Source organism: Scyliorhinus torazame, chromosome 22, assembly GCF_047496885.1.
Source record: "Scyliorhinus torazame isolate Kashiwa2021f chromosome 22, sScyTor2.1, whole genome shotgun sequence".
In the NCBI taxonomy this organism is placed as follows: domain Eukaryota; kingdom Metazoa; phylum Chordata; class Chondrichthyes; order Carcharhiniformes; family Scyliorhinidae; genus Scyliorhinus; species Scyliorhinus torazame.
Window position 1 is genome coordinate 75,218,261 of NC_092728.1, and position 288,358 is coordinate 75,506,618.

The following is a 288,358-nucleotide window of genomic DNA, read 5'->3' on the forward strand; positions in this document are numbered from 1 at the left end:
TAATGTCTTCAGTGAGACCCTTTCAATCTCCAGTAATATCTACAATAAGACCCTTTCGATCCCAGACAATGTTCACAATGAGACCCTTTCAATCTCCAGTGATATCTACAATAAGACCCTTTCGATCCCAGGCAATTTCCACAATGAGACCCTTTCAATCTCCAGTAATGTCCACAATGAGACTCTTTCCAATTTCAACAATGTCTAAAATGAACACTTTCCCAACCTTACCAACCCCCACAGCTCTGAATTCCCCATCCCCGAACACACCTCTCCCTGAACAACGTTCTTCTCCAATGGAGGTGGTTCTAAATCCTTCGAGAGTTTCCCCAATAGTGAGTGGGACAACAGAAATAAGCAACGCTACTTCACTGAAGAAATATCTGTCTACAAATTCAGGGGGGAAAAATACTTTTACACCAGAGCAGCTCAGGGTGTTTACGAGAAATTCCACTCTGCCGTCACTGGAGACGTACCTGCACTACTTGAGCAAAGAGGAAACAAAGTATTCTTCAGAATCAACAGCATGCATCTCCAATTGCACAACAAGACAACCATTACATTCATCAGTTGGAACCAGTGGAACCATCATAAGGTCTGTTATTTTAATTCTAAATAGAATAAGGAATGAAACATCTGTTTACATAATTGGAAAGAGTTGCACTCTCACCTCTGAGTCAGAAGGTGCTGGTTTCAAGCTGTACTCCAGAGAATTGAGAACACGATTGAGCTAACTTTTCGGTGGGAGGTGCTGTACAGCTGGAGGCTGGAGCCCCGTCCAGTCTCTCGGATGGATGTAAATGATCTTGCGGCATTATTCCAAGAAGGGCAGGGGCATTCTCCTGGCCAATATTTATCAAACAACACCATTTAAAACAGCAAAATACTGCAGCTGCTGGAATCTGAAACAAAAACAGAATGCCGGGAAAAAAAACTCAGCGGGCCTGGCAGCGTCCATAGGGGAAGGAAGCAGAGTGAATGCTTCGAGTCCGCATGACCCTTCTTCAGAATTAATGAGAGGGGAAAATGTGATTATATATATGAGGGTGGAACAGAGAGCTGGGAGAGATTCCAACAAAGGTGTAGCTGCTTTGCCCATGGGCACCCTGGAGGTAACTGTGAAGATGGCACTCACCTCCTTGCTTCCCCCTCGGAGTCTATGGCACCTGGTCCCCACTTTTATGGACCTGTAGTGATTTGCGCCTGTGCTGGGGGGTGGGGAAGGGGGCATACCGGGTGTTGAGTTCATTTGACATTAATCTCACCAATGAGATTAACATGAATGCGAATGAGCTCTGGTCAGGTTGGGCAAGATCCTGATCACGCCAGCTAGAGTGGGCTGGGAGCGTCGGAAACTGTTTAACGCCCGGCGTAAATCCCATTTTGGAACTCTCCTGGAATTCCCCCAAACATAGCAGGATTAGTGCCGGGTGCAACACGGCAGGAGAAATGTGACCCGCAACCCCCCATTATCGCATTTTAGGAAAAGCGAAGAGAAGTTCAGGAATTCAGCTTTTAGCGGCTTTCTCTAATTGGGAAGTGTACATATATTTATATAGATATAGACATTACAATTTTGGAATGGATTATAGATTATGAAAGCTAAATGAATGAATGTTGATGGTTGTCTTTTATTACGCTCCTGTATTATCTTTTATTACACTTCTCTGTGTGTTTTGATATACTACGGAGTGTAATATGTGTTACTCAAACCTTGGTTACTGATGAGGTCTTCTGAATCTCGATGAAGAAGACTCAAACTCGTCCAGTAGTTAAAAAAAAAGGTTTGTTGAGTAACTATAACAATAATTGCGTGAGTTCTTTACTTTAACATTGATAGTAGTGATAAGGTTAACAAGATCTAACTACAGTAACTATGCGTAACTACACTAACCATCTGAGCTAATCTGATACTCCTGTCCTGGTCACAGTACATCCAAAAGAGAGAGAGGGAGAGACCCAATGTGGTTCCTTATATACCCCTGTTGGTCCGGCTCTCTAGTGATCATCTGGTGCTACTGATTACACATGCACATACAGAGATCACTACATTCCACTTTTTTTCTTGTGTTACATATTTTCTGTATGTTGTAAAGAAAATTGAACAAACATAATGGATGCAGTTTGCAAATGCATTACATAAAATCAATGAGTTAATCAGTCAATTGTTAATACATTTAGTCTTTTCGGTTTTTTTCCCGTTTGCTTGAAACAGTAGATAAATGATGTTATGTACAAGTTGTGATGATATGGATGATTATACAAAGCCAATTAATATTTATGAGTCCAATCTTAATTTAAAAAATATGAGTCCAAACTTTATGAATTTATTCAGTTGAGTTGCTTTCTTCTTCTGTTGTTGAAGTGGTGATGTTGATGTCGTCGTTTCTTTGTGAATGTCATCAGTGTTCTTGTGTTTAAGTAACCAACAAGTCATCATGAGGAGTTTGAATGGTCAAATCACTTTGTTGTCTGATTTTGACTTTTCTTTCTATGCTTGTGGTAGCGATTCTGTGTTGCATCTTTGTTGTCTGACCTAGACTTTTTCCTGTGCTTGCGGTATTGATTCTGTATGTCATCTTTGTTGTCTGACCTGGACTTTTTCCTGTGTTTGTGGTATTGTTTCTGTATGTCATCTGCCTTGAAAGCTGGTTTGCTTGTTTGTTATGGGGCAGATATGAATTCATGAGATTCATGGTCGTGCCATGGTATGTTTGTACTCTTGTCGTTGTTTTGGAGTGTGCTGTTTCATTGTCCTTTATGTGCAGAGTTGTACCATCTTGTACAGGTCATTGTTTCATTGTTGTTGTTTCTGTCTTTGTTGTTTTCGTTGTTATTCTTGTTGTTGTTTTTGTCGTGCTTGTTGTTTCTGGTTTTTTTTTGTTTTCGTCATTGTTCTTGTTTTTGTCGTGCTTTTTGTTGCTGTTGTTGTCTTTGTTATGCTTCTTGTTGTTGTTGTAGTTTTTGTTGTTTTTGTTGTGCTTGTGGTTTTTGTTGTTCTTGTTGCGCTCAATTACTTTCGTGTGGATGATTTGAGTCATTCTCAAAGTTATTGATGTCAGTATTCTTTGTGGTATCTGATGTTTCATTGAGCGTTTCTTCTTGAGGATTGTGAGAATGATCTGATGTTGCATTGATCTTGGCGACATCAGTCATTTGTGGGTGATGTGATTCCTCTTTGATTCCTTGGTGCTCCTCGTCCGGAGTCATTTCTGGTTCATTTGAATCATCTTTGGTTTCTTGGTGCTCCTCTTCTGGAGTCAAAATCTTCAAGATTTCATTTTCTTGTGGGTAGTTTAGATGAGGTTTTAATTGACGTGATCTCAAGAGTAGTTTAACTTTGATTGTTGAGTGCTTCTGTACATACGAGCTGAGATCTGTCAGTCTCGCTGTGATCTTGCACATTTTATATGTCGATTGTGATCACTGTGTCACTATTCTCACATACAGTGGGTAGACATTCATTGTCTTCTTGTCGTTCATGTGTGCTGGGTGGACTTTCATAGACTCTTTGTTGTTCACGTGAGCTTGGTAGACTTTCATAGTCTGCTTCTGGTTGCTCAGATAGGGTGGATAGACCTTTATGGTCTTGTTCGTGCACGGTTGTCGCTCTGGAATCTTTAATTGCTTCCATTCTGGAGTCTGTCAATGAGCTCTCTGTGGAGGTTTGCGTCGCTCTCTGTGTGGAGTCTTTCATCGCTCTCTGTGTGGAGTCGTGTAGTGTTCTCTCTTTGGATTCGATCTGTGCTCTCTCAACAGACTCGATCAGTACTTTCTGCGTGGCGTCGTTTTCTTCCTGGCTGATTGACAGGTTGCTGTCATCCAATGTATCAACGATCTGCCATTCCATCATGGTATTGGATTCATCTACCATGAGTAGAGTCGTATTGAGCTTTTCAACCGTGTTGCTGATGCTATGATCACTATGTCCGATGAACTCAGCCATGTCTGAGTATTCTTCAGTATACAAATCATCTCTTTTTGTTTCGCATTTGTTATTGTGCTCTTCATGTTCAATGAACAAATCATCTTCTTTGGTTTCGGATTTGTCTTTTGCTCTTCACTTTGCGTGGCGTGAACTGCTTCTTCCAGGGTGCTGCAGAAGTTATTTTTAACTACTGACTGGTTGAAGTTCAGGCATTGTTCTGTCTTTCAAGGTAAAAAAGTTGGGTTCCGTAGCTTTAAAACACATTTTTTCAATTTGGGGGCATTTCCTCTTTAAGTGGGCGTGGTCCGGGTCTTCTGACCTTATGACGCTCGTGACATCATGCGTAGGAATCCATTGCGCCTGCGCAATTCGATTTTCCCTTGCTGTGCGCTTTTTTCAAAACTGCGCATGCGCGGCTTCTCGCGTATGTGCGGAAGTGTATTTTGCCGTTTTGCTTCTTTTAGGGAAGTGCGCATGTGTGCACTGGCCGGAATGCTCTCGCTCAAGATGGCTGCCATTCAAAATGTGCTGAGATACTGCCTTTACCTCGTGGTAAGTTTTCGCGCCATTTTTACGGATTTTGTTTTCTAGATAATGATTCTGTGTTTGTAAAGACTTAAAGTATTGATTTTGTTTTTGTTCAGAAGCAAGGCACTTTTGTATAGCAGTTTCTAATGTTAAATACTTTTTTTAATGCAAGTTCTTTCCTCAAATTTTTATCAAATAGTCCATAAATTAATTGATCCATTATCATAGCGTCTCTGAAATCAGCATAATTACAGCCTTGTGCTATTAACTTGAAGTCTGTAATAAAATCAGTGATGGGCTCTCCGTTTCTTTGGCACCTATGATGAAAGTTAAATCTTTCCAGCATCGCACCAGACTGACTTTTACAGTGTTCTTCAAATTTTGCGATAATCACTTTAAATTCAGTTTTGTCTTCACCTTCCAAGAAATTTAAGGAGTTACAGATCTCTATAGCTTCATGTCCTGCTATTCCGAGTAGCAGTGATATTTTCCGTTTTTCAGAGACCATGTTTAAATCATTAGCTGCCATATATACTTGGAACTTTCTCATAAACATTTTCCAGTTATTACTTAAGTTACCGTCAGTTTTCAGCTGCCATGAGCCTTGAACGTGGTCCATCAAATCGTTTAGTTGTCGAGGATCCATCTGCTGCGAAGTCTTCCACAGTTGAGCAGTCGGTACTTTGTTTTCTTTCTTTTTGTCTAACCTAATCTAACTAGTTCTTTTAAAACCAACAGACCTGGTACCATCTTTTATTACGCTCCTGTATTATCTTTTATTACACTTCTCTGTGTGTTTTGATATACAAAGGAGTGTAATATGTGTTACCTTGGTTACTGATGAGGTCTTCTGAATCTCGATGAAGAAGACTCGAACTCGTCCAGTAGTAACAAAAGGTTTATTGAGTAACTATAACAATAATTGCATGAGTTCTTTACTTTAACATTGATACTAGTAATAAGGTTAACAAGATCTAATTACAGGAACTATGCGTAAGTACTCCAGAGCTAATCTGATACTCCTGTTCTGATCACAGTACATCCAAAAGAGAGAGAGAGACACACACACAAGGTGGTTGCTTTTTATACCCCTGTTGATCCCGCCCTCTAGTGATCATCTGGTGCTACTGATTACACATTAACCCCTTATGTACATGCACATACAGAGATCACTACAGGTTGCAAGCACAAGAATCGCAGAGTCACCTTTTCCTGATCTATCGTCTTGTTTACAACTGAAGATTTCTTTTAACAAAGCTTTAATTAGACATAGAATTTCATTGATTTGGGGGCAGAAGCACCAGCAAGGATGCAGAGGCACATGTGAAAATTTGAGAAATGCCTTGAAATGAGGGGAAACCAAGGGCTGGATTCTCTGTTTGGGAGACAATGGGCGCGATCCAATTGCCACGCTGCACCTGAAGGTCAGCTTGCCGCGACGCAACGTGGACAATAAGAGCCGGGAAACCCTGCTCCCGGGATCTACCAGACTCACAACGCCTAACGAGATCTAATGCGATCACGCGAGACACTGCAATGTAATCCCGGCCATTGTGGAGGATCACTTTTTGTCAAATCTGCATATGAAAGCGAGACAGCTAATCGCACTTTAATGTGCAGATTCCCGAAGTACCTGAGACTTTGGGATCTAACCCCTTCACCTCGGGGACCTCGGACGAGTGCCATTTGGTACTGATCCCCACAAACGGGGACCAGACGTAATGGCTTCCAGGGATTCAGAGGCCACCAGCTGCGTGGACTTTGGGCAAGGTGGTGTCCTCATTCTGATGCCAACTGGACACCATGGCAGTGCCAGCCTAGCACCCTGGCAGTGCTGGCAAGGTAGCAGGTGGCACTTCAAGCTGGCATGGGCACTGCCAGAGTGCCATGTTGGCACTGCCCACATGAAACGCAAGCAATTCCTGCCATCACCGGCATCTGAATCAGCCGTGTGGTGTAGGCCTGGGTGGCATGATGGTTTCAGCCATGGATCAAGGCCTGGGACATTATGTGCAGGCGCTGGCTGAGGCCCTCACAGGGTTGCTGCCTCACAAGCAACCATATGCCAGAGCCATGCTCCCAGTCGCAGCATGCCATTCCCAGGTGATGAGGAGGATGTGGGGAAAGGGGATGATGGGCAGGACATGGAGGCCAGGCAGGCACAGGAAGCCACACAACATGTACGCCAGGGCCAACGTGCACGGGACACTCTGACCGCCTCCAGGTTCACCACGTAGCGATGGGGCGTGGGGACTGGCCAGGGGCACGGACACCGCACCCTACCCCTACATAGCTCAGCCATGCCCTGGCCTGCAATCCTTTCCGTGATACATACCTGCCGCACTACAGAGTGCAGGCCCTGGGTTGGCAATAACACTGGGGCTGGTCAACTTCCGGTTGCGGCTATGCAGAGCTAAGCCGCACGATTCGGCAGCTCGCGCTATCACGGACTTTCGGGCTCTTTAGAGGAGCCCCAACGGAAATTTTTTTGAAGATAACCCGTGGGGAAGGGAAGAGAGAGGTCCCCCTTCAACTTTTATGGACCAGACCAGAAGTGAAACGGCCAAAAAAGCGGCATTGGAGCAGTGGGAGAAGCGAGGGAAGAAAAGCGAAATGGCAGCGGCCGGGACAAAGCGGAGTGCGGGCCGGAGCTGCAGAAGTTCATCAAGCACTGCTTCGAGGAGCTGCGCAAGGAGGTGCTGGCGCCGATGCTGGCGGCAATTGAAGGACTAGGGATGACCCAGAAGGCCCACGAGGTAAAGATCCAGGAGGTGCAGAAAAGAGTCAGTGAGAATGAGGACGAGATCTTGGGCCTGGCGGTGAGAGTGGAGGAGCACGAGGCGCTGCACAAGAGGTGGGCGGGAAGACTCGAAGACCTGAGAACAGGTCAAGGAGAAAGAACCTGCGGATCCTGGGTCTCCCTGAAGGAGTGGAGGGGGCTGATGCCGGGGCATACGCGAGCACGATGCTCGAGACGATGATGGGCGCGGAGGCCCCTTCGAGGCCGTTGGAGCTGGATGGGGCACACCGGGTGCTGGCGAGGAGGCCCAAGGCAAACGAGCCGCCAAGGGCGATGGTGGTGAGATTCCACCGTTTCACAGACAGAGAGAGGGTCCTGAAATGGGCCAAGAAGGAGCGGAGCAGCAAGTGAGACAATGCAGAGATCCGAATATACCCGGACTGGAGCACGGAGGTTGCAAAGAGGAGAGCGGGTTTCAACCGGGCCAAAGCGGTGCTGCACCGGAAAGGAGTGAGATTCGGAATGCTGCAGCCAGCGCGACTGTGGGTCACATACAAGGATCAGCACCATTATTTTGCAACGCCCGAAGAGGCGTGGACCTTCATTCAAACCGAAAAGTTGGACTCAAACTGAGGGTGGGGGGATGTTTGATGTTTGATGGCTGTTGTATATAGGGGGTCAATCACGCGCAGGAAATGTTACATGGGCTGGGGGAGAGAGACAGGAGCTGCGCCAGAGGGGGCGGGGTAGGCTTTGGAAAGTGCGGGGTTTTTCCCGTACTAAGGAAGAAAGGCGGGAAGGGGAATGGAGGAACGCATACTGATTGGGAGACTCCCACACGGGGAGGTCAATGGGACGGCGGGGAAGCCGGGGTCAGCAGGTGTCAGCTGACTTACGGGAGTGACATGGGGGGAGCAAAAAAGCTAGACAGGGGTCTACCGGGGGGGAGGGGAGGGGGGGGGGGAAGGGTTGTTGCTGCACTGGCCGAAAGGGAATGGGACACAGAAGAGGTGGTCGGGGCGGGGGTCCCCCGTCTGGGGGACTGGAGGATGAGGGAGGCGTGGACACGGGACTGGCCCAGAAAAGGAGATGGCTAGTCGGCGGGGGAGGGGGGGGGGGGGGGGGGGGAGGTGGTGAGAGCCCCTCCAATCCGGCTGATGATGTGGAATGTGAGGGGCCTGAATGGGCCGGTGAAGAAGGCCCGAGTGTTCGCGCACTTAAAGGGACTGAAGGCAGACGTGGTCATGCTCCAAGAGACACATCTGAAGGTGGCGGACCAGGTCAAGGTGAAAGGGATGGGTAGGACAGGTATTCCATTCGGGGCTGGACGCGAAGAATAGAGGGGTGGCAATATTGGTGGGGAAGCGGGTGTCATTTGAGGCCAAGAATATCGTAGCGGATAACGGAGGGCGATATGTGATGGTGAGCGGTAAGTTGCAGGGGACGTGGGTGGTGTTGGTAAATGTATACGCCCCGAACTGGGATGATGCTGGATTCATGAAGTGCATGTTGGGGTGCATTCCGGACTTGGAGTTAGCAGGCCTGATAATGGGTGGGGACTTCAATACGGTGTTGGACCCAGCACTGGACCGTTCCAGATCGAGGACTGGAAAGAGGCCGGCGGCGGCCAGGGTGCTTAGGGGGTTTATGGATCAGATGGGGGGAGTGGACCCATGGAGGTTTGCCAGGCCGCAGGCCAGGGAATTTTCTTTTTTCTCCCACGTGCACAAAGCCTACTCCCGGATAGATTTTTTTTGTCCTGGGCAGGGCGCTCATCCCGAAGGTGGGGGGAACGGAGTATTCGGCCATAGCCGTTTCGCATCACGCCCCGCACTGGGTGGAACTGGAGCTGGGAGAGGAGAGGGACCAACGCCCGCTGTGGCGGCTGGATGTGGGACTGCTGGCAGATGAGGTGGTGTGTGGGAAGGTGAGGGGGTGCATCGAAAGGTACTTGGAGGCCAACGACAACGGGGAGGTGCGGGTGGGGGTAGTATGGGAGGCGTTGAAGGCGGTGATCAGGGGAGAGCTAATCTCCATCAGGGCTCATAGGGAGAAGACAGAGGGCATGGAAAGGGAGAGGTTAGTGGGGGAGATTTTAAGAGTGGACAGGAGATACGCAGAGGCCCCTGAGGAGGGATTACTTGGGGAAAGGCGACGCCTCCAAACGGAGTTTGATCTGTTGACCACAGGGAAGGCAGAGGCACAGTGGAGGAAGGCGCAGGGGGCGACCTACGAGTATGGGGAAAAGGCGAGTCGGATGCTGGCACACCAGCTCCATAAGAGGATGGCAGCGAGGGAAATAGGGGGAGTCAAGGATGGAAGGGGAGCCACGTTGCGGAGTGTGACGAAAATAAATGAGGTATTCAAGGCCTTCTATGAGGAGCTGTACAGATCCCAGCCCCCAGCGGGGGAAGTGGGGATGAGATGATTCCTAGACCAACTGAGATTCCCGAGGGTGGAGGAGCAAGAGGTGGCTGGTTTGGGGGCACCAATTGGGTTGGAGGAGCTGAGCAAGGGTTTGGGGAGCATGCAGGCGGGGAAGGCCCCAGGACCGGACGGGTTCCCGGTGGAGTTCTACAGGAAGTACGTAGCCCTGTTGGTCCCACTACTAGTGAGGACCTTTAATGAGGCAAGAGAGGAAGGGACCCTGCCCCCGACAATGCCGGAGGCGACGATTTCTTTGATCCTAAAGCGGGACAAGGACCCACTGCAATGTGGATCGTACAGGCCGATCTCGCTCCTTAACGTGGATGCTAAGTTGCTGGCAAAAGTGCTGGCTACGAGGATCGAGGACTGTGTCCCGGGGGTGATCCACGAGGACCAAACGGGATTTGTAAAGGGCAGGCAACTAAACACCAATGTGCGGCGGCTCTTAAACGTGATAATGATGCCATCGGAGGAGGGAGAGGCGGAGGTAGTGGCAGCTATGGACGCAGAGAAGGCCTTTGACCGAGTAGAGTGGGAGTACCTCTGGGAAGTGCTGCGTAGGTTTGGGTTCGGGGGAGGGTTTATCAGTTGGGTTAAGCTCCTTTACAGAGCCCCGGTGGCGAGTGTGGTGACGAACCGGCGGAGGTCAGAGTACTTTCGGCTGTACCGAGGGACAAGGCAGGGGTGCCCCCTGTCCCCCTTGTTGTTTGCATTGGCGATCGAACCCTTGGCCATGTCATTGAGGGAGTCTAGGAAATGGAGGGGGGTGGTCCGAGAGGGAGAAGAGCATCGGGTGTCGCTTTATGCGGATGACCTGTTGCTGTATGTGGCGGATCCAGTGGAGGGGATGGTGGAGGTCATGCAGACTCTAAGGGAGTGTGGGGATTTTTCGGGCTATAAGCTCAAAGTAGGGAAGAGTGAGCTTTTTGTAGTACAGGCAGGGGACCAAGAAAGGGGGATAGGGGATCTACCGCTGAGGAGGGCGGAGGGGAGCTTTCGGTACCTGGGGATCCAGATTGCCAGGAGTTGGGGGGGCCCTACATAAACTGAATCTGACGAGGTTGGTGGAGCAGATGGAGGAGGACTTCAAAAGATGGGACATGTTACCGCTCTCGCTAACGGGTAGAGTGCAGTCGGTCAAAATGGTGGTCCTTCCGAGGTTTCTTTTTGTGTTTCAGTGTCTTCCCATCGTGATCACCAAGGCCTTTTTCAAGAGTGTAGGCAGGAGTATTATGGGGTTTGTGTGGGCGAATAGGACCCCGAGGGTAAGGAGAGGGTTTCTGGAACGCAGTAGGGACCGAGGAGGGTTGGCGCTGCCGAACCTAGGGAGCTACTACTGGGCAGCAAATGTGGCAATGATCCGCACGTGGGTGGTGGAGGGAGAGGGGGTGGCATGGAAGAGGGTGGAGATGGCGCCCTGTAAAGGAACGAGCCTGGGGGCGTTGGTGACGGCACCGCTGCCGCTCTCGCCGTCAAAGTATACCACGAGCCCGGTGGTGGCAGCAACGCTAAGGATCTGGGGCCAGTGGAGACGGCACAGGGGTGCAATGGGAGCCTCGGTGTGGTCCCCGATCAGGGGTAACCACCGGTTTGTCCCGGGGAGGATGGACGGGGGGTTCCAGAGCTGGCATCGGGCGGGGATTGGAAGAATGGGGGACCTGTTCATTGATGGGACGTTTGCGAGCCTAGGGGCACTGGAGGAGAAGTTTGAGATACCCCCGGGAAATGCTTTTAGATACATGCAGGTGAGGGCGTTTGTGAGGCGACAGGTGAGAGAATTCCCGTTGCTCCCGGCACAAGAAATTCAAGACAGGGTGATCTCGGGTGTATGGGTCGGGGAGGGCAAGGTGTCGGCAATATACCAGGAGATGAAAGAAGAGGGGGAAGCGCTGGTAGAGGAGCTGAAGGGTAAATGGGAGGAGGAGCTGGGGGACGAGATTGAGGCGGGGTTATGGGCTGATGCCCTAGGTAGGGTTAATTCCTCCTCCTCGTGTGCCAGGCTCAGTCTGATACAATTTAAGGTGGTTCACAGAGCGCACTTGACGGGGGCGAGGTTGAGTAGGTACTTTGGGGTAGAGAACAGATGTGGAAGGTGCTCAGGGAGTCCGGCGAACCATGTCCATGTGTTTTGGTCATGCCCGGCATTGGAGGGGTTCTGGAGAGGAGTGGCGGGAGCAATATCTCAGGTGGTGAAAGTCCGGGTCAAGCCAAGCTGGGGGCTAGCAATATTTGGAGTCGTGGACGAGCCGGGAGTGCAGGAGGCGAAAGAGGCCGGCATTCTGGCCTTTGTGTCCCTTGTAGCCCGGCGAAGGATCTTGCTAATGTGGAAGGAGGCGAAGCCCCCCAGCGTGGAGGCCTGAATAAATGACATGGCTGGGTTCATTAAGCTGGAGAGGATAAAGTTTGCCTTGAGAGGGTCTGCGCAGGGGTTCTACAGGCGGTGGCAACCGTTCCTAGACTATCTCGCGGAGCGTTAGAGGAAGGTCGGTCAGCAGCAGCAACCCAGGGGTGGGTGGGGGGGAAACGTCCTATAGGGGGGGTGGGGGGGGGGGTGGGGCTTGCCTGGGGGGGGGGTTGAGCAAGAGAAAACATGAAGGATTTGGGAAACTGGCACGTATGGGAGAGAGCCAGTGTACAAAGCTATGTAACATATCGTTTTACCATGTGTATATCTTGCTATGTGCGATTTCTTGTTATTTTGTTATGAGGGGGGGTGGGGTTATTGTTTGTAAGGGTGAAAAATTGTGTTAAAAAACTTTAATAAATATATATTAAAAATAAAACACTGGGGCTGGTCCATGGGATGGAGGATGATGATAACCCGCTTGTAGGGGGGCGTGCATTCCATTTATCGACCCCTGGACCCGGGGCATTGTGTCGATGGCGGCGAACCCCGCTGACCGGGCATCCTGGTGGGCTTGGTCCAATTTGAAGTGGATGAATTGAGCCGCCTGGGCATATAGGGCCTCCGTGACAGCGCGGATGCATCTGTGCGTTGAGGTCTGTGAGATCCCGGGCAGGTCCCCATTCGGCGCCTGGAAGTGCCCCGTGGCATAGTGACGAATGTGATATAAAATACCACTACATAGCTCAGCCATGCCCTGTCCTGCAATCCTTTCCGTGATACATACCTGCCGCACTACAGAGTGCAGGCCCTGGGTTGGCAATAACACTGGGGCTGGTCAACTTCCGGTTGCGGCTATGCAGAGCTAAGCCGCACGATTCGGCAGCTCCCGCTATCACGGACTTTCGGGCTCTTTAGAGGAGCCCCAACGGAAATTTTTTGAAGATAACCCGTGGGGAAGGGGAGAGAGAGGTCCCCCTTCAACGTTTATGGACCAGACCAGAAGTGAAACGGCCAAAAAAGCGGCATTGGAGCAGTGGGAGAAGCGAGGGAAGAAAAGCAAAATGGCGGCGGCCGGGGACAAAGCGGAGTGCGGGCCGGAGCTGCAGAAGTTCATCAAGCACTGCTTCGAGGAGCTGCGCAAGGAGATGCTGGCGCCTATGCTGGCGGCAATTGAAGGACTAGGGATGACCCAGAAAGCCCATGAGGTAAAGATCCAGGAGGTGCAGAAAAGAGTCAGTGAGAATGAGGACGAGATCTTGGGCCTGGCGGTGAGAGTGGAGGAGCACGAGGCGCTGCACAAGAGGTGGGCGGGAAGACTCGAAGACCTGAGAACAGGTCGAGGAGAAAGAACCTGCGGATCCTGGGTCTCCCTGAAGGAGTGGAGGGGGCCGATGCCGGGGCATACGCGAGCACGATGCTCGAGACGATGATGGGCGCGGAGGCCCCTTCGAGGCCGCTGGAGCTGGATGGGGCACACCGGGTGCTGGCGAGGAGGCCCAAGGCAAACGAGCCGCCAAGGGCGATGGTGGTGAGATTCCACCGTTTCACAGACAGAGAGAGGGTCCTGAAATGGGCCAAGAAGGAGCGGAGCAGCAAGTGGGACAATGCAGAGATCCGAATATACCCGGACTGGAGCACGGAGGTTGCAAAGAGGAGAGCGGGTTTCAACCGGGCCAAGGCGGTGCTGCACCGGAAAGGAGTGAGATTCGGAATGCTGCAGCCAGCGCGACTGTGGGTCACATACAAGGATCAGCACCATTATTTTGCAACGCCCGAAGAGGCGTGGACCTTCATTCAAACCGAAAAGTTGGACTCAAACTGAGGGTTTGTGAGGGTGGGGGGGATGTTTGATGTTTGATGGCTGTTGTATATAGGGGGTCAATCACGCGCAGGAAATGTTACATGGGCTGGGGGAGAGAGACAGGAGCTGCGCCAGAGGGGGCGGGGTAGGCTTTGGAAAGTGCGGGGTTTTTCCCGTACTAAGGAAGAAAGGCGGGAAGGGGAATGGAGGAACACACACTGATTGGGAGACTCCCACACGGGGAGGTCAATGGGACGGCGGGGAAGCCGGGGTCAGCAGGTGTCAGCTGACTTACGGGAGTGACATGGGGGGAGCAAAAAAGCTAGACACGGGTCTACCGGGGGGGAGGGGAGGGGGGAGGGGGGGGGGGAAGGGTTGTTGCTGCACTGGCCGAAAGGGAATGGGACACAGAAGAGGTGGTCGGGGCGGGGGTCCCCCGTCTGGGGGACTGGAGGATGAGGGAGGCGTGGACACGGGACTGGCCCAGAAAAGGAGATGGCTAGTCGGCGGGGGGAGGGGGGGGGGGGGGAGGTGGTGAGAGCCCCTCCAATCCGGCTGATGATGTGGAACGTGAGGGGCCTGAATGGGCCGGTGAAGAAGGCCCGAGTGTTCGCGCACTTAAAGGGACTGAAGGCAGACGTGGTCATGCTCCAAGAGACACATCTGAAGGTGGCGGACCAGGTCAAGGTTAAGAAAGGGATGGGTAGGACAGGTATTCCATTCGGGGCTGGACGCGAAGAATAGAGGGGTGGCAATATTGGTGGGGAAGCGGGTGTCATTTGAGGCCAAGAATATCGTAGCGGATAACGGAGGGCGATATGTGATGGTGAGCGGTAAGTTGCAGGGGACGTGGGTTCTGTTGGTAAATGTATACGCCCCGAACTGGGATGATGCTGGATTCATGAAGTGCATGTTGGGGTGCATTCCGGACCTGGAGTTAGGAGGCCTGATAATGGGTGGGGACTTCAATACGGTGTTGGACCCAGCACTGGACCGTTCCAGATCGAGGACTGGAAAGAGGCCGGCGGCGGCCAGGATGCTTAGGGGGTTTATGGATCAGATGGGGGGAGTGGACCCATGGAGGTTTGCCAGGCCGCAGGCCAGGGAATTTTCTTTTTTCTCCCACGTGCACAAAGCCTACTCCCGGATAGATTTTTTTTGTCCTGGGCAGGGCGCTCATCCCGAAGGTGGGGGGAACGGAGTATTCGGCCATAGCCGTTTCGCATCACGCCCCGCACTGGGTGGAACTGGAGCTGGGAGAGGAGAGGGACCAACGCCCGCTGTGGCGGCTGGATGTGGGACTGCTGGCAGATGAGGTGGTGTGTGGGAAGGTGAGGGGGTGCATCGAAAGGTACTTGGAGGCCAACGACAACGGGGAGGTGCGGGTGGGGGTAGTATGGGAGGCGTTGAAGGCGGTGATCAGGGGAGAGCTAATCTCCATCAGGGCTCATAGGGAGAAGACAGAGGGCATGGAAAGGGAGAGGTTAGTGGGGGAGATTTTAAGACTGGACAGGAGATACGCAGAGGCCCCTGAGGAGGGATTACTTGGGGAAAGACGACGCCTCCAAACGGAGTTTGATCTGTTGACCACAGGGAAGGCAGAGGCACAGTGGAGGAAGGCGCAGGGGGCGACCTACGAGTATGGGGAAAAGGCGAGTCGGATGCTGGCACACCAGCTCCATAAGAGGATGGCAGCGAGGGAAATAGGGGGAGTCAAGGATGGAAGGGGAGCCACGTTGCGGAGTGTGACGAAAATAAATGAGGTATTCAAGGCCTTCTATGAGGAGCTGTACAGATCCCAGCCCCCAGCGGGGGAAGTGGGGATGAGACGATTCCTAGACCAACTGAGATTCCCGAGGGTGGAGGAGCAAGAGGTGGCTGGTTTGGGGGCACCAATTGGGTTGGAGGAGCTGAGCAAGGGTTTGGGGAGCATGCAGGCGGGGAAGGCCCCGGGACCGGACGGGTTCCCGGTGGAGTTCTACAGGAAGTACGTAGACCTGTTGGTCCCACTACTAGTGAGGACCTTTAATGAGGCAAGAGAGGAAGGGACCCTACCCCCGACAATGCCGGAGGCGACGATTTCTTTGATCCTAAAGCGGGACAAGGACCCACTGCAATGTGGATCGTACAGGCCGATCTCGCTCCTTAACGTGGATGCTAAGTTGCTGGCAAAAGTGCTGGCTACGAGGATCGAGGACTGTGTCCCGGGGGTGATCCACGAGGACCAAACGGGATTTGTAAAGGGCAGGCAACTAAACACCAATGTGCGGCGGCTCTTAAACGTGATAATGATGCCATCAGAGGAGGGAGAGGCGGAGGTAGTGGCAGCTATGGACGCAGAGAAGGCCTTTGACCGAGTAGAGTGGGAGTACCTCTGGGAAGTGCTGCGTAGGTTTGGGTTCGGGGGAGGGTTTATCAGTTGGGTTAAGCTCCTTTACAGAGCCCCGGTGGCGAGTGTGGTGACGAACCGGCGGAGGTCAGAGTACTTTCGGCTGTACCGAGGGACAAGGCAGGGATGCCCCCTGTCCCCCTTGTTGTTTGCATTGGCGATCGAACCCTTGGCCATGTCATTGAGGGAGTCTAGGAAATGGAGGGGGGTGGTCCGAGAGGGAGAAGAGCATCGGGTGTCGCTTTATGCGGATGACCTGTTGCTGTATGTGGCGGATCCAGTGGAGGGGATGGTGGAGGTCATGCAGACTCTAAGGGAGTGTGGGGATTTTTCGGGCTATAAGCTCAAAGTAGGGAAGAGTGAGCTTTTTGTAGTACAGGCAGCGGACCAAGAAAGGGGGATAGGGGATCTACCGCTGAGGAGGGCGGAGGGGAGCTTTCGGTACCTGGGGATCCAGATTGCCAGGAGTTGGGGGGGCCCTACATAAACTGAATCTGACGAGGTTGGTGGAGCAGATGGAGGAGGACTTCAAAAGATGGGACATGTTACCGCTCTCGCTAACGGGTAGAGTGCAGTCGGTCAAAATGGTGGTCCTTCCGAGGTTTCTTTTTGTGTTTCAGTGTCTTCCCATCGTGATCACCAAGGCCTTTTTCTAGAGTGTAGGCAGGAGTATTATGGGGTTTGTGTGGGCGAATAGGACCCCGAGGGTAAGGAGAGGGTTTCTGGAACGCAGTAGGGACCGAGGAGGGTTGGCGCTCCCGAACCTAGGGAGCTACTACTGGGCAGCAAATGTGGCAATGATCCGCAAGTGGGTGGTGGAGGGAGAGGGGGTGGCATGGAAGAGGGTGGAGATGGCGCCCTGTAAAGGAACGAGCCTGGGGGCGTTGGTGACGGCACCGCTGCCGCTCTCGCCGTCAAAGTATACCACGAGCCCGGTGGTGGCAGCAACGCTAAGGATCTGGGGCCAGTGGAGACGGCACAGGGGTGCAATGGGAGCCTCGGTGTGGTCCCCGATCAGGGGTAACCACCGGTTTGTCCCGGGGAGGATGGACGGGGGGTTCCAGAGCTGGCATCGGGCGGGGATTGGAAGAATGGGGGACCTGTTCATTGATGGGACGTTTGCGAGCCTAGGGGCACTGGAGGAGAAGTTTGAGATACCCCCGGGAAATGCTTTTCGATACATGCAGGTGAGGGCGTTTGTGAGGCGACAGGTGAGAGAATTCCCGTTGCTCCCGGCACAAGAAATTCAAGACAGAGTGATCTCGGGTGTATGGGTCGGGGAGGGCAAGGTGTCGGCAATATACCAGGAGATGAAAGAAGAGGGGGAAGCGCTGGTAGAGGAGCTGAAGGGTAAATGGGAGGAGGAGCTGGGGGACGAGATTGAGGCGGGGTTCTGGGCTGATGCCCTAGGTAGGGTTAATTCCTCCTCCTCGTGTGCCAGGCTCAGTCTGATACAATTTAAGGTGGTTCACAGAGCGCACTTGACGGGGGCGAGGTTGAGTAGGTACTTTGGGGTAGAGAACAGATGTGGAAGGTGCTCAGGGAGTCCGGCGAACCATGTCCATATGTTTTGGTCATGCCCGGCACTGGAGGGGATCTGGAGAGGAGTGGCGGGAGCAATATCTCAGGTGGTGAAAGTCCGGGTCAAGCCAGGCTGGGGGCTAGCAATATTTGGAGTCGTGGACGAGCCGGGAGTGCAGGAGGCGAAAGAGGCCGGCATTCTGGCCTTTGTGTCCCTTGTAGCCCGGCGAAGGATCTTGCTAATGTGGAAGGAGGCGAAGCCCCCCAGCGTGGAGGCCTGAATAAATGACATGGCTGGGTTCATTAAGCTGGAGAGGATAAAGTTTGCCTTGAGAGGGTCTGCGCAGGGGTTCTACAGGCGGTGGCAACTGTTCCTAGACTATCTCGCGGAGCGTTAGAGGAAGGTCGGTCAGCAGCAGCAACCCAGGGGTGGGTGGGGGGGGAAACGTCCTATAGGGGGGGTGGGGGGGGTGGGGCTTGCCTGGGGGGGGGGGTTGAGCAAGAGAAAACATGAAGGATTTGGGAAACTGGCAAGTATGGGAGAGAGCCAGTGTACAAAGCTATGTAACATATCATTTTACCATGTGTATATCTTGCTATGTGCGATTTCTTGTTATTTTGTTATGAGGGGGGGGTGGGGTTATTGTTTGTAAGGGTGAAAAATTGTGTTAAAAAACTTTAATAAATATATATAAAAAATAAAACACTGGGGCTGGTCCATGGGATGGAGGATGATGATAACCCGCTTGTAGGGGGACGTGCATTCCATTTATCGACCCCTGGACCCGGGGCATTGTGTCGATGGCGGCGAACCCCGCTGACCGGGCATCCTGGTGGGCTTGGTCCAATTTGAAGTGGATGAATTGAGCCGCCTGGGCATATAGGGTCTCCGTGACAGCGCGGATGCATCTGTGCGTTGAGGTCTGTGAGATCCCGGGCAGGTCCCCACTCGGCGCCTGGAAGTGCCCCGTGGCATAGTGACGAATGTGATATAAAATAGTTAGTTTAAAGATATTAGTTACAGTAATGTAGATGTAGGCCTGTCTAATTCTAGTGAGTTCACAGACAAAGGATTTCAGAAAGCATGGCAAGGAAGGGGTAGGGGGGTCTGTTAGAGGAGGAGAAAAGGATGCTGGGTAACAAGAGGCCAGGGTGAAGGAATGAGAAGTGAGCCAATTAAGATGTATGGCCAGATCAGGAGGAGTATAGGATGACCTATGGGAATCTGTATGCCATTTGAATGTATTTGCAGAGATCCCTTTGTCTCGGACCTCATTCGTTTCCAGGGGGTCCTGGAGACTGGTTCTGTGTTCTGTGTCCCTGAGAAGCGAGTCAGACTTGAAAGTTGGTTAAAAATACATAATAATATGCCTACAAATCCATCTCGAGTTTTATTGAGGCCAGACTGACGGGTAAAGAATTCAACATTTGTCAATAGAGGCTTAGGGCGACCGTCACCTTGACAGCAACCGGGAGCGGGTGTCCTCCCCCATACCCCTGCAGTGCCAGGTTGTGCCATGATCTGGCAGATATGTCACACTGCCTCCCTGCTCAGCAAGTCTTTGTCGCCATGCCCGGTCTGGCAGGTCCTCGAAAGACAGGCGCTGCAGTACACACGAGGCCTCATGCGAGGCTCCTTTGAACCTCCTCCTCCTCGGCCTGTTGGGCAGCGTGCTTTCGATCCTGGCAGCTGCCTCCTGTCTCTCTGCGACAGGCTCCACTGCTGCTCCGCTGTTGCAGCTTCCTCCTCCTCAAGCAGTTCCAGCTCGTACAGACGCAGGGCATCCCCCAGGGCTGCGGCAACTAGCAGCAAGGCCACCATTGCTGATTGTATTCCAATATCCATTGTCTGCAGGGGTTAAAAGGCCTACATGTTAGCATGGTGCATACCCCTGTGCCGAACATTGTAGCCACGTTTGGCACTGCAGACTCTGTCCCGCATGACCCCCTCTCCCCCAACATCTCCGCAGCGTGGCCCCGTTGGTGGCCGGCACCCTGGCGCAGTCCTTGATGCCAGGGATACCATTAGCTGCCACTGCCCTTGCCAGGGGTACGCTCCGCGGCCCTCACCCAGCACCCCCGTTGGGGCTACTGTGGGCGTTGTCCTGAGTGAGCTGCTGGCGAGTGGCGGCCGGGTGGCGGGGAGGTGCATGGCAGAGAGTGGGGGGTGGGGGTGTACCCATCTGGCCGGTGTCACTCTGCAGAACCAGGGGCCAAGGTGGGTGGTCACTGGGGTGCGTAGCAAGATGGCTGCCCTGGTGTAAGTCAAAGGGCGGTTATTTTGGGTGGCAAACTAATGGAGTAGATCATTTGTTTGTTATTGGTCGAGCCAATGCCCTTACGTGAGATATAGTGAAATGCAGTGATGGGGAGATATGGTCGAACTAGCATTGTGAAGGACGCAATCAAATGGGCTGAAGAGTATTCTATTGCTGAACTATCCCATAGCTTTAGTGATTCAGAAGTCAGAATTCGCAGCACAGTCGTGATGGGACATTGGGAGTCCTGCAATAGAGATTTAATGTTCTTTGGTACTGACCACCTTCTTAGTACAGTCAATCCATGCCAGAGGAAATGATTCACTGCCTGTATCATAATTTTAATAATGATGGTCATAAAAACAGAGAGCTCGGTCAAAGGTTTGTTTATAGCTATGTAGCAGACTCCCTGGTGGTTTGGCAATGCTGTAAGAATGTTGGCTGGGAATTACACAAATTACTTACATGCCTCTGACATCCCGTTACCATGGCAAACACTCCATTTTATATAATGCCAGATACCAATGTTTGCCATGTTATATAAACCAGAAGACCTAGGAAGAAGGTTCACATAAGTTTATTATATATTTGAAGGCTGTCGCCAGATGGGTGAAGATTAAAGCCGTGCATAGGGTGCCAGTCGGCAACTAACGAAAGGCCCGGTCCAGGTTCGGGCCGGTATTTAAAGGGCTAAGTAACGAGCCCCCAGCTGGGCGGACCGCTGGTATTCGTGGGTACTGGACAACTGCCCCAGTTTTTCCATGGTGGCTCTGGAGGTAGTGGAGGCCAACCATTGTGAAAGGGCGATTGTGAGGATCAGGAACATCAACCCAATGAAGTGTCCAGCCTGGCCTGCATCCGCACCCAGGGCCGTCCTGGCCATTCCCAGGGATAGGGCGAGGCCGACAGTGGGAGCTTTTGGTTCTCTTGGGAAGCTAAGCACTTTTTCACCATGTGTTCGATGTCCCCGCTGAGTCCAGGCCACCGCACATAGCTTCCCATGAGGAACTTCACTTTCGAGATGCCGGGATGTCGGTTACTATCGCGTGTCAACCCGGTCGTAGGACGACCACTTGTGCTCCCCATACAGATCTTTTTATACCATCTTTCACACTGACCTCCTGTCACTTCGCGAGGAAGGGCTGTAAGTCTTCCATGGGGGGTCCCTGTAATCCACACTCAGGACAATGTGGTGTAACCTCATCAGTGTAAGGTCCTTATGAGTCTATGTGCCCATCTACTTGGCTGTCACGGGTAGGGTATCCATGAAGATTAAGGTCATTACGACTTACTACTGGAGGGGGAGGCGGGGCTTGCAGGCAGCAATAATCGACTTCGGGCATCTGCATTCTCTATCTGTGCTCCTGGGCAGTGCTCGAATGTACACTCGCAGGTTTCTAATATCAGCACGCGGCATTGGATCCAGGCTAAGGCTATTGGGGGAATTGACTTGTCCTCCTTGAAGAGGCCCAATAGAGTTTATGGTCCGTGATAATGGTGAAATGGCAACCGCAAACATATTGACGGATTTTCTTTACTGAATATACCAGAGCCAATCCCTCTTTCTTGATCGGGGAGTATCATCTCTCCACAGCAGCCAGGGTCCTGGATACAGTCTCTATCAGTTGTTCAGTGCCATCATCCCACCGGTGGGATAATACTGCTCTAATTCCATAAGGCAAGGCATCGCAGGTGGGGATGAGTGGTCTTGAGAGTTCATAGCGTGCCAGTATTTTAGTCGCCAGCCGTTGCTTTTTTACCCTGGTGAACACTTCGTCCTGTGGCATTTGCCAAGACCACATTTGATCCGATGGTATACATGTGGCCGGGGCGAAATTCTCCCGCTACGGCGTGATGACCGCCGACTGATGCCCAAAACGGCGCCAATCAGACGGGCATCGCGCCGCCCCAAAGTGCGGAATGCTCCGCATCTTTGGGGGCCGAGCCCCAACATTGAGGGGCTAGGCCGACGCCGGAGGAATTTCCGCCCCGCCAGCTGGCGGAAACGGCCTTTGTTGCCCCGCCAGCTGGTGTGGAAATGACATCTCCGGGCGGCGCATGCGCGGGAGCATCAGCGGCCGCTGACAGTTTCCCACGCATGTGCAGTGGAGGGAGTCTCTTCCCCCTCCGCCATGGTGGAGACCGTGGCGGAGGCGGAAGGGAAAGAGTGCCCCCACGGCACAGGCCCGCCCGCGGATCGGTGGGCCCCGATCGTGGGCCAGGTCACCGTGGGGGCACCCCCCGGGGCCAGATCGCCCCGCGCCCCCCCCCAGGACCCCGGAGCCCGCCCACGCCGCCTTGTCCCGCCGTTCAAAAGGTGGTTTAATCCACGCCGGCGGGACAGGCAATTTATCGGCGGGACTTCGGCCTATCCGGGCCAGAGAATCCAGCGGGGGGGCCCGCCAACCGGCGCGGCCCGATTCCCGCCCACGCCGAATATCCAGTGACGGAGACTTCGGCAACCGGCGGGGGCGGGATTCACGGCAGCCCCCGGCGATTCTCCAACCCGGCGGGGAGTCGGAGAATGACGCCCCTGTGGATGGTCGGCACTCATCAGCTGGCCCGTGCTTTTCTGGAGGCGCCTGTCATGCAGGGTCTTCTCTGGCTGGCCCTGGCCCTCACACCGCCGTGCTACCGCAACGGCACCGGCAGCCAGCTCGATGGCGAGCATAGCTGGCCGTAGTCCAAAATCCCGGGGCTGGATTCTCCGCCCCGCCACATTTCTGCCCCGACCCGCCAGCGGGATTCCCGTTACGCCAGCCGGTCAATGGGGCTTCCCATTGTGGGGCAGTCCCACGCCGTCGGGAAACCCCCGGGCGCCGGCAAAACGGAGAATCACGCCGGCGGAGAATCCCGCCCCATGTCTCTGCAGGAGGAGGAGGGAGAGATCGAGAAAATCAGCAAGATGAGGATTCCCTTCACCATCCAATGCCACCAGGTTACAGGATCACCCTGAGTTGTCCTGCTGCGCCACCCTCACCATGGGCTGTATTGTCCGATTTGGAGACTATGTCCCAATGACGGCGTGGGAACGGTGGCGTTTTATGAACAGAAAATCGGTGCAAAACGGCCACCGATCCTCCGGTTGGTTGAGGGCCAGCAGGCACGCAGCGTAGAGCACCCAGCTCCAGCTGCTGATCCAGCCGGAGAATTGCCGGTTCCGTGGCCACATATGTGCATGGCGGCGGCCTGCAGCAGACCCGGCCTGCCAAATAGTGCCCCCCTTTGGCCAGGCTCGCCACCTCCATACCATCCCCCACCAGCGACCCCAGCCCCTGCCAATGTCCCCCCCCTGCCCGCAGCTCGGCTCTCCCCCGACTGTGGCGGTGCTGGACTGAGTCCACAGCCGCCACACCGAGCTCCCGAAGAAAATAGCATGAGAGATCCACACCGTCAGGTACTCAGCCGGCCGGGGGCGGAGCATGGGGGGAGGGCCTCAGCTAACGTCCTTAGGCCGTCCGTACGGCGTCCGGAGTTACTCCCTCGTTTTGGAGGGGGTGGTGCATCGCGAAAGCAGCGCCGCCCCGATTTCGTCGCAAACGGGGATTCTCCGGCCGTTTGCCAAAAGCAATTTCGGCATCGGAGACCGGAGAATCCCAACCCATGTGTTCCAACCCCCCCCAGCATTCACTTTGAGATGAAGTAGTCCACAGTTCCTCCTTGTCCCCATCAGTGACTGACACACAGCCCGTGACGTGGGGAATCTCTATCCTCACTACCCCATCCCTGCCGACTGTGGTAACAGTGGCTGTCACAATCGTGTAAGCGAGAGGCTCTGTGCCCCTGTTATGTCTCCCAGTGAGGTCCACTGTGGGTCTCCTCACTGGGTGAGCCTTGGGCTTTCCCACCAGAAGGTGGCATCTGGTTGTGTGCTGGAGACGTTCATACTGTGCAGCCAATTGTCTCCACGGTAAGAGACGGGCTTGCGGGCAAGCCCTACAGATGGGAATGAGCAAGGGATGTGTGAGTTTGCTGGGACCTTAGCTGCAGCGTGATGTGGAGCCTGTGTTCGACACACAGGTTGTGACAGAGAGTTGGTCACATTTCCTGGCCGGGGATGGGTTGGCTGGGACCAGGGGCGTGGTGGGCAAGCAGGGCTTGGAGATACCTTGTGGTCCTCAGGGGTGGGCTAGCTGAATGTGCCACTGGTGAGGCTCTTACTCTGAGAGGGGCTGTGTGCCAGGGAGGGTTTCAGCGATGCCTGTGCACGTGTCCTTTGTTTGGGATGAGGTCTGCTGATCCCTTGCAACCACTGCAGTGGAGCAACGCTTCTAAGGAGTGCACTGAGGAGTGCAGGGAATTGGCTGAAAGGGCAGTGGCCCTCCCCATTCCCAATGTCCAGTCCCTCGATCAGGTGCCGAATTCCTTTGTCCACTGGCCACCACCCCCAAAGATGACAAGCTGACTCATAGTTATAGGTGTCATGCATGTTTCATGGGAACAGGCCCACCTGCAAATGGGTTAATAACAGCAGCGGTGCGGTGAGGCTCTTAAGTAGACATGAATTGGAGGTGGGGCAGGAAGGTCAGCCATGGGCCTAGTTCCATCCAGAACTTAATTCTGGCAGAGGCAAGAAGGTCAGCGGTAGGGAGTGCCACCCACTGAATTAAATACCTTCCCCGCCTCCAAGCTAGGTTCTACCCTTTATGTGAGCACAATAACGTGACTCGTTTCCCTGGTTAATTCAAACTTAAACAGTGTTACGCGATTGGTTTCGTTTCTATCGGACTGCGACAGTCCCTTTTTAAAAAAATGATTAGCAGGATATTGAAAATCCTGGTGATGATGATGATTATTTTCTGAGGGATGAAAGATGGATTCTATCTCAATTAGGGTCTTGGGTTTTGAAAACATCAGCATTGGAAGAGGTCAGGTATAAACCACCGAAGAAGAAAAATAGTCAGAATTTCCACGAAATTGTTTAGATTAACAAGGCTCCCACAGTAGTAGGCTATTCAAGGAAAATAAATATTATTATTTAAGTTATTTATAAAGGGTAAACTAAGTTATGTTCTTTCTGTGCTTAACAAAGTTTTCACTGTCATTGTATCACATTACCATTTGACTATTTGCTTGTTCATTATTTAAGATGCTAAAGCATCACTTGATGTGATGCTCCACCAGTTTTGAAGCCTGGAGTTAGGCATGGGATAATTACAGTAACTAAAAATACTTGTTAAATAAGCCTCGCTGTTTATTTTTTGTGATTGAAACATTACCGAGATCTCAAGGACAGGCACTGTTGAATGTTTGGAGAGTCGGGACTCTCTCATGATGCTGTCTAAGAAAGGAGAGGTGAAATAACCTGGAGAAGAAGAAGGTTAGAAAAAAGGAACCTAAAAAAATGTGACTGGTCCATCACTTTGCAGTGCTCCCATTTCTAAGATTTGTCATTCGAACAGCAATCGAACATGAGCTGAAGCAATATTCACGGTTACACCCCGTGGACGCACCTTGTGCCATTACTGTTGGTCACCCAATGGTCATCCTGATACTCTATGTTATGGGAGTCGTTTACACACCTCGTGCATCTACTGCCCCGAGAAGATCCTCAGAACTCAGTGTTTAAACAGGAGTAGGCAAAATTTAAGGCTTCAAAACATGTGCTATTATTGCACAAAGTTAGGGCTTATGGGATTAGAGGGCATGGATTGAGGACAGGTTAATGGACAGAACATAGAGAGGAACAAACAAGTCATTTTTGGGTTGGAAGGAACCACAAGGATCTATTTAAATCGACATTGAGGTCTTAGATGAGTAGACTGAGTAGAATGGCCGGATTCTTCCAGCCGTTCACGCTGGTGGGATTGGGATGGCGCATCCCGCTGTGGATTTTCCGGTGACTGGGGTGCATTCAACATGAAACTCCGTTGACAACAGTAGGACCAGACAATCCCGCCACAGGCCATAGGCGGGGCACCTCTACCAAGGCTAAACACACAGAAGGTTGTGCAGAGAATCCCGCCCAATTTTTCCAAGTTTGTTGAGGTTGGATGGGAAAGTAAGCTGTAAAGGGGCTGCAAAGAGATACAGACAGGTTAAGTGAGGAAGCAAGAACTTGGCAAAAGGAGTATAATATGAAGAAAGGTGAAGCTGTTCACCTTGGAGATAAAAGTCGAAAAGTAGAATATGTTGTAAATGGTGAAAGATTGGGAAATGCTATTCAGAGGGTCCTCAGAGCCCTTGTACATGACTCACAGAAGGTTAACATGCAGGTACAGCAAGGAATTAGGTAAGGATTTATTAAATAAGGATTTATTCATAAAATGGATTAACGCTAATCCATTTTAATAAGTTCTCCACATCATTTTAAGAAAGGTTAATAGTGCAGAGGTCTTACTGCAATTGAACCTTGGTGAGACCACACCTGGATTGCTGTGTGCAGTTTTGGCTTTCTTTAGAAGGATATTTACCATAGTGGCTGAGGGTGAGGGGGTTAGGAGGGGGGGGTGGGGGGGGGGGGGGGGGGGGGGGCGGGGAGGCAAAGGTTCAGTAACCTGAATCCTCAGATGAGGGGATTGTTTTATATGGAGATTGAGTTGACCACAGTTTTGGATCAATGAGATGTGAACTCCTTGATTATATATAGGAAGTCTGGAACTTGAGGTCACAGCCTTAGAATAAGTGGTCACCAATTTCGGTCTGAGATGAAGGAAATTGTCTTCCTCAACCAAGAATAGAAAATGCTGGAAAATCTCAGCGGCTCTGACAGCATCTGTGAAGAGAAAAGAGAGCTAATGTTTTGAGTCTGGGTGACTCTTCGCCAAACCCGCTGAGATTTTCCAGCATCTTTTGTTTTTGTTTCGGATCCCGGCATCTGCTGTAATTTGCTTTTATGAAACCTTCTTCCAAATCCTTTAGGGTTCTTTGGGATTCTCCACTGCAGAGGCTGTAGATGTTCCGTTAGTGAGTATATCCCGGGTTCCTTGGACAATTCCTTTGTGTGTGGTCTGTTAGCACTCTGCGGGTAAGGGATCCAAAAATCAATGCTACTGAGTTTCTAGGTCTCTGACTGTCGTTTTGGGGAGGGGTCACGGCTTAATAACCCATTGATGTAAACTATACTGTGAAAAAGAGTTGGAGGATTAACACATTTTTCGTTTACATAAAGTGCTTTGTGGCTTGAAGAAAAGTTATGATTTCACATTGTTTACAGTATCTGCAGAAAATGCTGGAGTTTAACAATGCAGCTGTGACACAGCTGGCCAGTCAGGATTCCAAACCTTAACCCATTGAACGCACCCTGACAACAACAAGGGCGGGATTCCCCAGCCGTATGCAGGAGGCGGAGGGCCACTCATGGCTGCAGGATTCTCTGCCCCACTGCTGTCAATGGGAATTCCCATTGACCCACCCCACGCTGTCAGTGAGTCCACTGGTGGAGGTATGCTGCCAGTGGGATTGGAGAATCCCGCCGCCCGCAAAAGGCTGCACAGTTCCGGCCTAGAACGCTACTGATCCGGTCACCTGGATAAATTAGAATAAAGAAAATGGATAAATTAAGATAACTTTATGATGAGATTTGCATTTCTCAGGATACGTGATACTGGTTGCTGGAGTCTGGTCTGATGCTGCCTGTACTTTACATCAGGGTTGTTCAAAACACAGGACTCGACCCGCGGGTGGGTTGTGAAGCGATTGGTCACGCCGTTCCAGCGGTGGTCCTGATTACACGAGAAGCGCCCAACAGCCCTACCAGCTTTAAAATTGAGAATGATGGCCGACCGCTACCGGCCTTTAAATGGGAATGATGCAGTCTTCCAGCAGATCATGTGGCCTGCACAAATACTGGACGTTAAACGACCTGTGCTTTTGGCACAAGATCACAGAGGAGAGCTTCTTCCATTTTCTAGCTGCTAGTAAGCAAGGCAAGCGGACTGTGAAGGTGCATCATTTTGTTACAAGGAAGAGAAAGTCAGAGTTGCAAATTGGCAGTGTATCTACTGGCCAGGATTTCACATCTGAATCTGCTGGAGAGAGCAATTCAGGAGAGTCCACGGCAGGACAAAGCAGTGCTAGTGTTAGCTCTGTACAGAGCTCCATGGTCTCTGGTGAACAGCCTGCATTCCCTACAAATAAAAACTTAAATCAGGAACAAAGCTGTATAAAGATGATTTCTTGAGGTATGGCTTTGTTAATTGTGCCAATGATAATCAGGATGCCAAGTCCATGCTTGTTATATGCAGGGAAGTACTGGTGAATGAGAATTAAAACCCTCAATGCTTCAAAGGCATTAGAAGACATGGCGAGTTTGAGGACAAACCTCTTGATATTTTTCAAAGGATGCAGCAAGAACGTAAGTGATCAGCTGAAGTCCTTAGCAGAAATGTAGCATTGAGTGACAAAGCACAATTAGCCTCTTACATGGTAGCTTACCGTGCAGCTAAAGAGAAAATGCCCAACACTGTATCAGAGACAGTAATTCTTCCTGCAGCATTACACATAGCTCGTACAGTCCTAGATGAGCGGTCAGCTGAAAAACTGAAATGCATCCCACGCAGTGACAACACTGAATTTGTGATCTTGCCGAGAATTTAGAAGCCCAGCTTATTTCTCATTTAAAGTCAGCGCAGGAGTTCTCAATACAACTGGATGAAAGTACAGATGTTTCAGATTGTGTAACCTGGCTGGTTAACGTTCGGTATGTTTGGCACAATGAATTTGTCGAGGATTTGCTGTGCTGCCTTACATTACCAACCAGCACAACTGGTGCACATTTTTAAAGCATTGAATTGTTACATGGTTGGAAAGTGCGGGTTCGACTGGGTTCAATGCAGAGGAATCGTAAGCAACGGGGCAGCCAACATGATTGGGAAAAACAGTGGAGTTATAAAAGGATTAGGAAGGCAGCTGGTTAGGACATTGCTTCATTCACCATGAGGCATTGGCATCAAAAGGAATTCCATCTGATCTTGAAGTGGCGTTTGTAGCCACCTGGGTTGGCCAACTCCCGATGTAAAATGGAGAACAGCAAAGGCTGCAGGGAAATTCAGCTAACACAGGCAGAAACCAGCAGGTGCCAGTTACTGTGTATTAAACTCTGCAAAAGCCCAGACAGCATTGATACAAGCAGCCATCTGCATAATAATGTAGCAGCCATCTACATACTAATAAGTGATCCCCGGGAACAATCGCAACATTTGGGACAAACAAAGCTAAGCCAGACTCCCCGGCGCCAGCAGGAGCCAACACAAAAGAGGTTAACGGACACCTCAAGACCGCCTATCGATCAGGGAACCGCTCCAGTATTGGAGAAATCGAACCAAGCAATTGGAACGAAGTCCAATCACCTGGAACCAGGTACGGGGTCTGCCCCAAAAGGCAGGAAGCCCCTGGGGACTATAAAGTTAAGCCCCCGAGTTCAAATCGTTCTTCTTGACCGGGTCACTCAGCAACGCGAACCAACCTTGACCGTGACCGGTTCAACTGCCGCTGATATCCAGTAAGTCTTAAGTCAACACTCGCTACGAGATAGGTGCTCCTTGCTACCAATCCGTACCAACTTCGAATCCCGCAGACTCAGAACCCGAACGAAAGGCCATTTGTTCCCCTGACCTGGTGGGCCAGTCCGAAGCTAAGTATAGGCCTGTTAGTTGTAGAAGTAGCTTAGAAGTAGAATTTGTGCATGAGTGGCGATTACTGTGTATAATAAATGTGCTTTGATTTGAATCTTACTAATCGGTGTATTGGGTTATTGATCATTACTTGAACTTGAACCTCATGGCGGTATCATAAAGATACTTGGCGAATCGAGAGCAAAGGTTATAAAACAGAGCCAATTGAACCAACCAAAAGTTAGCAACATATTACTGGCGACATCTGACGGGACCCGAACTAGAAGTGGCTTAACCACTCCGGGAGAACCCAAAAATTTGAATTAGAGTCCAATTGGGAACAGAAAACCACAAGTGTTCAAGCAGTTCTGATCAATCCTCATAATCCGGAAGTGTGTTAAATGCATGCGTAACTAACAGGGCTATAAGGTAAACTGATGGATTTTTTTGTTGCGACAAAACTGTCGGGAGTTTGTACTTCGGAAATTAACGAAAGCCGTACCCGTATTTACAGCACCGCCTTAGCTCCCTTGTTCCAAATTTAAAAGAAACAGTCAGATAAGAAAGATGGCAATGCAGGTAATGCAACGCCTCATGAACCCAGAAGAATTTGCGGTCGCACCGACCAGCAGCAGTAGAGTAGGACAATGTCCCGTATGGGAGGAAAAAATCAGGAAGTACCTCAAAGGGAAAGATGGCCCCTTTGGAGTGAATTCTGTGACAACGAGGAACCAGGCCCCGGGAGTATAGGACATACTTGGTGGGGGAACCTGAGCGAGATTCACAAGAAGAGCTGAGGGAAAGCTCGCAAGCCGATGGCAATCGTGTCCTGCTTGGCACAATTGTGAGGCACAGAGGAGATCGTTAGAATGCTCCGGACAGAGATAGAAGGCATACATCAAATGAGCAAGGTCGATGTAAGTGAGGTAGAAAGAGAGAACTTAGAGTTAAGGAGGAAGCAAAAGACGGAGAGGTGGATGATGCCAAGTGGGCACACCAGTCTTGTCTGCCGCACTTAAGCAGCTTCCAGTCCCAGTGTGAAAAGGCCTATAAGGACACGCAACGTGCAGTCCTGATACGAGAGGAAACCGAGAAGCAGGTAGAAGCATTGCAGAGGTAGTGTAGTGACCTGAAGGCAGCGTTAAGAGCACTCCATGCTGCCACGACGGAGCAAAGACAAAGCTCATTACACCACGCAAAGTGCCGGAAGCAGATTGCAGAGCTGCAATCTCTGCTTTCAGTCCAAAAAGGATTCCAGGAAACCTTTGGAGCAAAATTAAATGAGGAAGACGGCCCTGATTGGGAAGAGTTAAATGAGACAGCGCAGAGATATGTTCAGGGAACATGTGCGTAGGGAAAGCCCCAAAAGAGGAAAGCGCCCCAACCCCCCACAGAGCAGATAGTTCGGGCTCCAATGAACCCTGTAACCACCTACCGCACAGCCACATCGGACGATACGGAATTTCTGTACACCACCCCCTTAACAGTGACCCAATTACGGGACGCGTGCGAGAAAATCAAACCGTTCCTCCCCACCTCAGACCCCCACCACTTCTTTGCCAGAGTAAAGCAGCAGGCGACCATGTACGGCCTGGATGAGCGAGAGCATGTAAAGCTCACAGATTTGAGTCTAGACCCTTCGGTCGAAGCAGCCCTTCCCGACCTACAGAATGTAGGAGGAGGCACCCTTGCAGAAATGCATACCGCGGTCCGAGATGCGATCGGGTATAACCGAGGTGACCCTGTAGATGGCCTCAATAAATGCAGGCAAAAGAAAACTGAGCACCCCACAGCGTTTGCTGGATGCCTGTGGATCCACTTTGCAGCAGTTTTTGGAGACTTAGACCATGCCCATTTGTCCCCAGACAACATGGCCAAATGGACCCGCACCCTCATCTCCCATGTCACAGAAACAGGACAAAAAGCGTGCGCGAATTATGATCCTTCAGAGGAGGCTCATAATGAGAAATGGGTAGTAAAAAGATTGTCCCGCGCCTGGGAGCAGTCTGTACAAAACAAACCCGCAGTTAAAAATCCCGAAGAAAAGCAGGCAGAAGCAGACATACAAGCCGTTAAAACACACCAGAACCCCGCATGGGTAAATGAAAGCAAAAACAGCCCCCCACCAAAGTCACAGGATTTTCTCGCACGCGTCCCGTAATTGGGTCACTGTTAAGGGGGTGGTGTACAGAAATTCCGTATCGTCCGTGGACAGTTGGGACATTTTGCAAGGGAATGCAATGCCCCACAAAAGCCACAGAGAACCCAGCAGACGGGCACTCTAAGTAAGAATAAGACAGAGCCCATTCATAGTGTGAGCACCCGTTCAGATCGGACGGACCTGAACGGAACGGACTGACTGTGTTCGGGCTCCCCCAGTTGGGTCTGCGATACCCTTTGGGATAGGTCCGGATGACCGGTAGTTGCAGCGACAATGCAAGGACAGCCCATCGAGTTTCTCTGGGACACAGGAGGGTCCCGCATCACGATAAATTCCTCCACCATGTTCCAAAAGGACACGTGGCCCACTACAGCCACTATCACCCTCAGCGGCTTTACAGGCCACTCACAGCAGGGTCACATCACAGCCCCTGTACCCATTCAAATCGGCAACATCACCACCAAGCACCCCTTAGTTTTAGTTGACCTGCCCCACACAGCAGAACACATTCTAGGAATCGATTTTATGAACTCCCACCATCTATCATTTGATCCAGTCAACCAATGTGTCTGGAAGATGGCAAAATCTGCAAGAGCCCCTGCAACGCTCACAATAGGCCAACAAAATTAGCGCAGTAGACGAATTTTGGTTTAACCCGACCACGCTTAGCATGGACAAGCAGGTTAGGGCAGTTCTACAGAAAAACAGGACAACATTCGCGACTCACAAACACGACTGTGGCTGGATGACTGGTTCAGTACAAATCACAGGACCTGACCCTAGACCCCAAAAACAGTATGGATTTCCCCAAGAGGCAGAGGGAGAAATCGCAAAAGTAATCGACAGCTTATTAGAGCAGGGCGTACTTAGATAAGTAGCCTCCACTAATAATGCCCCGATTTGGCCAGTGAGAAAGCCCGATGGATCATGGCGACTGACCATTGATTACCAGGAACTCAACAAAATCACCCCCAAGCAGCCCCACAGTAGCAACAAGCCCCGAGACCATGCTCAAGCAGGGACTCAATTCCCGATACTTTGCGGTTTTGGATATCAGTAATGGATTCTGGTCCATTCCATTGGCAAAGGCGTGCCAGTACAAATTTGCCTTCACCTTTAAAAATCAACAGTACACGTGGACATGCCTTCCACAAGGATTCCACAAAACCCCCTCCATTTTCCACCGACAGCTGGCAAATTGTTTAGCCAAGTTTTCTCGCCCGAATGTATGGTCCAGTACGTAGATGACCTACTACTGCAGACAGACACCAAGGAAGAGCACATCGAGCTTCTGTCCGAACTCCTGGAACTCTTACATTCAATTGGATGTAAAGTTAACCCCAAAAAGGCCCAGATTTTGGAAGATAAAGTGATATATTTGAGTACAATTATCACACATGGTAAACGTGAGATCGAGCACAAAAGGATTGACTCGATTGCTAAATTGCCTCTTGTCCAGAACGTTTCAGCGATCCGGTCGTTTTTAGGACTGGTTGGCTACTGGCGAAACCACATTGACGGTTTCGCCAGCAAGGCAGCACCCCTCTCAGACCTCCTACAGAAAGGAGCCCCCTGGGAATGGCTTCCGCAGCATACGGATGTTGTGGGCTCTTTGAAACAGGCACTCATAGCAGCCCCCGCACTACAAGTTCCAGACCCGCTTTCCCCCTACGCAATAGAGGTAGCGACCACAGACCGCACCCTTTCGGCCGTGCTCCTTCAGTAACGGCACGAACAGTTAAGGCCCGTGGCTTACGCCTCCAGAGTTTTAGATGCTGTGGAGCAGGGATTTTCAGCCTGTGAAAGGCACCTGCTCACAGTATTCTGGGCAGTACAGTATTTTTCGTACATTACCGGACTCAACCCCATCACAATTCTCACCGAACACACCCCCACCCAACTTTTACTGGACGGACGACTCAAGGACGGATACAATCAGTCAGATTAGAGCAGCTAAATGGACCCTTCTTTTGCAGGGACGGGACATCACTGTTAAAAGGACAAAGACCCACACTTCATTAGCCGACAACTTTCAGTACCACGGAACCCCCCATGAATGTGAAATTATCTCTCCACACTACAACACAGTCCCCTTTATTGCTAAAACACCCCCCAGAAAGATAGGTAGTTCAAACCAGAGCCCCAAGCACACAGACACGTGCGAACCCATAAGGATATATGTGGATGGATCTTCCACAATATTAGAACGGAAATGCATAACAGGATGTGGTATTTATGTCGAGGACGCGCAGGGACGTGCCCTAGAAGAAATAGCAATTAAACCTCCAGGACACTTAGGTGCACAGGCAGCAGAACTTGCGGCTATTGCATACATAGTGGAACACCCAGATTCCTTCCCCAGCCGAGCAGACATATATTTGGACAGCCTCTATGTCTGCAACAGCCTCACGGAATTCCTACCCCTGTGGAAAGCAAGAGGATTTGTTTCCGCTGACGGAAAACCCCTCCCCTCAGCCCCATTGCTCCGTCACATCTTAGAGAGAGCACAGAACAGGACTTTTGGGATAGTCAAAGTTCGTAGTCACCATTGTTCCTCCCCCCCTGGAAATGTAAAGGCCGACGCACTGGCTAAAGCAGGTTCCAGGCACGGATATTTTTGGACACCCCACCGAAAGTGCACCAGAGAATGCAGTTCAGGTCTCGCAGACTAACATCGAGGATTTAGTGCAGGCCCAGAAGCAGGACAGCAATCTCAGGGAGATTTTAAAAGGAAACTATCCAGCCCCCTATGAGTGGTTTAAGAATGCTCTGACCACACATGATGGTGTGGTGTTAAAAGGCACCCTTTATGTGGTTCCTGAACAGGACAGGAACCAGCTCATTTGTTTGTCCCATGACAGTCATGGACATCAGGGAATCGATCCCACTACAGCTCACCTCAGGCAGCTCTGCTGGTGGCCGACTTTAAAGGACGATGTAGATCACTACATTGAGAATTGCCTTATCTGTGCCCAGAACATCCCGGACAGATAAGCCAAAAAGGCTCAGCTCAGTCACACCCGACCCGTTAATGGCCCCTGGACTAACCTCCAGATTGATTATATAGGACCATTGCCCCCTTGCAGGAATGGTTATAAATATGTACTCGTGGCGATAGACACGTTTACAAAATGGGTGGAAGCATTCCTATCCAGAACAAACACGGCAAAGACCACAGCCAAGATCTTAACCCACCACATCTTTACGAGATGGGGACTCCCCCGCAGCATTGAATCCAACCAAGATTCCCATTTTACGGAACGTGTCATGAAGAACGTCCTCACGATATTTGGCATTACCCAAAAATTCAACATTGCACACCACCCCAGTCGAGTGGTATCATGGAGCGCATGAATCGGACCCTAAAATCCACCCTCAGAAAAATGGTCCAGCAAAACAACACCACTTGGGATTCGGTCCTCCCTTTTGCGCTCATGTTTTTGCGAAACACGGTTTCCACATCCACAGGTTACACCCCACACACCCTCATGACCGGACGGCCCATGAAAGGCACAGAATTTTTATTAGGCTTGGACTTGACCAGCCCCGAAGTGACGGCCCTCACACACGAGAACTCAGTCAAACAATTAGGGGAGAATGTTAAAACGGCTCAGCTAGCAGCCGCAGTGAAATTGGGCACAAGAAAGAAACAGAGCAAGGCCTGTTTCGATAAGACATCGCATGCGACTGAGTTCAGTGTAGGACAGCAAGTCATGCTCTCCGTATACAACCCCAGCACATTCCTGTCACCAAAGTACTCGGGTCCATACTCCATTGCGGACAAAGTAAGCCCTTCTGTCTACAAAATAAAGTACCCCAACAGAAAGACTGTGTGGTTCCATATCAACCAGCTGAAGGCATTTGGAACACAGTCTAACCACGCACACCATGTCATGCTCGACGCAGCAGACCACGCCCCGCCCACAACCAACGTAACCCTACCCTCCCCCAACACGTCCAGCCCAGCCACGGACTCAAGTCCGACTCCACCCTCGAACTCTAGACTCCGCCCCGGAACACCCACAGACAGCAGCAGCAGCGACAGCGACTGTGACTCGGACAATAGCCACAGCATGCCTCCCTACTATCCCCATGCAACAGGACCCACACCCAGCGAATCTGACCACGATTCGAGTGATCCCTTCATGATCACTTTCCTAAACAAACCCCACCACTGACCCCCGGCCTACAATGACGACCCCGATTCCGTCCCCACAGAACTAGACACCACCTATTGGCACTGAGATAATTCGTACAGACTCGTTTGGAATGACGAGAGCGATCCAAAATCACACCATGCAGCCCTATCAGCCCTGATACACTCGAGAGTTTGGCATCCGGGAGAAGGTGACGACCTTGAGTCTGAATCCCAAAACGAGAACCCCTTTGCGACCCTGTTTGCAACCGATAACTGAGGTGTCCAGATTATGTTTCAAAAGGAACCGCTTGGGAGAAATGGTGTCCTTTCTGATGGAACCTGCAGCATGTTTTATGTTGTTTGTAGTGTTTTGTTAAATGTAATATGTAAGACCAGAAAAAAAATTTCCACGGCCCCACGCCACCACCCCTCTGACGCCCACTGGCAGTCAGAGAAACTAGTTTGGCCAGACGCTAGTTCAGAGGAACTAATTTGTCCGCAGAGACTTATTAAGGTCCCAGACGGCAGTTCAGAGGAACTCGTCTGTCGACGGAAACACAGACCCACGTTCGTAACTGCTCTTCTGGTTCGAGGGAAGAACCACTACGGCAACCCCCCACGATGACTACATTTCTTGCCCGTTCTTGTCGGTTGCTCAGGCAGTGGAGAAATGGCATTGGGACCCGCCCTGCCTGGGAACCCCCCTCTGGTCAGCTACGCTCGGGTAGGGCACACACGGCATTGGTCGCCGTCCGACCCGGGGATTCCATCCAACTCTTACTCGTCGCGGCCCATACGCACCTCATTTCGGAAAGTTTTGTTCAAAAAGTTTTCTTTTGTTTCAGGTAACCCTTAGGTTGCCAACCACATGCTATTTACATCCTCAAACATTTGGATGGTAAACTGCACAATCTGCGAGATGGCTCGCACTGGTTCATTATTTGTAAGTGTGTCTTGTCCTGAAATTCGGTTTCTGAAAAAAAAAAAGAGGGAGTCACACATAATGACCAATTATAAAGGGAGTAATTGGCACTAAAGGACAGACAGGCTATCGTACGAGATATTAAACCAAGATAGTAACAGACACTATGCTTGATCACACAGAACTCCAGAAGCTCCAGGACCAGAGAAGAGAAGAGAAGAGAAGTGAAAGAAGAAGAACCATGAGGACATCCTCTGCGTGGCTCATAACCCTAATGGACATTTGGTTGCATGCGAACGCGAACCCCCTGACCTCAACTCCCCCCAGCCGTTAATGATTCACTTCCCCACAGTACCCAGAGCCCAGTCACAAGCGGCACCACACCATCTTGGTGTGCCAGGTTTATAACCTGGTACTCCCTGTCCTACGTGATAGAATCCCTACTGGTATTGGCGATACTCTGCTGAATCGTGCAGACTGTTCGTCTGAGAAAATGGAGAAGGAGAGACTACCGCGCTTGCACCCCGGTATATAGTATAAGATACCCTATTTTCAGATATGACCAGACCCCCGACCCCTGCGATCTATAATAAAGAGCATTCGTTTGCGATTTGTTGTGAATAAAGAAATGTTCATGAGTAACTGTATAATCCTGAGCTTGACTGCCAAGCCAGAAAATGTGTATAAAACTGCTATGATTTTGTTTGTATGGTTTAGGAAGTTAGTGTGATGAAATGTTTGAGTGAGTGTAGTTTATTAAGGATAGTTAGAGGTTCCGATTTTCTTATTTTGCAATGCATGTCCCTGTTTGACATAGTGCCCCTCAGAATCGTCAGTTAAAATTTTTTTGCATAGTTATGGTCAGTGTAGAGGCCATAGAAGAGTGCTCGCCGGGTCAGAGAATGAAAAACAACGCAGTTATGTGATCCTTCATGCTTCGCGGTGGATCATAAGAAGGGGATGTAGCCACCTGGGTTGGCCAACTCCCGATGTAAAATGGAGAACAGCAAAGGCTGCAGGGAAATTCAGACAACAGAGGCAGAAACCAGCAGGTGCCAGTTACTGTGTATTAAACTCTGCAAAAGCCCAGACAGCATCGATACAAGCAGCCATCTGCATAATAATGTAGCAGCCATCTACATACTAATAAGCGATCCCCGGGAACAATCGCAACATTTGGGACAAACAAAGCTAAGCCAGGCTCCCCGGCGCCAGCAGGAGACAACACAAAAGAGGTTAACGGACACCTCAAGACCGCCCATCGATCAGGAAACCGCTCCAGTATTGGAGAAATCAAACCAAGCGATTGGAACGAAGTCCAATCACCTGGAACCAGGTACAGGGTCCGCCCCGAAAGGCGGGAAGCACCTGGGGGCTATAAAGTTAAGCCCCCAAGTTCAAATCGTTCTTCTTGACCGGATCACTCAGCAACGCGAACCAACCTTGACCGTGACCGGTTCAACTGCCGCCGAAATCCAGTAAGTCTTAAGTCAATGCTCGCTACGAGATAGGCGCTCCTAGCTACCAATCCGTCCCAACTTCGAATCCCGCAGACTCAGAACCCGAACGAAAGGCCATTTGTTCCCCTGACCTGGTGGGCCAGTCCAAAGTTAAGTATAGGCTGTTAGTTGTAGAAGTAGCTTAGAAGTAAAATTTGTGTATGAGTAGCGATTACTGTGTATAATAAATGTGCTTTGATTTTAATCTTACTAATCGGTGTATTGAGTTATTGATCATTACTTGAACTTGAACCTCGTGGTGGTATCATAAAGATACCTGGCGACTCGAGAGCAAAGGTTATACAACAGAGCCAATTGAACCAACCAAAAGTTAGCAACACATTGAAAGGAATTATGAAAGTTGTAAATTTTATTAAATGCAGTACTCAATTCCAAGCTTTTTGAGGCATTGCTTTTAACACTGTGGAAAAAATAGATGCTTTCCAGAAGTCATTGAAAGTTTGGCGAGAGCGAGTACAAAGCCAAGACTACTACATGTTCCCCACACTGTTGCGACACTGCGAAGAAAACAGTGTTAGTCAGGGAACTGCCAATAGACTGGCAAGCCATATTCAGTCACATCTGGCTGTGCTGAAATTTCAGATTTTGAAAGAGAAGAGGTGAGTGAAAGATCCCGTTGAGTTTGAGATCCCAGAGTCAATTATTAACTTACAGCTGACTCCAAATGAGGAGACTGAACTTCTATGCCTGACCTGTGACAGCATATTAAACAAATGTCATAAGTCCAAGAGGCTGTCAGCATTCTGGAGTAGTATCTTTGAGCAGTATCCAGTGCTGAGTAAAATGAGCATTTTGTTGCTCTCGTCCTTCATGACGACCTATATATGCGAGGTTGACTTTTCTGTTCTCACAAAGGTGAAGACAGCACGAAGGAACCGGCTGAACTCTGCACCTGAAATGGGCATTTTTCGCTTCTCATGTGAACCTGATTGGAGTGAGATGATGAGGACGAATCAGGCTCACCTGTTGCATTAAAGATAAGTGAAAGTGGCGTGTGTCGCGAAGGTTGGCATGTGTTGGGTACCGTGAAAAATGGTTTGAAAAATACTGTGTTACATCATTCTACAGGATGTTTTTCCTCTCTGTTTTCAATTTTTCCTCATGGGCTTAACTAGCTTCCTCAAATGCATCAGTGCCATTCGCCTCAACTACTTATTGTTGTAATGAGATCTACATTGTCACAACTCAAGTGAAGAAAAACCTCAAATTGCTTATTGCATGTATTTATGACTAACCTATATTTAAGAACCCTAGGTTTGGACCTCCACCAATTAGGGTGCGAGGAGCCTCCTGTGGAGAATAAACAGAATGGGATGGTTCAATTGGGGTGAATGGCCTGTTTCTAGGGTCCCTTGACCGTCCCAAGATGGTGGCAGGGGTACCGATTGTGCCAGGGAGAGCTCTCCTGAATGCTGCGTTGGAAACCTTTATTCCCACCTGCGACAGCCAGACAGGACCTCAGTTACACATTCTCAGGTTGAAAGACGACAGCCCTGCCGTGGTAGCACTCCCTCAGTACAGCACTGGAGTTCCAGCCTAGACTTCGTGCTCAGGTTTCGGAGTGGCTCCAAAACCTTTTGATTCAGAGATGTGAGTGCAACCACTGGATCGGCCCTATTGCGGCCCTCTTTAATTTGAATGTCATAGCTCTGCGTGATGTACCTGCCCTTGTTTGATTGCTGCGGCTTCTAATATGGGTTAATTTTTAATAATGAGCCTGAATAAACTTGGTCATGTCGCTAAATTGATTCTCTTCCTTCTGGCAGGGGGAAAGCAAAAGAGTCCCCTTCATATTTTGCTCTGGAAAAGCACGATATTCCCATTGTAGTTGGCGTCACAATTTCCCTTGCAATGATTTTCACCACAATGTGTGTCTATTCCGTAAGGCAGAAGAAAAGCGAGAACAAGGAGGCAGAAGGACGCTGTAAGTGCTGAGATGTTTTCCTAAAAGCAACATGACTCTCTTGGGGAATTTAAACCCTTGAGCAGTCAGCCGGTAGAGTGCACACATGTAGATTATCTTGGGGGGGGGTACATTGATGATGGAACTGGCAAGCGGCCCACTCCAAACGGGCACCCATTGACCACCTGCTTTGGGCATGCGCTGTATCAGGTAAATCAACAGGTGAAATTTGGCAGGGTTCCGGGCTGGGTGGAACTGGCCTAAACTATATTTCTTTCTGAGGTGTAGGAACACTTTGACTTTATCCACTATTCAGCCAACAGCCTCCTCCCTGTAGACTTTAAAATTCAATCGGGGAGGGGGGGTCCTGACTATGTAATTGGGATTCAATTAGCATAGATTCTCAAGATGGCTGCCAGAGGGTGGGACAGAGAGAATGGGTAACTGGTCACTGCTTCTGTGCAAATGGAGAGCTTTCTGCACCTAAATAACAAAAGTCATTATTACTGAGATTGACCAGGCGAGGAGCGACATAAATGTCAGGGTAGATGCTTAAAGGCTTTAATTTTTTTAAAGGATTCCTGCAAATCTATGTTTCTACTTTAAAACTGGTGACATATATGTGACAACAGATTTCGAAACAAGAGAAAAATAAATGGCTCACGTTCACATAAGGGGTGCGATCTAGCAACCCCGTCACGTTCGACTTGGTGTCAGGATGGGGCACCATGAGATTTGCGATGCTCGAAATGCCTCGTGCGATTCAACAAAATTGCGCGAGACGTCGCAATCTGTATCTCGCCCTCACTGAGCGTGATCCAGATATGTATACTTAAATGAGCCATTAGACTAATTTAAATATGCTGGTTTAGCACAGGGCTAAATAGCTGGCTTTGAAAGCAGACCAAGGCAGGCCAGCAGCACGGTTCAATTCCAGTACAAGCTTCCCCGAACAGGCGCCGGAATGTGGCGACTAGTGGCTTTTCACAGTAACTTCATTTGAAGCCTTCTTGTGACAATAAACGATTTTCATTTCATTTCATTTCATTTCATTTCATATGCATTTGCAGGAATCACCCCAAGCCTAGGAAGCCCCGCCAAGGTGCAGTTTAATACTGGTGCAGTTTAATATGACAGGTCCACAAGCGTGGACCTGTCATAACCTGGGGGATCTCCCAGGCTATTAGAGATCCCTGGCACTCCCGCTGGCATCCTGGCACCAGCACCGAGGCAGTGCCACCTTGGCACAGGCTGGCAGGGCTAGGGTGCCCAGTTGGTATTGCCAGGGATTGGGTCTGGGGGGGGGGGGCTTACCAGATGGAGGAGGAGTGAGGTGTTCCCGGTTGCCTCCCTGAGGTTGGGGTGAAGGGGGGGGGGGGGGGGGGGGGGTGCAGTGAGGGGGAAAAATTGGCGCAGCCAGACAAAATGACGCCCGATCTGCAAGGAGCCTTTCCTGCCGGGATCACCGACAGGAAATGACTCAAGTGCGGCCTCGGCGGAGGGCAACTCGCAGGCCAGATAAAAGGAAAAGTGTTGTTGAAAAGCGGGGTATTTCTCGGTGCTGTAGCTGTGCCAAAAAACACCCTGTTAAATGTGTGCAAAACCGGACATAGATTTGTTTTCCGTTGAATCAAGCCCAACAATTTTTTTCTCACCTCGGGGCATTCCTGAGAGGCTTCACAGCTAATGGAATGCCCTCACTATTGGAGCAGAGGATGCCCATTGCCATGATTGATATGGAGTTTGGGTGTTTGATTCAAAGTTCTTACCTCAATTTGTGATTGTTGTACCATCACATTTACTGCTTCGTGAGCCAGAGTAGTGATTTGTAGAGAGGTTCTTTTGCAGTGCATAGGGACAGGATAGATTTGAGGCAGGTCCAGAAATCACCTCATACATTTGTGTAACTCCTGTTGTGACAACTGGGTCCTTTTTGGTTCCTTTCAGTGCCGCGCACCTCCAGAACGTCAAGTCAGAACAGAGGTCGCTTTGAGATGCAAACGCATGACAACAGGTACAGCAGTAATTCTAGTAACGTCTCACTCAGGACTAGGTTTACCTTCTGAAACTAAGTTGAGTCAGTCTGCAAACCAGAAAAGGGTTAAATTTGAGGCGAAAGGCCTGCTGGTGTCGGTGTATCACATTTCTCACAATGAAGTGTTAGAAATATGTTTAAAAAACAACACTGGCCAACCTGTGAACTTCCCTCACCAACATGGGTTAAACTCTAACTGACCCCAGGATTGGCAGCCTTAAAGGGACGAGCTTCACCTAAACATAGCTCTAGTTTAGCCGCAGAACTTGTTGTGTGTGACATGGAGTAACGTTCACATTGCTCAAACAAAGCACAGTCTCTGACTTGTCCTGGGTAAATCTTCGTGTGATCTTTGATCTCTACAAAGTGAAGGAAAAAACCCGATAAATCAGCAACTATGAACAAAAGACATCCACTGTTTGTAAAAGCAATATGAGATATGAAATCTAATAAGACAACAAATTCTTGGATTAGATAGGCTTGTGTTGTTTCCCTTAGAACAAAGGAGGCTAAAGGGGTGACCTAATTGTGGTGTACAAAATTATGATGGGGCCTAGACAGGGTGGAGAAGGAAAGACTTGTTTCCCAAGGATGAGGGGTCAATTACCAGGGGGCACAGATTTAAGATGATTGGTAGAAGGATAAGGAGAGGGGGAGGGGGGGCGGAAACATGAGGAAAAACCTTTAAACCCAGAGGGTTTTCGGTGACTTGTGTTCACTGCCTAATTTGGTGGTTGAGGCTAAATCGCTCAACTCATTTAAAAAGGTACCTGGATCTGCAACCGAAGTGCTGTAACTTTCAAGGCTACGGATCAGATGTTAGATGCTGGGATTTTATTTTTTCTCTTCTTTGGTCGGCGCAGACACGATGGGCTGAATGGCCTCACCCATACTTTTCTATGGTTCTATGGTTCTTCTGATACAGGAGCAGGGTTCACAGATCCCACTGCAATGTAAACCAGACAGATCCAAGGTTTTTCTAGCTTCTTCCAAGTTCAGACCCCAATATCGATCAGTTCAGTCAGAATCGAAAAACACAGGAGTGTGGGATTAAGCATGAGTGCTCTTTGAAATACCCGACACAGGTACAGGAGGCTCAATGGTCATCTGCTGTGCTGTAGCATGCACAGTAAATCCCAAATCCCACCCAATGACTTTGGGTGCGATCTCAGGTTTCTATGATCAGGCCGAGGGAGGACACTGCTATTTTTTGTTTTAAAGTTTGATATAAAAATAAAACAGTTTCCTCAGAAAATCCAACCATAATTAGACATCGGCACTTTGGGGTAGATTTTCACGGTGCCAGACATAATTCAGACTCAAATAGCTAAGGAATCAGTCAGAAGTACTGCTAATAGTTTGCAATCCAATCCAACTGCCCCCAAACATCTTGGGCGGGATTCTCCCAGCCCATGCCGGGCCGGCATATCACCGGGCTGGGCGCGAATCCGCGACGCCGCTCCAAAGCCGCTCCGCCGATTCTCCTGTGAGCGATTCTCCGCCCGGGATGGGCCGAGTGGCTGCAAAAAAAATCTGAGACCCGCCGGCATCTTCCACGTGTGGTCTTACCCGGCGGGACCTCGGTGTGCATCCTTTCGGGGGCGGCCTGGCTGGGGGGGGGGGGGGGGGGGGGGGGTCCGACCACCGAGGGGGGCCTCCGCTTTGGCCTGGCCCGCGATCGGGGCCTACCGATTGGCGGGCCGGCCTCTCGGGCTGGGGACCTCTTTTGCTCTATGCTGGCCCCTGTAGCCCTACGCCATGTGCGTCGGGGCCGGCGCGGAGAAGGAAGCCACCGCGCATGCGGGCAATCGCGCAGTGCACATTCCCGCCAGTCGCAGCACGCATGCGCCGACCTGCGGTGCACATTTGAGGCCGGTATATAGATCCAGTGCCGTGCTGGCTTCCTGAGGGGCTCGAAATCGCTGCTCCTGGGGCCTGTTGACGCCGTTGTAAACTGTTGACGCCGTCGTAAAATGCGATGGCATTTACGACGGCGTCAACACTGAGCCTCAGGATCAGAGAAACCCACCCCTTATCTTATAAGTGCAAGTCGGAGCTTCTGCGGTGAATTAGCCCAGTGAGAATGCTGGAAAATTGCATCGATGCCACTTAAAATAGTGCAGGAGGCAAAGATTTCCAACACCTTTTGGAAAAATCAATGGCAGCCTGCAGGAAGTGACAGGAAAATCGGGTGAAACCAAACCGAGTGTGAGGGGATGAAATGGAATTTGGAGACACGAGAAGGGGTCAGCTAACCCAGTGTTTAACCTGGGTTGCCAGCTAGTGTGGGCTAGTGACTGCACCTGTGGTGAGTCCAGTCAAGCCAGACTCTGGAGGCTGTCGATCACTCTGACATACCTTTCATGTGATACAACTTAAGGTGTAACATATGGCGATTGGACTACTTTGTCAGACCTTCACATATTTTACTGATATCCTTAAGTCAATGTGAATTAGAAACTTTGTGTGCCCTAATCCTCTGAGAAAGAGGTACCCACACCTCTGTCTGTAAAGGTGGGTGTAAAGGTACCCATTGATGGGCACACAATGTGTGCCACAGAGAATCCTGGAAACATAAATAGTAACAGAAAAATAGTCAAGAGAAGTAATGAAGAAATTTGCCTTCTGACTAGGCCTCAAATCTAAGTCTGCATATAGCTAACTTCCGAGCAACTTTGGATGGGTTTTGTTTATGGGTGTGAAGATCATTCAACATCTTGCATTCAGGAATATCAGGAAATAGCGTGCGTCTGGAATCCAGGTTCCTTTCACAAATGTAATAAAACTTGTTTTAGACGTTACTTCCTATTGTTGTCCTGGAACTGGGTGTGAAGCACAAAATGACTGATATAAAAGTTTCAGGCTCTTTGTTTGTGTTATGCGTGTGCAAGATAATGGAGGCATTGAAAAGATCAAAATAATCCTCTCCCTACCCATCATCTTTAAGTGATACAATATGTCATTGTAAATATGAAGCATTGTTTCTCAATACATTGCCTTGTAAGATATATTTGAAGGAAAGGAATAAGGACTTGATGATGTATCATACATTTTTTGAACACAGAGCATTTGAGGAGGACAGCCCCAGTGATGCTGTTGAACAGACTCCTCACGAGAGGCAGAGTGTGATAGCCCCCTCGCCGAAGCAGTCGTCAGTCAAAGCCATTACAGTGACAGCGGAGTTTGCACTGGTCAGTCAAAGCGAGAGCCTCTTCTCCATCAGTGGAAACAACAACCTCCAGGCTTCACACCAGGCGTCTTTTAAAGTAGAGCAACAGGTCAGGGGTGCCCTTCACTTATTCCTCTGATGAAGGTAGTAACAATTTGTGGAAAGAACAAGGCATTGGTAAATCTAATAAGGACAGGGGAAGTAAAACAGCCAGGGACTGGGTTTCACTGAGTGCAACTGGGACCATGAATGGAGTTTTAAAAAGCAACAGTTCATCTCAGATCCAATTAGTGAATCATCATATAACTGTGATGTGGAAATGCCGGCGTTGGACTGGGGTAAGCACAGTAAGAAGTCTTACAACACCAGGTTAAAGTCCAACACGTTTGTTTCAAATCACTAGCTTTTGGAGCGCTGCTCCTTCCTCAGGTGAATGAATCGGTCGGTTCCAGAAACATATATATAGACAAAGTCAAAGATGCAAGACAATACTTTGAATGCGAGCATTTGCAGGTAATTAAGTGTTTACAGATCCAAAGAGAGGGGTAATCCCAGGTTAAAGAGGTGTGAATTGTCTCAAGCCAGGACAGTTGGTAGGATTTCGCAAGCCCAGGCCAGATGGTGGGGGGTGAATGTAATGCGACATGAATCCAAGGTCTCGGTTGAGGCCATACTCATGTGTGCGGAATTTGACTATAGATTTCTGCTCGGCGATTCTGCGTTGTCGCGCGTCCTGAAGGCTGCTTTGGAGAACGCTTACCCGAAGATCAGAGGCTGAATGCCCTTGACTGCTGAAGTGTTCCCCGAGTGTCGGGGAACATTCCTGCCTGGCGATTGTCGCATGATGTCCGTTCATCCGTTGTCGCAGCGTCTGCATGGTCTCGCCAATGTGCGACTCGGCCAACCTTGTCTACCTCATACACTGCAGGAAAGGATGTCCCGAAGCATGGTACATTGACGAGACCATGCAGACGCTGCAACAACGGATGAACGGACATCATGCGACAATCGCCAGGCAGGAATGTTTCCTCCCAGTCGAGGAACACTTCAGCAGTCAAGGGCATTCAGCCTCTGATCTTCGGGTAAGTGTTCTCCAAGGCGGCCTTCAGGACGCGCGACAACGCAGAGTCGCCGAGCAGAAACTTATAGCCAAGTTCTGCACACATGAGTATGGCCTCAACCGAGATCTTGGATTCATGTCGCATTACATTCATCCCCCACCATCTGGCCTGGGCTTGCAAAATCCTACCAACTGTCCTGGTTTGAGACTATTCACACCTCTTTAACCTGGGGTTACCCCTATCTCTGGATCTATGAAGAGTTAATTACCTGCAAATGCTCGCATTCAAAGTATCGTATTGCATCTTTGACTTTGTCTATATATATGTTTCTGGAACCGACCGATTCATTCACCTGAGGAAGGAGCAGTGCTCCGAAAGCTAGTGATTTGAAACAAACCTGTTGGACTTTAACCTGGTGTTGTAAGACTTTTTACTGATCTTATAACTGGTTAGTGACCATGTTATAACCAATTAATCACCATGTTATAACCTATTAGTCACCATGTTAATGCCGATTAGTGACCATGTTATAGCCTACTAGTCAGCACGGTAGCACAGTGGATAGCACTGTTGCTTCACAGTCCCAGGTTCGATTCCCGGCTTGGGAGTCTGTGCGGAATCTGCACCTTCGCCCTGTGTCTGTGGGGTTTCCTCTGGGTGCTCCAGTTTCCTCCCACAAGTCCCGAAAGACGTGCTTGTTGGGTGAATTGGACATTCTGGATTCTCCCTCTATGTACCCGAACAGGCGCCCGAGTGTTGTGACTAGGGGCTTTCACAGTAACTTCACTGCAGTGTTAATGCAAGCCTACTTGTGACAATGAAGATTATTATTATAATAGTCACCATGTTATAACGGATTAGTCACTATCTTATAACTGATTAGTGACCATGTTCCTTTGTTCTATAATATTTATCAACTGGAAAAAGAGCCAGAGTTAACTTGTTCTGAGACTCTCTGATTGTAGGTCCTCCTCACAAAAATGTGATTTCCTTAGTGAATTGAATAAGTTATTTAAAGTGCTTTCTGCAACTTTGGCTGAGGCAGTGGCAGTAAACAAAAACACTGGTCCCGAGGGCAAGAGTGAGATTACATCTGTTCTTGGGGGTGGATTTCCGTAAATATGACTGAGCGATATTTATGTCCTTTGAAGCACCCTAGTGTGCTTATGCTGTTAATTGATTAATGAATATAGCTGAAACAGCTTTACCATTTCAATCTGTGAAAACAATCTTGGAAAACATCTGAAGGGGTCAATTTCTGCACCTCCTCCCTTCCATAATAACATTTGACTCCGTAAACTTGATCACAACACAAGCACACCAAATGTTACCCCAACCTCCAACCACCCTGAGTCAAGGGCTCTCTTGCCTATTATTGCAAACACCCCTGCAACACCTCTCCTCAGAACATCCACTCTAACTAACTGCCAGATACTCTCGACGTCTGTATCAACAACCTGGAACCACAGCTTCCTTCTCTTCGTTGTCTCACTTGTACACATTGCTGTTCCCAATATTCTCAGAGCCCAGCAACTCCCAGGGCCCATAATCCATTGCTACTGCACTTCTAATCTACTAGCTCAAGTGTTTCCAGGCATTACTAACTCTTTCTGGTCTTCCTATCCTAGAGTACTCTTCTCACTGCTCCCCCTCCCCCCCTCCCCCCGATCATCCTCCACCACACTTGCCACACTCCATCATCTCCCTCCTCCACTACTTTGACATTCAGACTCTGGAACCTCTTCTCCATATTCCCAAACCCAAGAACCTTCTTGTCCAGTGCTACCAGACCCCATCACTCTTTGCCATTACACACAGATCTCTAGAAAACATTGGTAATTCCATGGCCTCTTCCTTCCTGGGTTTTACTGTACATCTTTAAAATAGTGTTTTTTCAAATAAGTCTCATAAATTGTGGTTTAAAAAAATGTTTTCTGTCTGACAAAATTTAATGTCCACAGTTTAATGTACAACAGGGTTAAAACTGCACACTGTCGCTTTAATCATTCTCATGTTCTCTTTACATAAGGAGGTCAAAATCCCCATTCTCAGCAGGAGTAGATCATCTCTTTCACATCAAGAAGACATAGTACCAAACCCAAACACTTGGAAACAAAGTGCTTTTCTCCAAGCAAGGCCATTGGCTTCTGTGCTAATGGTGGAACAGAACAGGAGTTCTTTCACAGGAGAAGGTCAAAAGGTAGAGATGCTAACTCGGTCAAACTCCATCCCCTGATGCACCAAAAAGGCTTCGCGGAGAGAGGAACAAGCTCTTTTGCGTGTTAGCATACATTCTGACAGTCAAATGCAAGGAGCTTCATATTTCAGTCTGCAGACCGGTGAAAAGCAGCCTGCGAATCGTGGAAGGCGCAGCCTCACACCGAGCCCACTTCAAGCAACTTGTCGAAGAGCCTTCCTAGCACTGAAAGTAAAAGCACGGAGATCACACCCGTGGCTGCAGATGTTCCTGTGTATTCCCAAATCCCAGCTGTACCATCCCTTCCAACCCCAGTTCCCAACACTGCTGCAGTGCTGTTTGCATCTACTTCGCATAAACAGATAACATTTCCTGAGGGCGAGTGCAGAAACCCCTGTGCACCCCATGGACAATCAGCAGATAACAACACAGAACTAACACTGTAGTCTCTACAGGCAAAACCATTCCTTCACAGATTTATATTCCAATTAGGCAGTGCAGTTGGACTAGAGCATTGTGCCAATATCAATGACAAGCCTAAAAGGATCATTCCAAATATTTCAATTTTCTTTAGCCAGTCCAAACGCTTTACATTAGCCTATACTGTTTTGATAACTAACGGCACAGTTTCTGTACAGATAAAGAAGGTTTTTGCTATTTTTTATTACATTCAAAGAGTAATGAGATCCTGTGATCCTGATGGAAAATTAATGAGGAAGGCACAGCATTAAAAATATATTGTATGCACAGGCGTACATAATGACAACATAGAAATGCTAAGTCTTGGAAGGGCTATCTACGATTGAGGTTCAGTATGTGAAAAAGGAGGGACTGTGTGAGATGTAAGGTAGGCTCGCACTCTCTTCCCCATCCCCATACTTCCTCACGGTCTTCAATGCTGGAACCTATGAGACAATTTACCCCTTGTCCCCCACCCCCTCCCCCACATGTTTCGTCATGGCAGAAGCAACCCACCATTGACCAGTGAAGGGATCTTCTGGTTCGCCGTCGATGGGACTGGAAGATCCTGCTGGCGGAAATGGCTGGAAAACTCCGGCCATGAATAATTGAGTACAAGGAGAACGCGACGGCAATATGTCTCCCTCTCTCTTTTGTTCATCACTCTAAATCTTTCCAATCCAGTTCGTTCTTTCCCCTTTCTCTTTCTTCCTCTGCAAGACATTTATTAAATAACCACATCGCAGGTGAAAAGCTCTGCTGAATCCTAATATCCATTTTGAAGAATAAATCACCAGCTTAAAGCTGTCCCTAAAATACTGCTAACAATATAAGTGAATGAATGTTGTTTGTGTTCGCCTCTAACCTGGAATGAATCATGGATTCACATAGCAACCTATCATATTGAAATGACTCTAAGCACTTCAGACAATGACATTTTACAGCATAGACACTGTTTCTCCATAGGAAACCTAATCTGACCATACGGACCTTTCTCAGAGTAATGTGCTGAACTCGAAGTCTGGATATCCATTCAGAGCTAAGTGCCAAATGTTACAACAACATAGCTGAAGGTCACAGATTATTTTAAAAATACACCCTGGCTCATTTTCATTCTTTCCGTCTTGGGAGAATGGAGATTTAATCTTCAAAATAACAACACAGCAATTAGCAAATGATTCCACCCAAGATCCAGGTCGAAATGAAAAACTAAGCTCGAGCCTTATTAGCCCATGTAAATCATGGTCTAGTAACATCAAAAGGACCCATGATGCAATTCTGAAGCACCAATTAATGGAGTTTGTGCCAGGCGCATCCATTGGTCCTTGATGTTGAATGGCCAGTAGTCTTTAATGGGACTACTATGTGCAGCTCAGTAAAGCAGAAAAAGCCAAGAGGAGCATTAATGCATCCTTCCCATGAACTCGACTGCATGGGCTGGATTCTATGGTGGAGCTACCATGATCGCATTGAATGGTGGAGTGGGCTCAAAGGTCTAAAATGGACTATTCCTGATGCTCTTACGTTCATATTATTTAACGGACCAACGGACGTTTCTGTGCATTTATTTGAGGGATATTGATGGCAGGGACTGGAGCACTAGGAACAACAAAAGTGTCTATTAATATGCCCTGTCACATACAGAGTAAAGCTCACTATCCTGTGCCCCAGTGCATCATAGTCCTGTATTGCTCATGTGCCAACTTTTACAGTTCCCACACATGCGGCTATTGTTCAATTGGCCCCATGTAGGTTTGTATACATGCAGTGTCCAGCCCATGGTGAGCAGATAAACACATGGGGCGGGATTCTCCCGACCCCACGCTGGGTCGGAGAATCGGCGGCGGGCTGCGCGAATCGCGCCACGCGGCCCCAACGCCAGGATGCGATTCTCCGCAGAGGGGAGAATTGGCGCCATTGGGGCCGGCGTGGTCACCACTGCGCCAGTGGCCCCCCCGCGATTCTCCAGCCCGGCTGAGCCGAGCGGCCGTAAAAAAAGAAGAGTCCCACCGGCACCGTTCTAACCTGCTCTGAGCCGGCGGGGCCTCGGCGTTGAAGGGTCCGGGGGCGACCTAGGGGGCGGGGGGGGTCCGACGCTGGGGGGAGGGGAGCCTCCGATGTGGCCTGGCCCGCGATCGGGACCCACCGATTGGCGGCCGGCCTCTCTGTCACCCGGCCTCCTTTCTTCTGCGCCGGCGCCTGTACTCCTGCGCCATGTTGAGTCGAGGCCGGCGCAGACAAGGGAGACACCGCGCATACACGAAAGATGCGCCAGTGGGACTGCGCATGCGCGGGTTCACGCCAGACCCACTGCGCATGCGCGCATCCCCCGGCGCCCATTCCACGGCCGGATCAGCAGCTGGAGCAGCGTGAACCGCTCCAACATCCTGCTGGCCCCCTGTAAGGGCCAGAATTGCTGATCCTGGGGCCCTGTTGACGCCGTCGGTAAACGCAACGGCATTTCCGACGGCGTCAACACTTAGCCTCAGGATCAGAGAATCCCGTCCATAATTTATCTTCTGGCCTTCGTAGATATGCCCAACCCAACAAAGGGACCAGAACTATGATTATGCACTCGAAGAAATATTTATCATCATCAAATCAACAAAGCGATACATTGTTGCTTAGGCCCACATCCTTAACCTTCCTTCCACCCAATATTTAAGTTGTATTGTTCTGGAATCAAGCTCAACTACTGGTTCACATTCCAGTGGTCAGTTTTAAGTGAGCTTCCGTCTATCCTTGGTGAAGATCCAGCTCATTTCTGTTGTGTTTGGTCCTTTGTACAGTGCGAAGCAATTCACCAAACATTTCGACTTGCCCACACCAGAATCTTTTATTGAGTCTCATGTGGTAATATAGCAACCTGATACAGAGCACGTTATCGTGGAGTCTGCTAATTACTCCTCTGGAATCTGCACCTAGCACCGACCATTCACATGGATGTCTCAATATAGGTAGCTGGGGCAGCACGGTAGCATAGTGGTTAGCACAGTTGCTTCACAGCTCCAGGGTCCCAGGTTCGATTCCCGGCTTGGGTCACTGTCTTTCCAGTCTGCACGTTCTCTCCATGTGTGCTCCGGTTTCCTCCCAGTCCAAAGATGTGCAGGTTAGGTGGATTGGACTTGCTAAATTACCCTTAGTGTCCAAAAAAGGTTGGGTGGGGTTATTGGGATAGGGTGGATGTATGGGCTTGGGTAGGGGGCCCTTTCCAAGGGCCGGTGCAGACTCGATGGGCCGAATGGCCTCCTTCCACACTGTAATCCTATGAATTTATGAATACCCTCTCAATCTTCTGGACAATGGCTGGATGTGTATCCCCTTATATGGGAGTCACTGGTCGCATGACCTTGGTCTAGAGACTGCATGGTGTGTCTGCACCGCCACCTGCTGGTTGGAGGTCACACACCATCCATTTATGATATAGCCCATAGGCATATCACCACAATTTCTACTTTTGAAACACTTCTCTGATTCTCCCAAAACCCTGTAGGCCCTGCTGGTATAACAAATTCATCTTACACATACAAGGACACAAAGAATATTGCTTAAAACCTCAGATTGCATTTCATCTTTGGCATGTTCCTATGTTATATTTTGAGACATTAATTTTTCATCTTTTTATTTGAGGGGGGGTGTTATTAGTTAGCGTAGTTCTCAATCCCTTTCCTTACTTTGATTTTGAATGCATCTTTATTTTGTTTTTAATGCAGGAGTTCCGCTTCCAGCTTCTTGTTTTCTTCCTGGTGGCTGGAAGAATAATCAGTGTTTTTGTCCTTTTCCTGGGATTGAGTGAATGTTTTTTTTTTTACCAGCAGCCCGACTGATTTGCTTGTGAGTGGCTGAGAGCTGATCAATCCTGAAGCAAATAATGGAAAGCTGGCCTGTCTTAACCCTGATAACATGGTAGCCAGATGTTTAGGAGATTCGATAGTCCTCGCTATAACCTCAAATGAGAGGACCACGTGGAGCCATCAAGAATCTTTAAAGTCATTGATCAAAAATGTCATTTTCTCCCCCCAAGAATAACATTTTTATTCACCCCATCCACAGTAAGAACATTTTCAACAATGACCACATGACATCCGTCCCAACATATCAAACATGATCATAAAATATTTCAATGAACCCAAGTGACATCCCCATGTTCCCCTTGATCATAAACCTACTGAAACAAGAGGCAGCAACGAACAGAACAGGAAAAAAAAAAGGACAGAGCAGTCTCCTCAATTGTAGCTCCCTGACCCCAGAAGAGAAGTCCTTGACCGTTACACAGAAGGAAGTCCTACACTAGCAGTGTAGCATCACCACAGCTCAACATCTAGAACATAGAACATTACAGCGCAGTACAGGCCCTTCAGCCCTCGATGTTGCGCCGACCTGTGAAACCACGCTAAAGCCCATCTACACTATTCCCTTATCGTCCATATGTCTATCCAATGACCATTTGAATGCGCTTAGTGTTGGCAAGTCCACTACTGTTGCAGGCAGGGCATTTTATGCCCTTACTACTCTCTGAGTAAAGAACCTACATCTGACATCTGTCCTATATCTATCTCCTCTCAATTTAAAGCTATGTCCCCTCGTGCTAGACATCACCATCCGAGGAAAAAGGCTCTCACTGTCCACCCTATCTAATCCTCTGATCATCTAGTATGCCTCAATTAAGTCACCTCTTAACCTTCTCGCTAACGAAAACAGCCTCAAGTCCCTCAGCCTTCCCTCATAAGATCTTCCCTCCATACCAGGCAGCATTCTGGTAAATCTTCTCTGCACCCTTTCCAATGCTTCCACACCCTTCCTATAATGCGGCGACCAGAATTGCACGCAATACTCCAAATGCGGCCGCACCAGAGTTTTGTACAGCTGCAACATGACCTCATGGCTCCAAAACTCAATCCCTCCACCAATAAAAGCTAACACACCGTACGCCTTCTTAACAACCCTCTCAACCTTGGTGGTAACTTTCAGGGATCTATGTACATGGACGCCGAGATCTCTTTGCTCATCCACACTACCAAGAATCTTACCATTAGCCTAGTACTCTGTCTTCCTGTTATTCCTTCCAAAATGAATCACCTCACACTTTTCTGCATTAAACTCCATTTGCCACCTCTCAGCCCAGCTCTGCAACTTATCTATGTCCCTCTGTAACTTGTAACATCATTCCGCACTGTCCACAACTCCACCGACTTTAGTATCATCTGCAAATTTACTCACCCATCCTTCTACGCCCTCCTCCAGGTTAAAAATGACAAACAGCAGTGGCCCCAAAACAGATCCTTGTGGTACGCCACTAGTAACTGGACTCCAGGCTGAACATTTCCCATCAACCACCACCCTTTGTCTTCTTCCAGCTAGCCAATTTCTGATCCTAACTGCTAAATCACCCTGAATCCCATGCCTTCGTACTTTCTGCAATAGCCTACCGTGGGTAACCTTATCAAACGCTTTACTGAAATCCATATATACCACATCAACTGCTTTACCCTCATCCACCTGGTTGGTCACCTTCGCAAAGAACTCAATAATGTTTGTGAGGCACGACCTACCCTTCACAAAACCGTGTTGACTATCTCTAATCAAATTATTCCTTTCCAGATGATTATACATCCTATCTCTTATAAACTTTTCCAAGACTTTGCCCACAAACAGAAGTAGGGCTCACTGGTCTATAGTTACCGGGGTTGTCCCTACTCCCCTTCTTGAACAAGGGGACATCATTTGCTATCCTCCAGTCTTCTGGCACTATTCCTGTAGACAAAGCTGACTTAAAGATCAAAGCCAAAGGCTCAGCAATCTCCTCCCTAGCTTCCCAGAGAATCCTAGGATAAATCCCATCCAGCCCAGGGGACTTATCTATTCTCACACTTTCCAGAATTGCTAACACCTCCTCCTTATGAACCTCAAGCCCTTCTAGTCTAGTAGCCTGTATCTCAGTATTCTCCTCGACCACATTGTCTTTTTCCTGTGTGAATACTGATGAAAAATATTCATTTAGAACCTCTCCTATCTCCTCGGACTCCACGCACAACTTCCCACTACTGTCCTTGACTGGCCCTACTCTTACCCTAGTCATTCTTTTATTCCTGACATATCTATAGAAAGCTTTAGGGTTATCCTTGATCCTATCTGCTAAAGACGTCTCATGTCCCCTCCTGGCTCTTCTTAGCTCTCTCTTTAGGTCCTTCCTAGCTAACTTGTAACTCTCGAGCGCCCTAACTGAACCTTCCTGTCTCAGCTTTACATAAGCCTCCTTCTTCCTCTTGACCAGTGTTTCAACTGCTTTAGTAAACCACGGTTCCTTCGCTCGACCACATCCTCCCTCCCTGACAGGTACATACTTACCAAGGACACGCAGTAGCTGTTCCTTGAACAAGCTCCACATTTCCATTGTGCCCATCCCTTGCAGTTTTCCTCTCCATCCGATGTATCCTAAGTCTTACCTCATCGCATCATAATTGCCTTTCCCCCAGATATAACTCTTGCCCTGCGGTATATACCTATCCCTTTCCATCACTAAAGTAAACGTAATCGAATTGTGGTCACTATCACCAAAGTGCTCACCTACCTCCAAAACTAACCTGTCCTGGTTCATTACCCAGTATCAAATCCAATAGGGCTTCACCTCTCGTTGGCCTATCTACATCCTGTGTCAGGAAACCCTCCTGCACACATTGGACAAAAACGGACCCATCTAAAGTACTCAAACTATAGCGTTTTCAGTCAATATTTGGAAAGTTAAAGTCCCCCATAACAACTATCCTGTTATTTTCGCTCCTATCCAGAATCATCTTTGCAATCCTTTCCTCTACATCTCTGGAACTTTTTGGAGGCCTATAGAAAACCCGTAACAGGGTGACCTCTCCTTTCCTGTTTCTAACCTCAGCCCATACCACCTCAGTAGATGAGTCCTCATCAAACGTCCTTTCTGCCACCGTAATACTGTCCTTGACTAGCAATGCCACCCCTCCCTCTCTTTTACCACCTTCCCTGAGCTTACTAAAATATCTAAACCCCGGCACCTGCAACAACCATTCTTGTCCCTGCTCTATCCATGTCTCCGAAATGGCCACAACATCGAAGTCCCAGGTACCAACCCATGCCGCAAGTTCACCCACCTTATTCCGGATGCTCCTGGCATTGAAGTAGACACACTTTAAACCACCTTCCTGCCTGCCGGTACACTCCTGCAACTTTAAAACCTTACTCATGACCTCACTACTCTCAACTTCCTGTCTACTGGAGCTACAATTCAGGTTCCCAATCCCCTGCTGAACTAGTTTAAACCCTCCCGAAGAGCCTTAGCAAATCCCCCCCCCCAGGATATTGGTACCCCTCCTCATCCATTCCCAAATCTGGTGGTAATGTTGTACCTTACACACATTTGGAAGTGCCAGTCTATCCAGATTCATTTTTCAAGTCAATATTAAAGAAGTGGTAATACATTGATGGCCCTCTAAGGACAATTTACCCCTTGACAATGAATAATGCTGATTGAATTATTCAGCATAAACCATTGATATTCATTTCAACAAATATATATTAGGTTCAATACAATAATATTTCTTTGAAATAAATTTGAGTATCCAATTATTTTTTTTACAATTGAGGGACAATTTAGCATGGCCAATCTACCTGCACATCTTTGGGTTGCAGGGGTGAAACCCAAGCAGACACGGGGAGATTGTGTAAACTCCACATGGACAGTGACCCAGGGATGGGATCGGGGCCGGGATCGAGCCCGGGTCTTCGGCACCGTAGGCAGCAGTGCTAACCACTGTGCCACCATGCTGCCTATGCCACCGTGCCGCCCATTAGATCATTACAATAATGTTGCATTGTCTGTAGCTCCCCTAACAGCCTCCCTGAAGGGGCGATTTTAGGAGAGTGCTGCAATTTGTGCACTGTTTTGAATCACAATGCCAACCCATGTCATTCAACGTGAAGTCCAATTTATTCTACATATGTTATCACAGAATCTGTGGAAGAGCTATAACTGAATCAACCTCACCCATACACAATATATGAACCTGCATTTGACTAAATGATCAACATTTAAGTGATGAAAGATGTAATTCTAAAAGACTTCATTTGTGTGCTAACAGACTTCCGATGGATTTTATACAAATTATATGTCAGCTCACAATAAATCAACCATTTTTGTGATCGTAGTGACGAATGGTCTATTCTGGAAAAAAATGCCTTAGTATCTACTGAGCAGTTTTGTTACCTGGTGTGGTGAGTCAAAGAGATCTAGGAGTACAGGTCCACAGGTCATTGAAAGGGACAACACAGGTGGAGAAGGTAGTCAAGAAGGCATACGGCATGCTGGCCTTCATTGGCCGGGGCATTGAGTATAGGAATTGGCAAGTCATGTTGCAGCTGTATAGAACCTTAGTTAGGCTACACTTGGAGTATAGTGTTCAATTCTGGTCGCCACACTACCAGAAGGATGTGGAGGCTTTAGAGAGGGTACAGAAGAGATTTACCAGAATGTTGCCTGGTATGGAGGGCAAAAGCTATGAGGAGCGGTTGAATAAACTCGGTTTGTTCTCACTGGAACGAAGGAGGTTGAGGGGCGACCTGATAGAGGTATACAAAATTATGAGGGGCATAGACAGAGTGGATAGTCAGAGGATTTTCCCCAGGGTAGAGGGGTCAATTACTAGGGGGCATAGGTTTAAGGTGAGAGGGGCAAGGTTTAGAGTAGATGTACGAGGCAAGTTTTTTACGCAGAGGGTAGTGGGTACCTGGAACTCGCTACCGGAGGAGGTAGTGGAAGCAGGGACGATAGGGACATTTAAGGGGCATCTTGACAAATATATGAATAGGATGGGAATAGAAGGATACGGACCCAGGAAGTGTAGAAGATTGTAGTTTAGTCGGGCAGTATGGTCGGCACGGGCTTGGAGGGCCGAAGGGCCTGTTCCTGTGCTGTACATTTCTTTGTTCTTTGTTGTTATGGTAGGAATGGTGATACTGAAATGTTCAACACAGAGTGTTTTACATTCAGTAGTGACACAAATACACAATAGATATTAAGCAGAGGTGCCTTTGGTGTACCAAAACCCTGGATGTTGAATGCAGCTATTCCACCTCACTTTCATCTGGAGTAATGGATGTTTCATTTGTGATTATCTACTGAATGTAAATAGCATGTACCAATCTCCAGTGTGACTGTCTGCGATAAAGATACACAGGTGAGGCATTTGGCAAAAAGGCAATCCCATATCTCCTTTTCAGGGAATGACAGACATCCTGCGGACTGGTTATTGACACATTGCTATTGTGATGCTATTCATGTTGAGTATGTGTTTTGTTTGTGTCGATTCTATAACCAGAGGGAAGGAGGTCGCTAATCTGCTCACTTTAATTATTTTGTGTTCCCAATTACTCCGAGGCTGATATCAAGCACCTGCGCGCATGTGCTGACAGCAATTGCTTTGATTTGAATCAGTTAGTAGGATTGGTTGGAGTGATACTGTCACCAGCCCATGTTAATCCACATCCACGATAGCGCCTAATCTGTGGAAGAGTGAAGTGCGTACACAGAACTATTGAAAAGACAGATTGTTTTAAAAACAGCCTATATGGGGCCAAAACGAGTGAAAATAAATCTGGGCTTTAAAATATATGTATTCATTAACCAAGCAGATTTGTACAGTCATGGTGTAGGAGAAATAGAATCCTGTTAAATCTAAAATTGAATCTGTTGCAAATCAATTCTTAAATTTAGTCTCACAGAATTGTCATGGTGCGGAAAGAGGCATTTGGCTCATGATTAATGCAGCCCAGTGCAATTGATGCAGACAATGTCAAAGGTTTACTTATTGCACCGCAGGTGTAACTGCAGTTTAAATGCAGGAAATCGCTCGGGTTAGACATTGTGGGCAATTAGTCGTAGGAAATTTACCTTGCTCCCCGAAGCTGCCATTGATTTTAATTTAAGACTGTTATTTTGTAACCCGTTTTTTCGGGTTGTTGAAAAGGTGCACACTCTTGTCTGTAAAAGGAATCAGGGGCGTCATTCTCCGACCCCCCGCCGGGTCGGAGAATGGCCGTTGGCCGCCGTGTATCCCGCCCCCGCCCCCGCCGAAGTCTCCGCTCCCGGAGATTGGGCGGGGGCGGGAATCGGGCCGCGCCGGTTGGCGGGACCCCCCCGCTGGATTCTCCGGCCCGGATGGGCCGAAGTCCCGCCCAGGAATTGCCTGTCCCGCCGGCGTAAATCAAACCTGGTATTTACCGGCGGGACCAGGCGGCGTGGGCGGGCTGGGGGGCCGCGGGGCGATCTGACCCCGGGGGGTGCCCCCGCGGTGGCCTGGCCCGTGATCGGGGCCCACCGATTCGCGGGCGGGCCTGTGCCGTGGGGGCACTCTTTCCCTTCCGCCTCCGCTACGGCCTCCACCATGGCGGAGGCGGAAGAGAATCTCCCCACTGCGCATGCGCGGGAAACTGACAGTGGCCGCTGACGCTCCCGTGCAGGGAAACTGACAGCGGCCGCTGACGCTCCCGCGCCGGGAAACTGACAGCGGCCGCTGACGCTCCCGCGCATGCGCCGCATTTCCGCGCCAGCTGGCGGGGAAACAAACGCCATTTCCGCCAGCTGGTGGGGCGGAAATCCCACCGGCGTCGGCCTAGCCCCTCAATGTTGGGGCTAGGCCGCCAAAGATGCGGAGCCTTCCGCACTTTTGGGCCGGCGCGATGCCCGTCTGATTGGCGCCGGCTTTGGCGCCAGTCGGCGGACATCCCGCCGTTGGGGGAGAATTTCGCCCCTGGTTTTACTTTGGTCAATTCACCGTCTGGCTGACTCTTATTACCTCTTCCTATTTCAGGTTGTTTGAAAAATAAATAAACTTGATTTCCACCAGTGTTTTTTTTTGAGAAAGCATGATTTATTCTTTTTTTTAAAGTAACAGATGAATAAATTGTGAAGAAGGAACACAGAAGATCCCTAGTCACACACACCAGTTAAGTTATAAGCTTCTGGGGAAAATCTCCAAAAATAATTAAATATTCATCTTTTGCTGAGGAAGTGAAGGTTCAAGCATTAATTTGGTCAAATCAACAGCAGCAGTGTCGTCAGCCCTCAATTTTCATAACGTTAGCATGAAGGCCATTCTTGTTAGTTAAAAAAGGTTTCTTGATAGCAGTAATAATATTAAAATTGCATAGAAATTACAGTACAAAAATAGGACATTCAACAAAACTTCTCTATGCTGATGGATATGCTCGAGACAAGCTTTCTCCTACCCCTATCAATGTATCATTCTAATCCTGCCCCCCTCAAGCTCATATCGCTTCTATGCATCTATTCTATTAGTCTCAGCCAATCCTTTGGTACTGGGTTTATCGCAGAGGGCTCTAGAGACTGGGTTGTTAAGTATGTTCAAGGCCGAGCAAGATTTTTCATCAGTAAGGGAATCAACGGTTATGGGGATAAAGTGGGAAAGAGGAGTTGAGGATTATTATTTCAGATCTGGGGCGAAATTCTCCGGAAACGGCGCGATGTCCGCCGACTGGCGCCCAAAACGGCGCAAATCAGTCGGGCATCGCGCCGCCCCAAAGGTGCGGAATGCTCCGCATCTTTGGGGGCCGAGCCCCAACCTTAAGGGGCTAGGCTGACGCCGGAGGAATTTCCGCCCCGCCAGCTGATGGAAAAGGCCTTTGGTTCCCCGCCAGCTGGCGCGGAAATGACATCTCCGGGCGGCGCATGCGCGGGAGCGTTAGCGGCCGCTGAAGGCATTCCTGCACATGCGCAGTGGAGGGAGTCTCTTCCGCCTCCGCCATGGTGGAGACCGTGGCGAAGGCGGAAGAAAAAGAGTGCCCCCAGGGCACAGGCCCGCCCGCGGATCGGTGGGCCCCGATCGCGGGCCAGGCCACCGTGGGGGAACCCCCCCGGGGGTAGATCGCCCCGCGCACCCCCAGGACCCCGGAGCCCGACCGCGGCGCCTTGTCCCGCCGGTAAGGTAGGTGGTTTAATCTACGCCGGCGGGACAGGCATTTTAGCTGCAGGACTTCGGCCCATCCGGGCCGGAGAATCGTGGGGGGGCGGGCCCGCCAACCGGCGCGGCGTGATTCCCGCCCCCGCCGAATCTCCGGTGCCGGAGAATTCGGCAACCGGCGGGATTCACGCCAGCCCCCGGCGATTCTCCGACCCAGCGGGGGATCGGAGAATCTCGCCCCTGATGTCATTGAATGGCGGAGCCGCCACGGTGGGCCAAATGGCCTACTTCTGCTCCTACGTCTTATGACATAGTTCCACAATCCAACACCCTCACGGACGTGATTTCTCCTGAAATCCCCCATTGTGTATGTTTATTCTGTACTCTCTACCAACCTATCACATCTAATGCTGAAGCTCTTCCTAAATTTAGGGCCACAAAGCTTCTCATGATGGATTAAACTGACGCTTTTGCAAGAGAAACTCAACTCAATCAGAACATAGGCCTGAAGACGATTGAATTTGCCCACCAAGTTGTGAGCGTTAATTAGACGTCCCAAGGTAAACTTTTGGTAGAAGTATGACCAATCCCAGCCTGCTCCAATGATGGTCATATCCTGAGTAGGAGAAAGACAGAGTGAGAGAAGTGGACTGTGGGCTGATGGCTGTGGGCTGCAATATTTCTGTGAAGAGGGAGAATTGCACCCCTTGGCTATGGGGTGCAGTTCTCTGAAAAAGGTTTCTCACCTGCCAATGAGCTGTGTTTACACCTCAAAATCCGGAATATATCAAGATCCATTTCAATTGAGAATCCTACAATATAAACACACCAAATTCTAAATGAACGTGACGGGGTACTTCCCCTTGCGGCAGAATCTAAAACCTGGAGTCATAGACTCAGGATAAGTGGGCGGCGATTTCGGATTGAGGAGAAATTTCTTCCCTCAGAGGTTGTAAATTTTTGGAATTCTCTACCCCAGAGGCCTGCGGATTTCCAGTCGATAGGTTTATTCAAGACTGTGATTGATAGTCTTTTGGGCACTGAATTAATATGGCGTTAATGTAGAATTCAACTATGGTATTATTGCGCTTGGGTCATATTTTATTTTATTCATTCAAGGGCAACGTTTGCTCGGCCAGCATTTATTGCCCATCCCTAATTGCCCTTAAAAAGGTGATTCTGAGCTGCCTTCTTGAACCGCTGTAGTCCCTGAGCTGTAGGTATACCCACAGTACTGTTAGGGAGGGAGATCCATTATTTTGATCAGGCACAGTGAAGGAACGGTGATCTTTTTCTAAGTCAGGATGGTGAGTGGCTTGGATGGGAATGTCCCGTGTATCTGTTGCCCTTGTCCTTCTATCTGACAGCGATCGCAAGTTTGGAAGGTGCTGCGTATTTTGTATGTCCTTATATTAGAAACACAATTGCCACATGCATGACCCCAAATACTTAATTTACGATGGGCGCTCTGCACACTTAAGTGTCACACACTTTCAGAGTAGCAGCTGGCACATTTCAGAGGGTATTTGGGTGTGGCAGATAAGCATGTTGTTCATGTTATCTCCCTTTCTGTCAATAACTACTTATGTTTTGTTTTAGTCCGAATCACATTTGTTCCATAAATGTTGATACAGTGACTCCTAGAATGAAGTACAGTCACAATGATCATAACCTCATCCTGGATGGATGGCAAACCTCTCACGGACACAGTTAAGTAATTATTCTCTAATTAAAGATTCACACAAAATGCAATTGTGTGTCCCTGCAATACAGCATTTATTCTGTGAATGTGATCATGGGGTTTTCTTGAGATACTCTCACCATTGTAGCTATGACTCCAATTTTTGTAATGACATTCTCAAGAGTCATTTGTGGGCCACGTCTTGACATGGACTAAGGGGCAAAGGATGCTGTTCAAGTGTTCACAGCGCCAACACACCCAGTTCCTTTCCCTTGTTGCTGCGTCTCTCTCGGACAATATTGCATAAATCCAAACACGGAAATAAAGTGGGTTGCCTTAATGACAGTTCCAGTACATACTGGGTAAACTGCCAATTTACTCACAGGGACCATTGAACCTGACAGAACGGAAGGACATTATTCATCCCACTGTTCCTGAAAATAATTCCTGGCCAGTAAATTGACTGGAGTGTATTGTTTTAGTGCAATTTACTGAAAGACATGAGAAAAAGGCCTCTTAACATTAACAATAAATAAAACTGTATAACTTATACATTGGCTCCAGTGCTTTATGGTGCATGAGTAAATGACACATTGGCTCCAGTGCTTATGATTGTGCAGTAGTAAATGTCTTTGTGAGCACCACTGTTGTATTGTAATGATGGGTTTTAACTGGCCCAGATAAAGAGTCCATCTCGTGTTCTCAACCCAACGCAACTAACCACGATATACACTTGAATTTGCCCATTCATTCTAATAAAGCTGCACTCATTACATCCAGACACTCTGACCATAATATTAAAGCAAATGTATAAATAAGTTATTTTGTCAAGCATACATTTAAATTTTGATAAAGAGCATCACCCATTTAGACATTTCACATGTTTGAAATGCTTCGCCAAATATACATCAAGGTCATCACAACATTAAACTCACAAGAAATTTATTTACTAACGGCATTTCACCGTTTTAGGAAGGCCGGAAAAGAGGGAGTTTGACAGAAAAGTCTGGAAACATCACTACTAGTTGTATTTAAGTTAGCCTGTCATAGGGCAGCATGGTGGCACAGTGGTTAGCATTGCTGCCTCACGGCACCGGGACCCAGGTTCGATCCCGGCCCTGGGTCACTGTCTGTGTGGAGTTTGCACATTCTCCTCATGATCACAACCCAAAGATGTGCAGGCTAGGTGGATTGGCCATGCTAAATTACCCCTTAATTGAAAAAAATGAATTGGGTACTCTAAATGTATTTTTAAAAGGTTAGCCTGTCATTGATAATCTTATATTCCTCTTTCATTGTCAGTGCCTGTAAAATCTACAATTTTGAGTATTGAATTCTGACACTGAACAAATTCAGGATGTAGCACCCACCCATTCCAGGAGGCAGCTTTACGCTGGAATAAAGAGTAAACAAGAATCTGATTTCTCTCCAATCTCCTCACTGAGGAGCACTGCGGCTGTTTCCTGCTGATATATTACCTCGGCAAGAAGCCATCCATAGCTTCAGGAGCCTCCCTGATCGTGTGTTAAAGTTTTGTCATTGAGAGAGCTGCTCCACAAACTCCGACCTGCGGTGGTAGGTTCTGCTGAGGATCTCAACAGGGAATTGGATTATTCCCTGAAAAGGAAGAGCATGCAGCCAGGGCTACAGGTGGAATGCAGGGGGAGTGGCATGAGGTGAATTGCTCCTTCAGAGAGCTTGGCACAGGCACGGAGGCTAAATGGCCATGTTCTGTGCTGTAACCAGTCTGCGATCTGAGGAGCTGGAAATCTGAAGTAAGTTTAGAAAATGCTGGAATTTCCTCCCTGAGCCCCTCTAGCTCACCCTCTTGCATTAAGATGCTCTGTAAAACCTCGCTGGACAAACAACTGGGCATCGCATCTCCTTCTATGGCACAAAAATATGTTTTACCAACGGCACTCTTGTCAAATGCCAACTGGGACATTTTTCCGTGTTAAAGGCGCTATTTAAATACATGTTGCTATCAAAATACTCAGCAGGTCAGCCGACATGGCCAGGATTCGTCCCCCCACCAAAGCAGCAGATTTTCTTGCGGTGGAAGCAGCAGCTCGCTATTGACAGCGAGCAGGATCTTCAGGTCCTGCTGAAGACTGTGGGTATTGAGTGGTTTTCCCTCGCCGCCACAGGGGGATCACCTTCGGTGGGACTGGAAGATCCTGTTGGTGGGAAATGCTGGAAAATCCGTCCCCGTCCATGGAGAGAGAAACAAAGTTAATCTTTCAGGCCAGTGGGCCTCCATAGTCACAAGCTGGAATATTGTTTCTGTCTCTCTCTCTTCAAAGACGCTGCCTGACCCGAGTATTGCCAGCATTTGTTATTTTTATAAGAAATTAAATATTTTTTAAAGCGCACAGATCCGCACTTGGCACAATGCTCAATAGCTCGCTGCCTTTAAAGCCTTTTCTTGCTAAATCTCCTCAGGTCAAGCATAGCATCATCGGATCATGACTTAATGACCTCATTTTTGGTCATGTTCTCAGTGAGGAGCATCCTTTATAAAAACCTTTTACAGTGGCACCAAAAAGCTAAGAGTTATTACCCCGCGTCCCTCAGGCAAATAGAAATCATCCCCAAAGTATAGCCGATTGAGGACTTTGAAACAGTAACAAGTCTTACAACACCAGGTTAAAGCCCAACAGGTTTGTTGGAGTCAGTAGCTTTTGGAGCGCGGCTCATCTGATGAAGGAGCTACTCTCCAAAAGCTAGTGATTCCAAACAAACCTGTTGGACTTTAACCTGGTATTGTCAGACTTCTTACTGTGTCCACCCCAGTCCAACGCCAGCATCGCCACATCAGGACTTTGAAAGGCAGAGGATTAGCTGAGGCATCAATCCTGTGAATCACATGCACCCAGTACAAAGGGGGAACTCAATAACAATTCCCAAAAGAAGTCACACTTTGGAATTAAAGCTGTGAACAGCAGTCAGGAACTGAGCAAGCCAAAGGTGGAACAAACACATATTGGCCAGATGAAAGAGGGCCAGCTTTGGGGGGAGCTCAGAAATGCCTGGCCAAATGCAGAAACTACAAGGAGAAATGTCGGGCGTGTTTAGGAGTAATCCAGGATGCTCCCCAGATTAGCAAAGAAACTGGCCTGTGTTTTAAAATACAATTTAAAACCTAACAAAACCCACTGCAGCATGGTGGTGGAAAACCAAGAGAGATCTGCTCATTTGCATCTCAGATCAGTCAGACGTTGTCTGTTCAATCTTGATTTCCATCTTGGACACCAATGAACAGTGACATGTTAACTGCTGTAGTTATTAAAAAGGGGTTTGAAATTTTAGTCCAGATAATTAGCAGCACCAGGTATTCTTCAAGGCTAATATAAAATCTGCCTTGGTCACATACTCCAACCCAGCACATTTTCCAATGTGGAAAACACTGGAGTGCAATTTTCCCAAAGAATAGCAAAGTCTCAAGTTCTGACTGAACACCCGGCATGTTTTCGCTCCAGATCTTCTGACACTTTGTCAGAAAAAAGCAAGGGTGTGTGTTTTGTGTTGTCATTCCTGGGGGTGGGGTGGGGTGGGGGGGGGGCAAAACTGGCTCCACAGAGATTGGGGTGCTATTTTATGGGGTGCCCCAATCCCAAACTGAAGCTAAAGACCCCTCCCCCATCATCACTCGCGTCGGGGCATTAGTGCCCCCTTCACTAATGCAGGCATCACCCCCTCTCCCTCACAATGCAGGCATTCCCCCCCCCCCCCATCCCCAACAATGCAAACAATCCTCCCCTCACCCCGCAATGCAGACATCCCATATCCCCCTCACTCCCACCAATGCAGGCATCCCTCCCCCCGCCCCCCCCCCCCCAATAATACAGGCCCGTTCACCCCAGCAATGTATGTATCTATCCCTGTCACCCCCACTAATGCAGGCATCCCCCAACCTCACTTATTGTGAAACCCTCCTCCCCCGCCACTGGGGTTCTCAGGAGGCCCTTCCCACCTGTTAGCGCCACGGGTTAGTGTCAGGGGGGCAATGTCCTGCCATGTTCCTGACCACCCGGACGCGATACTCAACTCAGAGCCCGTGCGTAGACATCACAACTGGTTTCCGTTTTCAGAGCGGGTGGTGGGGGGGGGGTCATACAGCGAATCTGGAATCAATGGTGCAAAGTTATTTTTATATATTAAAATGCATTCAAATGCCTGGTGATCAGGTTCAGGCTCTCGTGGGTGTGGACCTGATCACCCGCCAATGAGAGGTGGGAAGATCTCAAAATGAGACCTCCCTGGCGTAAACCTCATTATGGCCCTCTCGTGAGGGTTAGCAACCGTAACAGGATTTGCTGGAAAATCGTCCCCTCCCACCCCAATTTATCAAAAGAATAACATTCAAGCCCGCGTGATTCTATTTTCATTGAAGAAACACAGATTAATTTCCAATGTATCTTTCATCAACAAGGTCTTCTTACACTTAAAACATCAATGTTAATCAAAATGTCATTTATTGGAATGCAGTTTGATTTCAATCCAGGATCCTTTAACAGGTGTAGGGGGGCAAGGGCAGCGGACCTAATTCCTGCAGAATTGGGGAATTACCGCTGCCGTTTCCTGGTTCCACAGAAAGGGGGTGTCCTTGTCAAAAGGAACAAAATTTAAAACATCCGTCTCTCAATGGTGATTGCGGGGCCCTCTGGAGAATCCTGAGGTGGGACAGGTGCAGTGCCTGACCCACTTGACAGGCATGACTTTCTCAAAGGGGTCCACAACAGCCATTGTGGGCAGTATTCCCCATCCATTCATGGCAGTGGGATTCGCCGATCCCACTGCAGAGAATGGGAGACCCGGCTGAGCACCAAATTCTCTTTCCTTGGCAGCAGCGTTAGAGTGGCGGACTGGTCCCAGAGAATCTCGCCCTATGTCCCTAATTGCTTATTCATGGGGCCTAAATGCCCGATTTAGGTGCCCATCCAAAACGCCTTAAAAAGTCGGGCTCATATATATCACAGTGGGGCTGATGCTTCTGCAGAATTGACAGAGATCAACCCCCTAATACGCATACAAATTTCTGCTCCAATTGGTGCATCAAAAAAATGAAGGGCAGTTCTGTGTAAAATAAGCTGCCTGGAGAATAAAAAGATATTTTATCTGGGTAAAAAGTGTATTTCTATCAAACCCTATATATTATGCACTTTACTGTTGGATATCATAGATTATCATAGAATTTACAGTGCAGAAGGAGGCCATTCGGCCCATCGAGTCTGCACCGGCTCTTGGAAAGAGCACCCTACCCAAGGTTAACACCTCCACCCTATCCCCATAACCCTGTAACCCCACCCAACACTAAGGGCAATTTTGGACACTAAGGGCAATTTATCATGGCCAATCCACCTAACCTGCACATCTTTGGACTGTGGGAGGAAACTGGAGCACCCGGAGGAAACCCACGCACACACGGGGAGGAAGTGCAGACTCTGCACAGACAGTGACCCAAGCCAGAATCGAACCTGGGACCCTGGAGCTGTGAAGCAATTGTGCTATCCACAATGCTACAGTGGTGCCAAATTGTCTTCTTGTTAAAACCTAAAGCAGAATTTGGTACAAAGGATTATTTACTATTGGTGACTTGATCATTATGCCCTTCAAAACTAAACAAATCTAATAAGCTCCAAGTTATTAGGAGCGTAATTCCATGCTGCATGTTCTAATGTGCCCAATACCTCCACTGCCCTGGCCCAAAACTTTCCCAGGCAGATTACAGCTCAGTGGGTGGCTCTCTCTTTTCGCTCTCACTATCATTATCTATGTCATATGGGACACGGAAAGCCACATATGGACACTTCTTCACGTTGAGGCAAACCAACTTTTCAAGCGTCGCTGTGTTGACTATATCAAAGCCTGTTTTCCCGCCAAATGTGCTTGGCTTCCAATAATCTGGAGAACAGATTGGGTTCCCCAGGAGTCCTTTGAGGGAAAAGGGAGCACCCATTTCCACCATGCTTTCCCCAAAAGTGGCATCTTGGTACGGTCTTTCCAGCATCAGCGCGGGATAAAACTCCATGGCATCAATGTGTCCGTATAATTTCTCCAGTTGAGCAGCTATTTCAGTTTCACCTACAATGAAAGAAAACAATCAGATTGAATTTACTCAGCAAGGTGCCCTAAATGTTCTATAAATGACAAAAGAAAACGTTGCATGTTTTTAAAGCCAAACTAAGCATTTTGGGGAGGCATTGACGTTGTGGTATTGTCGCTGGACTAGTAATCCAGAGATCCAGGATCATTCTCTGGGGGACCTGGGTTCGAATCCCACCATGGCAGATGGTGAAATCCGACTTCAATAAACATCTGAAACTAAAAGTCTAATGACCACACAACCATTATCGAATGTTGTAAAAACCCATCTCGCACACTTACGCCCTTTAGGGAAGGAAATCTGCCATCCTTACCTGGTCTGGCCTACATGTGGCTCCAGACCCACAGCAATGTGATTGACTGTTAACTGCCCTCCGAAATGGCCCAGCAAGCCACTTAAAGGGCAACTAGGGATGGGCAATAAATGGTCGCTCAGCCAGTGATGCCCACATCCCTTGAATGAATTGAAAAAAAACAGCATTTATGCAGAACTTCTAACAAAGAAAACAAAACACCCCAAGGTGTCGCACAAGGGAGAGTAAGGAACAAAAATAGACACCGCGCGAAGATGGGAGCTTGGCGAGAGTGAGAGAATGCTGGATCAATGAGGTGGAGTAAGTTAGCAAAAGATTTCCAGAGAATGGAAAGAAAAACACCGTTTCTACTTTCTCAGCGACCTTTTCTGGGTGCAAATAATTATTTCAATAAAGAATTAAAACAGAAAGTGCTGGAAAAACTGAGTGGCGAGAGAAACAGAGTTAATATTTCGAATATGATAGGATTCCTCTTCAGACATATGCATCAATATGCTACCCAGGTAGGTACAGGACTGATGAACAAGCAAGCAAAGAAAACATGCCAGACAGCAAGAAGGAGAGAGGGTCTCGAGGAAGTAGGGGGAGTTGGGGTTAGGAGGCTAACTCAAATGCTGGGCACTTGTAAATTGTAAACCACAACTAATGTGTATAGATTTGCTTATGTTTATTTTGACTTTTTTCGTTGTGCATAAAAAGGAAAAACTCTAATAAAAACATTTTTTTTAAATAACTGAAGAGGGCAGAAATGTGGTGGGTTTTTACACCTCAAGCCTGCTGAGATTTTCCAATACTTTCTGTTTTCATTTCTGCAGTATTTTGCATTAATTCCAATAGAGAATAGAAAATGCATTAAAACACAATAAGAATGATCTTCATCAGGTAAACATCTGATCAGCCTCCAACTTGCCCATAGAGCAGTGCGGCTGAATTTGCATTTTAACTCTGACTGTCATCTGATACGTGGCATGGAGTTCAATTCAGATGTGGCAACTGTCTAACCAATGAATTAATAATTGATGACAAATTATCTGTTGGTTGTCAGAAAATCATGATAGATGTGTCCCTTTGAAAATATAACATGTCCATTCCGGCTAGCTCACTAACATGAACATTGCCCCATGACATGTCCAGACACCCCTCCACCATACATGCCCAAAGCTGATTGTTGCTGCATCAACCTATTCATTTAATGTTGACTGAAATGCAAATGCCGTACCCGGTTATAGCTGACGCAGCCCTATCTGCTTTCCTATTCTCCTGTCAGGATAGAATATCTGTTACTTCATAGGTTTCAGATTTCTGTTTAAAGAGGGGAAGACATTTCTAGAATGTTGTACAGCACACAACAGGGAGAGAGTAAGCAACTGTTTAAGTTGAGCAATACGGCAATCATAGTGCAATTGTCCCAGTAATCTCCTTCCTGTTGCCTTCCCCTTGTTCAGACTTCAGTCCAAATGGATTTTGATCACTTATGCTCTAAACAGGCTTATGGAATGTGATTGGTTCCCCTATTCTGAATAAAAGCACCCATTTGATACCAATTCCATTCTAAGCTCTTTGGTGTAATTTTAACCCCAAAGTAAATTATCATTGGCTTCAATAAGCATAACTCACAGAATTTTGAAGGCTTGCAAAGGTTTGTGCAAAGGGTAAATTGAAGAGCGCAGCCTCTTTGCTGCCTTGTCATCTACCGAAACAACAACCAATCAGCTCAATAAACGTCAGCTACTTGTCTAATGACTGAAATTTTTAAAAAGGTGAAAAACTCCAAGCCAAACATTAAATGAAACTGGCTTCAAACGTGGCTGTGTACGAGAGCCTAGATTTTCCCGTCGAGCCATACTGGCTCTTGCCTGGCACTCACAGTTTGTTGAGGTCTGGTTTGATGAGTGTCCTGGAACTAATAGGCAGCCATCACTCTCTCATCTCCCGAGCCTTCTCCTTCGTAGCTCTCCTCTGATGGACAGGCCATCCTGTCACACACATTCCGGATTCCACCCTCCCCCTTAAATCTCAATTTCAGCATATTTTATTGCTCTCATGCTTCTTTTCCTCACAAGTTGTCTTCCTCAAGTTTGTCTCCTCCACTGTCAGCTTAACAGGGTCACTTTCACACCACCCTAAATTCCTGCACTTTCTCAATACGGGGAAAGGGACCAACCAACTCCCAGGAGAGGCACTGAGCCAGAGGCGGAGCAAAGCCTGACCTTTGGCAGCTGAGCCGGAGGAGGTGGCACCTGCAGCAGAGACCCAACCAACTTCCAATTATGTAGACCCCACGTCAGAGACGTCCAATAAGGTGAGGTGATACTCAGGGGAATCCAAAGCGCTGGTGCAACATGTTCCACTAAAATGTTGAGGGGGGATTTTCCGGCCGTCCTCTCCAGCGGGATCATCCGATTCTGCCGAAAGCGAACCCCCGCCACAGGTTTGCCAGCGACGAGGGGGGAGGCATTGATCCAATGGGAAATCCCATCGACAGTGGCTGGACCAGAAGATCCCACTGGCCAAAGGCAGTAACATGCCACGGAGAGCACGGATAATCCCCTCTATTCCCTGAGAAATCCATGAGTTTTGGCTGAAGGAACGTCTTCCGTCAGTATTAGCCTTTCACTGTGTCTGGGAACAGGCTTGCTCGTTTTATCTTTTGTGCTGTCTACATCATGGGCGTGATTTAACGGGGGGAAAAAATTGTCCTGTTCAGGGTGGCTTCATCTTGCAGCGGCGAGAATGACCCTGCTCACAAATGGACTCGTGTTTTTTTGCCGCCTCGGTAAGGAATGCCCCGCTGAGGCCGCACTTACCTACATTTCTAAATGCTGCCCCGATCTCTCAAACCCCGCCCAGAGTGGCCACCGGACCCCCCTCCCAATGCCCCAACTTAACTGTTAGGGAATCCTCGAGCCCATCACACTCCATGGGCGTCATTCTCCGACCCCCCAGCGGGTCGGAGAATGGCCATTGGCTGCCGTGAATCCCGCCCCCGCCGGTTGCCGAAGTCTCCGGTACCGGAGATTGGGCGGGGGCGGGAATCGGGCCGCGCCGCTTGGCGGGCCCCCCCGCTCAATTCTCCGGCCCGGATGGGACGAAGTCCCGCCGAGAAATTGCCTGTCCCGCCGGCGTAAATTAAAGTAGGTATTTACCGGTGGGACAAGGTGGCGTGGGCGGGCTCCGGGGTCCTGGGGGGGGGGGGCGCGGGGCGATCTGACCCCGGGGGGTGCCCCCACGGTGGCCTGGCCCGCGATCGGGGCCCACCGATCCGCGGGCGGGCCTGTGCCGTGGGGGCACTCTTTCCCTTCCGCCTCCGCAACGGCCTCCACCATGGCGGAGGCGGAAGAGACTCTCCCCACTGCGCATGCGCGGGAAACTGTCAGCGGCCGCTGACACTCCCACGCATGCGCCGCCCGGGGATGTCATTTCCGTGCCAGCTGGCGGGGCAACAAAGGCCGTTTCCGCCAGCTGGCGGGCTAGCCCCTCAATGTCGGGGCTCGGCCCCCAAGGATGCGGAGCATTCCGCACCTTTGGGGCGGCGCGATGCCCGTCTGATTGGCGCCATTTTGGGCGCCAGTCGGCGGACATCACGCCGTTGGGGGAGAATTTCGCCCCTGACCTGTGTCTTCTAGATGGTGGACAGGCTTTGGGGCGTCAGGTGGTGAGTTACTCGCCACAGGATTCCTAGCCTCTGATTTGCTCTGGTAGCCAAGTATTTATATGGCTAGTCTGGTTCAGTTTTTGGCCAATGGTAGCCCCCAGGATGTTGATAGTGGCAGATTCAACAAAGTGCCATCAGCAAACTTGTATTTGCAGCTTTCTAACCCATTATCTTCCATGGACAAAAGAATGATCAATTGAGGCCCCAAAACAGATCCATGTGGAACACCATTAGTCACATCCTGCCCATTGGAGTACCTGCCCATCATCCCTAATCTCTATCGACTGCCACTCAACCAATTTCCTAACAAGGTCAATAATTTGCCTTCAATTCCATGCAGTTCAACCTTAGTTAACAGAGACTTTTGAGAAGCTTTATTGGGAAGTCCACATAAATAACATCCTGAGAAATTTCAAGGTCCGCTAATTTGGATGATACAAAGCAAAATTCAATCAAGTACGTAAGGTATGAATTACGCTTTGCAAATCCATGCCGACACACTCTCATAGGCTGAAAGCCACTCTATCCTTAATTAAAGTCTCTAGTAATTTTCCAAAAACAATTTAGTGCAGTTTTGGGTAACTAATTGGGTTACAGTCAATGCTCATCTTTTGAAGCACATTTAAGGGGAAAAAATTCAGTTGGGATAGGGGTAATAAAAAAAGAAAATGCTGGAAAAACACAACAGGTCAGCCAGCATTTATGGAGAGCGAAACTGTTTCAGGACAGTGACGCTTCAGGTGTGTCAGCCCAAATTGCGAGGCATATTAACCTAGGACGATATTGTCTACCCATTTTCTGAGCCAACATTTTTGGACCATTATCAAAGGCTGAGGAAACACTATAAAAATGAAGGTTGTTATGGGCCAGGGTTGAGAGGACCCCAAAATGTATCATGGAGTTCAGCTGACCCACAACTTTTAATAGATTGTGGTATGGGGAGCACACAGCCCACTCTACAGGTGTGGTACAGGAGAAATGGAAAAGTATTTTTAAAAACATAACAATGTTTATTCTATGAACTCAAGTTAACCTTTTTAAAACATACAGTGAACAACTTAGCAACCATTAATTTAAATACAACCCCCAAAGAATACAACACTAAGTAATCCATAAGCTGTCCTTTTAACACCCAGAAGACTTAAGAAACACCTTTTAAGAGAAGCACATTAAGGTTACATTCACTACTGAAAATATTTATAATTCTGAATTCATCAAATGATCAAGAGATAGTCGTTTGATGGCAGAGAGAACAGCAGACCACCTGCTTGGTCTGGCTTCAGCTCCAACACTGAAAACGAAACTAAACCATACCCTGCAGCCCTCTCAAAAACAAAAGTAAAAAGCTGACAGACAGCCCAGCTGTACCCACTCTCTGACATCACTGCAGTAGCAAACACCCATTTCTTAAAGGTACTCTCACTACAGATATATATATACACACCCATTTATAAACACCCATTTCTTATCACATGATATGTCCCCCCAAGAGAAAAAAAATAAACCATCAACTTCAAGATGGTTTCATTTTTCACCTTTTCACTATCCTTTAAGAAATGCACACATTAAATATACTTTTTCGTTTCAAAAATCAACACACGCAAACAGGTATAATAATATAGTCCACTTTGTTTTCGTTCTTCTCCCTCCAATTGAAATCCTTCTCAATTGACAGTCTCTTTGAACAAGAAAGTCTCTGCACGATCCGTCCATTTCTCTACGCCTCAGCATTTCTCTTTAAAGTCAGATACTTTAGCTCAATCTGATCACAGAGTCCCTTGTAATTCTCCGACACAGGAGCATTGGTTATCACAGCTTTCAGGCAGTCAAATGCCTGTTGAAACTCTGCTGTCCACTGAAATTTTTGACGTTTCTTCATCAAGTCCATCAGTGGAGCAATCACGCTACAAAACGTCTGCACAAATGTTCGATCAAATCCACTCATGCCAAGAAATCGCATTATTTCCCATCGTCTTGAGGGTATCGGAAACTCCTCAAGGACAGTGACTTGGGCTTTTCCAAATTCACTTTTGGCTAGGTTTATCACCAAACCCACATCCTGAAGTCGTTCGAATAACTCCATCAGATGTTTCAAATGTTCTGTCCATGTCTGGCTGAAAATTACCAGATCGTCGATGGGTAATCCTGAAACAACTTTGTTAGCTAACCGTTGAAATGTGGCTGGGGCGTTTTTCTTGCCAAATGGCATAACTTTAAATTGGTATATACCATCTGGAGTCACAAAAGCTGAAATCTCATTCGCCCTTTTGGATAAAGGTACCTGCCAATAACCTTTAAGTAAATCCAATTTGGAAATAAAAGCTGATTGCCCCACTTTCTCAATGCAATCCTCCAAACGTGTGCTAGGATAAGAGTCCGTTCTTGTAAGCCATGTGTAGCATTGTGGATAGCACAATTGCTTCACAGCTCCAGGGTCCCAGGATCGATTCTGGCTTGGGTCACTATCTGTGCGGAGTCTGCACGTCCTCCTTGTGTCTGTGTGGGTTTCCTCTGGGTGCTCCGGTTCCCTCCCACAGTCCAAAGATGTGCAGGTTAGGTGGATTGGCCATGCTAAATTGCCCTTAGTGACCAAAATTGCCCTTAGTGTTGAGTGGGGTTACTGGGTTATAGGGATAGGGTGGAGGTGTTGATCTTGGGTAGGGTGCTCTTTCCAAGAGCCGCTGCAGACTCGATGGGCCAAATGGCCTCCTTCTGTAGGGCAGCACGGTAGCATTGTGGATAGCACAATTGCTTCACAGCTCCAGGGTCCCAGGTTCGATTCCGGCTTGGGTCACTGTCTGTGCGGAGTCTGCACATCCTCCCCGTGTGTGCGTGGGTTTCCTCCGGGTGCTCCGGTTTCCTCCCACAGTCCAAAGATGTGCAGGTTAGGTGGATTGGCCATGATAAATTGCCCTTATTGTCCAAAATTGCCCTTAGTGTTGGGTGGGGTTACTGGGTTATGGGGATAGGGTGGAGGTGTTGACCTTGGATAGGGTGCTCTTTCCAAGAGCCGGTGCAGACTTGATGGGCTGAATGGCCTCCTTCTGCACTTTAAATTCTATGATAACTGCATTAACCTTTCAATAGTCCACACACAACCGTTGGGTACCGTCTGGTTTTGGTACCATCACTATGGGTGAGCTCCATTGGCTGCACCCCACTTCAATTATGCCATTTTTTAGCATACTCTCAATCTCTTTGTTAACATATGCCAACTTTAATGGATTAAGTCTGTATGGATGTTGTTTGATTGGAACAGCATTTCCCACATCTACATCATGTGTAGCCATTTTAGTACTTCCCAATTTATCTCCATAAACTTGCCCATATATCAATAACACTTTCAGGTCAGTCTGTTTTTTCTCTGGAAGGTAACTCAACAAGTTATCCCAATTTTTAAGAACATCCTCGTTTTCCAATTTAATTTGAGGTATGTCAAACTCACAGACATCTGGATTTGGTTTGTCACTTTGAGTTAGAATCATTAAATCCTCCTCCTTTTTCTCTCCGTCCCTTTCAAAGTACCTTTTAAGCACATTCACATGACACACTCGGTGAGTCTTCCTTCTATCTGGTGTTTTTAACCACATAATTCACCTCACTCAATTTCCTTTCAATCTGATAAGGTCCACAAAACCTAGCTTTTAAAGGTTCACCGACCACTGGTAATAACACTAAAACTTTATCTCCATAGGCAAAACTACGAACTTTGGATTTCTTGTCCGCTACCCGTTTCTTCACATTTTGTGCCACTTTTAAATGTTGTCTAGCCAATTCACCTGCTCTATTTAATTGTTCCCTAAAATTTGACACGGAATCCAATAATGTAATTTCCGATTTCTCACTCACCAATTTTTCCTTAATCAATTTAAGTGGTCCTCTTACCTCATGACCAAAAATTAGTTCAAAGGGACAAGTTGATTCATTAGGTGCATCCCTAATTGCAAACAGTACGAATGGAATTCCTTTATCCCAATCCTCAAAGGGATTCTAACTCAAAGGGACAAGTTGATTCATTAGGTGCATCCCTAATTGCAAACAGTACGAATGGAATTCCTTTATCCCAATCCTCTGGATAATCGTGACAAAAAGCCCTCAACATTGCCTTTAATGTCTGATGCCACCTTTCTAACACTCCCTGCGATTCTGAATGGTACGCAGTTGATTTAAATTGTTTTATTCCTAAGCTATCCATAACTTCTTTGAATAACCTGGAGGTAAAATTTGATCCTTGATCCGATTGTATTTCTCTGGGTAGTCCATATCTAGTAAAGAATTTAAGTAACTCTTTCACAATCTTTTTAGCTGTAATATTATGTACTGGAATGGCCTCTGGAAACCTAGTAGACACATCCATTATAGTCAGAAGATATTGATTCCCACTTTTCATTTTAGGAAGCGGTCCTACGCAATCAATTTGGACCCTTGTAAAAGATCCTCAAATGCTGGAATGGGTACTGAGGGCGCTGGTTTTTATCACTGCTTGAGGTTTCCCTATCATTTGACATGTGTGACATGATTGACAAAATTTAACTACATCTTTATGTAGTCCAGGCCAATAAAAATGTTTCTGGATTTAACTTGAGTTTTCCTTATTACCAAATGACCTCCCACTGGTAGCTCATGTGCAACTCGCAACACCTCCTTTATATACCCTACTGGCAATACTACTGGATGAACTTCTGCCCACTTTTCATCTGCCTGCATATGTAAAGGTCTCCATTTTCTCATCAAGGCATACTTTTACAGTAATAACACTCTGGTATACACTCAGATTCCTCTTCTGCGTATGCTTTCTGATACATCTGTTTTATTTCTATATCTTTCTGTTGTAACTCCGCCAATTTTCCTGAACTAAAAATATCCACCTCATCCTACACCTGTTCTTGTTCTTTTTGAAGCATCTGATCAAAAATGGTTTCTGATAATTGCACTTCAACTTCATCTTCACTCTTTGATTTCTCCTCTTGTCTTAACCTGTGACTTTGCGATCTTGTTACTACACAATCCGGAAAAATCCCAGGATATTCGTCCTTCAACACTTCAATTGTCTGATTTTCCACTGGCTTATCAACCACAGTAGGCATCACTCCCACCTGCGATCCAGCTATATCATTACCCAAGATAAATTGTATTCCTGGACAAGATAGTTTCTCTATTACTCCTACCACTTCACCACTCTTCACTGGACTTTCCAACCTTACCATATATAATTGAACACTACTCCTCTCATCCTGAATTCCACATATTACCAACTTTTCTGACAACATTCTTCCCAAACTACATAATACACTAGCTCCCGTATCTCTTACAATTGTGACTTCTTTACCTGCTCCTCCTGGTACACATGAGTAAACTTTACCCACACAAGTAAATTCTTTAAAGAGATCTGGCACCTTCTTATCAATCACCTCTTGATCAGGCTGTACAATCTTTTGCACCTCCTTCGCTTCACTTGGGCTTTCCTTTACCACTTTTACATACCCTACTGTCTTCTCCTGTTTTACCACATCAGCCTTCCCAGTGCTTTTCTTCAACCACCAACACTGTGACTTTACATGGCCTAATTTATTACAGTGAAAACATTTGAAACTTTTCATGTCTCTTCCACCCTCCTGGATTTCTTTTTTAATCTGAGGTACACTCTCCTTATTAACACCCATCAGATCACCTTTACCTTTACCACTTGAGTATTACTCATGTTCCCATTTTCTATCCCTCACAGGCTGAAACTGATGTCGGAAACCAAGCTTTGATTTATGAACTAATTCATAATCATCTGCCATTTCCGCTGCTAATCTCGCAGTTTTAACCCTCTGCTCTTCCACATGAATTCTCACTCCATCAGGAATTGAATTTTTAAACTCCTCCAAAAGTATAATTTCTCTGAGAGCTTCATACGTTTGGTCGATTTTCAAAGCCCTCATCCACCTATCAAAATTACTCTGTTTGATCCTTTCAAACTCCATGTATGTTTGACCAAATTCTTGCCTTAAATTTCTAAACCTTTGTCTGTAGGCTTCAGGCACTAGTTCATAAGCACCTAAGATGGATTTTTTTCACCTCCTCATACGTCTCAGATACCTACTCCGGTAGTGATGCAAACACTTCACTCGCCCTACCTACCAGCTTTGTTTGAATCAGTAATACCCACATCTCCTGTGGCCATTTCATTTGTTTAACTATCTTCTCAAATGAAATGAAAAAGGCTTCTACCTCCTTCTCATCAAACCTTGGCAATGCTTGGACATATTTAAATAGATCCCCACCAAGCCTTCGAGTATGACGCTCTTTATCACTATCCTCATCACTACCATCCAACTGTACATTTCCCTTTACGCCTGCCAATTTTAGCTGACTGTCATATTTCATTGCCATTTTCTGATTTCAAACTCTCTTTCTTTATCTTTTTGTTCTGCTAGGGCTATTCTTTCTGTTTTCCTTTCTTCTCTCTTTTTCCTCTCTCTCTCTTTCTTTTTCCTCTCTCTCTCTCTTTCTCTTTCTTTTTCCCCTTGCTCTCTTTTGTATTCAAGCTGCTTTAACTCTTTCTCATGTTCCATTTGTTTAATTCGTAACTGAATTTTTGCAATTTCCAATGAGTCAAACTGTATCTCAGGCAACTTTAAATGCTTCGCCACCGCCATAATGACCTCATATTTTCGCATCTTGTCAGGTAATGTTAACTGCAATGTTTTTGGCAAATCTAACGGTCTGCTTTTAGTCTCTGTCCCTAAGGTACTGCGTGTGACCGTCTCCACCCCAAAAAACCTGAGCCTCTGAAAGAGCCATTGTCCACAGCACACTCCCTACTTAAACTAAAATACCACACCTGATAAACAACCACAATATGCTCACCCCTCACTGTCTTTAAGTTCACTAAGCCAATCCAATGGATAGACTTTTATCCCAGACGAGCCCCCTATTTGTTATGGGCCAGGGTTTAGAGAACCCCAAAATGTATCATGGAGTTCACCTGACCCACAACTTTTAATAGATTGTGGTATGGGGAGCACACGGCCCACTCTACAGGTGGAGAATCCCAGCCAAGTGTTGACGCCAGCGTAAACACTGGAGTGGGCCTCCTGGCCTAGCAATTTATCGTTTTTTAGGGGGCTAGCATGGTGCCAGAGTGCTGCGCACCGCTCCGGCGCTGAAAGGCGGACCTGCACGGCAGGCGCTGTCGCCGCGCCGGCACATGCGTGTGTTGCCGTCTCTGCGCATGCGCAGAGCAACATGTCGGGGACCTAACAGCCCGTGCAGAAGGAGGGAGGCCCCCTCCAGTTCGCGGCCGCCCGCCGATCGGAAGCCCCCGATCGCGGGCCTGGACCGTGGAGGCCCCCAGGAGTCAGATTCCCCCCCCCCCCAACCAGGATGTCCACAGCGGTCGCGGGTCCGAGCTCCCGCCGGGTGGTACCAGGTTTGAACTACGCCGGCAGGACGGCAGAACTCAGCGGGAGTTCGGCCCGTCACCCACGGAGAATCGCCGCGGGGGCCTATTTGAGCAGCTCCCAGCGAATCGGCGGCAGTATCGGTGCGGCGTGGCCGGGAATTTCCCGCGCCCCCGGCGATTCTCCGACCCGTCGCGGGCTCGGAGAATCCCGGCCGAACGTTTCAGGTTGGTGACCCTTCATCAGAACGGGGGAAGGATAGAAATGCGGTAGATTCTGAGCCTGTGAAAGGAAGGGAGGAGGAAGAGAGAGGATGGTGGCCAGTAGACTATTAAGTGACAAAAGGTGTCAGGGTGTCAAAGGCTAAAGAAACAAAAGATGTGCCTCGATGAGGGGTGAGTGGCCAGAGTGCTAAGTGACGGAATAAAGAATCAAGAAAAAACAGCACCAGAAGAGAAAACCCAAAACAAAATGGAGGCAGAGTTTATGATCTAAAATCTAAAACACTCCAGTGTTGAGTCAAAGCGGCTGTAGACTTGGACGAAGAGGTGCTGTTCCTCAAGCTTACATTGAGCTATGTTGGAACACGTACCTGGTCAAGGACAGAAAGGTCAGAGTGGGAGCAAAGTGGAGAATTAAAACGATGAGCTTCTGCTTCTGAATGATATCCAACCTTTGACAACCCCATGAATCTAAGCCAGACAGGAAATGTGGAGGTCAATATTGATGCACATAAGTTTCTGTTTAATTGCCACTGCCTTGATCTGCCAAATGTTGCTGTTCATCATGTTAACTTTCACAAAAATGGTCACCAAAATTAAACCAACAGCAATATTACAAATGTTTATGGGTGGCATTTTCTAACCCCCCCCCTTCACCCCCATCTGCAGCGGGGTTTGCGGTGGACTATCAGTACCTCTTTAAAGATTGTTATCAAGGTTATCTTCCAAGGATGGATAGAAAACCGGGGTACAACAAAGAATAAAGTAAGCTGCATCAGCTCTTCGTCCTAAAGACTGCAGTATGGACACCATTAAACAAGGGAGTCTGAAGTACAATGTGACAATGCTGGTAAAGGGTTAGAAACAAGACTGGCCCTGATATTCGCCAGGGGATTTCAATGTTTACTCAAGGCAAACCCCATAGGTCAGAGTTTACCAGATGCTCCGCAGGATTTTGTCTTTTACATTTTTTTCAGTAGGTTTCCTGCCTCGGTGGAACAGCAGGCAAAAAACAGACACTGGATTACAGTGAGGATTGGTGGATTTCGGGATGGTTTAAGATTGCAGGGGCGATCGTAGGGGAGGTCATGGGGCTGGGAGATTGTGGGGGAGCGGGAGATTGGAGGACTGCAGGGAAGAAGGAGGTGACGAGGGCAGCTGTTGAAGACAGAGGATGGGTAATGGGAAATCACGCCAGGTCCAGCTAGGGGTTAGCTTGTTGAGCCTGGAGGAAACATTTCTGCATCGCCTGATCCACAGGCAGTGCATGGTTCTCGCTCCTCATGTGTCCCTTTTATCCCCTGGCTGACTTCAGCTAAAAATTTTAAAACCTGCTAAAATGGGAGGCAGGCCGGCACTAACTCGCCTACCTGTGAATGGATTACTAAATTACCTGTCACCCAACCTCACCTCAATCCCAACTCGCCGACCTGTGAATGGATTACTAAATTACCTGTCACCCAACCTCACCTCAATCCCAACTCGCCGACCTGTGAATGGATTACTAAATTACCTGTCACCCAACCTCACCTCAATCCCAACTCGCCTACCTGTGAATGGGTTACTAAGTTACCTGTCACCCAACCTCACCTCAATCCCAACTCGCCGACCTGTGAATGGATTACTAAGTTACCTGTCACCCAACCTCACCTCAATCCCAATTCGCCGACCTGTGAATGGATTACTAAATTACCTGTCACCCAACCTCACCTCAATCCCAACTCGCCTACCTGTGAATGGGTTACTAAGTTACCTGTCACCCAACCTCACCTCAATCCCAACTCGCCGACCTGTGAATGGATTACTAAATTACCTGTCACCCAACCGCACCTCAATCCCAATTCTGACTCCCCTCTATTGAAACTGGAAGTAGGCGAGTTGGCAGTGGGTTTGAAATACTTTGGGTGGGATTCTCTGATCCTGAGGCTAAGTGTTGACGCCGTCGTAAACACCGTCGCGTTTCTCAACAGCGTCAACATGGCCTCAGGAGCAGCGATTCTGACATCAGATGGGCGCCGTGGGTCTGCGCATGCGCAGTGGGACGGACGCCAACGTGCGTATGCGCAGTGGGACCAGCGCGATTGCTGTGCATGCGCGGTGGCTCCCTTCTCCGCTCCAGCCCCGAAGCAACATGGCATAGGGCTACAGGGGCTGGCGCGGAGCAAAAGAGGCCCCCAGCACAAGAGGCCGGCCATCTGATTGGTAGGCCCCGATCGCGGGCCAGTCCACAGCGGAGGCCCCCCCCCAACCAGGCCGCCCCCATCCTGGGCGAGAATCGCCGCAGGGGCCGCTGGCGCCGACCACACCGGCGCCAACTGCGGCGATTCTCCGCTCTCCAGTGAATCGGCAGACCGGCGTCGGGGGGGGGGGGGGGGGGGGGGGGTGCGATTCGAGTCTGTCCCAGTGATTCTCCGGCCCGGCCTGGGCTGAGAGAATCCCGCCCTTTACTTCTCACTTGATCCAATCCCATCCAATCTAGAGAGATAAAAATGTCCTCCATTAAACTTATTAGCCACATTTCCCCAACACTTCGCTAAATGATGGGCTGGACTTTCCGACGTCAGGCCCATCCGAGGGTCCCAAGCCTGTTTTCTTGGTGGGAGCCTCCTAAATGGCAGCATCCATGCTTGCCATTTGGTTCCTGAGACTGGAGGCCCAATTAGAAGGCCCGCAGTGTTGTAAGGCTGAAAGTCCCACTGGGAGAGGTGGGTGCTGCCGAGATAGGCAGACAAGGGTGAGGGCATCTCAACATGGAGTCACCCTCAGTTGCCTGTGTAAAAACCAACAGATAAAGAGGCCCAAAGCTTGTTGGGTCGTCAGGGTGGAGGGAAAACCTTTACTGATGGATGTGGTCGCAGCCTTTCATCTCCGTTGACGCGGAGCGCCCAGTCAGCGCCCCTGGATTGCTGCTAGGAGGCCTCCTTGACTGAGCTGGCAGCCTCTGCGCACGACGAGAGGGGCCACTCTAATGGCCTCAAAATGGTCATCATGCGGGCCTTCATTGGACGAATTGGCTTCTCACCTCCTTTGAGCAGGCAGCTGATGCACTCTCCAGTCAGCCCCGGGAAAATCCCCTGGAGGCTCCCACCACCCCAACCACACTGCCGGGGAGATGGGAAAATGTGGTTCTTATGAATTCAGCAACCGATTCGATAGATCCTTACCCGTTAGCTCCTGGAACGATTTGTACGGGGTTAGACCAAACCATTTCCGGTACTGATTAAATGGCTGAAGCCTCAACTGTCTCCCATGTTCAATGACGCCAATTGCCACGTGAAGAATATTTTTGTGGATATTCTTCCCTCCGCTGATCTGTAATAACAATATTAGCCATTTGTAAACAGATCCATGCTTGCTTTTGGCATTACAAAATCCTTATTTAATTCTTGAACACTGACAATTTAGTATTGAACAATTGTACCTTGACACCCTGTTCCGACCAGGAAGGAAATAAAACAAAACTTGGATGAAGCCACACAGCCTGCCAAGTTTCCAAAATTAAAACGTGCGAATGGTAAACAAACAGGCTGACATGTTTCAACGGCTACCACAATGTGCTTGTTAGGAAGGCATGAGGGATAGTTGCCTTTATTAGTTGAGGCATAGAATGTAAGTGCAGGGAGGTTATTATGGAGATGTATGAAATGCTCATTAGGTCACAGCTGGAGTACTGTGCACAGTTCTTGTCGCCACATTATAGGAGGGATGTGATTGCACTGGAGAGGGTGCTGAGGAGGTTCACCAGGGTGTTGCCTGGGCTGGTTTCAACTATGAAAAGAGACTGGTTAGGCTGGGTTGTTTTCCTTAGAGCAGAGAAGGCTGAGGGGTGACGTGATCACGGTGTACAAAATTATGAGGGACATTGATAGGAAGGAACATTTTTCCTTTGTAGAGGGGTCAATAAACAGAGGACATTGATTTAAGGTAAGGGGCAGGAGATTTAGAGGGGATTTGAGGAAAAAAAATTTCACCCAGAGGGTGATGGGAATCTGGAACTCACTGTCTGAAGGGGGGGGGGGGGGAAGAGCCGGGAATCCTCACATTTATGAAGCATTTAGATGAACACTTGAATTGCCATAGCATGTACAGGGTTATGGGCCAAGTGCTGGGAAATGGGATTAGAATAGGTAGGTGCTTGATGGCTGGCGCAGAGGATCGAGGGCCTCTTTTTTGTGCTGTAAAGCTCTACGACAATGCAGATAAGATGAACTAATGGAAGAAGACGGGTGTGTGTGTTTGAATCTGGTCACATGGAATTTCTTGGATAAGCTGAGCCTTGTTAACAGGTCGATAAGCACGCTGAAAAATGTACAAGATTGTTCTGTCAACATTGGAAGGGATAAACTACAGTTATCCATTTGCTCTGTTCTCAGAATCCAACCTGCCTTAACTTTAGCATTGAGTGCGATGGTTGACAATGTTGTGCTGGTCTGGATAGAAACACTGGGGAGGTCCCGACAGGGGTGTGCTCAGAATACTGCAACTTTATGACAAAGTTGTGCACAGCTCCGAGGAACAGGTATTTGTGTTGTTTATCTCTACACATCTAACCCATTCAAGCCGACAATTTTAATGTTTGATTTCTATTTAGTTGCCCAATATCATAGACAATGGCAGCCCAATATCCAAGTAACATCAGTGGAGATGTCTCACCTGTATAATACATCCCACCTTTAGAGCATTAAATGGAGAATCATGGACAATATCATTAGTAATGTTTCAGCCTCTGAGTTAAATACTTTGATTCAACTGCATGATCCCAGGCAGTACATCTGAATGTCAGGCGGTAACACTAATGCTACCTGAAATCCACATACTCTTGCAGCCCAAAGCAAATTTCTCCGTTACTATGAACCTTCAAATGCCTCCAGGTTTTAATTGTTATAAATAAAAAGACATTTTTACCCGTCCTGATACTTGTTTTGAAAATGATTCGACTAAAGCTTCCACTCCGAAATTCAAGAGGATATCGGTGTTGAAAAGAAATTCTTCGTAAGGAAACTCTTGGCCTTTTACAATGAAGCTGTCGGGCATTAGTGGATGCCAATGATAGAGATGGTCGAACTCCACTGCAATCCGGTTTTGGTATTGAAAGTGCTCACTGAACAGGAGTTCAGGGTTAAAACTCAACTTGAAATGATAGCCACTCAGGTGCTGCACATAGTCCTCAATGACTATTTTGATTGTTTCCCCTGAGAGACAAATGCACAGAATTATAATCATAATTTTACTTTGTCAGGCTCCAAGTAGTTCAGACTGTGACCTCTCATTTATTAAGTAAACAATTAATTACAATGCAATAGCATCGAGCTCCGTTAGTTTTCTAATTCGACATATAAACGCTTTCGAATTTTACTTTTGCAGTGAAATAGATGTAAATCATCTCACTTCACAGAATTGTTATCACAGAATTGTTAGGGCACAAAAGGAGGCCATTTGGCCCATTGTGCGCGCACAGGCCTAGCTCTCTTGTTCCAGTGTTCGGCACATTACAGTCCACAACTCTGATCTAAAGTTCTCATCCCACGCAGAGGTCCATCATGGCCATGACCTTCTCTACCGCTATAGCTCCCTCCCGGCCCTACAACCTCCTGCATATTCTCTGATCCTATGACCGTGGCATATTGCGGATTCTCCCACCCTCCCTTCACCCCACCTGTGCCTTCCCTAGCTCATCCCATACTCTGGAGTTCTCTCCCTAAACTTCCACCCCGCCCCCCCCCCCCCCCCCCCCCCCAACTCTGCCCCTCCTCGTCCTTTGAGTTCTTTTCTTTTACCAAGCTTTTAGTCACTCCCCCTAAGGTGTCCTTCTTTGGGTGGTGTCTGTCTTTTGACTACAGCTCAGTGAAACACTTTAGGATGTTTTCCTATGTTAAGGGGACAATTTAAATGCAATTTGTTATTATTGGCGTAATAATGTTTACCCTGCTCATTACATTATTTCCAAACACTTATCATTCATGCCTTCACTGAGCATGTTTTTACTCTTTTTCATCAAATGGGAACAGGGCTATGATCCGTAATCAAATTAAATCTTGAAGTTTTCCTCTTGGGAGAAGGTTACAGTTATGAAAGTACAATCACAGATTCATAGAATCCCTACAGTGCAGAAGGGAGGCCATTTGGCCCCTGGAGTCGGCTCCCACCCGCCAAAAGAGCACGCTACCGAGGCCCACTCCCCCACCAAATCCCTGTAACCCCACCTAACCTTTTGGACACCAAAGGGCAATTTAGCATGGCCAATCCCCCTAACCCGCACATCTTTGGACTGTGGGAGGAAACCAGAGCACCCGGAGAAAAATCACGCAGACACGGGGAGAAAGAGAAAGAGCAAACTCCACACAGACAGTCACCCAAGGCCGGAATTGAACCCGGGTCCCTGGCGCTGTGAGGCAGCAGTGCTAACCACTGTGCCACCGTGCCGCCCTATGTACCTAGAATTTTGACTACATCCCTCACAGATGGTGGGAATAACTTCTCCATCCACTACCTCAATGCAAACCAAAACAGAATTAAACATTTCTCGGTGTATTTCACAACGTGCCATTCCAGTCAGAAGACCAACATGGGTAGCGAGATCAGATACGTCTAGTGAGTAAAAATGGGCAAAGAAACACTCGTCAAAACGCAGAAAATCTTTTTGACAACACAATGAAGCTCGCTACCTGTAAGTATGAGCCTGGTGGTTTGGAAAAGCTGTTCATCGCTCCATGTTGGGTGCTCCTGTTTCAGGATATCGCAGACTCGATTATGCTCGCGAAGCCAGATGGTAGCGTACAACATCAGCCCAGGCACCAAGCCAAATAAATCGTGGCCAAAGGCCAAGCGTTTTTCCTCCGGTAAACCTTTTGGATATTTCATTTTGATGGGTGCATCCTTCACGGATGGGGGAACGACTTCTCCATTCACTACCTTAATGCAAATCAAATGGGAATTAAACACTTCTTGGTTTATTCCTTCATTTCGCAGAGCAGGCTCACAGATCCACTCCTGCTTTTAATTCATTTCTTCGGACGTACTTAAATTATTTTCCAGCTTTTCAATGAAAAGTAAGAAAATAAGGCGTTTGAGGTATTCTTAAGCAGCTATGCCCATTGTTGATTGAGAAGAAAATAGCAAAAAATTCAAAGCTCATAACACATGGTCAGAATACATGGAATTTTTGAAGGCTGCAAGGGCTGATCGCCTGTTGCACATTCTGGAGTGCGAGTTCAAGTGTTGTGCTATGTTGAAGAGATATTTGCGCGCGGGGTCGGAGAATCGGCGGGGGGCGCGAGAATTGGGCCATGCCGCTCCGACGCCGGGCCACCGATTATCTGGTCGGCGGAAAATCGCCGCCAATCGCGCCCACCGCCTCGCCGGTCGGGGTCCATTGAAAGCACCCCTCCCCCCCCCCCCGGCGATTTTCCGCGCTTGACGGGCCGAGTGCCCGGCGAGACCCGCCGGCGTGGGTTACGTATGGTCCCACCCAGCGGGACCTCGGAGTTCTGGCTGCGGGAGCCGTCCTGGTGGTGGTGGGGGATCTGACTCCAGGAAGGGGGGGGGCTTCCACTGTGGCCACTGGTAGCTCAGTGGTTAGCATTGTTGCTTCACAGCGCCGCCAGGGTCCCTGGTTCAATTCCCGGCTTGGGTCACTGCCTGCACGTTCTCCCCGTGTCGGCGTGGGTTTCCTCCGGGTGCTCCGGGTTCCTCCGCCAAGTCCCAAAAGACGTGCTGTTAGGTAATTTGGACATTCTGAATTCTCCTCCTGTGTACCCGAACAGGCGCCGGAATGTGGCGACTAGGGGCTTTTCGCAGTAACTTCGTTGCTGTGTTTACTTGTGACAATGAAGATATCTCCAGGCCAGCCCGCACCGATCCCAGGCAATGAAGATCCTGCCTTTGCGGACACTTTCTTCCGAGGCCGGGCACCAAGCTTGGAATTTTCCCAACTCACACTATGGGTGAAAATTCAGGCTACTATGTGCATTATAAATAGACCCAATAAACTAAAACCCAGAACCTTTTCTGTTTCTAATGCTGCTCCGATAGAATCAGGAGGCCATTCAGCCCATCAAGTATGCTCAAACCCTCTGAACGACCACCCACCCTAGGCCCATTCCCCCGCTCTATCCCCGTAACCCTATAACCCCACCTAACTGTTGGACTCGAAAGGGAAATTTTGCATGGTCCATCTACCTTAGCTGAACATCTTTGGACTGAGGGAGGAAACTGGAGAACATGCAAACTCCGCACAGCATTAGATCCTTTAGATAATAACTTCAGTAAAGTTTACCTGCTCTGTTACATCATCTACATCCACGTTGTTCATTAGAAATTACCGAATGGACCATAGTGTGGTCATTGATGACACCACCGTAGCCACATGTACTAGTTTTGCCCCAGGAGCTGGCAAGTTTGCCACAGGGAAAGATTTAGGAGTATCACCCCAGCAGTGAAAGGAGTCGGATAATGAAGAGCGTCTCAGACAAACTGCTGTGGTGTAACAGCCTCTGGTGGCAGATTACGGTGGAAGAGGAGGCGAGCGTGACCACAACGCATGAAGGGCCACACGTTACACAGCCCACACCTCGTTAGGGCCTTGTGACAGATTCGCCTCCCTAAGCATCTTTTCAAAATTAATTTATAAGGATGTGGGCCTCGTTGGCTCGTCCAGCATCTTTTGCCCATCCCTAATTGCCCTTGAGAAGATGATGTTGAGCTTCCTTCGTGTGAACCGCTGCAGCCCCTGCTGGAATGCAGTGGAGTAGCTGTGCATGACGGCAGTCAGGCCTAACAACCTGGGTCGCAAAGATCAGGAGGGACACGGAAAAGATGATTAACTTATGCTCAGGCCCCCCTGGCATCACAGTGGAATTCTCAGAAACCGTTGTGTTTGGCTCGTGCAGAAAATGTTTTTATTGCTTGCTCAGCCATGGCAGACAGCAAACGTAAATGTATTTTATTATTTAATTTCTGGTAGCGGATCAGGTGCTTAATTTCCTGTTGCTGCTCAAAGAGACCTCATTCTCAGAAATCCCGTGGTATGAGGCCAAACATTCCTGTGACCCCGCCAGCAGTTTGTTAATTCGTGCAGGAAAGCAAAACGGAAAGTTGACCCCAGAAATGCTGCTAAATTTTTTTTAAATGACATGTTTGTGCGCATACTTATAACTGTGCTTAACATCGATATCAGGAAAGGAAATAGTTTTTTTTGGCATAGAGCATGTACAGTGCTGGGGTTGCTATAGTTACTTTGCAGGACAAATCCTGGCTCTTTTGTTAATCCATCTCAATTACGCCGGCTTGTTTACAGAAGCTATACATGCCGAAAGCTGCTGCTTCCTCTGAGACCCAGAGGTGAAGTTGGGGGAAATAAAACAGCCTGGTTGACTCAATCACCAGTGCAGCTGCTACCTGTCGTCTGTCACTTTAACGCTCCCTCCCAATCCCGCCATTTTTGCCAAAGTAGTGGTCACAGAAGGAGACCATTCGACTCAGTGAGCCCATGCTGGTCCTCTGTAACAGCAGTTTCGTTAGCGCCACCCCCCTGCCAGTTTCCCCAAGTCTGACTCCCTTCTCAAAGCCACAGTTGAACCTGCCTCCACCACACTCTCAGGCAGTGAATTCCACCTCCTAACCGTCCACTCTGTGTAGCCATCCCAGATGGCCACCTGCAAAGGACCATGGGAATTATGGCCAACCCAGGACTCAGACAGACTCAGAGCTTGTGTGTGTATTCGCAACCCAGATAGCTAGACGCGGTCAAAACCCCCGCTCGTTTGAGTTCTAATGGCCCATTTCCCCAGAACAAAACGACTGTACTCAGGTAACCGATACAAATGCAGACTAACCTACTCCACTCCCTTTGCTAAGAAAGCCCAAACAGCCAAGGTCAATGACCGCTCAGGACACGCCCAGCCATCAAGGCACCCGCCCCTTTATTGTCCAAAATCGAAGGCAGTGATCGAAGCCTGTCGAATTATTGGGTCCAAAGCGAAGGACCACCCCAAAGAGCGCAAAATTCCAGTGGGATAAAAAGAGACACAGCCATGTGTTCGGTCTCCCTTGGCCCCGGCCTACGCCTAAAACCAAATGTAGCATTACGACCAGAAGACGAGTTCAAGACCAACGAGCCCAGCAGAAACGAAGCCACATCTTCCACCCAGCCACGCAAGTAACCTATTAGCTCTGCCTCTCCCCGAAACAAAAGCAATTGTGCCCTCTTGAGATGATGAGGGAGTGGTGGTGAGGGGGTGGTGGTGAGGGCGTGGTGGTGAGGGAGTGGTTGTGAGAGGGTGGTGGTGAGGGTGTGTTTGCGAGAGGGTGGTGGTGAGGGTGTGGTTGTGAGAGGGTGATGGTGAGGAGGTGGTTGTGGGAGGGTGGTGGTGAGTGTGTGGTTGTGAAGGGGTGGTGGTGAGGGGGTGCTGAGAGGGTGATGGTGGGGGTGGTGGCGAGTGGGTGGTGGTGAGGTCGTGGTTGTGAGGGTGGTGGTGAGGGTGTGGTTGTGAGAGGGTGGTGGTGAGGGTGTGGTTGTGAGTGGGTGGTGGTGAGGTCGTGGTTGTGAGAGGGTGGTGGTGAGGGTGTGGTTGTGAGAGGGTGGTGGTGAGGGCGTGGTTGTGAGAGGGTGGTGGTGAGGGTGTGGTTGTGAGAGGGTGATGGTGAGGGGGTGCTGAGAGGTTGATGGCGGGGGTGGTGGTGAGTGGGTGGTGGTGAGGGTGCGGTTGTGAGAGGGTGGTGGTGAGGGTGTGGTGGTGAGGGGGTGGTTGTGAGAGGGTGGTGGTGAGGTGTGGTTGTGAGAGGGTGGTGGTGAGGGTGTGGTTGTGAGAGGGTGGTGGTGAGGGTGTGGTGGTGAGGGTGTGGTTGTGAGAGGGTGGTGGTGAGGGTGTGGTGGTGAGGGTGTGGTGGTGAGGGGGTGATGGTGAGGGGGTGGTGGTGAGGGGGTGGTGGTGAGGGTGGTGGTGAGAGGGTGGTGGTGAGAGGGTGGTGGTGAGAGGGTGGTGGTGAGGGGGTGGTGGTGAGAGGGTGGTGGTGAGGTGTGGTTGTGAGAGGGTGGTGGTGAGGGTGTGGTGGTGAGGGTGTGGTGGTGAGGGTGTGGTGGTGAGAGGGTGGTGGTGAGAGGGTGGTGGTGAGAGGGTGGTGGTGAGAGGGTGGTGGTGAGAGGGTGGTGGTGAGAGGGTGGTGGTGAGAGGGTGGTGGTGAGAGGGTGGTGGTGAGAGGGTGGTGGTGAGGGGGTGGTGGTGATGGGGTGGTGGTGAGGGTATGGTTGTGAGGGTGTGGTTGTGAGGGTGTGGTGGTGAGGGGGTGGTGGTGAGGGGGTGGTTGTGAGAGGGTGGTGGTGAGAGGGGGGTGGTGATGTGGTGGTGGTGAGGTTGTGAGGGCGATGGTGAGGGTGGTGGTGAGGGGATGGTGGTGAGGGGGTGGTGGTGAGGGGGTGGTGGTGAGGGGGGTGGTGGTGAGGGGGTGGTGGTGAGGGGGTGGTGGTTAAACGAATTGGCCATCATGAGTTAACCCTTAAAAATATCAGCTGCCTAAAATCAAGGAATTGGATGAATCCTCAGAGTTCAGGGCTCAACGCTTGGCTGCACGGAATCAAAAGGCAATGGGGTAGCTTCTCTGTCAGACCCCAACGTCTGCCAGTCAGGATCCATGAGCCCCCAAGGCAGATAATTTTTAAAAAATATATTTTATTCAAGATTTTTGGCCAAACATAACAGTACGTAGTGTTTCTTTTACACAACAATAAAGCAATATAAATAACAGTGGCCAGTTTTAAACAAATAAATAAAGAATATATAAACAAAAACAAAACTGAATGGCAACTGCCTTGTCCAAAATAAATACTCTCCAAAAATACAATCCAACATACAATTACCTATAACAAATACTTATACATATTATACATATACAATAACATCTCTGAGTCCGTCCGATTCCTCCACCCCCCCCCCCCCCGCCGCTCCCCCCTGGGTTGCTGCTGTTGTCTACTTCTTTTCCATTCCCTCTATCTTTCTGTGAGGTAATCGACGAACGGTTGCCATCGCCTGATGAACCCCTGAGTCGAACCCCTTAACACAAACTTAATCCGTTCTAACTTTATAAACCCTGCCATGTCGTTTATCCAGGTCTCCACACCCGGGGGTTTGGCTTCCTTCCACATAAGCAATATCCTGCGCCGGGCTACTAGGGACGCAAAGGCCAACACGTCAGCCTCTCTCGCCTCCTGCACTCCTGGCTCTTCTGCAACCCCAAATATAGCCAACCCCCAGCTTGGTTCGACCCGGACCCCCACCACCTTCGAAAGCACATTTGCCACCCCCTCCCAGAACCCCTGTAGTGCCGGGCAAGACCAGAACACGTGGGTGTGATTCGCTGGGCCTCTCGAGCATCTCGCACACCTATCCTCTACCCCCAAAAATTTACTAAGCCATGCTCCAGTCATATGCGCCCTGTGTAACACCTTAAATTGTATCAGGCTTAGCCTGGCACACGAGGACGATGAGTTTACCCTACGTAGGGCATCAGCCCACAGCCCCTCCTCAATCTCTTCCCCCAGCTCTTCTTCCCATTTCCCCTTCAGCTCATCCACCATGATCTCCACCTCGTCCCTCATTTCCCTATATATGTCCGACACCTTACCATCCCCCACCCATGTCTCTGAGATCACTCTATCCTGCACCTCCTGCGTCGGGAGCTGCGGGAATTCCCTCACCTGTTGCCTCGCAAAAGCCCTCAATTGCATGTACCGAAATGCATTCCCTTGGGGCACCCCATATTTTTCCGTCAGCGCTCCCAGACTCGCAAACGTCCCATCTACAAACAGATCTCTCAGTTGTACTACCCCAGCTCTTTGCCATGCTCCAAATCCCCCATCCATTCTCCCCGGAACGAACCTATGATTGTTTCTTATCGGGGATCGCAACGAAGCTCCCGTCCTTCCCCCATGCCGTCTCCACTGCCCCCAAATTTTCAATGTAGCCACCACCACCGGGCTTGTGGTGTATTTCTTTGGTGAGAACGGCAACGGTGCCGTCACCATTGCTTGTAGGCTAGTCCCCCTGCAGGACGCCCTCTCCAATCTCTTCCACGCCGCTCCCTCCCCTTCTCCCATCCACTTACACACCATTGAAACATTGGCGGCCCAGTAGCACTCACTTAGGCTCGGTAGTGCCAGCCCCCCCCCTGTCCGTACTACGCTGCAAGAATCCCCTCCTCACTCTCGGGGTCTTCCCAGCCCACACAAAACTCATAATACTCTTCTCGATTCTTTTGAAAAAAGCCTTCGTGATCACCACCGGGAGGCACTGAAACACAAAAAGGAATCTCGGGAGGACCACCATTTTAACTGCCTGCACCCTACCTGCCAATGACAGGGACACCATGTCCCATCTCTTAAAGTCCTCCTCCATCTGTTCCACCAACCGCGTTAAATTAAGCCTGTGCAACGTACCCCAATTCTTGGCTATCTGGATCCCCAAGTACCGGAAGTCCCTTGTTACCTTCCTCAACGGTAAATCCTCTATCTCTCTGCTCTGCTCCCCTGGATGCACCACAAACAACTCACTTTTCCCCATGTTCAGTTTATACCCTGAAAAATCCCCAAACTCCCCAAGTATCCGCATTATCTCTGGCATCCCCTCCGCCGGGTCCGCCACATATCGCAACAAATCATCCGCATACAGAGATACCCGGTGTTCTTCCCCCCCCCCCCCCCCCGAGTACTCACCTCCACTTCCTGGAACCCCTCAATGCTATGGCCAGGGGTTCAATCGCCAGTGCAAACAATAACGGGGACAGAGGACATCCCTGCCTCGTCCCTCTGTGGAGCCGAAAATAGTCAGACCCCCGTCCATTCGGTCGCCATCGGGGCCCTATACAGCAACTGTACCCACCTGATATACCCACCCCAAAACCAAATCTCCTCAGCACCTCCCACAAATAATCCCACTCCACTCTATCAAATGCTTTCTCGGCATCCATCGCCACCACTATCTCCGCTTCCCCCTCTGGTGGGGGCATCATCATTACCCCTAGCAGCCTCCGTATATTTGTATTCAGCTGTCTCCCCTTCACAAACCCAGTTTGGTCCTCATGAACCACGCCCGGGACACAATCCTCTATCCTCATTGCCATTACCTTGGCCAGAATCTTAGTGTCCACATTCAGGAGGGAAATGGGCCTGTAGGACCCGCATTGCAGCGGGTCTTTTTCCTTCTTTAGGAGGAGCGATATCGTTGCCTCTGACATAGTCGGGGGCAGCTGCCCCCTTTCCCTCGCCTCATTAAAGGTAGCGGGGCCAGCAAGTCCATATATTTCCTATAGAATTCAACTGGGAATCCGTCTGGTCCCGGGGCCTTCCCCGCCTGCATGCTCCCAATCCCTTCCTCCGTCTCAATCTGTGCTCCCAGCCCCACTCTCTCCTGCTCCTCCACCTTAGGAAATTCCAGCTGATCCAGAAAGCACATCATTCTCTCCTTCCCATCCGGGGGCTGAGCTTCATATAATCTTTCGTAAAATGCCTTGAACACTCCATTCACTCTCTCCGCTCCCCGCTCCATCTCTCCCTCCTCATCTCTCACCCCCCCTATCTCCCTCGCTGCTCCCCTTTTCCTCAGTTGGTGGGCCAGCAACCTGCTCGCCTTCTCCCCGTATTCGTACTGTACACCCTGTGCCTTCCTCCATTGTGCCTCTGCATTACCCGTAGTCAACAAGTCAAATTCAACATGTAGCCTTTGCCTTTCCCTGTAGTGTCCCTCCTCCGGTGCCTCCGCATATTGTCTGTCCACCCTCAGAAGTTCTTTCAACAACCGCTCCCTTTCCCTACCCTCCTGCTTTCCTTTATGTGCCCTAATAGATATCAGCTCCCCTCTAACCACTGCCTTCAGCGCCTCCCAGACCACTCCCACCTGTACCTCCCCATTATCATTGAGTTCCAAGTACCTTTCAATACACCCCCTCACCCTTAAACACACCCCCTCATCTGCCAATAATCCCAAGTCCATTCTCCAGGGTGGACGCTGTTGTTTTTCTTCCCCTATCTCCAGGTCCACCCAATGTGGAGCATGATCCGAAATGGCTATAGCATTGTACTCCGTCCCCGTCACCTTTGGGATCAGTGCCCTTCCCAAGACAAAAAAATCTATTTGTGAATAAACTTTGTGGACATAGGAGAAAAACGAAAACTCCTTACTCCTAGGTCTACTAAATCTCCAGGGGTCTACTCCTCCCATCTGCTCCATAAAGTCCTTAAGCACCCTATCTGCAGCCGGCCTCCTTCCGGGTCTGGACCTCGATCTGTCCAGCCCTGGGTCCAGCACCGTATTAAAATCTCCACCCATTACCAACTTCCCCACTTCTAGGTCCGGGATTCGTCCTAGCATACGCCTCATAAAGTTGGCATCATCCCAGTTCGGGGCATACACGTTCACTAATACCACCGCCTCCCCATGCAATTTGCCACTCACCATCACGTATCTGCCCCCACTATCCGCCACTATAGTCTTTGCCTCAAACATTACCCGCTTCCCCACTAGTATACCCACCCCCCTGTTTTTTGCGTCTAGCCCCGAATGAAACACCTGCCCCACCCATCCTTTGCGTAGTCTGACCTGGTCTATCAGCTTCAGATGCGTCTCCTGAAGCATAACCACATCTGCCTTAAGTTTCTTTAGGTGTGCGAGTACCCATGCCCTCTTAATCGGCCCGTTCAGCCCTCTCACATTCCACGTGATCAACCGGGTTGGGGGGCTCTTTACCCCCCCTTGACGACTAGCCATCTCCTTTTTCAATCCAGTTCCTCACCCGGTTCCCACGTAGCCGTATCTCCCCCAAGCGGCCCCCCCCCCGCCCCGACCACCCCCCCCCCATACCAGCTCCCCCTTCTCCCCAGCAGCAGCAACCCAGTTAACCCCCCCCCCCCCCGCTAGATCCCAAACTCGCGTAATTGCACCCCCCATGTTGCTCCCAGAAGTCAGCAAACTCTGGCTGAACTCGGCTTCTCCCCGTGACCTCAGCTCACATTGTGCGAGGCCCCCTCCTTCCTGCTTCCCTGTTCCCGCCGTGATTACCATAGCGCGGGAACAAAGCCCGCGCTTCCCTTTTGGCCCCGCCCCCAATGGCCGGCGCCCTCAGCTCCTCATCCTCCCTCCCCCCCTCCCCCACGACATGGGGAAGAGAGAAAAGTTACAGGGTCGCAGGATTAACAACTTGGGAAGTCATCTCTTCCCTCTTTTCCCCCCCTTCATCCCACATATTCACCTCCCCCACTTTGTCCCAAACGTTCTTTTTCTGGCCCGCTCACTCCAGTTTCTCCTCGACAATAAATGTCCACGCCTCATCTGCCGTTTCGAAGTAGTGGTGTTTCCCTTGACGTATGACCCACAGTCTTGCCGGTTGCAGCATTCCAAATTTAATCTTCCTTTTGTGCAGCACCGCCTTGGCCCGATTAAAGCTTGCCCTCCTTCTCGCCACCTCCGCACTCCAATCTTGATATACGCGGATCACCGCGTTCTCCCACCGACTGCTCCGAGTTTTCTTTGCCCATCTGAGGACCATCTCTCTGTCCTTATATCGGAGAAATCTCACCATTATGGCTCGAGGAATTTCTCCAGCCCTCGGTCTTCGTGCCATAACTCGATAGGCTCCCTCCACCTCCAGCGGACCCGTCAGGGCCTCCGATCCCATTAACGAGTGCAGCATCGTGCTCACATATGCCCCGACGTCCACCCCTTCTACACCTTCGGGAAGACCAAGAATCCTTAAATTCTTCCTCCTCGCATTATTCTCCAGCACCTCCAGCCTTTCCACACACCTTTTGTGTTGTGCCTCGTGCATCTCCGTTTTCACCACCAGGCCCTGTATGTCGTCCTCATTCTCAGCAGCCTTTGCCTTCACGACCCGAAGCTCCTGTTCCTGGGTCTTTTGCTCCTCCTTTAGCCCCTCAATCGCTTGTAATATCGGGGCCAACAGCTCCTTCTTCATCTCCTTTTTGAGTTCTTCCACGCAACGCCGCAGGAACTCTTGTTGGTCAGGGCCCCATATTAAACTGCCTCCTTCCGACGCCATCTTGCTTTGTGCTTGCCTTCCTGGCCGCTGCACTAGAGGATCCACCGCAATCCGGCCACTTTCCTCTCTTTTTTCCATCCGTGTCCAGGGGGGATTCCCTTCTGGATTACCGCACAGTGTTTTTTGCTGTTAAAATTGCCGTTGGGGCTCCTATCAAGAGCCCAAAAGTCCGTTCCACCGGGATCTGCCGAAACGTGCGACCTAGCTGGTCATCGCCGCACCCGGAAGTCCTCCCCCAAGGCAGATATAACCATCCAGTTGACCTGTCAGAACCCCTAATGTTAGAGAGCCTAAGTGAGGGGAGAACCAGGCGGGAGGCTAAAGGCCTCTTTGAGGGAGCCTGTGCGGCACCTGTGCCACGTCCTTGCAGACTTGGCACCAAGTGACAGTGGAGGACACCCGCTCTCTGTGGCCAGGAAGGTCACAGAAGCCCTAAACTTTAATGCCACAGTGTCCTTCCAGGACTCCGCGAGGAACCTTTGTGGAATATCACAGGCATCCACCCATACTGAATCCGTGAGTTGACGGATGGACTTTATGCTCTGGCTCTGTGCTACATACATTTTGACCTGGATTAGGCCTGGTAGGACGAGAGGGCTATGGGCTTTGGGCACATAGCTGGTCTGCCATAGGTGCGGTGGGGGGGGGGGCATCGACTGTAGCATTGAAGTTTAGGGCTGCTGTGACCTTCCCAGTCACCGAGGGCGGGTGTCCTCCTCTGTCACTTGGCCGCAAATGTCAAAATTGATGTAAGCAGTGTACGTGACAGGCGCTATATAAATGCAAGTCTTTACTCTTGAATGAAGGCGACGAGAAAATGTTTCAGACTCAGAAGGATGCACGATGGGAATTTATGTAGTGCTGTTTTTAGTAGAAGAAACATGTCTTAATCTGAAATGAATCAATTCATATGTGTTTTGTTTGTGAATCATTAAATTCCATCAAGTAGCCATCAGCTGCCTGCAGAAGTGCCCTGGGAGAAAGATTGTTTTTCCATTTTCCCTCTCCCCTCAAGTGCTTCCAAAATTGGCAGTCCAGCGACACCGGAGAATGAGGCTGCTTTTAGCTGACCACCACTCCCCAAATTGGTGATCCAGTACTTTAGGCCACCAAATTGCACCTAAATGAAAATTGATCTGGTGAACCTTCAGCAAGCAGTCCCAATAATCGCGACTCTGATCATTTCTTTTTTTTTTAAAGGAGGGTTTCTGATAAGTTACCTGATATTTGAGTTTCCCGTCCTTGAAGAGCCGAAGCTGATGTTGACGTTCCAGAGAGTATCCATAAATATGGGTCAAATCCACCTGGGTAATATTGAAGCATTTTAACTTTTAGGCAAATGTTTTCCCACTAATATCACTCAAACACAATGGCAGCAGGGGGGTGGGGTGGGGGCGCATAGAATGGGAAACCCCGCTGACAATGGCGGGTCACTTGTGCCGCCACGAAACACGCCACGGGGGCGGGTGGAAAATCCCGCCTACTGAATAAGCTGGGGCTCAAGAACAACGTTTTCACATTGAACTTGTTTTGTTCCCAAAGAGCAACTTGACCACAAATTGTTGTCTTCAACCGCAGTTAATGGTGACTCTTCCCCACTGTTAGCTACCAAAGCAATGTTTGATTAGGTAATTATGATAAAGGGGTGGATTATTCATATTATTTAACTCTTTTAGGGATTTTCTGACAGGAGATGAGGTTGCAAGCTTCAGCAAACAATAGCCTTACAGATTCGCATCGAGGTCAGTATTGCTCTTGGATTATAATTAACGCGAGGACTGTTTGGTGGCTGAATGACCTGTGCATTTGCAGCGTTGAACCAAAAAGTCAGAGGTTTTCAGGGTCACAAGCCCAGTCTGTGCTGAGTTAGACGATGTTACTGAGTACTAAAATGAACATCAGTGGAATTGTGGAAAAATAAATCAAGGACCTTATAACTCCACCAACTCTTGCTAGGACCTCAGGGCAGGGTTAGACATGGTCGTGTCAACCGCATGGTTTGAACATTTGAGCCACTGTGCCGTTCCCCTTTGGTACGGGTACCGTTATTCTGATGTTGTCATCAGTCTCCCAAACCATCCCACAGCATAAACCACTGACAGCATCACTGAACTATAAATGAGTTATTATTGTCGAGTGGTGGTTTTAACTTCAGGTTTAAAACGATTCCCAGCCAAACAAAACCCTCATTTCGGACAACCAAATTTATGATTGGAAAGTTGTAAACATAGCAGAAGTTATATTCAAGTTTTGAATTAATTATCAATCATTACGCTCTATGGTTATAAATTTGATGTAACATAATCCATAATTAAATCAGATGCCTCACTGTGATGTACATTTTAATTTTAGTGCCACACTTTGTTTTAATTGAAAAATAAGGGAAGCCAGACATTTCCTGTTGGTTCCTCCTGACCTTAAATAAACCTCATTCGAGCCTGAGAGCAAATTGCCTCCAACAGGCCTGGTGAAGGCGCAGCAATTAGGTGATCTCACTGGTGCCTCTTGCCCGTAGAATGACACAATGTGCATTGTATAATTATTTCTATACTTTTACATTTGCTATCCCGGCATGTGCGATGCAAGAAGGGACGGCACGGTAGCACAGTGGTTAGCACAATTGCTTCAGAGCCTCAGGGTCCCAGGTTCGATTCCCAGCTTGGGTCACTGCGTGGGTTTCCTCCGGGTGCTCCGGTTTCCTCCCAGTCCAAAGATGTGCAGTTTAGGTGGATTGGCCATGATAAATTGCCCTTAGTGTCCAAAAAGGGTAGATCAAGTTACTGGGTTACGGGGATAGGGTGGAGGAGTGGGCTTAGGTAGGGTGCCCTTTCCAAGGGCCAGTGCACATTAGATGGGCCGAATGGCCTCCTTCTGCACTGTAAATTCTATGATTATATAACTTGCTTGCATTTCAAGGCAAAAACAAAAACTAATGTTAAATATATCTCATGAAAAAACAAATTGGCTCAGAGCAGAATGGACAGCATCACATGACAGAACCATGCTCTGGGAATGCGCCAGGTTCCGTGAAACTGATTGAACAAATTAGATTCATACAAATCATAGAATCGTAGAATCCCTGCAGTGTAGAAGGTGACCATTCAGCCCATCGAGTTCGCACCGACCTTCCGATAGAGCCGTCCAATCCCCCAACCTATCTCTGTAATTCCACCTAACCGTTGGACACTTAGGGGCAACTTATCATGGCCAGTCCACCTAACCTGCACATCTTTGGACTGTGGGAGGAAACCAGAGCACCCGGAGGAAATCCACGCAGACACGGGGAGAATGTGCAGACTCCGCACAGACAGTGACCCAGCGGGTAATCGAACCTGGGGCTCTGGAGCTGTGAAGCCACAGTGCTATCCACTTGTGCTACCGTGCTGTTTGTAATGGAGCACAATGTCTAAGGAGAAGGATATGAGAGATCGTATTAATGATCTCTGCACTCATCCAGAATCAAAGCGTAAGAAAAAAATACTGGGGTAAATTTTCACCTGGCTGCTTCCGTTGGGAGAGGTGGGGTTCGGGATGGAACCAGTCATCTCATGGTGTAGGTGCGGGGCTGAGCTATTACAAAAATAAGAAGCGTTGCTCAATAAATATCAGGATGGCTACTGGAGTCCAGTTCCCATGACACACGGGTCTGGTTGTTTGATTTGTAAATTAGTCAGGACATCGAGGCTTTGCCTCAACGGATGATTGGTGGGAGGCGAATGTTGTTCCCCTGTTCAAGAAAGGGAATAGGGAAATCCATGGGAATTACAGACCAGTCAGTCTTAGGTCTGTGGTGACCAAAATATTGGAAAGGATTCTGAGAGACAGGGTTTATGATTATTTAGAAAAACATAGTTTGATTAAAGATTATCAGCATGGCTTTGTGAGGGGCAGGACACGCCTCACAAGCCTTATTGAACTCTTTGAGGATGTGACAAGCCACATTGATGAAGGTCGGGCAGTGGGTGTGGTGTATATGGATTTCAGTAAAGCATTTGATAAGGTTCCCCATGGTAGGCTCATTCAGAAAGTTAGGAGGCATGGGATACAGGGAAATTTGGCTGTCTGGATACAGAATTGGCTGGCCGAAAGAAGACAGCAAGTGGTAGTGGGTGGAAAGTATTCCGCCTGGAGGTTGGTGACCAGTGGTGTCCCGCAGGGATCTGTTCTGGGACCTCTGCTCTTTGTGGTTTTTCTAAATGACTTGGATGAGGAAGTGAAAGGGTGGGTTAGTAAGTTTGCCGATGACACGAAGGTTGGTGGAGTTGTAGATAGTGTTGAGGGTTGTTGCAGGTTACAACAGGACATTGACAGGATGCGGAGCTGGGCTGAGAATTGGCAGATGGGTTTCAACCTATATAAATGTGAAGTGATTCATTTTGGAAGGTTGAATTTGAATGCTGAATACAGGGTTAACGGCAGGATTCTTGGAAGTGTGGAGGAACAGAGGGATCTTGGGGTCCATGTTCATAGATCCCTCAAAGCTGCCACCCACGTTGATAGGATTGTTAAGAAGTCGTATGGTGTGTTGGCTTTCATTAATAGGTGGGTTGAGTTTAAGAGCCGCGAGGTTTTGCTGTAACTTTATAAAACCCTGGTTGGACCACACTTGGAATATTGTGTCCAGTTCTGGGCGCCTCATTACAGGAAGGATGTGGATGCTTTGGAGAGGGTATAGAGGGGATTTACCAGGAAGCTGCCCTGGACTGGATGATGTATCTTATGAAGAAAGGTTGAGGGAGCTAGTGCATTTCTCACTAGAGTGAAGAAGGAAGAGAGGTGACTTGATAGAGGTGTACAAGGTGATGAGAGGCATGGATAGAATGGACAGCCAGAGACTTTTCCCCAGGGTGGAAATGGCTGTCACGAAGGGACATAATTTTAAGGTGATTGAAAGAAGGTATGGGGGAGATGTCAGAGGTATGTTCTTTACACAGAGAGTGGTGGGTGCATGGAATGCACTGCCAGCAGAGGTGGTGGAGTCAGAGTCATTAGGGACATTTAAGCGACTCTTAGACAGGCACATGGACAGCAGTAGGTTAGGCTGATCTTGGATTAGGATAAATGGTCGGCACAACAACGTGGGCCGAAGGGCCTGTACTGTGCTATACTGTTCTATGTTCTATGTTCAACTGACTTTTTCTGTAACGATGCCCACCTCTGGCGGGACAGGGAAAATCCCTTTAGGCGCCAATTAAGTTGTACTCTGTTGAATGAGTAAGCGCTTCAGATTAAACAAATAACATTCAAAAAACCTGTTTGTTAGTCATTCTAACAAATATTCTAACATATTCTATGCAAATATTCCATTGTGCTTTTGGTCTCAGTTGATTCTCTGTGCACCACTTTCAGTTGCATGAGGTCTAGCTCAATTCTGAACTTTCTCCAATTATCTACCTCATTTGGTTTTAAAAAAAATGTATTTTATTACAAACATGTATCAAAACAGGTTACAGCGAATAAACACCCCGGGAAACATACTTCCCAACAATCAACTATACAGTCTACAGATTTTCCCCCTTTTTCACCCTCCCCCACACGACGAACAGCCCCTCAAACACGGCCACAAACATCCCCCACCTTTCCTCAAACTCACCAGAAGAGCCCCTTTACTCATACCTTATCTTATCTAACCCCAGGAAGTCGTACAGGTCACCCAACCAAGCCGCTTCCCCGGGTGGTGATGCCTACTGCCACTCCAGCAAAATTTGCCGCTGTGCGAACAGCGAGGCGAAGGCCAAGATATCGGCCTTCCTCCTCTCCATGATCTCCGGCTTCTCTGAAACCCCAAATATCGCCACCAAAAGGTCCACCTCCTCCTCCGCTATCCTGGCTAAGGCTGCAAACACTCCCGCCCAGAATCTTCCCAATTTTTCGCAACCCCAAAACATGTGCGTGTGATTCGCTGGCCCCCGCCCACACCTCTCACTCTCAACTGCTACCCCCTGAAAGAACCCACTCATTCTCGCCCGAGTCATATGCACCCTGAGCATCACCTTAAACTGTATTAGGCTCATCCTTGCACAAGAGGAGGTCCCGTTTACCCTACGCTGTGCCTCACTCCATACTCCCCAATTGATTTCCCCTCCCAACTCTGCTTCACATTTCTCCTTGATCTTCACCACCCACTCGCCTCCCTGCTCCCCAGCCTATCTACTTAATTTGTATGGACACCCTATGTAATAGCAAGAAGTTCCGCACACATGAATATGGCCTCAACCGGGACCTTGGCATTACATGTGGCATTACATTCACTCCCCACCATCTGGTCTGGGGTTGCGAAATGATACCAACTGTCCTGGTTTGTGACAATTCACAACTCTTTAACCTGTGATTATCCCTCTCTCCAGTCGCACTGTCTGGACCTGTAAAGACTTAATTACCTACAAAGACTCACATTCAAAGTATCGTCTTGCATCATTGAATTTGTCTATACATGTGTTTCTGGAATCCACCTCTTCATTCACCTGAGGAAGGAGCTACGCTCTGAAAGCTAGTGATTCGAAACAAACCTGCTGGACTTTAACCTGGTGTTGTAAGATTTCTTACTGTGCTCACCCCAGTCCAACGCCGGCATCTCCACATAATAGCAAGATGGTTTGTGTTAACTGTCTGCCTTAAACAATGTACTCCTATAATATGTTGCAGATTAGAAAACGGCAAACAAGGCACTGAAGCACTTGCCACATAAAGAATCCTGAAAGTTCCACCAACTTTCTTAAAAGTATATGAATTAATACTTTGGAAAAATAAGAAATCCCCCAAGTTGTGACATGAAAGAAAAATCTTCCAGATGACAAATGTGAGGGAGCTAACGGAGAAACAGACATTTCAAAACTTCAGTTCAACAAACAGATGTCCACAATGGTCAGAGCATTATGGGTGTTAATACCTTTGAGAATCTCTACTTACCCCGTGGCCAAGGGCTTTTGTAAACCCTGGACCCCTGTCAAAATCTGTCCTGAAGAACTGGTGAGTGAAATGCTGAGCAAAGAAAGCAAACATCATGTTCGTGCCCTGAGGATCTGGAATGAACTTCCTCCTCAATAGAAATTCCTCGGCGAACTGTTTTGCATCGGGTAGGTCCTTATATCCTGTAAAGTTTAACAGTGAAGTTAGTTATTCATACAGCCTGGAAACATTGTCCATTTCTATCTTACAATATGCACTGGTTTGAATCTCTCTGTCGCCCTTTGCAGAGTTGTGGCTCTGGGGGTGTCGCTGGCAAAGGCAGCATTTGTTGCCCATCCTAACTGCGCTAGAACTGAATGACATGCTAGACCATTTTGAGTCAACCATGTCACTGTGAATCTAGAGTCACACGTGTAGGTCTGACCAGGTAAGGATGGCAGATTTCCTTCCCTAAGGAGCATTAGTGAGCTAGATGGGTTTTTACAACAATTGGCGATGGTTTTGTAGTCGCCATTACTGAGACTAGCTTTTCAATTCCAGATTTCAGTCATTGACATTAAATTTCACCAGCAGCTGAGATTATCACTGTCTCTCCTCTTCTGGATAAGCTTTCAGTACGGACATCACAATTACTTTATCTTCAATGACAACTAGATCCGGGTCGAGTCGTGGGCAATCTGGATCCCCAGATAGCGGAGTTAAGCAAAGATGGACAATGATGTCATGGACATGAGACAAAGGGGCTCCATAGCATGGAGAGCGTAGATTATTATGTAGCAGATTATGCTTCGTGAATGTAATAGAATGATCTTTTGTACTGATTCATAAATTGGTTCTAAAGTATCGTTGCTCTACGCCTTGTTTCAAACACTTCTCATTAATTTGTGACCTTGCAATTAGTAGGCATCTAGTGTTTTCCCCACAGAGCTGGTCATGTGATTTATTTGACATTGCATGCTTCTTGTTGGAAATGCATTATTTTCAGCAAATCATACCTTCATTGTGGAATTCATAAACTGAGTGTGGTTCACACCATGTCAAGGAAATGCAACAGAGATCACATACCAAGCCTCTCAGAATACAGATCTACTAGATGGTGCATAAAGATAAGTCTGCTCTATGAATGTTCCCACAGTCTTCATAGCAAAGTGCGAAGCCTCTGCTTGAGATTTCTGGCAGCGCAGTGAGAACCCAAAGGTTAATTGAATAGACGGTCATGGACAGTGAAGCTTAAAACTTTGTGTCTGAACATATTTGAGGTGCATTATTTCCCTCAATTTAGAGGTGCTTTGCAGTGATAACTGCACCTCAGGGGATATATGAATATATGGGGTTGGATTCTCTGGTTGGCGTCGGCAAAATCACTTTCGGCAATCGGCCGGAGAATCACAGTTCCCGACCAAATCTGAAGCGGCGCCACTTTTGCGATGTGCCGCACCCTCCAAAACGGCGTATCGACAGCCTCAGGGCACTGCTTGAGGTCCGCCCCCCCGATGCTCCGACTCCAACCAGCCTGGTTCCCGACGGCATCGGTTGCGCGTGGTCTCATCCGTCGGGAACTCAGCTTGGCGTCTGCATCTCAGTCCAGCGTCGCCACAGTCGGGGGAGGGCCGATCCGTGGGCAGGAGAGGGACTTTATTAGGGCTGGGGACACTGAGGGTGGGGGGTGGTCCGGGGCACGTGAGCCGGCCAAAGGGGTGGGCACGATTTTGCAGGCCGCCACCGTGCACATGCGCGGCCACGGTTTGTCTCTGAGTTGGAGAATGAACAGAAACAAGAAAAAAAGGAATAGGAAGCTAATTTTTTCTGGAATATTGATTTGTTTAATGAGATTTGCCTCACATTTCACTGTTCCCTCAAGGACAACAAAACACAGGACCAAACTGAGTGGATAACCACGCGGAACTGGCAGAAATGGGTGGGCTCTTGTGGCCTTTCCCACCGGCTGGATGTTCTGGTCCCACCAAAGGCCACCGACCCCCCGCGGCAGGTCCCCTGACAGCAAGGCGGGCGAGCCGTACAAAACGCCATGAACCTCGGCGGGATCGGCAGATCCCGCTGCTGGACTATGGCGGGCCGCCGCAAATTCTACCGCGGCGGGGTACGGGGAGGGGGGGGTAAGAATTTGCACTGTTATTGGTGACCGTTAACGAATTAGAAACTCTCAATTTCTTATTTGAGTTTTTTTAAATGGAGTCACGTTCGTTCAGCTATTCCATTACAAATCCCCTCTACAGACTAGACTTCTGAAGTGCCCGAACTGGCTTCTGTCCTTTTGGGTGGTTTTAATTTTGCTATTTCTCACTCTCTATCTGAGACTGTCATTGTCAGGAATCTGGAGACAAAGTGCCTCAACTGGTACGCGTCTCTACTGGCGGTGAGTTTAGAATGACGGTTTAGATATTAATCAACTGTTAATGGTTTACGGAGGAGAAACAGATTATAGATGATTGGGAAGGTCCCTGAGATATACATGTACTAATGTATAGACAATGACGTTGATGGGGACAGACCAAATACACACAAGGCATAATCAAAGAACAACAAAGGTATAATTGCCCAGGCGCTAAAAAGCCAGAAAGGCAGTTAACATCCAGCAGTCTCAGAAAGCAGACAGGCCAGTTTCCAGCCAAAGATTACAGCAAACAGACTTCTAAGCCTTAGAGCCAAGGCAGTGCAGAAAACCTTTGTAACAACAGTTTTAAAATATCCTTGCCGGACCAGCAAAAAGACGATTCCCAGATTTGAGTATCATCCCTGTATTGTGTGGCAACTATAGCTGGGTTATTCAGTTTGGATGTTGTTTGGGGAACAGGATAAGTCATACAGAGTTCAGTTATCATAGATATATTTCATAAAAAAGGGTATGTTCTATAGAAACTGTATGTTTACAGCAAGGCAGCACAAGTGGATAGCACTGTGGCTTCACAGCGCCAGGTTCGATTCCCCGCTGGCTCACTGTCTGTGCGGAGTCTGCACGTTTTCCCTGTGTCTGCGTGGGTTTCCCCCGGGTGCTCCGGTTTCCTCCCACAGTCCAAAGACGTGCAGGTTAGGTGGATTGGCCGTGATAAACTGCCCTTCGAGACCAAAAAGGTTAGAAGGGGTTATTGGGATAGGGTTGAAGTGAGGGCTTCAGTGGGACGGTGCAGACTCGATGGGCCGAATGGCTTTCTACTGCACTTTATGTTCTAATTCATACATCTTAATTCCTTGCAAGTAGAATAGTTTGGTTTGTGTGTATTTGTACTGTCTTCACTTTAATAAATAGTCTTTAATAATTGTTGCATGATGACTGGTCTATTTAGTCTCACTGGGGCTTCACTTATCTTCTCAAACCAAAACAAAACTATACACCCCCCACGAACTGGTGTTCCAAGTTAGGATACCCTGGCAGATACCAACGTCGTGCTTCGTGACAGAAAACTGGGGAGTCATCCAGGATCTTTTAAAAAGTTCAATTCCTTGAGTGCAGGGGATTTTTGCCCTTTGAACGTAACAAGAGTGAGAAAGAAGTGGAACCAAGTTAAAACGTGTTATATTAAGTAAGAAGACTGCAGAAAATGGTAATTGATCTGGCTTGATCTTATCTGGACGTAGACAGTGTAACCATAGCAACTATGACAAGTTATGCCTAAAATAAAAATAAAAGAATTGGCAGATACACCGGAAGTAGTCTTATCTACAGGAGCTAGGATGGCTGAAATAATTGAAAGCCTAGCAACACATTTAAATATATAAGAGTCGGGGTGCGGCACAGTGGTGCAGTGGTTAGCACGGCATTGAGGACCCGGGTTCTATCCCGGCCCCAGGTCACTGTCCATGTGGAGTTTACACATTCTCCCCATGTTTGCATGGGTCTCACCCCCACAACCCAAAGATGTGCAGGCTAGGTGGATTGGTCACAATAAATTGCCCCTTAATTGGAAAACAAAATAATTAGGCACTCTAAATTTATTTTTAAAGTTATGCAAGAGGGGCAGCATTGTAGCACAGAGGTTAGCACAGTTGCTTCACAGCCCCAGGGACCCAGGTTCGATTCCTGGCTTGGGTCACTGTCTGTGCGGAAACTGTGTGGGTTTCCTCCGGGTGCTCCGATTTACTCCCATAGTCCAAAGATGTGCAGGTTAGGTGGATTGGCCATGATAAATTTCCCTTAGTGTCCAAAAGAAAGGTTAGGTGGGGTTACGGGGATAGGGTGGAGGTGTGGGCTTAAGTGGGGTGCTCTTTCCAAAGGCCGGTGCAGACTTGGGCCGAATGGCCTCCTTCTGCACTGTAAATGCTATAATTAGCCGGACCTAAAATTCCGAGAAGCCAGGATTTTGGCTTCCCCAATGTGCTCCCGTTTCCCCTCCATGGTCCAAAGTGTGCGGGTTAGGTGGATTGGCCATGTTAATTTGCCCCTTAGTGTCCAGGGATGTGTAGGTTAGGTGGGGTTACAGAGATAGGGTGGGGTGGATGGGGGAAGTGTAAATGGGTAGAGTGCTCATGCGAAGGGTCGGTGCAGACCCAATGGGCCGAATGGCCTCTTTCTGCACTGTAGGGATTCTATGATACCGAACTGATAACAAAGAGGCGTAGAAATTAAGTTAGACCTGCAGGAAAAAGAGAGGTAGCAAGTGTTTCAAAGGGAACGAGAAAAGAGGGAGTTTAGAAGGGAAATAGTGTGGGCCGTATGGGAAGAAAGAGAGAAAAAGAGAGAGACTTCCAACTTCACACACAGGCAGCAGCAACTGAAAGGCAGAGTAGAGGGCCTAGAAGTTGGTTCTAGAAAATAACATAGTGGGGAATTGTTCCAATATGTAAAAGCTCTCCCAAAATTCGGTGAGAGAGATGCCGAAACATTTTTTTGTGCCTTTGAGAAAATAGCTCAACAGTTGAGATTGCCACCAGATTGTTAGAGCCTACTCTTACAGGCTAAACTGTGGGTAGGGCTAGTGAGGTCTATGCGTCTTTATCAGAGGAAATGTCCGGAGACTTTGAGACAGTGAAGAAAGCTATATTGGGGACATATGAGCTAATGGCAGAGATGAGCAGACAGAAAATTAAAGCTGTAAGAAAACAGGCTGAACAGACTTACTTTGAATTTGACAGAGTTAAACAAAGTCATATTGATCAGTGGGTAAGGGCGTTGAAAATAGGAGAAACCTACGAAGCCCTTAGCGAGATAATTATGTTGGAGGAATTTAAAGATTGATTGCTTATCATGATTAAAACGCATGCTGTGGGGCAGAAAGTTAGAACGACCAGACAAGCTGCGGAGTTTGCGGATGACTATGAGCTGGTTCATAGACCAAAGCTCTTCTTTAGGCCCAGTTTGAAATCAGAGAAAGTTAGAAAGTGGGAAGGGGCAAGAGAGAGCAGGTCAGCCAGAGAAGGAACGGTCAGAAACTCCAAGGATATTTCACCTCACAATACAAGAGGGCCTGTTGAAGGGGGTGAGAGATATTAAAAAGGTCAGGATGTTTTCATTGTAATAAAATTGGCCACACCATTTTGTGAGATTAAACGGTGTTGCAAGTCTTAAAACTAGAAATATGAAATTAGAGGCTGGAGAACAGGAGAAGCATGTGGGATTTGTACACAAGGAACAGACAATAGTAGGGAACATATCTGCACAACAGGTACAGGACAGAGTGACCAGTAGCTGACAGATGTGTTCCAACAATTTGTGTGCCAGAGTAACATAGTTCCATGTGGACCAAAGGGAAAAATATATTAAGATGTTACGATATACAGGCGCAAGTCAACCCCTTATGTTGATAAAGACATTTGTTGTCCAGAAGGGATATTGAAAGAAACGGTTCTGATCAACAGCATTCTCGGAGAGAGGAAATGAATTCCTTTAGTAAAAATAAGCTTACAGAGTAGCTTGAAGACAGGTTAAGTAGTGGTTGGTGTGCCATGGAAGGCGTTCCATTCATTCTCAGAAATGATATCGCAGGATCCCAGATGGTGGTGATGTCTACTGTAGTCAAACAACACATAGAACATCCTACCACAGAAAAATTACAAACAGACCTCCCTAGAGTATTTCTAGATTGTGTAGTGAGGCAATCAGAGGTTCATCAACTAAGACAAAAGAGGGACGAGTTGTGAGCCCAGGGTGGGGCCCGTGAAATGACATTATCTAGAACAATTTTTAGCCAGCGGTATGATAATGAGACAGACACAGAGAACAAGGCAAAGGTATTCAATCCAAAGAGGTTGATTTAATTAAAACAGTGTGACTCAAAAGTAACACATTTAACGATGGCCCAGCTGGGACAAAAGTCAAGGGCTGATACGAAGGCCCAGGCTCAGTATTTTAGAACCAGAGAGAGAGAGAGAGGGCTTGTGCTTTCTCCAGCTATAATCCCACATTTCGGAGTGCCTGGAGATAACGGTTATGAAAATCATTGCAAATTTAGGTTTGGACATTAAACATAGTCAGGGCAGAGCTTTGATAATGCCGCAAATATGAAAGTATTCAGGTCTACAAGCAAAACTGAACAATGCAAGCCCCTGAGCATTATTTAGCCCATGTTACAGCCACTCCTTGAATTTAATCTGCAACACAGCAGCTGAATCGTGTGAGGCAGCGGTACATTTGTTTCCACGTATTGGTGGAATATGCTGCAATCTCGCTTGGAGAAGGCACATGGAACACATTTGATGGTCAAAGAAATTGGGACACCAGGTGGTCCGGTCATGCAGATGCTGTTTTGGATTTGAGACTAAACTTTGTTGATTTAAAGGAAAGCTTCTCAGACATGGCCATACCACATTCAGAGAAACCACATGTGAAAGCTGAAACAAAATCCTTAGGAGAGAAGTTTGAAAAGTAGGAAATTGCCGTTTTTACTTCTTTGTGGAACTCCTTACTTCAAAGCATTAATGTTATCAGCAAATTGCTGCAAGATGTTGATATAACTTTATTGAATGTTTCATAATTGTTAGCCTCAGTTCGAAGTTTTGGCATGGAAGTACGAAATGATTATATCTCAGTGGAAGCAGAGGCACTAACATTAAAAAAGAATACAGGTCCCTCTGATGATGAGAAGCATACAGACACAGGAAGTTATTTTTTGATGAAACCAGAGACAACAAAATTTAAAAGGGAAAGAGAAGAGAAGACCATCGTTGGGACTGTCAATGTTATTTGTGACACAATAATTGTGTAATTGCAGATTGAAATGAATCTCCAAAGAAGATTGTTGAATTATTTTGCATGCTTTTCAACAGAAGTTCGGATGAGAATGCTAGGAACCACTAAGTAAGATGTTAATTAAATTCTACCGGAAGAACATAGACATAAATCAGTTTGAAGTAAGCAAAAGCATTCATTTCATCGATAATGATGAGCTCTGTGCTTTGAGATCACCAATTGATTTGTGCAGACTGGTTCGTGATGGTTTGCAGGCAACTTTTCCAAACGTGGAAGCCATTCTGAAGATAGTCTTAACAATACCTGTCACAAATGTGAATGTTCTTTCTCTGCATTGAAAAGAATGAAAAATGCTCTGTGAAGTACGGTGAGTCAGGAACAGTTGACAAGTTCAACAATACTGACAATTGAAAATGCATCCTTTCGATTTTACCTAAGATTGATGAACTTAAGAAAAAGTGCAGAAGGAAAGCTATCCAAGTTGTCATGAATTGTAAACAACTGATAAAGTAAGAAAATCTAAACAATCTGTCCCTCAACCACGTTCTCCAGTCTAAGTTCTGTTCTTCAAGAGAGAACATATACTGCCTGATATAATGGCTGGTGATCACACGCAGACAGTTAAAACACTGAGTAATTAGGCCAGCATTTATTGCCCATCCCGAGTTGCCCTTCAGAAGGCGGTGATGAGTTGCCTACTTGACCACTGCATTCCCTGAAGTGTAGGTACACTCACCGTGCTGTTAAGGAGGGAGTTCCAGGATCATGACTCAGTGACACTGAAAGAACAGTGATATATTTCCAAGTAGAAGTGGTGAGTGACTTAGAGGCGAACCTCCAGGTGGTGGGGTTGCCAGGTATCTGCTGCTCTTGTCCTTATGGATGGTAGTGGTCATGGTTTTGGAAGATGTTGCCTTATGAACCTTGTTGAGTTCCTGCAGTGCATCTTGTAGATGGTACACACGGCTGCCGCTGCTCATCAGTGGAGAGATTAAATGTTTGTGGAAGGGGGAGCAATCAAGCAGGCTGTTTTGGCCTGGATGGTATCGGGCTTCTTGATGTTGTCGGAGCTGCACTCATCCAGGCTAGTAGAGAGTATTCCAACACACTCCTGACTTGTGGCTTGTAGATGGTGGACTGGAGGTGAGCAACACGCCGTCGGATTCGTAGCCGTTGACCTCCTCGGGTAATTAGTACAGGGTTGTTGGTTGTCATATGTTCAAGAGCAGTCTATCAAGCAGTGATTTTGGGTTTCTGTGCCGTGGATTGCGTGAGCTGAGGGTGGGCGGAGTCAGGAGGACATTGACGTCCTTTGGGGTGGGGCTTGACATCATTGGGGACGGGGATCAACGTCATTGGAGTTGGGGTGTCATGTTACCAGGGGCCGGGGCTTGATGGGGAGCCCCGCAAAGAGGAAGAGCCGCCAAAAGTGTAAGCCTGCCCCTGCTTCTGAGCCTCTCGCTTGCACTCCACCTTACACTTAGGGAACTTTAAGCTGAGTCTGGTCCGGAGGTGCTGACCCATTAATAGTTCCGCTGGCGTCAGTCCTGTTGTGGTGTGGTCCTATAACTAAAGAGAAACCGTGCTAGTTTTGTCTCGAGCTCGCCTGTGGTTTGCTTTTTTTGACCGCTCTTGGATGTTTGGACGGGTGATATGGTACCTTACGGATGTGCTTCGCCCGGTTTAGCTCAGTTAGTTGGACAGCTGATTTGTAATGCAGAGCAAGGCCAAAAGCGTGAGTTCAATTCCTGTACCGGCTGAGGTTACTCAGCTTGCCTCCACAACCTTACCCCACACCTGAGGTGTGGTGATCCTCAGGTTAAATCATCGCTAGTCATACGTGGGACTATGGCGACTTAACTTTACTCCATTAGTCTTCATAAACGGCTGAAATTCCGAACTGGTGAATAGGGTCCCGTTGCCCGTTAGAAGGACATTTGGTATTCTGTGGCTGCTAAATATCTGCCTACGGTGGCGCTGGATGTAGTGGAGCCCATCCGATGCACATCCATCCAGTTGGAATAATAATAATAATAATAATAATAATAATAATAATAATAATAATAATAATAATAATAATAATAATCGCTTATTGTCACAAGTAGTCTTCAATGAAGTTACTATGAAAAGCCCCTCGTCGCCACATTCCGCCGCCTGTTCGGGGAAGTCGGCACGGGAATTGAACCCGCGCTGCTGGCATTGTTCTGCTTTACAAGCCAGCTGTTTAGCCCACTGTGCTAAACCAGCCCCTGGGAATGGGCATCAATTACAATGAGAAACATAGAACTCATGAATAGTCCGGCAAAGTCTGCGTCCACCCGTACCCTAAGTCATTGGGCCACTCCCATGGGTGCAGCGAGACCGACGGCGGGATCGTCTGATTCTCTCGGCAGGACGGGCACTGTTTCACTATCTTCTCAATGTCCGCATGAATCTGGGCCACCAGACATCGCTCCTTGCAAGCATCTTCATTTTTGAGACACCTGGGTGGCCGCTATGTAGCTACTATAATATCGGGCGCCGACCTGGACACGGGTCGATCACTTGCACTGCCCACATGATAATGCCATCTTCAGCACTTAGTTCCGGATGTTTTGTGAGGAAGGGTTTTAAGTTCTCTGTGAGGTGTCCTTGTACTCCACCACCTAGGACCACGAGGCGCCAGGTAGCCAATCTTGCCTCATCTGTTATCTCCGTCCAACAAAGCTGCAAGTTCCCCTAATATGACAGTTTAAACCTTGTGTTCAGCTGCATCCTACGGTACATTTAAGGGGCAGCACGGCAGCACCGTGGTTAGCACTGTTACTTCACAGCGCCAGGGTCCCAGGTTCGATTCCCAGCTTGGATCACTGTGTGGATTTTGCGCGTTCTCCCCGTGTCTGCGTGGGTTTCCTCTGGGTGCTCCCATTTCCTCCCACAAATCCTGAAAGTCGTGCTGTTAGGTAATTTGGACATTCTGAATTCTCCCGCTGTGTACCCGAACAGGTGCTGGAATGTGGTGACTGGGGGCTTTTCACAGTAACTTCATTGCAGTGTTAATGTAAGCCTACTTGTGTGAATAAAGATTATTATATTATAATCAGTCTTTTCCCCAAGATCAGTTGCACATTCGCTTTTTACTGATTTAAATTGATGTCCTCGTGTCTTGCTGACTACTAATGTAACAAAGAAACAATTTGTTGTGACGGGGTGGTCCAGAACAAGGGCCTGGGTGTATATCTGCATCAGTCATTGGAGGTGGCAGGACAGGTTAACTGCATGGTTACTAAAGCAGAAAATATCCGAGGCTTTATTACAAAGAACCTAGAGTACAAGAGCAAAGAGGTTACGTTGAACTTGTATAAGACACTGGCTGGGAATCACAGCCCCTCCTCTGCCGCAGGTTTTCCCACAGTGGAGGAAGGGCGCTATTTCGGTCCCTCAGAAGTCAATAGACATTTGAGTTTCCCGCTGGCCACAGTACTGCTTAGCCTGTGGCCAGTTGGGGGGGGGTTGCAGTACTATAAGATCCCACTAGTGGGAAGGGCTGGAATATCCCATTCACAGTGGTTAGCACTGCTACCTCACAGCACCAGGGACCCGAGTTCGATTCCGGCCTCGGGTGGCGGGCTGTGAAGTTTGCACATTCTTCCCATGTCCGGGTGGGTTTCTCCCGGTGCTCCGGTTTCCTCCCACATTCGAAAAGGTGTGCAGGTTAGGTGGGTTGGCCATGCTAAATTGCCCCTTGGCGTCCAACGGTTAGGTGGAATTACGGGGATAGCGTGGGGGATTGGACCTAGGGTGCTCTTTCAGAGGAACGGTGCAGACTCGATGGGCCAAATGGCCTCCTTCTGCACTGTACGGATTCTACTAGCTCGGCCTCAGCTGGAGTATTACGTCCAGTTTGGGGCGCCGCAATTTAAAGGAAAATGCAAAGGCTTTGGAGAAAGTGAAGAAAAGATTCACGAGAATGGTGTCCGGGAAGAGGACCTTCAGTGGCAATGTAGATTGGATAAGTTGGGACTGTTTTTCTTGGAGAAGAGAAGGCTGAGAGAAGATTTGATAGAGGTATTCAGAATCATGAGGGGCCTGGACAGGATAGATGGGGAGAAACTGTTTCTACTCATGTGAGGATCAAGCGCGGGGGGCACAGATTAAAATAATTGGCAAGGGAAGTAAAAGTGACAGGAGAAAAAGCTTTTCCATACAGCGAGTGGTTAAGATCCATAAAGCCCGAGTGTGTGCTGAAGGCAGGTCCAATCAAGGCATTCAAAAGGGAACAACGCTGTTATTTGAAGAGGAACAAGATGCAGGGTTCTGGGAAGATGGCGCACTATTTTTCATTCAGTCAGTGCAGACCCACTGGGCAAACTGGCCTCCTGCTGCGCTGTGAAAAATCTGAGATTCTGTGCCACAATCTCACAAATAGTGTCGAGCCACTCGAGAATGAAATCAGGATGCAATTTTCACACACAGGGAGTGGCACTCTCTCCCTCGAACTGAACTCTTAAAAAAAATTTATAATGTTCTCTCCACCTATTTTCCGGGTTTCATTCGAATTGGTACCATCCCCAGCCAATGCCTGGCACCTTCATTGCCTTTCCATAACTGTTTTAGAAAAACATGGAGCGGGATCAAAAAGATCGTTCTGATTTTAGCTCTCCCTTAATCTCTTGGAAGAAATGTTTTAGCAGTTTGGTTTTGGGCCAATGATAAGCAAGTTACAATAATCAGGCTCGGTGCAGGTAACGCTCTAATTAAAGAGATATTATTATCAGAAGCTTTCAGTCATGACAAAAGTTCCAGTTAATAGAATAAGGTGCGGATTGGCAATTTTTCAATGCAAAGATAGACACTTAAGTAAAGACCGTGTCAGGCATTGTTGAGGCAACGCACGAGTTGCGAAAGTAATTGGGGATTGAGTAATTTGTTCCTCACTTCTAACGCTAATAACAGAAATTGCTGGAAAAACAGCACAGGTCAGGGAGTTAATGGGCTGAATTTTACGCTTCTTCCCAGCGCACACCATTGGATTGGATTGGATTTGTTTATTGTCACGTGTACCGAGGTACAGTGAAAAGTATTTTTCTGCGAGCAGCTCAACAGATCATTAAGTACATGAGAAGAAAAGGGAATAAAAGAAAATACATAATAGGGCAACACAACATATACAATGTAACTACATAAGCACTGGCATCGGATGAAGCGTACAGGGTGTAGTGTTTATGAAGTCACTCCATAAGAGGGTCATTTAGGAGTGTGGTGACAGTGGGGAAGAAGCTGTTTTTGAGTCTGTTCGCGCGTGTTCTCAGACTTCTGTATCTCCTGCCCGATGGAAGAAGTTGGAAGAGTGAGTAAGCCGGGTGGAAGGGATCTTTGATTATACTGCCCGCTTTCCCCAGGCAGCGGGAGGTGTAGATGGAGTCAATGGATGGGAGGCAGGTTTGTGAGATGGACTGGGCGGTGTTCACGACTCTCTGAAGTTTCTTGCGGTCCTGGGCCGAGCAGCTGCCATACCAGGCTGTGATGCAACCTGATAGGATGCTTTCCATGGTGCGTCTGTAAAAGTTGGTAAGAGTCAATGTGGACATGCCGAATTTCCTTAGTTTCCTGAGGAAGTATAGGCGCTGTTTTGCTTTCTTGGTGGTAGCATCGACATGGGTGGACCAGGACAGATTTTTGGAGATGTGCACCCCTAGGAATTTGAAACTGCTAACCATCTCCACCTCGGCCCCGTTGATGCTGACAGGGGTGTGTACAGTACTTTGCTTCCAGAAGTCAATTACCAGCTCTTTAGTTTTGCTGGCATTGAGGGAGAGATTGTTGTCGCTACACCACTCCACTAGGTTCTCTATCTCCCGCCTGTATTCGGACTCATCGTTATTCGAGATCCGGCCCACTATGGTCGTATCGTCAGCAAACTTGTAGATGGAGTTGGAAGCAAGTTTTGCCACGCAGTCGTGCGTGTACAGGGAGTAGAGTAGGGGGCTAAGTATGCAGCCTTGCGGGGCTCCGGTGTTGAGGACTATTGTGGAGGAGGTGTTGTTGTTCATTCTTACTGATTGTGGTCTGTTGGTCAGTTGCAGAGTGGGGAGCCAAGTCCTAGGTTTTGGAGCGTTGATATGAGCTTGGCTGGGATTATGGTGTTGAGTCAATAAATAGGAGTCTAATGTAGGAGTCCTTGTTTTCGAGATGCTCTAGGGATGAGTGTAGGGCCAGGGAAATGGTGTCTGATGTGGACCGGTTGCAGCGGTATGCGAATTGCAGTGGATCAAGGCGTTCTGGGAGTATGGAGGTGATGTGCTTCATGATCAACCTCTCGAAGCACTTCATTACGACTGAAGTCAGGGCCACTGGTCGGTAGTCATTGAGGCACGTTGCCTGGTTCTTCTTTGTGTACCGGTATGATGGTAGTCTTCTTGAAGCAGGTGGGGACCTCGGAGTGGGGTAGGGACAGGTTAAAGATGTCCGTGAATACCTCTGCCAGCTGGTCCGCGCAGGCTCTGAGTGCATGACCAGGGATCCCGTCGGGGCCCGTCGCCTTCTGAGGGTTTACTTTAAGGAAGGCCAATCTGACTTCGGAAGCTGTGATGGTGGGTATGGGTGAATTATGGGCTGCTGGGGCACTCGCCAGCGGATTGTTGGTTACTTGCTCGAACCGAGCATAGAATGCATTGAGGTCATCGGGGAGGGGTGCGCTGCTGCCAGAGATACTGTTCGGCTTCGCTTTGTAGCCCGTTATGTTGTTTAGACCTTGCCACAACCGCCGAGAGTCTGTCTGTGACTCTAGCTTGGTTTGATATTCTCTCTTGGCATTCCGGATGGCTTTGCGGAGGTCGTACCTGGATTTCTTGTTTTGGTCAGGGTCGTCTGCCTTGAACGCCTCAGATCTGTCCTTCAGTAGGGAGTCAATCTCGCGATTGAGCCATGGTTTCCGGTTGGGGAACGCACGTACTGCTTTCTTTGGCACGCAGTCGCCCACACATTTGCTGATGAGGTGGTGGCAGAGGTTTGACTGCCATTAGCTGGTGGTGGGACCTTCTGGTCAAAGTGTTTTCCCGTTGTTCCGTGACCCCCTATGCCACCAGGGAACCTGGGAGATCCCGCCGAGTGGGGAGGTGGGGTGGTGGGGGCGTGGGGAAGACGGGCAGAAAATTTGAACTGACATTTCGAGTCCAACTCTGTTTTGATGCTGTACAATATAGTATGTTGGATCTCTGCATATCGACCGTGCATTTACCGCCCACGTTTCATCCTGGTCCACTTCTTTGAGAAAACCCCCCCACATTTCTATGTAAATTAATAAAAGAATGGCGATAGTAATAAGTGCTGGGTTCAATGAGAAGGGAAACAGTCAGAAAATGGGGGGCTTTCGAAAGAAATGTAGCTGTTGGGAGCAATGTGATGTAGGAAGGGTAATGAAGCTAACTTTGTTGGCCCGGGGTAGCAATGTTTATTTGGTAGAGTGAAGATTAAATGAGTGAAGTAGCAGTTCAACTTACATCACTGTTCTTACCTACTGTTCCAGCGTGGGTTGGGCATTCCTTTGGTACAGGTGGAAGAAGTCGAGTAAAATAACTTACATTGGCATATCCTTCCCAAGAAAGGTAATTATAGTCAGAGTTGTAGGTTGGTGGACTTGGGATCAAATTGGACCGTGCTGTTGGGGGAAGATACATTACGATTAGTTATTTCGGCAAGGGATAGTTAATGTTTTGAATTGTATTTCATCGATCATCTGTTAGTTTAGATGCTAGCAAATCAACAATTTTGCATTCGGTTACCAGAGAAAGAAAATTAGGCATTTCTGTTGGTCAAATGCATTAATATCATTATTTTGTACATCAATTCCTCAACATCAGCATTTTCTCAAAAATAATATTAATCTTCTTCTTTCAGCTTTTCCCATTTTACTTGGGGGGTCATCGCCGCACAACTGGTTAATCGCTCTTCTCCATCTCTTCCCATCAGTCACCCACTCTCCTTCCAATCCGGTGTTCGACCTTTCTCTGCTCCGTCTTCCTGGAAGTCCCAGGGCCATCGTTCATCCCTTTAAAAAGTAGTCGTAACTAGACTTTTTTTTCCTTTGGGTGAAATGACTCTGCAACATCCAAATACATTTGGATTGGGCCAAAGATTCCCCCAGACTTGCCCTTCCACTGGAAATGCGCCAGAGTGGGCACCAGTCTCCTGTACATTTAGCAGTTGAAATATGCCTTTAAGGGCTGGCAGCCTGCCATCGCCAGATGGGAAGTGTGTCGTGTATTTCAGCCTCAGTTTCACTTTAGTTTGGAGCGGAACACAACACACATAGCCCTGCTGCTGATGTCTACAAGCTTTCTATCTATGTATATAATGTTCTTATGTACCTAGTTTAAATAAAGGAAGCCAAAACGTGTTTATATCCCTTATAAGCGATTGGGAGATAATTTGGCGCAGTGGGTAGCATCCCTGCCTTTGACCAGAAGCTCCGGGTTTCAGTCGCACTCAAGGACATGATGGCCAAGGAAGGTGCATTCATAAAGCGGTCAAACAGGTATCAACCCTCAAATCCTTCCATCACATCGATGACTGGTCACAAGAGCGAGAGAGTGTCCTGGTCAGCCATGCCTGATGCTGAGTGGCACCCCTCAAACTATAAGCCTATGCCGATAGACTAACGACCTGTTCATAGAATCATAGAATTTACAGTGCAAAAGGAGGCCATTCGGCCCATCGAGTCTGCGCCTGCCCACGCATCTACCCTATCCCCGTAACCCAGTAACCCCCACTTAACCTTTTTGGACACTAAGGGCAATTTAGCATGGTCAATCCACCTAACCCGCATATCTTTGGACTGTGGGAGGAAACCAGAGCCTGGAAACCTGTTCGAGGAATTAATAATAATGATGATCTTTATTAGCGTCACAAGTAGGCTTACATTAACACTGCAATGAAGTTACTGTGAAAATCCCCTAGTCGCCACATTCTGGCGCCTGTTCGGATACACTGAAGGAGAAATCAGAATGTCCAATTCACCCAACAAGTACGTCTTTAGGGACGTGTGGAAGGAAACCAGAGCGCCCGGAGGAAACCCACGCAGACAGGGGGAGAACGTGCAGACTCCGCACAGAGAGTGACCCAAGCCGGGCATCGAAGCCGGGTCCCTGGCGCTGTGAAGCAACAGTGCTAACCACTGCGCTACCGTGCCGCCCGTCATTATGGAAACAGATGAAAGTCTGCCTCAGGGCACCACTAGGTGGTAGTGATTGGTGGCTTTATATCGTTAGAAGGACACAACACCAACCCCATTCTAAACCCTAGGGCCTGGGTCATTCACATAGGAGGTGGGCAGTTATGGAGTTTTCAGTGTTACTGGGTTGTCTGGTCAGCAGGAATGCCGCCGCAGCGTCCTGCCATAACACCAGCTGGGGAACTGCAGGAGCGGAGAAATTGCTCTCACTTTAGAAACAGTCGTGACAGGGCCCTGGCAAACTGGCACTTGCACCATTGTATTGTCGGGCTTGGTGACAACTGAGGCAGCACTGATGAGACCTGCATCTGATGGGTGACTGCCTCTTCTTGTGGCATCTGGATAGGAGAGGGACAAATGCAACAAATGCCCTGTGTACAGTAAATGAAAAGAAACTGGAAGCCACAGAGCGCCAGGCTTGCATAACATTTCTGCCCGATCGATACTCGATAGCACTGTTGATGACTCCTTCCATCACTTTGCTGATGATGGAGAGTAGACTGATAGGGCAGTAATTGACTGGGTTGCATTTGGTCTGCTTCTTGTGTACATGACACGCCTGGGCAATTTTCCACATTGCTGGGTGTACGCCAGTATTGTTGCTGTACTGGAAAAGCTTGTTTTGGAGTTCAGTTCTGGAGCACAAGTCTTCAGTACTATTGCCGAGATATTATCAGGGCCCAGAGCCTTTGCAGTATCCAGTGCCTTCAGCCATTTCTTGATATCACCTGGAGTGAATTGTATTGACTGAAGACTGACATCTGTGATGCTGGGGGACCTCTTGAGGAGACCGAGATGGATTATCCTCCTCCAGACTGTATACCACTGTCCCACCACCTCTGCTGCGTCTGCCGGTGAGACAGGACATACCCAGGAGAGGTGATAGTGGTGTCTGGGACATTGTCAGTAAGGTATGATTCTGCGAGCATGACTATGTCAGGCTGTTGTTTGACTAGTCTGTGAGACAACTCTCCCAACTTTGGCACAAGCTCTCAGATGTTAGTAAGGAGGACTTTGCAAGGTTTCAAGGCTGGGTTTGCCGTTGAAGTTTCCGGTGCCTGGTTCGATGCCGGGTGGTCCGTCCGATTAGATTCCTTTTTTGTGCTTTCGTCACGGTTGACTATAACTGACTGGCTTGCGAGATCATTTTAGAGGACATTTCAGAGTCAACCACATTGCTCTGGCTCTGGCGTCACATGTAGGCCAGACCAGGTAAGAACGGCAGATTTTCTTCCCTAAAGGACATTAGTGAACCAGATGGGTTTTTACAAGAATCGACAATGATTTCACGGTCATCATTAGACATTTAATTCCAGATATTTTCTTGAGTTTTTAAATTCCATCACCTGCCGTGGTGGGATTCGAACCCGGGTCCCCAGATCATTATCCTGGGTCTCTGGAGTACTAGTCTAGCAATAATACCACTCTGCCTCCGGCTGCCCATTTCTTATTCTATAAACTGAATCTTTTGGCTTGACTGAAAGCTTCTGGTGATAATATCCCTTTCATTAGAGCATTAACTTCACCAAACCTGATTATTGTAACTTCCAATTATTGGTCGAAAACCAAATGTTAAACCTGCACAGTAGCTTCCTGGTGTCCAACAAGAGGACGGTGCAATTGGGCAGTGAATGCTTGAGGATGCACCACAATGTATTTTTCTCAGCTCTGTACCTGGTGAATTGGGTTTTGATGCTGATTTTTCATTTGGGGGTAGGGGTGAGGCAGAGCAAATGGCTAACAACCCCCCCCCCCCCCCACCCCACCGCCCCCCCCACACCCACCACCCCTCACTCCTCCCCGTGCCTCTCCAACCCACATGAGCAGCTGTTAAAATCAAATTGCTTGGATGTCGGTATCCCAGACCAGGGAGAACGTTCAAAGATCAATGGATCTGAGGGGCTTTGGGAAAGGAATCAGTCTTGGCAAGTGGTAAGGAAGAATGGACAGGGAGGAGGGAGGGGGAGAGGCTGGAAAGCCTGGGTACGTGAGGCCTAAAATTTGCTTACGGTGTTCGGAGAAGCACTTTTTAAAAAAAAAATTTAGAATACCCAATTCGTTTTTTTCCAATTAAAGGGTAATTTAGCGTGGCCAATCCACCTACCCTGCACATCTTTGGGTTGTGGGGGCGAAACCCACACAAACACAGGAAGAATGTGCAAACTCCACCCGGACAGTGACCCAGAGCCGGGATCGAACCTGGAACCTCGGCGCCGTGAGGCTGCAGTGTTACCACTGCGCCACCGTGCTGCCCTCCGAGGAGCACACTTCTTCTCACAGCCGTGCTCTTACGAAATAAGTCCTTGAGCTTATTTACTATATAAACATCACGGCACCAACCACACACAAGGGATTGGTTAGCACATTATCTTTAGGTTCATTTTTAAAAAAATTGTTCACAGAATGTGGGCGTCACTTCCTAGACCAGCATTTGGTGCCCAAACCTAATTACCCTTCAGAAATGATGGTAAGCCCCTTCTTGAGCCACTGCAGTCCATGTAGCCTGTTGTGTTATGTAATTTGGAATAACACACAAGTTGTCACTTGATGCAGTTTTGAGTAAAAGATGCTGCAGATTTTGAAGTGAGTTCAATGTATTTTACTGAACTATTAGCACAGTTCTCAATGAGTTTGACTCTCTGCTAATCTAAATGTAGTAACTCAGTCTAACTGAACCGGCGTTGCTCTAAGCCACGTGCTGGGGTGTGATGCTGAGGATACACCCTGTCTCGCTCTGTAGATGTTGGTCTGTGGAAAGAGGCAGGGTGTGAGTGCCTCATTCCTTTTATAGTGAGATATTACCCCTGAGTGTCCTGACTGCTCATTGGTTGTGTCCTATTCTATGTGTTCATTAGCTGCATGTTTGCATATCATGACATCTCCCTTTTTAAAAAAGTTTTGTTGACGTATGTGAATGTATTTACATGTGAATGAGTCTGTCTAACGTGACTGACGGAGGACAACAGAACAGAGCAAACAAAACAAACGTTCACAAGCCCAGTCGCCGAGGCTTGCGTCGGATCCTGGTCGACCGCCGGAGAGGTGGCTGAGGGGACGACGGTGCCTTGACAGGCGGGATGGAAGCCTGATTAGTGGCCTCGTGGCGAGAGGTATCAGGTGGTGGCAATTCAACATATGGAAATGGAGGAGAAAGTGGTTGCGGGCAGGCAACTTTGCGCAGTGCCCGTCGATTCCTTCGCACGCTGGAGCCATCAGCCATACGTACAACATAAGAGCAGGGCGCAGCCTGTCGAACAACGACAGCCGGGGCATACCACCCACCATCCGGTATCTGGATCCTGACAGTGTCTGCCAGGAATAGCATGTCCAGATAGGTGGCTTGGGCATCATAGCCCTGCTTTTGGCGCTCTCTGAGCTGCCGGGAGGTGATCCAGGTTGGGCAGGTGTATGGCTGGAAACGTCGTCCGCAGGTCCCTGTTCATCAGGAGTTGAGCCGGCGACATGCTAGTGGACAATGGAATCGTCCTGCACGCGAGCAGTGCAAGGTGTAGGTCGGAAGCAGAGTCCACGGCCTTGCAGGTGAGCCGTTTCACAATGTGCACCCCTTTCTCGACTTTTCCATTGGACTGCGGATAGTGCGGACTGGAGGTGACATGCAGGAAATTGTATGGCATGGCAAACATGGACCATTCTCGAACTGGTTGGAACTGCTGACAGGTAGCACAGTTCAGGACCATGTTTGTGATGTCCTGGCTGATGCCGGGCCAGTAGACAGCTTGCCGGGCTCTGCGTCTGCATTTCTTGACGCCCAGGTGTCTCTCATGAATCTGGCGCAGCACCAAGCTCTGGAGACTGAGCGGAATGACAATCCTGTCCAGCTTGAGGAGGATACCATCAATCACCATCAGGTCATCATTCACATTGTAAAATTGTGGGCACTGCCCTTTCTGCTAGCCATTGGTGAGGTTGTGGATGAAGCGCTGCAAGAGGGGGTCTTTGGCTGTCTCATCACGGATGAGAACTACCTTCTCATCTGTCGCCGGGAGAGTGCTAGCACACAGCTGCACCTGCGATTCAATGTGCTGGATGATCTCCAGCGGCTCACTGGGCGAGGTGACGGAGCGGGACAATGTATCAGCAATGATGAGCTCCTTGCCAGGTGTGTACACCAAGTTGAAGTCATATCTCCTAAGTTTAAGCAGGATTCTCTGCAACCGAGGCATCATGTCGTTCAGGTCCTTGTAGATGATGTGGACCATAGGCCTATGATCCGTCTCGACAGTAAATGTCGGCAGGCCGTAGACATACTCATGAAATTTGAGGATGCCGATGAGAAGCACTCCTTCTCAATCTGTGCATATCTGGTTTCAGTGGGCGTCATCGCCCTTGATGCGTAGGCTGCTGGTGCCCAGGATGATGTGTCATCTCGTTCAAGCAACACCGCACCGATGCCATCCTGACTTGCATCTGTGGATATCTTTGCCTCGCGGTCCGGGTCGACGAATGCGAGGACTGGTGCAGTGGTGAGCTTGGCTTTCACCTCTCTACTTCCACTGCCTTTACTAAGTATTGGATTTTTGAACTTATTCTGATTAACCTAATAAATTCGGTGAAGCTTGTGAAATTCCTTTTATATCAGCTCTGGCAAACTCCATCTAACAATTATAATTGACTCAAGTCTTATGATTAAGTTAAAGAGTCCCCCAGATCTTACAAGTTCTTAGTTCAACGCTTGAGCACAAAGATGAGAGCTGACATAAGAACATAAGAACTAGGAGCAGGAGTAGGCCATCTGGCCCCTCGAGCCTGCTCCGCCATTCAATGAGATAATGGCTGGTCTTTTGCGGACTCAGCTCCACTTTCCCGCCCGAACACCATAACCCTTTATTCTTCAAATAACTATCTTTCTTTACCTTGAAAACATTTAATGAAGGAGCCTTAACTGCTTCACTGTAATTTCTGTATTAGTTTACGGCTGTAGTAGAGTGCTGCACTGTTTCAGCTACCTTTGAGAATCAGACTATAGAATCGTAGAATTTACAGTGCAGAAGGAGGCCATTCGGCCCATCAAGTCTGTACCAGCCCTTGGAAAGAGCACCCTAGCTAAGCCCACACCTCCACCCAATCCCCGATGTTAAAACGCCTGCTTGCGGTGGGTGTTTAAAGATCCCATGGCAATTTTGAAGAAAAGCAGAGGAGTTATCCCCAGTGTCCTGGCCAATATTCATCCCTAAACCAACATCACTAAAACAGATTAGGTGGTCATTATCACACTGCTGCTGCCTTCCCTGCATTCTAACAGCGATTCGAACAAAAACGCTTCATTGGTTGTGAAGATGTCTGATGGTCACGCATTTTACCTTTCTTTCATCTTTCCAATGCTAGTAATTCTTGGAACAGGCCTCTGGTCTGTCGCCGGCAGCTTATAGCTTGAGGGGCACCACTCAGCATCAAGCGGAGATGACAAGGAGTCTCTCCCGCACCTGCCGCCAGTCAAGGGCAAATTGGAAGGATTTGCAGGTTGACAGTCAACCTGTTTGACCGCGTTGTGAATGCACCTTCCTTGGTCATCAAGTGGTCCTCAAACCTGGAGTTTCTGGCTCAGAGGTAGGGACGTTACCCAATGCGCCACAAAGCCCCAATTGGTCATGAAAAGCACTATATAAATGCAAATCTTCCTTTCTTAAGTGAAATCCTACTTGTTTAAAGGACTGTACCAACCAATTCTTCAGTTTTCATTTGTACAATTTAGCATTGTGTCTCAGTGACTGTTCATCATTTGTGCCTTTCGCAGTAGTTGATGGCTCATCAGATTTAATCTGATTCAATCTCTTTCATTTCTTATCAGTGTTTTCTGATCATTATCACTGAATGCAAACAGATTTGAGTATCAACTTCCAAATCCTTCCAACCCACACTAATGGCAGGTGGGACCAGAGGGGGAGAGGTTCCTGGTCAGCCGTATGATGGGGAAAAGCCTCCAACATCACTGTCCATAGCTCCAGCGTACAACGTGCTTGTAGAAGCACATGTTGTCGGAGCAATTCAAACTTCCCGAACGAACCGAACACACCACACCATCATTCGGTGGTATTTCTTTCAACTGATTCACCTTCATTTACGTTTATGATTTTACTAATCAGATAGTGCACACCGTCGCACAACTTGACCGCAACTTCATCCATCAGCATGTTTCAGCTGCAGAATCATCTCTGTTGGCCTGTGGCCTACTTCCATCCACTTGCACCATATGCAAAATGGATTCATTTCTACACTACGTTTAACAAGTAAATTCTATACCGCTGAAACTATGGCTTATTCAAATTCATTAACCAAAATTGCTCTGTCGGGGCGTAGACTTGGCTAAGAGGGTGGTCAGTGCCAAAATAGCATCCAACCTATTCTAGAAGGCCCATTTCCAGGGTCAGCTCCATTACTGTACTGTGGGTGGGCTCCTAGACAGAAGATGCTTATCACGGGAAGCTCATTTAAGTCTGATGCTGCAGCTACATTCAAAGATCCAGCAATCTAAAGCGATAGACATGGCAATTTTGCAATATATAACAGCAAATTTGGCCAAAAACATGCAAGGAATATAGGAAAAGAGAGAATGGTGGTGCACCTGTCTGGCGGGATGAATATTTCTTTTCCTTGTCTTCAGGGTCTTACTCATACCAAAAATTAATCTCAGTCCCCTCCTGTATGTAAAAGCTACTTCAAAGTACCATAGTGACCCCTGTACCTTTTCTGGTTCTCTAAGTAATCTACAGGAAGGACACTCTGCAGCATAGACTGGCATTCACTCTATCCCTCCAACCCAGTCATTCAAAGACTTCTACTGTGGGATTTAGCAAGCAGATTATAGGGAAGTACATTCTACGAGAAACACTGTACACAAATAGGAACTGGCGATGGCGGCAGGCGAGGAGTAGAAACTGACTGTGTCCCACCTGAGCCAAAAGAGTCCAAGGATGGGGAAGCTCTGAAGACCTGTATTTAAAAGAAGCATGCTTTCTGAGTGATTAGTGTTGGTTAAACCTTGGGAAGGATGGCAATGTGTTGCAAAAGTTCCCCCGAGTAGGAATTCACCAGCAATATATGTGCAGCCACATATGATAACTTTTCAATTTCATATCAGGGAGAGTAAGAGCAGCAATTACGTAGAGGCTCAAAGTAATACCCACAGGCCAATATTTCCAGACTGGAACAGGCTTTCTCTTTTGGCTTTGAAAGGTTTGGAGATAGATTGTAGAGGAACACAAAGCATGCTTTAAAAAAAAAAAAAAATGATCTTACAATTGTCATTAGGTATGCTGAGTATATTGGGCGGCGCGGCGGCGCAGTGGTTAGCACTGCTGTCTCACGGCACCGAGGACTCAGGTTCGATCCCGGCCCCGGGTCACTGTCCGTATGGAGTTTGCATATTCTCCCCGTCCCTTGTCCTCACAACCCAAAGATGTGCAGGCTAGGTGGCTTGGCCACGCTAAATTGTCCCTTAATTTAAAAAAAAAGTATGCTGAGTATATTGTTTGGCAGCAGTGACATGGTTTCAATGAGTGCAATGGCGGCACTCTCTCTCAGGATAGCCACCATCTTCTTTCTCTGGCCAAAGGCGCACAGAACTAAGCCATCTGTATAGCTGCAGAAATAGTAGAGCGTGACAAATATGGCAGAACATAATTAGCACAAGTGCACCACTTAACTACGCTTGTACACAATCTCATAACTGATCTCAGCATCAGTTTTATGGTAAAATGAAGAAAACAAAATGAGTCACAGCGAAGTCAGAGGTTAGCTCAGCAATATAGGTCACTTAGAAGATAGCAAAATTGACCCAGATAAAAAACAGTGGGAAAATGGTAATTGCCCTAAAACATCACTGAGCTGTGTACGAGGGAAAATCTATATGATCTCCACCAAATGGACTCTCCTTGGAAAGTACATAGAAGGTGAGGTCAGGATTGGCTGGACTGATTGGTTCCGTGTGCTAAATAACCCACTGTTCGGACTTCCGGTGGTGCCCTCGAGGAAGCAGGTCGCTGGTCGGATCGCTCCCGCCCGCGATGGGCAAACGGACCTTTTCCAACCGACATTTTCGGGACCTGGCGACCTGAATTGGTGGAGGAGACGATAAGGAAGAGGCTTTCCCCCCGGGGTATGGACAGCTGGACCAGCAGTGATCGAATGGAGCGGCAAGGATCAAAACGGGAGCAGCGGGGACCCCAGACCGGGCGGCGAAGCATGGCAGATGGCAGGGACCAGGGAGCGGAGGCCCACTGGCCAAGAGAGCAACAGATGGAGTTCTTCAGGAATTGCTTCGACGAACTGAAGAGGGACACGTTGGACCCGATGAGGGCGGTAATGGACCGAATGGTCGAGACACAGGCGGTCCAAGAGAAGGCGCTCAGGGAGGTCGAGGTGAAGCTCTCAAGCCAGGCGGACACGGTAACGGAGTTGGAGCACGAGGTGGAGGAGCTGAACTCCTGCCAGAGGAGGATGCAGGAGCAGCTTGAAGATCTGGGGAACAGAGCCAGGAGGCAGAACTTGAGGATCGTTGGCCTCCCCGAGGGCTGCGAGGGATCGGATGTGGGTGCATATGCGATGGGTATGCTTGAGGCGCTGATGGGACCGGAGGCCTTCCCTCGACCCCTGGAGTTGGATCGGGCGCATAGAGCCCCCGCAAGGAAGCCCAGGCCGGGCGACCGACCAAGGGCCTTGGTGGTCCGCTTTCACCGGCTGGCTGACAGGGAACGTGTGCTGCGATGGGCCAAGGCGGAGAGGAGCAGCAGATGGGAGAACTGCGAGGTGCGCATTTACCAGAACTTGGGAACGGAGCTGGCCACGAGGCGTGCAGGATTCATCAAGGTAAAGGCCTCTACAAAAAGGAGGTGAGGTTTGGAATGCTGTATCCTGCGAAGCTTTGGGTTACGTTTGAGGAACTCCATCACTACTTGGAGACACCAGAACAGGTTTGGGCTTTCATTAAAGATAAGAAGCTGGACTTGAACTAACGGGCACTTAGTTTTTTTCAGTGCTGTACAGTGGCGGCGGTCTGTTAACCTAACTTGCTCTGACTAGGAGTGGACTTTTATTAAAAGAAGCTGGACTTGAACTAAAGGACTCTGGGCTCACAGAGCTTTTGTGTGGCGGCGGTCTGTTAAATTATCCTGTACTGTAATGTTTTATCCAAGATTGTTTTCAGCCTGGACAGAGAGCAGGGGCTGGAGGGCGCACTGCTTAGGGTGTTTTGGGGAGATTGCAATGGGGAGGGGCGGGGGAGGGGGTGGGGCCCTGCAAAGGGGGCCCTGCACTTGGTATCTTTCGGCGGGAGATCGGGGCCTCTGATAGGGGGATGGGCTCGGCGCTGGTTAAGGGACTTGAAATGGCATGGGGAGATACAATCAGGTTAATGGGTCCTTGGTGTGTGGGGGGAGGGCCCGAGCACTCGGGCGGGAGACAGTCAGGCGCCAAGGGCAGGGGTCCGCGTAGCTAGCATATGTCAGGGGGCACCAGGGAGAGTAGGAGGAGGGGCGGGCTAGGGCCAAGCGCAGGGCTGACCTGGCAGGTCAGGCCTCGGGGGGCAGGGGTGGTCCGGGGGGGGGGGGGGCCGATGAGAAGTAGAGCAGAGGAGACTTAAGTGGGCAAGGGGGGGTGACCAGGGATCCCCCCGGGGAGAAAGTCGCTTGCAGACTCTCAGGGAACAGCGCAGGAAACCGACAGCAGCAGCACCCAAGGGGGGAGGTTAGAGCCACATTAGTTTAGTTGAACAGGTGTGGCATGGGCAAACAGAGCTGATAGGGGAAGTGCCTTATTAACATGTTTATTCTTTCCCACTGTTCGTTTTCACTATGTTAAGGCTCTTTGCATAGGGCCTTTTTTTCCAATCTGTAAATGTTACAAATTTGTTTTAATAACCCACTGTTCACGCAGTTGCAGAGGTTCACACACAGAGAGGCCATTTTTGGCTTAAGCACTGAGGCACGATCGGGGCTTTTGGAATCAAGCACAAGCTGAAATCACTGTCCGCAGGAGCTCAGTTATTCAGGTTAATGACTTTGCATCAAACCAGGAGAAGTCAACGATTTATAAATATTTGAGCAAATACAGAGCAGGAAAAGAAAAATGGGGAGGGATGGGGATAGAAGGAAAAGAAGGCCTCTGATAGGGCGAAGGGCAGGAATGATTAAAGGCCGAAAGGAATGACCTGCAGGGTCAAAGAGGATGGAAATGGGACAACTTAAGCAATGAAGGATGGGTCCAAAAACCTACAAGGAATAAAGGAAAAGATGGGTCCAGCCGAAGCATTACCAGCATCAGCTGGTGGCTCCTGCTGAGTCTTTCCAGCATTTTCTGTATTATTTCAGACTTCCGGCAATAATTTGCGCAAGTTTGGATGCTGCAAATAATTAACTGGAGATCTTGTGGCGCAGTGAGTAGCGCCCCTGCCTCTGTGCCAGAAGCTCCAGGATCAAGTCCTACCCCAGGACCTGATGGCCAAGGGAAGGTGCGTTGAGTATCACCCTGCAAAATCGACAGGCTAGCAACCTGTTTTGGAAATTACTAGCTATGAAAACAGGCTAAAGTTTGCCTTAGTGCACCACTATGTGATAGAGAGCATCCTATCCGGCTGCTTCACAGCTTGGTATGGCAACTGCTCGGTCCAAGATTGCAAGAAACTGCAGAGTGTGGTGAACTCAGCCCAACGCATCACACAAGCTTGCCATCCTCCCATTGATTCTGTATCCACCTCCCGCTACCTCAGGAAGACAGACAGCATTGTCAGAGACCCCTCCCACCCAGGCATTGCCTTCTTCCAGACTATTCCTCCACGTGGTGGGAGTGCTGGAGCGGCTGCGTTTTCAGGAGCTCCGACTCTGCTCACCTTTTAATCCGATTTTATTCCTAGTGCACAGCTCGTATTTGCCCTTCCTTGGGTAACATGGCTTGTGCTGGGCTCCGGGAAGCATTTGGTTGGTGTCTTTGTGAGAAAGTGTAGGGATAAGGGGCGGGATTCTCCCCTACCCGGCGGGGCGGGGGGGTCCCGGCGGGATGGAGTGGCGTGAACCACTCCGGCGCGGGCCGCCCCAAAGGTGCGGATTTCTCCGTACCTTTAGGGGCCAACCCCTCACGCTTAGGGGCTAGGCCCGCGCTGGAGTGGTTGCCATCCCGCTGGCTGGCGTGGAAGGCCTTTGGCGCCACGCCAGCTGGGGCCAAAACGACTCTGCCGGCCGGCGGAAGTCCGCGCATGCGCGGGGGCGTCAGTGGCTGCTGACGTCATCCCCGCGCATGCGCAGGTCACCTACGCGTCGGCCATAGCAGAGACCTACACGGCCGACACATAGTAAAAGAGTGCCCCCACGGCACAGGCCCGCCCGCGGATCTGTGGGCCCCGATCGCGGGCCAGGCCACCGTGGGGGCACCCCCGGGGTCAGATCGCCCCGTGCCCCCCCCCACCCCCCCCCCCAAGACCCCAGAGCCCGCTCGCGCCACCTGGTCCTGCCGGTAAGGGACGTGGTTTAATTCACGCCGGCGGGACCGGCATTACAGCAGCGGGACTTCTGCCCATCGCGGCCCGGCGGGGGGTCGGAGAATCCCGCCCAAGATGCTGGAATCCTCGCTTTTCTGTGGCGGCTAAAGTGGGCTGGGGTGCAGCCGTGCTCGCAGGGACGCAGTTTCTGTTGGGCGGGAGCCATCTTGGCTGCTAACCAAGATGTTGCTGAAAAGCTCAGCTTTTGGTGTAGGTCACCAGGGCTCTATTCCAAGAATTGTGGGGTACTTATATGGAGGCGATGAAGGTGCACAAATCGGTTCTTGTACTTGAGAGCACTTTCCCTGGTGGGGGCCCTCCTCCATGTTGTCAAGTTCCTATTGCATGGCTCGTCATCCATCCTGAAGGGTTCAGGAAGGAGCAGGCTGAGCGGGATATACGATCGAAGCCTGAGACATGCTGTGTCACCAACACCCAGGTGGCCTGCAGCCAAAGCCCCAGCCAGAGGGGAGGATGACGCGACCAGTCAGCGTGATATACCCCTGGGCCCAGCTCCTGGTGAAAGGTGGTAAAAGAGTTCCCGTGCGAGTTGGAAAATTGGCAGCCATTTTTTGGTGATCTTGATTTGGAGGCTGGATGTATCAGATTCGATGGAGCACAATGTGACTTGTCTGAGACCGGGGGTCGGTCTAGCCCACCGTTCGCTGATCCAGTATTGTCTTGTTCCTGATTCTCGTCGTGAGGTTTGGAGGTGGCCGAACTGGTCGAGTCATCCACCCCTCTGGCTGAGGCCTTGGCTGTAGGCCACCTGGGTGTTGGTGATACAGCATGGCTGAAGCAATGATGTCTCAGGCTTCGATCGTCGGAATCCTTGAGAGATGCTGAAGAGTGACCCTACTACATCCTCGACTTTTGCTTTCTTTGTGAGACCGGGAAGATGTCTTACCCAGAGGACTAACCTGCACCTCATCTGTTAGCCTGAACGTTACTCCTCGATGGTCATGTTGTTGTTTTCTTGATGCCGTGTGTTTTCCTACAGGACAGTTTGAAATATGGGTGCGATGGCCTGCACCATGGGTTATCCTGATTTCGCAAATGGGGAATTGGATTTATGCACAGTTTCACTGTTAATTGTAATTATAGTTTGATTTGATTTGATTTATTATTGTCACATGTATTAGTATACAGTGAAAAGTATTGTTTCTTGCATGCTGTACAAACAATGCATACCGTGCATAGGGAAGGAAGGAGAGACTGCAGAATATAATGTTACAGTTACAGCAAGGTGTAGAGAAAAGATCAACTTAATACGAGGTAGGTCCATTCAAAAGTCTGATGGCAGTAAGGAAGAAGCTGGTCTTGAGTCGGATGGTACGTGACCTCAAACTTTGGTATCTATTTCCTGACAGGAGAAGGTGGAAGAGAGTATGTCCGGGGTGCGTGGGGTCCTTAATTATGCCGGCTGCCTTTCTGAGGCAGCGGGAATTGTAGACAGAGTCAATGGATGGGAGGCTGGTTTGCGTGATGGACTGGGCTACATTCACAACCTTTTGTAGTTTCCTGCGGTCTTGGGCAGGTATGCTCCTTGGTCCATACCAAGCTGTGATACAACCAGAAAGAATGCTTTCTATGGTGCATCTGTAGAAGTTGGTGAGGGTCGTAGCTGACATGCCAAATTCCTTAGTCTTCTGAGAAAGTAGAGTCGTTGGTGGGCTTTCCTAACTATAGTGTTGGCATGGGGGGACCAGGACAGGCTGTTGGTGATCTGTACACCTAAAAACTTGAAGTCTTCGGCCCTTTCTACTTCGTTCTCATTGATGTAGACAGGGGCATGTTCTCCACTACACTTCCTGAAGTCAATGACAATCTCCTTCGTTTTGTTGACATTGAGGGAGAGATATTGTCATCGCACCAGTTCACCAGATTCTCTATCTCATTCCTGTACTCTGTCTCGTCATTGTTCGAAATCCGACCCACTACGGTGGTGTCATCAGCAAATTTGAAAATCGAGTTGGAAGGGAATTTGGCCACATAGTCATTGGTGTATAAGGAGTACAGTAGGGGGCTGAGGACGCAGCCTTGTGGGGCACCAGTGTTGAGGATGATCGTGGAGGAGGTGTTATTGCCTATCTTTACTGATTGTGGCCTGTGGGTTAGAAAGTTCAGGATCCAGTCGCAGAGGGAGGAGCTGAGGCCAAGGCCATGGAGTTGGAGATGAGTTTTGTAGGAATGATGGTGTTGAAGGCTGAGCTGTAGTCGATAAATAGGAGTCTGACATAGGTGTCCTTGTTATCTAGGAGTTCCAGGGTAGAGTGCAAGACCATGGAGATGGCGTTTGCAGTGGTAGGCGAACTGTAGTGGATCAAGGCAATCCGGGAGGCTGGAGTTGATTCGTGCCATGACTAACCTTTCGAAGCACTTCATGATGATGGATGTCAGAGCCACAGGACGATAGTCATTAAGGCACGCTGCTTGACTTTTTTTTGGTACAGGGATGATGGTCGTCTTCTTGAAGCAGATAGGGACCTCAGATTGTTGTAAAGAGAGGTTGAAGATGTCTGCGAATACCCCCGCCAGCTGATCCGCGCAAGACCTGAGTGCTCGTCCGGGTACCCCATCCGGGCCAGTGGCTTTCCGTGGGTTGACCTTCGAAAAGGCTGCTCCGACGTCTGCAGTGGAGATCCCTGATACAAGTTCATCCGCGGCTTCTGGGGCGGAGGGCTCGCTCTCGCTGACCTCTTGCTCAAAGCGGGCATAGAATGCGTTGAGCTCATCAGGGAGGGGTGCGTTGGAGCCGACAATTTTACATGCCTTCATCTTGTAGCCAGTTATGTCTTGCAGACCTTGCCATAGACGGCGGGGATCCGTGTGGCTAGCCTGGGACTCGAGCTTGATCCGGTACTGTGTTTTGGCATCTTTAAAATACTGACCAGTCCACTGACTCTCAGCAGTCCCGTAGGAGATCATCCAATTCCTCAGACCAACAATGCACAACTTTCTTTGACGGATTCTCCCCCTTAAGTTTTTGCTTATAAGCCGGGAGCAGGAGCACAGCCTTGTGGTCAGATTTGCCAAAGTATGGGCGGGCGATAGAGTGGTACGCATGTTTGATATTTGTGTCGCAGTGGTCCAGGATGTTTGGGCCTTTGGTGGAACAGGCGACATGTTGGTGGTAACTTGGTAGTATGCTCTTGAGCTTGGCCTGATTGAAGTCCCCAGCTACAATGAACAAGGCCTCGGGATGTTTCGTTTCAAGGCTATTTGTGGTGGTGAATATTTCGTCCAGTGCGATTTTCACGTTCGCATGGGTCTTATAATTCTAGGGTCTTATAATCCTAGTGGTTGGGAGAAGGGTGTATTCTTCATTATCACCCCCTGTTTCGTTTAAAAGGAAGATGAGCGGACCTAGAGAGGGGTGGTAGGGTTAGTTTTCTTTTAGATTTCAGCTTCTCTGTTATTAAAGTAGGCTGAAGTGGGATTGGAATATGTGGCTGAGGATTGGGGATGAGACTGGCCCTGGATATCCTTTATATGATGGTGGTTACCATGAGTGGGTTGGCTGTCCCCTCCCTGGGAGCAGTTTCATTATTCCTTTTTTCCATCTGGGTGTGCTGGTCCTGGTCTGGTCTGGCCCGGTGGAGTGGGTGGGGGTTCTCAGGTTTTGGGGAGGCAGGGGGGGGGGGGGGGGCAGCCCTCCCTCCCAGGATGCCCCAATGACGGGTGTCTTGGTGGTCCTCCTTCTCTTCCCAGACTTGATTCCCCTCCGGGCTAGGGTTAGAGTGATCATTCTTTCCCTCTGTGTGAGGCTGCCCTTGGTAAGGTGCACTGTACTGGGTGAGGTTGGGTGGGTACAGACTCAGCAGGGTGTGGGGTTTGGGGATCTGTGGAAGGTCCTGGGGACATAATTCCTGTGTTTTCCTTTTGGACAGTGCTGGGCCAGGCCAGACATGATATCCTGATGTTCCCCCCAAGGATCGGGGGTGCGCCCTTTGGCAGGTACCTGTGGGGTGGGGGGGGGTGGGGGTGGCAGGCCTGGGGAGGCTGGGTTTGGTCTCCAGGTTCATGGATACTTGGGGATGGGCCAATCGCCCTACTTAGAAGATATGCTGTTTTTTTGCCCTGGGATAGGTGTGAGTCTCCCCCTCCTTACTGACTGGTGGCGAACTCTCCTCCTCGTTAGTGTGTCTCAGAAAGCTGCCCGGGACGCTGGGAATGCAGGTTGGATACTGATTCCCTGGGCAAAATACTCCGGCCGCGTCCGATGTTCACCATTGTCCGCGTCTTGCTCATGGCGGTACTGCGGCGGGCGGGGTAGAAGAATCCAGCCCCCTGTGTTCCATTGAGGTCACCCCCATGCCGTCGGGAAACCGGCGGGTGTGAGTGCGCTGCTGGTGAAGCAGAGGATTCCACTGACGGAGAATCCCACCCATGGTGTTTTTTTTCCTTTGTGATGGTGTTTGAGAGACAGAAATTGGTCAGGACACTGGGGATAAATCCCCTGCTCTTCTTTGAAATTAGTGTCAGTGTTTTTTTTTTCCATTCGCCTGAGCAGGCCCTTGGTTTAACATAGAACCATAGAATATCTACAGTGCAGAAGGAGACCATTCAGCCAACCAAGTCTGCACTGACCCTCTGAAAGTCCAGCCAACCAGGCTCTCTTCCCTGCCCTGTCTGATTAGTAAGTTTGCGGATGATACCAAGGTTGGTGGAGTGGCAGATAGTGTTGAGCATTGTCAGAGGATACAACAGGATTGATAGGTTGGACACTTGGGCAGAGAAATGGCAAATGGAGTTTAATCCAGACAAATATGAAGTAACGCATTTTGGTAGGTCTAGCATAAGAGGGGAAATATACCGTAAATAGCAAAACTCTTGGGAATATAGAAAGTCAGAGATATCTGGGCGTGCAGGTCCACAGATCTTTGAAGGTGGCAACACATGTGGACAAGGTAGTCAAGGAAGCATACGGAATGCTTGCCTTCATTGGACGGGGCATTGAGTACAAAAACTGGCAAGTCATGTTGCAGCTGTATAGAACCTTGGTAAGGCTGCACTTGGAATATTGCGCACAATTCTGGTCGCCACACTACCAGAAGGATGTGGGGGGTTTGGAGAGGGTGCAGAGGAGGTTTACCAGGGTGTTGCCTGGTCTGGAGGGTGTTAGCTATGTGGAGAGGCTGAATAGACTCGGACTGTTTTCATTAGAAAGACGGAAGTTGAGGGGTGACCTGATAGAGGTCTACAAGATTATGAGGGGCATGGATAGAGTGGATGAGCAGGCAGTCTTTCCCAGGGTGGAGGGGTCAGTCATCAGGGGGCATAGGTTTAAGGTTTGTGGGGCAAAGTTTAGAGGAGGTGTGTGAGGCAGGTTTTTTACGCAGAAGGTGGTGAGTGCCTGGAGAGGTTGTGGAAGCAAATACATTAACGGCGTTCAAAAGACATCTTGACAAACACATGGATCGGATGGGTATTATGACCGGTACAAGCTTGGAGGGCCGAAGGGCCTGTTCCTGTGCTGTATTGTTCTTTGTTCTTATCCCCGCAATCCCAAAACCCCACCAAATCTGCACATCTCCGAACATCTTAAGTGAAAGATGGCACCTCCGATGGTGCAGCACCCCCTCAGTACTTCACTGGAGTGTCAATGTGAATTTTACAAGGCTTGTAGTAGGACTTTGTTTTAACATGTTTTTATTAGAGTCTTTTTGTTTTATAAATTATAAAATAGACAAATCTATACAACCAAACCTAGTACAATTTATAGAGAAAAAACATTCAAGTAACACTAGCACAACCACCTACATACACCCCCCTTCCCTTCTCCCCTAACAACCGACGGTGATCAGCTCCTTTAAATAAACGATGAAAGGTTGCCATCTCCGGTAGAATCCCTCGACCAAACCCTTCACGGTGCACTTGACCTTCTCTCAGTACAAAAACTCCATCATGTCTCCCAACCATACTGAGGTGCTGGGTGGAGATGCCGACCTTCACCCCAGCAGAACCCGCCTCCGGGCAATCGACGAGCCGAAGGCAAGAACCTCTGCCCCCGGGCCCGTCTGCAGCCCCGGAGAGTCCCAAACATGGCAACTAACGTACAGGGCTCCAGTTCAATGTTCAACATCACTGACATGGTGCAGAAGAAGAAGACCCAAAAGCTCACAAGCTTGGGGCAAGACCAGAACATGTCCGCGTGGTTAGCTGGACCCCAGGAACAGAGCTTGTGCCTACCATCCACCTACGAGAAGATACGATTCACCCTAGACTTGGTCAGGTGTGCCCTGAACACCACTTCAAGCTGGATCAAACCCAGCCTCGCACATGAAGACATGGAGTTCACCCTGCAAAAGGCCTCACTCCACATCTCATCATCTATTATGGGCCCCAGCTCCTCCTCTCACCTAGCCTTTACCCCTTCCACTGAAGCTGAATCTCCTGCCACGATCCACCCATAAATGCAGGATGTGCTACCCTCCTCTGAGCCCACGACTGAAAGGACCCCCCCCCCCCCCCATCCCCCTGCTGTCTATCTCTTTGAGTAACTACCCTGCGACTCCTCGGAGTCTTGCCAGTCCATATAAAGGATGATATTATCGTATTGTATTATCGTATCGACTTATCAATGCAAACAGAAGGGGGGACATCGGACCCCCTGTCTCATTCCCCTGTTTAACTGAAAGTACCCTGAGCTCATAGTTATTGGTACAAACACTAGCTGAGGGAGTCTCATGTAACAAACATAACCACAGCATAAACCTTGGGCCCAAGCTGAACCTCTCCAAAGCCGTAAAGAGGTACCTCCATTCTACACTGTCGAATGCCTTTTGGGGAGGATAAGATTGCCGACCCTTAACAAATCCTGTCTGATCTTCGCCTATCACCCCAGGAATAGAGTTCAAACCTCAGCACCAACACCTTAGCCAATAACGTAGCGTTCACATTAAGCGATGAGATAGGACGGTATGACCCACACTCCGGGGAATCCTTATCCTTTTTTAGTAGAAGGGAAATCAATGCCTGCCCAAACATCATGAGCATGATGGTTAACTGTCCTTACACACCTCGACCAGTAACGGAACAAACTACCCAGCAAAAGCCCTATAAAACTCCCCGGAAACCCATCCGCCCCAGAGGGCTTGCCCGTTTGCATCGCCCTATCGCTACCAAGGCCTCCTCCAGAACCAACGCCACCTCCAATTCTTTGCGCCTTTCTTCCTCCACCACAGGAAACTCGAAGCCTTCCAAGAACTCCAACATATCCGAACCCCTCCCCCCACCCCCTCCCCCAGCCCCACCATCATTTGGGGGTCAGTTACACTGTCCTCTCCTTTGTAAAGCCACAAGTTGCTAGGTTAATCATCATTTATTACAATTGTTCAGGGTGGCCTCCCCATATTTGCTAACAGAAACAAAGGACAACAACCTAGCAGGAAATACATATCCCTACTCTGTGGTCATACAGTTAACTCTGTGAAAAGTCAGTCTTCAGTTTGCTGATTTCTGTAATGCGCACACAGCCACGCAGAGAGAAGAATTCTCGGGAGACCAGAAAAGTCCTCGCAGCAACATCCTGGCCCGTGGAAATAAAGTACAAGAAACAAAAGTGTCAGAATTTGGAAATGAGGGTTTTTTTTCTGAGAAAACTAGTGAGTTATTAAAGGTAGGAAAATGGATTTTAATTGGTTTAGAAACTTGGGGGACTGCTATTAATGGGAGATAGTGAAGGAGATGTGGAACAGGAGGGGTGTTGTGACCGGAAACACAGGAAGTGAGGGTTCCTGTTATAACCTGCCTACTGACGATTGGCTGGGGACTAATGATTATCCCACAATCCTATGGGAGTATGAACTTCCCCAATGAGGGGGGCGGAGAAACTCCTACTATAAATAAGCTGGCCAGTCCAGGAACCAGGAGGAAGGAGAAGGTAGCAAGGGAAGTTACTGCTATGTATATTGTTATAGTAAATAAACGTTATTATTTTGTATCCTTAAAACTCGTGCTGGATTCTTCGGGGCCCTTACAAAACTGGCGACGAAGGTAAAAGTGAATAGCTGTCTACACTGCTGAAGCCACCTCCCTGGATTTTTGTTGGATACAGGTTGGAAGTTGTTTTCTATTATACCATGCCTCTGTACGGACGTTTGGATGTTTTTGATGCTGCGCTGGAAAGCTGGAACCAGTACACGCAACGGATGCGTTACTATTTCCAGGCAAACAATATCACTGAAAACGAGCGCCAGGTGGTCATATTGCTCACCGCCTGCGGGCCGCATACGTTTGGGGTGATTAGGAGCCTTACGTACCCAGCTGCGCCGGACACCAAAACGTTTGACGACCTTGTGAATATAGTGGGGCAACACTTTAACCCAACCCCGTCCACGATAGTCCAGCGTTACCGGTTTAATACCGCTGAGAGGACCCGTGGAGAATCCCTTGCCGATTTTTTTTATCCAGGCTACGCGGGATTGCGGAATACTGTGACTATGGTGAGACCTTGTCAGAAATGTTACGCGACCGTTTGGTTTGCGGTATTAACAATGCGGCCACCCAGAGAAAGTTGTTAGCGGAGCCAACATTGACTTTTCAACAGGCAATACAAATAGTCTTGTCCCGAGAGAGCGCAGAGCGAGGAGTACAGGAGCTACAGGGAATGGAAGTGCATGCCTTGGGGCGCAACCCTTTCCGCCCAAAAATGTCCCCCCGCACTCCTGCGGTACCTTGGGCGAGGCAACGACCAGACCGACGCCAGTGGCCATCGGACATTCCTCCCCGAAGGGAGCCTTCTCCAGAGCCAATGGATGAGGAGCCATGTCCGTGTCAGACTTGTAGGCGCCGACCCCGTCGCGGACGGCGGACCTGGGGGTGCCAGAGGCGCCGTCGTTCCGACCGAAACTGGGACCAGCCCAGGGGCCGTAACTGGGACCAGCCCAGAGGCCGTACCTTCCATGTGGATGAACCTGCGGCGACCACTCCTGAGGACGTGGAGACGGAGGACGACTGCCTGCAGCTGCATTGTGTGGCAGCTCCCCGTGTGGCCCCCATTAAGGTGACAGTACGGGTCAATGGCCACCCGCTGGAGATGGAGTTGGATACTGGCGCAGCGGTCTCCGTGATCGCCCAGAGGACATTCGACCGCATCAAGCAGGGTATACAGACCCTTACACTAACTGACTCACAGGCCAGGTTGGCCACCTACACGGGGGAACCACTGGACATTGCAGGAACTACAATGACCCCTGTTGTCTATGGACGCCATGAGGGGCGTTTCCCACTTATCATAGTGCGTGGCCATGGGCCCAGCCTGTTGGGTCGGGACTGGTTGCGCCATTTGCGGTTGCAATGGCAGCACATCCTCAACAGTTTCTGGAGGGTTGACTGAGGTGCTAGGACGATACCCAGAGGTATTCCAGCCTGGTCTGGGGAAAATAAAAGGGGCCGTAGCCCGTATCCAAGTTGAACCAGGAGCCACACCGCGCTATTTCCGGGCGCGCCCAGTGCCTTACGCTTTGCTCGAGAAGGTAGAAGGGGAGCTCACTCGTTTGGAGAGTTTGGGTATTATCAGGCCCGTCCGTTTTGCTGACTGGGCAGCACCAATTGTACCAGTAATGAAGCCAGATGCCACAGTTCGCTTGTGTGGCGACTATAAACTTACAGTGAATACAGTTTCCCGACTCGACCGATACCCAATGCCTCGCATAGAGGATCTCTACGCGAAACTTGCAGGTGGACTCTCATTCACAAAATTAGATATGAGTCACGCCTACCTGCAGTTGGAGCTGGACCCTGCCTCCCGACCATATGTAACAATTAACACACACCGGGGCCTGTATGAATATACACGGTTGCCCTTTGGATTATCCTCTGCCTGCGCAATTTTTCAACGTGTTACGGAGGGCATTTTGAGAGGCTTACCACGTGTGGCTGTCTACCTAGATGACGTGTTGATTACAGGGAAGTCGGAGCAAGAGCATTTGGAAAATCTGGAGGCTGTCCTTAAACGCCTTTCGGGGGCTGGAGTCCGTTTACGTCACACAGTGCGTATTTCAGGCAAAAGAAGTAGTCTACCTAGGTTATCGGGTGGACCGCGAGGGTCTGCACCCCGTCGCAGAGAAGGTGCGTGCAATTCAACATGCCCCCACCCCGACTGACACTTCGCATCTTCGTTCTTTTCTCGGTCTCGTAAACTATTACGGGAAGTTCCTCCCCAATCTGGCAATGACGCTGGCCCCCTTGCACCTGCTGCGAAATAAAAATCACACCTGGGTTTGGGGTCAGCCGCAAGAAACCGCTTTCCGGCGGGTAGAGCAACAATTGTCGTCGTCTGGGTTACTAACTCACTATGATCCGGGAAAGCCTTTGCTCGTCACATGTGATGCATCCCCGTATGGTATTGGGGCTGTCCTGTCCCACAAGATGGAGAACGGGGCCGAGCGACCGATAACTTTCGCCTCCCGCACATTGACTGCAGCGGAGAAGAAGTACGCGCAGATCGAGAAGGAGGGCCTGGCAGTGGTTTTCGCGGTGAAACGCTTCCACCAGTATGTGTACGGCCGCCATTTCACTATCGTGACTGATCATAAGCCCCTGCTGGGACTCTTCAGAGAGGATAAGCCAATACCGCCCATTGCTTCTGCACGGATCCAGCGCTGGGCTTTGTTGCTTGCTGCATATGAGTATTCTCTGGAGCACAAACCAGGTACGCAGATAGCAAATGCCGACGCACTGAGCCGATTGCCTTTATCGACCGGCCCCATGTCGACCCCCACGACCGGTGAGGTGGTCGCAACCCTAAATTTTATGGACACCTTGCCTGTCACGGCATCACAGATCCGTGAGTGGACCCAGACGGAGCCAGTCCTGTCAAAGGTTCGGCACATAGTCCTGTATGGTGGGCAGCATAGACAGCTCCCAGGCGAGTTGCGGGCATTTTCCTCCAAGCTGTCAGAGTTCAGCATGGAAGACGGCATCCTCTTGTGGGGGACACGTGTGATTGTCCCGGAAAAAGGCCAGGAGCTGATATTATCAGACTTGCACAATGGGCATCCGGGCGTGACCAAGATGAAAATGTTGGCCCCGAGTTATGTCTGGTGGCCAGGCCTCGACACCGACATTGAGAAGGTGGCCCAAAACTGCTCCATTTGCCAGGAGCATCAGAAGCTTCCGCCGGCCGCGCCCCTACATCACTGGGAATGGCCAGGGCGGCCTTGGGCACGCTTACATGCAGATTTCGCAGGCCCTTTTCAGGGATCCATGTTCCTTCTACTAATTGACGCCCAGTCCAAATGGCTGGAGGTGCATAAGATGCAGGGGACAACGTCCTGTGCAACAATTGAAAAAATGCGTTTATCATTTAGCACGCATGGCCTCCCCGAGGTGCTGGTCACGGATAATGGTACTCCATTCACGAGTGAGGAGTTTGCTAGGTTTACAAAGATGAATGGCATCCGCCATATCCGCACTGCCCCTTACCACCCGGCTTCAAATGGGTTGGCAGAGCGTGCAGTGCAAACATTCAAAAGAGGCCTAAAGAAGCAGTCTTCCGGATCAATGGACACGAGACTGGCTCGGTTTTTGTTTACGTACAGGACCACCCCCCATACCGTGACTGGGGTAGCTCCCGCAGAACTCCTATTGGGCCGGAGACTTCGCACCCGCCTTAGTATGGTCTTCCCGGACATTGGCGCAAAGGTACGCCGCACACAAGAACAGCAGGGACCGATTTATAACCCTCATTTAAACAGCACGTAAGGACCCTCAAGACAACCCCCGAACCGGGATTGTCTCGGCATCGTCCGATTCGGCAGTTTGCGCCCGGTGACCCAGTATTCGTGCGGAATTTTGCTGGTGGTGCCCAATGGGTTCCTGGTGTAATCTTTCGCCAAACGGGCCCTATATCGTACCAAGTGCAAGCCCAGGGTCGTCTCCAGTGAAAACATGTAGACCACGTCCGGTCCAGAAGATCATCCCCGCAAAAGATTCCCCGCCCCCGGAGCTCAGTTCAACAGCGACAAAGACCAGAAACAAGGGAAGGTAGTCCTCCAAATCTTCCACTGGTGCCTCACTCGAAGCCTGCGCAGGTCATGACGGGACCGAATGGGGACAGAGACGCCGACATGACGGAGGCAGCAGACTCTGACTCCGAGATGGAGACACAGGATGAATCAGAGGGGGAATCCTCGGGTCCACAGGCCGTGGATGTACAACCGCGCCGTTCATCGCGGAAGCGCCGGTCTCCGTCTCGTTATACGCCGCCTGATCCAGCGCCGCGTGCAAATGGCGTCCGGCCTGCGGCCGAATGAGTTCGACGCCTTCCTTCGCCAGGGCCTACGGTGGATTCCTGGGACTTTGGGGGGGGGAGGGATGTTATAACCTGCCTACTGACGATTGGCTGGGGACTAATGACTATCCCACAATCCTATGGGAGTATGAACTTCCCCAATGAGGGGGGCGGAGAAACTCCTACTATAAATAAGCTGGCCAGTCCAGGAACCAGGAGGAAGGAGAAGGTAGCAAGGGAAGTTACTGCTACTGCTATGTATATATTGTTACAGTAAATAAACGTTATTATTTTGTATCCTTAAAACTCGTGCTGGATTCTTCGGGGCCCTTACAAAAGTTCCCCAGCGGCTTGGCTGGATTTAAAGGCAGCCCTTGTTTAAATTCTCAGATGCAACCAGCCAGATTGAGACGTTGTTATTGGGCAGTGGCACCAAACTGCAGCTTGGAAAAGCAAGGTGGGTGAAAGGGTAGGGGACAAGGCGTGGGGGGGTGGGAAGGAAGAGATTTGTTGGGCCAGAGAGGTGGGTTCAAGGCTGGAACGAATGAGGGGTCCAATGTGGACAATCACTCGAGGGTGTGTTGGGGGCTGGAATCAAGGTTAGGATATGGGGCGAGGGGGAAACAGCAAAGTTCCTCTTGGCCCACAAGCAGTGCTGAAAATATACTTAGCTAATGGACCTTATTGTTCTTAATGCAATCCAGCGACAGGGTTCCCTGAGCCTTGGGAAACATAACCCGCAAATATTAAAAGCCTTCAGAAATTTAAGACATGAAGCACCATTAAAATACTTAGATTTGGGGCTCACTTCTGGAGAGCAGGTCTCCTCTCAATCTGTCTCCATTAAAAACCAAAATTGGGGGTGTTGAAATTTTAACCAGCAACCAAGGAATATGGGGATAGTGCAGAAAGATGAAGCTTAGGTAGATTGGACAAGGCCTTGTTGAATATCGGGGCAGGTTTAAGGGAGCAAAGGGCTTCGTCTGGAATTAGTGACTGTAATTCTAGATTTACTGACATTGCTCCATAAGTCATTGTAAAATTTATATTCAACAACTTTTCAACTTAATTTTCAAAAGGGAACTGGATAAATAGATACAGGGAGAAAAACATACAGGGCTACGGGGAAAGACCAAAGGTGTGGGACTAACTAAATAACTCCTCGAAGAGCTGGTGTAACTCGATGGGTCACAGGCCTCAATGTGAGTTATATCATGATGATTATATGATTCTATGTGGTTAACTCAGCCATCAGTGCTGCCGTTTAAACATCACAAGATTCTCTGTCACATACTCTCCTTCTGCAGCTAATAGCAACTCCTGAGGTGGAATTTTAGTGCTAGTTTGGTCATGTAAAGGATAGTCACAACCTTTTATGCTAGAGCCAACAGGATTTGCCTGTTGTAAAATAGCAGTTTGGTCTTGCCACAGAATAAATGCAGCTGTAACAGTTTGGCACTGGAAGGATTTAGACAGAAATTTTAAACGTGAGGCTTAAGGGGCCAGATTCCAACATTGTTCAACGGGACCTGGAGTGATAGGGCAGAAGGCTGATTAAAAGGGATGGGATACGGGCAGCACAAATCTTGGGGAGGTTCCTTCACTGTTACTGGATGAGAATCCTAGAACACCCTTCCTAACAGCACCCCGGATGTAGCTGTAACACCTGGACTGCAGCATTCAAGACGGCAGCCCAACACCCTCAAGGGCAATTAGGGATGGGCAATAAATGCTGGCCAAGCCAAAGACTCCCGGATCCCTAGAAAGTCTGAAGCAGGCCAAAGGACCACTGGCATTGTACAGCCTGAGCTGACAAAGGTGTGAGTGAGTGAGTGTTTCAGCAGGTGATAGATAGACTGAGGCAGAGGTTGAATGTGAAGATATTACAGTGTAGAAGTAGGTGGTCGTTGTGGGGGAGAAATGGGCAGAAGCTCACCTCAGCATTGAACACGTCTCTGGTGATGCAAACAGTCTGATTGAGGCGGCGACCAGGGAGAGTCGGTGGCACGGATACGGAACTTGCTGCCGTCACCAACAACAATGTTTATATTCATTCTCCACTTTGAACTGTGTTAAGACCATAAGGCCATAAGACATAGGAGCGGAAGTAAGACCATTCGGCCCATCGAGTCCACTCCACCATTCAATCATGGCTGATTTCAACTCCATTTACCCGCTCTCTCTCCATAGCCCTTAATTCCTTGAGAAATCAAGAATTTATCAACTTCTGTCTTAAAGACACTCAACGTCCCGGACTCCACTGCCCTCTGTGGCAATTAATTCCACAGACCCACCACTCTCTGGCTGAAGAAATTTCTCCTCATCTCTGTTCTAAAGTGACTCCCTTTTATTCTATGGCTGTGCCCCCGGGTCCTAGTCTCCCCTGTTAATGGAAACAACTTCCCTACATCCACCCTATCTAAGCCATTCATTATCTTGTAAGTTTCTATTAAATCTCCCCTCAACCTCTTAAACTCCAATGAATATAATCCCAGGATCCTCAGACGTTCATCGTATGTTAGGCCTACCATTCCTGGGATCATCCGTGTGAATCTCCGCTGGACCCGCTCCAGTGCCAGTATGTCCTTCCTGAGGTGTGGGGCCCAAAATTGCTCACAGTATTCTAAATGGGGCCTAACTAATGCTTTATAAAGCTTCAGAAGTACATCCCTGCTTTTATATTCCAAGCCTCTTGAGATAAATGACAACATTGCATTTGCTTTCTTAATTACGGACTCAACCTGCAAGTTTACCTTTAGAGAATCCTGGACTAGGAAGTCCCTTTGCACTTCAGCATCATGAATTTTGTCACCGTTTAGAAAATAGTCCATGCCTCTATTCTTTTTTCCAAAGTGCAAGACCTCGCACTTGCCCACGTTGAATTTCATCAGCCATTTCTTGGACCACTCTCCTAAACTGTCTAAATCTTTCTGCAGCCTCCCCACCTCCTCAATACTACCTGCCCCTCCATCTATCTTTGTATCATCGGCAAACTTAGCCAGAATGCCCCAGTCCCGTCATCTAGATCATTAATATATAAAGAGAACAGCTGTGGCCCCAACACTGAACCTGCGGGACACCACTCGTCACTGGTTGCCATTCCAAAAAAGAACCTTTTATTCCAACTCTCTGCCTTCTGCCTGACAGCCAATCATCAATCCATGTTAGTACCTTGCCTCGAATACCATGGGCCCTTATTTTACTCAGCAGTCACCCGTGAGGCACCCTATCAAAGGCCTTTTGGAAGTCAAGGTAGATAACATCCATTGGCTCTCCTTGGTCTAACCTATTTGTTATCTCTTCAAAGAACTCTAACAGGTTTGTCAGGCACGACCCCCCCTTACTAAATCCATGCTGACTTGTCCTAATCCGACCCTGCACTTCCAAGAATTTAGAAATCTCATCCTTAACAATGGATTCTAGAATCTTGCCAACAACCGAGGTTAGGCTAATTGACCTATAATTTTCCATCTTTTTTCTTGTTCCCTTCTTGAACAGGGTGGATACGACAGCGATTTTCCAATCCTCTGGGACTTTCCCTGACTCCAGTGACTTTTGAAAGATCATAACTAACGCCTCCACTATTTCTTCAGCTATCTCCTTTAGAACTCTAGGATGTAGCCCATCTAGGCCCGGAGATTTGTCAATTTTTAGACCTCTTAGTTTCTCTAGCACTTTCTCCTTTGTGATGGCTACCATATTCAACTCTGCCCCCTGACTCTCCGGAATTGTTGGGATATTACTCATGTCTTCTACTGTGAAGACTGACGCAAAGTACTTATTTAGTTCCTCAGCTATTTCATTGTCTCCCATCACTAGATTACCAGCGTCATTTTGGAGCGGCCCAATGTCTACTTTTGCCTCCCGTTTGTTTGTAATGTATTTAAAGAAACTTTTATTATCATTCCTAATGTTACTGGCTAGCCTACCTTCATATTTGATCCTCTCCTTCCTTATTTCTCTCTTTGTTATACTCATATTTTGTAGCCTTCCCAATCTTCTGACTTCCCACTACTCTTTGCCACATTATAGGCTTTCTCTTTTGCTTTGATGCATTCCCTAACTTCCTTTGTCAGCCATGGCTGCCTAATTACCCCCTCTGATAACCTTTCTTTTCTTTGGGATGAACCTCTGTACTGTGTCCTCAATTACTCCCAGAAACTCCTGCCATTGCTGTTCTACTGTCTTTCCCACTAGGCTCTGCTCCCAGTCGACCTTCGTCAGTTCCTCCCTCATGCCCCTGTAGTTACCTTTATTTAACTGTAACACCTTTACATCTGATTCTACCTTCTTTCTTTCAAATTGCAGATTGAATTCTACCATATTATGATCACTGCCTCCTAAGTGTTCCCTTACTTTAAGATCTTTAATCAAGTCTGGCTCATTACATAACACTAAGTCCAGAATGGCCTGTTCCCTCGTGGGCTCCATCACAAGCTGTTCCAAAAAGCCCTCCTGTAAACATTCAATGAATTCCCTTTCCTTGGGTCCACTGGCAGCATTATTTACCCAGTCTACCTGCATATTGAAGTCCCCCATGATCACTGTGACCTTGCCTTTCTGACATGCACTTTCTATTTCGTGGTGCATTTTATGCCCCTGGTCCTGACCACTGTTAGGAGGCCTGTACATAACACCCATTCTGTTTTTTTTGCCTTTGTGGTTCCTCAACTCTACCCACACAGACTCCACATCATCTGACCCTATGTCGTTTAGTGCTATTGATTTAATTTCATTCCTAATTAACAAGGCAACCCCGCCCCCTCTGTCCACCTCTGTCTTTTCAATAGGTTGTGAATCCCTGGATGTTTAAATGCCAGTCCTGAACCCCCTGCAACAACGTCTCTGCGATGCCTACCACATCATACCTGCCAGTCACAATCTGGGCCACAAGCTCATCTACCTGGTTCCGTACACTGCGCGCATTTAAATATAGCACCTTTAATTCTCTACTGACCGTCCCTTTTTGTTTTCTTAGTGTGGGAAATCTTGGTTTACTGAGCCTTTCCATACACTGTGTCATATTTTGTGAGATGGGGACTATCGTAACCTCTCCTGAGTTCTGTGTTTTCGTGCTTTTTTGTATTCCTAAGCAGCTACGCTTCCCACTGATTACTTCACCTCTTGGTTCCCTGACTTTCCCTGCCCCCCCAATCTCTAGTTTAAAGTCCTATTGACCACCCTATTTACTCTTTTCGCCAGAACACTGGTCCCAGCTCGGTTCAGGTGGAGACCATCCCAACGGTATAGGTCCCCCCTGTCCCAAAACTGATGCCAGTGTCCCATGAAAAGGAACCCCTCTTTCCCACACCACTCTTTCAGCCACGTGTTAACTTCCCTTATTCTTGCCTCCCTATGCCAATTTGCACGTGGCTCGGGCAGTAATCCGGAGATTATGACCCTTGAGGACCTGTTTTTTTTTTTAATTTGAATCCTAGCTCTTTATAATCTCTAAACATGTCCTCTTTCCTAGACTTGCCTATGTTGTTGGTACCGACATGGACCACAACAACTGGATCCTCCCCCTCCCTCTCCAGTATCCTTTCAAGCCGGTCAGAGATGTCTCGCACCGGGCAGGCAACATACCATGCGGGACTCTATCCTGCTCACAAAGGATACTATCTATGCCCCTGATAATAGAATCCCCTACAACTACAACTTGCCTATTTACTCCCTCCCCTTGAATGGCCTGCTGAACCATCGTGCCTTGGTCAGCTGACTCATCCTTCCTGCAGCCCTGTTCGCCATCCACACAGGGAGTAAGTGCCTCATACCTGTTGGACAGGGTCAAGGGCTGAGGCTCCTGAGTTCCTGACTGCTGGTTCCCTTTACCTGCCTGGCTTGCAGTCACACACTGCTGTCCCTGGCCACTGGCAGGATTTAAACTACTTACTCTGACAGGTGTGACTGCCTCCTGAAACACAGTGTCCAGGTAAGTCTCCCCCTCCCGGATGTGCCTCAGTGTTTGAAGCTCAGACTCCAGCTCATCAACTCTGAGCCGGAGCTCTTCGAGCAGCCAACACTTACTGCAGATGTGGTCGCTGCAGCTCGCAATGGGATCGGCCAGCTCCCACATCAAGCAGCTCAAGCAGCTCAAGCACATCACCTGACCAGCCATCTCTAATTAATTAATTAGTTTAATTTAAGTTTACGAGTTTAGCTGTGTTTTTTTAAAATTTGGGGCAGATTTGCTATCAACCAATCAGATCACAGCTTTCCTCTGACGTCACTTTTGAAAAAAGAAACTGGAAAACAGGAAGTTACCGTTAGGTTTTTGTGTTGAAAAGCACTTGGGGGTAACAGTAAGATTTTCTACAGAATTAGCAGATCACATGATTTTTCTGGGTTGGGAGACCTGTCTGCTTTTCTGAGCAGGTCTGTTTAGTTTGTTCCAATGAGAACAGTGATGTTCCATCAATGAACACAAGACGTGTAGGGAACATAAACAGAAAGCCTCTTGGCCTCTGATCCCGAACTGAGGCAGGGTCGGAGGTCAGCCACCTTTATACCGAGCCCGAGGGGAGGCAGAGCCATCAGGCAGTGGTTTACCACAATACATGTAGTACAGTAACAGTTTTCCACAATACATATAATATACCAACAGTGGTTTACCACATTCACCCCCTGTTTATAAAAAAAAAAAAAGAGTCCAGCGGGGTGAAGGGGACTTAGAGGTCAAGTCTGTTGGGGGCCTTGACCTTCCGCCGTGATCGCCTCAGTCCCGGCTGTGGTATGGGCACTGGTGTTGAGACCTATGTGTCCGGGAGCGTGTTGTCCTCTTCTTCACCCAGTAGTTGAGTCGGTGGGGGGGGGGGGGGTGTAAGGGCAGGGGTGGTGGTGGTGGTCGCCAGTGGGGCTGCGGGTGCCAAATCTTGAAGTAGCTGGGTAGTGGTGGAGGGAGACAGTGTAGGATCGGGGGTGGTGGTGATGGTCGCTGGGGAACCTGCAGGTGCCAAATCCCGGAGGGAGACTGTGTCCTGCCGCCCATCATGATGTGCCACGTAGGCATATTGTGGGTTGGCATGGAGGAGCAGGACCTTCTCGACGAGGGGATCCGATTTGTGAACCCTCGCATGCTTCCGGAGAAAGATGGGCCCTGGGACTGTCAGCCAGGACGGGAGTGAGACCCCGGAGGTGGACTTCCTAGGGAAGGCAAACATATGTTCGTGAGGGGTCTCATTGGTGGCAGTGCACAGGTACGACCAGATGGAGTGGAGCGCATCGGGAAGGACCTCCTGCCAACGGGAGACTGGGAGACTTCTAGACCGTAGGGCCAGAAGGACAGCCTTCCAGACCGTCGCGTTCTCCCTCTCCACCTGTCTGTTGCCCCGGGGGTTGTAGCTGGTAGTCCTGCTTGAGGCGAAGCCCTTGCTAAGCAGGAACTGACGCAACTCGTCGCTCATGAAGGAGAAACCCCGATCGCTATGGATGTCGGTGGGGAACCCGAACAAGGTGAAGAGACTGTGCAGGGCCTTGATGACGGTGGCTGAGGTCAAGTCAGGGCATGGGATGACAAAGGGGAATCTTGAGTACTCATCAACAATGTTGAGGAAGTACACATTACGGTCAGTGGCGGGTAGGGGCCCTTTGAAGTCGATGCTGAGGCGCTCAAAGGGGCGGGAGGCCTTTACCAGGTGTGCTCTGTCTGGCCGATAGAAGTGCAGTTTGCACTCCGCGCAGACCTGGCAGTCCCTGGTCTCGGTCCTGACCTCCTCGATGGAGTAAGGCAGGTTGCGAGCCTTGATAAAATGAAAAAAAATGGGTCATTGTGGATGGCCCGAAGTCGGTCTACTTGTGCGGTGGCACATGTATCGCGGGATAGGGCATCTGGGGGCTCATTGAGCTTCCCCGGTCGGTACAAGATCTCTTAGTTGTAGGTGGAGAGTTCGATCCTGCACCTCAGAATCTGGTCGTTCTTGATTTTGCCCCGCTGGGAAGGCAACCGACTGTTGGTCAGTGAGGAGAGTGAAACGCCTGCCGGCCAGGTAATGCCTCCAATGTCGCACAGCTTCTCCAATGGTTTGGGCTTCCTTTTTGATGGAGGAGTGTATTTCGGAGGCATGGAGGGTACAGGGGAAGAAAGCCACGGGCCTGCCCACCTGGTTGAGGGTAGCGGCCAGGGCAAAGTCCGAAGCATCGCTCTCCACCTAGAACAGAATGGACTCGTCCACAGCGGGCATTGCAGCTTTGGCAATATCTGCCTTGATGCGGTTGAAGGCCAGCTGGATTTAATGATTGGGACCCACTGGGCATAGTAAGAGAAGAATCCCAGGCATCTCTTCAGGGCCTTGGGGCAGTGGGGGAAGGGAAGTTCCAGGAGGGGGTGCAGGCGGTCAGGGTCGGGCCCTAGGACTCCGTTTTCCACGATGTAGCCAAGGATGGCGAGGCGGGTTGTGCGGAAAATGCATTTTTCCCTATTGTAAGTGAGGTTAAGGACCTTAGCGGTGTGGAGGAAATGCCGGAGGTTTTCGTCATGGTCCTGCTGGTCATGGCCGCAGATGGTGACATTATCTAGGTACGGGAACGTGGTCCACAGCCCGTACTGGTCAACCATTCGGTCCATTTCTCGCTGGAAGACCGAGACCCCATTGGTGATGCCAAAGGGAACCCTGAGGAAGTGGTAGAGGTGGCCATCTGGCTCGAAGGCAGTGTATTGGCGGTCCTCCGGGCAGATAGGGAGCTGGTGGTTGACTTCAAGTCAACTGTGCAGAAGACTCGATACTGCGTAATCTGATTGACCATGTCAGATATGCGAGGGAGGGGGTACACATCGACCTGCGTGTACCGGTTGATGGTCTGACTGTAGTCAATGACCATCTGGTGCTTCTCCCCAGTCTTGACGACCACCACTTAGGCTCTCCAGGGGCTGTTACTAGCTTCAATGATCCCCGCTCGTAGGGACGTCGCTGGACCTCCGACCTGATAAAGGCCCTGTCCCGGGCACTGTGTCGTCTGCTCCTAGTGGCGACGTGCTTACAGTCCGGGGTGAGGTTAGCGAAGAGTGAGGGTGGGGCGACCTTAAGGGTAGCGAGGCTACAGACGGTGAGGGAAGGCAGGGGTCCGCTGAACTTTAAAGTAAGGCTCTGGAGGTGGCACTGGAAGTCGAGCCCCAGAAATAGGGCAGCGCAGAGATGGGGAAGGACGTAGAGCTTAAAGTTAGTGTACTCTACGCCTTGTACCATAAGGGTCACCACACAGTACCCCCGGATTTCTATGGAATGTGATCCGGAAGGCAGGGCGATTTTCTGGGTCGCGGGTAAAATTGGGAGAGAGCAGCGCCTTACCGTATCTGGATGGATAAAGCAGTCTGTGCTCCCGGAGTTGAAGAGGCAGGCCGCCTCATGCCCGTTGATCCGGACAGTCATCGTGGATTTCTTGAGATGATGATACGGACCCAGGAAGTGCAGAAGATTGCAGTTTAGTCGGGCAGCATGGTCGGCACGGGCTTGGAGGGCCGAAGGGCCTGTTCCTGTGCTGTACATTTCTTTGTTCTTTGAGACTGGTCGAGTGTGATGGAGGCGAGCTTCGGAAGGTGATGGGTGGGCCGGTAGGAGGTGGCGGCGGCCAGCGTACGACCGGGTGAGCAGGGCTCCCGGGAGGCTGCGGAGTGGTCCGAAAATGGTAGCCCCCATGGGTCACGGGTGGCATCGGAGATGGCGTCAAAGATGGCGGCCCCCATGGGTCGCGTGTGGTGGGCGAAATCGAAGATGGTGGCAAAGATGGCTGCCCCCAAGGGTCGCACATGGCGGGTGGCAGCGAAGATGGCGGTGCCCCTGGGTCGCACATGGCGGGTGGCGCGGCAGCTGGGGGCGGCCCCGACAGGCAACAGGCAGCGCTGCTGGGCCTAGGAACTTTCGGGACAGGTCGGGCCTGGCAGACTTCCTCCCACACCCATTGCAAGTCGCGTTCCGTGCAGGGCAGCGTTGTCTGGGGTGCTTACCCTGGCCACAAAAGTAGCACTTTGGGCTTCCGGCGTTGGAGGGCTGCTGCACGGCACAGGCTTGCGCCGCACTCGGGTCGGATGATGGTGGCGCCCACGAGTTCCACGAGGGTGCCGCGCGGTCGGAGGTGTAGGCCTCATGTTCTAGAAAGCCACTTCCAGCGAGTTTGAGAGCTGCACTGTCTCTGGGAGGCCGATGCGTAAGTGACCCCCTCCCTGCGCATGCGCGGGGATGGATCCCGCGCATGTGCGGACTTCTGCCGACTGGCAGAGTCCCTTCGGCCCTGACTGGCGTGGCGCCAAATGCCTTTCCCGCCGTCCAGCGGCGCGCCAACCACTCCGGCGCGGACCTGGAGGGCTTGGCCCCTAAAGGTGCGGAGAAATCTGCACCTTTGGGTCGGCCAGACACCGGAGTGGTTCCCGCCACTCTGTCCCGCCGGGACCCCCCACCCCGCCGGGTAGGGGAGAATCCCGGCCCTGATCTTTAGAAAAGAAAGTTGATGGTGGGGCAGGTCTTGTCAGGGTCATGTCATGAGACCTTCCCCTTACTCCCTTTTCTTTCACTGTTCCCAACAATGCACCTCAGCTGGTGCCAATAGCTTCAAACTCACTTTTCCCACAAGGCCGATATTCGGGAAAGTTCCACCCATTGAATGCGATTGCAATGACGCTTTCATAAGTAAAATACCATTTTACCAAAGTACAAGAAAGTGAGGAGTATTTACAATACTTCATTTCTCAAAATGATTTGTAACAGAACTGTGGAAAGAATTGCCGAATTTGCCATGTTTGTGAAGCAACAAATCTGTATAAAAGACGTTTAAGGAATAGCAATTATTCTGAAAGGTTAATCGTTTTGTCTTACTGACCCATATGGGTCTGAATCATGACGGGTCGCAAGGTCTCAATCTAAACACCCATTACTTTGTATGTATCTGAATTTGATGTCAATAACTGTGTCCAGGTCTATGCGTTACTCTTTAAAATGATAAAATGTCTTTGGAGAGGGTGCAGAGGAGATTCATTCGAATGGTATTAAGGATGAAGGGCTTCAGTTGAGCGGGTAGACTAGAGAAGGTGGAATCGTTCTCCCTGAGAACTATACTGACTGCCCTCAGCTTGACTAACAATATGTACGTAGTACTATCTATAGATGGAGTAAACCTTCTCACACACATGGAGCTGCAGTTGGTTCTGTTCTCTGTCTGTTAAGGATCAGAACAATTCAACCCTGGAACCTGAATTCTCTGTATGGTGCGTAAGCTCTGCAAAATTCAATGACTAACTTGCAAGCCACGACATTGGGAGATAGCCATGTCCACAAGTCAGTGGTTAGCTGCAACCAAAAGGTCGACATATTAATTTGCTTTGGTAGCACTATTGAAATGATTTGCATCTATCAACTGTGTCATCGCCGGTCAAACTGAAAAATGAAGAAAGCTACATCTGAAGAGGCTTAATAATCATATACTGTGAGGCAGGAATCCAATGCCTTTATTCAGCATGCTTTGTGAAAATGGGCCAAATTAGACAGCAAAGTCTCAGGAGGGTGGCATTGGAGAAGGGGGTGGTGGGTTGGGTCTTAGAAGGGAGTGCTGTAAGGGGGTTTCGGGGACCTGAAGAGGGGGGACTCCCAGGTACCCCATAGTGGGGTGTCCTCACTTGGAGGGGTTGTGGACTAGTGCCCATGTGTGTGGGGGGGTGACAATGCCCATGGGTGGGGGCTTTAGGGGACCCACAAGCTCACTTAGAGATCGGAACATCCTTTCAAAATGCTGTACGATCTCTTGAGTTCAGGTCCCCAGAATTAAAAAAAATTCTACGGGCGCGAATCTCGGGCCGCGCTGTGATTTCGCATGGGTTCATGAGTAAACCGACTTACGATTTACCTGCGCAGGGTCCAGTGGCCTCCCTTGATTCTTCAGCCCCCCCAGGGAGGCTGCAGCCGGGTGCCGATCAGTGCACGTCCACAGGAACGGCACCCAGGGGAACCTCGCTACTTCCGTGAGCGTCATTCGGTCCCGCCCATTTGGGGCGAGTCTCTGACTCCGACGTCTCGCGGGACTCCGGAGAATCTCGCGAGGCACGGAGCTTTTCGGGAAGCACTCTGGGCTCCCCCTCGAGTGCCATACGGCCGGAGATTCGCACCCTAAGTGTTGACGGCGGGGCAGGATTCGCGGACTTCCCAACAGCAAAACTGGCGCCGCACCTGGAACGATTCCGTTACGGTGGAGGGGCTGGCACCAGTGCCACGTGGAACACACTCGATTCCAATGAAAACGCTGCGGAATTCGCCGGGTCCATGATTGACACTCGGGAGGCTGACACGCTGCAGCTGAATATACACGCTTCACACCCCACACACATACACATGTCAACCAACAAGATGGCACTGGTTGAGCTGAAGCACGCCCATCCCGCTGATGGGTCGGCTGGGGCCAGAGGGCACCTAGGGGGGTGGCCTGGGGGAACACCCATACGACCTGTGGTCCTAAGTTCTACCTTGCAGGCTGCAGCAATGGTGTTCCAAGCCCGTCCACCCTGACCTCACCACCCACCTTCTGGCCACGTTCCATTATTCCCCCCGGCCCTGTCAGAAGCCCCCCCCCCGCCGCCCCCCGGCTAGTGGCACAACTGTCAGAAAACTACGGCGATGTTGGACACTTTCTGTACCCAACTTTCTGTCCCTCAGCAGACACGGCACTTTCTGAAAGCACAAGTGAACCTCGCCGTCAGGAATTCTGCCCCAGTGGAGGGAGAGTATCGCGGCGGCTCCAGAGAAAACCGGGTTAGGCCCGCTACTGATATGCCAATGCCGTTTACTGAGCGTGCAGACTGGAACACATCGATGCCACTGTCAAGACACCGGAGAATTCCGATTTGGCGTGAAACCGGCGCCCGTCACGATTTCAGCGTCAGAACCGATTTTTCCCGTTTGCCGATTCCGGCATCAGCCGATGGGGAATGCTGCCTGTGGTACTCACCACCAGTAGTATTACATGTATTACGGTAAGGCCGTATAGTAGAGGTACATGGGCAAATCCCTGCCTGCTGGCTCCGCCCAGTAGGCGGGGTATAAATGTGTGTGCTCGCCGGTGCTGCAGCCATTCTGGTTCCAGCTACAGGGGGCACAACATCTTTGCTCAATAAAGCCTCGATTACTCCACTACTCTCATCTTTGTGGTAATTGATAGTGCATCAATGTATTGAGCAAAGATTTTTTTTAAACGATGGATCTCCACATCAAGCCTGTCGCCTGCAGCTGAGCCCTCAGGCAGCCTGAGGTGGGGGAGGACGTAGAGCCGGAAGTTGCTAAACTCTACGCCTTGGACGGTGAGGGTCGCGATGCAGTACCCCCTTTGACCACTGGCTAGCCTGCTTCAAAAGCTACCTCCGAACAGCCGCTGAGGAACCCTCAGACTCCCAGAAGCTCCAAGCCCTCTATTCACGGATGTGCCCTGACATTTTTCCCCTCATCCGGGATGCGTCCACCTACTCCGAAGCGATGGAGCTCCTGAAGGGACATTACGTTCGACCAGTCAATCAAGTATACGCCATGCACCTCCTGGCCATGAGACAGCAACTCCCCGGGGAGTCTCTGGACGATCTCTGGCGTGCCCTGAACATCCTAGGTAGGATCTGTGACTGCCAGGCAGTTTCGGCAGTCCAGCAGACCGAAGATGATTACATTACGGGCATGAAGTCTGCGTACGTCCGCCAGCAGCTACTGGAAGGGGGTACACTTGATCTTGCGGGAACTAGGCAGCTCGCTAACTCCTTAGAACAGGCATCCCGTAACATCCAGTGATACGCCCCTGACCACGCAGCACCCTCGTGGGCATCGGCGGCCCCACCGGTTGCCGACTCCAGCTCACCGCAAGCCTGTGCCACGCGGCAGTCGGCCAACCCTGGGGGACCCATGTGCTATTTTTGCGGGCAGAACAAACAACCCAGGCAGCGCTGCCCGGCGCGGAGCGCGACATGCAACGGATGTGGGAAGAAGGGCCACTTTGTTGTCGGTTGCAGCTATTTCCAGGCCCGGGGTTCCTACACCCCCACGTGTGACCCACGGGCGGCACCATTTTCCTCTTTGCAAGCCACGTGCGGCCCGTAGGCGCCGCCATCTTTGATGCCGCCCGCCATGTGCGCCCGCGGGCGCCATTTTGGATGGCGCCTCAAGACCCCTGCTTGTCCGACCGTTCATCGCCGGCCGCTACGTACACCACCACTGACCAGCCCGGGACTTCCCAGCATCTGCCGCAGCTCGCCTCGATCACCCTGGATCAGTCCCGGCCCCGCAACCTCACGACCGCAACAACGACGGTGAAGATTGATGGGCATGAGACCACCTGCCTTTTTGACTCCGGGAGCACAGAGAGCTTCATCCACCCCACTACGGTAAGGCGCTGCTCCCTCGCGGTACACCCAGTCACCCAGAAAATCTCCCTGGCCTCCAGATCCCATTCCTTGGAAATCCAGGGGTACTGCATCGCGACCCTCACTGTCCAAGGCGTAGTGTTCAGCAACTTCCGGCTCTACGTCCTCACCCACCTCTGTGCTGCCCTGTTACTCGGCCTGGACTTTCAGTGCCACCTCCAAAGCTTAACCTTGAAATTCGGCAGACCCCTACCCCCCCTGACCGTATGCGGCCTCACGACCCTGAAAGTCGATCCACCTTCCCGGTTTGCGAACCTCACCCCGGATTGCAAACCCGTCGCCACCAGGAGCAGACGTACAGTGCCCAGGTCAGGACCTTCATCAGGTCGGAGGTCCAACGGCTTCTGCGGGAAGGGGTCATTGAGGCCAGCAACAGTCCCTGGAGAGCTCAAGTGGTAGTACTAAAGACTGGGGAGAAGCACAGGATGGTCATTGACTACAGTCAGACCATCAACCGATACACGCAGTTCGACGCTTACCCCCTCCCACGCATATCTGGCATGGCCAATCAGATTGCGCAGTATCGGGGCTTTTCCACAATGGACCTGAAGTCCGCCTACCACCAGCTCCCCATCCGCCCGGAGGACCAGATGGCCGCCTCTATCATTTCCTTAGGGTTCCCTTCGGCGTCACTAATGGGGTCTCGGTCTTCCAACGTGAGATGGACCACCTTCCCGTACCTAGATAACGTCACCATTTGCGGCCACGATCAGCAGCACCACGACACAAACCTCCAACAATTCCTCCAGACCGCCAAACTTCTTAACTTTATGTACAATAAGGCGAAATGCGTGTTCTGCACCAACCGCTTAGCCATCCTTGGCTATGTCGTGGAAAATGGAGTTCGAGAGCCCGACCCCGACCGCATGTGCCCCCTCATGAAACTCCCGACTCCCCCATTGCCTCAAGGCCCTGAAACAATGCCTGGGGTTTTTCTCCTACTATGCCCAGTGGTTCCCTAATTATGTGGACAAGACCCGCCCGCTCATTCAGTCCACAGTTTTTCCCGATGGCTGAGGCCCACCAGGTCTTCAACCGCATCAAGGCAGACATCGCCAAGGCCACGATGCACGCGGTCGACGAGTTCCACCCCCCTTTCAGGTAGAGAGCGATGCATCGGACGCAGCTCTGGCCGCCACCCTCAACCAGGCGGGCAGGCTCATTGCCTTCTTTTGCCGCACCCTCCATGCCTCTGAAATTTGGCACTCCTCTGTCGAAAAGGAGGCCCAAGCCATTGTGGAAGCTGTGAGACATTGGAGGCATTACCTGGCCGGCAGGAGATTTACTCTCCTCACTGACCAACGGTCGGTTGCCTTTATGTTTAATAATACACAGCGGGGCAAGATCAAAAACGACAAGATCTTGAGGTGGAGGATCGAGCTCTCCACCGATAACTATGAGATCTTGGATCGCCCGGGGAAGCTCAATGAGCCCCCGGATGCCCTATCCCGCGGTACATGTGCCAGCGCACAAGTGGACCGACTCTGGGCTCTCCACTATGACCTCTGCCACCCGGGGGTCACCCGGTTCTTCCATTTCATCAAGGCCCGCAACCTGCCCTACTCCATTGAGGAGGTCAGGACCGTCACCAGAGACTGCCAGGTCTGCGCAGAGTGCAAACCACACTTCTACCGGCCAGATCGAGCACACCTGGTGAAGGCCTCCCGCCCCTTTGAGCGCCTCAGCGTGGACTTCAAAGGTCCCCTGCCCTCCACCGACCGAAACATGTACTTTCTGAACGTGGTTGATGAGTACTCCCGGTTCCCTTTCGCCATCCCATGCCTCGATAGGACTTCTGCCACGGTAATTAAAGCCCTCCACAGCATCTTCACTCTGTTCGGTTTCCCCACCTACATCCACAGCGATCGGAGATCCTCCTTTATGAGCGATGAGCTGCGTCAGTTCCTGCTCAGCAAGGGCATCGCCTAGAGCAGGACGACCAGCTACAACCCCTGGGGAAACGGGCAGGTGGAGAGGGAGAATGGGACGGTCTGGAAGGCCGTCCTGCTGGCCCTGCGGTCTAAAAATCTCCCGGTCTCCTGCTGGCGGGAAGTCCTCCCCGATGCGCTCCACTCCATCCGGTCGCTCCTCTGCATCGCCACTAATGAGACCCTCACGAACATGTGTTTGCCTTCCTCAGGAAGTCCACCTCCGGGGTCTCGCTCCCAACATGACTGACAGTTCCTGGACCCCTCCTCCTTCGGAAGCATGTGCGGACCCATAAGTCGGACCCGTTGGTCGGAAAAGTCCACCTCCTACATGCGAACCCGCAGTACGCCTACATGGCACACCCCGACGGGCGCCAGGACACAGTCTCCCTCCGGGACCTGGCACCCGCTGGATCCCCACCCACGACACCCGACCTGACACCATCCCCCCTGCCCCCGGTTGGCTCATTCACGCCTGCGCCACTCACCCTCCCTCCAGCGAACCTCACCGCAGCCCCCGCCCCAGGACGATCCGTCCTCCCACTGGTTCCACTCCGGGGAGACGAAGACGAGGACAACACGCTCCCGGAGTCGCAGGTGACCAAGTTGGCGCCCACATCACCACCAGGACTGAGGTGATTGCAGAGGAGGGTCAAGGCTTCCGACAGACTGATGTTTTCCACCACCCCTGCCAGACTCTTTTTTTAACAGGGGGTGAATGTGGTAGTCACCACTAGTAGTATTACATGTATTACGGTATGGCCCGTATAGTAGAGGTACATGGGTAAATCCCTGCCTGCTGGCTCCGCCCAGTAGGCGGGGTATAAATGTGCGCTCGCTGGTGCTGCAGCCATTCTGGTTCCAGCTACAGGAGGCACAACATCTTTGCTCAATAAAGCCTCGATTATTCCACTACTCTCGCCTTTGTGGTAATTGATAGTGCATCACCGCCCCTGGTGTGCTGTATGCTCTCTCTCTCTACTGCAATGACAAACAGATCTTGTGATTGTAGGGATCCATTGCTTTGATGGGTGAGATCTTCATTTCTCCAGTCCAGTATTCAGAATCCCAGATAAAACGAGAATTAGAATGATGATTCCCCGTACAGAAAAATATTGGATATAGGGGCTAAACCGAGTGAGAAATTGGGTTTTCCTACATGTCTTGCACAATCGAAGAAAGGTTAACCAGTCTACTTAGGCAGAGTTCTCAGGGGTATTTTGCAATATGTAAATGGGTGAGGGAACACTGATTTCCTTTGTGCTTGGGCACAGATGAGAATTTGAGCTTATAAAGTGTGTGATTATTAGAAACATTTCTGTTCCCATGCAGTGCTTATAATTGAAAATGAAAAATGAATGAAATGAAATGAAAATCGCTTATTGTCACAAGTAGGCTTCAATGAAGTTACTGTGAAAAGCCCCTAGTCGCCACATTCCGGCGCCTGTTCGGGGAGGCTGGTACGGGAATTGAACCGTGCTGCTGGCCTGCCTTGGTCTGCTTTCAAAGCCAGCGATTTAGCCCTGTGGTAGAAACATTTATGTTTAAGTGGGTTAACAGCAAAGCCCAGTAAAAAAAAATCCCATTAAACAATGCCATGTGAACAAATTTGGTTAACCAACTTGCCACTATAAATTTTTGCTATTATAAGAAGGAAACTAGTTTTATTGAAAATCATAGAATTTACAGTGCAGAAGGAGGCCATTTGGCCCATCGGGTCTGCACCGGCCCTTACAAAGAGCACGTATCTACCCTATCCCGTAACCCCCACTTACTGTTTCTGGACACGAAGGGCAATTTAGCATGGCCAATCCCCCTAACCCGCACATCTTTGGACTGTGGGAGGAAAACGGAGCACCCGGAGGAAGCCCACGCAGACACTGGGAGAGCGTGCAGACTCCGCACAGACAGTGACCCAAGCTGGGAATCGAACCTGGGACCTTGGAGCTGTGAAGCAACAGTGCTATTCGCTATGCTACCGTGCTGCCCTACATGAAATGAAAAGCCCCTAGTCACCACATTCCGGCGCCTGTTCGGGGAGGCTGGTACGGGAATTGAACCGTGCTGCTGGCCTGCCTTGGTCTGCTTTCAAAGCTAGCGATTTAGCCCTGTGCTAAACCAATCCCTGCCTTTTTATTTAAAAGTTTCACTTGAGAAGGTGGAAAGCATGTCCAATCATTTTTATAATGCCGATATTATCACAAGATGTACAAGTGCAGATTGGGTATGAACCTCCCTCCCATGCACTGGTGACATTAGGAACCGTAGAGGGCATTGGGTGCAGTTGGGGTTTTAGTAACATTTGCTAAAGTTGCTATTTCACTGGAAAGGAGGCTTCAGGAACTCATCCCACAGATCAGATAATGGAAGATAAAAGGCAAATTGCATGAGTAACATTGGACCACAACTAATAATGGTGAATGCTGCTAGAAGTGTGGAACTAGAAACTGTGATAACAGGAAGTAATGCTGATAAGTAAGAAGCCCATGCCCTACATAAGATTTTTTAATAGTATATAGATCACTTTAAGACTCTCCATTTTTGAGACTAAGTGTTGATGCCAATGTGGAATCTGTGGACCTTTACGCCAGAAAAACCGGTGTCGCACCGGAACCGATTCCGCTACCGTTGAGGGGCTAGCACCGGTGCTGCGTGGACACAATCGATTCAAATAAAAAACAATGCGGGATTCGCTGGGTCCGTGATCGACACTCAGGAGGCTGACAAGCTGCAGCCTCATAGACACATTACACGCCCTACACACACTATTCCCAGCCAAAAAGATGGCACTGGTTGTGCTGGAGCGCACCCAGACAGCTGATGGGTCGGCTGGAGCCAGAGGGCACCCAGGGGGGTGCCCTGTGGGGTTCACCTATACAACCTGTGGCACTAGGTTCAAAGTGGGCTGTTAGCTGTGTGCGGAGCTGCATGGCGGCCTTGCCGGCTGCGGCAATGGTGTTCCATGCACATCCATCCCGACCCCACAGTTCACCTCCTGGCCACTCCCCCCCCCCCCCCCCCTTTACTTGCCCCAGCCATGGCAGAAGCTTCCTGCCCAGCGGCACAACTGTCAGCAAACTATGGCGATGTTGGACACCTTCCGTACACCCAGTCTCTCCCTCAGCAGCCGCCACATCGGTTACTCAATTTTTAAAAGCATAAGTGAACCGCGCCGTCGGGAACTCGGCCCATCGGAGTTGGAGCATCACAGAGGCCCCGGAGAATACCGATCGGGCCCGCTAATGATTTGCAAATGGTGTCTCCTATATGCGTGTTCCGCAACGTATTGAAGCCGCTGTTAAGGTGCTGGAGGATTGCGGTTTGGCATCAAATCGGCACCTGCCACGTTTTCGGAGTCGGAACCGATTCTCTGCCCAATCGCCTTTCCCGATTTCGCCGTCGGCCAACGGAGAATCCCACCTTTAATCCATCCATATATCATTGACTGCGAGGACAAACTCCCAGATTATGATGCCCAGATTACTACAGTGCTGACAACTGGATTTTTAAATTGAAAAATAGGCCCACACTCAAGGAGCACTAACCCGCAACAAAGTATTGAATCCTCACCTAAAACATATTGGTTCTTTTCATAGTTCTCGCATTGCGAGAAATATTCATGTAATTTACTTCTGAAGTTTAGATCACTTAAGCGAATGAATGAACAAGATGCACAAAAGGAGTGGTTCAGCGTTTGGTCGTACTGCATGCACTCAAGCCTGCGTTAATTGCTCTTATGATTATAATACATACATAGATACATAGCTACATGGAAGATAGGAGCAGGAGTTGGCCTTTTGGCCCTTCGAACCTGCTCCACCATTCATCACGATCATGACTGATCATCAATAGCCTAATCCTGCTTTCTCCCTATAACATTTGATCCTATTCGCCCCAAGTGCTATATCTCGCTGCCTCTTGAATATATTCAGTGTTTTAGCATCAACTACTTCCTGTGGTAATGAATTCCACAGGCTCACCGCTCTTTGGTCTCCTCGGGCGAAATTCTCCCCAAACGGCGCGATGTCCGCCGACTGGCGCCCAAAACGGCGCCAATCAGACGGGCATCGCGCCGCCCCAAAGGTGCGGAATGCTCCTCATCTTTGGGGGCCGAGCCCCAACATTGAAGTGCTAGGCCGGCGCCGGAGGGATTTCCGCCCCGCCAGCTGGCGGAAACGGCCTTTGTTGCCCCGCCAGCTGGCGCGGAAATGACATCTCGGGACGCCGCATGCGCGGGAGTGTCAGCGGCCGCTGACAGTTTCCCGCGCATGCGCAGTGTCTCTTCCGCCTCCGCCATGGTGGAGACCATGGCGGAGGTGGAAGGGAAAGAGTGCCCCCACGGCACAGGCCCGCCCACGGATCGGTGGGCCCCGATCGCAGGCCAGGCCACCGTGGGGGCACCCCCCGGGGTCAGATCGCCCCGCGCCCCCCCCCAGGACGCCGGAGCCCGCCCACGCTGCCTTGTCCCGCCGGTAAATAGGTACTCTAATTTACGCCAGCGGGACAGGCAATTTATCGGCGGGACTTCGACCCATCCGGGCCGGAGAATCGAGCGGGGGGGCCCGCCAACCGGCGCGGCACGATTCCCGCCCCCGCCGAATATCCAGTACCGGAGACTTCGGCAACCGGCGGGGGCGGGATTCACGGCAGCCAACGGCCATTCTCCGACCCGCTGGGGGGTCGGAGAATGACGCCCCTCATCTCTGTCCGAAATGGTTTACCCTGAATCCTCAGACTGTGACCCCTGGTTCTGGACTCACCCACCAACGGGAACATCCTTCCTGCATCTACCCTGTCTAGCCCTGTTAGAATTTTATAAGTCTCTATGAGATCCCCCCTCATTCTTCTGAACTCCAGCGAGAACAATCCTAACTTAGTCAATCTCTCCTCAGATGACAGTCCCTCCATCCCTGGAATCAGTCTGGTAAACCTTTGCTGCACTCCCTCGAGAACAAGAGCATCATCCTTCCTCGGAAAAGGAGACCAAAACTGCACACAATATTCTAGGTGTGGCCTCACTGTGGCCCTGTATAATTGCAACAACACATCCCTGCTCCAGTACTCAAAATCTCTCGCAATGAAGGCCAACGTACCATTAGCCTTCTTTACCGCCTGCTGCACCAGCATGCTTACCTGGTGGTAAGCATTTAATGGAATTAAATGTAACCCTTACAGACTGTGAACCAAGAAAGATGCATATAGGCATTCAAATGTAGTTTCAGACATAATTCACTTTTTTATAAACCCGCCATCGGTTTGGGAAATAAGAGAATTAAGGCTGACCAAGCCAATGTTCCTCATTACCAGAAAGTACTGAATATTTGGAACCTCACAAAACAGTTAATGTACATCTGGGAGGTGGATTGTGAAACTTTACAGCTAAACATACTAAGATGCAACTATGTTTGGATATTTGCAATTTACAAAAAGCTTCTTGTACGTTTGTGCGTTTATGCACATCAAAATGTAACATTTACTTTGAAAAGGTACAGGGATGTTTGGTAATTTCTGATACACTACATCAACTTTCAGTATTCGATAAGATTAATATTCAGCTAAAAGACAAGGACAGCTAAACAGCAAGAAAAAATAATACTTTTTTCAAAGAAACACTCTTAGACCCACATCAAAAAGATCAACTATAATTGGCTGCCACCTCAGTTTGGGGGAGTTCTTATTATTTTCCACTTTTGCTGCTTGGATCCCATGTGCATTTGAAAAAGCTAACAGCAAAGTGAGGTAGCTCTTCACTGCCCAGAAAGAAGCTCTGTGTAGATGCACAAACTCTTTATCTCCATGGAGGAAGGAAGTGGAAGGCCTGGACACTAAAGATGTAAGCTGTCTATGTATAGATAAAATCTTCAGTTTTTATATTCAAAACTTCCTGAACCAGGAATTTCCACAAAGGAGTCCACTGAAATTACTAAATAGTTAATTTACATGATTTCCATTCATTGAAGTATTATTGTTTACAACTCTAAACAACATTTATCGAGCAGTAAACACAAAAAAAATGACACAACTGAAATAATCGCAAAACCTACCCCATACTATTATGCACTTTGAGTAAGAAGTGCCTGCAAGACGTTTAACCATATGATCTTTCACAGCTGAGCCTTGGGTACCTCAGATTTCCAGCAATTGTGGACAACCTAGGTTTGTGAGGGAAAGCTGTGCCATCTGGTTTTAGCTTTGGCCCTGCTCCTATGGAGCTGCAATGCCAAGAAAGCACAAGAATAGCAGAACTGGAGAAGACGAGGCAAAGATTCACAAAGATGGGTCGGGATTCTCCAATAAAGGGGCTATGTCCCCACGCCCGTGAAAAAACGCCCGCGAATCACTCTGGGCTTACCCGGAGTGCTCCTCGCAGCTCCGGCTGCCGCTACGGGGCATGGTCGGGGGTTCGCGCATGTGCACGGTGGCGGCCTGTGTTGGCCGCCCCGCGCGACATGGCAGACCCACACCGCAGACCAGCACCAAGGAGATAGGCCACCTCCAGATCGCGCGCGCCTGCGTATCGGTAGCCCCTGATCGGTAGCCCGGCCATCCTGGAACCCCCCCCATGAATGACCCCCCCGCCCCCCCCCCCCCCCACCAGGGCGGCCGCGGACTGAGTCCGCAGCCGCCACGCCGAGTGTCTGCTGGGTGGAACCAGGAGAGAACCACGCCGGCGGGAACTCGGCCAGCTGCATGTGGAGAATCGGTGCGGGGACCTCCTTCAATGTTCCCTGACCGCCGACCACCCGCGCCCGATTGTCGGCCTGAGAATCGCAGGAGCGACGTCGGACCCGATCGGGGGTCTGACGGCCATTCTCCACCCCCGCCCCGAGCACGATTTTGGCGCGAAGGCTCGGAGAATCCTGCCCATGGTACCAGAGCTGAGAGGTTTAAATTATCAGGCTGGGCCTTCTTTAACCAGTCAAGAGAAAACTGAGGGATAATCATATGGTGGTCATTGAGATAATGAAATGGATTTGATAGGACTAGATATGGAGAAAATGGTCCCAATTGTGTGTTTTGGGTGGGGGGGCATTGGATATCGGACCAGACCCCAATTTATGTTAAGATACCGGATAAGAAACCCCAAACAACTTGCAATTTGTAAAACTGTGAGAAAAGAATTCTTCACCCCAGGAGTGATGACTCTGACTAATAAATATCTTTTATGTTAAAACAAACTTTAATTTAAACACAGAATTAACCACATTATCAAAGAAATAGCTTTACAATTAACAGTTAAACAGTTCTTATATAAAAGGAAAAACTTTAATTTATCCCCGACACCTTCACCATACATATTCCAACAAAGCTACCTAATACAGTTCAAACCCCACTCATAAATAAAGTTATCATTCAGGGTTACTTGCTGTTCTCTGTGCAGACCTTCGGAGAGAGACCTTTTCAGGAATAACCTGAAAATCCTTATGTCCTGTTAGACTCAAATCCTATAGCCAATCTGCCAAAACTACAGACAGACCTGGCTCCTCCCATTAATCACATCATCTGTATCCAATTAAGATGTCCCATGACGGGGAGCTGACCCATGGAGATTTAGTGGGGAGCTGACCCATGGAGATTTAGTCGGCCATCGGTGAAGGAGTTTTCGTTCTATTCTCACGTCCACAAGGTGTATTCCCGAATCGATTTCTTTATCATGAGCAGGGACTTGCTGACAGGGATGACGGGTGCAGAATATTCGGCAATTACCATCTCGGACTATGCTCCGCACTGTATTGATCTGCAGACTTGCAAAGATAGTTTTCAGCGCCCCCAATGGAGGCTGGATGTTGGGCTACTGGCGGACGAGGTGGAGGCTGAGAGGCTGAGGAAATGCATGCATAATTACCTGCAGGTAAATGATACTGGAGAAGTCTCTGCAGTGGTGCTCTGGGAGGCGTTGAAGGCATTGGTGAGAGGGGAGCAGATTTCAATCCAAGCCCAAAGGGACAGGACAGACAGGGCAGAAACGGACCGACTGGTTAAGGAAATTTTACGGAAGGACAGGAGCTATGCGGAGTCCCCGAGGCAAGAGTTACTTAGGAAACGACAGAGGCTGCAGACCGAATCTGGGGTGGACCGAATTCTGCAGGGAAGGCCGTAGAGCAGCTTAGAAGGGCAACGGGCGCAATATACGAGCATGGGGAGAAGGCCAGCAGAATGCTTGCACAACAACTAAGAAGGAGAGAAGCGGCTAGGGAAATAGGAAAGGTAGTTGACGGGGAGGAAAACCTGGTGGGGGACCCGGTAGGACTGAACAAGGTGTTTAGGGACTTCTATAGCAAGCTGTACACCTCGGAACCCCCCACGGGACCGGAGGGGATGAGGCGCTTTTTGGACGGACTGACCTTCCCAAGAGTAGGTAGGGGGTTGGTAGACGGGCTGGGGGCCCCAATCAGAACCGAAGAAGTACTGGGGGGCCTGAAGGTCATGCAGTCGGGTAAAGCCTCGGGGCCGGACGGATACCCGGTGGTGTTTTATAAAAAGTTCTCCAAGATAGTGGGGCCGGTGCTGGTCAGGGTGTTCAACGAGGCAAGAGACAGAGGCGTCTCACCCCGACAATGTTGCAGGCCATTATCTCGCTTATACTGAAATGGGATAAAGACCCGGAGGCATGTGGGTCCTATAGGCCGATCTCTTTGATTAACACAGATGCTAAGTTACTGGCCAAGATCTTGGCGTCTAGAATTGAGGACTGTGTACTGGACGTGATTGCGGAGGACCAAACCTTGTTCGTAAAGGGCAGGCAACTGGTGGCCAATCTAAGGAGGCTGCTCAATGTGATTATGATGCCCCCAGAGAGCAGGGAGGCAGAGGTAGTGGTAGCAATGGATGCCAAAAAGGCTTTCGACCGGGTTGAGTGGGACTATTTATGTCAGGTGTTGGGACGTTTTGGGTTCGGGGTGGGATTCATTGACTGGGTTAGGCTGCTATATCAGGCCCCAGAGGCTAGTGTGAGGATGAACAGGATGCATCTGACTACTTCAGACTGCACCGCGGGACTAGACAGGGATGCCCCCTCTCCCCACTACAGTTTGCGCTGGCTATAGAGCCACTGGCAATTGCTCGGAGAGCTTCAAGGGACTGGAAAGGGCTGGTCCGGGGGGGGGAGTGGAACATAAAGTCTCGTTATACGCAGATGACCTGCTGTTATACGTGTCAGACCCAATGGCGGAGATGGACGGAATCATGGAAACCCTGAGGGAATTTGGTCGGTTCTCATGATATAAATTGAACATGGCAAAGAGCGAGATGTGGGTAGTGCAGGTGAGAGGTCAGGAGAGTAGGCTGAGGAGGCTGCCGGTCAGGCTGGTAGGGGAAAGCTTTAGATATTTAGGGATACAAGCAGCGCGAGACTGGGGTAAGTTGCATAAGCTAAACTTGTCCCGGTTGGTGGAGCAAGTGAGGGACGAGTTCCGGAGATGGGATGCGCTCCCGCTGTCATTGGCGGGGAGAGTGCAGACGGTGAAGGTGTCGATTCTTCCGAGATTAGTGTTCATATTTCAGTGTCGCCCATTTTCATTCCGCGATCCTTCTTTAAGAGGCTAGATAAAATTATCCTGGGATTTGTTTGGGCAGGAAAGTCCCCACGGGTGAGGAAGGCGATGCTCGAGAGGAACTGAGGGGATGGGGGGCTGGTGTTGCCGAACTTTAGCAACTACTACTGGGCAGCTAACATAGCCATGGTAAGGAAATGGATGGTGGGTACGGGGTCGGTTTGGGAGCGGATGGAGGCTGCTTCGTGAAGGGGCACCAGTTTAGCAGCCTTGGTTACGGCACCTCTGCCGCTCCCGCTGGCACGATACCCCACCAGCCCTATAGTGGTGGCGGCTCTACGGATCTGGGGCCAGTGGAGGAGGCATATAGGGCAGCTGAGAGCATCGGTTTGGTCCCCAATCTGTGGTAACCACCGATTTGCCCTGGGGAATATGGACGGTGGGTTCCAATTATGGCGGAGGGCGGGGATTGCGAGGATGGGCGATCTGTTCCTGGAAGGGAGCTTCCCGAGCAGGAGGGTTTTGGAGAAGTTTGGGCTGGCAAGAGGGAATGATTTCAGGTACTTGCAGGTGCGGGATTTCGTACGCAGATTGGTACCATCCTTCCCACGCCTCCCACCAAGGGGGATCCAGGACGGGGTAGTTTCCAGAGGAGAGGTGGGAGAGGGGAGAGTCTCCGACATTTATAAAGAACTAATGGGAGCAGAGGAGGCACAGACCAAAGAACTGAAGCTTAAGTGGGAGGAGGAGCTCGGGGGGGGGGGGGGGGGGGGATAGAGGACGGCATATGGGCAGAAGCTTTGATTAGAGTAAACACGACCGCAACATGCGCCAGGCTCAGTCTGATCCAGTTCAAGGTCGTACATCGGGCCCACATGACGGTAGCCTGGATGAGCAAATTCTTTGGGCTGGAGGATAAATGCGCTAGATGTGCCGGAGTACCAGCGAACCATGTACACATGTGCTGGGCGTGTCCTAAACTAAGGGGGTACTGGCAGGGATTTGCGGACATCCTGGGTATTGCGAACTAGCATTGAGTCCTGAGGTGGCAATTTTGGGGGTTTCGGAGGACCCGGGAGTCCAGGAGGAGAAAGAGGCCGACGTTTTGGCCTTTGCTTCCCTGGTAGCCCGGCGACGAATACTGTTGGCATGGAGGGACTCAAAGCCCCCGAAGTCTGAAGTATGGCTTTCGGACATGGCGAGCTTTCTCGGGCTGGAGAAAATTAAGTTCGCCTTGAGAGGATCACTGTCAGGGTTCGCCCGGAGGTGGCAGCCATTCGTTGACTTCTTCGCGGAGAATTAATCGTCAGCAGGGGAGGGGGGGGGGGGGGGGGGGGGGGGGGGGAGGGGGGGGGTTAGGGTAGCGTAGAGTAGGGCGTTGCTTAGGCAGGATCTTGCGAGAGGGGAGTCGATGCTTGCATTATGTCTTATTTGCTTTTTGTACACTACGGTATAATGTTGGGTTTTTTAATGCCAAAAATACCTCAATAAAATTGTTTATTAAAAAAAAATTGTCCCATGACCTGCTTAGCTAGAACTAAACACTAGTCCTCATTAATTATCCAGACCGCAGGGAACCTCTAAAAATATCAATCACATTCCAATAATCATCTCTCTGTAAACAAGTAAATGGTTAAAATCAATGATTACCTCACCTTTACGACTCCTTAATCACAGCTTTAGCAGAGATACTGCCTGTATGCATTTTAAACCAAGGTTTCTAATGACATTACTGCAACAGAATGTTATATATAACAATCTTCTTATTTCATCACATCTTGTAACCGTCTGAAGTAATGCAGATATATAAGGGGTCTCAAAACAGATCGGGCCCTGGAATCTGAAAAATTCGGCTGAGGACACTCAAAGAAATGAGAGTATGCTGAGTGATCCAGTTGCTTATTTACATAACAGCTCATAGGTAATTTGGACATTCTGAATTCTCCCTCCGTGTACCCGAACATAGCGACTAGGAGCTTTTCACAGTAACTTCATTGCAGTGTTAATGTAAGCCTACTTGTGACAATAATAAAGATTATTATTATTATTAGGGTCATTTTGTCCTCCTCAGAAAAGATAAAAACACAGAACAGGGCAACTGCAAATCCATTAACTTGACTGTAGCTGCAGATAGACTGCTGGAAGGGATCGTTCAAGATGCTCAATGTGACCACCAGAAGAGAGAAGAGATAAAAAATTCTCAGTATGGCTTCTGGGAAACAAGATCCGATCTCACTTGATCTTGTTTTGAGGAAGTTATGATGTTTGTGAATTACGTAGTTTGGGTGATATCATGGACTGGATTCCCCGCCCAGCCGCATTCCTATTTCACCCCGCCTTCGGGGTGCTCTGTTACGCCGGCTGGTCAATGGGGTTTCCCGTTGTGGGGCAGCCCCATGCCATCGGGAAACACCCAGGCTGCCGGCAAAAAGGAGCATCCCGCCGGCGGAGAATCCAGCCCCGGGTATGTGGATTTTAAAAAGCTTCCATCTAGGCACCACACGATCGGTTACTTTACAAGATAGCGGATTGGAGGCCGCATCTTGGGTTAGGTAAGGAATTGGTTGCACTCTAACATGCAAACCGTTGTTATCAATGGTAGCAGTTCCCCGTGAAGACTGCTTACTAGTGGAGTCCCAAAGTGTGAGGACCATCACTCTTTAAAGTCTTCATTAATAATCTGGATAAAGACGTGCAGGGAAGGGGGCAAACTGTTCACAAGAAGATGATGCCAAGACTTGCATGAGGGTTGCAACTTTTCTTTTCTCTTTTTTTTTTCCAATTAAGAGTCAATATAGCGTGGCCAATCCACCCACCCAGCGCACCTTTGGGTTATGGTGAGACCCACCCAGGTCAGGGGGCATGTGCAAACTCCACATGGACAGATCGAATCCAGGTCTTTGGTGCCAATGGGGCAGCAGTGCTAAATACTGTGCCACCATGCCGCTCTGAGGATTGCAACCCTGAATGAGAAGGAACAGTTTCAATCAGATAGAAATGCATTTATGGGATGGGCAGTGTCTGTCAAGTGCAATGTGAGGAAGATAAATGTGTTATGCACTTGGGAAAGGAGAATATGAACCATGTATGTAGTATTCAGAGTTCTGAATTAAATTATGTTGAGCAGTGGTCTTAATTGCCACAGTGGGCTTAGAAATATACCGAGTTTTCCTCTCCATAAATGAGGACTTCAATGCGATTTGATCGAGGCTGTTGAAATAATGAAGGGATGGGATAGTGTCTATGTGAATAGATGTGTTAATTGGAAAGGTTAGGAAACCTAAGGAATATTTCAGTCACTTTACATATAAATTTAGGTAGGTTATCAGCAATTCTTCTTCTTGCAGAGATGTTCTGTCACTTTGTACAGCGAGTGTGGACAAGCTGCAAACATTCAAAAGGCAGCTGTGATGAGTTCCTGGCTACTTACTCTGCCAAAACCCTTTACAATAGGGGAGAACACAAGTAAGTCTCTTTTTAATTTTTAATCCCAGCTTTATCAATCTCTCCAGGTCACTGACCTCCCTCATCCCTGCCTGGTTATTATCCTGGGTTGGGGTTTTACAGCCCCTTCCGTTGGTGGGATTTTCCGGTCCTGCTTTAATCAATGAACTTTTGAATGGCTTGCTGCATTTTCTGGCCAAGCCCCCCCCCCCCCCCCCCCCCCCCCCCCACCCCAACCTTCCCCACCACCACCACCATGATTTGGCTGTAAGATTCTGTCCCTGATAAACCTCCACTCTGCCTTCTCAAAGGTCCTGGCATCATTATAAAGCAGTGTGCCCAAACCAGAACTAGAACTCCAGTTAAAACAAATCAGTGATTTGTAAAGACTAAGTTCTGTATTCAATGCCACTATGTACACAACTCTTCACCACTACTCTGTCTCCCATCTCTCCAAGCTACCACCAGCGTTTATTTATACGAATAGGTTTTCTTATGTGGCAATTTATCAAATATATTTTGAAAGTTCCACATATACATACCGCTCTTTGTTACTTCATCAAAGGCCTCAATCAGGAAAGCCAAATATGATTTGTCTTTAACACATCTATGCTGGCTACTCCTTACTAAGCCATGCTTCTCCAAATGAGAATTAACATTGTTCTTGACAATGGTTCCTAGTAGTTTTCTGATCACTAATCTTTGACTGATTGACCTAATTACCAGGGACTGGATTCTACATTTATACACTGGTTCCCTGCTTCACCCGGATACAAAGTTAGGGTGAGGGACTGGAAGTGGGAATTCCATCTCTCAGGGCCAGGAAGCCTCACCTCACTGAACTGCCATCCATTCAGAGACCGACAGCTCTCCAGTACCAGCAACACCACTGGCAATGGTGGTCACTGACAGTACTGCACCTGGGGCTTGTGGAGGTGTTCTGATTGAACTAGGCAAGTATTTGGGGTCTTGCCAGAACCACATTCGCAGGCCCTGGTGAAGGCTTGTGAAGTAATGTTTGAGAGGCCATTGGAGAAGGGGAACTTGGTAGGGGAACTTGTGGAGAGCCCTCCAATGGGTGTAGGAGCCTGCCAACCAGCGTGGGAAAACATGCTGCGCTGGACACGTGGGGCGGGATTCTCCACTCCCGATCCGAAGTGCCCACGCCGTCGTGAACGCCATCGAGATTCACGATGGCGCGAAACGGCCCCGATCCCGACCGATTCAGGCCCCGACAATGGGCTAGGATCGGGGCCGCGTCATCTACACGCGCCAGGCCTGGTCACCGCGTAAAGGCGGCGCCGCATAGATGACGCGGCCGGCGCCGCATAACTGACGTCACCCGCGCATGCGTGGTTGCCGTCCTCTCTGAGTCCGCCCCGCAAGAAGGTGGCGGGCGGATCTTGCGGGGCCGCGGAAGGAAGGAGGTCCTCCTTCAGAGAGGACAGCCCGACGATCGGTGGGCACCGATCGCGGGCCATGCCACATTTGAGGTACCCCCCGGTGCAGGATCCCCCCCCGCCCCCCCGCCCCCCAGCGTTCCCACGCTGTTCCCGACGGCAGCGACCAGGTGTGGACGGCGCCGGGGGGAACCAGTCGTTTTGGCCTGGCCGCTCGGCCCATCCGGGCCTGAGAATAGCGGGGGTGCCGGAGAATCGCCATTTTGGGTGTCTCCGGCGATTCTCCTGCCTGCGGCCCGCGGAACTCGACGGGGCCGTTCCCGCCGCTTGGGAGAATCGCGGGAGGGCGTCGGACCGGCGTCCCAGGAAATTTTGGCAGCCCAGGCGATTCTCCCAACCGGCGCGGGAGTGGAGAATCTCGCCCGTGATGTGGGCCTCGCCTGCAATCGGTTAAATCCTGGTGGCAGGACAAGGCCCTTAACTCGGCAGTGGCTGCCCACTTGAGGGCTTCAATTGGCACACTGGCAGGCAGGCTGCCCTATGCCAAATCTGACACTGTGGTGGCAGGCAGTGATGAGAGGATAGATAGCGGACAAGCCGCTAATTGGGTTTAACCTGCCCCCTTCCCCACCTTTAATCTTGCCATTGGGGGAACATAAAATTCATCCCATATTTACCTTTTCCCCCCTTTTTGACAAAGGCTTTGTCATGTTCTTTGATTGGGCTGACGTGAACAAAGAATATTAGGCTTTGTTTTATAAACAAAGCTATTTATTACTAACACTACATTAACTAATTATTAAAATGTCTAAAATGAATACAGTTGGAAATAAACATCAATCACTAACTTAAACTTGTGCTACTTTAAACTGTGATTGCTAACAACTCCTGACAAAAACCTTCTGAAGTAGCAAATGGTGCATCCCAGGTCCTGGGACTCCCGACTCACCCCACCTGCTGGTCGGACGGTAGAACTACAACTGTAAAACACATAACTTATAATACACGTGTTCATCTTCCGTGAAAAATATCCTTTAAAATTGGAGAAGGATAGAAAATGGAAAGGTGAAAGGAAGAGAAGGGGACTGCTGGAAATTTTCAAAATGTTTCTCCTCAGACCAAAAAGGATGATGCTGAGGGTGGATGCGATGTGTGAAAACGTTGTAATAAGATTGGACACACAAAGTCAACATGCTGGAGATGACATGGAAACTCTACTGCAGTAATAGGGAATGGGAAATTTGCTGTGAGTTGGGAGACTTTGGGGTAAGACATGCTGATAGTTTTTGTGCAAATGGAAAAAAGTACAGGTGTTAGCTGAAGGTGTGAACATGTGTTCACAACTTCCCCAAAGGTATGCTGAGATGTTCAAAGATTTCATTTGTGAGGGGAAAGTCTGCCCATGTGTGCAGGTTGACTGCTGGAAATATTTTTGAGCTCTTCTGTGTTACCCACAAATCTTTTCTCATGTCTTTTTCCTCATATCTATTCTCTTTACTTTTATATCCTTTTCACTTTCGCTCTCTGCATTCTGCCAGGGTGTTGACTGTATTCTGTAACTGACCTTTGCCATAACTTTCCTGTTTCATTTTAGCCTCTATTTGCCTCGTCATCCAGGGAGCGCTAGCTTTTGATGCTCTGCCTTTCCTCCTTTTGGGAATATACTTAGTTTGTCCCTGACATATCGCTGCTTGGGTGACGTGCCATTGTTCATTCAAACCTTCTGAACTTGAAAGTGGATAAAACGTTATATCAGTGTGGTGAACGTATTGTATTAACCATTCACCATGGATATAACTGTATCACGCAGTTGCCCATGTGGGCTCCACCTATGGACCATTGTATGGTATTACCTGCAATGTATCATGTTGGTGACTTGTGGGCTCCGCCCCTGGCTCCACCCCTTGAGGGGAGGTATAAAGAACAGTAGTCCTGTAGGCAGCTCTCACTAGCAGACCAGTCGCAGGCAGGCACTGTTCTAGTTGATTAAAGCCACAGTTTACTTCTACTCCTGGTTTCGCATGAATTGATGGTCGCATCAATTTAATCAACTACAACACCACAATGGAATCAGCCCTCAAACCTGACCAACTGGAACTTGATCCGCAGGTCGCGGAGGCCAAAGGGATTTTTTCGCACTGGCTCCGCTGTTTCAAGGCCTGTCTCGCCGTCTCCTCCTCGCCTTCCGTTTCCAATGATCATAAGTTGAGCCTCCTCCACGCCCGGGTGAGCCATCAAATCTCTGTACAACTTGAGGAAGCCTCCACTTACGCAGACGCCCTCGCAATGTTAGAGCGCCTCTACGTAAGGCCCGTGAACGAGGTATACGCGTGGGATCTCCTCACTACTTGCCACTAACGCCCCGGGGAATTGCTGGAAGAGTACCTACGCGACCCAAAGTCCTTGCGCGAAGTTGCAACTATCAGGCCGTTACGGGCACTCAACATATGGACCTCGCCATCCGGGACACCTACGTGGCTGGAATCAGGTCAGCCTACGTGAGACAGCGCCTACTCGAGAAAGGTGCCCTAGACCTGGAAGAGACGGTAAAGTTAGTCTCCTCTCTAGAAGTAGCGTTCCAAAGCCTCAACGCATTCCCGGCTGATCACGAGACCCCCTCGTGGACCCCCGACCAAAGAGTACACCAGGCCTGTGCCGCGCGGCTGCCCGCCCACATGGGGGGCTACCCTGCTATTTCTGCGGCCAGCATCAACACCCCAGGCAGTGCTGCCCGGCCCGGAATGTGAACTGCAGCGACTGCGGGAGAAAAGGACATTTCGCTAAGGTTTGCCTGGCCAGGTGCAAACCCTCAAAATCGCAGGCCTGACCCTCAGACTCACAGGCCCGCAGTGCAGCAGCTTGCCTGCCGGCTCTGCACTCCCCCCTAACCCCCCCTCCCCGGACCCGTCATCGGCCTCGTTTTGTCCGTGGGGGCAGCCATCTTCCAGCCCGCACAACGTGGGCGACTCTCGGGGGCCGCCATCTTGGCCATCCTCGCCCACGCGGCCCACCACTTGCGACTCATGGAGGCCGCCATCTTGGACACCATCTGCCTCACCGCCCGACACGTGCGACCGATGTGGGCCGCCATCTGCAACGTCGCCTGACACGTGCGACCGACGGGGGCAGCCATCTTGGGACCACCCCAGCACCTCCGACCACGCCGGCTACTCGCAACTCAGCGCGGTCACCCTTGACCAGTCGCGACCCAAACACCTCCGGCGCTCCATGATGCCCTTCCGGGTAAATGGACACGAAACGCCCTGCCTGTTTGACTCCGGGAGCATGGAGAGCTTCAATCATCCAGACATGGTAAGACGCTGCTCGCTCCCAATCTTCCCGGCACTTCAAACAATCTCCCTCGCTTCTGGGTCGCACTCGGTGCAGATCTGGGGTGCACTGCCGCAACTCTCACAATACAGGGCGCCGAGTACGCCAATTTTAAGTTATATGTACTCCCCGACCTCTGCGCTCCTCTCTTGTTGGGACTGGACTTCCACTGTAACCTCAGGAGCCTAGCTCTGAAGTTCGGCGGGCCCCTACCCCCACTCACCATATGTAGCCTTGCGACCCTAAAAGTCGATCCTCCCCCGCTCTTCGCAAATCTCACTGCCGACTGTAAACCAGTCGCCACCAGAAGCAGGCGGTACAGCATCCAGGGCAGGACTTTTATCAGGTCCGAGGTCCAGCGACTCTTGCGGGAGGGGACCATCGAGGCCAGCAATAGCCCCTGGAGAGCTTAGGTGGTCGTCGTCAGGACCGGGGAAAAGAACCGGATGGTTGTAGATTACAGCCAAACCATAAACCGGTACACGCACGTCGATGCGTACCCTGTTCCCCAGATCGCAGCGTACTATGATTAACCAGATCGCACACTACCGGGTGTTCTCCACGGTGGATCTGAAGTCTGCGTACCACCAGCTCCCAATCCGACCATAAAAGTCGATCCTCCCCCGCTCTTCGCAAGTCCAGTACATTTCTGTACTTGGACAACGTCACCATCTGCGGCCATGATCAGCACGACCACGATGCCTTCCTCCAGAGATTTCTCCAAACCGCCTGAACCCTTAACCTCACTTACAACAAGGACAAATGCTTTTTCCGCACAACCAGACTAGCCATCCTCGGCTACGTCATGGAAAACGGGGTTCTAGGACACGACCCTGACCGTATGCACCCCCTCCTGCAACTCTCCCTTCCCCGCTGCCCCAAGGCCCTGAAAAGGTGCCTCGGGTTCTTTTCCTATTACGCTCAGTGGGTCCCCAACTATGCGGACAAAGCCTGCCCACTGATCAAGGCCACTATCATCCCACTTGCGGCGGAGGCCAGCCATGCCTTCAGCTGCATCAAGGCGGACATCGCCAAAGCCGCAATGCGCGCGGTGGACAAGTCCGTCCGCTTCCAGGTGGAGAGCGACGCATCAGAGGTCGCCCTCGCCGCTACCCTCAACCAGGCAGGCAGGCCAGTAGCATTTCTTTCACGAACCCTCACCGCCTCCGAAATTCAACACTCCTCGGTCGAAAAAGCCCAAGCCATCGTGGAGGCACTACCTTGCTGGTAGGAGGTTTACCCTAGTCACCGACTAACGATCGGTAGCCTTCATGTTCGATAATACGCAGCGGGGTAAGATCAAGAATGATAAGATCTTGAGGTGGAGGATTGAACTCTCCACCTATAATTACGATATAGTATATCGTCCTGGGAAGCTCAACGAGCCCCCAGATGCCCTGTCCCGTGGCACATGCGCCAGCGTACAAGATGACCGACTATGGGCTATCCACGATGACCTCTGCCACCCGGGGGTCACCTGGCTTCTCAACTACATCAAGGCTCGCAACCTGCCCTATCTCCGCGGAGTGCAAGCCACACTTTTGTCGACCGGATAAGGCCCATCTGGTAAAGGCATCCCGGCCCTTTGAGCGCCTCAGTATCGATTTCAAAGGGCCCCTCACCTCCACCAACCGCAACACATATTTCCTCAACATCATCGACGAGTTCTCCCGCTTCCCCTTTGCAATCCCTTGTCCCGACATGACCGCGGCCACCGTCATTAAAGCCCTACATAGTGTCTTCACCCTGTTTGGTTTCCCCACGTACGTTCACAGTGACCGGGGCTCATTGTTCATGAGTGATGAACTGCATCAGTACCTGCTCGGTAAGGGCATCACCTCGAGCAGGACTACCAGTTATAACCCCTGGGGAAACGGGCAGGTGGAGAGGGAGAACACGATGGTCTGGAAGACCATCCTCCTGGCCCTACGGTCTAGGAATCTCCCAGTTCCCCACTGCCAGGAGGTCCTCCCCGACGCACTCCACTCTAGTAAGTCCCTCCTTTGCACGGCCACAAACGAGACCCCTCATGACCGCCTGTTTGTTTTCCCCAGGAAATCCACCTCCGGGGCCTCGCTTCCGTCCTGGCTGAAGACACCGGGGCTCGTCCTGCTCCGCAAACACGTCAGCAGCCATAAGTCCGACCCCCTGGTCAAGAGGGTCCAGCTCCTACACACCAACCCCCAGTTCGCATACATACAACATCCCGACGGCCGACAGGATACGGTTTCCCTCCGGGACCTGGCACCCGCAGGTTCCACCACCACCGCCACCCCAACATACCCCACCCAACCTATGCTGACCAGCGCCCCCGCCCCTACATGGCACCAGCACCCCCTCCCGCTCTCCATTCCCCCTTCACCGACCCACAGGAATGAAACTCAAGAAGACACGCTCCCGGAGTCCACGTCTGTGCCCGCACCGGCGACTTCACTACCCATGCCAGCACGGATGAGTTCAACACCCGGGCCAGCTGCAATACCAGAGCTTGGGCGATCACAGCGCATGATCAGGGCGCCGGACAGGCTGAACCTGTGAACCCTTCACCCCCGCCGGACTTCATTTTTTGAACAGGGGGTGAATGTGGTGAACGTATTGCAGTAACCATTCACCATGTATATAACTGTATCACCCTGTTACCCATGTGGGCTCCACCTATGGACCATTGTAAGGTATTACCTGTAATGTATCATGTTGGTGCCTTGTGGGCTCCGCCCCTGGCTCCGCCCCTTGAGTGGAGGTATAAAGAGCAGTAGCCCTGTAGGCAGCTCTCACTAGCAGAGCAGTCGCAGGCAGGCACTGGTCTAGTTGATTAAAGCCACAGTTTACTTCTACTCCTGGTTTCGCGTGAATTGATGGTCGCATCAGTCAGCTTGGTTGCACAATTTAAACCTCACAGAGTAAAGCTCAGACAGAGTAACTTACAACACAATCTTGGATTATGGTTGGCAATGGTTCAGGTCATGGACATGGATATAAGCAATATCCTTCCCTTCCAACACTTAATTTCCTGCGATTCAAACCCAGCTGCAACGTGCAAGGGAAGTTCTGCAACACCTCTGCGTTAAAATAATTGCCAGGGCAACACAAATGGCCCTTATTAAATGAGCATAGAATGTACTGACTGGAGGAGTATGAAAAGCTCAAAGAGAAAGATACGTCCACGGTGAGGTTAGTTTCCCTCCCAGCCACTCTCATTCTTCTCTCATACACATATTTCCATCTCCGTCTCGTCAACCAGGATCAATCCTTAGCTTGTAGTCGGCGCAGTTCAGTGGTTCCCAGCCGATAGCAATCATGAGTGGGAACAATGGTGAAACATTTGCTTTCCTAACCCACAGTGATCTGGCAACAACAGCAAACCTGGCTGACGAGAGCGAAATGAGCACAAAACAGACATTAAACCATGACGGGACCCTTTCTGAACTCTGGGGGCTCATCTGCTGGGAGAAACTGAGATTTTTGTTGTTGTTTTCTCTCTCTTCATTCCCCTTTTAATTCTTTGTCCCACCACTCTAATATAGGTTATATACACACTTATCTTCCGAACAACCCAATCTACAGCTTGCCGTTCTATTACAATGTTCTACTGAGTATGTACACATTTAAAATTGCTCGACGATCTCCAAGATTTGAGAACAGGTGCATTATTTCAATCAAAGAAAAATGTACCGCACCACAGCCTGCAGTCCAAGGCCAATCTGCTCTCTTGCGTGTCTGGTGAAATCGGGTGAAAGTGAGTTGAACCCCAAACTACTGCAAACACTGTACCGCCGTGTGTTTATCTGAATTTTAAAACGGCTCTCCTTCATTTCAATGCACAAATCCAGTGTCATGTGAGAGTACCTTTAAGAAATGGATGTTTAAGCAATGTACCTTTCAGGAATGGAGTTGATCATATTACTGAAGGGATGTCACAGGGGGGAGCTGAGCTCACTTCTGCTTTTGGTTTCAGTTTTGCTGAGAGCAGCTAAAAGGTGCCTGGCTAGTTTTACTGTGAGCTGCTTAAAAGGAGAAAGCCAGTTTGAGACAGCAGCTTGGGAACTTCTGGTTTGCTGTGATCTGCTTGAAGGGAGAAAGCCAGGTTTGAGAAAGCAGCTTGGGTGTGTCTGTGTTTGCAGTGAGTGCTTGGGTGTGTCTGTGTTTGCAGTGAGTTGGATCTGCTGTGTTCTCTGCCATGAAAGACTATCTCTGGATCATTTGGGTGATTTAAACTCATAATAGTAAAGCCTTTAACCGGATGTGTTTCTGTTTAAAGGTGTTAAGTCTCTTTTGGATGTTTGAAGGAACATTTTGAGGGATTATTTAGTGTTGTGTTATTTTCGGGGTTATCTTTGAAGTAAGGGACGTTAAGAGATCCAATGTTTATTTAATAGGTTAATTTGAGTTCATGGAATAAACATTGTTATCTGTTAAAAACCACGTGTCCATAATTGTAATCCCACACCTGGGGAACAAGCCGTGTGCTCGGAAAAGCAACAATCCAGTAAAGGGTTGAACTCCATGATACATTTTGGGGTTCTGAAAACCCTTAACATCAGCCAAATGCCTCCAACAATGGGAGGAAGAAGGGAAGCTACACGGTTGATTGTTGGGGCAAATGCAAATTAATTCTCACAATGCAACATATAAATTAGGAGCAGGAGTAGGCCCCTCGAGCCTGCTCCACCATGAAATTAGATTGTAACTGATCTGATTGTCACCTCAACTCCACATTTCTGTCTACCTCCGATGACCTTTTGCCCCCTTGTTAATCAAGAATTTACCTGGCTCTGCCTTAAAATGCCTTTGTAATGAATGCTGAAGTCAATATTTATTGGATCAAATTGATGCAAGTAAGCGGGAAATACAGCATACACATCGGAGAAAACATCACCATGCTAATTTGAACTGAGGTGAGCAGAGTCCTTGGCAGGAGTGATGTAGTTGAGTCTCTTCTGTCTGGCTCAATGATACATGTAATATGACAAACACACCTGATGCCAATGTGACTCAGAACTAACTGACAATGTAGCTTTGAAAAAACATCCCCCCCAAGTAACCAGCCCCTGACGCTGGATCTGGCTACTGAAAAGTACATCTGACACAGGTTAACATTCTTTGCTGCACATTTAGTTAGCCACACACCATTGCTAATGATTCCATACAGTGCAGAAGGAGGCCATGCAGCCCACCGAGTCTTCACCGACCCTCCGAAAGAGCACTCTACCTAGGTCCACTCCCCCGCCCTATCCCTGTAAACCCCACTCATTGATCATGACCAATCCACCTAACCTGCACATCTTTGGACACTAAGTGGCAATTTAGCGTGGCCAATACACCTAGCCTGCATATCTTTGGACTGTGAGGGGGGAAACTGGAACACCCGAGGAAACCGACACAGACACGGGGGAAAAGTGCAAACTCCACAGACAGTCACCCAAGGTCGGAATCGAACCCAGGTCCCAGGCGCTGTGAGGCAGCAGTGCTAACCACCATGCTGCCCATTCCCTGATTTTCCAAAACAGTTTAGGTTTTATTGATCTAATCTCTGTGCCGAGGCAAACAAGGATTGCCATTTAAGACTGTGGGCTTTTACTGGGGTATTTGTTGAGGTTTGGGGGGATAGGATCAATTTAAAATTCAAAACTGAACCCAGTGTTTCCTGCTACCTAATTTTCCAGGAATTGACACAGGTGCATTTTGTTAACCTGCTCACCCTGCCTCTCCTTGTTCCTAAATGTGTTGACTTTCCACTGGGATTCGGATCAAGAGTGGACAAGTGTTAGCTTGCTCTTCACCCCGGCACTTCAAAATAAATGTTGTCAAACTATTCGCACCAGTGGCCTAATCAGATCCTCATATTAACACAAGCTCATGGCCTTCAAGAACCATTGGAAAGAGATCAAGAGCAGGATCCCGGCTGACCTTTCTCTTTCTAATCCAGGGGCACAGAGTCCAACTGAAGGAACCCAAACACGCTCCGCTTTGACAATAGCCTCAGCCAGGAATCGATCTGGGGCTGTAACGCTACACGTACTGTGATAACACTTATGAGGAACGTGAGGAATCCTCATTGATCTCCCCATTCGGCTCGTAGAGAATGAGGTCCCAAGGTAACGTGCGGAGGTCCGCGCAGTTGTGTCATGCTATCCCGCCCTTTAAATGCCATCCCAGATTCGGACCGTCTGTTCCTGTTAGTCCCGGGCTGGGACACTGGTGTTGTATGCTGAGAGTGCGACTTAACTTTTGAGTTAAAATAAAACTAGTTTAACCTTTAACTTTGTGGCTCCTGGATTGTGACAGTGACAAAGATCTGAACCATCAGAGGAGAGAGAGGCAGACAGCTCTAAGAAAAAGGTCAATTCAGGTTCGACTTTCTTACTGAAGCAGAGAAATATGCCACATGTCCTGAAACCCTAGAAGAATAAACAAAACGGGTCCTGTCTGAACAAGCCTGTCGGCTATCAGTATGTAATGCTTCTTCAGACATTGCGGGGTTAATAATTTACCAGATGTTAGGACTCTTGCTAAGTGGTTTAAATTGTGTTGTCTGGACAAAGCTAATAGGTCTGAATGAATGCTGCTGTAATTTCAATTTATCAGACAGAATGGGATATTGGGCAATTCTTCAAAGTGCTTCAGAACTTGGCTGCTGTGTGTTAAAAAAATGTTTCAGCTTCAGGCACCACACTATATCTGCCCAATCCACTGGTGTACTGTATCTGCAGCACTATGAATGCCGACAAAGGAATTTTGCTTTCTTAAGCCTGGCTTAATTTAAGCAGCATTCCACAGCATCCAGATTGGTCATCACTACATTGGAGATATGTGGTAAGAGTAGACCACATTGACCCTGCTCCGCGGTTAATAAGATCATGGCGGAACTTCAATTCCCTATCCCCAGGTGACTGGCACAAAAATACAGTGGCTGGCACAAAACAAAAATGCAAATACAGTCTCTGGGCAAACTATGGATCTAAACAGCCTTTGACGAATGGTGAGATGGGTGTAAGAAGGGCATTGCTACATGGTTAACAGGATGTGGTGACTAGCCTCAGCCTAGGGCAGCACGGTGGCATTGTGGTTAAAACTGCTGCCTCACAGCACCAGGGACCCAGCTGGTCTGATTAGCAGGTTTGCGGATGATACTAAGATTGCAGGAGTTGCAGATATTTATGGAGATTGTCAGAATGCAGCAGGATATAGATAGGCTGCAAGATTGGGTGGAGAAATTGCAGATGGAATTTAACTCTGGCAAATGCAAGGTGATGCATTTTGCTAGATCCAATTCAGGTGGGAGCTATAAAATAAATTTGAGGTGGTTGAGGCAGATATGTTAGCGACCTTTTAAGACTTACCTGGATAGACAAATGAACAGACTGGGTATTGAAGGATACAGTGGTTGGTCTAGATAGGACATGTGATCGGCGCAGGCTTGGAGGGTCGAAGGACCTGTTCCTGTGCTGTATTGTTCTTTGTTCTTGTTCAATTCCTGCCTTGGGTCACTGTCTGTGAGGAGTTTGTACGTTCTCCCTGTTTCTGCGTGGGTTTCCTCCAGTTGCTCTAGTTTCCTCCCATAATCCAAAGATGTACAGGTTAGGTGGATTGACCATACTAAATTATTCCTTGGTGTCCAAAAGGTTAGGTGGGATTATTGGGTTTTCGGGATAGGGTGGGTGCTGACTTGATGGGCTGAATGGCCTCCTTCTGCACTGTAGGGATTCTATGATTTTGTGATAATAATACTATGGCTACAAAAGCAGGTCAGAGGCTAGGAGTCCTATGGCGAGTAACTGACCTCCTGACTCCCCAAAGCCTGTCTACAAGTCAGGAGTGTAATGAATATTCTCCACTTGCCTGGATGTGTGCAGTTCCAACAACACTTAAGAAGCTCAACACCATCCAGGGGAACGCAGCACGCTTGATTGGCACTCCTTCTTCAAACAATCACTCCTTCTACCGCGATGAACAGTGCCAACTATGTGTACCATCTATAAGATGCACTGCAGGATCTCACCAACACTCCTCATGCAGCACCTTCTACACTCTTGGCTGCTACCATCCCGAAGGACAAGGGCAGCAGACACATGACTGGACATGATAAATTGCCGCTTAGTGTCCAGGGAAGGATGGACATGGGCAGAGTGCTCATTCGAAGGGTCGATGCAGACTCGATGAGCAAAATGGCCTCCTTCTGCACCGTAGGGATTCTATGAGATCTCCTCTCACTCTTGGTATACAATGTCTGCGAAACCAGATAATCAGCTCTTAAGAAAAGAAAATCACACTGGGGTTGCTACTCAGTTCACCCATACATGTAGACTGCTAAAGTATGTATTATAAAGTATATCTATAATCTGTCCCTTTATTGCTGGCCCGTGGGAAGTTCAAGACTTACTTATGTATCATTAATACCATTTTGCCTAAGCAGTGAAATGAGCTTATTATCTTGAATATTTTCTTGAATCCCATTGATACGTTCAGTGAAATTCAGTGAATTCTTTGAATTCATTTTTGGTCAAGTGTTTAAATTTTCTGATGGAATCCAAGCAGCTTTGAATAAGCAACAGGCATATGGGAAGGGTCTAAGGGAATAGTGGAAAATACTTCCATTTTGGCCAACTCGGTGTTAAAAATGCTGTCAATTTTATCGGTTTTATGCCGCTCAAAATGAAGTTGACATTATTAACCCTCCAAGTTTGTGTACACTTAAACAAATGTATTTCTGCATCAAATAGCATTAAAGCAAGGGCAGCATGGTGGCGCAGTGGTTAGCACTGCTGCCTCAGGGCTACGAGGTCCCAGGTTCGATCCCGACTCTGGGGTCACTGTCCGTTTGGAGTTTGCACATTTTCCCCGTGTTTGCGTGGGTTTTGCCCTCACAACCCAAAAGGTTAATTGGCCATGCTAAATTGCCCCGTAATTGGAAAAAATGAATTGGATAATCTAAAAAAAAAATTTAAATTAAAGCACAAGAGTCCACTTGCCGTTCTTATTTCCAAAACAATGCTTTGCAGGATCAATTGCCATTGGATCTTAAATTCAAACCTGTTCAGCTCACTGAACACTATTGCAACTGGAAGTTACATCTGATGCGCTATGTTTGTTTGCAGCATTGCTGTTTGCAATAGTTCGCTACATTTTGATCAGTAGAATTTGTTTCATGTTCTTCCTGTTCATTTAGAGATTCACACCCAATAATATTGCTGCTTAGGCACTGCCATCTCAGTTGCACCTTCTGCCTCCTGGTTCAGTACTTGGGACACTGAGTAACACACACCCTGGGCCACAAAAACAATCAAAGAGTGACGCCTGGGAAACTATTTCAATCCAATTGCTTTTCCCAGTGAATTCTGCAGTTCACTTATCACCTCAGACCATGCTACAAGCAGATACTGATGTCAAACCAGCTGGCCAGGGAGCAGCCGGTTTATAAGTTACTTCCCCAGAGATCCAACTGTGCTGCCCAAAGGAGAAGTTAAAATCTCAAATGTTTGGAGAAGATCTTAAGTTAAGGCTGGAGCACTTTGTAAATCAGGGGTGACTTTATACTCTGCACCAATTTTGACGCTAGCTCACTGACCTGAAATGTTTGCTTCTTTCTCACTGATGCTTGCTGAGTACTTCCAGCATTTTTCGATTGTATTTGGACTAAACACTGGATTTTCAATCCATTGAAGGTTAAATTCAAGTCTTTTGGGCACCAGGATTGTCAACTCTATTTGGACATATTCCAGAATGTTTAATAGCATGATCTCCTACCACAAAGCCCCACGTCCACTCCCACCCTCCCCCCACTGCTCACCAACATGTCCATCCTCATGGCGCGCTGCCTTCCCACCAATTGGCAAGCATTGTTTCCCGGACCTTATTCCAGCGTGGTCCTATTTCATGCCACATATATTTTGTGGGGGGTTTATTCATTCATGAAACTGCCCTTAAGCTTTCAGGCAGGGACAATTGATGAGTGAGTAGGGAATTGGTGGGGAGGGGGTTCCTTTATGGGGGAATGGGGGGAGTCTCTGTTATGGGGAGTGGGTGGGATCACCCTCATGCATGCGTACTGTGGGAGGACAGGGGGTGATTCAGCAATTCCCATGGTCGGGCGGGGAGGATGCACCTACTTGCCAGTGGGTGGGGAGGGCAGGAACTGCATTTCACAATGAGGGGGCCAGCTGGCGGAGCTCGCTATTGGGCCGCCGCTCAAAATGGCAGGCCAATAGCAAGGGATGGAATCCCTTATCATCCCCGCCATGCATATATTTGTATGGCAAGGGACAGTGTATTGCTTCTGGGGGCCACTCCCAGTAGCAGTGGCGCAAACCAGGTGCTATTGGAACATCATCTCCCAAACGGAGAATCCAGCGACAAAAGATCAGCCATGATCTCATTGAATGGCGGAACAGGCTCGAGGGGCCAGGTGGCCTACTCCTGCTCCTAGTTCTTTGTTCTTAAATCTCTGCTTAGAATCCTGCAGCGTTGCTGACAGTGAGTGGAGGGGCTCTCCTCAATCGTGCGAGTGTGCGCCTTTCAACAGAGAGATCGAGAGGATCGAGAGAATTAGGCAGTGGGCTGATGAGCAGAAGATAGTTTCAAGCTTTGGTTAGAGTTGTTCTGCTGGGGATCTACCCTACAAATATATACAGTTTTGATGCACAGATAAAATGATTCAAAAGGCAATGTTGTCTTATAACTGCCACTGCTTAAATGCAAGATTAATCAAAGGCAACCTACCTGTTAAAACATATCGCATGAGTGAATTCCTGATGAATGAAATGCCACTTAAGATATCCCAAAACCACTTGTAATGCGTCAGGATATGATGCACAAAACTGCGGCTTGGCTTCAGAAATGTGTGAATTCGTGACCAAAATGAAGCTGCAATTAGAAATGATGTCACTTAGATCAAATCAGCCATTGCTAGCATTGTTAATAAAATTCAAACTTTCACCCTTGACTAGGGGCTGGTTTAGCACACGGTGCTAAATCGCTGGCTTTTAAAGCAGACCAAGGCAGGCCAGCAGCACGGTTCAATTCCCGTACCGGCCTCCCCGAACAGGCGCCGGAATGTGGCGACCAAGGGCTTTTCACAGTAACTTCATTTGAAGCCTACTTGTGACAATAAGCGATTTTCATTTCATTTCTTCTGATTTATTTGATGTGCCCATACACGTTTAGTGGCCTCAATACTTCAACAATCCTATCTGAACATTGAAAGGTTTTTTTTGCCATTTTTCTGACCTTCTTTCTACATTTAACAAAGAACAAAGAACAAAGAAATGTACAGCACAGGAACAGGCACTTCGGCCCTCCAAGCCCGTGCCGACCATGCTGCCCGACTAAACTACAATCTTCTACACTTCCTGGGTCCGTATCCCTCTATTCCCATCCTATTCATGTATTTGTCAAGATGCCCCTTAAATGTCACTATCGTCCCTGCTTCCACCACCTCCTCCGGTAGCGAGTTCCAGGCACCCACTACCCTCTGCGTAAAAAACTTGCCTCGTACATCTACTCTAAACCTTGCCCCTCTCACCTTAAACCTATGCCCCCTAGTAATTGACCCCTCTACCCTGGGGAAAAGCATCTGACTATCCACTCTGTCTATGCCCCTCATAATTTTGTAGACCTCTATTAGGTCTCCCCTCAACCTCCTTCGCTCCAGTGAGAACAAACCGAGTTTATTCAACCGCTCCTCATAGCTAAGCCCTCCATACCAGGCAACATTCTGGTAAATCTCTTCTGCACCCTCTCTAAAGCCGCCACATCCTTCTGGTAGTGTGGCGACCAGAATTGAACACTATACGCCAAGTGTGGCCTAACTAAGGTTCTATACAGCTGCAACATGACTTGCCAATTCTTATACTCAATGCCCCGGCCAATGAAGGCAAGCATGCCGTATGCCTTCTTGACTACCTTCTCCACCTGTGTTGCCCCTTTCAATGACCTGTGGACCTGTACTCCTAGATCTCTTTGACTTTCAATACTCTTGAGGGTTCTACCATTCACTGTATATTCCCTACCTGCATTAGACCTTCCAAAATGCATTACCTCACATTTGTCCGGATTAAACTCCATCTGCCATCTCTCCGCCCAAGTCTCCAAACAATCTAAATCCTGCTGTATCCTCAGTCCTCATCGCTATCTGCAATTCCACCAACCTTTGTGTCGTCTGCAAACTTACTAATCAGACCAGTTACATTTTCCTCCAAATCATTTATATATACTACAACGAGCAAAGGTCCCAGCACTGATCCCTGTGGAACACACTGGTCACAGCCCTCCAATTAGAAAAGCATCCTTCCATTGCTACTCTCTGCCTTCTATGACCTAGCCAGTTCTGTATCCACCTTGCCAGCTCACCCCTGATCCCGTGTGACTTCACCTTTTGTACTAATCTACCATGAGGGACCTTGTCAAAGGCCTTACTGAAGTCCATATAGACAACATCCACTGCCCTACCTGCATCAATCATCTTTGTGACCTCCTCGAAAAACTCTTATCAAGTTAGTGAGACACAACCTCCCCTTCACAAAACCATGCTGCCTCTCACTAATACGTCCATTTGCTTCCAAATGGGAGTAGATCCTGTCTCGAACAATTCTCTCCAGTAATTTCCCTACCACTGAAGTAAGGCTCACCGGCCTGTAGTTCCCTGGATTATCCTTGCTACCCTTCTTAAACAGAGGAACAACATTTGCTATTCTCCAGTCCTCCGGGACATCCCCTGAAGACAGTGAGGATCCAAAGATTTCTGTCAAGGCCTCAGCAATTTCCTCTCCAGCCTCCTTCAGTATTCTGGGGTAAATCCCATCAGACCCTAGGGACCTATCTACCTTAATATTTTTTAAGACACCTAACACCTCGTCTTTTTGGATCTCAATGTGACCCAGGCTATCTACACACCCTTCTCCAGACTCAACATCTACCAATTTCTTCTCTTTGGTGAATACTGATGCAAAGTATTCATTTAGTACCTTGCCCATTTCCTCTGGCTCCACACATAAGATTCCCTTGCCTATCCTTCAGTGGGCCAACCCTTTCCCTGGCTACCCTCTTGCTTTTTATGTACGTGTAAAAAGCCTTGGGATTTTCCTTAACCCTATTTGCCAATGACTTTTCATGACCCCTTCTAGCCCTCCTGACTCCTTGCTTAAGTTCCTTCCTACTTTCCTTATATTCCACGCAGGCTTCGTCTGTTCCCAGCCTTTTAGCCCTGACAAATGCCTCCTTTTTCTTTTTGACAAGGCCTACAATATCTCTCGTTATCCAAGGTTCCCGAAAATTGCCGTATTTATCCTTCTTCCTCACAGGAACATGCCGGTCCTGAATTCCTTTCAACTGACACTTGAAAGCCTCCCACATGTCAGATGTTGATTTGCCCTCAAACATCCGCCCCCAATCTATGTTCTTCAGTTCCCGCCTAATATTGTTATAATTAGCCTTCCCCCAATTTAGCACATTCATCCTAGGACCACTCTTATCCTTGTCCACCAGTACTTTAAAACTTACTGAATTGTGGTCACTGTTACCGAAATGCTCCCCTACTGAAACATCTACCACCTGGCCGGGCTCATTCCCCAATACCAGGTCCAGTACCGCCCCTTCCCTAGTTGGACTGTCTACATATTGTTTTAAGAAGCCCTCCTGGATGCTCCTTACAAACTCCGCCCCGTCTAAGCCCCTGGCACTAAGTGAGTCCCAGTCAATATTGGGGAAGTTGAAGTCTCCCATCACCACAACCCTGTTGTTTTTACTCTTTTCCAAAATCTGTCTACCTATCTGCTCCTCTATCTCCCGCTGGCTGTTGGGAGGCCTGCAGTAAACCCCCAAATTGTGACTGCACCCTTCTTATTCCTGATCTCTACCCATATAGCCTCACTGCCCTCTGAGGTGTCCTCCTGCAGTACAGCTGTGATATTCTCCCGAACCAGTAGCGCAACTCCGCCTCCCCTTTTACATCCCCCTCTATCCCGCCTGAAACATCTAAATCCTGGAACGTTTAGCTGCCAATCCTGCCCTTCCCTCAACCAGGTCTCTGTAATGGCAACATCATAGTTCCAAGTAGTAATCCAAGCTCTAAGTTCATCTGCCTTACCCGTAATACTTCTTGCATTAAAACATATGCACTTCAGGCCACCAGACCCGCTGTGTTCAGCAACTTCTCCCTGTCTGCTCTGCCTCAGAGCCCCACTGTCCCTATTCCCTAGTTCTCCCTCAGTGCTCTCACCTTCTGACCTATTGCTCCCATGCCCACCCCCCCTGCCATACTAGTTTAAACCCTCCCGTGTGACACTAGCAAACCTCGCGGCCAGGATATTTATGCCTCTCCGGTTTAGATGCAACCCGTCCTTCTTATATAGGTCACACCTGCCCCGGAAGAGCTCCCAGTGGTCCAGATAACGGAAACCCTCCCTCCTACACCAGCTGTTTAGCCACGTGTTTAGCTGCTCTATCTTCCTATTTCTAGCCTCACTGGCACGTGGCACAGGGAGTAATCCTGAGATTACAGCCCTAGGAGGTCCTGTCTTTTAACTTTCTGCCTAGCTCCCTGAACTCCTGCTGCAGGACCTCATGCCCTTAGGCATTAGGAAAATATGCTTTTTCCATTAGGTAATGGAAAACGGTCACCCTGTCCATGGGGCTCCAGAAAAAATAGTGCTTGAAAACATTCACATTATTGCAGTTTATTGTAAACAAATTCTTTAATATGTTTGCCAAACAGCCGATAAGGAAAGATTACACTTCTGATGGATCTGGCTTTATTGTGCTGAAATTGCACTTTCCAGTCCGACCATGGCTGCAGTATTAAAAAAGACTGGCGTTTGGATAGTGCTTTTCACCATCACTGGATGTCTCAAAACCCTTCACAGCCAATTAAGTGAGTGGGATTCTCGGGCCGCGCCCACTCGGCGACCGGAAATTCCCGCCCGAGGTCAATGGACCTTGACATGGTCCATGTCCCGCCCGAGGCGATCTTGCGGCGGACGGGGCGGAAGAATCCGGCCCTGTATCTTTGAAGCGTAGTCGCTGTTGTAATGTAGAAATTCAGCAGCCAATTTGCACAGAGCAAACTCCCACAAACACCAATGTTTGTGTTGATGTTAATTCAGGAATAAATATTGACCAGGACACCAGGGATAATAATCTTTATTCGGGTCACAAGTAGGCTTACATTAACGCTGCAATGAAGTTACTGTGAAAATCCCCCAGTCGCCACACTCCGGCGCCTGTTCGGGTACACTGAAGGAGAATTCAAAATGTCCAATTCAACTAACAGTATATCTTTCGGGACATTGTGGGAGGAAACCGGGGCACCCAGAGGAAACCCATTCCGACATGGGGAGAACGTGCAGACTCCGCACAGACAATGACCCAAGCCAGGAATCGAACCTGGGACCCTGGTGCCATGAAGCAGCTGTGCTAACCACTGTGCTACCGTGCCGCCAATAAAGTCCCCGGCTCTTCATCGAAATAGTGCCATGGAACCCTATTAATCCACCTGAGCAGTTAGTTGGAGGTTCAGCTTAATGTCCTATCAGAAACTATCTCCGGTAGTGTAGCACTCCCTCCAAAGCGGCACTGGGAGTGTCCGCCTTGACTTTTGTGCCCAAGCTGAATTAATTTTGCAATTTGTGCGCTAGCACCAGAAAATGATCTTAAAGCTGAGTTTTTTCCACAATTATAAACCCCACTAGTTTACTGATGCCCTTCAGAGAAGGTAACCTATCCCTCCCTCAATTTGGCCCACATATTACCCCAGTTCCAAATCACCCGTTTGATTCTCAATGCCAGCTAGAGATGCCCAATAAATACTGCTCATGCTGCCCACATCTGAAGAACAAATAAAAAGCAATATTAATTGCCCAACAGCATAAGCCACACTGAGTCCTTAAAGAGTTGGACGGAGTCAGGGAACAGATTGCTCCCTTATAACCTTTAGATTTAAGGGACGTCTTGAGTTCTTTTTGAGTCCACCATTCCATAGTAAGCACTTTCAAAAAATATATAACATTTATTGATAGAATAAAAATTACTCAGAACAAAATACATGTTCAATATTACAACTTGAATTTCGTCAACTTGCCAAAGCAGTTTGCTTGGATTCAACCATTGAGGGATTAATGGAATGCTTTGAAATAAATATTTCATTTGGTTGAAAGTAACCAGGTGCCAATGATAAAGATGCATTTCAACTGAGACGTAGTCTATACTCATAACTCTGATAAAAACAGTGAGCATTGAAACCACTTACGCAAACTGCAGTTAACGCCATAGTAACCAGTGCGTGTACAGTCACATTCATAATCTTCCTTCCCAATGTTGACACATATTCCTTTATTCTGGCATGGGTAGTAACAGCAGGGATTTACTGCAATAAGAAACAACCAAATTTAGAGTGAATGTCTAGAAACATTTCATTCGCGAAATTTTTGTCAGCATTTTCATTGTTCACAACAATCCCCTGCAGTGCTTGAAGGGGCCATGCTGTACACATAGAGACATCGAAAATGGGAGCAGGAGGAGGCCATTCGACCTCTCGAGCCTGCTCCGCCATTCATTGTGAACATGGCTGATCACCCAACTCAATAGCCTGGTCCAGCCTCCCCCCTCCCATATAATTTGATTCCCCAAGTGCTATATCTAACTTGTGAAATGTATTTGGGGGGTAGTTTTCAAATACCTCAACGCTTGAGACAAACAGAAAAGAGGCTTTCGCTAAAAGCATCAGTTAAGCACTCAAATGTCAATATGGAAGCAGATTTGACCTATGAGTCACCAAAGTCAGCTTGCGACTGTCCACACACATCTCATGGAGGGCATTTACAGCTACAGAGAAGGCATCTATCCCTGAGCTGTACTTGTACACTGGTCTTGAAGAAATGGAGTGGATCAATCAACCTGCTGCATTTTTAATCGGTAAGAATGAGCAACAATAATCTACACTTTAATGAGAAATGCATTATTTCACCTATCACTCCTTTCTTTAAAAGCTTAATAAAATGACTTGTAGGCAAGTTCTATTAAAGGGCCATAACTGTTTTCAAACAATGTAGGAATATATAATTTTGACCTGGAAAGTTAAAATTTGAATAAACATATACAGGGAGTGAGAACATTAAACCACACAGATTGTGTATCCTTGTCAAACACCAACTATAACAGGGCATCATAAACATTACGTCAAGAAAAGGAACACAGACAACAACCAACAAGATATTCCATCGCAGAAGCAGCAGCATAACTGATATATCAAATAAGTGGGTCTCATAACCTGGGGTTCAGCAGGTCACAGGACACTAATGAAACCTCAAGCAGGTCACGGGACACTTATTTAAAAAAAAAAAAATTTAGAGTACCCAATTCATTTTTTCAATTAAGGGGCAATTTAGCGTGGCCAATCCACCGAGCCTGCACATCTTTGGGTTGTGGGGGTGAAACCCACACAAACACAGGTAGAATGTGCAAACTCCACACGGACAGTGACCCAGAGCCGGGGTCGAACCTGGGAGCTCGGTGCCGTGAGGCAGCAGTGCTAACGAGTGCGCCACTGTGCTGCCAAAGGGACACTTATAATGGTTGCCCCCTTCTACATCCTGTATAAAACTGGAGGGCCATGAACTGTGAGCTGGCTCCTGTAGTAGAGTAACTGCTCTGTACTCTTGTTGCATTAAACCTTTTTCCCTTTGACTCAGTCTGTTCAAATCGGTGTGGAATTCCAGACTTTGTAATAATGAGCTTCTTCCAATAGTTGTATAAAAAGATGTGACGTCTTTAAGAAAATGAAAAAGAATTAAGGGAGAGGTGATCACTTCAGGTAGAGTGAAGAGGGGGCAAATTCAGGTTGATAAAATAAAAATAAGAATAAGCAAAAAAAGCAGCAGCTGGAAGGAAAAGACAATGTTCACTCTGAAAGGGTAAGTTGCAGAACGTACAGCCTATGCACAAAGTTACGCGAGAAGCCGATGAACATAATTAACTGGACACCTTCTAATTGGAAGCCTGATAATCGCACCGATATTTCCAGGTGGACTACAGCTTCGAACGAAGCAAGGGTGGGGGGCGCGTTTCTAAGTGGGCGATTTTTTGGGGGGTGGGGAACGTTTCTAAGTGGCCGATGTTTCATGGTTGCTCATCCCAAGCAAGCAATTCTAATCAGAATCAAAACTATATCGACAAGGTGGCCAAGGGAAGAGGTCAGGGTGATTTCAGCTGTTTGGTCCAATACTGGTCCAATACTGAGTGGAGCAAATTGAAATGTGCAGTGAAATCTAGAGGACAGCTCCAAAAATGTGAAAACAGATATCAATCTAACGTTTCCATACAACTGAGTTTTGTTTGGCACAATTCTCCTGATAGCAGCATCATCAAAGAACAAAAGATGGCTGAATTTTAAGCGCAAAGTGCTTTCAGCAAAGTCAAGTTTTTGGACACTTCCAGTCATTAAAAATCAGCGTACTAACAGGCAGGGAACTGTCATAGAATTCCAACAGTGCAGAAGGAGGCCATTCAGCCCATCACATCTCCACCCATCCTCTGAAAGAGCACTCTACTTAGGCCGACTCCCCTGCCCTATCCCCATAACCTCACCTAACCTGCACATCTTTGAATACTTAGGGGTAATTTAGCATGGCAATCCAAATAACCCGCACATCTTTGGATTGTGGGAAGAAACCAGAGCACCCGGAGGAAACCCACGCAGACACGGGGAGAACGTGCAGACTCCGCACAGTCACCCGAGACCGGAATTGAAGCCGGTACCCTGGTGCTGTGAGGCAGCAGCTCTGTCCACTATACCACCCTGCCGCCCATTTAACACGCAGATTTTAAATGTGTTTTTTTGTGATAAAACCCACACTCAGCTGTATTATCCAAATTTTTATCAAGTTATCAGTCTTATAAAAATGTAGGATTAAGACACTGCCCAATTGCTTTTCTTCGTGGCAGATTTTGCGTTTGGCGTTACGCAAATAATTTTGAGCATAAAGGAGAGAAAATAAAATCAATTTTCAAAACGGGCAAAAGTTGTTCCCTGCGCTGTCAGAGGAAACTCTACCCCACCAACTCTTGCACACCACCTCAAAACTTTCAGAATGTCGTCTTGGAAGACAGAGAAGTGCATTATTGGTACAATACAAAATCTTAATTTAGAAGTCTCACATTTCTATTACAAAATTTAGGAACAGCCGTCCAAGTACCCCTCCATTCTGCCCCCCCAAAACTATTTATACTGAAATCGGCCACCCACCAGCCATACAAACCAGATGAACACATACTACATGCTATGTTCATCGAATCCAAAGACACGCTGTGCAACAGTCACAATAGCCATCAATCAGCAATAGTAGCTGTCATTGAAAATCATATCATCGAATCATAGAATTTACAGTGCAGAAGGAGGCCATTCAGCCCATTGAGTTTGCACCAGCCCTTGGAAAGTGCATTCTACTCAAGCCCCATGCACCCACCCTATCCCCGTAACCCCACCTAACCTTTTTGGACACTAAGGGCAATTTAGAATGGCCAATCCACCAAACCTGCACATCTTTGGACTGTGGGGGAAAACCGGAGCACCCAGAGGAAACCCACGCACACATGGGGAGAACGTGCCGACTCCACACAGACAGTGACCCAAGCAGTGAATCGAACCTGAGACCCTGGAGCTGTGAAGCAATTGTGCTAACCATTATGGTAGCGTGCTGCCCATGGGAGCCGTTCACAAACATGGATAGCTCCCACCAGTGAAAAATACAACAGGAATTGCCTATCCAAGCCCACCATAAAATGTCATGTTCCAAGGGGGATAAGTATCTCCCTTACACAGGATAGAAATAATGGGCTGGATTACCCATGCCACCGCCCTCCCCCACCTCCCTAAACCTCCCCCCCCGTATTTCATGGTGGTAGAGGCAGTCCGCTACTGGCCGGCGGCATAATCATCTGATCCCGCCACTGTCAATGTGGCTTTCCTGTTTATACACTCCCCACCACCAGGAAACCTGCGGACTTTGCCATTGGCAGGAACAGTGAGCAAATTCTGGTCAATCTCTCACTATCTAATGGGGAATTTAATCACAGTCATTCAGGGAGCATAACAAAATTAATACATTAAAAAATCCACACCAAACCAGTTAGCCTCACCCAGCCATTTATTTAGGACTCAAGCTTTTAAACTACCTATTTTACTGCAAGGCCTCAAAGCTGTTTTCATATCGGAGACCCACTCATAACAGAGACCCAGCCCCCATTCGTCACCCCTGCCTGGAATCTAAAGAGTAGTCCAGCAGAAACAGTGAAGCAAAATTCACTGCCTTTGGACTTCCGGTGGCGGCGATGAGGGAGTGAGCCGCACATTCAGTGGCTCTCACTCCGGCCGGATTTGCGGTCCTGGTTTCCCGACTTTTTGGAACTTTTGTGCGCTAGAAAAGAGGGCCACAAAGTTGCTGATCTAAACGTGCGGAGCTGCATGGAAACAAAGAGGAGCAGAAAGCAGCGAAAGCAGGAAAAGAAAGGGCAGAGACAAAGTGGTGGGGGAGTTGACCCGGGACCAAAGACGGCTGACGTACGGACCGCGGACCAGACGATCCAAGCAGCGCTGGACAATATGCTGCAGGTCATAAAAGGACGTTTTGAAGCAATGAAGCGGGATAACTTAGAACCACTAGAGGCCCAGGACAAAAAGGTCAAGAAGCTGGAGCATGCGGTGGAGGAACAGGCGGACACACAAACAACCGCTGCAATAGAGATAGGTGGGTTAAAGGAGCGACAGAGAAGGCTGCTTGACAGACTCGAAGACCTGGAAAACAGAGCCCGCAGACAAAATCTGAGCATTGTTGGCCTCCCGGAGGGGGCCGAAGGAGCGGACGCCACGACATTTGTGGCAGACCTGTTGCAGCAGCTGATGGGGGCTAACCCCTTTCCGCGACCGCTGGAGCCGGATGGGGCACACAGAGTGCAGGTGAGGCAGCCGCGACCGGGGGGCACCCCCCGACCAGTGGTGGTCAGGTTCCACAGGTTCACGGATAAGGAGCGGGTCCTTCAGTGGGCAAAGAGTACAAAGAGCTATACATGGAACAACAATGTCCTGCGCATCTACCAGGACCTGAGACAAGAGGTGGCCAGGCGACGAGCAGCCTTTAAACGAATTAAGGAGATTTTGTTCAAAAAGTACGTGAAGTTCAGTCTGCTTTTCCCGGCGCGTCTTTGAGTCACGCACCAGAGCCAGCATTACTACTTTGTGGACCCCGATGAGGCGATGGAGTTCGCAAAGGATCAGGGACAGGTGCCGAACTGAGGGCCACGGACTCAAGCCAGAGTCTGAGTATTATTGTTTACGTGACTTCTATTTTTCTTGGGTTGACTTTCTATTTTATGTTGCTTCACAGGTACTTTGTACTTTTTTCGCTGCCTTTGGTTAAAATGGGCGAGGGGGAGACAGGTGCCCCCTCCCTCTTTTCTTTTTTCGGTTTGCTTTTTCTTTGTGTTTTTTCTTTTTGGAGCTTCCATCGTAACAGAAATTTGGCCGGGAAGCAATGGGGGTTAAAGTTATTTGATGCAGGGGGGTTACACGGGTACTGTGATGCTGTGTTTTTCTTTTATTAAGGGGCGATTGGCATCAGTCAGCTGTGTACACAACTGGAATAGCATTACAGCTGGAGCGGTCTCGGGTCTTTGTTTGATTGCCCTTTTTTGTTTGATCTTCCTTATCTCAGAGAGACTGCTTGAGCAGGACAGACCAGGGGAATTGGTGTGGATGGGTGGGGGAATGAGCTCGGGGGAACAATGGGAGCGAGACAAGTGGGTGCCGGAGAGATGAGTCATCGGGCCAGCATAAGTTAGTCAAGGGAGTCAGGTGGGGGGTATGCATACAGCCAGTATATGGCAGGGGTCGGGTTTCAGAGGGTTGTTGTTGCTGGGGGGCGGGGGGGGGGGGGGGGGGGGGGGGGAGCTATTCTGCTGACATGGGAGGGATCTAAATTAGGGCCCAAGAAGGGTTATGGTTGACCGGCACGGGTGGAGGGGGGGAAGGGTGCAGGTGCCCGCCAACCAGGCTGACCACCTGGACTGTCAGAGGACTAAACGGGCCAGTCAAGAGGGCGCATGTGTTCGCGCATTTGCGGGCTCTAAAGGCGGACGTAATCATGCTGCAGGAATCACGTCTGAAAGTGACTGACCAGACCAGACTAAGGAAGGGCTGGATTAGCCAGGTCTTCCACTCGGGCTTAGACTCTAAGTCCAGGGGGGTGGCAATCATGATCAATAAACGGGTTCAATTTGAGGCGGAGGGCACAATTGCAGACGGAGTTGGGACGATGCTGACTTCATTAAAAGGGTGCTGGGGAAAATCCCAGACTTAGACTCACGCAAGCTGATCATGGGTGGGGATTGCAACACGGTCCTCGGCCCCGGACTAGACAGGTCATGCTCCAGAACGGGTAGGCTCCCAGCGATGGCAAGGGAACTGGGGGGGTTCACGGAGCAGATGGGAGGCGGGGGGGGGGGGGAGAGACCCATGGAGAGCCAGACGGCCGACAGGAAGTGAATATTCGTTCTACTCGCATGTTCACAAAGTATATTCTAGAATTGATTTTTTCATCATGAGCAGGGGCTGTGTAGGCGGGGTAAAAAACACGGAGTACTCGCGATCACCATCCCGGATCATGCCCCACACTGGGTTCACCTGCAGGTTTGCAAAGGGAGTTACCAGCGCCCACAATGGAGGTTAGACGTAGGATTGCTAGTAGATGAAGGGGGTGCGAGAGATTGCGGAAGTACATGCAGAACTACCTGCAGGTTAATGACACGAGGAAGTCTCAGCAGCGACCCTGTGGGAGGCGCTGAAGGCGGTGGTAAGGGGGAGCTGATTTCAATCCGGGCCCACAGAGATAGAATGGACAGAGCGGGAATGGACAGACTGGACAAGGAGATTCATCGGACAGACAGGGAATACGCAGAGGCTCCAAGGGAGGACCTACTTAGAGATAGACGGAGACTGCAGGCCGAGCTGGGAGTGTTGTCCACGAGCAAAGCCGTGGAACAACTTAGGAAGGCAAAGGGTGTGGTCTATGAGCATGGGGAGAAAGCTAGTAGATTGCTTGCACAGCAACTCAGGAGGAAGGAGGCGACCAGAGAAATAGGCAGGGTAATTGAAGGTATGGGAACAGAGTGGATGACCGTCAGGACTGAACAGAGTGTTTCGGGAGTTTTATAGCAAGCTCTATACCTCGGAACCCCCTGAGGAGCCGGAGGAGATGAAGCGCTTCTTTAGATGGACTGACCTTCCCAAATGTGGGCAGGAGGCTAGTAGACGGACTGGGGCCCCCGATTAGAGCGGAGGAAGTACTGGGGGGCTTGAAGGCCATGCAGTCAGGTAAATCCCCGGGGCCGGATGGATACCCAGTGGAGTTCTACAAAATGTTCTTGGAGAAGGGGCAGCACGGTGGCGCAGTGGTACCACTGCAGTCTCAGGGCGCCGAGGTCCCAGGTTCGATCCCGGCTCTGGCTCATTGGCCGTGTGGAGTTTGCACGTTCTCCCCGTGTTTGCGTGGGTTTCGCCCCCACAACACAAAGAGTTGGTTGATTGAACAGGCTAAATTGCCCCTGAATTGGAAAAATGAATTGGGTACTCTAAATTTATTTTTTTTAAGTTCTCAGCGATAGTGGGGCCGGTGCTGACTAGGGTATTTAACGAGGCGAGGGACAGATGATGTCACAGGCTACCATTTCGTTGATATTAAAACGGGATAAAGACCCGGAAGCGTGTGGGTCATACAGCCCAATCTCCCTGATTAACATCGACGCCAAGCTCCTGGCTATGGTCTTGGCGCTTAGAATTGAGGACTGTGCCCCGGAGGCGATCTGGGAAGACCAAATATGGTTTGTTAAAGGCAGACAGCTGGTAGCCAACTTAAGAAGACTACTCAACGTGATCATGATGCCCGCGGAGGGCAGAGAGGTAGAGGCAGTGGTGGCAATGGATGCCGAGAAGGTCTTTGACCGGGTGAGTGGGACTATTTGTGAGAGGTACTTGGACGGTTCGGGTTCAGAGAGGGCTTTGTCGACTGGGTCAGACTATTGTACCAGGCCCCAAAAGCTAGTGTAAGGACGAATAGGACAACATTGGACTATTTTAGACTACACCGGGCGACCAGACAGGGATGTCCACTCTCCCCGTTGCTGTTCGCACTGGCTATAGAACCTCTGGCGATTGCTCGGAGAAATGCGAGGGGGTGGAAGGGAATGATTAGGGGAGGGGTGGAACACAGAGTCTCGCTTTACGTGAACGACCTGCTCCTGTACGTATCGGACCCACTGGCTGGGATGGACAGTATACTGGGAATCTGGCCGGTTCTCAGGGTACAAACTGAACATGACTAAGAGTGAGATGTTTGTAGTGCAGGCAAGGGGCCAGGAGAATAGGTTGAAGGGGCTGCCATTTAGGATGGTTGGAGGAAGTTTCAGATACTTGGGGATACAAGTGGCGCGAGATTGGGGCAGGCTGCACAAGCTAAATCTGACTTGGGTGGTGGAACAAATCAAGAGAGAGTTTCGGAGATGGGATGCACTCCCGCTATCACTTGCGGGGAGAGTGCAGACGGTAAAGATGACAATCCTCCCAAGATTCCGGTTTATTTTTCAGTGCCTCCCGATTTTCATCCCACGGTCCTTCTTCAAAAGGGTAAACAAGATTATTATGGGCTTTGTCTGGGCGGGAAAGTCCCTGCGGGTGAAGAAAGCGATGCTTGACAGGAACCGTAACGAGGTGGGGTTGGCGCTGCCGAACCTTAGCAACTATTACTGGGTGGCCAACATAGCCATGGTAAGGAGTTGGATGGTGGGTACGGGGTCTATTTGGGGGCGAGTGAAGGCGGCTTCGTGCAGGGGAACCAGTTTGGCAGCCCTGGTCACGGCTCCCCTACCGCTCCCGCCGGAGAGAAGTATGGCTCTCGGACATGCCGATCTTTCTTAGTCTGGAAAAAATTAAGTTCGCCTTGAGAGGATCTTTATTAGGGTTCGCCCGAAGGTGGCAACAATTCATCGACTTCTTCGCGGAGAATTAAACGTCAGCATGGGGGGGGTAGATGAGAGTAGAATAGGGGTGATAAATAGGCAGGTACTGTTTATGCAAGGGATTTGGTTATTTGCACTATGTTTTTGTTGATATTTGCGCATTACTGTACACTAACTGTTTACAATGCCAAAAATACCTCAATTAAATTGTATACTAAAAAAAAAATTCACTGCCTTTTCACTTAGCTGTCCCTTATACCTACTGCCTTAATCAGGTGTTTAGAAAACAACAGCAGCTGTTACTTCATAGAAAGCCAAAACCACATCACAAGGTTTTAAAGCCCCTCAGATCCATTGATCTGCAAGGCTTCCATTCACTCCATAGAGGAACAACTTTTCGTAGAGTGTAATTGACAGCATCTAGGAAGCCGGATGTCTGAATTGTTTGTTTTCATTTCCTTTCATGTTTGAATGCATCTCAAGTAGCCTGCTGTGAACCTGCCCGCACTGTTTAGAAAGATCTATAGAACATAGAACATTACAGCGCAGTACAGGCCCTTCGCCCCTCGATGTTACGCCGACCTGTGAAACCACTCTAAAGCCCATCTACACTATTCCCTTATCGTCCATATGTCTATCCAATGACCATTTGAATGCCCTTAGTGTTGGCGAGTCCACTACTGTTGCAGGCAGGGCATTCCACGCCCTTACTACTCTCGGAGTAAAGAACCTACCTCTGACATCTGTCTTATATTTATTTCCCCTCAATTTAAAGCTCTGTCCCCTCGTGCTAGACATCACTATCCGAGGAAAAAGGCTCTCACTGTCCACCCTATCCAATCCTCTGATCATCTTGTATGTCTCAATTAAGTCACCTCTTAACCTTCTTCTCTCTAACAAAAACAGCCTCAAGTCCCTCAGCCTTTCCTCATAAGATCTTCCCTCCATACCAGGCAACATTCTGGTAAATCTCCTCTGCACCCTTTCCAATGCTTCCACATCCTTCCTATAATGCGGCGACCAGAATTGCACGCAATACTCCAAATGCGGCCGCACCAGAGTTTTGAACAGCTGCAACATGACCTCATGGCTCCGAAACTTAATCCCTACCAATAAAAGCTAACACACCGTACGCCTTCTTAACAACCCTCTCAACCTGGGTGGCAACTTTCAGGGATCTATGTACATGGACACCGAGATCTCTCTGCTCATCCACACTGCCAAGAATCTTACCATTAGCCCAGTACTCGGTCTTCCTGTTATTCCTTCCAAAATGAATCACCTCACACTTGTCTGCATTAAACTCCATTTGCCACCTCTCAGCCCAGTGCTGCAGCTTATCTACGTCCCTCTGTAACTTGTAACATCCTTCTGCACTGTCCACAACTCCACCGACTTTAGTGTCATCTGCAAATTTACTCACCCATCCTTCTACGCCCTCCTCCAGGTCATTTATAAAAATGACAAACAGCAGTGGCCCCAAAACAGATCCTTGTGGTACACCACTAGTAACTGGTCTCCAGTCTGAACATTTCCCATCAATCACCACCCTTTGTCTTCTTCCAGCTAGCCAATTTCTGATCCAAACTGCTAAATCACCCTGAATCCCATGCCTCCGTATTTTCTGCAGTAGCCTACCGTGGGGAACCTTATCAAACGCTTTACTGAAATCCATATACACCACATCAACTGCTTTACCCTCATCCACCTGTTTGGTCACCTTCTCAAAGAACTCAATAAGGTTTGTGAGGCACGACCTACCCTTCACAAAACCGTGTTGACTATCTCTAATCAAATTATTCCTTTCCAGATGATTATACATCCTATCTCTTATAAACCTTTCCAAAACTTTGCCCACAACAGAAGTAAGGCTCACTGGTCTATAGTTACCGTGGTTGTCTCGACTCCCCTTCTTGAACAAGGGGACAACATTTGCTATCCTCCAGTTTTCTGGCTATGATTAACAGCTCCTGACCACATCAAAAGCAGTTAAGTGCTTTCTGCTGAGAAAAAGAAGAAGTGGTGCTCCGGCTCTCTGGGCCAGGATTCAAGTGGGTGTGAATTGGTGCAGGTATTTGTCAGCCTGGCCTTGGTACGGTGAATCTCACAGTGGGCCAAGTGGATAAGTCCTTTTGTTATGTACCCCCAAAGTCCATCGGAGGGTTCCCTCGCCCTACAATGCAAATCCTGCCCACCCCACCAGATTCCCCACCAGACCCGCCATCAGAGCCCCGCACTCAAGCCCCCCATAATACATGGAGGCAGGAGATGAGCCCCCTGAAATCCCATGCTAGATATCTGGCCTTGTGAAGTGAGTTCTCTTCATCCTCCCTCCTCTCTGCAGAGCTTTCCCTCTCTGCAGCCTCAGCTCCATTTTTCTGTCATGTTGCAGACACAGAGACACAGCAACTATGTCCCCTGTAACAGTGACAACTTTCCTCCTAACAGGTCACAAAACCTCTCCCACCTCCCTGTCAGGGCGCACTGACAATGCCTTCCAAATCTAGTAAACCACCAAGACCCTGCCAAGAGCAGACTCCAGAACTTCCACAAACTTTGCAAAAACAAAAGTGAGTTAAAAGCACCTCACCAGCTGTTGAGTGGTGCAAGGAGTCCTTTGTGCAGCTGAATACATGTTCTGCTATGAGTGATTAGGAGAGAACATTAACTTGACTTTCCTTGCCCAAGTTTACAGAACGTACATCAATTCAACCTGAGAGGTTGCTTGAAATTACAGTCTGCTCAGTGTACAAGTTGCTGGCACATGCACGGTACACCCACGGCAGCATCCTCCCAAGCACGGGGCACCATGCAGGCTGTGCCGTAAGTTCTTCATCCACCATTTTACGGTCTCAGGCTTCCATAGCACTGGCTCCAGCAGCCGCGTCATGTAGCTGAATTGTTCGCCCCTTGTGTCAACATAAACCTCTACTCTATGAAATATAGCATACTGTTGTCACCCTTTACAATGGAATCGCCGGTGGAAACTCTGATGCTAAATTATATTTCCCCTCAGAAAAATCACTCAATTTAATCCCAGCATTTTCCTCCTGAAAATTCCTGATTGTTCAGCCGCATAATTTCCTGATGTCTGAAATAAGGATCTAAATAAAAATAAAATTTTAAAATACATAGGAACACAGGAAGAGGTGGTGGCCATTTAACCCCGCGAGCCTGTTCCATCACTTATCTGAGCCTTGACATAATTCCCTCACTTTAGCTCAGTTGGCCAGACAACTGGTCTGTGATGCAGAGCGAGGCCAGCAGCGCAGGTTCACTTCCTGTACTGGCTGAGATGGTTCATGAAGGCCCTGCCTTCTCAGCCTTGCCCGAGGTGTGGTACTCCTTGGGTTAAATCTCCACCATTCAGCTTTCCCCATCAAAGGGTAAAGCCGCCTGTGGTCATCTGGGACTATTACCTTTACCTTACTCACCTTTGCAATAAACACATCATCATTGGTTAACAAGAGCGTATTAAAATTAGATTTAAAACAAACAATTGACCTCGATACACTGACATTTGCAGAGGGGGTATTCCAAAAATCTTGTCCTTTGCATGTAGACGAGTTTCCTAACTGCACTCATGAAAGATCTGACAACAAATTTTAGGTTACGACTCCTAGTCCTGGACTCTACGACCATTAATAATTGGAAATTATTTATATGTACTAGGGGACCCTCGTGCAGCTGAATGCACACTCAGCTATGAGTGGTTAGGAGAACATTAATTTCAGGACAAGTTGGAAAAAAAAAACTTAACGTAATAAAAATCTCCAACAATTGAACATGAAGGAATTACAGGGGAGGTGATGGCATAGTGGTATTTTCACTGGAATAGTAACTAAGACACGCAAGGCAATGCTCTGGGGACCCGTGTTCGAATCCCACCACGGTAGCTGGTGAAATTTGAATTCAATAAAACATCTGGAATTAAAAGTCTAATGATCACCAGGAAACCATTGCCGATTGCCATCGGCAATCCCATCTGGTTCGCGAATGTCCTTTAGGGAAGGAAATCTGCCATCCTTACCTGGTCTGGCCTACATCTGACTGCTGATCCACAGCAAGGTGGTTGACTCTTAAAATGCCACTCAGCTCAAGGGCAATTAGGGATGGGTAACAAATCTTGGCCTTGCCCACAACACCCACACCCCATGAAAGAATTGAAAAAAAGAATGAGACTTTGCGCATGTAATAGTTCATTTTCAGTACCCAAGATGCTGAATGGCATAGTTTAACATTTATACTTAGACTGAGATGGACAGGAGTTCACTTACACTTTCCTTGGCAAGTTTAACACATAGCTATCACACAAACCAACAACTTCACATCAATGGATTCTGATGACGAGCTCGACAGCGAGATGCCATTTTCGTGAAGCTAATGATGCAACAGCAGAACTCAGGCAGGAACCTCTGGATATTTGAGTTCAACCATGCTATGATAGTACGTTATTTACACATGACAGGGTACCACCATCTGAAAACAGGCAGTCCAACAAAAAGTTCCTTTAACGGCCGTAGTGGCCAGAGCGCCAGTATAAATGAAGTGCAATTAATTTCAGGGTTGCTACCACCAGACTTACATCAGAAGACCCAAGTCAAGATCTACTCCTGTGTTTCTCTTAAGATAATATAATATTACTGAATCACAGAAATACAGAAGGGGCCCTTTGGCCCATTGAGTCTGCACCGACAAATGAAAAACACCTGACCTACCTAGAATCATAGAATTATAGAATTTACAGAGCCTGACGAAGCCATTCGGCCCATCGAGTCTGCACCAGCTCTTGGAAAGAGCACCCTATACCTCCACCCTATCCCTGTAACCTAGTAACCCCACCTAACCAAAGGGAAATTTAGCATGGCCAATCCACCTAACCTGCACATCTTTGGACTGCCTAATCCAATTTGCCAGCACTTGCCTTGAATGCTGTGATGTGCTAAGTGCTCATCCAGATATTTTTAAGGATGGGAGACAACCCAACTCTACCTACTCACCCACCCACCCAGGAAGTGCATTTGAGACCGTTATCACTCTCTGGTTAAAAAGAGTTTTTCTCACATCGCCCCTAACCCTCCTTCCCTGACATTGAAATTGTGCCCGTCCCCTTGCGATTGATCCTTCAACTAAGGGGAACAGCTGCTCCCTTTCCACCCTGTCCATAACCTTCATAATCTTGTACACCTCAATCAGGTTACCCCATCAGTCTTCTCTGCTCCAGCAAAAGCAACCCAAGCCTATCCGACCTCTCTTCATAACTTTAATGTTCCATCCCAGGCAACATCCTGGTGGATCGCGTCTGCACCTCCTCCTGTGCAATCACATCCTTCCTATAATGTGGTAACCAGAATTGCACACAATACTCCAGCTGTGGCCTCACCAAAGTTCTACTCAACTCCAAAATGACCTGCCTGCTTTTGTAATCTCTGCATCGCTTGATAAAGGCAAGTCTCCCAAATGCCGTTTTTACCACCCTATTAACCTGCCCTTCCGCCTTCAGAGATCTATGGACATACACGCCAAGGTCCCTTTGTTCCTCAGAACATCCAATTAGATCAATGCTTCATTGAAAATTGTCAAAAGTAAATGTTCACATGCCCTGCAAAGTGAGACAGAGATGGCCGAAGGGCATATTTACAGTGATGAGTTAATTGCTGAAAACAGAAACATGCTGCTGAAGCTTTTCACCTTAGCACTCATCAGGACAAACACAAGAATGCCAAATATTCCAACTATCACAACAATTTGTGAGAAAAGGGGGCTGAATGGTTAGCCAGTCGACTCTGATTGGCTGAGGCATTGCCATGGTGAAAGCAAAGGAGGGCTATTGGTTCCCCAAGCTCCGGGGTAATTCAAAAAAGACATAAAGCTTGAACATATTCCTTTTGTCTGCAGAGGATGGGTCCTGACTAATGACTGTATGGCATTTCTAGCAAGCTTTCTCCATGGCAAGGCCTCAGCCAACCAGAGTCCACTTGCCAACCAACCAGCACTCTATTCGCCAGTAGGAGAATTATTGTGATGGTTTGAAATTTGGTCTTCTGTTTACCCTGATGAGCACAAGATAAAAAGTTTCAACAACATGGCTCTCTTTTCAGCAGCATTCATGGTCTGTTCTACCAAGCCATAAGTTTATCATGCAAATTGATCAAGAAGAAAATATAACTTTAAGACAGAGACTGAATTATATATTTAACTGCCAAGTCACCCACCCCCTAACTCCATTTCACCTGAAAGCTACACTTGGTTAGAACTTCCCCAGTCGCTTTTCTGTGGTGTTGCACATGGGAAATGATTGGAGTGGAGAGGGGTGGGGGGTGTGGAAGTTTAAATAGGCTATTTTCTCAATAAGGGCACTCTTAGAATGGAAAAAGTAGGCAGCAGATAGCCACAGGTCTCAGAAGCAGCACAGAATATAGATAAAATACAATCCATGAGTTATAATTGTAGCACTCGGTACAAAGTCATTGAAATCTATGAGAACAACAACTTAAATTTACATAGCTTCTTGTAGGTAATAAATCATCCCCGAATTTGGCACTAAAGCAGGTAAGGAGATGGCCAGGCTTCTTAAAGAAGGGCGGAATAAAAAGGAGGCAAATGGCTTTAGGGAGAGAATTCCAGAGCTTAAGGTCCAGGCAGCTCTTCGAAAGCACCACCTCCAATGTTTTTTTCTTTATTCTTTCACAGGATGTGGATGTCGCTGACGAAACTGGCATTTAATAGCCACCCCTAATCGCCCTTGAGCTGAATGGCTTGCTAGGCCATTTCAGAGGGTAGTTAAGAGCCAGCCTGCTCTTAATGACAGCAGGTTTTCTTCCCTAAACAGATATTAATGAACCAGATGAGGTTTTACAATTGACAATGGTTTCATGGTCATCATTAGACTTTTAGAATATGAACCATAGAATTCCTACACTGCAGAAGGAGGCCATTCAGCACATTGAGTCTGCACCGACCCTCTGAAAGAGCATTCTACCTAGGTCCACTTCCCCACCTTATCCACGTAACCCCACATAACCTGCACATCTTTGGAACCTGGGAGGAAGCCAGAGCACCCGGAGGAAACCCATGCAGACACGGGGAGAAAGTACAAACTCTACAGTCACCCAAAGCCGGAATTGAACCCGGGAGGCAACAGTGCTAACCACTGTGCCGCCGTGCCAGCACACCCAGCAGTGTTATCTAGATTTTTATTGAATTCAAATTTCACCATCGACAATGGTGAGATTCGAACTCACATCCCCAGAGCATTACCCTGGCTCTCTGGATTACTAGTCCAGTGACAATACCAATAAGCCATCCATGAAGCAGCAATTAAAATCAGAGATGCTGAACAGTCCAGAATTAGAGGATTGTAGCTACCTTGGAGGGTTATGGATGGGGCTAGAGGAGGTGTAGAGGGTGGAGGGGGAAATTACAATTTTAAAATCTGCTGCTAAACCAGGAGCCAGGGCGAGAGAGAGGTAGATAGAGGTCGGATGGGGAGGGGGGGATTCCTCGCTGTGGATGTTCTCTAATATGGAAGATCTGGGGACATCTTTTGCCTGAACTCTTGGCACATGGGCAAATATATATTTTTTAATGATTCATTCTTTAGGCATTTTGGGAACTAAACATTCGTCTCAATTGACGGCAACAATCCCTAAACAGAGGAAAATAAAAGACAGTTGTTGGAGAACTTTCCCTCAGGTTGCAAAGTTTCCTCCCTGACCCCCTTACGATTCAATTCAGCACAAGCCGTGATGTGAACAATTTCTGAGGTAAGATATGCCTGCATTGGAGGCAGTCCAGAGAAGGTTCACGAGGTTGATCCTGGGTATGGAGGGATTTTCTTATGAGGAGAAGTTGAGAAGATTGAGCCTGTACTCACTGGAGTTTAGAAGAATGAGAGGTGATCTTACTGATACATTTAGGATCCTTAGGGGTTTTGACAGGGTTGATGCTGGGAGGTTGTTTCCCCTTGTGGGAGAGTCGTGGACCAGAGGACATAATCTCAGAGAAAGGGGGTCATCCATTTAAGACAGAGATGAGGAGGAATTTCTTCTCTCAGAGGGTAGTGAATCTGTGGAATTCTTTACCGCACAGCCCTGTAGAGGCTGGATTATTAAGTCTATTCAAGGCCGATATGGACAGATTTCTAATCAGTAAGGGAATCAAGGGTTACAGGGTTAAGCCGGGAAAGTAGAGCTGAGGATTATACCGGGGCTGCATTCTGCGGACCCCCAGCTACGTGTTCCTCAGCGGCGCACCATCCTGTGGCGGCAAGATTCTCTCTTCCCGCCGCATGTCAATGAGATTTCCCATTGAAGCCACCCCATGCTGTCGGAAAGTGGGGGGGGGGGGGTCTTGCTGGAAGAGAACCCTAAAGAATTCTGGCCAAGATCAGCCATGATCTCATTGAATGGCGGGGCAGACTGGGTGGGCCGAGTGGCCCACTTCCGGTGGCCCAACCGTTGACGGTCAAAGGCTCCACCGTCCAATTCGATGTTTGGAAGATTATCGAACCTTCCCACAAAAAACACAAACACAGAATTGGGCACCGCAATGCTGCAGCTCCCTCAAGAAGCCGCGGGTTTACCAGAGACCCCGGTTTGTTTGGGGAAAGGCGACACAGACTGGAACATTTTTTATTTTAAAAAGAAACACTTACTGATTGTGGTAGCCGCCACCTCCAGGAAACAGAGCGGGACGAGAAGGAAGATAATCTTGACAGCTGCGGGACGAAAGGATAGATATGCGAAATAAACTGTTTAGCATTAAAATAAATGTTTTGTGAATGCATGGAGCAGGGAGAGAAAGAGAGAGCGTTCACTTTACCTTCCATTGCACAAAGCAGGTTCTCCGCTACGCAAGCGAATGGTCAATGGATAAATGACCCTTCTGGGAGGGATTGAAAAGTCTGTCGGAACTGCAAGCGGAGGGGCTGGTGTTGCCACTACAAAGTGTCGCTGCAACACGGCTCCAAGTGGGGCTCTGTCTGCCAACAAGTACCACCGTAATTCTGGATGGGCGGAGACTGCTGCAGACTCATTATCAAATAGGTTCCTCTCGAGCATTCTGACCGGCAAGTGACCTGTTTAGTATCCCACATAGTACAGCCCACCCCAATGGCTGACAGCTGGCAAGAGTCCTGAATACAGATTTTAACACGCCTTTGACCACGAAAGTAAAACGCAGCTGCAGCCAGGTGGTAAGTTGCCTTGAGGGTACACTCAACAACCCAGCTATTGTAATGCAGAAGGGAGAGAGCGAGAAAAAAAACAGACTGGATTCCAGCGCGTTTAGCTTTCTGAAGGGAGATTTGAGCATCTGGAAAGGTGTTCTGATACCTTTCCCCCCGACCCACGTTGGACAATCTTAATATCTGGCAGTTTATTAAGTGCATCTTCCAGCAGTTTGTGGTTGATTGGGATCACAGGCCAGGCACCCAGAGGGTGGCACGCTGGCACAGTGGTTAAGCACTGGCGCCACACAGTGCCAGGGTCCCAGGGTCGATTCCAGCCTGGCGACTGTGCGGGAGTTTGCACATTCTCCCCGCGTCTGCGTGGTCTTTCGCCGGATGCCCCGGTTTCCTCAGTCACAAAGGTGTGCAGGTTGGGTGGATTGGCCATGCTAAATTGCCCCTTAGTGTCCAAAGGTTAGGTGGGGTTACAGGGATAGGGAGTGATGTGTTGGGTACTCTGCTACACAGACGAACCAACACGGTTGCGAATGGTACAACTCAGTTTCATTACTAACATTTATTTACAGTGGTAAACTGGTTACTGAGGTTCGATCATAACCCGAGAATCTGTGGACCTATTCCTAATACTATCTTGTAGTGGCACTCAGCACATGGTGGATGTCTGAGTGGCTTGCTGTGAGCTCTGTGCCCTGAGCTGTCTCCTGCTGGAACCCCCAGGAAGTGTCGTGTTCCCTGTTTTGTACTGTGTATGCTCTTGCCTGTGATTGGCTGTGGTGTTGTGTATGTGTTGATTGGTCCGTTGATCTGTCCATCAGTATGTATGTGCTATGATGTTTACCTGAGTATCATGACAGGGAGGGTGTGGGCCTTGGTAGGGTGCTCTTTCAGAGGGTTGGTGCAAACGCAATGGGCTGAATGGCCTCCCTCCACACTGTAGGGATTCGATGATTCTACAATTAATCCAGGTTGGGGAGATTTTAAACACAAAAATAAATTAGCTGCGCCAACGTCAATATAATTTTACACAGCCTAGTTTCTTCCATTGAGAATTTAGTCCTGGATACACCATACTGATTTGTGAACTGATACCGATTGCTTTACCCCTTTCGCTCTGCAGGTTGCGGCACATTTGAAACAGTTCACATTTTGAAACAAGGTGAACATGGCCACTCTTGTGACCCTTGATTGCCTGAAACACAAAGGCACTTCCTAAACCCACGCAGGTCCTACAAGATGGTCTGAGGTCTCTTATATGCCCGGTTCTATTGCCAACACACAGGGCTTGCAGAGCAAATGTTCACGAGGCTGATTTAGGTTCGGTTTCCAATTCAAATGAAATCTTCTACAGTTGGAGCTGCTGAGAAACTCTGCAGCCACAAAACATGTTGCGACTCAAATGCTGCATGCGTGGGCCTCGCGATGATCTCAGTATGTTTTTTCAGGATGATCCTGACCTGCTGATGCCGTGGATTAATTTACCTGGAGCTGCACATTCTGCCTTTGAAAGCTGGTGTTGCCATCCACCACCTCCCTCCAGAAAGGGGATCCCTTTATGCTAAGTACCCCAGCCGCCCATTACATGCTGCTGGCACTGGAAACCTCATTCAAGCAATATCAGTGCCTTCCCATCACTCTATAACCAAAGCACTGGGAGCAACATTAATATCTCCACATTTACCGATGTCACAATATTGTGACAAACAAATGTGCAACACGTACTGTATGTGCTGGCGATATCTGATCAGTCAGTGTACTTTACTGTTGGCAGATGGAGTCGTATTGGTGACTCAAACTCTTTCTACTCAGATGCAAGTGAATACCCTCGTTTATGTTCTAAAATGGCTAAGCAGTGGGGGGTTTACTCATGCGGTGCACTTGTAAGCAATATAATTTAACAGAGTTATACTGGGGGATAATGGCATAATGTTAATGTTAGTGATCCAGAACATACAAAATAGGAGCTGAAGTTGACCATTCAGCCCCCCAAGCCTGCCCCGCCATTCAATAAGGTCACAGCTATCCATTTGTGTTTCAAATTCCACATCCCCATCTGCCCCTGATAATATTTAATTCCATTGTCTAACAAGAACTTTTGCATTTGTCTTTGCCAAGGAGGTAGGTTCTACCCAGGCCATGTGACAGACAAAACTTTGTTCCTAGAAGGGTTCAAGATTGATAAGGAGGAAGTGTTGAATAGACTGTTGGTACTGAAAGTCGACAAGGTGCCGGGACCAGATGGGATGCATCCAAGGATATTGAAGGAAGTGAGAATGGAAATTGCCGGGGCTCTGGCCGCAATCTTCCAATCTTCTCTAGACACAGGGGAGGTGCCAGAAGACTGTAGAATTGCAAATGTTATTCCTTTGTTCAAAAAGGTTTGGCAGGGTAGCCCCAGCAATTATAGACTAGTCTGTTTAACATGAGTGGTGAAGCAAGCTTCTCAAAACAATTATTTGGGATAGAATTGGTAGCCACATGGAGAAATGTGGGTCCGTTAGGAAGAGCCAGCACGGTTTCTAAAGGGGAAATCATGTTAGACCATAAGACATAGGAGCAGAATTAGGCCACTTGGCCCATCGAATCTGCTCCGCCATTCAATCATGGCTGATATTTTTCTCACCCATTCTCCTTTAACTAACTTGGTGGAGTTTTTTCGAAGAGGTATCAGAGAAGGTCGATGAGGGAATTCCTGTTGATGTGGTGTACATGGACTTTCAAAAGGCATTCCATTCCAGACTTGTGGGAAATGTTGTAGCTCATGGAGTAAAAAGGATAGTAGCAATGGGGATAGAAAATTGACAGCAACAGGAATTGTCAATGGATATTTTTCGGGCTGGACGGTTGTTTACAGTGGTGTTCCCCAAAGGTTGGTATTGGGACCCTTGTTTTCCTGAGGATGATACAAAACTTGAAAGTATTGTAAACTGTGAGGACAGTGTAGAACTTCAAAAGGGCATAGACAACTTGGTGGAGTGGGCAGATAAGTGGCAGGTGCAGTTCAATGTTGAGATGTGTGAGGTTGGTTGGAAGAACACTTAGAGACAATATAAACTAATGGGTAAGATTCTTAAGGGGGTGCAGTGGTCGGAGGTCCAGGGTTGGGGTGTCAGAGGTCAGAGGTTGGGTAGGTGGGGGGATCAGAGGCCGGAGGATGGGCTGTACTGGAGGTTGGGTGGAGTGGGGAGGTCAGAAGTGAAATATATAACATAGGGGGTTAGACAGGGTAAATATTGAGAGGATGTTTCCACTCATGGGAGAGTGGCGACTCTTTGGAATTATTTATCCCAGGAAGTTATGGAGTCTTAAGTCCTTGAACATTTACAAGCATTGAGATCGATAGTTTTTAATCAGTTGGGAATTAATGATTACGGAGAGAAGGCAGGAAAGTGTATTTGGTGAGTGTTAGATCCTCCATGATCCTATTAAATGGTAGAGCAAGTTCAAAGGGATGAATGGCCTACTCCTGGTCCTATTACTTAAGAACCTATGGTCAGAGTTGGAGGTCCGGGGTGGGGGTGGAATTCAGGATGATGGGTCAGATGGAGGTGAGGAAGGATCGGAGGTCATGGGTTTGGGGGAGGGTGTGGGGGGGGGGGGGTCAGAGGTCAGGGGAAGGCTCAGAGGTCGGGGTGGGGATTGAAGGTTGTGGGAATTTGGGGATGAGGTGGATCTGGGGATTGGGGTCAGGTCAGGGTGGGTCTGGCTGGATCGGAGGGGTCCGCTTGAGTTGGGTGTCGGAGTTGGGTCAGTCAGGTGGGGTTTGAGTGGGGGGGTGTTTCCAGCCGGGTTGGGGGTTGGGTTGGGTAGGGTCAGCCCTCTGGGTCAATGGGGGGAGATCACGTGGATAGGGGTCAGGGTTGAGAAACACTGTGGAGGGCTGATCAGTCAGGGATGTTGGGTAGTTCCCTTGGGGGGTCAGTGGGGAGGGGGGTGGGGGTTGGGATGGCCTGTATGGGGATCGGTCTTGGTGTTAAATATAATTACGCAGAAGTTAGAAGAGGTTTTATTTCTTCTAACTTTTTCTGGGTAATTATTAGCATAACATTGGTAGACCCGTCCGAAGTTAACAAATCAAGCCACTTTGTCAGATAGTTGTCAGCCCAGTGCAATTGTCCAGGGGAAGTTAGTGCTTCTGGAGAATTGCCGGGTAACCCCTTACCTTGAAACCTCTGAGAGGGATACCCAGTGCAACCTTGGGACGCTCCCCAAGGCCGTCGCTGGGAATCCAGGAAACTAAGAGCTCCATCTTGTTCACCAGTAATCTGTTGCCCTAACCGGGCCTGCCCTACATGTGACTCCAGACCCACAGCAATGTGGTTGGCACTTAACTGCCTTCAAGAATGGCCTAGCAAGCCACTCAGCAAGGTCATTTAGAAATGGGCAATAAACAGTGTGTCCTTGCCAGCTTTGTTCAGATCCTAAAGATGCATTTTTTTAAAAATCCCTGAGTGTCATTGAACTATACTAACTTTTTAAAAATTAATTTACAGGATATGGGGGTCTCTGGTTAGGCCAGCATTTATTGCCCATCCCTCGTTGCCCTTCAGAAGGTGGTGGTGAGTTGCTTTCTTGAACCGCTGCAGTCCTTGAGGTGTAGGTACACCCACTGTGCTATTAGGGAGAGAGTACCAGGATCTTGCCCCAGAGACAGTGAAGGAACAACAATATATTTCAAGTCAGTGTGGTGAGTGACTTGGAGGGGAATCTCCAGGTGGTGGGTTCCCAGGTATCTGCTGCTCTTGTCTTTCTAGATTGCACTGGTCGTGGGGTTGGAAGGTACTGTCTAAGGAACATTGGTGAGTTACTACAGTGCATCCTGTAGATGGCTCACACGACTGCCACTGTTAGTCGGTGGTGCAGGGTTTGAATGTTTCTGGAAGGGGGAGCAATCAAGCGGGCTGCTTTGTCCTGGATGGTGTCGAACTTCTTGAGTGTTGTTGGAGGTGCACTCATCCAGGCAAGTGGAGAGTATTCCATTACACTCCTGAATTGTGCCTTGTAGATGGTGGACAGGCTTTGGGGGGGGGGGTTCAGGAGATGGGTTATTTGCAGTAGGATTCCTAATCTTTGACCTGCCCTGGTAGCCACAATATTAATGAGGCTAGTCCAGTTCAGTTTCTGATCAATGGTAACCCCCAGGATTTCAGAGAATCAGAGAATTTACAGTGCAGAAGGAGGCCATTCGGCCCATCGAGTCTGCACCGGCTCTTTGAAAGAGCACCCTACCCAAGCCCACACTTCTACCCTATCCCCATAACCCAGTAACCCCACCCAACACTAAGGGCAATTTTGGACATTAAGGGCAATTGAGCACTGCCAATCCACCTAACCTGCACATCTTTGGACTGTGGGAGGAAACCGGAGCACCCGGAGGAAATCCACGCACACATGGGGAGAACATGCAGACTCCGCACAGACAGTGAACCAAGCCAGGAATCGGACCTGGAACCCTGGAGCTGTGAAACAATTGTGCTCACCACCATGCTACCGTGCTGCCCTGTCCAGTTGTAGAAGCCAGGTATTTCGAATACAACTAGTATAGGTAAAAGATAGCTGTTTAAGCATAAATATTAAGCCCCAGTTTTAAATACTCATTTAAAAATGAGAATTTCAGCACCCATAAATTTAGGTCTTCAATAGATACATGAAACAGCATAAAATTCCATCATAGATTAAAACAGCACAGCTGCAAGATGATTTGACACTGCTTGTGCTAATTGTCAAGGACAAGGGCTGAGTTCCATGGCAACGAGGTGGCAGGAATCCAGTGCAGTTTGTAAGAGCATTGAATCCAATACATATTTTACTCAATCTTTCTCGATATGAAATCTCCATTGTTACATTAGCCAAGCTAGCTTAAAACCAGTTTATTGCTGGTAAAGATGAGCAGAATATCACATTCCATAACATGCAGACATGAAACAATTAAAAGCTAATGTTGCTCATTGAAGATGGAAGGCTTGACATCAAATCAAATGTGTTTGAGTCTAACCCAAACCAATTAGGATTATATTGGGGTGTGATTAGATGGTTTAAGACAGATATGAAAGTGTATAACTGAAAAGTTTCCGCCCGCCATTTTAGTTGTCATTTTTCGGGCTGTTAGTCTGTGTCAGTGATGTAGTCTGTCAGAGTGTTAGTTCTGTCTGTTAGTCTGTCTGTCTGTCCTTAGTAGTCTGTCCTTAATAGTTTTTGTTTTGTTGTCTTTTGGGGGTTCTGTCTTTGATTCTGTCAGTCTGTTTTAGTCAGTCTGTCTTTGTAGTGATGTAGTGTATTTTTGACATTGAGTTTGAGTTTAGCTGAAGATTAGCTCTCTCTCTCTTCATGTTTCATTTCCAGACTTTGACCTTTTAATAGTTACTTTCGAGCTGTCTGCCTAAGCAAAAAGATAATGTCTGTAATTCTCTGAAAGCTTCGAATTATCTACGAATTGCCTTTTAAATGACTTTCAAATTGTAATCAATAGAAGACAAATAAAAGAATTCCTTTTGGCACCTGAGAAGTTTTAACTTAAATTTCTGCTGAGTCCCAGTAATCGCAAAGTGCTACTGGTAACCGAATAGCAGAAATAATATAAATTCCTTCAACTTTACAGTCAAATAATACTAGGAATCCAACAACTTGGCGTAGTCCAAAAATATATTAGATCTTACAACTTGTCGTAGTGCGCCAGGACTTTGATTCATCAACTAAGCTTCCCCCAACTTGGCAGGTTAAGATCCTTCAATTAAAGATTCCAACACCAGTTCAGTTTCTCATCAATGGTTACCCCCAGGATTTGATAGTTGGGCATTCAGCGATGGTAATGCCATTGAATGTCAGGGGCAGTGGTTAGATTCTCTCATGTAGGAGATGGTCATTGCCTGACACTTGTGTATGACTGTATCACTGACGAATGTAACTTGCCACTTGACAGCCCAAGCCTGGATATTGTCCAGGTCTTGCTGCATTTGGACATGGACTGCTTCATTATCTGAGGAGTCACAAGCGGTGATGAACGTTGTGCAGTCATCCGCAAACATCCCTACTTCTGACCTTCTGATGGAAGGTAGGTCATTGATGAAGCAGCTAATGCTGGTTGGGCCTAGAACCATCTATGTTAGCTGAGTTAGTGCGGTCATATGCACCAGATAAATAAATCTAAAGCTTTAGTTATGTGCATTTTGCGGCAGTTTAGATTGGAGACTCACTGTATGACATTGGGTTTCGAGGTTTCAGATGCCCGGCTGATAATGTGTACATTGTGCTAATCAACACTGAGATCATGCTAAGAGCGCAATTTACAGGCAAAAGTGAGGGTAAGGTATAGCACAGATTTACTGCAAGAAAATAATCTACTGCCTTTTTCCACCATACTTTGGAGAAATAGGTCAATTATTAGAGTAAAGACTGCTGGGTGGGGTGGCACTGCTGCCTCAGAGCACCATCGACCCGGGTTCAATTCCAACCTTGGCTGGCTCTCTGTGTGGAGTTTGCACTTTCCCTCCGTGTCTGTGTGGGCTTCCTCCGGGTGCTCCGGTTTCCCCCCACAGTCCAAAGATGTGCAGGTTAGGTGGGGCTATGGGGAATCGGGCAGGGGGATGGGCCTTGGTACAGTGCTCTTTCAGAGGGTCGATGCAGAATTGATGGGCTGAGTGTCCTCCTCCACTGTAGAAATTCAATGGGTCTAATAGCAAACTGCTCAAGAACCCGGCTTTACCATTTAACTCCATAAACATATTTTATAACAAGCAGACCTTGTGCTTGTAAGGATTCATTGTGCTGAGGATCTTCAAATCTCCAGACCAGTACACAAATTGCAGATAAAACAAGAATGGGATGGAATATCTCCAAACCAAAGAATATTTTATGAGGCTGAAAGTGGGTGGAAAATTGTGCCAACCAATTGTGTAACAAGAGCCAAGGACCCCAGTGAAGTAGAGTTCTCAGGGAGATGATCTCATTCATACATGGAAGGCGGATCACCTCTGCATGCTGGATGCATGAGGTTGCAATTTAAGTCATTAATAACACATTTATGTTTAAGGTGGTCAATGAAGCTACCTCTAGATAGTGGCAGAACTCAATTTAGTTAATACCAAGTCAGTCATGTACAAAATGTGGTACTGCGGGCAGGCTGACCAGTGGGGAAAAGACAAAAAAGTCTGAAAACAGGAACTATCAAATAAGATCCTAGATGGAATCAATGTTGGCCATCTGCCAGACCACTCAAGGCAGCACAGAAACTCATTATTGCTAAACGGAACTTTTATGATCACCCAATTACAGTAATAACGTTAATACAAAAGGACAAAAAGACCATGCTATGAATGTGTAACGATCTTCGAGACAGTCGTGATCATCATTGCATCAGGAAGAACGATAAACAAGGAGCCCATCAGAGTCCATAATTGACTGATAGCTGGTCAGACTTGAGTGTTTCAGACGACAATGCATCTTGATAAAATCACCCTGGTTAAACAGAAATATCCTGTTTATTTCTATTCATCAGTTTAAGTCTTGATGGGACAATGTAACTCAGGGTGTGCATGTGTGTGTGTGTGTTGTGTGTATTATATGCTTTATTGTAGTCGCAAAGAGAAAGATTCAGCAGTGGTACACATCGAGTTCATATAACAAAGTGCAAGGGGTTTAGTTACAAGATGCTGCTCAAACAGGGTACAATGGTGGACTCCACAAAGGCCCGCAAAACGCTCTGATGACATCATTGCGTAACACATGGCATTAAACCAGCCAATGGTGTTACTCTGAAACATAACACCCCTCCCTCTTTACTCCTTCAGTGTTCCCGGCATTTTTTCTAACACTTTAACACAGATCCAATACATGAGCCAAATTCGGGGACTATTTATACTGATGTTCAATGGAAACTATGCACGCAGCGTGACTTTTGACTCCCCCTTCAACTTCAGAGTTGGTCAGGCAACAGCATCAGACACCCATGGCGAGAAGTGAACAACATTCCAAAATCAGAAGGCGGGATTCTGCGTCCGACCCGTTCTCTGGCATGGCGCATTCCCGCCGGCAGCAGGATTCTCCGCCCCGGCAGCTGGTCAATGGGATTCCCCATTGTGGCAGCCCCACGCCGTCGGGAAATCCCCAGGGAAAGTCTTTATCCCTCGAAACCTTCACTGCATGCTTGTGTGATTGTACAAAACGTTCAACTAAGCTATTGGTAGATGGATGGTAGGGGGCAGATTTGATATGGCGGATGCCACACTCCTTCCGGTAGTCCCCGAATTTGGCTCAGGTGAACTCAGTACCGTTGCCTCTCCGAAGTTGTCCAAATCGCCCAAATCTTGCAAATACCTCATCAAGTCTTTCCCATCACCGGATCTGTTCGAATGCATTTTTGCACATGAGAAGACATTACTGGATCATGTTCCACATGAAATAGATACAATTTGTCATTGACGTGTTCGTCAGATTATCGTTTTGGTGTGGCAGCGGCAGCCTTGACAAAACGGCCACAATCACGATATTCAATGACATAATGGTATGCTGACAAGATTAATGCCCAACGTTGCAATCGACTAGCAGCGAGCAAAGAGATCCTCTAATGAGGCCCAAACATTGTTGTTAAGGGACGATGGTCGGTCAATAGAGTAAATTGACGTCCAAACAAATAATGGAGGAACCTTCGAATACCAAAAATAATATTGAGAGCTTCTTTCTCAAGTTGAGAATAGTTGGGCTCAGTGCTAGTCAATGTCTTGGAATGATATTGGTCGCTCTTCACCTGAAGGCATTATGTGCGAAGACAACTGCTTCCACCCCATGGGTGATTCATCGCAAGCAAGTTGCAACTTCAGTTTTGTGTTATAATGGACCAATGATTCCAATTCTTGTAATATTTTCTTGACATTTTGATAAGCATCCTCGCAATCTTTTGTCCAGAACCAAGCTTGTTTGTTACAAAGCAACATGCATAAAAGCTTCAACCTTATTGCTAATTGCAGTACGAACTTTCCATAGTAATTGCATAAGCCTAAAAACGGCCCTATTTGAGTCACGTTCTGAGGCTGTGGAGCATCCAGGATGTCCAACATCATCTTAGGTTCTTTGTGAAGACTATCTTGGTCAATGATGTGTCCAAGGCAGCTAATAGGAGATATTAAAATTTTGCACTTCTCTTTCTTGACCCTGAGATTATGTGGTTGCAGTCTTTTCAGGGTACTTTACTTGTTCTACATTATTCAAAGATGTAATCAAAATGTTGTCCAGGAAGCCTCACACACTGATATCCCACTCAAGATCTGATCCATAGATCCTGGGAAGACAGCCATTTCTGACATCCCGAACAAAAGCCTCTGATACCGAAACAAACCCTTGTGCGTTTCTATGGTCAGTAATAATTGAGATCCAATAGCTACATTCATTTCCAGATTGGCTTGGGAGAGATCAATTTTGCTAAGTTTTTGAATCCTCAGAGGCCTGCAAAAAGATCTTTGATAAATGGTAGAGTGTACTGATCAGCACATAATACAGGGTTGGTAGTCGTTTTGAAATCCCCACATATTCGTACTGAACCATCCTTTTTTAAGACTGGGATGATTGAGGTTGTCCAATCGCTGGTGTTAATGGGCTCAATGGCTCCGTCTTCTTGAGTTCTTCTTTCACTTTAGGTCGAGTAGCATAGAGCATGGTGCTTGCTCTCAAACACTTAGGCTGTTTGCCTTTATCTTGAGTTTCACTTCAACCCCAGTCATGGATCCAAGTGACTCCTCGAATACTTTTGCATACTTTCTATGAAGTGATTGAAGATCGATCAGAGAATCAAAAAGTTGGTTCACGATGGTTCAGTTTAGCTTAATCTTCCTAATCTAAGCTCTCCTGAACAATGCTGGAAAATTTCCTCTACTTTCTGCTCGTTAACCTCCACAGTGAACTCGACGAAGCCCTTCAGTAATACAACCTCCTCGGTATTTGTCCTCACAACCACCATCAGATGGTTATGCTGGTGGATACTTCAATTTCTGATGGTATATTGATTCAGCTATAAGTGATACTTCAGCACCCGTATCCACTTCCATACTAATAGTGTTTCCATTTAATTTTGGACAGACCCAAAATTGTTGCTGGTCTCCCTGTACAGCTAGATCGCCGAGCTGACATTCCTTAAGCTGATGTGACACTTTCGTATTCAGTGAGTCTTCAGTTAGATCAGTTAACTAGTAAACTCACCCTGTAGGCTTTCTATATTTTTTTGGCATACTTCTTTTGTGCCAATGAAGGTTGGCATGACCAACATGCCTTGGCTATGTGGCCAACTTGACCACACTTCTGCATTTGTTCTCCTTGCTCCCACAATCTCCAGCCAAATGTCCACTTGGTTGCAGTGATGACATGGTAGGTTCTTGTTGGACATGCTTCTCACAGACTCCATTTTATGGACTAGCTTGAACTCCAATTAGTGAAGCTTCTCTCACAGCAAGTTCCATTGATTTTAGGGTTAATGCACCTTCAGTCAACAATTTCCTTTGGACGGCTTCATTCCTGAGGCTGCAAACTATACGGTCGTGTGGTGTATTATCCAAAGTCTGGCCAAATTTGCAGGACTTTGCTAGCTTTTGCACTGATGCAGCAAATTGTGAAATGTTTCCCCCTTCATCCTGCGCACAACGATGAAAGCAGAATCTTTCAGCTATTAATACTGGCCGGGGAAAGAAATGTTCTTGCAAGACAGTTCTTGCAACTCATGCTATGAACTGTCTCCAGGTTTAGCTGGGTGTGCTAAATTCTGTAGCAACATGAATGTTTCCTCCTGACTGAGCTGAGAAAGGTGCAGTATGCAAGTGTGCTGTGGCTGGCTGGCATCCAGGAATGACTGGAACCTTTCCTCAAAAGAGTTCCATGTCTCGTCCTCCTCATCAAACACATCCATGGCGCCTTTTCTACCCCCCCACCCACCACCACCATTTTTGGATTGCAGCTCCCTAATCTGTGCCACTCAGCCCTCAGCCTGTCTTCCCTGTTATTTATTTTCTTTCTGTTTAAAGCAGACAAACTCGCAGTATACAGGCAGACTAGCTGTTCCTGTGCCTCGCTGTCAGGTGGCGGGCAGAAGGTCGCAGAGTCAGCAGCCCCGTAGGTTCACCTTCCCACGGCCTGTTTCAGTGCTTCCTGTGTGGTCTTCTCAGATTCATCCACTACAGCGGTAAATGTTCTGAAAACTTTGATCCTCCATTTGAAGTAAGCCCACAGTAACTCGCAGTTTTCCAATAGCTTTCTCTTGAAAACCCTTTGACTTGCAATAGCGGCTGTTGCGATCGGCCGGATGGTTCGTCAATGCCCCACTGCAAAGTGTACGGTAACCAAGTACTTACTTGACAGTTGTTTTTACTGCCACAATGATGATTTTGCCTTGGACGTCGGCGCTATTCCTCCCAACCTCACTCCCGATGGCCTTTGGGCTGGATCTCTGTCGATTATTATTTCTTCTGGCCCTCAAAATCGGTGTCAGAGTTATTTTTCTTCCTTTTTTTGTTTATGGCCTGATCTCGTCGCCAGTTTCTCTTTTGTTGTATTCTTTTTTCATAGCCGCAAAGAGAAATAATCAGAGGTGGCACATATTGTATAGCATCGTGCAAGGGGTTTGTACAACACCGTTTGGATAACATTGTGCAAGGGGATTATTTACAAGATGCTGCTCAAACAGGGTGCAATGGTAAACTTCAGGAAAGCCCCCGAAACGCTCAAATGTCATGATTGCGTAGCACATGACATTACATCAGCCAATGTGTGTATCGTGTCACAGCACATGGATAAAAGAAGGGACATCAGAACACATCGTCAGCAACAACTTGGGAACCCCTGGGAGCAACCATCACAGAGGAGGTACCCTGAGCTCGGAGCTGAGAGAAGAAGATATACACACCGAGTGATTGTAGACTGGGCTGCCTCGTTCACTACTGAGGGTAATACCTACATCTCAGTAGTGAGTTTGAGTCATATCTGATCTATATTCTCAGGAATCTGAATAAAGTAGAGTTGTACTATATTCAGGTGTTCTTATTGTGTCTGTCTAAGCTGATCGAGCAAGGTCTCGGTCGACATTGGGTGTCCCTGGATGGTCCCGGTTGAGTAGTTACCTTAAAACCACGGACGGTTATGAACCACTTAAAAAAGTCTTGGTCAACAAGTAGGCCAATGGAACTACCTCTGCAGATAGTAGCAGAACTCTACTTCGTCAATACCAAGTCAATTGTGTGCTCGTATATTGGAACAGAATGGCATGCACATAATGTTAATTGTGTAAACTTTGTTTCTTTGTCAGTTTCTCAGACAAGATTGTAACATACGTTATTCTAATCTTTCAGTAAAGCAATTGCAGGGCAAGGTATCTGAACCATAGGGTTTAAATTTAAGTTTAAAATTGTATATCTTGTGTTATCTGCTGATTTGCTCTCAGGGGTCTGTACAGCCTTCTTTCGAAGATGGACAACAGAGCTGAACTCTAGAGATGAGGTGAGAGTGCACCCTTGACATTAAGGCAGAATCTGACTGAGTGTGATATCAAGGAGTCCTGGCAAAACAGGAGACAATGGGAATCAGGGGGGAAACTCTCCACTGATTGGAGTCACACCTAGCACAAAGGAACAATGGAACAATAGAACATTACAGCGCAGTACAGGCCCTTCGGCCCTCGATGTTGCGCCAACCTGTGAAACCAATCTAAAGCCCATCTTTTCATTACCATCAATATGTTTGTCCAATGACCATTTTCATGTCCTTAATGTTGGCGATTCCACTACTGTTGCAGATAGGGCATTCCACGCCCATACTACTCTCTGAGTAAAGAACCTACCTCTGACATCTGTCCTATATCGATCTCCCCTCAGTTTAAAGCTATGTCCCCTCGTGCTAGCCATCACCATCCGAGGAAAAAGGCTCTCACTGTCCACCCTATCTAATCCTCTGATCATCTTGTATGCCTCTATTAAGTCACCTCTTAACCTTCTTCTCTCGAACAAAAACAGCCTCAAGTCCCTCAGCCTTTCCTCATAAGATCTTCTCTCCATACCAGGCAACATCCTGATAAATCTCCTCTGCACCCTTCCAATGCTTCCACATCCTTCCTATAATGCGGCGACCAGAACTGCACGCAATACTCCAAATGCGGCCGCACCAGAGTTTTGTATAGCTGCAACATGACCTCATGACTCAGAAACTCAATCGCTCTACCAATAAAAGCTAACACACCGTGAAGATGGTTGTGGTGGTTGGAAGTCAATCATTTCAGTTCCAGGACATCACTGCAGGGTAGTATCCTAAGGCACAACCTTCAGTTGCTTGATCAATGTCCGTCCTTCCAACATAAGGTCAGAAGTGGGGATGTTCGCTGATGATAGTACAATGTTCAGCACCGTTGAGAATCTTCAGATAATGAAGCAGTCCATGCCCAAATGAAGCAATACCTGGATAATATCCAGGTTTGGGTTGACAAGTGGCAAGTAACATTCGCAACACACAAACACTAGGTAATGACCATCTCCAACAAGAGAGAATCTTAACTATCACCCCTTGACGTTCAATGGCATTTGTTTTGCTGAATCCCTGAGGGTTGGCAGTGACCAGAAACTGAACTGGACAAACCATTTCCTGGGTGTCCTGAATTCTCGCAGTTGTTGTGAGCAATCGAGTACTTTAGATGGGTCCATTTTTGTCCAATGTGTGCAGGAGGGTTTCCTGACACAGTATGTAGATAGGCCAACGAGAGGCGAGGCCATATTGGATTTGGTACTGGGTAATGAACCAGGATAGGTGTTAGATTTTCAGGTAGGTGAGCACTTTGGTGATAGTGACCACAATTCATTTACGTTTACTTTAGTGATGGAAAGGGATAGGTATATACCGCAGGGCAAGAGTTATATCTGGGGGAAAGGCAATTATGATGCGATGAGGTAAGACTTAGGATGCATCGGATGGAGAGGAAAACTGCAGGGGATGGGCACAATGGAAATATGGAGCTTGTTCAAGGAACAGCTACTGCGTGTCCTTGATAAGTATGTACCTGTCAGGCAGGGAGGAAGTGGTTGAGCAAGGGAACCGTGGTTTACTAAAGCAGTCAAAACACTTGTCAAGAGGAAGAAGGAGGCTGATGTAACGATGAGGCATGAAGGTTCAGTTAGGGCGCTCGAGAATTACAAGTTAGCTAGGAAGGACCTAAAGAGAGAGCTAAGAAGAGCCAGGAGGGGACATGAGAAGTCTTTGGCAGGTAGGATCAAGGATAACCCTAAAGCTTTCTATAGATATGTCAGGAATAAACAAATGACTAGGGTAAGAGTAGGTCCAGTCAAGGACAGTAGTGGGAAGTTGTGCTTGGAGTCCGAGGAGATAGGAGAGGTGCTAAATGAATATTTTTCGTCAGTATTCACACAGGAAAAAGACAATGTTGTCGAGGAGAATACTGAGATTCAGGCTACTAGACTAGAAGGGCTTGAGGTTCATAAGGAGGAGGTGTTAGCAATTCTGGAAAGTGTGAGAATAGATAAGTCCCCTGGGCTGGATGGGATTTATCCTAGGATTCTCTGGGAAGCTAGGGAGAAGATTGCTGAGCCTTTGGCTTTGATCTTTAAGTCATCTTTGTCGACAGCAATAGTGCCAGAAGACTGGAGGATAGCAAATGTTGTCCCCTTGTTCAAGAAGGGGAGTAGAGACAACCCCAGTAACTATAGACCAGTGAGCCTTACTTCTGTTGTGGGCAAAATCTTGAAAAGGTTTATAAGAGATAGGATGTATAATCATCTGGAAAGGAATAATTTGATTAGAGATAGTCAACATGGTTTTGTGAAGGGTAGGCCGTGCCTCACAAACCTTATTGAGTTCTTTGAGAAGGTGACCAAACAGGTAGATGAGGGTAAAACAGTTGATGTGGTGTATATGGATTTCTGTAAAGCGTTTGATAAGGTTCCCCACGGTAGGCTACTGCAGAAAATATGGAGGCATGGGATTCAGAGTGATTTAGCAGTTTGGATCAGAAATTGGCTAGCTGGAAGAAGACAAAGGGTGGTGGTTGATGGGAAATGTTCAGACTGGAGTCCAGTTACTAGTGGTGTATCACAAGGATCTGTTTTGGGGCCACTGCTGTTTGTCATTTTTATAAATGACCTGGAGGAGGGCGGAGAAGGATGGGTGAGTAAATTTGCAGATGACACTAAAGTCGGTGGAGTTGTGGACAGTGCGGACGGATGTTACAAGTTACAGAGGGACATAGATAAGCTGCAGCGCTGGGCTGAGAGATGGCAAATGGAGTTTAATGCAGAAAAGTGTGAGGTGATTCATTTTGGAAGGAATAACAGGAAGACAGAGTACTGGGCTATGGTAAGATTCTTGGCAGTGTGGATGAGCAGAGAGATCTCGGTGTCCATGTACATAGATCCCTGAAAGTTGCTACCCAGGTTGAGAGGGTTGTTAAGAAGGCGTACGGTGTGTTAGCTTTTATTGGTGGAGGGATTGAGTTTCGGAGCCATGAGGTCATGTTGCAGCTGTACAAAACTTTGGAGAATTGCGTGCAATGTTGGTCGCCGCATTATAGGAAGGATGTGGAAGCATTAGAAAGGGTGCAGAGGAGATTTACCAGAATGTTGCCTGGTATGGAGGGAAGATCTTATGAGGAATGGCTGAGGGATTTGAGGCTGTTTTTGTTAGAGAGAAGAAGGTTAAGAGGTGACTTAATTGAGGCATACAAGATGATCAGAGGATTGGATAGGGTGGACAGTGAGAGCCTTTTTCCTCGGATGGTGATGTCTAGCACGAGGGGGCATAGCTTTAAATTGAGGGTAGATAGATATAAGACAGATGTCAGAGGTAGGTTCTTTACTCAGAGAGTAGTAAGGGCGCGGAATGCCCTGCCTGCAACAGTAGTGGACTCGCCAACACTAAGGGCATTCAAATGGTCATTGGATAGACATATGGACGATAAGGGAATAGTGTAGATGGGCTTTAGAGTGGTTTCACAGGTCGGCACAACATCGAGGACTAAAGGGCCTGTACTGCACTGTAATGTTCTATGCTCTATCACAGCGTGCACCATTTTCCCATGGCTTTATCCTGCTTCTCCCTTGTTCTCTGGCGGGGTATCAAGTTATGTTTACAGATTGTGATGAAGCAGTGGTACTGCTGTTCTCCTGTCCATCTCTGTATTCATGTATGTTGAAACTTCTTTTTCTTGCGGAGCTATATCATTCCTGTGGATTTGTTGCGTTGTATGTTAAAATGTAAAACTTCAATAAATATACTTAGGGGGTGTCGCGAAATGCCAGAACTGGTGAATTACAGAGGTCTCAGCAGTTGTATAACTCAAGGAGGCCACAGAAATAGGGAGGGGCAAGGCCATGGAAGGATGAGAATGTTTAAATCAAGACGAAACCTCTGGAATCATCATAGAATTTACAGTGCAGAAGGAGGCCATTCGGCCCATCGAGTCTGCACCGGCTCTTGGAAAGAGCACCCTACCCAAGCCCACATCTCCACCCTATCCCCATAACCCAGCAACCCCACCCAACACTAAGGGCAATTTTGGACACTAAGGGCAATTTAGCATGGCCAATCCATCTAACCTGCACATCTTTGGACTGTGGGAGGAAACCGGAGCACCCGGAGGTAACCCACGCACACACGGGGAGGATGTGCTGACTCCGCACAGACAGTGACCCAAGCCGAATCAAACCTGCGACCCTGGAGCTGTGAAGCAATTGTGCTATCCACAATGCTACCCTGCTGCCCTTTGATATATAAAGGATATAACTAATTGGATCTGCGGCTGGACAGAGATTGGTTACAACAGGCCTCTCCTCATTTGGCGACCCTGTTTCATTCTTTGGTTTAAGTTTCTTTTGGCACCTGGAACGTAGCCATTCTCCCAGTTACAATGTTTAACTGGGGGTTTGATGTTCGTGCTTAGGCATGTTTACAATCTGTGAAAGAATGTGCCTGAATTGTAAACCAGCTGGCATGAAATAGGGTTCCAGGGTAGCTAGGGGCTATTTTACACATGCACATTCATTTGAATGGATCTGTAAGAACATAAATTGCTGTCATTTTTACAGTTTCTTTCGTTCCGTAGGTTTTTTTCCCATTTTAAGTGTTGCTTTTCACATACAAGGCACTTAATTTTTTCAGGAGTATTTGTGGAAAATCTCTTGCCAGGTGGCACAGTGGTTAGCACTGCTGCCTCACGCCGCTGAGGACCCTGGCTCGATCCCGGCCCCGGGTCACTGTCCGTGTGGTGGGGTAAACCCAAAGTCACAACCCAAAAAAGATGTGCAAGATAGGTGAATTGGCCACGCTAAATTTCCCTTTAGTTGGAAAAAAAAATGATTGGTATTCTAAATTTATTTTGTAAAAGTTTTTTTAAAAGAAAATTGCTTGCCCCCCCTGTTTTATCTTTGGAAAGTGAAACAACATTGGTGCAATGATTACCCGACGGAAATCCCCTTTTTGAGGAAGAGGCCCCTGGTCAAGGCCTTCTTCAGTTAAGTCCAAACATGTTCTCATAGAATTTACAGTGCAGAAGGAAGCCATTCAGCCCATTGAGTCTCCACCCACCCACTGAAAGAGCACCTTACTTAAGCCCACGCCTCCACCCTATCCCCGTATCTCGGTAACCTGGCCTAACCTTTTGGACACTAAGGGCAATTTAGCATGGCCACTCCACCTGACCTGCACATCTTTGGATTGTGGGAGGAAACCGGAGCACCCAGAGGAAAGCCACACAGACACGGGGAAGAAGTGCGAACTCCATACAGACAGTGAACCAAGGCCGGAATGGAATCTGGGTCCCTGGAGCTGTGTGGCAACAGTGCTAACCACTGTGCCATCGTGCCGCCCAGCATGATTTTCTGCTGGTGTCGTGGAAGATCAGGTTGGGGGTGACCTCCATCTGCATCCATTAGCGGAACGCAAATTAGTTTCTCGCTGGCCTCTGGCACGATGACAAGGCATACAAGGCTCTGGGCCAAGTGTTGTGTCATGTGAGAGTACCTTTAAGAAATGGGTGTTTATATAAATATCTGCAGTGAGAATGCCTTTAAGAATTGGGTGTTTATTACTGCAGTGATGTCAGAGAGTGGGTGGAGCTGGGCTATCTGTCACCTTTTTACTTTCGTTTTAGGCTGTTTTCTGCAGGGTGTGTTTTAGTTTTGTTTTCAGAGCTGGATAGCTGCAGTCACAGCCAGAAGGTGTATGAATCTCCCTCTGTAATCTAAAGACTGTAAATCGATCCTGGTGATTTAAAACTAATAACAGTAGTGACTTTAACCTGATGTGCTTCTGGTAAAAGGTGTTTTAAGTCTTATGGATGTTAAAAGGGAAGCTTAAAGGATTACTTAGTGTTGTATTCTTTGGGGGTTGTATTTGAATTAATGGTTGCTAAGATGTTCACTGTATGTTTTAAAAAGGTTAACTTGAGTTCATAGAATAAACATTGTTTTGCTTTAAAAAATACTTTTCCATTTCTGCTGTACCACACCTGTAGAGTGGGCCGTGTGCTCCCCATATCACAATCCATTAAAAGTTGTGGGTCAGGTGAACTCCAAGGTACACTTTGGGGTTCTCTAAACCCTGGCCCATAACAATTGGAAAATGGGTTTAGAATATTTAGGTGGTTGTTTTCGACCAGTGCAGACATGGTGGGGTAAAGGACCTTTCTGTGCTCTGTGACTCCATGAATTACAACCTGCCATGGCGAGCGAGAACAGAAGATCCCGCCGTCATTTACTGCCAGCATGAATTTAACTTCTGGACCTCGCGCCACATAATTCCCACTCCATCTGCCATTAAACTTGGCGTGGGAAACATGGGGAAATTCGTCCTTAATGTTCACCAACCTTATCCCTGGGATGATGGGGCGAGATTGAGGAGACTGGGCCTGTATTCTCTAGAGCTTTAGATTCTCTGCAAAAATCTTACAGAGCTCGACAGGGTGGATGCAGGAAGGAATGTTTCCCTTGGTTGAGGGATCTAGATCCAGGGGACACAGTCTTAGAATACGAGGTAGGCCATTCAGGACTGAGTTGAGGAGGAATTTCTTGATGAGGGTGATTTGGGCATCTTTAGATATTACACTGCAAACACTTTAAAAACTCTAGTCCCGTCATTTACTGGGGAAGTTAAAATCTTCAGTTCTGACTGTGGGAATGCCAAATGTAAAAGACACCACAAGCATAATCTGTTAGATGGGGCCAGCTTCTAGGTGTTAAAACTCAAGGTCTATTCTACAGTATGGGATGGCGTACCATTTGTTATGGCTCCAGTATGTCTGCCGAAAGCAGCAGGGAGGGCTGATGGATAGCATCCATACCTCGAGATGAGTTGTTAAACAGCAGGGAGGAAGGTGATTGATAGCTACACCCCAGATATTGGACCACTGATGGCACTAATTGCAAGACAACATACGCGCCTTTGTAATGATTGGATAGTGCTATAACCTGCCTACTGACGATTGGCTGGGGACTAATGATTATCCCACAATCCTATGGGAGTATGAACTTCCCCAATGAGGGGGGCGGAGAAGCTCCTACTATAAATAAGCTGGCCAGTCCAGGAACCAGGAGGAAGGAGAAGGTAGCAAGGGAAGTTACTGCTACTGCTATGTATATATTGTTATAGTAAATAAACTTTATTATTTTGTATCCTTAAAACTCGTGCTGGATTCTTCGGGGCCCTTACAAAAGATAGTTTACTTAAGCATTGGACCTTTGATGTGATTGGTTAATTCTCATATACTATGCATGATGTAACCTTAATCAATAGCCATGATTGGACATAGATAGCTAGTAACAAATGATTGGTACATGCTAATTTCTTGTAATCGAGTTCCGAAGTATAACTCTCTGTAATACCCTTGAATCTGTACTCTATGTGTCCCAATTTTAAATGCCAATTGCCCTTACTATGGCTTGTAATAAAGGACTAGTTTTTTTACTCCAAGAGTCTTCATCTGGCGTCTCATGAATGTGACGGTGAAGTACACTATAATCGAATAGCCGTACAGCTTTCCCTGCTACCTTCTGCAGTCAGAAGATGGTGAATCATTAGAATTCTCTACCCCAGAGAGCTGTGGAGTCTAATTGCTCAGCATCTGTTCTGTTTTAAGAAATTTTGCTTGTACTTCACAGTAGAGGCAAAGAATAACCAGGTTGCCACCCCTAGGTTACTTAAACAGTTGTCAGATTTAATTTACAGAGGTATTGCTTGCTCTCAGTCTACGATGATAGTCTACGATGATAGAGGGGGAAAATCTCCCAAATTCATCTGACGATGTCACCACATAATCATGTGACATACAATATAGAGATGCATTGGTTACAATACATAACGTCCCTCAGCATTTAGTCCTGTAGTGCAAACAGTGATTATTTAACCAAGTATTATTGTCATACAAATATATACATCAATGCGAGAGTCTTTTATGTGGACGTCGGTTCCACGTAGGCAGATCCTTTGGTTGGGAGTCTTTGTTTTCACGCTGTCAGTAGTCTGTCCACCACTTTGCTCAGGCGCCTCACCTGATAAAGTTTGTTCTTCTCCATCTTTTACAGGTGCTGCTTCAACTGGAATTGACTCAGTCGTGATTATAGGTTCAGGGATTTCCAAACCTTGAGTGCCAGATGTTGGCTTTTCAGATACCGACTCTGCTAATTCTCTTTGGAAGCGGGGATTTGATCTGCGTGTCTCCTCCAAACTCTCTACTCATCAATTTTCACCGTAAAAGAAAGAGGCCCCATCTTGCGAGTGTTGTGGCAGGTATCCACTTCTCCCTTGAAGAGTGGTTTCTTGTTAAAACTCTTTGTCTTTGCTCAAAATTGGTAAGTTTCGGCGTGGGTTAAGGGGGAGTAATTTAGTTTTGCTGTTGTCGCTCTACAATTGCAGTAGTGTCAGGTGGTAAGAGAAAATCAAATTTGCTTCTCAACTTCCTTTTTAAAAACAATGGCTCGTAACTTCCTGTCGCTGGTGGGCCGTACATGCACCACATGACGATCCGTGAAGGCTTACGCACTGGAAGCGCGCAGCATTCAAACTCCCGACCGTTCTTTTTGACAGCTTGAAGCCCTGCGTTGGAGGTGCTGATTGAAAAGTGCAGGGACAGCGCTACCCTGGGCCGCTTGCCAGGATTTTTAGGTGAGCTTTCACTCCTTTAGTGATGAACGGTCACTGTAACACTGTACCCTTGTCATCATGTAAGGTGATGACCCCTTTAAGACCGGGCTTAGAACCCTGGGGAACTCCGCCTCCTGCTCCGCCCATCTGGGAGCCGTATATAAGGGGCCGCCTTGTGGGCGGCGTAGCTGTTAGCACACGTCTCGGCACCAGTCTAGTTCTTAGTTTATTAAAGCCTTCTTTACCGTTTACACTCTAAGCGTCGTTATTGAGGGTACCACACCTTTTTATTTGCACTTATTTTTTCGGTCCAGCACAGGCAGGAGGCATCAGGAGACATTTTTTTGGTTATTAATTACATTAATATTAATACATTAATATTTTATACTATTATTAATTACATTAATATTAATACATTAATATTTTATATTATTAGCGTTTATAGATATGTTTAAATGCAAATAAAATGATGGGAAGATATATATGTTTTATTTTTAAACTTTGGTTTATCATAAGGCTGTTAATTCCATGAAAAGGATACTTTACTGTATAAAGTGAGCTTGAAGTCACAGAAGGAGAAAGAATGATTTTTTAAAAAACTTTCGTTTGTCACGACAATGTTAATTCCATTAAAAGAACTATAATGGATAGAATGTGTTAATCACTCGCTAACGAGTATGATTGTTCACCTAGGATTGCCTAGGGCCCGATCCTAGAGCTGAATCTTCAATCACTCTCTTGGCAGGAGTTTCCAAAAAGTGGGATCTGTCCTTGGACTCGAGGTCGTGGGTATTCTTTCCTCAAGCTCCTTTTCCAGTCTGGTTGAGTCTGGTTGCTTTATAAGGTGTCGGTTGGAGCGTGTGGACGAACCGAGTGAGTTTGGGGTACTTTGGGTTACGCTGGGGGACGAGGCAGGGGTAACCATTCTCCCCCTTGTTTATCGCCTTGGCGATAGTGCCATTGGCAATGGCGCACAGAGCGTTGAGGGATTGGAGAGGGATTGAGTGGAGGGGAGGGGGTGCCAAGCATAGGGTCTTCTTGTACGCGTACAATCCGTTATTGTATATTTCTGACCCAGTGGGCAGCATTGGAGGTACTGTGGAGATTTGGGGGGAATTTTGCCAGTTTCCGGAATGTAAATTGAACATGGGAAAGAGTGAGGTGTTCCCGATTAATGCCAGAGGGCGGAAAAAGAGACTGGGGAGCTACCATTTAAGGTGGTGGGGGCTAGTTTCTGGTATTTGGGTATCCAGGTAGCGCGGAGTTGGGCGCAGCTGCAAAAGCTGGACTTGGTGCGATTGGTGGAGCAGATAAATGTGGATTTTAAGTGGTGGGGTGTGCTGTACTGTCGCTGACAGGGCCGATGCAGACTGTGAAGATGACAGTACTGCCTAGGTTTCTGTTTGTGTTTCAGACCAGCCCAATCTTTGGCCCCAAGTCATTCTTCAGGAAGGTTAATGGGCTGATCTCCGGGTTTGTTTGGGCGGGAAAGAGCCCTTGGGTCCGACGGGCTTTTTTGGAGCGGGGGTGTGAGTGGGGGGGGGGGCTTGGCAATTGCCAAATATGATAAATTATTACTGGGCACCGAACATTGCAATGGTGAGGAAATGGGCTGTGGAGGAGGGGTCGGTGTGAGGGCGGGTGGAGGCGGCGTCTTGCAGGGGAACGAGTTTGAGGACTTTGTTGTTGGTCCTTTACCGCTGTTGCCAGCCAGGTACTCCGCAAGCCAAATGGTGGGGGAGCCGACGGGTTATGTTTGTTTATTCAGTTGTTTTGTTCTGATATTTTGTGTATATATGTGAAAATACCTTGAATAAAAATATGCTTTTAAACAATAATTAAATAGAATGGTATCTGGCCGCCTGCTTTACGCATCGATTATCTATGCTAATTCTCACTGTGATGGGGCAATTTTAACACTGAAAGACGATTGAGAAACAACTTAAATCTCTGTGGCGTTGTACATAGCGATTCGAGTTCTAAATGTTGTCCTCAGGTTAGAGGTAGGTGCACCTGGGCAAATGGATCCATTTCAATCCCGATAATGAAGTAGACATATTGGGCAGGATTCTCCGTCAGGGAAACGATGTACTCCCACCGGAGCTGGATCACCTCTGGTTCGTGCTGGTGCTGGAAGCGGCGCCCCGAAACCATTCACTGTCCCTTGCCAAGCAAATTAATGCATTGCGGGGATCACAAGGCATTCGGTCATGAATCCCGCTATTGGGCTGCCATTTTGAGCAGGTGGCCCGATAGCAAGGTCCAGCGGCTGGCCCCCTCTCCCCCCACCCCACAACAATGCAATTCCTGCCCACCCCACCATGGGAATTGCTGGGTCATCCCCCCCCCCCCCCCCGCGACAACATTATGAATGCAAGAGAGTGACCCGACCCCCCTACCCACCAGAGACCCCCACCAGAACCTCCCCCCTCCCACCAGCAGCCACACACTGCTTTCCCCACCCGAGTTGACACTGTTTAAAAAAAAGAAGAAAATCCCACCCATTATCTCATTGCTCTTTATGGAAGGTTGCTGTGCACAAGAAGTACTTAATTGCCTGTAAAGTGCTTTGGGGTGTTATGAAAGGCTCTGTAAAATGCAAGTCTTTCTTTATAAGCATCAATCTGTAATCGGCCTCCGCACAGGGCCTGTCTTTTTTTTTGTTACATAAAGTACCCTTTGCTGTTGGGTGTACAGGAGCTCCGCTCGTCTGGGAAAGGATGATCACATGTTTTCCCCACTGGTGTTAAAATGAACATATTATCATATTACATCAATGCTATCAAATTGCTGTTTTTTGGAGTTTGTTGTGCACATATTGCTGCTCTTTTACCTACATAACATGATCACATTTCAAAGAGAACCTCAGTGCTATTTGTGCTTTGCTACATCCGCTGGTCAGGAAACCTGCCATATAATTGGAAATCATCTTTTCTTCCTTCCTCTTTTGATGTTGGCCTGCTCCTTTGAGCCCATCTGTTAATCAGTTCACACATTAAAATTTGAATTCTTGCAACCTGTGGTAGTACATCAAGTGACACTCGACACAGAGACAGTGAAAGGTCCAAACAAGGCACGCATACGGGAATACACTTTGAGAGAGAGACTGTTTCACTAACAAAGTTTGATATTTATACACTATACAATTGTGCTTTTTACTCAGGTGTCCTGTTTGTCACATGACCACAAACAGTACTAGTCGTGGGCAGCACGATGGCGCAGTGGTTAGCACTGCTGCCACATGGCGTCAAGGTCCCAGGTTCGATCCTGGCTCTGGGTCACTGTCCTTGGGGAGTTTGCACATTCTCGCCGTGTTTGCGTGGGTTTCGCCCCCAACGCTGTGCCTGGTAGGCGGATTGGCCACACTAAATTGCCCCTTCACTGGAAAAAATGAATTGGGTACTCTATATCTTAAAAAAAACAGTACCAGCCAACTACAGACCAGTCTTCAGTTGAAATAAACACTTCCTTTGCAAACCTGATTAACCTCCAGCATCTACATTACTGTGACCTTGTATCTTGTGAATGCCAACAGGTTGCCATTCGCAGTAATTATCTCTTTGTAATGCTGAATAAGTTTCTACTTTGTAGACATTATAGTGGTTAAATCTCTTTGTGTAGCTAAATTGCTAAAGTCTCCGCTCTGGCTCTGAGCAAATTCTGAATTAAGCTCAAGTTAAATATGTTTTTTAACCCTTTGAATGCCTCAGCTTTGCGTTAACCTTACACGAAGCTCACAGCCTGCTGTGTACCTATAGATCCTTCCACATACCAGCCTAGTTCATAGAATCCACAGAATGCAGAAGGAGGCCATTCAGCCCATCGGGTGTGCACCTACCCCCCTGAAAGAGCACCATATCTAGGTCACTTCCCTGCCCTATCCCTGTAACCCAATTACCCTACCTAACCTGTGCATCTTTGGACACTAAGGGGGCAATTTAGCATGGCCAATCCACCTAACCTGCACATGTTTGGACTGTGGGTGGAAACCGGAGCACCCGGAGGAAACTCCACACAGACAGTAACCCAAGGCTGGAAGTGAACCTGGGTCCCTGGCGCTGTGAGGCAGCGGTGCTAACCACTGTGCCACCATGTCACTGGTTGCCTAATTACATTTTGTACTTATTTACCCCTACACAACTGAAATGGGTGAAAATTATTTTGGGTGAGATGGGACCTCAGTTTCACATCTCATTCAAAGGACAGCAGTTACGGCTACAATTAAAATTCTGAAGTAACAATCAAACTTCTGATCCGATAGCTAGAATTTACTTCTGCCTAAGAAATTGCAACCATTAAAGGGTTATGATTCATAAATAGCGAATGTAATTAGAGTATCATTCCCAAAGTCATTAATGGTCGAATGTGATTCTTTTTAGGGTCCTTGAAATGTTCACTCAGTTTCTCTCTCCACAGATGCTGCTGAGAATGTCCATCGTTTTCTGATTTGATTTCAGATTTTCAGCATCGTCAGCATTTTACTTTTATTTCAATTATGCGTGTAGTACAATGAACCGCAATAGACATTTAATACTTTTATTTAAGCTTATATAATGGTATTGCTGTTACAAGTTTCTGCACGATATTTGCCTGAAATAAACCATGAATGGAGAGTGAAGAATCTTGCACAACTCACATAAAAGGCAACAAGATGAGAAACTGTTTTCTTAAAAAGGGACATTATTAGTATTACTAAGCAAATGCGATTAGGTCCATGAAACGAAGCATTGATGCAGACTTATTTTTTAATTAATACATTTTAGATGACCCAATTATTTTGGTTTCCAATTAAGGGGCGGTGAGAACGGCCGGAGAATTCTGGCCATTGTTTCATCTCACTTGTGGCCACTCACACGGTGGTGTAGCAACAACAAAACTGTGCACAAAATGAAACTAAAATACAAATACTCTGTCTGGTTAAAAGGCTGAGATCAGGAAAATAGTCAAAGATTGAAATTCAGTGCTGAAATACTTTGAAATCTTAGGGACAATTAACATTAATATGGGTCTCTCTTCTCTCTCTCTCTCTCTTGACCATATGAAGCTACCCCAAGCCCAACGGATTTGAACTACTGCATGTCTATCCGTTAACATCAGATCATAGATCTTAGAATTCACAGTGCAGAAGGAGGCCATTTGGCCCATCAAGTCTACGTCGGCCTTTGAAAGAGCACCCTACTTAAGCCCACATCTCCACCCTAACCCCATAACTCAGTAACCCCTCCTAACCTTTGGCCACTATGGGGCAATTTAGCGTGGCCAATCCACCTAACCCGCACATCTTTGGACTGTGGGAGGAAACGGGAGCACCCGGTGGAAACCCACGCACGCACACACGGGGAGAATGTGCAGACTCCGCAGAGGCAGTGACCCAAGCCGGGAATCGAATCTGGGTCCCTGGCGCTGTGAAGCACCAGTGCTAACCACTGTGCCACCATGATGGCAGGATTGTTTTTTTTAAATTTCCAATTAAGGGGCAACTTTGTGTGCCGAATCCACCTATCCTGCACATCTTTTTTTGAGGGGGTGATGATGAGACCCGGGACCAGAATCGAACCCGGGTCCTCGGCGCCATGAGGCAGCAGTGCTAACCACTGCGCCACCATGCCACCCCCCACCCCCCCCCCCCCCCCCCCCTGCAGACTTGATGGGCTAACTGGCTTGTTTCTGTTACCACAAATGCAGGGCAGTATCTTAACTTACAATGAACTGGGCGAGTCCGAGTATTATCTTTAATTGTGCACCTTTTGTTATAAGCAATTTTGTGCCGTTCAAAGTGAGGGATGTCAATAGTGGGAAATGGAACATATTGCATTTCAGACACTTCGGTCATGCAATGCCAGATGAGGTGCACCATTGTTTGGTTCAGGGTGAAGCTCCAACAAATGTGCCTCAGCCCTGACCACAAAGGACCACCAGTGAGCGATATTTCTATCTTGACTGAGATTGTCAGCTTCTGCCAAATTACTTTGTACTGTGCGGGAATTTAGTTTTGTCCACTGATTGTCAGTTTTAATTTTTAAAAATATATATATATTTATTAAAGTTTTTTAACAAAACAAAACAATTTTTTCCCCTTACAAACAATAACCCCCCCCCCCCCCCGTAACAAAATAACACAAAATCGCCCTGAGCAAGATGTATACATGGTAAGATGATATATTTACAGAGCTTGATACACTGGCTCTCGCCCGTTCGTGCCAGTTTCCCCCACCCTCCATGTTATCCCCCGCTCGTCCGTCCCCTCAAACAATCTCTCGTTCCCCCCTCCCCAGGGTTGCTGCTGCTGCTGACCGACCTTCCTCTAACGCTCCGCGAGGTAGTCTAGGAACGGTTGCCGCCGCCTGTAGAACCCCTGCGCAGACCCCCTTAAGGCAAACTTAATCATCTCCAACTTTATGAACCCAGCCATGTCGTTTATCCAGGCCTCCACGCTAGGGGGCTTCGCCTCCTTCCACATTAGCAAGATCCTTCGCCGGGCTACCAGGGACGCAAAGGCCAGAATGCCGGCCTCTTTCGCCTCCTGGACTCCCGGCTCGTCCACTACTCTAAATATTGCTAGCCCCCAGCTTGGCTTGACCCGGCCTTTCACCACCTGAGATATTGCTCCCGCCACTCCTCTCCAGAACCCCTCCAGTGCCGGTTATGACCAAAACATATGGACATGGTTCGCCGGACTCCCTGCACACCTTCCACATCTGTCCTCTACCCCAAAGAACCTACTCAACCTCGCCCCCGTCAAGTGCGCTCTGTGAACCACCTTAAATTGTATCAGGCTGAGCCTGGCACATGAGGAGGAGGAATTGACCCTACCCAGGGCATCAGCCCACAAACCTTCCTCGATCTCCTCCCCCAACTCCTCCTCCCATTTACCCTTCAACTCTTCTGCTAGCGCTTCCCCCTCTTCTTTCATCTCTTGGTGTATTGCCGAAACCTTGTCCTCCCCGACCCATACACCCGAGATCAGCCTGTCTTGAATTTCCTGTGTCTGGAGCAGCGGGAATTCCCTGACCTGTCGCCTCACAAAAGCCCTCACCTGCATATATCTGAATGCATTTCCCGGGGATAGCTCAAACTTCTCCTCCAGTGCCCCTAGGCTCGCAAATGTCCCGTCGATGAACAGGTCCCCCATTCTTCTAATCCCCGCCCGGTGCCAGCCCTGGAACCCCCGTCCATCTTCCCCGGGACAAACCGGTGGTTACCCCTGATCGGGGACCACACCGAGGCTCCCACTGCACCCCTATGCCGTCTCCACTGGCCCCAGATCCTTAACGTTGCCGCCACCACCGGGCTCGTGGTGTACGTTGATGGCGAGAGCGGCAACTGCGCCATCACCAGCGCCCCCAAGCTCGTTCCTTTTCAGGACGCCATCTCCATCCTCTTCCATGCCGCCCCCTCTCCCTCCATAACCCACTTACGGATCTTCGCCACATTTGCTGCCCTGTAGTAGCTCCCTAGGTTTGGCAGCGCCAGCCCTCCTCGGTCCCTACTGCGCTCCAGGAACCCTCTCCTTACCCTCGGGGTTTTGTTCACCCACACAAACCCCATAATACTCCTACCTACTCTCTTGAAAAAGCCTTTGGTGATCACGATGGGGAGGCACTGGAACACAAACAAAAACCTCGGAAGGACCACCATTTTTACCATCTGCACTCTACCCGCCAACGAGAGCGGCAACATGTCCCATCTTCTGAAGTCCACCTCCATTTGGTCCACCAACCTTGTCAGATTCAGTTTGTGTAGGGCCCCCCCAGCTCCTGGCTATCTGGATCCCTAGATACCGAAAACTCCCCTCCGCCCTCCTCAGCAGTAGGTCCCCTATCCCTCTTTCTTGGTCCCCTGCCTGTAGTACAAAAAGCTCGCTCTTCCCTACATTGAGCTTATAGCCCGAGAACTCCCCAAACTCCCTCAAAGTCTGCATGACCTCCACCATCCCCTCCATTGGGTCCCCCACATACAGCAGCAGGTCGACCGCGTATAGCGACACCCGATGCTCTTCCCCCCCCGCGGACCACCCCCCTCCATTTATTAGACTCCCTCAGTGATATGGCCAAGGGTTCGATCACCAATGCGCCCCTGCCTCGTTCCTCGGTACAGCCGCAAGTACTCCGACCTCCGCCGGTTCGTCACCACACTTGCCACCGGGGCACTGTAAAGGAGCTTAACCCAGCTAATAAACCCTCCCCCGAACCCAAACCTACGCAACACCTCCCAGAGGTACTCCCACTTAACTCGGTCAAAGGCCTTTTCCGCGATCATGGCTGCCACTATCTCCGCCTCTCCCTCCTCCAATGGCATCATTATCACGTTTAAGAGCCGCCGCACATTCGTATTTAATTGCCTGCCCTTTACAAATCCCGTCTGGTCCTCATGTATCAATCACCCCCGGGACACAGTCCTCAATCCTCGTGGCCAGCACTTTTGCCAATAGCTTAGCGTCCACATTTAGGAGCAAAATCGGTCTGTACGATTCACATTGCAGTGGGTCCTTGTCTCGCTTCAGAATCAAGGAAATTGTCGCCTCCGACATTGTCGGGGGCAGGGACCCCTCCTCTCTCGCCTCGTTAAAGGTCCTCACTAGTAGCGGGGCCAACAGGTCCGCATACTTTCTATAGAACTCCACCGGGAACCCGTCCGGCCCCGGGGCCTTCCCCGCCTGCATGCTCCCCAAACCCTTACTCAGCTCCTCCAACCCGATTGGTGCCACCAAACCAGCCACCTCTTGCTCCTCCACCCTCGGGAAACGCAGTTGGTCCAGGAATCTTCCCATCCCCTCTTCTCCCCCTGGGGGCTGGAATCTGTACAGCTCTTCGTAGGAAGCCTTGAATACCTTATTTATTTCCGTTGCACTCTGGACCATGGCTCCCCCACCATCTTTGACTCCTCCAATTTCCCTCGCTGCCGCCCTCTTACGGAGCTGGTGTGCCAGCATCCGACTGGCCTTTTCCCTGTACTCGTAGGTCGCCCCCTGCGCCTTCCTCCACTGTGCCTCCGCCTTCCCCGTGATCAACAGGTCAAACTCCGTCTGGAGCCGTCACCTTTCCCAAGTAATCTTTCCTCTGGGGCCTCTGCGTATCTCCTGTCCACTCTCAAAATCTCCCCCATTAACCTCTCCCTTTCCATGCCCTCTGTCTTCTCCCTATGAGCCCTGATGGAGATTAGCTCTCCCCTGATCACCGCCTTCAACGCCTCCCATACCACCCCCACTCACACCTGCCCGTTGTCGTTGGCCTCCAAGTACCTTTCAATACACCCCCTTACCTTACCACACACCACCTCATCTGCCAACAGTCCCACATCCAACCGCCACAGCGGGCGTTGGTCTCTCTCCTCTCGCAGCCCCACTTCCACCCAGTGCGGGGTATGGTCCGAAATGGCTATGGCCGAATACTCCGTCCCCTCCACCCTGGGGCTGAGTGCCTTGCCCAGCACAAAGAAGTCTATCCGGGAGTAGGCCTTGTGCACGTGGGAGAAGAAAGAAAATTCCCTGTCCTGCGGTCTTGCGAACCTCCATGGGTCCACTCCCCCCATCTGGTCCATAAACCCCCTGAGCACCCTGGCCGCCGCCGGCCTCTTTCCCGTCCTTGATCTGGAGCGGTCCAGTGCTGGGTCCAGCACTGTATTGAAGTCCCCTCCCATTATCAGTCCTCCTACCTCCAGGTCCGGGATGCGCCCCAACATGCGCTTCATAAATCCAGCATCATCCCAGTTCGGGGCGTATCACCCCCCCCCCCCCCCCCCCCCCCCCCCGGCGCCGACTAGCCATCTCCTTTTCTGGGCCAGTCCCGTGTCCGCGTCTCCCTCACCTCCGTCCCGTCCACCCTTTCTGTGTCCCATTCCCTTTCGGCCAATGCAGCAGCAACCCTGTTCCCCCCCCCCTCCTCCCCCTTCCCCCCTTCCCTCCCCCCCGCTAGACCCCTGTCTAGCTTTTTTGCTCCCCCCATATCACTCCCATAAGTCAGCTGACGCCTGCTGACCCCGGCTTCCCCCACCATCCCTTTGACCCCCCCCCACCCCCGTGTGGGAATCTCCCCATCAGTAGTTGTTCCTACGCTCCCCCTCCCAACTTTCTTCCCGCACGCGGGAGAAAAACCCCGCGCTTTCCAGAGACTGCCCCGCCCCCCCCGACGCAGCTTCTGTTGCGGCCTTGTCTCTCGTCCCCAGCCCATATAACATTCCCTGCGCGTGCTTACCCCCCTATATACAACCGCCATCATACTTCAACCCTCAAATACCCCCCACCCTCACAAACCCTCAATTAGAGTCCAACTTTTCAGTTAATATAAAGGTCCACGCCTCTTCGGGCGTTTCGAAGTAGTGGTGTTGGCCGTTATATGTGACCCACAGTCGCGCTGGCTGCAACATTCCAAATTTCACTCCTTTCCGATGCAGCACCGCTTTGGCCCGGTTGAAACCCGCTCTTCGCTTAGCGACCTCCGTGCTCCAGTCCGGGTATATTCTAATCTCAGCCTTGTCCCACTTGCTGCTCCGCTCCTTCTTGCCCCATTTCAGGACCCTCTCTCTATCTGTGAACCGTTGAAATCTCACCACCATCGCCCTTGGCGGCTCGTTTGCCTTGGGCTTCCTCGCCAGCACCCGGTGCGCCCCTTCCAGCTCCAGCAACCCCGGGGGGGCCTCCGCGTCCATCAGCGCCCCAATCATCGTGCCCGCATATGCCGCGGCGTCGGCCCCCTCCACTCCTTCTGGGAGACCCAGGATCCTCAAGTTGTTTCTCCTCGACCTGTTCTCCAGGTCTTCGAGTCTTCCCGCCCACGTCTTGTGTAGCGCCTCGTGTCGCTCCACTTTCACCGCCAGGCCCAAGAGCTCGTCCTCATTCTCACTCACTTTGTCCTGGATCTCCTGGATCTTCACCTTGTGGGCTTTCTGGGTTGCCCCAAGTCCTTCAATTATTGCCAGCATCGGCGCCACCATCTCCTTGCGCAGCTCCTCGAAGCAGCGCTTGATGAATTCTTGCATCTCTTCTTTGTCCCCGGCCGCCGCCATTTTGTTTATTTTACCCTTCTTCTCCCACTGCTCCAGTGCCGTTTTTTTGCCCGTTTCGCTGCGGGTCCGGTCCATATAGGTTAGTGGGGAACCTCTCTCCTCTCTTCCCCACGGGTTGGCTGTGTAAAAAATCCCGTTGGGGCTCTTCTATCGAGCCCGAAAGTCCGTCTTCGCGGGAGCTGCCGACTCGTGCAGCTTAGCTCCGCATAGCCGCAACCGGAAGTCGATTGTTAGTTTTAATAACATTTCCAGTTATATGTTGCAAGAATTAAAATATCTAATGTTGTAATACACTCTCTCATTTTCTTTAAAATACATTGTGACAATCTAACCACTGATTTTAGAAAGAAATGCTGGCTACTTTTTGACCATACTCAAAAGTTAGCGCTGCTGTCTCACTGACCCAGGGACCCGGGTTCAATTCCACCCTCTGGTGACTGTCCGTGTGGAGTTTGCACATTCTCCCCGTGTGTGCATGGGTTTCTTCAGGGTGCTCCGGTTTCCTCCCACGGTCCAAAGCTCCGTGCAGGTTAGGTGGATTGACCATGAAAAATTGCCCCTTCACGCCCAGGGCTGTGCAGGTTAGGTTACGGGGATAGGGTGGTCGAGGCAGTGGACCTGGGTAGGGTACTCTTTCAGAGGGTCAGTGCAGACTCAATGGGCCAAATGGTCTCCTTCTGCACTGTAGGGATTCGATGATTCTGTGTTTAAGTGTAGTACAAACTGATTGAAATGAAGGTCCCCACACCGTTGATCAGTGGTAAGCGAAACAAAATTTTATTTTGTTCTAGCTTCTAGTGGCAAGAGACTTGCCAAAACACAAAGTTAGCTCTAATCTGGAGTGAAGCAGTATTGCTGAAAAGGCTATAGGATGACTGATGTAGACACGGAAGAAAGGTTTCTTGATTCAGTATGGGGTTGACCTTCTAAGGTTGAGCCAGAGCACAAAAATTTAGAGTTGGGTTAAACTATACCTGGAATGTGAATACCTGAAGTTATCGTTGGCTGTCAAAACAGAGACATGTTCAACTCTGTTACCTCACACTTTGATAAACACAAGAGATAAAGGCAAGTTTCGAAATATCTTTCACATTGGACTCAGAACCTTAACTCCGTTTCGCTCTCCACAGATATTGCCTGGCCAGCTGAGTTTTTCCAGCACTTTCTATTTTTATTTCAAAAATATTGCACAATATAATTCGGTAAGAGGTGATAATTCATTGTAGTTCATTACACTCCTTGTAAGTAGTGAATGTGTTTGGTGCCCAACTGACCAAAAACAAATTCAGAGTCAAACATACCTTTGCAGATCAGTGAGTGTTATTCCAGGTTTGATAGGTTTACATTGATTTTTGACCTTGCTCTGGGAATTCAGCTTCCAATCTGCATTGCAATGACAGATCGCAGGCCGGATTCTTGGCTTCACGATGCCGGAAGGGAGAATGGCGTGAAATGGGAAACATCCGTTTTGCGTCCGGCACCGATTCCAACGCCATGTCCCTCGCTACTGTGGGGAGAAAATGATTAGGGTTTACTAACATTAATTTATTAGGGCAATTAACAATTATTCTTAGATTTTGGGATTTGCATGGTGTACAGTATACTAAAGTAGTATACAAAATTTTTTTTAAAGACGTCAGCTGATGTGGTACCATCTACAGCCGTTAGAATAAGGTTCAAACAACAAGTTTCCAGTTCAACTGGTTCTCAGTAACATTAACAGCTCGTCCGTAAGACACAATCTATAAGTAGTCAGGATAAAGGTTAACAACATGCTTTCCTAACTCGACCTAAGGACACCCATTGGGTCTGGCACCAAGTAGGAAGGTTAGGGAGGAATTTATAGTAAGATGAAGGGCAGATATAATATTTTTGCCTATGTGACCGACACTGTATAAATGTCACCTCGTTTCTTACATTGGGCAGGAGCAGCTCCAGAGGACCTTCTCTGAAGCTGAGCTCTCCCAACACGTTGGTCAATAAATTATCATTCTGTGCCTGAGACTCCTCTGATTATTTTGTGGAAAAGAGAAAAACCACAGATCAGCGATATCAAGATTTGCGCCCTGCGCCGGCAGTCCCCTGCAAAACCGTCATTTGCATGGATTTTAATATCATTAATGGCTTGGACACTTCATGCTCCACCCCTCCGTCCCTCTTAGGCAGAGGTCTTGCAGGCGTGAATTGGTGCACGCATTTACAAGCGGGAACTGGGAGCCATGGCTGCGGAGGGACAGCGGAAGGCTACAAACCTCCCAAGAAGCCTCAAAACATTGTCGGGCAATGACTGGGTGCCAAGTCCATGGACTCAGGGTGTCTCCCTCGGGATTGGGCTGGGCCTGTCTCAGACTGCAGTCTGTCTTCTAAACGTACCCCTTTGGTGATACTTACAGGCTCCGGGTTGCTCACACCACTGTTTGAATGCTCAGAGAGCCTCTGGTCATCTGGGAGCCCTCCCAGGCATCCCCTCTGGACACCCACATACCCCAGCTGTTTCATCAAGGGGATGGGCGTAGTCAAACTCAATCAGCGGCCCACCATGTATTAGCACTCCCCCACTACAGAGGAAGCAAGGGATCAGCAGATCTCACCTTAACCAAAGGACACCTGCACATTGGCCTTTCGAACTCTCCCTGGTTGTGTGCCCTCATCAGTGATCCCCAACCATCAGGACCACCATCTGCAGCCTCCTGGCGAGGCTGGCAGCGCTGACTGCCTCTGCCACCACCTCCCAGGCGCTGTTCAAGAAGGTGGGCTTGAGTCTGCGGCCCACCCTGTGTCCCACCCTGGGGAAGAGGATGCCCCCCCCCTCTCTCCTCATTGGAGCTGTGGGTCCACCTCAGACTCCCGTGTTTGGGGGGGGGGGGGGGATTTTCATGTCCTGACTCACTTCCTGAATAGCACCTGCAACGAAAGTGCAAATTGCACGCTATTCAGTCCTGGCAGGAATACTCTCCCAGGTGGAGAATTCCGGCCCACATTTTATAACAAATCAGAAGACTTTTCATTCCTCCATTAATCTTCAAGTCTCATAGTGAGGGAACAGAATGTTTAATACTGGCCGTTCAGTTTGTAACTATTCTGAAATGGAGACCTGACAAGTCAATGCTCAGTTTAGGCAGAAAACATTTCCAAATGATGCTGTCAATTAACACTGGATTAACGTGGAGCAGAATACATATTTATCGACAGGATTGGATAAGAAAAGGAGACTCTCACAGACATGTGGGGCTCAAAACAATGGAAACCCCAGAGGAGTACAAAAAGTGCAGGAAAGTATTTAGAGTGGAGAGGGGGCAGGAAAAAGTAGTGGGGTGGATTCTCCGATTTTGAGGCTATGTCCAGAGCATGTGTCTAGTCTTACACTGAAAATGTCGCCGCTGCCCCCACACCGATGCTCTGCCCGGTGGGGGACTAGCAGCCGCGCAACATAAACCCCCCGCCGTCCCCGACAGAAACTGCCGGAGAATTCATGGCCGCGCATGCACACGGTGCCAACCTGCAGCCTTCGCGCCGTGCAACATGGCACTGGCTGCGCACGTTCCCGGACTACCAGAGAGTGCCCACCCTCGCCACCCCCGGATCACCCCCCACCAGTACCCCAACCCCTGCCGAAGCGCCCCCGCCAGCCAGGGAAATGGCTCCCCAAGCGAATCTGGCAGCGCTGGACACAATCTGCTCCCACCACGCGAGGTTGACGAACCCTCAGACCACAGTGGTCCACGCCCATTGGGGACAGAGCACCGGGGGAGGGATTTCAGGGGGACTTCCTGAGACCGTTTGCAGCTAAATCAGGGGTGGTGCCGCTTTTGCGATGCTCCACCCCCTCAAAAATGGTGTACAAGTACGCCGCACGCTGCCGGGAACGGTCTCAGGACGTCACCTGAGGCCCTCCCCCGATGCTCTGCCCCGATGGGCCAAGTTCCTGACAGCGTTGGTCACTTATGGTATTTTGTTTTGTGGACCCCGCGTGGCGACTGCGGACTGTGTCCAACACTGCCACAGTGGGGGGGGGAGCCGTGCCGCTGGTCGGGGCAGGGGGGCTTCAGCGAGGACTGGGTGGGGGAGTGATCTTGGGCTGGCGAGGGGTGTTATTGGGGAACATTATTTGGCAGGTCGGGTCCGGGTGCGGCCGGTGCCATGTTGCACGGCACGGCCGCCGCTGTGCGCTTGCGCACCCACGGACCCGGTCGCCGCTGTGCGCTTGCGCACCCACGGACCCGGTCGCCGCTGTGCGCTTGCGCACCCACGGACCCGGTCGCCGCTGTGCGCTTGCGCACCCACGGACCCGGTCGCCGCTGTGCGCTTGCGCACCCACGGACCCGGTCGCCGCTGTGCGCTTGCGCACCCACGAACCCGGCCGCCGCTGTGCGCTTGCGCACCCACGGACCCGGTCGCCGCTGTGCGCTTGCGCACCCACGGACCCGGTCGCCGCTGTGCGCTTGCGCACCCACGGACCCGGTCGCCGCTGTGCGCCTGCGCACCCATGAACCCGGCCATTCTCCAGCCGTGTCCGCAGGTAAAGCTTTACGCTCCGAGGCTGCTAGCCCCCCATCAGACGCAGGATCGGTGCAGCTGTTTTTTCTGGCGTAAAACGCCACTGTTCCCACGCCGGCCGTCAGCACTTAGTCTGGAAATCGGAGAATCCAGCCCCTGCTCTTGCATCTTAACTGACACTTTGGCTCCATCAGGTGGAGATTGAGCAGACTGCTAGCGTTACATTTCACAGTTTGTTTCTCTGTACACATACACGGATTGTTCTGGACCGCGTCACAGGGACGGGAGCCGAGAAATTGGTCAATAGAAACCACAAATAAAATGGCATTTCTGTGCTTTATGAAATAATCTCGGCCAATTAGGGACAACAATGGCCTTCAGAAATCACTCGTTAAACTGGACACAGTGCTTCAAGTGGAATCAACCAAGATTTCTTTCAAACATCCAATTGCAAGATTGTTTTAATCCCCGGTGTAAAGTCATAGAATTAGAATCATAGAGTTTACAGTGCAGAAGGAGGCCATTCGGCCCATCGAGTCTGCACCGGCCCCCGGAAAGAGCACCCTACCCAAGACCACACCTCCACCCTATCCCCAAAACCCAGTAACCCCACCCAACACTAAGGGCAATTTTGGACGCTAAGGGCAATTTAGCATGGTCAATCCACCTAACCTGCACATCTTTGGACTGTGGGAGGAAACCGGAGCACCCGGAGGAAACCCTCGCACACACGGGGAGAACATGCAGACTCCGCACAGACAGTGATCCATGACGGGAATCGAACCTGGGACCCTGGAGCTGTGAAGCAATTGAGCTAACCACGCTGCTACCATGCTGCCCATCACGGTATGTTTTATCTGCATGTTTTATCTCAAATAAGGTGCCACCACTGAAATCTTCAGATGATATGAAGTTTAAAATAAATAATACATTCATTTGTTTGCCGATCACTTCAAAATATAACAAGGCACTCCCTGAATGTATTGAATTCAGAACTGTTCGCATTGATTTCTGCACCCCTGGTTTAAACTGCGCGAGCCGACCTGAAAAATGGTGCATGCATCCCCGTGATATTTAATCTACTGATGAGGGAGGGTGTTCTGTCTACCGTTGAGTTGTACACGGGGAGCGGAGAAATCGGATTCAGTGCTTGCCAAAATTCAGACCCGAAAATCCCACACTGGCAGTCAATGAGATTCCTTGGATCATAACCGTACCCTCCCACAATACAGCTACAAATAAACCAAGGCAGATTTATATGTGCCGTCTTTCATACCCCCAGGGCTTCTACAAAGAGCTTTACTGACAGTTACGTTGATTTGACGTGCATTCACTCTTGTAAAGTAGGGAACAAGACAGTCAGTTTGCACCCAGCCGCCCCCCATGAACAGTAATGTGATCATGATGTTATTGTGATCGGTCAGTAACAGATTCATCTTTACATCAATCGGGATCACAGGTAGTCAACCTTGGCGGGATTCTCCCATTCGGCGGCAGAGTATCTACGCCGTCGGAAACTCCGTCGCGTTTCACGACGGCGTGAATGGGCCGCTGGGAGAACCGATTCTGGCCCCTACAGGGGGCCAGCACGACGCTGGAGCGGTTCAGGCCACTCCAGCCTCCCATCCTGCCGCGAACTGTGCGCCGCGGGACCCGCGCATCCGCGGTAGCCTCCCTCAACGTGCCGACCCCGACTCAACATGGCGCGTGAGTTCAGGGGCCAGCGCGTAAGAAAATAGACCCGGGGAGCGAGAGGCCGGCCCGCCGATCGGTGGGCCCCGATGGCGGGCCAGGCCCCATCGGAGGCACCAGGGTTGGAGCCCCCCACAGGTCCCCCCCCCCCGACCTTGCGCGAAGGGTTCCCGCCGGCTGCGACCAGGTGTGGACGGCGCCGGCTGGACTCTGCCTTGTTAGAGCGGCTGCTCGGCCCATCCGGGCCGGAGAATCGGCCGCCTGGCAACGTACAGCGGCCGCAACCGGCAGTGCGGCAAACGCACCGGCGCCAATGGCGCTGATTCTCCACTCCGCAGAGAATCACGTGCCGGCGTCGGGGCGGCGTTGCCCCGTTGCGAAGATTCTCCGGCCCGGCCCCGGGCTGGGAGAATCCCGCCCCCTGCCTTTGCCTCTGAGCCCCTCTGCAACACCAGCAATCTGATTACACACACTCTACAAATAGAACACAACAGATTTGTCTCACAACTGCTAGACCATCAGAGATTGCATTCCCCGACTCCATTCAAAAAGTAATGTGAAGTGAGGGGGATTTTTACAGCATTCACGAATGTGTTCCCCGACACAGAACCTCCTCCAAAATCACAATCTATTAAAAAATAAATTTAGAGTACCCAATTAATTTTTTCCGATTAAGGGGCAATTTAGCGTGGCCAATCCACCTACCCTGCACATCTTTTGGGTTGTGGGGGTGAAACCCACGCAGACACGGGGAGAATGTGCAAATTCCACACGGACAGTAACTCAGAGCCGGGATCTAACCTGGGACCTCGGCGCCATGAGGCAGCAGGGCTAACCACTGTGCTGCCCTTAATATCACCATCCATGCTGGCTTCTTGTTCCTTTACTTGCCTTCTCTGTCTCCTGTCAAACTTGCCGTTCTCACCATCCTTCTGTTGCACTCACACCGTTCCCTCCTGCTGCCCTCAATCAGTATCCTCCTGTTGCACTCACACTGTTTCCTCCTGTTGCACTCACACCATTCCCTCCTGTTGTACTCACACTCTTTCCTCATGTTGCACTCACACTGTTTCCTCCTGTTGCACTCACACTCTTTCCTCCTGTTGCACTCACACTGTTTCCTCCTGCTGCCCTCAAACAGTATCCTCCTGTTGCACTCACACTGTTTCCTCCTGTTGCACTCACACCGTTCCCTCCTGTTGCACTCACACTGTTTCCTCCTGTTGCACTCACACTGTTTCCTCCTGTTGCACTCACACCATTCCCTCCTGTTGTACTCACACTCTTTCCTCCTGTTGCACTCACACTGTTTCCTCCTGTTGCACTCACACTCTTTCCTCCTGTTGCACTCACACTGTTTCCTCCTGCTGCCCTCAAACAGTATCCTCCTGTTGCACTCACACTGTTTCCTCCTGTTGCACTCACACTGTTTCCTCCTGTTGCACTCACACTCTTTCCTCCTGTTGCACTCACACTGTTTCCTCCTGTTGCACTCACACTCTTTCCTCCTGTTGCACTCACACTGTTTCCTCCTGCTGCCCTCAAACAGTATCCTCCTGTTGCACTCACACCGTTCCCTCCTGTTGCACTCACACTGTTTCCTCCTGTTGCACTCACACTGTTCCCTCCTGTTGCACTCACACTGTTTCCTCCTGTTACACTCACACTGTTTCCTCCTGTTGCACTCACACTGTTTCCTCCTGTTGCACTCACACTGTTTCCTCCTGTTACACTCTTACTGTTTCCTCCTGCTGCCTCAAACAGTATCCTCCTGTTGCACTCACACCGTTTCCTCCTGTTGCACTCACACCGTTTCCTCCTGTTGCACTCACACTGTTTCCTCCTGTTGCAGTCACATTGTTTCCTCCTGTTGCACTCACACTGTTTCCTCCTGTTGCACTCACACTGTTTCCTCCTGTTGCACTCACACTGTTTCCTCCTGTTGCACTCACACTGTTTCCTCCTGTTGCACTCACACTGTTTCCTCCTGTTGCACTCACACTCTTTCCTCCTGTTGCACTCACACTGTTTCCTCCTGTTGCACTCACACCATTCCCTCCTGTTGTACTCACACTCTTTCCTCATGTTGCACTCACACTGTTTCCTCCTGTTGCACTCACACTCTTTCCTCCTGTTGCACTCACACTGTTTCCTCCTGCTGCCCTCAAACAGTATCCTCCTGTTGCACTCACACTGTTTCCTCCTGTTGCACTCACACTGTTTCCTCCTGTTGCACTCACACTCTTTCCTCCTGTTGCACTCACACTGTTTCCTCCAGTTGCACTCACACTGTTTCCTCCTGTTGCACTCACACTGTTTCCTCCTGCTGCCCTCAAACAGTATCCTCCTGTTGCACTCACACCGTTCCCTCCTGTTGCACTCACACTGTTTCCTCCTGTTGCACTCACACTGTTCCCTCCTGTTGCACTCACACTGTTTCCTCCTGTTACACTCACACTGTTTCCTCCTGTTGCACTCACACTGTTTCCTCCTGTTACACTCACACTGTTTCCTCCTGCTGCCTCAAACAGTATCCTCCTGTTGCACTCACACCGTTTCCTCCTGTTGCACTCACACTGTTTCCTCCTGTTGCAGTCACATTGTTTCCTCCTGTTGCACTCACACTGTTTCCTCCTGTTGCACTCACACTGTTTCCTCCTGTTGCACTCACACTGTTTCCTCCTGTTGCACTCACACTGTTTCCTCCTGTTGCACTCACACTGTTTCTTCCTGCTGCCCTCAAACAGTATCCTCCTGTTGCACTCACACTGTTTCCTCCTGTTGCACTCACACTGTTTCCTCCTGTTGCACTCACACTGTTTCCTCCTGTTGCACTCACACTGTTTCCTCCTGCTGCCCTCAAACAGTATCCTCCTGTTGCACTCACACCGTTCCCTCCTGTTGCACTCACACTGTTTCCTCCTGTTGCACTCACACTGTTCCCTCCTGTTGCACTCACACTGTTTCCTCCTGTTACACTCACACTGTTTCCTCCTGTTGCACTCACACTGTTTCCTCCTGTTGCACTCACACTGTTTCCTCCTGTTACACTCACACTGTTTCCTCCTGCTGCCTCAAACAGTATCCTCCTGTTGCACTCACACCGTTTCCTCCTGTTGCACTCACACTGTTTCCTCCTGTTGCAGTCACATTGTTTCCTCCTGTTGCACTCACACTGTTTCCTCCTGTTGCACTCACACTGTTTCCTCCTGTTGCACTCACACTGTTTCCTCCTGTTGCACTCACACTGTTTCCTCCTGTTGCACTCACACTGTTTCCTCCTGTTACACTCACACTGTTTCCTCCTGCTGCCCTCAAACAGTATCCTCCTGTTGCACTCACACCGTTCCCTCCTGTTGCACTCACACCGTTTCCTCCTGTTGCACTCACACTGTTTCCTCCTGTTGCACTCACACTGTTTCCTCCTGTTACACTCACACTGTTTCCTCCTGTTGCACTCACACTGTTTCCTCCTGTTGCATTCACACTGTTTCCTCCTGTTACACTCACACTGTTTCCTCCTGCTGCCCTCAAACAGTATCCTCCTGTTGCACTCACACCGTTTCCTCCTGTTGCACTCACACTCTTTCCTACTGTTGCACTCACACTCTTTCCTCCTGTTGCACTCACACTGTTTCCTCCTGTTAAATTCACACTGTTTCCTCCTGTTGCACTCACACTGTTTCCTCCTGTTGCACTCACACTGTTTCCTCCTGTTGCACTCACACTGTTTCCTCCTGATGCACTCACACTATTTCTTACTGTTGCACTCACACTGTTTCCTCCTGTTGCACTCACACTTTTTCCTCCTGTTGCACTCACACTGTTTTCTCCTGTTGTAAGGCTTTAAACCCCCTCAGATGATTTGATCTAAAAGGCATCTATTCACTTCAAAGGGAAGTAGCTTTTAGTAAGCTGTAATTGACAGCTTTTGATTGAGCCCGCTCTGCCAGGAACGTGGCTCTTGGAAGATCATGTGTCATTTCTAAAGACCACCCCAGTACACAAGGATTAACCAGCAACAGCCAGCACTGCCCGGAAACTTTCCCCGGCACTGCCTGGGTATGACCCTTCCCCACCCCCAGTGATGCAATGACCTGATTCCTATGCGAGATCAGTTCACCAAGTGCATACATTGGGGGACCAGTTGTGATTCACACCAGTCTGCCCTCACGTCAACGTGAATGGACTTCCTTACTGGAGGTGGGGGGTATGATTCCAGCATAGTGGCCTGATAATGAAATCTTAATGTATGAAAATGATGTTCACAACGTTGAACATCGAGAATCCCGTTATATCACTGGTAGAGAGCAGTGGGGACATTCCCGAGATTGCCACCAAACTCACTGAAAGAAAAATGGAAGCGGAAAGTTCTGACCAGGGCATGATGAATTTAGACAAAGATTGAAATCAGCCAAGATGATTTGGTGCAGAGGCCAAGGGAGGAAAACAGTGAAGATATCTCAGCGAGAACAAATGTTACGGTAGTTGGGTGGGTGGCTTTGAAACAAAGGTGAAAGGGGGAATATAGGTGAGATTCGCAAAAGAAGGAGGAACTACCAGAGGAGGAAGGAGACAGACCAAGGTGTGAATCAGTTGTAAGAGTGACTCCGCCACAATAGGCTTGACAGGATGAGTACAACTTCGCTACACTGGCAACAAGTTGCTAAATGGGCTGACCTTCGATTAGAGCATTGAATGTTTGCACTTTGTCCAGTCAACAATTTAGCAGCTTTATCAAAGTGAGATTTGGCTGTCACTTCATTTTTTTTTGCGTTTTCATTCATTTGTGTAACTACTTCTGGCTTCAGTCGTGTTTTAACTATTAGAAGAGTAGTTTGCGTGCAATATGACATTAGTCCCTGAGCTTTCCATTCCCTCAGGAGGTATGCTTTTCCACGTTAGGATTGCGTTGTACACATCCTTATTGGATTTACTCCATTTTCTGTTTGCTGATTCCTTTGGCAATTTTCACTGCTGCATCAGCTTTTCCATTTGACTGGGAATAGTGCAGAGATGATATGTAGTTCTGAATTTCCCAATCATTTACAGAACACCTGAATTCTTCACTTGTGATCTGAGGGCCATTGTCACTCATCATAATGTTAGTAATGCCAGTATGACTGAAGTGCGCTCGGGCGGCACGGTAGCACAGTGGTTAGCACTGTTGCTTCACAGCACCAGGGACCCGGGTTAGATTCCTGGCTTGGGTCACTGTCAGTGTGGAGTCTGTATGCTCTCCCCGTGCCTGTGTGGGTTTCCTCCAGGTTCTCCAGTTTCCTCCCACAAGTCCCAAAAGACTTGTTTGTTAGGTGAATTGGACATTATAAATTCGCCCTCTGTGTACCCGAACAGGCGCCGGAATGTGGCGACGAGGGGCTTTTCACAATAACTTAATTGCAGTGTTAATGTAGGCCTACTTGTGACCCGAATAAAGATTATTATTATTATTAACAGGTATTCCACAATCTCACTGTCAGTTGTTGACATCAGCTTGTCTAACTCCCTGTTGGCTGAGTAATAGTCAAACGGTGATGAGATAGTCAGTCCCAACGAGAATGGAGAGATCTGCCTCAAGCTTCATCCATGGTCTGTCTGGTATGAGTCCTGAGCTTGCTCAGCTTGATGGCCATTATAAACACTGCACTGACTGAGGTGATCCTGAATCTCATTGCTCATGTTTGACCTATCGGGCACTTCTCTTGCCTTCCTCAGATTGGACTCAATTCCTTGATGTCTTGCATGGATGCGTATCAGCATTTTCCAGTCCCAATTGCGATGGTTCCCACCATGGGCAGGACTTCCGGCGCATGTTGTGCTGTCGCTTCTCATTGGGTCTAGGAGATATCATGCTTGGTACTAGCATTGGGAGCTTTCTCCAAAGGGAGCAGCAGCCCGTGACAGCATGATGATGGTATAACTCTGCTTCCCCTGTGATGCACGATCAACTACACAAAGACGAGAGTAGGATGTAATCGAGGCTTTATTACACTGAGATGTGTGGCCTCCGATAGCAGCTGACGAAATGGCTGCTGTACTGGGAGCACACATATTTATACTCCGCCTACTGGGCGGAGCCAGCAGGCAGGGATCTACCCCCTTACCTGTAGTACAGGGGCCTTACCGTAAAGCACCTATATCAACATCCGATATATACAATACATACATCAGTGGTGACTACCACACCCTGCTCATCCTTCGCTTCCAAAGGACATCTTTGAAACTGGAGCATCATCTGCAGGCACTTTGGAGCAGATAGGGGTAATTTGAAAATGATTCTTTGAAGTGGCTTGTAGTTGGGCTGAACCATTCCTTTGTTTCTCCGAAACAGGTACTGGCTACAATGCTCACATTCTCAATCTGTGTATAGTTTTGTTCAGTTTGCCCGAATGCTCTGGATGCAAACGCACTGGCATCACACTGCAGGGGTGACTTCATCGTTGACATCGTAGCCCCTCAGCACTGCTGTTGCCATCATTAGTTGTTCGATGAGAGTGAAAAAAACCTGCTTCTTGTTCTGTGCCCCAATACCATCACCGATCACCCTTGCGTAGAAATTCAGGCTCTAATGAGAAATTGGGAAAGAACTTTGCCAACATAATTCACAAATGCAACAAATCGTTGCATCACCTTCAGGTCTGTTGGTTGCTACACTTCTGCCGCAGCTCTCCCCGTTCAGGATCAGGGGGAACTCCTTTCGCTGCCAGTACGTGACTTCAGTCTTCTTCAGTCGCAGTTCGTCGCAGTTTCTTCATGCGTGCATGGTGTGAGGAGGGGGAATGGACCCTTATTCCCATGGTTGGTGGGGGGGGGGGATGTCACTCCTTGATGAGGGGTTGGGGGTGCTCCCCTTGTCAGCATTTGCATTGTGCGGGGGGCTGGGGGGCTCTGAACACTGGTATTGGGGCGCTCATTAGAGGGATGGGTGTGGGGGGGGGGGGGGGCGGTTGAACACAAAGAGGGCAGCTATCGGATGCCTGACTGAATTTGTGTGTGTCAGTGAGTCCCTCCTCGGGGGTCAGTAAATCTCTTCTCTGTGGCATTTGACACCATCCTTGGCATTTGACTCCGTTTGCGGGGGGTACCTGAGGGTGGGGCAGGGAGCATTGGGTTGGTATGGGGGGCGGGGGGGAGAGGGTGCATTGTGATCAGAGCCATGCAGCCTGGCCGAATTGACAACTTGACTGTGAGTCCCCAACACAGTGTAACTTTGATCTCCCTCCTCGTGGGGGGGTTGTGGGGGGCGGGGACGGGCGGGAGATGGGGGAGGTGGGTAGGGGAATGTTGGCTCCACCTGAGGATTAACTATGCAGTGAAATAAAGTTTGGAGGAATAGCAGCAAATGGCTCACTGATACCTGTCACTTGAGTAAACAGGGTGCCCATTAGCACTGCCTATCCCTCAACGAGGAACCACTTGTGCCCAGTTAGTTTACTGCTATACTGAGATTAATGCTTGTTACACTGATTGACTCTCGAGAGTTAACCCTTTGTACCACCAGCTCCCCACATTGTTGATCCAAAGCTGAGACTCCGCTTTAGGTGTCAGGCCTGCCAGCTCGTGTCTCAGAAACAAGGACCAGGGGACTTGCATCTCCCTGGTGTCCTGAAGTCCTGCATGTTCCTTGTGCTATCTCCCTGCTCCAACCCCCCCCCCCCACAACACACACCTTACATCCAGCGCCCCCCCCCCCCAACACACACCTTACTGTCCAGGCCCCCCCCCACCACCAGCAACACACACCTTACCATCCAGATGCCCACATCCAGGTGCAATGGTTAAACACAAGTCCCTCCTGAAAGATCCTTCAGTGGTCCCAGGGGCAAAGGTAGGCAGCAATAGACTGGTGTCCAGCCTCGGTTTCGAGTGGCAAAAAGGGCTAATTCGAGAGCCACACTGTCCTGCTGATGGGACGGGAATTGACATTGGTGAATGCGTGAATGCTATAGGCAATGATCCTCGACTGGCTGCTCCCAGATCAAGATGGGCAATGCTTCGAGGGATGGAAAGGATCCACTAGTGGATCACAAGCCTGCCTCTCTCAATTTCCGGGCAGGCTTGTTACCGATTTAGCTATGGAGCCATTAGAGATTGCAGTAACCTTGATCACAGCATTGGAGGAGGAGAGACTCCACAGTATCCCATGTAGGGTTAGTGACCTTATTGGAGGGTCTCCTGGCTGCCTGTGGGCAGATAGTTTCCCTTCTCTCCTCCACGACATCCAATATGGGCCTCTTCGACACGTCGCATCTGACGACGCGGGTTTTGTTCGTATCTTCAAAGCTGGTTTTCGCTGACTCTTGGGGATTGCCTTCCATAAAACTGGACCAATCTCTTACCAGGTTCGGGTCCGGGGGCAACTAATGAGGCGACATTTGGGTTACATTCACTCAGGGAAGTTGCTCCCTCGTGAGGTTCATCGGACGAAATGCGTCCTGGATCTTCCGGCTCCATTGCCGAACCAGTGGCTGTGACGCCTCCAGTCTCTCTCCACGCCGGCGTGCCCGATGTTGTATCTTCCGATTCGGAAATGGAGACGCAGACATTTGAGACATCGGACACTGATTCAACAGTTCAGCCGCCCCCTGCCGATCGTCCATCACGGCGTTCCTGCCAAGGTTGACGTTCAGCGGCGAGGTATGCGCCGACAGATCCGGCGCATTGGGTAAATGACAATTTGCTGGAGTCAAAGAGAGTCCGACGACCTCCACCTGCTCCTCCTCCTTCTCATCATTGGTCATCGGGGCGGGGGGGGGTGAATATAATATCCAGCATGGGACCTACGGGGTGGGAATGATTGTCTTTCCCATGGTCCTCGTGGAGCATGAGTTCTCCCGCTAGGGGTGGAGGAACTCATTAATTAACCTATATATAAAAGGATGGCCAGTAAGGCAGCGACGAGAGAGAAACCCGACAGGAAGCTCCCGGACACTGTACATATCGTATTGGAAATAAATCTACTTCTTTACTAGGTGTGGACTCCCCGACTCCTTATTAAATAAACATTCCGTGCCAGTCCGCATCTGGACCTGGGCAATATTAAAGTATTACCCAGAAGGCAGATGGCAGATGGAATACAATGTTGACAAATATGAGGTTATCCATTTTGGTAGGAATAACAGCAAAAGGGATTATTATTTAAATGATAAGATATTAAAACATGCTGCTGTGCAGAGAGACCTGGGTGTGCTAGTGCATGAGTCGCAAAAAGTTGGTTTTCAGGTGCAACAGGTGATTAAGAAGGCAAATGGAATTTTGTCCTTCATTGCTAGAGGGATGGAGTTTAAGACTAGGGAGGTTCTGCTGCAATTGTATAAGGTGTTAGTGAGGCCACACCTGGAGTATTGTGTTCAGTTTTGGTCTCCTTACTTGAGAAAGGACGTACTGGCACTGGAGGTGTGCAGAGGAGATTCACTAGGTTAATCCCAGAGCTGAATGGGTTGGATTACGAGGAGAGGTTGAGTAGACTGGGACTGTACTCGTTGGAATTTAGAAGGATGAGGGGGGATCTTATAGAAACATATAAGATTATGAAGGGAATAGATAGGATAGATGCAGGCATGTTGTTTCCACTGGCGGGTGAAAGCAGAACTAGGGGGCATAGCCTCAATATAAGGGGAAGTAGATTTAGGACTGAATTTAGGAGGAACCTCTTCACCCAAAGGGTTGTGAATCTATGGAATTCCTTGTCCAGTGAAGCAGTAGAGGCTCGCTTCATTAAATGTTTTTAAGATGAAGATAGATAGTTTTTTGAAGAATAAAGGGATTAAGGGTTATGGTGTTCGGGCCGGAAAGTGGAGCTGAGTCCAGAAAAGATCAGCCATGATCTCATTGAATGGCGGAGCAGGTTCGAGGGGCCAGATGGCCTACTCCTGCTCCTAGTTCTTATGTTCTTAAGGCCATTCCACATGCCGAGGAGGAATTTCCTGACAGCAGTCCTTTGCTCTTTCACAAAGTTACATTTTCTCCTTGCTGTCCCCTCTCAGAAAGAGGGAGGTAAGATGGTTCATCGCCATGCACAATCTGGGTCCCTGGACGGTGCTCGAAAGAGTATTCATAAGCAGCCAACAACAAGACCCAACGCTGAATCCTTGCAGAAGCTATCGGCAGGAGCACCTTGTCTGCACGGAAAAGGCACAGCAACGATTTGTCATCCGTGATGATAAAGAAGTGGCAGCCATTGGAGTACTATGGTAAAGCGCTAAAACCGCTTTGCACCAAATACGACCGCTCGTCTTTCTTTCTCGATCTGAGAGTATTCTCTCTCAGCCACAGCCAGCTTCCGGGAGGCGAAGGCAATCGGACGTTCATGGCCCTCACTCATCCGATGAGACAGGACTGTCCCAATCCCATATGGCGATGCATCGCATGTGACAAATAACGGTTTCAAAGGGTCGAAATGCGTCAACCCCCCCGAAGAGCCTAACCGCTGATCCACCTTCTTAAACACCTCATCCTGGGCCTTGCTCCATACCCAAGGCTGGTGCTTCTTGAGGAGCAAGTGAAGGGGGGGCAGGATGGTCGCCAAATACGGGATAAACCAGCCTTGGTAATTGACTATTCCAAGAAAAGAGCAAAGTTCTGTGGCATCACGCGGGGTGACGGCCATTTTGATAGCTGTCACTTTCTCAGCAACCAAGGGCAGGCCATCTCAGACCACCCGATAGCCAAGTGACTTCTTTCACGTGAAACATGCACTTTGCGTGGCGCAGGTGACCCGATACTCGAAAAAACACTTCTTCACCGCCTCAAGGTTCTGCAAATGTTCCTGGTCCGTGGTCCCTGTGACTAACACGTTGTCTAAATAAACCGCAACTCATGGCAAACCGTACAGGATGTTCTCCATGATGCGTTGAAAGACTGCGTACGCTGCGGATACTCCGAACGGGAGCCAGGTGTACTCATAGAATCCTTTGTGTGCATTAATTGTGACGTATTTATGAGGTATTTTGTCGAGCTCCCACTATAGATAAGTGTTGCTCATGTCCAATTTCATAAACGTCCAGCCACCAGCCAACATAGCACAAAGATCCTCAATGCAGGATAAAGGATAACCGTCTAACCTCACAGCCGTGTTCACCCTCACTTTATAGTCTCCACAGAGGCCGACTGTCTGATCCGGCTTCACCAGCGCCGCCCAATCGGTGAAGCTCACACGTCTAATGATGCCCAAACTCGCCAAGCGAATAACTCGGTCTCGACTTTCTCCAGTAAAGTGTACAGAACCGGGCGGGCTCGAAGAATTCGGGGCTGGGCCTCCAGGTCCACATGGATCTTGGCCATGGCCCCTTTGATTGTACCCAAGCCAGGCTAGAAAACCATGTGGAACGTGCTCAGTACCACACATAGACAGCCAGATCCTCTTTGGCGGAAAGGCTGCCAATCCAACCATAGCCGGTGCAGCCAACCGCAGCCTAATAGGCTTGGGCCGCTTCCTTGCATGACAATGAGCGGAAGGCAAACAGGTTGTGCCTAGAAACGACCGGAGTAAGGGTGAGCCCCACAATATTCTGTCACTCTTCCGTATAAGTGGCCAAACGAGCCACCATGCAGCCAAAATCGATGTAGGCACACCCCGCTGAATAACATCAAAGGTGCTCTACGCTACCACAGAAACAGTAGCTCCGTATCCAACTCCATTTGGAGCATATGGCTATTCACCTGTATCGGAACATGAATAGGGGCCATGCGGGGTGCTGCCAAACAGTTCAGCTGCTTCTCAGACTCTTCTGGGTCATCCACATGCAAGGCCCGGTCCCTGGTCTGACGCTTACCTCAACCGGGGTCCCTGGATCGCTGGCCTTCCTGCTTCCTACGTTTACGCCTAGGCCGGCGCCCGCACGTCACACACAGGCTGAAATCGCCTTCAGCTGAGTCTGGGGACGTCCCACGACCCGACAGTTGGCTCTTCGCCCAGAGGCCGGAGTCGCCTTGGCGGTCAGTCCGAGCCATGGGGATACCACATGAGGGACAACACCCCAAAACATTCAACTCCATATCGTGGACCTGTGTTGCACGCTTTCTAGGGACAAAGATCTGCAGTGTCTTTTGAAAGTCAGGGAGGTTTCGCCCAAAAGTTTTTTCAGTGTTTCCATATTACTTATAACGCAGACCAAACGATCGCAGAGCATATCCGATAACGCAGTTCCGTACTCACAAAGCTCGCCTATCTTCCGTAGCCTTGATGTGAACTCAGTGACAGACTCACCGGGAGACCAGTCCGCCATATTAAACCAATATCGTTGAATGATCACTGACAGTGTTCGGTTAAAGTGTTCTGCCACACGTTGGTCGATCAAATGCATATCTGGCACCACCGGCTAAGTGAGACTCTGGATCACCCCAAACGTGTGCGCTCCACAGGCCGCCAATAGTATGATCGTCTGGCGCTCATTCTCCGTGATGTTATTGGCCCTGAAGAAGTAAGGCATCCTTTCTGCGTATTGGCTCCAGTCTTCAACACCGGCATCAAATGCATCTAACCATCAAAACAGAGGCTTGGCAAATAATTTGTTGCAACCTGGGTTTGGAAAATCAGGGAGGTAGCTCAGCCGACCAGGGTGCATCGTCGACAGCAGACCAGTTTACTCCTCGTCGCCAGTTTAATAAGGACACGGGAAGTCCACACCGAGTAAAGTAAAGAACTAGATTTATTTACAATACGGTATATACAGTGCCTGGCAGCACCCTACTGGGGTTCTCTCTGGCCTTAAACACCGATCTTTAATGGAGAGTTCATCTGCCCCTAGCGGGGGAGCTCATACTCCGCGAGGACCATGGGGAAGACAATCATTCCCCCTCCCCCCCCCCCCCCCTCCCCCCCCCCCCCCCCCCCCCCCCCCCCCCCCCCCCCCCCCTCTCTCTCCCCATAGGTCCATGCGGGCTATTACAGCTTCAATATCAGAGGAGTAGCAGATGAATCAAAGGATAATACCAAATAGACAAAAGTCAATGGTGTGTTTAACAAACAGCTAGATGGAGGGATGGTGGGTATTCCTGTGTGGATGAACTGGATTGGATTGAGCCCCTTCATCCTGATATATGCCCTGTGAACTGTGTGAGTCCACACAGGGCTTCGGTGATCAAATACAGTCACAGCTCTCACAGTTGGATATTTACAAACGATACAGAACTGAGGAATTAAAGAGTTAAGTAGGATTGTTATTTCAACTGTGCTTCTTTTGTAGTTACAATGGTTTCCGTGCCCTGGTCTTAACTAAAAGGGTTTTCGTGACTTCTGAAAAAGGTACATGTCTTTGACACCTGTTATATTTCCTCTTGTTTTTAATGCTGTGTCTCGCACAGTGGATAATGAGTCAATGAGCGGCAGGAAGTGGTGACGGACAAAGAAGTGAAGAAAGCCTACCTTATCACACCAAGAAATCAAGTTCTTTATAGGCAAAGACCTGCAGAGCAGGTGATCGGTACAATAGTTAGCAGACACAAGCAGAACAGACACCCTGTTATCATGTCTACGGACCACAAGAATTTGAGAGCTATTGGAGCTCGTGCAAAAGCAGGGATTATGTCACCCTCTGTGCAAGATGGCATTAAGCCAGCAGAGCCGTGTAAACATTCTTTGCAGCTTTTCGTAGTTGGTCATCAGACTTTTTCAGGTAGTTCTCATTAAACATGGTACGAAGTCTTACAACACCAGGTTAAAGTCCAACAGGTTTGTTTTGATGTCACTAGCTTTCGGAGCGCTGCTCCTTCCTCAGGTGAATGAAGAGGTCTGTTCCAGAAACACATATATAGACAGATTCAAAGATGCCAAACAATGCTTGGAATGCGAGCATTAGCAGGTGATTAAATCTTTACAGATCCAGAGATGGGGTAACCCCAGGTTAAAGAGGTGTGAATTGTATCAAGCCAGGACAGTTGGTAGGATTTCGCAGGCCAGATGGTGGGGGATGAATGTAATGCGACATGAATCCCAGGTCCCGGTTGAGGCCGCACTCATGTGTGCGGAACTTGGCTATAAGTTTCTGCTCGGCGATTCTGCGTTGTCGCGCGTCCTGAAGGCCGCCTTGGAGAACGCTTACCCGGAGATCAGAGGCTGAATGCCCTTGACTGCTGAAGTGTTCCCCGACTGGAAGGGAACATTCCTGCCTGGTGATTGTTGCGCGATGGCCGTTCATTCGTTGTCGCAGCGTCTGCATGGTCTCGCCAATGTACCACGCTTCGGGACATCCTTTCCTGCAGCGTATGAGGTAGTCAACGTTGGCCGAGTCGCACGAGTATGTACCGCGTACCTGGTGGGTTGTGTTCTCACGTGTAATAGTGGTATCCATGTCGATGATCTGGCACGTCTTGCAGAGATTGCCATGGCAGGGTTGTGTGGTGTCGTGGTCACTGTTCTGAAGACTGGGTAGTTTGCTGCAAACAATGGTTCGTTTGAGGTTGCGCGGTTGTTTGAAGGCAAGTAGTGGGGGTGTGGGGATGACCTTGGCAAGATGTTCATCGTCATCAATGACGTGTTGAAGGCTGTGAAGAAGATGGCGTAGTTTCTCCGCTCCGGGGAAGTACTGGATGACGAAGGGTATTCTGTCGGTTGTGTCCCATGTTTGTCTTCTGAGGAGGTCGGTGCGGTTTTTCGCTGTGGCGTGTTGGAACTGTCGCTCGATGAGTCGAGTGCCATATCCCGTTCGTACGAGGGCATCTTTCAACGTCTGTAGATGTCTGTTACGCTCCTCCTCGTCTGAGCAGATCCTGTGTATACGGAGCGCTTGTCCATAGGGGATGGCTCTATGCATTCCAAGCATTGTTTGGCATCTTTGAATCTGTCTATATATGTGTTTCTGGAACAGACCTCTTCATTCACCTGAGGAAGGAGCAGCGCTCCGAAGGCTAGTGACATCGAAACAAACCTGTTGGACTTTAACCTGGTGTTGTAAGACTTCGTACTGTGCTCACCCCAGTCCAACGCCGGCATCTCCACATCATTAAACATGAGCATTGTTTTAACAATACATTTTTAAAATGTGCCGAGCTGTAGGAAATCCATCCCAAGCTGACTCTATCTTAGCCAACCCATTATTATAGATTTCCTTATCGGCAGTGTTTCCCATGATCCTATGGAAAGGGGCATCACAGCCAAGGGTGCTTGTTGACACAGTTTGCCATGAACTTGCTGGAATCATGGAATACAATTTCCAAACACCTGGGCCAGAGGCTGCATGTCAACAGCCATGTCAACACTGGGCCAGAGGCTGCATGTCAACAGCCTTGTCAACACTGGGCCAGAGGCTGCATGTCAACAGCCATGTCAACACTGGGCCAGAGGCTGCATGTCAACAGCCATGTCAACACTGGGCCAGAGGCTGCATGTCAACAGCCTTGTCAACACTGGGCCAGAGGCTGCATGTCAACAGCCATGTCAACACTGGGCCAGAGGCTGCATGTCAACAGCCATGTCAACACTGGGCCAGAGGCTGCATGTCAACAGCCTTGTCAACACTGGGCCAGAGGCTGCATGTCAACAGCCATGTCAACACTGGGCCAGAGGCTGCATGTCAACAGCCATGTCAACACTGGGCCAGAGGCTGCATGTCAACAGCCTTGTCAACACTGGGCCAGAGGCTGCATGTCAACAGCCTTGTCAACACTGGGCCAGAGGCTGCATGTCAACAGCCATGTCAACACTGGGCCAGAGGCTGCATGCTCTGAAGTGAGAGGCTCACCATTTGGTCCATTAAAGCTTCCCGCCACTTCCAACAAAATTTCCATGGACACCCCTATGATCCGCTGGGAATCCATCTTGGACGTTTCCACTTAAGGGTTTATCGGCAATCGCCCAGAAGAACTAACTTCCCCTGGACAATTGCACTGGGCTGAGAACGTCCGACAGAAGTGATTTAAATCGTTAACTTCAGATCGTTCTGCCAGTTTTACCCTGATATTTACTCTGAAAGTTACAGACGGGGAAAAAACCTTCTCACTTCACAGTAACTATTTGAATACCCAGACCCGGCCTTGCACGGGACACCCAGCACAAACATGACCTCCCCACCAGGGGACCCATCATACCATCCCCGCACCCGAACCACCTTTCTCTCCGGTGTAATTGAACCCCCGGCCCGACCGACAGACCCAAAACCCCCGGCCCGCCACGCTCTCCCATTGCGACCCTGTCTGACCACGTCCCCCCACCCCTGGATTGAGCCCCCCACCTCCCTCCCTCCCGGACTGACTACCCCTCCCAGACTGGCCCCCCCCCCCCCCTTCTCAGCAGCTACTGCTGTAAAAAGGGTGCACGCTTTACCTCACTGCGCAGCAGTTAATCCATGGCGATCCTGCTGGGGGCGCTCTTCGCTGCTCCTGTCTCATCTGAGTGAGGAAAGCGAGGTGAGACGGGGCTTCGGAATCGCAGCGTGGGTAAATCCGCCGAGAGGGACAATCCGCCAGAGATTACCACTCTGCGGAATTTGTGGGAATGTTTTTTCAAATTCATTTATATGATGTGAGCATCACTGGCAAGGCCAGGACTTGTTGCCCATGGGAAGGCCACCGAGGTCAGTTTGATTGATCAGCACCCCTCAGTTTGTGCTCCCTCCAGCACTAGCATACTGTAGCTGCAAAATGTTTACATACAGGATGCAGTGCAGCATCTTAACCAAGGTCAACTTCAACTCCCAGCCCTGCGATCTTTACCTCAGTGAAGGACAAGAGCATCAATACCACGGGGGGCATAATCATCGTCAGGTTCCTTAATTACCACTCTGATGTGGACAAATCGTACCATCCTTTCATCGTAACAGGATCAAAACCTGGAATATCCAACACAGGATCATCCTGGGATAGCACAAACATTGCCATGGTTCAAACGGTCTTCCATCACCACTAAGGGGGAAAGCAGCGAAGAGGCGGTAAGTATGGCCCTGGTAATGTTGCCTACATACTGTGATTGCTTTAATAAAAACCTGACCTGGTTCCTGTCTACTCCAGAGACTTTCTCTGGCCACCACGCGTGACAACTTTGTCCGTTTACAGTTTTGTGCACATTGCATTCAGCACAATTCCCACACCCTCATAACCTTCTGATTCGCAGTGAGCCGCCATGACCTCGATAAAATCTGTAGGAGCCAAAACTGGAAACAAAGCAAATATCTGAGTTAAAGTTTTCTAACGTGAGCTCACGATCCGAGTAAATTGATTCTCCTGTAGGGGTGGGGAAGGCTGCACTAAATGTTTAGGATTCAAAGAAAATAAGATGTGGTTAACTTGGGCGATAGCTAACTTGGTAAAGCTAAAAATAAAAGAGAAAAGTTTATTCTTGGGAGTTTTCATTTATCAGGCTGTAATGTTATAAACGGCCACAAGAGGGAGACAGACACCATTTGGTATTTTACTAAAGATTCGTTTATCATTCGTCTGACCGTTCTGTTACATCTCTGCTATTCAGGTAAGGGCACACTGTAATAACCCACACGGGTCTCACGGGGTAGGGTTGACCCACTACCCCATGGAGCTTGCAGAACACAGCTCCCCGATACGTTCATGCGCCTTTGTATAAATAGAGTCACGCACCGACTAGAGAAGACCCAGTAGGGTACTACTGGAGCTGTGCATAATAATTAGCATGTTAAATACAATAAGTTTTGTTTTTCTCTACAACTCGCTGTGGACTCCTTTCGTTGCGTCTTACAAAACTGGCGATGAGGACAAAAACCGGTTCGCTATCAACGTTGCTGAGCCACCTCCCCATATCTCATGGATACAGGTTGGAATTTTTTTTTCATCATTCCCTTTTCGGACGTTTGGATGTGTTTGATGCCGGACTGGAAGACTGGAGTCATTACGCTCTACAACTCGGTGTGGACACCTTTCATTGCCCCCTTACAAAATAAACCTTTAAACTTATCCCAGTATAGTCCCGATGAAGGAAATCGTATTGATTTATGGAATTTCACATCTGGAAACCCTTGGGGGTGCAAAGAATGGGAAAATTATTGCTAATCGCAATGGTAACTTGCATCTTTCTTGTTGCCCAGTTGTCCCGTCCGCCCCCCCTCCAAAAAATGGAGGGATAATCACAGGTAAAGCTAAAGGGTTTCTTAGATCAGGGGTTGAAGGTAAGATAGAGGGAAATGGGTAAAGAATTTCGGCAGGGAACCAGCAGAGTGGTGCAGTGAAGGGAAGTGAGGGGCGAGAAAGAGGGTGAGGGTGTGTGGAGCGATTTGAAAACAAATGGGTGAACATTTTTGAAAAATTTAGAGTACCCAATTCTTTTTTGGTCGATTAAGGGGCAATTTAGCGTGGCCAATCTACCTACTCAGCACAACATTGCGTTGTGGGGGTGAGACCCATGCAGACACGGGGAGAATGTGCAAACTCCACACAGATAGTGACCCAGGGTCGGCTCGAACATGGGTGCTCAGCACCTTGAGGCAGCAGTGCTAACCCGCCACGCCACCATGCCTCAAATGGACGATCGTGAGATTACCACTTGAGGAAGTAGCTGAAGCTGGCAGACAAAGATAGTAGTGGAGGACTCAGCGCTGCTCCCTTTGTGGTATTTTGAGGTAGTCGAGACTCACTAAGGATTGAGATGGGAGGAGAGTGAACTAGGAGTGTCTTTGTGGAATCAGGAGGAGGGGAGAGTTGAAGCAGATGTCGGCAATTTTGCGGTCAATAACAACATACATCTATATAGCACCTCTACTGGAACACAACATCCCAGGGAGCTTCAGAGGGGCATTATTTTATTAATAAATGACACCCGGCCATGTAAGGATTCAGACGACCAAACCTTTGGTGCAAGGGGTAGGTTTTAAGGAGAGTATTAAAAGAGGCGAGCAAGGAGGGAGGGAGAGAGTCTGTTGGGGGGGGGTGGGGGGGTGGGGTGCGTGTGGAGTGGGGTAGGGAATTTAGGGCCACGACAACTGAAGGTACAGCCGCTAATTGTGGAGTGGTTAATGTCAGTGATGCTCAAGGGGCCAGAATTATGAGGACTACGTATATCTTGGAGGGTTGTGAGGCTGGAGATTGCAGAGATAGAAAGGGACGAAGATGAAGGGATTTGAACACAAAGAGAAGAACTTTAAGATCAAGATGTTACTTGACTGGGATCCCGTGTAGATCAGCAGTAAAGGAATGATAAGGGAGAGGGACTTGGTGTAAGTTAAGGCGCTGAATTCATAACAACAAAAGGGCTAGCCGCAGATGTAGGCTGGACGGTCTCTTTTACCTACTCTGCCATTGAAAAGGTTTGTGACTAATTTTGTATCTCAATTCAACTTTTCCCACCCTCTCCCCATATCCCTCAATTCTCCTTAGTGTCCAGTCGCCAAAGGTTTGCGCCTCTTAACTCATCCTGGGATGGAAGCAGCGGAGGTGAAACGTGAGGTGCAGAGATGGTGACAGGGGTCAGTCGGACCGGTTAGGACTGTTTAGTTGCGAGCGTAGCAAATACCGTTGGGGCAATGAAGGAAACAGCTCCTGAATAATGTCACCACGAAGCAGCAGATCAATGATGAAGAGGAGGGAGACACGGAAGCATGTGTCGGAAAACCAGGGGTGAGTGTGTGAGCAGAGAACCAGGAAGAATGTAGTTTCTGCATTGTAGCAGATAAAGGAAAGAAACAGGAAAGATCATTTCCCCAGAAGGCGCATGCAAAGGTGAAAGGGTGGCGAGGGTAAAAGGGTCAATGGTGTTGAAGGTCACAGAGAGGTCAAGAACGATGAGGAGAGACAGAGACCACAGTCAAACAGGACGTCATTATGCTTGCGGGCAGAGTACAGTTTAGAAGGTTTTTTTTTACAAAATGAATTAATTTCAAAGATTATTTCAGACAAAATGAGGAACTAAACATCAATGTTGTTACCCTTGGTGCTGCGGTTCCCTGGGTTGTGAAGAATGGTCCTGGCCATGTTGCCCACGGGCTGTCCCTCTTGGAAAGATTTATCCTGAAAAACACTGTTGACCACAAGCCCATCACGGCAGTGGTCCATACGTAACGTCCTAGAGGCCCTGCGGAAAAAGAAAACGTGGATCCTGCCGGATAGTTCACTGAGTAAACGTCAAGAGTCATTTGGCCGAACGTCCAAACCAGCATCAAGTCGTACCTTGGCTGCTGGTGAACAGGACCCGCCGCATCAGATCCTTCCTGCTCCCCTGAAGTTTCAGTGCCACCGCATGCAGCCCTCATAGTGGCATGCGCAGTGGCGCCGCGCCAAGCCGCGGATGCGCGGGGGACTTCCTCGAAGTGCCGGCCCCGACGCAGCGTGGCGCAGCTTTTCAGGGGCCGGCCGCGTAACAGAATCGGGCCGGGGCTGGAGAGGCCAGACCCCATCGGAGGCTCCAGCCAGTGAAGGAGCCCCCCTCACCGCCCCACAGGCCGCCCCCCCTGACCCTGCGCGGTGTTCCCGCCGGCTCCGAGCAGGTGTGGACGGCGCCGTCGGGACTCTGCCGTTTCCGCGCCGCTGCTCGGCCCAGCAAGGCCGGAGAATCGGCGGCCCAGTCGCGGACAGCGGCCTGCGACTGGCGCCCCGCCGAACGCACCTGCGCAAATGCCGCCGATTCTCCGCTCCTCGGAGAATCGCGTGCCGGTGTCGGGGCGGCGTGGCGAGTGGCGCCGATTCTCCGGCCCGGCGGGGGGCTCGGAGAATCGCGTGTCGGTGTCGGGGCGGCGTGGCGTGTGGCGTGTGGCGAGTTGCGGCGATTCTCCGGCCCGGCGCGGGGCTCGGGGAATCGCGTGTCGGGGCGGCGTGGCGTGTGGCGTGTGGCGCCGATTCTCCAGCCTGGCGCGGGGCTCGGAGAATCCCACCCCTGCCTTTTCCATAGGACGTTAAACTGAGGCTCATCCGATACCTCAGATGGATTTACGAAATCCCTTGGCACGAGATCAAGGAAGAGCGGTGTCCTGGAGAATATTGATCTCTTGAACCAACGTCACCCACAAAGAAGTAGCCGGTATTTCGTGCTGTTTGTAGGCGTTTGCTGTTCATTGGCTGTGAAGTGTTTGGGGTCGCAGTGATGGGCGCTATGGAAATGGAAGTCTTCCTTTACTACGCATCCTTGGCCTGCTGCAGAGCTCCAGTGAAGCCCAACGCAAGCTGGAGGAGCAGCATCTCATTGTCCATCCGGACACGTTGCAGTCCTCAGGACGCAATGTTCAGCCTGGCAGCTTTAGATTGTGACCTTTCTCCTCCATTTTAAACCCCTTTTAAAAAATATCCCTTGCACATATTGCCTCAATGCAATCCCCCCCCACTCCCACACACACACACAAACACACAGACTAGGCCATCTGTCTTTTGTTTTTAAAGTTACTATATTTTGTTGCAATCTCTCACAGCTACACTTTAAAACCTAACACATTCTCCCTCCCTTCAGTTCTGACAAATCGCCAAAAATATTTGAAACGTTAACTCTACTTTCTCTCGTTATAGGTGCTACCAGATCTGCTGAGTTTTTCCCAGCGTCCCCTGTGTCGTGTTAGGTACACTGGTCTAACACTGGCTGCAACTGGATGCAGTTTAGATCAGAAAGATACTCCAGACCTTGAAGTTAGTTCAATCAGGTTTATTGAACTAATAGCACAGTTAGCACAGTTCTCTGTGAGTTCAACTCTCTGCTAACTTAAGTGTGGTTACTCTGTCTGACTGAACCCAGACTAGCTCTTAGCCACGTGGTGGAGGTGTGAGATTGTAACAACACCCTTGCCTGACTCTCTAGATGTTCATCAGTGGAAAGAGATGGAGTGTGAGTGCCTCGTGTCTTGTAGAGTCAGATCCCACCCCTGAATGTCCTGTTCTCTGTGTCCATTAGCTGCTTGTCTGTGTATCATTATCTGTGTGTCCGCATATCATGACACACTGTTCCTGTTATAGCTCATCCCGGGCCTGGCCTCACCGCTTGTCCATGTTCACACACCACCCAGTAGCACCTGGATATAGTGTAAGGGGCAGGAAAGCTCAGCTTTATCGTCCCAGGCACCTCAGTCTCAATCTAGATCAGTTAGCTCAATACCGACTGGCGATTCCTCATTTGCATGGTTCACTTTTATACAACACAGTGCAATAACCCTCACTAAATGGGCAAAACCACATGAGTAGGGGCCGCTAAAGATCGCCTCATTAAAGCCGGCCTGGCTGGGGATGGCGGGAGCAGTAGTCCTGATTAGGACTTGCGGTGGAGCCTTTACTTTTGTTGTCAAATTAAACTTCTTTTGGATTTACCTTCCTGGGCCTCCGGAGCTTTAATACACAGTAGGCAGCAATTTTAACCTTAGGATGAGCGGCAGAATTCAGTTCTCTTGTGGGCGGTCCAGGAGATTTTAACCTCCAGGCCTCACTGACATAGCCCAACCACCGCCCACATACTGGGTGAGAATGGACGTGAGGTGGGCAGGTGGGATGGGGCGCGAGGTCGTTCATGGAACTGCTGCCCCTCCTGGCCTACAGCGAGACCATTCGCAAATGTAAACTGCTAGCCTGCCCAGCCCTCTCCTGGGCCCGCTGCTCCATGGCGCCCTGTGTTACTGGCAAGACAGGCACAGGTGCCCAAAGCCAGATGGCACGAGAAGAACTCATCAGTGTCTGAGGGGCATCACCAGCTACTGATGAGCTTGAATTTCACTGAGCCAATCGCCTGCCGGATGAGGAGCTCACAAGCTGGCCAAAGCATGCCTGTTAAAATGGCGGCAGTGTACAGCCATTGGGAAGCCAGGGGTGGGCACTAAAGCCAATTTAACTCCATCCCCTTATGGCGCAGGCCAATTAAAACCGAGACTCGTGACATTCAGAATGTAACCATAGTGGTGCTAATTGTCCAATAGATAAAATGCAGGAGCAAACTCCAAAGAAACTTGCACATTGAAATCTAAAATGACTTCATACTTTATCACGTATACAACCAATTTTTACACTTAGTTCTTACAAACGGTATTAAAAATCATAATTATAATCGGTGCAACCAGGCAACCTTTTGGGACAGATTAATTTGTAATCTGAAATATGGGGCGGGATTCTCCGATGGCTGATGCTGAAATCGGGAAACGCGATTGGGCGGAGAATAGGTTCCGACACCAAAATTGTGGCGGGCGCCAATTTGACGCCAAATCGCGATTCTCCATCACCTCAACAGAGGCATCAATAAGGTCCGGAACGCACATACAGTAAACACCCTTTGCATGTCATTAGCGAGCCTGACCCAGTATTCTCCGGGGCCTCCGCGATGCTCCGCCTCCGATGGGCCGAGTTCCCGACAGCGCGGCTAAAAATCGTGGCTGCTGAGGGAGGGAGAGGGGGTACGAGAAAGTTTCCAACACCGCCATAGTTTGCTGACAGTTGTGTTGCTGATCGAGGGGGCTTCTGCAGGGCCGCGGGGAGTTGCAGTGGGTGGCCAGCTGGTGGGCTGTGAGGTCAGGGTGGACGGGCACGGAACACCATTGCTGCATCCGGCAAGGCAGCCATGCGGCTGCGCACCCCGCTGATTGCCCACTGTGAACGGGTCATCTGGATGTCCCCCCATGTCACTCCCCACTGTGCCCTCTAGCCCCAGCCGACCCATCAGCTGTATGGGCACACTGCAGCTCCACCAGTGCCACCTTGTTGGCTGGGATGCGTGTGTGTGGGGTGTGAAGTGTGTATATGCAGCTGCAGCGTGTCAGCCTCCCGAGTGTCAATCACGGACCTGGCGAATCCATCACCGTTTTTCATTGGAATCGATTGTGCTCCACGTGGCGCCCGGTGCTCGCTCCTCCACAGTCGCTGAATCGATACAGGTTCTCCGCCAGTTTTGCTGTCGTGAAAGTCCACAAATCCTGCATCGTCGTCAACACTTAGTGTCAGAAATGGAGAATCCTGCCCCTGGTCTTTGGCAAGGCGCGTTGCATACAATCCCACTCAGACTTCGCCTCCTCATACGACGCTGAGTGTCACTAAAAGGAGCTACGGTCCTCGACTGATTGACTTCCATGGAAAGAATGGCTGAGATTTACCAAGAAATGTCACCCGTGCCTCGGAAAGGACTGTTCTGCTGTCATTGTGCCAGTCGTAGCCCAGTCCATTCTGTAGCTGGCAAGGAGGGGAGGCCTGGACCAAAGGGTGAGTGTGTTCTCATATACCCAAAGTCACTGCATCCCCTGCAAGACAAGCGGAAGATAAGCCATGAACTGTCACGAAACTGAGGTGAATGGGCCGAGGGGTGGAGAGTCCAGCAGTTGAGGTTCTTGCTTTGTGGTCAAGCACTTTGTCTGTCGATCACAAAGATCTGCTTCTTTCAGAAGCATCTTGTCAGTATGGTTAGCACCCCCCCAACCGCATCCCCCGCCCCCCCCCCCCAAAAAAAGGAAAAAATAACTCTTTCAGCTGAGGTTTCCATGTGTTTGATAAAATCAGTACCTGCTGTTTCGATTAAAGCCCCATTTCTAAGTATTAGCATGTGTAAAGGCTTCTTTTGAAGTTCTCCATGGCTGTGAGAATACAAGGAATGAAATGGCCTTTTAAAAATGTCATAATAAGCCTGTTCACAATTTCAGATATCACAAAATGTGCTTCTTCACTTTACTCTGGCTGCTTTAGTTGCTGAATTATATAGTGAGCTCTAAGTGGGTGAAATCTGTACGCCATTGCAGTACTGACCTGATATCTGCAGCGCCGCTAGAAAAGCAGCAAAGCTCAATGCAAAGGGTTGTCTGCCAATCACACAGGGGGAGTGATGATGAACATTATGCAGCTGGTTGGTCCACACTGCGTCTACCTACCTTCATGTGGTAGTCCCATCTGCAACAGAGTTAAGAATTCATTACTAGCTCAGTTACGCTGTTCAGTTTGGATTGACGTGAAGCAGTTTGGGCTGAGCGTTGACTCAAGCTCACTGGGAAAGTCACCTGATGCAAAGACGTGAGACCACCAAAACGTCTCCAGGTCAATAGCGTATTTTTTTCTTAAACAAACAATTTTATTGAGGTACTTTAGGCATATAGAAAAAGTGACATTGTACAGTACAAAAACAAGAAGTCAAGACACAAATTAAACATAGTGCAAACCACGGCTCTGTTCACGCAAGGACCTGCCTCAATATCCCCTGCTCTACTCTACTCTACCCTAGCCTCTCCCACCCCCGATTCCCTCCCCTGCTGATACCTACTCCTCTGCGAAGAAATCAATAAATGGCTGCCACCTTCGGGCGAACACTAGTAGCGAACCTCTCAAGGCGAACTTGACTTTCTCTAGGCCAAGAAAGCTCGCCATGTCCGATAGCCATACCTCAGCCCTCGGGGGCTTTGAGTCCCTCCATGCTAACAGTATTCGTCGCCGGGCTACCAGGGAAGCAAAGGCCAGAACGTCGGCCTCTCTCTCTTCCTGGGCTCCCAGGTCCTCCGAAACCCCAAAGATTGCCACCTCAGGGCTCATTACCACCCCAGTTTTCAATACCCGGGACATGACATCTGCGAATCCCTGCCAATACCCCCTGAGTTTAGGGCACGACCAGAACATGTGGACATGGTCAGCCGGCCCTCCGGCGCATCTAGCACACTTGTCCTCCAGCCCGAAGAATTTGCTAATCCGGGCCACCGTCATGTGGGCCCGGTGCGCGACCTTAAACTGGATCAGGCTGAGCCTGGCGTCAATAACGTCTTTGTTAGCATCCAGATCCAACCAGATGTTTGTGATGACAAACACAATTATATAAACACATATCCCTTTCTTCTGTCCTGGCCACAGGATTGAGTACTGATGGCGTAACTCTGCCCCTCCAGCCTCACACCTATCTCAGCAACTACTGGCCGCAAACCAGTACCTACATTTTAACAGCATCGTCATTTAATACAGTACATATCTCAAGTTAACCTCATACAGTATTCACATGTTGTAAGTCACAGTACCATTGATAGGTGACCTCCAACCGTGTGTGAACTTTATGCAATCTACAATAAGGCAGTGGGGGGATGTAAACATTATGCAAAATCTGCTATGAGTGATACTTTCGAACCTACGCTTTAGATCAACCTAACGCTCCAGACAACTAGCCCATTCCAACACATTTAATGAAAATGAAATGAGAATCGCTTATTGTCACAAGTAGGCTTCAAATGAAGTTACATTCCGGCGCCTGTTCAAGGAGGCTGCTACGGGAATTGAACCGTGCTGCTGGCTTGCTTTAAAAGCCAGCGATTTTGCCCTGTGCTAAACCAGCCCCTAAACCATCCGCTACTTTCAAACAATAGCTACTTATAAACGTCCAAATCCATCAAATTGATTGGACCGCTGGGCAACTTAAATTTGTGAATCCTGAGCTCTCAGTTGACATACCTTGGGGATCTATCGGATAATGTCTACTGCTGACAGGTGAAATTCATGTTCACCCTGTTGATTGATGTTGTCAGCCTTGAGAAAAGGCTGAAAGAGAAAATGTAACTTTTAGTAAATGGTAAGATCATTTTCCATGAATTCTATTAATAATATTGTGAAACTTATCATTGTTAAATTGTGCAAAATAGTAATTAGGATACAGCTCATGATAATTTGGATTGGTCAGTATTGATCCTCTCTTCCGCAGCTATATTCACAACCGGGAGTCCCTAGAAAGGAAGCATACAGTGTCCACAGGCACCATCAAGGCCTTCCGTGCTGGTGGGCACCGCAGGGGTTGGGGTGCATTATTGACCTCTTTAATTGCAGTCTCATTTGATGGTTTTACGTTTCCGTTGATCCTTGTTACATTCGGGCAGTGCCCCTATAAGCAAGGGCACTTTTTTGCTTTACCCCAAAGTTTGTTTCCTTTCTTCTCTTTGATTGACCTAAAAAGAGTGGCAGCATTGATTAGAAGTGTGGACAGAGCTTGAAGTAGGATATTTTGATGAGCACGTGACCACGTACTATAAAATGGGATTGATTGGTGTGGGTGTGGCTCACTGTTGCTCTTCATCAGCTGAGGCGAAAGAGGTTCATTATCTCAAAGTGTTGTGGATGAACCTTTGTAAAACTATATGTTACCAAGGAAGTTAAATGGGAAATGAGTACAAAGCAAGTTGTTGAATGTTGTGCTGAGGGTGTTCAGTGAGGTTCCCAAACCTCTTCCAATGGGATATTTCACTTTGGTTCAGTACTTGCTCACAAGTCTTCACCTCTAATCAATAGTGACCAATCCAGACCTCAGAGTGAAATCAGCTGATTTCATCTGGATTCATACCCTTTCATTAAAGGCCTGTCCTTTGGCCAAGGATGGTGTAACAGTATAAGCTACATTCCAAGTTTATGAGTTAGCCCCTGTTTTCTCATAGAGGGTAACTTATAAAGAAGCTTTAGTTTTTATTTAGTTTTTTTCTTTATCTGCAACACACCTTGGTTTTATCCTGTGGGCTAGCTGCTGCTCACTGAGTACCATTTAAGGTTTTTTGTTTAAACCTTATTCCCTTGTGTGGGGGTTTGCAGGTTAGAACAAGTGGTCATTGGCATTTAGTTCAATTGTTTGGGGGTAAGAGAAGCCAAATGGGCTGAAAATATTTGTCATAGTGATGGCAAGGACAAGTGACCTGGTGATGCGTATTGATGGCCTTTGGGAAGTGCTGGTATTACCAATGTGAACAATGTGACAACAAGTGATCGGGATACACTGAGCTTGTAGCATATAAATAGTGAAGAAAGAGCTAAGCATCCTCTTTGGGAATATTGTGCATGTGGTCTGTCCCATGGTTGTTAATGAGAATGGTATCTGGTGACTAATAGTGGTTCCATTACTCGGGACATTAGGACTTCAGATATTTTCCAGTGAGTTACCCACTAATTCACCGCAGTGATTTGAAGCCTTTGATGGTTTGACCAATTCAATGGAGAGTCACTTGCACCAACAAATCCAAGATCATGCTATTTGATTGCAGGGGGCACTTCTGGAGAGGCCTTTGCTAGTTTATACGTTTCTGCTCGAAAATGAAAAGAAAAGGTGGAAAATTCAGATGACACTGGAGTTACACAGCCAGCCAGCCTGCAACTGTAAGGGGAAAAGCAAAAGGAAGGTTTTGAATGCATAATGAAGAGGAAGTTGGTTCAGAAGGAAGGGAAATCGATTGAATTGAATGTAGGAAGTTGCTGTACGATTCCTGGAGCCAGTGTACATAGAGCTAGACTTGGTGTTGCAACGCATGTTAGTGCACTTGCAACTTGAAAGATATTTGGTTAAAGGGTGAGAATTAAGAGGATTTGGTGGGTAGGGGTCTTTCAGTCTGGACTCTGAATTATCAACACAGCACATTTCAAATGAGTTTGACCACATCGGACAAACACAGCACAATGTTAAAAATCCTGGAAAGCATTACATTTGGATCCATACAGACCAGGGAAGGATTGATGGCAAAGGAAATAAACATCTCTAAATCGCTGTTGGAATCTGCCAAGTTCTGCCTTTTTAATAATCTTGGAAACCCAGGCGCTTGATAATCTAACTGCTGGCTGAACAGGAAATGGAACAGGCTGCTTTCTCAAAGTATTGTGGATTCTCTTCCCTCCCGAAACGCATTCTACATTCATTTATCTGCAGTTAATGGCCGAAAGCATGATAAATATGCTACAACCATGCTTAACACTGAGAAAATGGTGCTCTGTTCTGGGAGAGTACACCTATTTCCCATTCAGATTTCGAGCAGGCCAAATCAGATTTTGCCTCCACATTCACAAATCATCGGCATTGTTCATTAGAATCAGTGTGAGTTCATACCAAAGACCATTCTTTTTAAAAAACATTCCATTTGGGTATAAAGGGGAAATATTTTGAGTGCTGTGGGGAAAGAGTTGAAGAGTGGGATTAATTTGATGGCTTTCAAGGAGCCAGCATCAGAACAAAAGGCCAAATAGCCTCCACCCGCACTGTGTTATTCAACGCTGGGATTTTCTGGTTAATGGACTTTAGTCTGGCCTGCCGCATTCCCCCACAGCGGGTCCCACCACCACGGTGGGGCGGGCCAGGAAATCCCAGTTCATGATTCCACCTAAAACCACTTACAGACCAAACACCAGGTCACTTCCAAATCTAGAACCTTTTGTCAACCAAGACTCGCACGAAACAGTCCAAGTTTTCACTGATGTGTAAAGCAACTGTGGTTTGCGGGTTTGAAAAGAGCCAGTTTTCTTTCGTTGACAGGAACAAAGTGTAGAAACCAATCAACGAGTTAAGCAAAAGCTGCAGAGACACGTGCAGTAGGTCAGATATGTCAACAATGACTTGCATTTACACAGCGCCTTTAATAGAGAAAAATATCCGTTAAACTCGGTACCAAGAGAATACATTTTTTTTGTTCATTCATGAAGTGTGGACATCAGTGCATTTGTTACCCATCCCTAATTGCCCTTCAGAAGGTGGTGGCCATCTTGTTGAACCGCTGCAGGTCACGGGATGTGGTAATACCCACAGTGCTGGTAGGCAGTGAGTTGCAGCATTTTGATCCCCCAACAGTGAAGGAATGGAGGTACGGGGCTGGATTCTCCGTTTCTGAGGGTAAGTGCCGGCACGAACGGAGAATCTGCGGGAGGTTCACGACAGGAAAGTCGGCGCGAACTCCTCACCCATTCCGATACTGGTGAGGGGCGAACACAGGCGGCACATGAAACTCCCACAGCTCGCGCCGAAAATGGCCGGGTCCCGGGCCACGCATGCGCAGGGCTGACGACCTGCACCGATTGCGCCCCAAAACCTGGCGCCGGCGGTCATAAAACCCTAAACCGCCAACCGTGACCCTACAGCCCACCCCCATGTCCACCCCCCCCACCAGTCCCCCCAGCCCTAGCAAAACCCAACCTGGCCAGCGGCACAGTTCCCGGCCGAGTGTGGCGGCGCTGGACACAGTCTGCAGCTAGCACGCCGGATCCCTGGCCGCTGAGACCACACGGGGTCGGTGGCGTCGAGAACTCAGCCAATCGGGGGCGGAGGATCGTGGGTGTGCAGACCGATGACATGCCAACGGCATTGAAACGGCACGCAGCGCGCATCATGATGGCACCGGATTGGAGGGGGTGGAGCATGACAGACCGGCATCAAACTGGCGCCAGCACCGATTCTGGGGTCGGAATCCATTCTCCGCCCGATCACGATTTTTACCGGGCTACGGAGAATCCAGCCGATGGTTCCAGTTGAGGTTGATGTGTGACTTAGAGGGGAACGTGCAGCTGGTGGTGAGCTCCTGCCTCTGTTACCCTTGTTCCTCGAGGCGGTGGAAGCCACGGATTTGGAAGGTGCCGTTGAACGAGGCTGGCTGAGTTGCTGCAATGCAAGTTGGAGATGGTACATACTGCCGCCAAGCTAAAGAAGGAGATATTAGGAAGGGTGATCCAAAGTTTGCTCAAATACCGGGAGCTCAAAAAGGGCAACAAAGGAGACAAGAAACTGCGGGAAGCGCTTTAGGAAGAGGATTCAAGAGCAGCACCTTATTTTGTTTATTTGAAAAAAGTTCATTTGACACAAACAGGAAATACTGAAGGACTGACGGTATTTATTAACATTGTTTCTGTTAGGTTTCAACCCTGTTGTAGACATCAGGTGAGGCAGAATACAAAGCTTTGTTGCAGTGAATATGCTCCCTTATATTCAACCAGTTACCAGATGATAGATTCTTTAGAAGGAATGCATCACCTGGTGAAGCCTGCCTTATTTTCAAATCTTCTTCCAGTTTGAATAAAATGTTTTAAATTTACAGTAACAAAGCTTCTGTATTGTGGCCCCAATTGATTTGACATTGACTATTCACCCTTCCCTTTCTTGAGTCACCGGTCAATTAACATTCTGCTTTACAAAGTAGCAAATATGACTGCAGTGTTGAAATGCTGGAAAAAGAAACATCAAGGGCTTTATTTGTAGAGGGAGGTTTTCCCTTTTGTGGTATCCATGAACTACCAGTGAAAACACGGATTGCCCAGATTTTCAATCCTGTTTAAAAAATACTTTGATTTCGGCAATTTGATGCGTCATCACTATGGCTGCTTTTGCCATCTACCAAGTGAAGGAGCATATGAATAGGAGTGGGTCATTCAGCCTCCTCACTCTGCTAAATCATTCGACTAGATTACAGCTATCTGTTTCTCCCAACTCCATGTCCCCATCTTTGCTCCAGGTCCCTCGACACTATTGCCTGGCAATGAAAAATCTCTCTATCTCGATCTGGAAATCTTCAGTTGCCTCAGAATCGGAGGAGGGATTTTCACTACATTTTCTATGTGACCCAGCTTTATTCTTTTTAATATCTCCCTCATTCTTGATTCCCCACACTCGGTCGTCTATCTATATCCACCCTATCGAACCTGATTAAAATGATAAACACAAAGCAATAACTTTAGCTATATGAACATCCTACACTTTGCTTGGTGCAACTGGCGATGACCAACATTGCAAAATTACTGAAAAGGCCCACCAAATCCAATACTGAAGGGATTGAATTTTCCGTGCCCCTATCGGGCTCTTTAACGCTCAAAGGTAGCATAACAAAATATGCCATGATGCACATGATGAATTAGGAAAACTACATTCATAAACAGCTGCCTCAACTTGATGAAACATCAAGAAAAAATAAACAAGTAAGGTATTAGGTGTAAAAATCGCAGGATTATGTAATTTGTGATGGGACTGTAGGGAGATGCAGTGCATTGAGCAAATAACACTTTCCTAACTTCCACTACTCTGATGTGAATAGGTCGCATGATCAGAGGGTGCAGCATACAACAATCCTTAGACCAAATCAGTAACATTCTTTGAGCAATTCTTAATTTTTTTCAAGTGACAGTTTAGAAGTTTTCAGAGGTTGGATTTTAGCATAGAACTCAACATATGCATATCCATGAGATGCGTCGTGTTATTTAGATTTGATTTTTGATTCTGTGATTTACAGCTAGTTATAAGCAGCTCCGTGTATGGTAATTGTTGAATTACCAGTAATCACAGAATCACACAACTGTTACAGCACAGAAATAGGCCATTCGGCCCACAGTGTCTGCACTGGCTCTCCAAATGAGTATTATGACTTAGTGCTATCCTCCTGTCTTTTCCCTGTATCCCTGCACATTGGGCCCGATTTAGTGGAAAAATAATGTCCCGTTTTGGGTGCATCTAGCAGGGTGTTTCCCGGAGCTTGAAGCACCGAGAACTACCCCACTATTAAACAGGATTCTGCTTCTTTTTTGGGCCTCTACAAGGAACGTCCCGGCGAGGCTGCACTTAGATTCATTTCCTGCACTGATGAGCTCAGGGCGCCAGTGCAGGAAGAGATCGGGGGGGGGCATTTTTCAATGGTGCCCCAATATCTCGACCTTCCACTGTGACCTCTAGACTCCACCCCTCCCCCACCCAATGACCCAACTTACTAATTAAGGAGTCTGCAAGCACTCCCCTCCCCCCCCCCCCCCCTGCACCCCACCTCATAAGGGCAGGGCACCCCCAGGCCCAATCCCTGGCATGGGCAAACTGGCACATGGGCGCCCTGGCAGTGCCACCTCTCCAATCTATCCTCATAATCAAAGTTTCACGTCTCTGGAACCATTCTTGTAAACCTCCTGTCCTCTCTCCAATCCTTCCTATAGTGGGGCACCCAGAACTCTCTCCACCCTGTCCTGCTACCTTAAATGATCTATGCACATATACACCCAGATCTCTCTGCTCCTGTACCCCCTTAAGAATTTTACCCCTTATTTTATATTGTCTCTCCATGTTCTACCTACCAAAATGTATCACTTCACACTTCTCTACATTGAATTGCATTCGCCACCTATCTGTCCACCCCACAACTTGTTTTTGTTCTTTTGAAGTTCTACACTGTCCTCTTCACATTTTACAATAGTTCCAAGTTTCACGTCATCTGCAAACTTTGAAATTGTTCCATGTACACCAAGATCTAGATCATTAATATGTATCAGAAAAAGCAAGGGCCCTAAAAATGACCCAGGGAACTCCACTACAAACCTTCTTCTCTCCATTGACCATTACCCTCTGTTTCCTATACATCAGTCAATTTGTATCCATGTTCCTACTGTGCTTTTCATCCATGAGCTATAACTTTTCTCACAAGTCTGTTGTGTGGCACTGTATTGAATGCCTTTTGAAAGTCCATGTACACCACATTGACAGCATTGATAGTGTGGCACCCAGAACTGTATAATAATAATAATCTTTACTTGTGTCACAAGTAGGCTTACATTAACAATGCATTGCAGTTACTGTGAAAATCCTCTAGTGCCACACTCCGGCGCCTGTTCGGGTACACTGAAAATTCAGAATGTCCAATTCACCTAACAAACAAGTCTTTCGGGACTGGTGGGAGGAAACCGGAGCATCCGGAGGAATCCCATGCAGGCACGGGGAGAACGTGTAGACAGTGACCCAAGCCAAGAATCAAATCTGGGTCCCTGGCACTGTGAAGCAACAGTGCTAACCACTGTGCTACTGTGCCGCCCTGTACACAAACTCCAGATGTGGTCCAACTAGGATCTTGTATATGTTCAGCATAATGTCCTTGCTCTTGTACTGTATGCTCCTATTAGTAAAGCCCAGGGAACTGTATGCTTTATTAACATCGACCCTTTCTGTTACCTCTTCAAAAAACTCCACCATATTAGTTAAACCCGATTTCCCCTTCAGAAATCTGTGCTGGCTCTGCCCAATCAACTCACATTTTTCCATGTGACTACTAATTCTGTCCTGAATAATTGCTTCTAGCCGCTGCCCCGCCACTGAAGTTAAATTAACTGGCCCGTAATTGCTGGGAGTGTCCTTGCAAACCTTTCTTTGAACAGGGGCGTAATGTCTGCAATTGCCCACTCCTCTGGCACCTCCCCTGAGGCTAGGGAAGACTGAAGGATTATGGCCACTCTCACTTACAATTACTTAGAAGTAACCTGAAAACGAATTACACTTAAATTCATATGAAAGGGATGTTACGCTATCCAGCTGGGGCAAAACAGATACGCAATGCCAGAAAGAAATGTTTTGCTTGCATCATCAACCTTTCTGCTTTAAATCATCCGTAAGGTTGTGGGTATTGTCACTCAAGATACCATTCATTTCCCGTCCCTAACTGCCCTTGAAAGGTGATGTTGGAGTCTCTCCTTCGCTGCACCAAACCTCAAAGACAAATCTTCAATGTTTAAAGTACAAAATCACAATGGAATAATCAAATAGCCAGCTGCTTTACACAAGAAAGGAGTTCATACCGTGATAGTGTATCTCGATGCTTTCAACTTCACAACGATGCGTTTATCAAGAATCTTGCAAACAACCCGGGTTCCCAGGGTTTTAATGGAAAATATACAGCTATTTGTCAATGACACTAGCTGCAATAGAACAGAGTAAAAAACAGAGCTGCTTCACATGGACGAGACCAGTTCAGAGCCAGGCCTCTCTGTGAACTGTTCAATCCTCTGTCAAACACAATTGGTTGTGTTCATGGCTGAAGAAACATTGAAATCGGTTTTTCAGGGTTGAGAAAGTACATTCTTGACTCCTTCACTCTTTCTGATAATCGTTATATTTTCTGCATTCATGTTTAGATACCTGTTTCAGATACCTGGGGCGAAATTCTCCGTAATCAGCGCAATGTCCGCCGACCGGCGCCAAAAATGGCGCAAATCTGTCCGGCATCGCGCCGCTCCAAAGGTGCGGAATCCTCCGCATCTTGAGCGGCCAAGCCCGAACCTTGAGGGGCTAGGCCCGCGCCGGACTGATTTCCGCCCCGCCAGCTGGCGGGAAAGGCCTTTGGTGCCCCGCCAGCTGGCGCGGAAATGACATTGCCGGGCGGCGCATGCGCGGGAGCGTCAGCGGCTGCTCACAGCATCCCCGCGCATGCGCAGTGGAGGGGGTCTCTTCCGCCTCCGTCATGGTGGAGACCGTGGCGAAGGCGGAAGGAAAAGAGTGCCCCCACGGCACAGGCCCGCCCGCGGATCGGTGGGCCCCGATCGCGTGCCAGGCCACCGTGGGGGCACCCCCGGGGCCAGACCGCCCCGCACCCCTCCAGGACCCCGGAGACCACCCACGACACCTTGTCCCGCCGGTAAGAGAGGTGGTTTAATCCACGCTGGCAGCACAGGCATTCTAGCAGCGGGACTTCGGCCCATCCGGGCTGGAGAATCGCCGGGGGGGCCGCTACCGGCGCGGCGCGATTCCCGCCCCCGCCGAATCTCCGGTGCCGGAGAATTCGGCAATTGGCTGGGGCGGGATTCATGGGCGAAATTCTCCACCAACGGCGTGATGTCCACCAACTGGCGCCAAAAACGGCGCCAATCAGATGGGCATCGCGCCGGCCCAAACGTGCGGAATGCTCCGCATCTTTGGCGGCCTAGCCCCTCAATGTAGGGGCTAGGCCGACGCCGGAGGGATTTCCGCCCCACCAGCTGGCGGAAATGGCGTTTGTTGCCCCGCCAGCTGGCGCGGAAATGCGGCGCATGCGCGGGAGCGTCAGCGGCCGCTGACAGTTTCCCGGCGCATGCGCGGGAGCGTCAGCGGGCGCCTACAGTTTCCCGCGCATGCGCAGTGGGGAGAGTCTCTTCCGCCTCCGCCATGGTGGAGGCCGTAGCGGAGGCGGAAGGGAAAGAGTGTCCCCACGGCACAGGCCCGCCCGCGGATCGGTGGGCCCTGATCGCGGGCCAGGCCACCGTGGGGGCACCCCCCGGGGTCAGATCGCCCCGCGCCCCCCCAGGACCCCGGAGCCCGCCCACGCCGCCTGGTCCCGCCGGTAAATACCAGGTTTGATTTACGCCGGCGGGACAGGCAATTTCTGGGCGGGACTTAGGCCCATCCGGGCCGGAGAATTGAGCGGGGGGTCCCGCCAACCGGCGCGGCCCGATTCCCGCCACCGCCCAATCTCCGGTACCGGAGACTTCGGCGGGGGCGGGATTCACGGCGGCCAACGGCCATTCTCCGACCCGGCGGGGTGTTGGAGAATCTCGCCCCTGGGCTCTGTTATGTCCATCATCCCTTGTTTTGCCACAATGTTTAATCTTCACATTTCGGATTCTTTCTCAGAGCCGACTCTCAAACTTAATGTGGAAATCTGTTTCCACGTGAAAAGTTTTGAGGACTGGAAATGAGCAGGTTTGGTGGATTGGCCATGCTGAATTGCCCCTTTGTGTCCAAAGATTATGTGGGGTTATGGGGATAGGGTGGAGGAGTGGGCCTCAATAGAGTGCTTTTTGGACGATCGGTGCAGATTCGATAGGCCAAATGACCTCTTTCTGCAATGTGGGATTCTATGTAAGGATTCTATGTCAAGAGCAACTTTAATAATGAAGCCGGGTTTTGGCAATAGTCATTGATGCACAATCAATTACACTCAAGGTGAAGTGATTTCATAACTGAAGGCTTTAATCGACGAGAACTTGTTCCCCAACAGCTTCGGTACAGAAAGTGAAGGCTGCTGGGACAGCACCGGTTCTTATACTCCGCCTGTCAGGGCGGAGCTACGTATCAACAGCCAATGGTAAACTCCTAGGTTTAACCAATGGTCATCAGTCTCTTAGGTACCGCAATACCTGATAATACCACATTCACCCCCTGTTAAAAAAGAGTCCGGCGGTGGTGGTGGCCAGTGTTAAC

The 288,358-nt window shown here is 48.9% G+C and overlaps 2 protein-coding genes across 2 annotated transcripts; one reads left to right on the top strand and one right to left on the bottom strand.

Moving 5' to 3' along the window:
* The first annotated feature begins 296 nt into the window (after positions 1–296).
* LOC140399137 (uncharacterized) lies at positions 297–50,444 on the top strand. The gene is made up of 5 exons (XM_072488376.1): positions 297–595; positions 40,001–40,158; positions 42,085–42,151; positions 45,237–45,450; positions 48,432–50,444. Exons 1-5 carry the CDS (start codon positions 297–299, stop codon positions 48,636–48,638), a joined length of 945 nt encoding a protein of 314 aa, XP_072344477.1. The 3' UTR covers positions 48,639–50,444.
* Positions 50,445–67,142: 16,698 nt separating this feature from the next.
* LOC140399138 (prostaglandin G/H synthase 1-like) lies at positions 67,143–212,399 on the bottom strand. Its single transcript, XM_072488377.1, has 11 exons — positions 212,190–212,399; positions 212,023–212,085; positions 194,611–194,727; positions 189,090–189,233; positions 118,959–119,102; positions 104,320–104,501; positions 98,631–98,714; positions 87,033–87,279; positions 85,273–85,559; positions 83,532–83,679; positions 67,143–68,768 (listed from the first exon to the last, which is right to left on the bottom strand). The coding sequence occupies exons 1-11, from the start codon at positions 212,194–212,196 to the stop codon at positions 68,410–68,412; spliced, it is 1,782 nt and encodes a 593-aa protein (XP_072344478.1). The 5' UTR covers positions 212,197–212,399; the 3' UTR covers positions 67,143–68,409.
* Positions 212,400–288,358: the final 75,959 nt, after the last annotated feature.

Bases quoted from the DNA above. Each gene is read 5' to 3' on its own strand.
- LOC140399137 (XM_072488376.1), top strand. From the start codon at position 297: ATGGAGGTGGTTCTAAATCCTTCGAGAGTTTCCCCAATAGTGAGTGGG. The intron at 596-40,000 runs GTCTGTTATTTT...TCCTTCTGGCAG, and splicing joins ACCAGTGGAACCATCATAAG to GGGGAAAGCAAAAGAGTCCC. The intron at 40,159-42,084 runs GTAAGTGCTGAG...GGTTCCTTTCAG, and splicing joins CAAGGAGGCAGAAGGACGCT to TGCCGCGCACCTCCAGAACG.
- LOC140399138 (XM_072488377.1), bottom strand. The intron at 119,103-189,089 runs GTAGGTTGCCTT...TTCCCCCAACAG, and splicing joins CATGCGATATGTTTTAACAG to CACGGTCCAATTTGATCCCA. The intron at 68,769-83,531 runs GTAAGGATCTAT...CTTTCATTGTAG, and splicing joins ATCGTTCCAGGAGCTAACGG to GTGAAACTGAAATAGCTGCT.